General features: G+C 43.5%; 20 protein-coding genes and 62 non-coding genes across 108 annotated transcripts in view; 5 read left to right on the forward strand and 77 right to left on the reverse strand.

Moving 5' to 3' along the window:
* Positions 1–5,003, reverse strand: part of LOC110534773 (fibrinogen-like protein 1) — an 8,099-nt gene extending 3,096 nt beyond the window's left edge. Inside the window, exons 1-5 of the mRNA XM_021619719.2 lie at positions 4,887–5,003; positions 4,291–4,459; positions 3,886–4,045; positions 3,329–3,423; positions 2,703–2,791 (exon numbers count right to left, since the gene is read on the reverse strand). Coding sequence (XP_021475394.2) covers positions 2,703–2,791; positions 3,329–3,423; positions 3,886–4,045; positions 4,291–4,459; positions 4,887–4,946 — 573 coding nt within the window. The 5' untranslated portion in view covers positions 4,947–5,003. The remainder of the gene's footprint in view (positions 1–2,702; positions 2,792–3,328; positions 3,424–3,885; positions 4,046–4,290; positions 4,460–4,886) is intronic.
* Positions 5,004–14,345: 9,342 nt separating this feature from the next.
* Positions 14,346–20,370, reverse strand: LOC110534766 (zinc finger protein 792). The gene is made up of 4 exons (XM_036933887.1): positions 19,870–20,370; positions 16,661–16,758; positions 16,477–16,579; positions 14,346–16,159 (listed from the first exon to the last, which is right to left on the reverse strand). Exons 1-4 carry the CDS (start codon positions 20,171–20,173, stop codon positions 15,324–15,326), a joined length of 1,341 nt encoding a protein of 446 aa, XP_036789782.1. The 5' UTR covers positions 20,174–20,370; the 3' UTR covers positions 14,346–15,323.
* Positions 20,371–20,508: 138 nt separating this feature from the next.
* On the reverse strand, positions 20,509–29,840 carry LOC110534754 (zinc finger protein 697). Of its 2 annotated transcripts, none has more exons than XM_036933886.1 (7): positions 29,215–29,840; positions 28,705–28,862; positions 27,740–27,850; positions 23,752–25,721; positions 23,534–23,625; positions 22,149–22,257; positions 20,509–22,036 (listed from the first exon to the last, which is right to left on the reverse strand). In XM_036933886.1, the coding sequence occupies exons 4-7, from the start codon at positions 24,002–24,004 to the stop codon at positions 20,841–20,843; spliced, it is 1,650 nt and encodes a 549-aa protein (XP_036789781.1). In that variant the 5' UTR covers positions 24,005–25,721; positions 27,740–27,850; positions 28,705–28,862; positions 29,215–29,840; the 3' UTR covers positions 20,509–20,840. The 2 variants fall into 2 exon arrangements, with proteins under 2 accessions (XP_036789781.1, XP_036789780.1); XM_036933885.1 differs by having other exon boundaries at positions 27,740–27,809; positions 29,215–29,832.
* Positions 29,841–31,666: 1,826 nt separating this feature from the next.
* LOC110534749 (zinc finger protein 84) lies at positions 31,667–41,004 on the reverse strand. 6 transcript variants are annotated; one of them, XM_036933893.1, is made up of 7 exons: positions 40,674–41,004; positions 40,155–40,312; positions 38,125–38,212; positions 37,818–38,010; positions 34,135–34,304; positions 33,735–33,807; positions 31,667–33,598 (listed from the first exon to the last, which is right to left on the reverse strand). In XM_036933893.1, exons 1-5 carry the CDS (start codon positions 40,903–40,905, stop codon positions 34,253–34,255), a joined length of 723 nt encoding a protein of 240 aa, XP_036789788.1. In that variant the 5' UTR covers positions 40,906–41,004; the 3' UTR covers positions 31,667–33,598; positions 33,735–33,807; positions 34,135–34,252. The 6 variants fall into 6 exon arrangements, with proteins under 6 accessions (XP_036789788.1, XP_036789784.1, XP_036789783.1 ...); XM_036933889.1 differs by having other exon boundaries at positions 34,792–38,010; positions 40,680–40,998; XM_036933888.1 differs by having other exon boundaries at positions 34,792–38,010; positions 40,674–40,998.
* A 1,541-nt stretch (positions 41,005–42,545) lies between these two features.
* LOC110534744 lies at positions 42,546–53,258 on the reverse strand. Of its 5 annotated transcripts, none has more exons than XM_036933895.1 (14): positions 52,925–53,258; positions 52,365–52,534; positions 51,988–52,051; positions 51,129–51,604; positions 50,903–51,039; positions 50,276–50,366; positions 49,984–50,161; positions 49,631–49,770; positions 49,313–49,449; positions 48,464–48,557; positions 48,018–48,353; positions 47,750–47,918; positions 47,495–47,619; positions 42,546–43,532 (listed from the first exon to the last, which is right to left on the reverse strand). In XM_036933895.1, the coding sequence occupies exons 1-14, from the start codon at positions 53,118–53,120 to the stop codon at positions 43,125–43,127; spliced, it is 2,721 nt and encodes a 906-aa protein (XP_036789790.1). In that variant the 5' UTR covers positions 53,121–53,258; the 3' UTR covers positions 42,546–43,124. The 5 variants fall into 5 exon arrangements, with proteins under 5 accessions (XP_036789790.1, XP_036789793.1, XP_036789792.1 ...); XM_036933898.1 differs by having other exon boundaries at positions 50,086–50,161; positions 50,276–50,369; XM_036933897.1 differs by having other exon boundaries at positions 49,999–50,161; positions 50,276–50,369.
* A 1,330-nt stretch (positions 53,259–54,588) lies between these two features.
* Positions 54,589–58,207, reverse strand: LOC110534782. Its single transcript, XM_021619729.2, has 3 exons — positions 57,397–58,207; positions 55,826–56,025; positions 54,589–54,836 (listed from the first exon to the last, which is right to left on the reverse strand). The coding sequence occupies exons 1-3, from the start codon at positions 57,617–57,619 to the stop codon at positions 54,654–54,656; spliced, it is 606 nt and encodes a 201-aa protein (XP_021475404.2). The 5' UTR covers positions 57,620–58,207; the 3' UTR covers positions 54,589–54,653.
* A 264-nt stretch (positions 58,208–58,471) lies between these two features.
* LOC110534748 (zinc finger protein 829) lies at positions 58,472–102,620 on the reverse strand. 11 transcript variants are annotated; one of them, XM_036933900.1, is made up of 6 exons: positions 101,398–102,275; positions 89,711–89,847; positions 88,048–88,248; positions 78,777–78,989; positions 60,119–60,191; positions 58,472–60,015 (listed from the first exon to the last, which is right to left on the reverse strand). In XM_036933900.1, the coding sequence occupies exons 1-6, from the start codon at positions 101,693–101,695 to the stop codon at positions 58,826–58,828; spliced, it is 2,112 nt and encodes a 703-aa protein (XP_036789795.1). In that variant the 5' UTR covers positions 101,696–102,275; the 3' UTR covers positions 58,472–58,825. The 11 variants fall into 11 exon arrangements, with proteins under 11 accessions (XP_036789795.1, XP_036789794.1, XP_036789802.1 ...); XM_036933899.1 differs by lacking the exon at positions 101,398–102,275 and adding an exon at positions 91,733–92,205; XM_036933907.1 differs by lacking the exons at positions 88,048–88,248; positions 89,711–89,847 and adding an exon at positions 79,223–79,359 and having other exon boundaries at positions 101,398–102,271.
* A 125-nt stretch (positions 102,621–102,745) lies between these two features.
* On the forward strand, positions 102,746–105,244 carry LOC110534805 (zinc finger and SCAN domain-containing protein 5B-like). The gene is made up of 4 exons (XM_036933910.1): positions 102,746–103,193; positions 103,278–103,381; positions 103,490–103,553; positions 103,755–105,244. The coding sequence occupies exons 1-4, from the start codon at positions 102,884–102,886 to the stop codon at positions 104,846–104,848; spliced, it is 1,572 nt and encodes a 523-aa protein (XP_036789805.1). The 5' UTR covers positions 102,746–102,883; the 3' UTR covers positions 104,849–105,244.
* Positions 105,245–106,237: 993 nt separating this feature from the next.
* On the forward strand, positions 106,238–129,536 carry LOC118936484 (zinc finger and SCAN domain-containing protein 21-like). Of its 4 annotated transcripts, none has more exons than XM_036933914.1 (5): positions 106,238–108,415; positions 109,605–109,741; positions 111,729–111,944; positions 123,192–123,380; positions 128,427–129,536. In XM_036933914.1, the coding sequence occupies exons 1-5, from the start codon at positions 108,118–108,120 to the stop codon at positions 129,378–129,380; spliced, it is 1,794 nt and encodes a 597-aa protein (XP_036789809.1). In that variant the 5' UTR covers positions 106,238–108,117; the 3' UTR covers positions 129,381–129,536. The 4 variants fall into 4 exon arrangements, with proteins under 4 accessions (XP_036789809.1, XP_036789810.1, XP_036789811.1 ...); XM_036933915.1 differs by having other exon boundaries at positions 128,430–129,536; XM_036933916.1 differs by having other exon boundaries at positions 123,192–123,209; positions 128,436–129,536.
* A 4,736-nt stretch (positions 129,537–134,272) lies between these two features.
* On the forward strand, positions 134,273–143,838 carry LOC110497276 (zinc finger and SCAN domain-containing protein 2). Of its 2 annotated transcripts, XM_036933912.1 has the most exons (5): positions 134,276–134,873; positions 139,285–139,421; positions 139,844–140,062; positions 141,705–141,777; positions 141,881–143,835. In XM_036933912.1, the coding sequence occupies exons 1-5, from the start codon at positions 134,576–134,578 to the stop codon at positions 143,068–143,070; spliced, it is 1,917 nt and encodes a 638-aa protein (XP_036789807.1). In that variant the 5' UTR covers positions 134,276–134,575; the 3' UTR covers positions 143,071–143,835. The 2 variants fall into 2 exon arrangements, with proteins under 2 accessions (XP_036789808.1, XP_036789807.1); XM_036933913.1 differs by lacking the exon at positions 139,844–140,062 and having other exon boundaries at positions 134,273–134,873; positions 141,881–143,838.
* A 9,409-nt stretch (positions 143,839–153,247) lies between these two features.
* On the reverse strand, positions 153,248–156,732 carry LOC110534756 (B-cell CLL/lymphoma 6 member B protein-like). Its single transcript, XM_036933922.1, has 4 exons — positions 156,333–156,732; positions 156,044–156,147; positions 155,876–155,939; positions 153,248–155,694 (listed from the first exon to the last, which is right to left on the reverse strand). Exons 1-4 carry the CDS (start codon positions 156,610–156,612, stop codon positions 154,601–154,603), a joined length of 1,542 nt encoding a protein of 513 aa, XP_036789817.1. The 5' UTR covers positions 156,613–156,732; the 3' UTR covers positions 153,248–154,600.
* A 2,772-nt stretch (positions 156,733–159,504) lies between these two features.
* LOC110497284 (zinc finger protein 2 homolog) lies at positions 159,505–167,785 on the reverse strand. 2 transcript variants are annotated; one of them, XM_021573317.2, is made up of 7 exons: positions 167,318–167,785; positions 167,109–167,212; positions 166,694–166,757; positions 164,744–166,531; positions 164,392–164,436; positions 161,935–162,079; positions 159,505–160,105 (listed from the first exon to the last, which is right to left on the reverse strand). In XM_021573317.2, the coding sequence occupies exons 1-4, from the start codon at positions 167,610–167,612 to the stop codon at positions 165,444–165,446; spliced, it is 1,551 nt and encodes a 516-aa protein (XP_021428992.2). In that variant the 5' UTR covers positions 167,613–167,785; the 3' UTR covers positions 159,505–160,105; positions 161,935–162,079; positions 164,392–164,436; positions 164,744–165,443. The 2 variants fall into 2 exon arrangements, with proteins under 2 accessions (XP_021428992.2, XP_021428993.2); XM_021573318.2 differs by having other exon boundaries at positions 167,109–167,232; positions 167,318–167,778.
* Positions 167,786–170,393: 2,608 nt separating this feature from the next.
* On the reverse strand, positions 170,394–174,243 carry LOC110497281 (B-cell CLL/lymphoma 6 member B protein). The gene is made up of 4 exons (XM_021573312.2): positions 173,345–174,243; positions 173,155–173,258; positions 172,987–173,050; positions 170,394–172,805 (listed from the first exon to the last, which is right to left on the reverse strand). Exons 1-4 carry the CDS (start codon positions 173,658–173,660, stop codon positions 171,712–171,714), a joined length of 1,578 nt encoding a protein of 525 aa, XP_021428987.2. The 5' UTR covers positions 173,661–174,243; the 3' UTR covers positions 170,394–171,711.
* A 999-nt stretch (positions 174,244–175,242) lies between these two features.
* On the reverse strand, positions 175,243–181,403 carry LOC110497279 (Krueppel-like factor 12). Its single transcript, XM_036933920.1, has 5 exons — positions 180,911–181,403; positions 180,713–180,816; positions 180,546–180,609; positions 178,347–180,363; positions 175,243–175,637 (listed from the first exon to the last, which is right to left on the reverse strand). The coding sequence occupies exons 1-4, from the start codon at positions 181,218–181,220 to the stop codon at positions 179,273–179,275; spliced, it is 1,569 nt and encodes a 522-aa protein (XP_036789815.1). The 5' UTR covers positions 181,221–181,403; the 3' UTR covers positions 175,243–175,637; positions 178,347–179,272.
* A 3,305-nt stretch (positions 181,404–184,708) lies between these two features.
* Positions 184,709–188,637, reverse strand: LOC110534758 (B-cell CLL/lymphoma 6 member B protein-like). Its single transcript, XM_036933921.1, has 6 exons — positions 188,043–188,637; positions 187,851–187,954; positions 187,685–187,748; positions 185,703–187,512; positions 185,355–185,399; positions 184,709–184,994 (listed from the first exon to the last, which is right to left on the reverse strand). Exons 1-4 carry the CDS (start codon positions 188,347–188,349, stop codon positions 186,419–186,421), a joined length of 1,569 nt encoding a protein of 522 aa, XP_036789816.1. The 5' UTR covers positions 188,350–188,637; the 3' UTR covers positions 184,709–184,994; positions 185,355–185,399; positions 185,703–186,418.
* Positions 188,638–196,232: 7,595 nt separating this feature from the next.
* Positions 196,233–199,380, reverse strand: LOC110534797 (zinc finger and SCAN domain-containing protein 5C). The gene is made up of 4 exons (XM_036933923.1): positions 198,931–199,380; positions 198,718–198,821; positions 198,550–198,613; positions 196,233–198,368 (listed from the first exon to the last, which is right to left on the reverse strand). The coding sequence occupies exons 1-4, from the start codon at positions 199,208–199,210 to the stop codon at positions 197,284–197,286; spliced, it is 1,533 nt and encodes a 510-aa protein (XP_036789818.1). The 5' UTR covers positions 199,211–199,380; the 3' UTR covers positions 196,233–197,283.
* Positions 199,381–199,528: 148 nt separating this feature from the next.
* Positions 199,529–204,672, reverse strand: LOC110534751. Of its 2 annotated transcripts, XM_036933918.1 has the most exons (7): positions 204,167–204,664; positions 203,879–204,069; positions 202,685–202,856; positions 201,389–202,485; positions 201,180–201,224; positions 200,175–200,318; positions 199,529–200,003 (listed from the first exon to the last, which is right to left on the reverse strand). In XM_036933918.1, the coding sequence occupies exons 1-7, from the start codon at positions 204,462–204,464 to the stop codon at positions 199,980–199,982; spliced, it is 1,971 nt and encodes a 656-aa protein (XP_036789813.1). In that variant the 5' UTR covers positions 204,465–204,664; the 3' UTR covers positions 199,529–199,979. The 2 variants fall into 2 exon arrangements, with proteins under 2 accessions (XP_036789813.1, XP_036789814.1); XM_036933919.1 differs by lacking the exons at positions 199,529–200,003; positions 200,175–200,318 and having other exon boundaries at positions 201,202–201,343; positions 201,375–202,485; positions 204,167–204,672.
* A 1,456-nt stretch (positions 204,673–206,128) lies between these two features.
* LOC110533208 (ladderlectin-like) lies at positions 206,129–210,494 on the reverse strand. The gene is made up of 9 exons (XM_036934588.1): positions 210,340–210,494; positions 210,032–210,119; positions 209,889–209,939; positions 209,715–209,771; positions 209,273–209,323; positions 208,911–209,002; positions 207,120–207,245; positions 206,586–206,685; positions 206,129–206,393 (listed from the first exon to the last, which is right to left on the reverse strand). Exons 2-9 carry the CDS (start codon positions 210,090–210,092, stop codon positions 206,320–206,322), a joined length of 612 nt encoding a protein of 203 aa, XP_036790483.1. The 5' UTR covers positions 210,093–210,119; positions 210,340–210,494; the 3' UTR covers positions 206,129–206,319.
* Positions 210,495–214,928: 4,434 nt separating this feature from the next.
* LOC110534790 (ladderlectin-like) lies at positions 214,929–217,358 on the forward strand. Its single transcript, XM_021619740.2, has 9 exons — positions 214,929–215,029; positions 215,235–215,322; positions 215,417–215,467; positions 215,585–215,641; positions 215,886–215,948; positions 216,221–216,312; positions 216,527–216,652; positions 216,907–217,006; positions 217,101–217,358. Exons 2-9 carry the CDS (start codon positions 215,262–215,264, stop codon positions 217,172–217,174), a joined length of 624 nt encoding a protein of 207 aa, XP_021475415.2. The 5' UTR covers positions 214,929–215,029; positions 215,235–215,261; the 3' UTR covers positions 217,175–217,358.
* Positions 217,359–217,743: 385 nt separating this feature from the next.
* On the reverse strand, positions 217,744–223,238 carry LOC110534768 (zinc finger protein 2 homolog). The gene is made up of 4 exons (XM_021619715.2): positions 222,821–223,238; positions 222,574–222,707; positions 222,033–222,156; positions 217,744–221,709 (listed from the first exon to the last, which is right to left on the reverse strand). The coding sequence occupies exons 1-4, from the start codon at positions 223,077–223,079 to the stop codon at positions 220,910–220,912; spliced, it is 1,317 nt and encodes a 438-aa protein (XP_021475390.2). The 5' UTR covers positions 223,080–223,238; the 3' UTR covers positions 217,744–220,909.
* Positions 223,222–223,310, forward strand: trnay-gua. The gene is given in 2 exon segments: positions 223,222–223,258; positions 223,275–223,310. It is a non-coding gene; the product is annotated as a tRNA-Tyr (tRNA).
* An 809-nt stretch (positions 223,311–224,119) lies between these two features.
* trnae-cuc lies at positions 224,120–224,191 on the reverse strand. The gene has a single exon. It is a non-coding gene; the product is annotated as a tRNA-Glu (tRNA).
* A 967-nt stretch (positions 224,192–225,158) lies between these two features.
* trnae-cuc lies at positions 225,159–225,230 on the reverse strand. The gene has a single exon. It is a non-coding gene; the product is annotated as a tRNA-Glu (tRNA).
* Positions 225,231–225,339: 109 nt separating this feature from the next.
* Positions 225,340–225,411, reverse strand: trnae-cuc. The gene has a single exon. It is a non-coding gene; the product is annotated as a tRNA-Glu (tRNA).
* Positions 225,412–225,520: 109 nt separating this feature from the next.
* On the reverse strand, positions 225,521–225,592 carry trnae-cuc. Its single transcript has one exon. It is a non-coding gene; the product is annotated as a tRNA-Glu (tRNA).
* Positions 225,593–226,740: 1,148 nt separating this feature from the next.
* trnae-cuc lies at positions 226,741–226,812 on the reverse strand. Its single transcript has one exon. It is a non-coding gene; the product is annotated as a tRNA-Glu (tRNA).
* A 109-nt stretch (positions 226,813–226,921) lies between these two features.
* Positions 226,922–226,993, reverse strand: trnae-cuc. The gene has a single exon. It is a non-coding gene; the product is annotated as a tRNA-Glu (tRNA).
* A 1,148-nt stretch (positions 226,994–228,141) lies between these two features.
* On the reverse strand, positions 228,142–228,213 carry trnae-cuc. The gene has a single exon. It is a non-coding gene; the product is annotated as a tRNA-Glu (tRNA).
* Positions 228,214–228,322: 109 nt separating this feature from the next.
* On the reverse strand, positions 228,323–228,394 carry trnae-cuc. The gene has a single exon. It is a non-coding gene; the product is annotated as a tRNA-Glu (tRNA).
* Positions 228,395–229,542: 1,148 nt separating this feature from the next.
* Positions 229,543–229,614, reverse strand: trnae-cuc. Its single transcript has one exon. It is a non-coding gene; the product is annotated as a tRNA-Glu (tRNA).
* A 109-nt stretch (positions 229,615–229,723) lies between these two features.
* Positions 229,724–229,795, reverse strand: trnae-cuc. Its single transcript has one exon. It is a non-coding gene; the product is annotated as a tRNA-Glu (tRNA).
* Positions 229,796–230,762: 967 nt separating this feature from the next.
* Positions 230,763–230,834, reverse strand: trnae-cuc. The gene has a single exon. It is a non-coding gene; the product is annotated as a tRNA-Glu (tRNA).
* Positions 230,835–230,943: 109 nt separating this feature from the next.
* On the reverse strand, positions 230,944–231,015 carry trnae-cuc. Its single transcript has one exon. It is a non-coding gene; the product is annotated as a tRNA-Glu (tRNA).
* A 970-nt stretch (positions 231,016–231,985) lies between these two features.
* On the reverse strand, positions 231,986–232,057 carry trnae-cuc. The gene has a single exon. It is a non-coding gene; the product is annotated as a tRNA-Glu (tRNA).
* Positions 232,058–232,166: 109 nt separating this feature from the next.
* trnae-cuc lies at positions 232,167–232,238 on the reverse strand. Its single transcript has one exon. It is a non-coding gene; the product is annotated as a tRNA-Glu (tRNA).
* A 109-nt stretch (positions 232,239–232,347) lies between these two features.
* Positions 232,348–232,419, reverse strand: trnae-cuc. The gene has a single exon. It is a non-coding gene; the product is annotated as a tRNA-Glu (tRNA).
* A 971-nt stretch (positions 232,420–233,390) lies between these two features.
* On the reverse strand, positions 233,391–233,462 carry trnae-cuc. Its single transcript has one exon. It is a non-coding gene; the product is annotated as a tRNA-Glu (tRNA).
* Positions 233,463–234,433: 971 nt separating this feature from the next.
* On the reverse strand, positions 234,434–234,505 carry trnae-cuc. Its single transcript has one exon. It is a non-coding gene; the product is annotated as a tRNA-Glu (tRNA).
* Positions 234,506–235,476: 971 nt separating this feature from the next.
* On the reverse strand, positions 235,477–235,548 carry trnae-cuc. Its single transcript has one exon. It is a non-coding gene; the product is annotated as a tRNA-Glu (tRNA).
* A 971-nt stretch (positions 235,549–236,519) lies between these two features.
* Positions 236,520–236,591, reverse strand: trnae-cuc. The gene has a single exon. It is a non-coding gene; the product is annotated as a tRNA-Glu (tRNA).
* A 970-nt stretch (positions 236,592–237,561) lies between these two features.
* Positions 237,562–237,633, reverse strand: trnae-cuc. Its single transcript has one exon. It is a non-coding gene; the product is annotated as a tRNA-Glu (tRNA).
* A 971-nt stretch (positions 237,634–238,604) lies between these two features.
* On the reverse strand, positions 238,605–238,676 carry trnae-cuc. Its single transcript has one exon. It is a non-coding gene; the product is annotated as a tRNA-Glu (tRNA).
* A 971-nt stretch (positions 238,677–239,647) lies between these two features.
* trnae-cuc lies at positions 239,648–239,719 on the reverse strand. Its single transcript has one exon. It is a non-coding gene; the product is annotated as a tRNA-Glu (tRNA).
* Positions 239,720–240,690: 971 nt separating this feature from the next.
* On the reverse strand, positions 240,691–240,762 carry trnae-cuc. The gene has a single exon. It is a non-coding gene; the product is annotated as a tRNA-Glu (tRNA).
* A 971-nt stretch (positions 240,763–241,733) lies between these two features.
* On the reverse strand, positions 241,734–241,805 carry trnae-cuc. Its single transcript has one exon. It is a non-coding gene; the product is annotated as a tRNA-Glu (tRNA).
* Positions 241,806–242,776: 971 nt separating this feature from the next.
* On the reverse strand, positions 242,777–242,848 carry trnae-cuc. The gene has a single exon. It is a non-coding gene; the product is annotated as a tRNA-Glu (tRNA).
* A 971-nt stretch (positions 242,849–243,819) lies between these two features.
* On the reverse strand, positions 243,820–243,891 carry trnae-cuc. Its single transcript has one exon. It is a non-coding gene; the product is annotated as a tRNA-Glu (tRNA).
* A 970-nt stretch (positions 243,892–244,861) lies between these two features.
* Positions 244,862–244,933, reverse strand: trnae-cuc. Its single transcript has one exon. It is a non-coding gene; the product is annotated as a tRNA-Glu (tRNA).
* Positions 244,934–245,904: 971 nt separating this feature from the next.
* On the reverse strand, positions 245,905–245,976 carry trnae-cuc. Its single transcript has one exon. It is a non-coding gene; the product is annotated as a tRNA-Glu (tRNA).
* Positions 245,977–246,946: 970 nt separating this feature from the next.
* On the reverse strand, positions 246,947–247,018 carry trnae-cuc. Its single transcript has one exon. It is a non-coding gene; the product is annotated as a tRNA-Glu (tRNA).
* Positions 247,019–247,127: 109 nt separating this feature from the next.
* On the reverse strand, positions 247,128–247,199 carry trnae-cuc. Its single transcript has one exon. It is a non-coding gene; the product is annotated as a tRNA-Glu (tRNA).
* A 971-nt stretch (positions 247,200–248,170) lies between these two features.
* Positions 248,171–248,242, reverse strand: trnae-cuc. Its single transcript has one exon. It is a non-coding gene; the product is annotated as a tRNA-Glu (tRNA).
* A 970-nt stretch (positions 248,243–249,212) lies between these two features.
* trnae-cuc lies at positions 249,213–249,284 on the reverse strand. The gene has a single exon. It is a non-coding gene; the product is annotated as a tRNA-Glu (tRNA).
* Positions 249,285–249,393: 109 nt separating this feature from the next.
* On the reverse strand, positions 249,394–249,465 carry trnae-cuc. Its single transcript has one exon. It is a non-coding gene; the product is annotated as a tRNA-Glu (tRNA).
* A 971-nt stretch (positions 249,466–250,436) lies between these two features.
* Positions 250,437–250,508, reverse strand: trnae-cuc. Its single transcript has one exon. It is a non-coding gene; the product is annotated as a tRNA-Glu (tRNA).
* A 971-nt stretch (positions 250,509–251,479) lies between these two features.
* trnae-cuc lies at positions 251,480–251,551 on the reverse strand. The gene has a single exon. It is a non-coding gene; the product is annotated as a tRNA-Glu (tRNA).
* Positions 251,552–252,521: 970 nt separating this feature from the next.
* Positions 252,522–252,593, reverse strand: trnae-cuc. Its single transcript has one exon. It is a non-coding gene; the product is annotated as a tRNA-Glu (tRNA).
* Positions 252,594–252,702: 109 nt separating this feature from the next.
* On the reverse strand, positions 252,703–252,774 carry trnae-cuc. The gene has a single exon. It is a non-coding gene; the product is annotated as a tRNA-Glu (tRNA).
* Positions 252,775–253,744: 970 nt separating this feature from the next.
* On the reverse strand, positions 253,745–253,816 carry trnae-cuc. The gene has a single exon. It is a non-coding gene; the product is annotated as a tRNA-Glu (tRNA).
* A 109-nt stretch (positions 253,817–253,925) lies between these two features.
* trnae-cuc lies at positions 253,926–253,997 on the reverse strand. Its single transcript has one exon. It is a non-coding gene; the product is annotated as a tRNA-Glu (tRNA).
* A 1,151-nt stretch (positions 253,998–255,148) lies between these two features.
* trnae-cuc lies at positions 255,149–255,220 on the reverse strand. The gene has a single exon. It is a non-coding gene; the product is annotated as a tRNA-Glu (tRNA).
* A 1,151-nt stretch (positions 255,221–256,371) lies between these two features.
* On the reverse strand, positions 256,372–256,443 carry trnae-cuc. Its single transcript has one exon. It is a non-coding gene; the product is annotated as a tRNA-Glu (tRNA).
* Positions 256,444–257,399: 956 nt separating this feature from the next.
* trnae-cuc lies at positions 257,400–257,471 on the reverse strand. Its single transcript has one exon. It is a non-coding gene; the product is annotated as a tRNA-Glu (tRNA).
* A 109-nt stretch (positions 257,472–257,580) lies between these two features.
* Positions 257,581–257,652, reverse strand: trnae-cuc. Its single transcript has one exon. It is a non-coding gene; the product is annotated as a tRNA-Glu (tRNA).
* Positions 257,653–257,761: 109 nt separating this feature from the next.
* On the reverse strand, positions 257,762–257,833 carry trnae-cuc. Its single transcript has one exon. It is a non-coding gene; the product is annotated as a tRNA-Glu (tRNA).
* Positions 257,834–258,803: 970 nt separating this feature from the next.
* trnae-cuc lies at positions 258,804–258,875 on the reverse strand. Its single transcript has one exon. It is a non-coding gene; the product is annotated as a tRNA-Glu (tRNA).
* Positions 258,876–260,026: 1,151 nt separating this feature from the next.
* trnae-cuc lies at positions 260,027–260,098 on the reverse strand. The gene has a single exon. It is a non-coding gene; the product is annotated as a tRNA-Glu (tRNA).
* Positions 260,099–261,068: 970 nt separating this feature from the next.
* trnae-cuc lies at positions 261,069–261,140 on the reverse strand. Its single transcript has one exon. It is a non-coding gene; the product is annotated as a tRNA-Glu (tRNA).
* A 1,151-nt stretch (positions 261,141–262,291) lies between these two features.
* On the reverse strand, positions 262,292–262,363 carry trnae-cuc. Its single transcript has one exon. It is a non-coding gene; the product is annotated as a tRNA-Glu (tRNA).
* Positions 262,364–263,320: 957 nt separating this feature from the next.
* On the reverse strand, positions 263,321–263,392 carry trnae-cuc. The gene has a single exon. It is a non-coding gene; the product is annotated as a tRNA-Glu (tRNA).
* A 971-nt stretch (positions 263,393–264,363) lies between these two features.
* Positions 264,364–264,435, reverse strand: trnae-cuc. Its single transcript has one exon. It is a non-coding gene; the product is annotated as a tRNA-Glu (tRNA).
* Positions 264,436–265,406: 971 nt separating this feature from the next.
* On the reverse strand, positions 265,407–265,478 carry trnae-cuc. Its single transcript has one exon. It is a non-coding gene; the product is annotated as a tRNA-Glu (tRNA).
* Positions 265,479–266,449: 971 nt separating this feature from the next.
* On the reverse strand, positions 266,450–266,521 carry trnae-cuc. Its single transcript has one exon. It is a non-coding gene; the product is annotated as a tRNA-Glu (tRNA).
* A 971-nt stretch (positions 266,522–267,492) lies between these two features.
* On the reverse strand, positions 267,493–267,564 carry trnae-cuc. The gene has a single exon. It is a non-coding gene; the product is annotated as a tRNA-Glu (tRNA).
* Positions 267,565–268,544: 980 nt separating this feature from the next.
* Positions 268,545–268,616, reverse strand: trnae-cuc. Its single transcript has one exon. It is a non-coding gene; the product is annotated as a tRNA-Glu (tRNA).
* A 970-nt stretch (positions 268,617–269,586) lies between these two features.
* Positions 269,587–269,658, reverse strand: trnae-cuc. Its single transcript has one exon. It is a non-coding gene; the product is annotated as a tRNA-Glu (tRNA).
* A 957-nt stretch (positions 269,659–270,615) lies between these two features.
* On the reverse strand, positions 270,616–270,687 carry trnae-cuc. The gene has a single exon. It is a non-coding gene; the product is annotated as a tRNA-Glu (tRNA).
* Positions 270,688–271,658: 971 nt separating this feature from the next.
* trnae-cuc lies at positions 271,659–271,730 on the reverse strand. Its single transcript has one exon. It is a non-coding gene; the product is annotated as a tRNA-Glu (tRNA).
* A 971-nt stretch (positions 271,731–272,701) lies between these two features.
* trnae-cuc lies at positions 272,702–272,773 on the reverse strand. Its single transcript has one exon. It is a non-coding gene; the product is annotated as a tRNA-Glu (tRNA).
* Positions 272,774–273,744: 971 nt separating this feature from the next.
* Positions 273,745–273,816, reverse strand: trnae-cuc. Its single transcript has one exon. It is a non-coding gene; the product is annotated as a tRNA-Glu (tRNA).
* A 971-nt stretch (positions 273,817–274,787) lies between these two features.
* Positions 274,788–274,859, reverse strand: trnae-cuc. Its single transcript has one exon. It is a non-coding gene; the product is annotated as a tRNA-Glu (tRNA).
* Positions 274,860–275,829: 970 nt separating this feature from the next.
* trnae-cuc lies at positions 275,830–275,901 on the reverse strand. Its single transcript has one exon. It is a non-coding gene; the product is annotated as a tRNA-Glu (tRNA).
* Positions 275,902–275,950: the final 49 nt, after the last annotated feature.

The raw sequence follows: 275,950 nt of genomic DNA on the forward strand, positions 1-275,950 counted from the left end.
CCCTATAGGCCAGAGCTCTCAAACCTTGTCCCTGGAGAGCTACCGTCCTGTAGGTTTTCACTGCAACCATAATCTAGCACACCTGATTCTAATAATCAGCTGGTTGATTAACTGAATCAGGTGATTACAACAGGGGTTGGAATGAAAACCTACAGGAAGGTACCTCTCTAGGGACAGGGTTGGAGAGCCCTGCTATAGGCTGTCTCATCGTCGTTGGTCATCGGGCCTACCACTGTCATGCCGTCAGTAAACTTAATGACGGTATTGGAGTTGTGCGCGGCCGCGCACCCTGAGGGGCTCCCGTGTTGAGGATCAGTGTGGTGGATGTGATGTTGACAATCCTCACCACCTGGGGGCGGCCCAGCAGGAAGTCCAGGATTCAGTTGCAGAGGCAGGTGTTCAGTCCCAGGGTCCTGAGATTAGTAATGAGCTTGGAGGGCACTATTATTTGAACGCTGAGCTGTAGTCAATGAACAACATTCTCACATAGGCGTTCCTCTTATCCAGGCGGGAGAGGGCAGTGTGGAGTGCAATGGAGATTGCGTCATCTGTGGATCTGTTGGGGCGGTATGTAAATTGGAGTGGGTCCAGTGTGTCTGGGATAATGGTGTTGATGTGTGCCATGACCAGCCTTTCAAAGCATTTCATTGCTACAGTTGTGCGTGCTACAGGGCAGTAGACATTTAGACAGGTTACCTTGGCCTCCTTGGGCACAGGAACTATAGTGGTTAACTTGAAACACAAAAGCTATTACAGACATGGTCAGTGAGAGGTGGAAAATATCAGCTGATCAGCGCATGCTCTGTATACTAGTCCTGGAAATCCCCAGTTTATACACTATGAATGGTAGATTGGTTAGTTTTTTTTGCAAACAAGGACTTATGTCAACAAAGAAAGGGAAGGGGGGGGATGTTGGGTTAGAAAGGGAAGGGGGGGGGGGATGTTGGGTTAGAAAGGGAAGGGGGGGGGGGATGTTGGGTTAGAAAGGGAAGGGGGGGATGTTGGGTTAGAAAGGGAAGGGGGGGGGGGATGTTGGGTTAGAAAGGGAAGGGGGGGGGGGATGTTGGGTTAGAAAGGGAAGGGGGGGGGATGTTGGGTTAGAAAGGGAAGGGGGGGGGGATGTTGGGTTAGAAAGGGAAGGGGGGGGGATGTTGGGTTAGAAAGGGAAGGGGGGGGATGTTGGGTTAGAAAGGGAAGGGGGGGGGGGATGTTGGGTTAGAAAGGGAAGGGGGGGGGGATGTTGGGTTAGAAAGGGAAGGGGGGGGGATGTTGGGTTAGAAAGGGAAGGGGGGGGGGATGTTGGGTTAGAAAGGGAAGGGGGGGGATGTTGGGTTAGAAAGGGAAGGGGGGGGATGTTGGGTTAGAAAGGGAAGGGGGGGGATGTTGGGTTAGAAAGGGAAGGGGGGGGATGTTGGGTTAGAAAGGGAAGGGGGGGGGTGTTGGGTTAGAAAGGGAAGGGGGGGGATGTTGGGTTAGAAAGGGAAGGGGGGGGGGTGTTGGGTTAGAAAGGGAAGGGGGGGGATGTTGGGTTAGAAAGGGAAGGGGGGGGATGTTGGGTTAGAAAGGGAAGGGGGGGGGATGTTGGGTTAGAAAGGGAAGGGGGGGGATGTTGGGTTAGAAAGGGAAGGGGGGGGGATGTTGGGTTAGAAAGGGAAGGGGGGGGATGTTGGGTTAGAAAGGGAAGGGGGGGGGATGTTGGGTTAGAAAGGGAAGGGGGGGGATGTTGGGTTAGAAAGGGAAGGGGGGGGGATGTTGGGTTAGAAAGGGAAGGGGGGGGATGTTGGGTTAGAAAGGGAAGGGGGGGGATGTTGGGTTAGAAAGGGAAGGGGGGGGGGGGGATGTTGGGTTAGAAAGGGAAGGGGGGGGGGATGTTGGGTTAGAAAGGGAAGGGGGGGGGATGTTGGGTTAGAAAGGGAAGGGGGGGGGATGTTGGGTTAGAAAGGGAAGGGGGGGGGGATGTTGGGTTAGAAAGGGAAGGGGGGGGGATGTTGGGTTAGAAAGGGAAGGGGGGGGGGATGTTGGGTTAGAAAGGGAAGGGGGGGGGATGTTGGGTTAGAAAGGGAAGGGGGGGGATGTTGGGTTAGAAAGGGAAGGGGGGGATGTTGGGTTAGAAAGGGAAGGGGGGGGGATGTTGGGTTAGAAAGGGAAGGGGGGGGGGATGTTGGGTTAGAAAGGGAAGGGGGGGGGATGTTGGGTTAGAAAGGGAAGGGGGGGGGGGATGTTGGGTTAGAAAGGGAAGGGGGGGGGATGTTGGGTTAGAAAGGGAAGGGGGGGTGGATGTTGGGTTAGAAAGGGAAGGGGGGGGGGATGTTGGGTTAGAAAGGGAAGGGGGGGGGATGTTGGGTTAGAAAGGGAAGGGGGGGATGTTGGGTTAGAAAGGGAAGGGGGGGGGATGTTGGGTTAGAAAGGGAAGGGGGGGGGGTGATGGGTTAGAAAGGGAAGGGGGGGGGTGTTGGGTTAGAAAGGGAAGGGGGGGGTGTTGGGTTAGAAAGGGAAGGGGGGGGGATGTTGGGTTAAAGACAAAGGAAGGAGAGATACTACAAACGTTCTTGTTCTTTACGTTCTATCAAGATCTCAACTGCCTTTTGTACAGTTTGAACAAGAGTAGACAAAATAGTGACACCCAATGTTATGGGAAAAGCGTGTCTGTTCCGTGTGAGGAATGTCTGCTGTGAAGACCGTGGTGTTGTGTTCACGTGTACCTTTTCATCATCAACTTTCATGTTTTTGTACTTGGCGAAGCGCTGGTTTCCGTCAAAGTCCTCCATGTTGATCTTTAGGTTGTAGTCGCCTAGAAAACAGAGTCAAATACCGGTCATAAAGAGCCAAAATGGCCACCGATTGTCACCCAGGTGGGTGAGACAGTAGTGGTGGTGGATGAGTTGAGTTGCTGTGGCCTCGTACAATGTAAAGCACTCGGGGCCACGATCAGACTTGAGATAAGTGAACTTAACAAGGACTTAAGCCAATAAAAGATTGACTTATGTCAACATTTTTGGACTTGAGTCCATTTTAAGTCAACTTATCTCAAGTTGGAAATTGGGCTCTTTAAGCTTGATTGTAGTTAAAAGGTCTATGTAATATAAAAGCAACTCATTATTAGGTACATTCCATGTGAATTTGGCCACATGCCTTTTAGATGTTTTTTCTAGCCAAGAGTTGTTACCTGACTAGGAAAACTCTGTGTCCTAGTTATAACCTGAGTAAGGCCAGGAAAAACTCTGGGTCATATTACTATTACAGCCTGTTCCTAAGGGCCGGGAGTTTTTCCTGGTCAGATCGTGGTGGGGAAAAGCTCTTGGCCCTAGTTGTAGGTTTTCCTCTTCACCTTGAGAGGTGAGGTAGTGTAGGGGGTCGTTCCCTAGCCAGAACTCTCCGTCTGACTCGCTGTCTCCAAAACCATGCTTATACTCCACCCACGCTCTGTAGAGGGAAGGAGACACACCCACATGCACGTGATGCTAAACCTGAAACCAACGAGATTCCACGCCAGCGGGAGTGGAAAATGTTTTAGTATCTCAGATTGTTTTGGCAATTCTCACAAAAATGTAATTGGGAGGAAGGATGTTTGAGTTATATCATTAAAAGTACCAAAGTGCCCACTCTGGAAATATGATGTACTTGTAGGGTATATTGTTCCAAACAATGTCTTTAACATTTGTTTTAAATCAAAAAATATTTATAGTGTTGAATAAATAAATATGAATGTGTAAGTCAGAGTCTGGACATATTCCATCAGTTAGATCACATTATAAAGAGTATGATGACACCATGATGTTGTCTGTATCTGGTGCGGTTCACAGGTCATAAGGTCTTACAGGAGACGTGTAGGTCTTAAATGTAGCCACTTTAGGCCCTTTTATCACACGTTTTCTTTCCACCTACCTGTCGAAGGACTCCGTTCCGTCCTTTCTCCTCTGGAAGACAGTCCAGCCTCCTCCATCACTCATGTCACAGAACACCATGAAGGAGGAGGGAGCCTGGTCCGGTCTGATCATATACAGGCCACTAACGGAGTTCCCATCCTTAAAGATCTCAGCACAGTCTGACACACAGAGGACATGGTTACAGTGCTTGCACACCAAATGGCACCCAATCCATTCCTTATACAGCGCATAATCTTTCACTATTTATGTCTGTTTTAAAAACTAAATCGAATTGCTAATCAAACATGAATCACACAAAAAAACTAAATCCAGTTCAGTAAAAAGACATTCCATTCATTCTATGTTCTACCCATAGAATTCCACATTAACAAAAGGAACTATGGGGTTCTACCCCCTGCCTGACCTTTGTACTGGCCCCCAGTCTGGAGGTGTGTCTGGGGGATCTGGGGCAGCTTCTGGGCCTGGCTGAGGTGAAGCTCCTGGATGTAGCGGTGCTGGTCGTTGATCACCCTCACCAGGTCCTCCATCTCAGCCTGCAGACGCCCCACCATCTCCCCACACTGCACTGGGGCCTAGTGGACAGGACAGACAGGGGGAGAGGGGGACCCTGTTCACTCTCTCAGGCTATACAACTCATTTAACAAAACCGTTTTTTTTTTTAAGTAATCAGAATGATTCGTTCTATCACAGTTTTCAAGATAAGATAAAGGAACAAGTTTGTTAATTTTATGTGTTAGCCTACAAATGCTAATCTCAGTACATTAAACAATAACATAAATACAGAAACCTGTTATGATGTAATCTGATATGAACTATATTTGGATGCAGAGACAGACGATGCATGCACACACAAACACACACACAAACATACATGCAGGTGAATGCAGAATACACCAAAATGGCACATACGATGTCATCCTCACAACGTATGTGGGTGTTAAGGAAGTAGAATTATGCACAATATGAACCAAAGCCAATCAAAATGTAAATAAATCTTACCGAGTGGCATTCCGTGAGGAACAAAAGCCCCACAACTACTATGGTGGACGCTCCTGCCATGGCGTGTGAGCTATGTTCAACCACCAGTGTTACTGACGCTCTGTTCACCCTACCCTCTGACAACCCACCATGGAAGACACTGGCTGCATCCCGAATGGCACCTGGTCAGTGGTAGTACACTATATAGGGAATAGGGTTCCATTTGGCGACGCAGAACACTAGTGTCTAAACATCGGAGTCAGCACGAGTGTTCTGCTGTACTTTGAAAAATGGCTAGTGACTTCCCACCATAGTCTGGCCATTGACCTTCTGATTAAACCTTGTTGTGTCTCGTGGTCTGTTGCGTAGGAAGAGGGCTGCCTTTTGTAGTGTCTTCCCTCTATCTATCCTCTATCTATCCTCCCTTCTCATAACCCAACTGGTGATACCACCTTTTACTGGCGTCCTCTTAAACATGGCCCTTCCGACTCTTATTTGAGTTCAACGACTTGTAACTTTCCCTGCCTAAAGTCAACATTCCCCTTGTTTCATGTTTTAGCTCTAGTTTTGATTTACTTCTATTAATTCAATGGTTTTGATTCAGGTCTTTTTTCATAATTAGGCCGTCATTGTAAATAAGAATTTGTTAACTGATTTGCCTAGTTAAATAAAATACATGCATAAGGCTTTTCTTCCTCATATAAAAAAAAAGATATATTAATATTTGGTGGAATGTGTTTTTGATAAATGTATCTGTCCATTCAGTCTTATTCATTATGAACTAAAAGGCTAAACTGATCTCAGATCAGCACTCTGAGACACTTTGTGGATACGGACCCAGGACGTCAAGCCAGTTCCACTGTTGTTTTTTTTTTCATTCTTCCCCTCCAATCAGGGGCTGATTTAGACCTGGGACACCAGGTGTGCGCAATTAATTATCAGGTAGAACAGAAAACCAGCAGACCTTATAGGGTAAGATTTGAATACCGCTGGTTCACATGATAGCTAAGGTGAGCTGTAGTAAGGTGTGTTCAGAGGTGTGGCCTGAATGGTCTGATCGCTCCAGGGGTGAGGTGTGTTTACATGCTGATGTGATTCTGCCCAGAGGTATTTGTCTGATGTGACCAGGCCTCCAGGCAAGTGTCTGAGGGAGAGCTGGCTGGCGTAGAGATGCCATGTATCCAACTCCAGCTACCTCCAATTGATGCTGGGTGACCTACAGAAAGCCTGTTGATGCCGGCATTATTGACCCTGACTAGTAGAGGTCACAGGGAAACCCAGTGTGGGTGCCACAGAGCTAACAGACTGCCATCTTCAGCTCCAACATGGGCTTATTAGTGGACTCATCAATGTTTCCTTAACTCTATCATAGGAAGAGAAGTGAAGCGAAGGAGCTGTTGGCTCAGTCATAAAGTTTTCGCCTTGTAAGCATTGGGTTGTCTACTTGTCCCAGCCACTGCTGATTACTGTTCTGAAACCACAGGATTTAACCAAACCTACTTATCGTGCCCTTCTATGTGTTTCAGTCCCACCCAGTGGAGTCCTCAGTGGTGAGGTAACCCTCTTCCAGAGCACTGGGTTCAAACCTACAGCCCACTGGGTTCAAACCTACAGCCCTGTGCTAATGGGGTGAGATCCCACAGACTCCTTCACACTCATTACACTTCTCTTTGTAGTTTAGACATCGACATTCAGTGACTAAAGCAGAAGAGAAAGAGATGGGTTTTCAAACACATAACTCATGGATGAAAAGCATGACCTCGACCCCTAGAGCAACCATCTCTTTCACATTGAATAGTTTTCTTTGTCATTTTGACAGTGACATTTGTGGAAATGTCCACTAAAGCACAAGAAATGGGATTTGAACCCATGAATGGAAGGCAAGGACTCGGGCCCTGAGCCACCAAGTCTATCAAGTTCATCAGCCTTCTCTTCATAATGATCGCCGGACAGACAAACACAGAAAGATAGAGACAGACAACCATTGATTCTGTTGTTCATTGTGACTGCCGTTGTTTCTGTCTCCGTCTGTTCAGATGACAGGCTAGAGAGAACAACTTTCCTCACAGCTGAGAAGGTTATTGTTGGTGTTGGTCACACCGTGCTGCGCCGTGCCACCTGGTGCTTTTGGCAGCTGTCTATATCCAGGAACCACTTCCTGCACTTGCAGCATCTCGCCGGCGTGAAACTTTAGGTGCATGTTGCGATTTCCGACTTGCGAAAACCCCTGCCGCACGCTTCGCACATATACGTCTTCTCCCCTGAGCACACTCTTTCATGTGCCTCTAGCACTGGGTATTGGCTTAAAGTCTTGCCTCATTGTTTGCAGTGTAGCGATTCCTTGCCTGTCTTGGAGGAATCTGTATTGGAGCTATGCTGCCGGCGGTGCTGCTCTCGCTGGGGTGTCTGAGAACTGAGTCGACTGTCTTCTGGTGTCTGTGGCGTAGGAACACGAGGAGTCTTCGGCGTCTTAGGCAGAGAGGCCGAATTCAAACAATCGGGTTCAGACATAGGAAGACACTTTCACTGTGTTCAGCTTCTGACTGCTGTTTTGTCTGGATCATTCCCTCAATGTCTGCCTCTGACTTGAGAGCAGTGTTGGTCCCACGGCTCATTGTGTCCATTTCATGAATACCGTCCCAACATGCAACATGTTCTTGTTTGACTCCTGGCAATTTGGTGCTTGCCTCCTGTAGAAATGAACAACAGTTTTTCATTCAGGAATATTATTCTGATATTTTCAAGTGGAATATTATGGATAGTCATATAAAGTGATGTAGTGGGCTCACCAGCACAGTGCATTCTACATGTGTTGTACTCATCCTCAGTCAAATTGCAAGTTTGCATGCAGAGGATTCCCTCTCCTGGAGAAAGTGAGACATTGCCATTCTCTGTCAGAATGATGACAAATGACTGAGTGAATCTATGCCACAAACTACAACTTCCAACCACCTGACCAATGATCAGATGTGGTTGTTTGGTTTATAAATGTATCATTAGATTAAGTTAGCATGCAAGGGGTAGCCAACTCAACATTATGTTACTCAGATCTACTATGCTGGGACACTGGAGTTCATGGTTCTAGCTGGACCTCGAATCCTGTGCTGACCTAGAAATCTACTGCTGATTTTCATTCTTTCCATCTTATCAAGGACTCATTTAGACTTTGTTGGGTGTATTCAATGGGTCTGGCAAGTTCATTGGTAGCAAGCCAGATAGGGTACACGCACAGTAGACGACTGAACTCAACTCCAAGACGTACGATGGAGTTGAGCAGCGACTATTGTGGGCGGACTGGAGCTCTGACATCAAATAAAATATTTTTTTTATCAAAAACTACGGATTTCAGCACCCAAAGAATAGCTGGCACTGCAACGTAGTCTCAGAGCATTTCGTATTATTCTGTACGTAAATCCGAGACACTACCTTTAGTATGATATGTTATGGTATGTACTTTTGGATGTCCGTAATCCATTTGTTATGGTATGTTACGAATTACAATTTGTATTATATGTTATGAATTGCTAGTGCTGAGCGATTAACATTTCGGGGGGGGGTTCGGTTATTAAACAACTAATGACCAACGTCAGTTAAATTACTTGAATTACACTCAGGAACTATGTGGGACGCTGGGCTGAAGGAAGTTGTAGTTTTCACTAAGCACATATTCAACCTAGTTTAGTGCAAAAACGTGGTAATTAACTACAATGACCATAATACATTTTTCCGGCTCAGACAGATAAAGATCTCTGCAAGGATACACCCAAGACAATACAGTATGAAATCCCCCCGATCACACTTCTAGGTCTCGTCATGGAGATGTTTGCTAGCTAAGCTCATGCGCAGAAACACATCATTGGGTCTAACGGTCGTCTCGTACCGAACTGCGCATGTGCAGGCCGTGAACTCAAAGGCACTCCTTTGATATACAGTTGTTTATGACAAATTTAAATGTGTCAGTTTGAAACCTTCATGGGTTGGAGTAATAACATGTTCAACTACTTAAGATGTTGGCTCAAATCTAGGTTGTGCCTTTAGATTTCGAGAAAATTAACAACTAAGAAAGAATTTTTCACTTCTCTCATTGACCAAACACCAAACATCAGCCTGGTCTGTTTCGCAATTCCCGGAAGTCTCACAATGTTGCGCCTCTGGGTTTATAAACTCTGGAATTTCCATTAACAAGCTAAAATCATTGTAATCTCATTATTTCATAATGCATTTATTGTTGAAAAAAATATGCTAAACCGAAATCGAACTGTGACAAAGAAATGTATAACCGATACGACCTCAAAAAGCATTAATTACTCAGCACAACGAAATGCAATTTGTACATTATGTTACAAATAGCCATTTGTACAATATGTTACGAATGTGCAAAAACGTATGATATGTTATGAATTCCAATTTGTTGTGGCTAACGTTAGCTAGCTCTATGGATTAGGGGTTAAGGTTAGGCATTAGGTTATAAAGTTACGGTTAGGGGAAGGGCTAGCTAACATGCTAAGGAGTTGCAATGTAGCTAAACAGTAATAAGTAGTTGCAAAGTTGCTAAAGTTGCCTGTGATGAGATTCGAACATGGAACCTTTTGGAAAGACGATACCTAGCCAGTTGTACAACTGAATGCATTCAACCAAAATGTGTCTTCAGCATTTAACCCAACTCCTCTGAATCAGAGAGGTGCGGGGAGCTGCTTTAATTGACATTTCTGTCATCTGTGCCCGGGGAGCAGATGTTGTGGGGGGAGCTAACTGCTTTGCTCAAGGGCAGAACGGCAGATTTTTCCACCTTGCCGGCTTGGTGATTCGAACAAGCAACCTTCGTTGTTTTTGCCTTAAGTAACCCATTTTATGTAACCATACCAAATGTTATATATACTAATTTCAGTATCCCGGATTTAAGTTTACTTTGTTACGTCTAGTCTATTAGACCAGTCTGCGCATTATAGCACCCAAGGAATAGCACGCATTTACTTTGTGTGCTGAAATCTTTATCCAGTTGGTAGTTAGTCTTGTCCCATCGTTGCAACTCCCGTACGGACTCGGAAATCGTTGATTTTCATTTTTAAAAAACATGTATTTTATGTGACGTTGGAACTTGTCCGCACACAATATTCGCCACTCAACTCCATCATGAATCTAGGAATTTAGTGTAGTCTGCTAACCAAATGTTGGTTTTGTCACTCTGCCTGTGTGGCAAGTAGTCCTTCCATGCTCGTTTCGATTACTTTCAATTAATGTTTAATTCTTCTTTCATAGCATTGTATTTCTTGAGCCATGTTTTGCTTTATTTCCAAATGTGAATTGGAGGAGCCATCCTCAAAGAGCTTGCAGATTTCTGCTGCGGCGGTTTCGCTCAACATCTCCATGATCGACGCTACCTGTGTTGCAAAATGCAGTCTGAATCCGATACAACCAGAACGTGATTCCATCTGAACATCAAAATAATGTTACCAAACAATCAGTTTATGAATGAAACCTGCCCTGTTTGGCTGAAAACCCGTACAAAGGTAGACTTGATTGTTTACATCAGAGGTTCTTACACTTTTTCAGCCTGAGACCCAAATTCGAAGTTTAGGAACATATGCAACTATATGTAAATATTGTTACATTTCATTGCCCTTATGCCTAAAACAAATGCAATATAGACAAAAAACAAATAACAATGAAATTAAATTGCCATATAAATAGCTATTCATGTTTATTTTCACCCATTAAAAACTCTTACATATCTGTCTAGGTTGGAACTGTTGCTGTTAAAATTAAATAAATCATTGTAATTCTGAACTGGAACAAACTGATTGATCACATCATACAGATACATAACAGAACAGACCAGCAGGATTTTTGATAGTGCAACCCTAAGTAACAGTACAGATAAAATGTTCAGGCCTAATGCACATCTTACTGTAGAAATTATTGCCGAAAGACAGTCTAGGTTGGAGCTGTTGCTGTTAAAACAGAAGTCATAACTTTTATTCTGAACTGGAATAAACGGATTGATCCAGGCTGTATAACATCCGGCCGTGATTGGGAGTCCCATAGGGCGGCGCACAATTATCCCAGCATCGTCCAGGTTTGGACGGGGTAGGCCGTCATTGTAAATAAGAATTGGTTCTTAACTGACTTCCCTATTTAAATAAAAAGGTTCGATTTAAATAAAAAATATTTCAAAAAACAATCACACGGATGTAGAGCAGAAAATACACAGTTTTCAACAAGCATGTCTATTCTGGGATCCGTTTTTGACAGTGCATAATTTTTCATCTTCTTCTGTACTGTTAAGAGTTGCACTATCAGTCGCTAGCTAGCTTGCTTTGGCTAACGTTAGCTTTTAGCTGTGTACAAGGCCAGGGGATTGTTTGAAAGAGAAACTCACATCTACTACTATGAGAGAGTACTCCCTTATTTCTGCTTATCATCCATCACCTGTTATAAAATGACAACAATGCCTTGCTAGCGGATTTACTTTCCCACAGTCGAAGCACTGTTTCCTGAAGCATTCTGCCCTGTTCTGAAACAATTCCCTCGGTATCAGGACGTGTCGTTATATGAATTTGTTCGTTTTGATTGACTCATTGCTAAGCACTTTCCCGCACAAAACACATTGAGGGAGGTCCTCGTTATTTCTCAAAGTTTGTATGACAGAGCGAGAAACTCATCGGTGTATTGGCTTCTCATGACGATTGAGCTCAGTCAGAATTTGTTGCTAGCATGAGTCAATTTGATGGCGAGTGGGAATGACAAGTCAGTGGCTGACAGCGCATCATCTGCCGCTGAACCACAGCGCATCATCTGCCGCTGAACCACAGCGCATCATCTGCCGCTGAACCACAGCGCATCATCTGCCGCTGAACCACAGCGCATCATCTGCCGCTGAACCACAGCGCATCATCTGCCGCTGAACCACAGCGCATCATCTGCCGCTGAACCACAGCGCATCATCTGCCGCTGAACCACAGCGCATCATCTGCCGCTGAACCACAGCGCATCATCTGCCGCTGAACCACAGCGCATCACCTGCCGCTGAACCACAGCGCATCACCTGCCGCTGAACCACAGCGCATCATCTGCCGCTGAACCACAGCGCATCACCTGCCGCTGAATCACAGCGCATCAGCTGCCGCTGAACCACAGCGCATCATCTGCTGCTGAAAGACAGCGCAGCAGCTTGTGGGTCGCGGAGGGATCTTCAAGAAAAAATATCAGGTAAACCGCGAAGCACATGGGCATCTTCACACACGCGCAGGTGATAAACTGAGCAGAGACCGTTGCTAAACAGAGACCGCAGTTGCACTTGGCAAAATCAATTCCAGTAATTCATTACATTTATACATACATTTACTCTGACACGTCGCGACCCAACATTAACAGGTCCGCGACCCATACTTTAAGAAAGGCTGGTTTACGTGGGTCTTCACTAAAGTTAGTTACAACAGCCACAAAGTCATCATTTATTCTATTTATATAGCGCCTTTTGAAATAATCGCAAAGCGCACAAAAAAAGACAAATACTGTAATTTATAAAAACAAGTCATTAGAAAGTTCATGGTTTAAGTGGTCATCTGAGGGAGGTGGTCAATCCGGGAGAGAAAGTCCGTTGGCAGGCAGGAAACACGGTCTCATCACAGTGTCTCGCTGTTTTTTCCGTAGTATGACTCAGCCAGATTAAGTTTGAGTTGAACCACTGCAGTCCATGGAATCCGTAGTAGGTAGTTAACTAACGTTACTCCTTCACTACTACCAAAATGAAGCACCCCACTTGGATGGCTAAACCCCGCCTATTTCTACAATTTATCTTCATAAAATCTGATTTTAAACATAACACTAACCTTTACCCTAACATTAAATTCAAAACAAAAAGCGAATTATTGTTTTCATAAATTACAATAATAGCCATGGTCGGTGTCGCTTAATGATGACGTATTAACGTACATTTTAATTTACCGTAAACACATGGTATAATCCGCAGTAAATGTCTTGGGCAGGGGCCTCTAAACTTTTCGAGCATGATAGATACTTAAAAAAACTAAACATTTCTCGAGCTACACAATTTATAGCACATTATTTGATTCTCCTCTACCCTGCAACTCTTCCCCGGGTCCTTGGTGTACAATGTCCGTTTTCTGTCAATATACCAAGAATTGTAAAAAATAAAAATATAAATATTATTATATTTACTCAATATTACAACTATTCATAGAGGAACAATGAACAATCCTCAAATCACATCAGAAGACCAATTGTGAGTTCTGGAAAAAAAATATTGCTGGAAATTAATTGGCAGATATTGTGTTACGTTTGTCTTTTTAAGCCAAAAGTGGCTAACCAGGGGTGGGATAATGTCAATGTGGCTTTGATTGGATAGTAGCTTTGTAATGGAACACATTAATGGCTTGTCGAGCTACTCATAGGTGGGCTGCGAGTTACTGGTAGCTCGCCATATACGCTACCGTTCAAAAAGAAAATACTATTTTTTTGTCCATTAAAATAACATCAAATTGATCAGAAATACAGTGTGGACATTGTTAATGTTGTAAATGACTATTGTAACTGGAAACTGCAGATTTTAAAAATGTAATATCTACATAGGCCCTGGTGCACAACTGAGCAAGAGTACATTAGTGTCTAGTTTGAGAAACAGACACTTCACAAATCCTCAACTGGCAGCTTCATTAAATAGTACCTGCAATACACCAGTCTCAACGTGAAGAGGCGACTCAAGGATGTTGGCCTTCTAGGCAGAGTTTCTCTGTCCAGTGTCTGTGTTATTTTGCCCATCTTAATCTTTTCTTTTTATTGGCCAGTCTGAGATATGGATTTTTCTTTGCAACTCTGCCTAGAAGACTTGGATTAGCTAACGCAACGTGCCATTGGAACACAGGAGTGATGGTTGCTGATAATGGGCCTCTGTACGCGTATGTAGATATTCCATTTATTTTGTTTTAATCAGGCCTTTCCAGCTACAATAGTCATTTACAACATTAACAATGTCTACACTGTATTTCTGATCAATTTTATGTTATTTTGATGGACACATTTGCTCTTCTTTCAAAAACAAGGACATTTCTAAGTGACCCCAAACTTTTGAAGGGTAGTGTACCTGTTGGAGAACCGTGGTCTAGGGGCTCTATTCAATCTGGATTGCTGAAGCATTACAGATAGCGTGTTAAAAATGGGATTTCATATTGCGCCGACATCTGCAACGTTTACAGTGAATGCAGTCTCCATTAACGCGGGAACATCGACCTTTACATTTCAATCACGCTGTAATGCTGAATTTCCGCGATAGGGATTTGGTTAAGTAATGCATCCATTCTTGTTTCTTGAGGTTAGCACATACATTGTGTGTGTATATATAGACAATTGATTGGATATGTATAACCAATCCAACCAATTGGAGAGCTGTGATTACTTACAAGGAAGCAGATATAAGTGATTGGTGTAAGCAATTAATAAAAATACTGCAGAAAAAAGCTATCCAGTGGGCCATTTCCCATGAATTTAATTGACATTTATTTGATTTGACAGCATAAACCTGCACTTCCTCTGTCATGTATTAACCCTTCTCTTGTGATACCTGATTGTGTAAACTGTCCACGCACTGTGCATTTCAACTGTTTACACAGGCAGCCTAATTCAGATCTTTTTCCCCCAACTAATTGGTCTTTTAACAAATCAGATTGGCTCTGAAAAAGATTGGATGTGAAAAGATCTCATGTGATTGGTCAAAAGACCATTTTGGAGAAAAATTGAATTGGGCTGCCTGTGTAAACTGCTTCTCACCTGTTATACCTCAGTATTGCCGCGTTCATGTGCTAGTCGGAACTTAAATATTTCCGACTTGCTAACTGGTTCAGCGCAGCAAGTGTATAAACACCTATGATAACTAGAGCCAATTAGCAAGTCATTAATTTCAGCGTTTCCTAGTTCCGACTAGCACGTGAACGTGCATTGGTCTCAAATGATCCTGTCAGCAAACTCCTTCAAAACATGCAGGAAAACGTTTTATTATTTGCATCGTTCATCCCTGTGATTCAGTCACACAGTGAAGTCAGCCATGCCAGACGAGGGCTCAGTCCAATCCACTGGTCTCCGTAATGTCCTGCTTCATCCTCCTGGACTTCTTCTAGTGGTAAAATAAAACCATGTCCCAAGTTGGGATCAATAAAGTACTACTCTAAAAACAAGCCTTTCCCAGGGACAACCCCATCTTACCTTATGACCAAGGTAAGACGGGATGTATTGTACTAAACAGTCACATAAAGCTAATGACAGTGTCATCTTTAGGTAAATATTAATTTATAGTTAACAACATACATTTCTCAACTTCTATCTGTGGACCTATCATCCAAGTGACTAAAAGGCGAAACGTTTTGATCAGGAAACCTATAGCTAGTGTAAATCACTTCAGATACAGCTAACACACACACGTACTGTACAACACCTTTTCTACAGTCAAGCAGAAAGTTCGTTTTGAGCGTGAGGCGGCTCTCCGCACCGCGACTGCTGTCTGTGTCTCCGAACGCTGCAGAGTTGAGTGAAGGACTGGCCGCACCGAGAGCAGATGTAGGGTTTCTCCTGGGTGTGAACGGTCCTGTGTCTCTTAAGGTGACTTGACGAAATGAAACTCTTCCCACAGATCGAGCAACGGTACCGCCTCTCGCCACTGTGGATTAGCAGGTGCACCCGGAGGTTGTTGGGCTGCGCGAATGACTTGCCGCAGTGTGGGCAGCTGAACGGCCGCTGTCCCGTGTGGACCCTCTGGTGCACCTCCAGGGACGCCTGGCTGTGGAAGATGCGGCCGCAGAAGTTACAGCCCATTGGCTCGTTCGTCGTCGTGGCTCCATGCGGCTGCCTCTGATTCGCTGGCGGTGCGGGAGGAGGAGGAGCTGTCATGTCAAAGGGGGCGAAGACGCCCATATCGCTGCCGGGGAACTGTCTGGACTGGCTCTCTACGTCAGCCTGGGTTTGGTAGGAGCAAGATGGATGCCCGGCAGCCTCTGCGTTTGCGGCTGCTGCCTGGGCCAAGGAAAGCCCCAGATGCCCCAGAACCCTCTCCTGCATCAGAGCCAGATCCAAACCGGGGCTATTCAGTATCTCTGTGCTGAGATCTGGTCCTGTTGGCTGCTGGGGTCTCTGGTTCACACCCTCTGTCCCCATCTCTGACTTGAGGTTACCTTCGGATCCACTGGTCCTAGTGGGCTCAGTGGGGTCCTCTGTGGCTGCAGTGGGCGAGCTGTGAGTGTCAGCCATGTTATGTCTCTCGCTGTCATCGTCGTTGGGTTCTGGAACTACCATCAAGGATGAAAAAGGAGTCATCAACACAATGATCAGACATTCCTAATCATATACAATAGGTTGCCTTTAAACACAGCACAAGTCCTAAGAGTTGATGTCTTCAGCTAAGGGCTAAGAGTTGATGTCTTCAGCTAAGGGCTACGAGTTGATGTCTTCAGCTAAGGGCTAAGAGTTGATGTCTTCAGTTAAGGGCTAAGAGTTGATGTCTTCAGTTAAGGCCAGTAGTAGCCTGTGTGTTGGGTATTTCAACAGTGAGTGGATTGTAAATAAAAAAGTGTTCTAAGTAATCAATATCTGCACTGAAACTTACCAGTGGGTCTACTCTCTGAGCTGATGTTCTGTTCTACCTTCAGGTCCACGCCACAGCTGTCCACTCTTTCCTGCTTGATTAGGGACAATGCAGTTCTGTCTTCCTGTAAATAAAATAGAAAAATACAGATTACGTTTCAGCCTATTCCATGTCATTTACGTTCATTTTGACAGCAAAAACACACCTGAGGCATGTGGTGGTATTGTGAATGGTCCTCGATTGTAGCCAGGGGGCCTCGGGCCTGGTCATTACTCACTGGCATGGCAATTGAAGACACTGAAACTGCGAAGCATTGTCATTATTAGGATCATTGTATGAAGATCTGGGCACATATCCACAAAGTGTCTCAGAGTAGGAGTGATGATCTAGCATCAGGTGCCCTGCCCATCAGGTGCCCTGCTCTTATTCATTATGATTCAGGTTAAAAGGCTAAATTGATCCTAAATCAGCACTCCTACTCTGATATGCTTAGTGAAACAGGTCCTGACTGACAGGAAAACAAGTATAACCAGGGTAGGGGAGTAACGGATTACATGTCATTCGTAACTGCTTACAAACAAACAAACTAATCCGTTACCAGGAAAAATATTGTAATTAGATTACAGATACTTTTGAAAAACTCGGATTACTCCTAGGGTTACCTTTAAATTCAGAAACGATGTTTGCGTGAATCTTTCAGTTTTCTCTATGATATTCAAATCAGCATTGAAAAAAGGCGCAAGTTAAGTTTGTTCCACCTGAGTGAGTCTGACCACAAGTCAGAGACCACTATGATGTCAGAGACCACTATGATGTCAGAGACCACTATGATGTCAGAGACCACTATGATGACAGAGACCACTATGATGACACGCCCAAGGTGTTTGATGGAAAAGAGCAGGAATAGGCTTTTGTAGGCTACAGTCCAAGCTATGTCTTGGTGCCAATGCTGTCGTCATCCAAATATTATCCAACTTGAATAAACACTTGGAGGTAAGGATGACATCAGTGTTGTAGTCTACGAACGATACGAATATCACCTATTATTGATATCTACATAGCGCATTGATGTGAATCACACTGCTGGTATCTCATTTAGCCATTTGCACCTTTGTCAGATTGTGGTTGATGGTTGTTCACAAACGTGTACAATTCATTAAAGTATTCACACCCCTTGACCTTTTCCACATTTTGTTGTGCTACATCCTGCATTAAAAATGGATTCAATTGAGATTTTGTTCACTGGCCTACACATAATATCCCATAATGTCAAAGTGGAAATATGTTTTTAGAAATGTTTACAAATGAATAAAACATGAAAAGACATTGAATATATCCCTTTGAGCACGGTGAAGTTATTAATTAATTACAATTACATGGTGTATGATTAAACCCAGTCACTACAAAGATACAGGTGTCCTTCCTAACTCCGTTTGCCGGAAAGGAAGGAAACCCCTCAGGGATTTCACCATGAGGCCAATGGTGACTTTATAAAAAACAGTTCAAGTTTAATGGCTGTGATAGGAGAAAACGGAGGAGGGATGAACAACTACTAGCCTAATTGACAGTGAAAAGAAGGAAGCCTGTACATAATAAAACACATTCCAAAACATTATTCCTGTTTGCAACACGGCACTAAAGTAATACTGCAAAAAATGTGGCAAAGTAATTCACTTTTTGGGGCAAATCCAAAACAACACATTACTGAGTACACCACTTCATATTTTCAAGCATAGTGATGACTGATTCATGTTATGGGTATGCTTGTAATCATTAAGGATTGGGGAGTTTTTAAGGATAAAAAGTATCTGAATGGAGCTAAGTATAGGCAAAATCCTAGCGGAAAACCTGGTTCAGCCTGCTTTCCACCAGACACTGGGAGATGAATTCACCTTTCAGCAGGACAATGGCCGATTTAACAGAGCTTGAAGAATTTTAAAAATAATAAGTGGAAAATGTTGCATAATCCATGTGTAGAAAGCTCTTAGAGACCTCACCGCTGTAAACGCTGCCAAAGTTGCTTCTACAAAGTATTGACTCAGGGGTGTGAATACCTATGTAAATTAAATATCTGTAGTTAATTTTCAGTAAATGTGCAAACATTTCTAAAAACATGTTTTCACTTTGTCATTCTGGTGTGATGTGTGTAGATGGGTGAGAGAAAAACCCATTGAATCCATTCCGAATTCAGGCTGTTACACAACAAAGTCGAGGGGTACAAACGCTTTCTGAAGGCACTGGCACTGTGTGTACTTTATCCCAATACTGGTTTAATTGAACAGCCAGTGAAGTATGCACTCTCGCAACAGCTGCATAATGTTGATCTCACCCTATGGAATAACAGTTTGAGGGAGTTCCTCCCTTCTACACTCCTCCGTGTTATTGTGCTTCATACTGTCAAACACAAGTTTAATTTAAGAAGTCCACGAGTGGGGCTTTTATTGCTCAATCTAATTTGTGCTGATTCCCAAAAATTGCCCTCACAAAAAAAGATTGCAGTCAGAGGGAAGTATAACTGCAGTATGTCGCAAATACTTCGTTGAAAATGCCAGTATTGTTTTACTGCAGTAATTTTGCAGTTACAGTGCTGTATACCTGCAGTTCAACTACAATTACTGCGTCCAAAATACCAGTCGACTGCACTTTTACTGCTGTTTCAAAACTAAAATCTTGTTTTGTATGGGTGTCCATTTACCTAACAGACACATGCTCAAACTCGCGCACTTTTGATAGTTGCAAATTATGGAAATATCAAAGCGTCAGCACCAAAAACATAAACATTAGGCCTATTGCAAATGCAGCATATGTCATTCATTTTTCTTAAGCAAATGGTACTTTTCGGTAGTGCTCAATGCATGCCATTCAATGAGAGCAGCATTTATTTTTCAACTCGAAGCAATGAGGCCGATCAGTCCTCCAAGACAAGATAAACAACAAAGTAAGTTAATAAATCCTTCGTTTTTGGGTTATGCTCCGGTAAAATAATTTGGCTAATATATATTTCAAGTCGTATTCTTCAAGATCATGGGGTATTCAATGAATTGGAATGACTGGAAATCGGACAGACTTTGTTAATGTAAAGATAACCTAATTGTATTATTATCTGTAGTAGAAAGTAATGGGTTCGTAGAAGCCTACAAAGCCAACCCATGCAGTAAAATGCACCATCGATTTATGGCCATCTATGTAAACGCTAACATTGATTTATCCCGCAATAGCTGTCGTTCAATGGTAATATTCATTTTTACCTTCTAATGCCTCTTAAAGGGAAAGTAATCAGATTACGTTCGGGAGTTTGGGCAAGCCAAACATTACGTTGCTGATTACAATTTGACAGGTAACTAACGGATTGCATTTAGAAACCCAGCCCTGTTTATAACCCGTTTATATATATAAATAATAAACTGTCGGTACCTTCATGTGGTCTCAAATTAACTGCATGCATTTCATTCCGTAGATCGCGTCTTCTGAGTCTTCGCTCATAGCTCCGCATCTTCACGTCCATTTCGCGTAATTTTCGTCGGAGCACATATTTCTCTTTCTCGGTTTGCTCTCTCTCCCTCTCAATTTGCACTCTTTCCTGCTCCATTTGGGAACGCAGAGAGGAATAACCATCATCAACAATTTTGCAGATCTCGACCACCGCCGAATTGGCTAGCACCTCCATTATCGAAGCTATTTGCAATTGATAACCAACACAGTCCGCCATTGTTGCCATTTCTGCTCTTCATGCACCGTTTAATCTACAACCGAAATACTTAAGCCAAATAGCCTATCGTTGCTTAAAAATGTTGGATGATTATACTAGTTTGAATACTTATGTAAAGCCCTAGCTTGTTATTGTTGAATAACGATACTGCTTCGGGTCTAGAAGGATGCTATCGTGTCGCCTGTTGATGACGTACCACTCTTCTCGTTTGACTGGATTAGCACATTACCGCCACCTTCGGAGTTTGAAAGTAGAGACAGGACTAAAACTATTCTAAACAAAACATTACACCGCACGAGAGCTTACACACACAACCAATATTTTTAATATAATTTTTAATTGTTAAACATAATAGCCTTACCCCCCAAAAATTGAATAAATCTTGACAACCCACGTTTGCAGAGCAGCCTTTGATGAAGTAGTAGGTTTAATAGCAATAGAGTCATCATTTAGTGACTTGGAGCAGTTTTTCATTCAATGCACTGAACAAGCATGATAACTCCACATTCATTTTCAGGGGGAATGTTTTAATATGTTCACATCACACCAAGAGACCGTTTTCAGGATATTATTACAAAACAACAATGTTTACCGTGCACGATGTACAAAATTCATTATATCAATATTTTACCAACACGATATAAACAGAATACAGTGTCCATTAATTATTCAAGACTTAATCCTGCGTTCTACTGTGGACACTCTGGTGCCTCATTAGGTTCCCGAGCACAGAGAAACTCTTCCCGCACTGAGTACAGCTGAACGGTCTCTCTCCGGTGTGGACGCTCTGGTGCACTTTGAGGCTACAGGATTGTGAAAACCTCTTGCCGCATACGCTGCAGCCAAACCGCTTTTCTCCTGTGTGAACACTCATGTGTCTCTTGATGTGGCTGGACTGGGAGAAGCGCTTCCCGCATTGGGAACAGCTAAAGGGTTTCTCCCTGGTGTGTATTCTCTGGTGGGTCTTGAGCTGGTGCAGGTGGAGGAACTGCTTGTCACACTGGGTGCAGCTGAAGAGTTTCTCCCCCATGTGAATTCTTTGGTGAAGTGCGAGGTCTAGCGAGTTGGAGAACAGCCGTCCACATTCCTGGCAGTTGACCAGTCTGTTTGAGAAGAGGAGGCCCCCTTGTGTCGAGTTTGAAGGGCTGACGAAACCATCGTCGCCGGGATACGGACAAGAGGTCAGCTCCTCGCCTCCAGCGCCGTCTCCTCGGTGGTGAGTCTGTATCCCGGCCATTTCCGACGGAGAGAAAAAATAGTCTAAGGAGGTATCGAATCCTTTTACATCCGATTCGCTGGACCTGCGCCCTTCCGATGACTCGCTCTCCCTTAAGTTAACGTTGCTCTGAGGACAGACGTTTGTGCTGTTCCCCAGCTGAATACCCTCCCTGTTTTTCCCAGGGATGTCAACTCCACACTGAGCAGCCAGGCCCATTCCAATATCCCTCCCTTTTGTCCAGGAGGGCATTCCTGCCTCCATTTTAAGAGTGTCAACTCCTCCGGCCTCCTGCTTCCAGCCCAGTGAGGCAGAGGAAGCCATACTGTCACACAAGGTTGTGACCCCACTCGGAGTCAAGGGCGGCTGGGCATCAAGTGGCTTAATAGAGTCCGTTTCCACCAAATAAGAACAAGATGGATCAAGCATGTCTCTACCATCCTCTATGCGAGAGAGGCCAGCTGCTGTATGACTCTCTCTCTGATATGTCACACAGTCCGAGCTGTGTGTGTGCTGGCTTGCCGTGCTGTGCCCGTTCGCGGTCTGTTGGAGCCTCTGGTTGTCGCCGTCCCGCTTCTCCTCAGCTACCTCCACAGGTGAAGTTTCTGCATTCAGGATTTGATCGTTCACAGCAACAAGAGACCGAGACACACTAACTGAGGACAAGAATGAGAGAGAGAGAAGATAACAATAATTTCATGATGCGATTGTATACTTTTTGTAACTAGACCATTATGGCCCCATCCTATTGGTAAGTGTGGTACCTACTCAGTCTCCTGGGTTGCTGGTTGTGCTTTGAGCCACAGTCCCTCAGCTCCTCTTCCAATTTCTCTTCTTTTACAACCACTACCTCAGGATGCTCAGTCGTGTCAAGGTTCTGCAAAACAAGAGGAGGAATTGGACTGAACTGTAACTGTCCTGCTGTATCCTCAAGTTCACTCCAGGAATAACCACACAGTCTATAAGTACAGTTGGAGTGCGCTCTTAAATAATTCCCCATTTATTCTAAAATAAATTGAAATACATTTTTGTCTAACTTTTGGTCACCACACCTTATTGGATTTTCAACATTGATTCTGCAATGTTATTTTTGTAAACTTAGTTTTCATTGGCCACTCCAGAACAGTCCAGCGCTTCTTCTTGAAGCATTCCAAGGTGCTTTTTGTGTGTGCTTGAGGTTGTTGTCCTACTGGAAGAGGACCTTCAACAAAGACACTGAGTTGAACATTGCATTCCAAAACACCTTGATAATGTCTTGCCAACATTTAAGGCCCCCAGTACCAGAAGCAGCAAATGAACCCCACAGTATTGTCAAACCGCCCCCATCATTGATTGTGGGGAGGGTGTTCTTTTCTTTGAATGCTTTGTTTGGTTTTTGGTAGACATAAGAAGATCACACTGCTGAAGGAGACACAAAATGCCTGATTTAACTTACCAAAATCCACCCAAATGTTCTGTTGACCAATAAAAAAAAATGGAACTCTTTGGCAATACAGATCAGCTCTGTGTTTACTGACAACCAAATGAAGCATTCAATGAAAATAACACCCTCCCTACCTCTGGTAGTGCGCAAGCCATCATGACATCAGCAGATTCAGGTGTTTTGTAGTCTAATGTTAAACCCAGTGTCCAAAAACTGGGTCTCTGTTGAAGGTTATAGGTCTTCCAGCCCAAACACACACACACACACACACACAAAAGCAACCAGGAATGGTTAAGAAGAGAGATTGGAGTGTTCTGGAGTGGCCAGCAAAGTCCAGATCTGAATCACCTCAAAAACCTAAGGCGAGATCTAAAAACAGCAGTTGATGGCATCCCTCCAATATTAAACAATTATAGCAGTTTGCGGCTGAAAAGTGAGCCAAATTGTCAGTAGAAATGTGTGGAAAGCTCATTAATGGCTACAAGAAGCGCTTGTCTCCAGTTATCTTGGCCAAAGGCTGTGCAACCAAGTACTAGCTCCGGGGTGCCAATAATTTTCTCCATGCTGTCGTTTTTATTTTTTTAAACTAAAATGTACAAAAATAAGCCATGTGGAAAATCTGGTGATCAAAGTACTTATTTAATAAATGGGGAACTATTTAAGAAAAGTGCAAGAGTGCTGATATATTTGTCTGCAACTATATCAGATATGTAACTTAGAATCCATTAACCTCTTCACTGACAGTCCTAGTGCTCCTGTCCCCCAACACCACGGATCCTCCATTTCTCCTTACACTGGGGGACTGCTTCTCTTCGACTTGATCTATATCGGAGTGGAAAAACAATAGATTCATGACATGCACGGCATTGAGAACATGCAGTCCACAAATAATATTTCCTGCACCAAAACTCACGTCTATCATTGCATTGGTAAACTATAGAAACTCACCTGTTCCTTGCGCACCAAAACAGCTCGACAATGGGGGTACGATGTTTCTTTTGACAGATCGTTCCCTAGAACGAACCTCCACCAGGTGTAGTTTGTTCTTCAAAGCCTGGTTTTCGCTCTGAGTTCTCGATATTTCAAGGCGCAACACGGCATAGCCATCGTCTACAAGTTGGCAGATTTCTGCCACTGCCGCGTTAGCCAATACCTCCATGATGGAGGCGAGCTGAGAGTGAAAAGGTACAGAATTCGACATTATCGCTTAACGTTATTTCACTCAAAGCTTACACATTAAGTGTATTGGATGAATGGTTTGTAGAGTAAAAGTACCATGTCATCAAAAAGCACTAACTACATTTATGTGAAAATCTTCGGCGATATTGTTTGTGTTCAGCTCGCTAGCCGTTAACATGTCATTGTTTACTTCCGGGTGGCAGAGGTCATGACGTTAGTCTACCGTAAATACCAGTTTATCGACCCAATTGATTTAGGATGCTGTTCTACTCGGATTCCGCCTCCCTCTATAGGAGAACTCACCATGTCACAGAAGTAAACACATTCAGTTCCAGGTGGAGAAAGTTGCTCTGTATTTACAAATCAGTAATCGCTCACTCATTCCATAGTTGCCCTGTTTATAAAATGGAAACATAAGTCTGGATATGTTTTTATTCAAATACGACAAGCTATTTAACAATGAAGCCTAAATGATGCTTTTCAAACAAAAGGAAAAATCTAATTTTGCCAAAGCCAAAAATATGAGGGAAAAAATGAGACATTAAAACCAAAAATTCTTACACTTAAAAATGTTAATTCAGTTACAGCCATTTTATTTGGGTCATGTTCAGTGAAGAGCATAAATGGTAGCTGACATTCTCAGACAGAACACACGTTAGACATCATCACCACGATCATTGTTCAACTCAGGTTGTGGGACCTGAACTTACCAACCAAAGGCCTTCAGGTCGCTGTCCATACAAGATCAGAACACGGCTGCTCCACCTTTAGAGGGTGCTTTTCAAGCTGGTGTTTTTTAAGCTGGTACTGACTTTTAAAGCCCTTGTTGCACTCTGAGCAGCTGAAGGGCAGGTCTACCTTGTGTCTGAGCTGATGTTTGGTGAAAGGTGATTTGAGCCTAAATACCTTGCCACAGACGTCGCAGGTATAGTGTTTCCTTTGTATTTTTCTATGTATAAACATGTGAGAGCGCATGCTATTTTGAGTCGCCCAAGTTTTTCCACATATTTCACAAGTGTATTGTATCGGTTCATTCCTTATGGGTGCCTCAGAACTCTCAGCTGACTCAAACTGACTCTGTTGGTCCTCAATGTCCTTGGACTCAGGTTCTGGTTCGACAGTCTGCTCCACCATTAGAGGGTGTTTTTCCAGCTGGTGTTGTTTGAGATGGTACTGCCTTTCAAAGTCCTTGTTGCACTCGGAGCAGCTGTAGGGCCGGTCTCCCTTGCAAACAATGCACTCGTGCATGTCGCGATCCTGGCGCTCCTTGAACGTCTTGCCACAGTCCGCGCACCAGTAGTCTTCTCCAACGTGTATGCGCTCATGGTAGTCACGTATTTTAGAATATAAAAACATCTTTCCGCACACAAAGCAACTGTAGGTTTTCACACTGTGTTTGAGTAGCTTGTGCTTTGTCAAGCCATTCTGATGCTTGAATTTGTCACCACAAATATCACAACTAGAAGTCCCTTTGTGTGTTATCAAGTGACTTGTCATTCTGCCTTTCTTGGTCCCAGTCTTTCCACATATTTTACAGGTGTATCTTATGTTATATTTCTTCCTCTTTGTAGGTGCTGCAGCATCCACAATTGACACCAGCAACAGACTCTGTTCTTTCTTAAAGACGTCGAGTCCAAGTTCTTTGGATCCCCTAGAGGCTTGACTTCTCTCTTCCTCATCACTTTTTCCTATGATATTCTGGTTGGCCTTGTGAGTCTCTGGCATCCACCCGCTGTAACCTGGAAAGGCAGTCACCAACAATACATTTTACAGGTTTGTTTCACAGTGACTCGTCATATTGTCCATTAGAAGCTAAGAGCATACAGTGCCTTCAGGAAGTATTCATACCCCTTGACTTATTCCACATTTCGTGGCCGAATTCAAAATGGATGACATTTGTTCTCACCCATCACCCACACAATACGCCATAATGACAAAGTGAAAATGTTTTTATACATTTATTGAAAATGAAATAACTTTCACACCCTTTGCTATGAAACTCAAAATTGAGCTCAGGTGCATCCTGTTTCCATTGATCATCCTTGATGTTTCTACAACTTGATTGGAGTCAACCTGTGGTAAATTCAATTGCTTGGACAAGATTTGGAAAGGCATACATACACCTGTCTATATAAAGGTCCCATAGATGACAGTGCATGTAAGAGCAAAAAACCAAGCCATGAGGTCAAAGGAATTGTCCGTAGAGCTCAGAGACAGGATTGTGTTGAGGCACAGATCTGGAGAAGGGTACCAAAACATTTCTGCAGCATTGAAGGTCCCCAAGAACACATGGCTTCCATCATTCTTAAATGTATGATGTTTGGAACCACCAAGAGTCTTCCTAGAGCTAGCTGCCAGGCCAAACTGAGCAATCAGGGGAGAAGGGAGGTGAGGTGAACAAGAACCTGATGATCACTCGGACAGAGCTCCAAAGTTCCTTTGTGGAGATGGGAGAACCTTCCAGAAGGACAACCATCTCTGCAGCACAACACCAATCAGGCCTTTATGGTACTGTGGACAGACAGAAGCCACTCCTCAGTAAAAGGCACATGAGAGCCCACTTGGAGTTTGCCAAAAGCCAGAAACAATTTTCTCTGGTCTGATGAAACCAAGATTGAACTCTTTGGCGTTACGTCTGGAGGGAACCTGGCACCATCCCTACGGCAAAGCATGGTAGTGGCAGCATCATGCTGTGGGTATGTTTTTCAGCGACAGGGACTGGGAGACTAGTCAGGATTGAGGGAAAGTTGAACGGAGCAAAGTACAGAGAGATTCATGATGAAAACCTGCTCGAGACCTCAGCAAAAGTTCACCTTCCGGTAGGACAATGACCTAAAGCACACAGCCAAGACAACATGGAGTGGCTTTGGGACAAGTCTCTGAATGTCCTTGAGTGGCCCAGCCAGAACCCAATCGAAAATCTCCTGAAAATAGCTGTGCAGCAATTCTCCACATCCAACCTGACAGAGCTCGAGGATCTGCAGAGGAGAATGGGAGAAACTCCAAATACAGGCTTGCCAAGCTTGTAGCGTCATACCCAATAAGACTCGAGTCTGTAATCATTGCCAAAGGTGCGTCAACCAAGTACTGAGTATAGGGTCTGAATACTTATGTAAATGTGATCTGTTTTTTGTTTAATACATTTGCTACACAAAAATAAAACCTGTTTTTGCATTCCCATTATGGGGTGCTGTGTGTAGATTGACGAGGGGGGAAAAAACAACTTCATCCATTTTAGAATAAGGCTGTAAGGTAACAAAATGTGGAAAAATTCAAGGGGTCTGAATACTTTCTGAATGCACTTTCTGAATGTGGAAACGTCCTCGGAGCAACAATGCCACAAAGTGGTAGACCACACAAGTTCACAGAATGGGACCGCTGAAGTGCGTAGCGCACAACAATCGCCTGTCCTTGGTTGCAACACTCACAAGTTCCAAACTGCCTCTGGAAGCAACGTCAGCACAGAAACTGTTTGTCGGGAGATTCGTGAAATTGGTTTCCGTGGTCGAGCAGCCACACACAAGCCTAAGATCACCATGCGCAATGCCAAGCGGCGGCTGGAGTTGCTCAAAATTGGTAACATTTCTTAAAACATGTTTTAACTTTGTCATTATTGGGTGAGAATTTTTGTATTTAATCCATTTTGAATTCAGGGTGTAACAAAACGTGGAATAAGTCAAGAGGTTTGAATAGTTTCTGAAGGCACTGTAACTCATGCTGCAGAGCTTGAACATGTAATACAATAGCTTCAACTGACCTTGAGACTCCATGACATCATCCGTTTCCTCCTGTTTAATGAGCAGCGGTGCTGAACATGTCTCCACTCCCTTCCAAAAGACAACCAATGGTGTTATCAACTCTCATCAGCCTTTAAGAGAGTAGATCATACAGCAACAGTTAGACAAGCATCTTGTTGTAGGGGTTTCCATTACAAAACATAATGCAGCAGGGGAATGACACCAAAATCATGGAATATATTTAATACAAACAAATATTTGGAAGGGCATATTTTATGCTTAAATGAGAATATTTGAAAACAGCCTTTAAAAATGTTTATCTGTAGCCTAGATGGTATTTTGAGTTTTTATATATATTTTTTAGCCCTTTTCCATGATATCCAATTGGTAGTTAGTCTTGTCCCTTCGCTGCAAGTCCTGTATGGGCTCAGGAGAGTCTAAGGTCGAGAGCCATGCATCCTGTGAAACATGACCCCGCCAGGCCACACTGCTTCTTGACACACTGCTCGCTTAACCCGGAAGCCAGACGCATCAATGTGTCGGAGGAAACACCGCCCAACTTGCGACCGTGTCAGCGTGCCTGCACCCGGCCTGCCACAGGAGTCACTAGAGCACAATGGGACAAGGACATCCCGGTAACCAAACCCTCCCCTAACCAAGACGACGCTGGGCCAATTGTGCACCGCCTCATGGGTATCCCAGTTGCAGCCGGCTGCGACACAGACCGGGATCGATCCCGGATCAGTAGTGACGCCTCTAGCACTGCGATGCAGTGCCTTACACTGCCGCGCCACTGGGAAAGCCCTATTGAATTCATCTAAGGGTCATTCAAAGCCTTAATATACTATTTACAGTTAAAGCCCTGCTACACATTTTTGCTAGGCATGAGCTTGCATGGTTTTCAATTAAATATGTCTGGGCCTCGTCTCTGTGAGACATATCTACCCTTACAAAAATCGGCAGCCAAAGCACAAGCTCCACTCACCTTGTCTGTCATCTGACCAAAAATCTGCAATGGCTGTTCTTCCTCTGATACCAATGACGGTGGACCTTTGTCTTCAACAGTAAGGTGACCTTCTAGCCAAAGACCATTGGCCTCTTGTTCATTGAGGATTTGCTCCACGACTGGGAAGTTTCTGAAACCTGATGAGGGGGGTAACATACAAATTGAGTTTTTCTGAAAATGTTGGTCATACAGGGATAATAAGGCTCAGATTTCACAAAAACATGTAGTAGAAATATGCCATCACTCGTCATGATTGCATATATTTAGAATAGTATTTGCAAAGCACCTCTTCACTACTGAGGGAGTAGGGTGCCCCCTATAGCCCTAAGGTCCAGCAGGGGGCGCTATTATTCAGTCAGTAATAACAGCGCCCTCCGGGGCTGCACATTCAGGCGACTGCTAGCTAGCCTGCTAGTGTATTATTCGTCTCCTAGCTTCCTACAGACAAATAGTCAATAGTCATAACTATCTGTAAATATTTTATCTCACCGTCTTCTTGAACGCTCTCCATACTTTTCGCAGGCTTTTCCTTCCCCTTGCTATTCTCCATCACCTGCAATTTTGTCCTCGAACTTCGGTTTTGTTCTTGCAACATTTCCACTCGAAGAGCAGCATACGTTTCTTCCATAAATTGACAAATGTCTTGCACGGCTGTTGCTGTCAAGGTTTCCATAATGAAGGCAACACGAGAACGAAAGGCAAGTTCGAAAGACATAGTTACACAAATACAAAAGTTGATGCGTGTTGTTCAACACCTGACAGTGGAAGGAAATTAGCTACTGGCGGAATGGTTGAAGAAGTGTTGGCCGTTTCCAGAGATATCGATTCTTCTTCTTCATGTGGTTTTTCGGCAGATTTAGACGCTTTGTTGCGTATTGCTGCCTTTCACAGCTCGGAGTATGAATTGCAATAAATACCAGAGGAAGAGGCGAAGCGAGACGTTTTACTCAGCCCAAATCGGTTTACGAAAGTGAGGAATTGTTGTATGGAGGAAATAAGTGTCGAATTTGTTAAACGAAGCATGGCTTTGGTCCAGTCTGATCTCACCTCCAGCCTTCCTTCCATATTTGAGGACATGTATTTCCATTGTTAGAGCGGTCACTTGAATATCTTGTCAATATAATAGACCATCTTTATCTGCCTCCTTAAAATGTTCCTGCTGTTATCAATATTTGTGTTGTAAAATAATAAAATGTAAATATCACTGACTGATTTTTATTCCTCTCCAAATGTTTTTTAAAAAGTTGACAAACCTAAAGGAAAGCTGTTACTGCAACAACTGATAAGTCAGAAGAAAGATCTATCAATTCCATCACTGATTTACACTGAACAAAAATATACACCAAACATGCAACAATTTCAAAGATTTTTACTGAGTTACAGTTCATAGGGAAAATCAGTCAATGTAAATAAACATATTAGGCCCTAATCTATGGATTTCACATAACTGGGCAGGGGCACAGCCATGGGTGGGCTTGGGAGGGCATAAAACTACACCCTTGGTAGCCAGGCCCAGCCAACAAGAATGAGTTGTTCACCTTAAATAGGCATTATTATTGCAGACAGAAATACTCCTCAGCACCCCCTCAGACCATCCCGGATGTGGAGGTCCTGGGGTGACGTGGTTTGCGGTTGAGGCAGGTTGAACGTACTGCCAAATTCTCTGAAGTTATGGTGGAGGCGACTTATGGTAGAGAACTGAACATTGAATGCCAGTTGCACATTCCCTCAACTTTAGACAACATATGTGGCACTGTGTTGTGTGACCTTTTATTGTCCCCAGCACAAGAGTCACCTGTGTAATGATCACACTGTTTAATATATACTGATGAGTCAACAGGGTCAATAGAAGGTAGGCTCTGAGGGTCAGGTCTTGACACGTTCCTGAATAACATAGCAACACCTGAGGGAATGGCATCTAAAACAATTGCAAAATCTTTAGGTGTTACAGGGACCTTGTAAAGTGATAATAATTATTTATAACTGAGTAAAAGACCCTCTGCATTTACCAGTTGGCTCACCAATAGGATATTATTTCGGAACCAATATTCTAAAAACAGAGGTATTTTTATACAATATATCCCGATTATTCCATATATAATATCTGTGTGGAGAAAAGGTGTGTTTATAAATTAAGGGCCATGACAAGAACCTGCCGATGAAAAGCAGAAAGTTTAACTGGAACTTTGTTAATTTATAATTGCAAAACAACATGAAGTTAAGGCCACCAAAAGTAGAGAAGACATGATGAGGAATAAAATTCCAGATAGAAGTGGGTGGAAGTTAATCTTTCACCATGGAGTGGAGTTTAGTCCGCTAACGACAAGCCAGAATTGGAGCCGGGACCCCCGTCCGTCAGACACTCGACTGCTATCCTCTCCGCTCCGAGAGATATGACGACAAAAGTCACCTGGAGCGAAGTCCACTAGCGAGCTAGCCGACAGGTGGGGAAGTAATTGTATCCGAGCTTCCTGCACAGGCAAATAACCTATACGCATAATACCTAATTTAGCAGTTCGCTGGCTTCTCCTTCCCGATGATATTTTCCATTACCTGTGACTGTCGAGCTTTGCTTTTGTTCATGCAACATTTCTACAGCACAAGTTTCTCCCATAAATTGACAAATGTCTTGCAAGGCTTTTTCTATCAACGTTTCTAAAATAGTGCCAACACGAACGAAAAGCGAGTTCGACAGACATAGCTAATTAACCTGGTAAATGTTAGCTAGTGTGCTAGAATGAAATGACAGTGGAGCCAAATCTGTTATAAATGAAAACGAAACCCTTCTGTCTGTGGTGGAACCTTTGAATTGCTGGTGGCCGTTTGGTTCCGGACAGCTGACGAGGTTGCCCCGGTAATATACCGTAAACACTTATCTGCCTCCTTAATTTCACCAACTTTGAATACTTGTGTTATACATGCAAAATAATAAAATTAAACGACAGGTTGAAAAAAATCTTTATTCCTCTCAGAAAGCAACATATTGGGTTGACAAACCTTTAAAAAAAATACTGTTACTGAAACCCCTGATGAGTCAAGAAAAATATAATTTCCTTCCTTTTGATCAACTGTTCTTCCACAATCCTTGCTGTCCAGATTTTAAAAAATTAAAAAAAGTTTATATACATGAAAAGGGAAAATCCAATGTTGCTAAAGCAAATCAATATTCAAAACAACACACAATTTCAGGTAACACAATACACCCTAAAATCAATTAAGACCGGTGTTATACAGGTGGTTGGTGGCACCTTAATTGTGGAGGATGGGCTTGTGGTAATGGCTGGAGTGGAATAGTAGCAAATTACATTCTATTATGAGCCATCCTCCCGTCAGACTCCTCTGGATGGTTTGCCGGGACTTATGGTTTATTTGCAAAGCTGATGGTTGTGGCTAGATGGATAAGCTAAACCTAACTATCCCTTTTCTTAACCTCATTCTCCTAACCTGCTACATTAGTCTTTCTAACCTGCTAATTAATTAGATCCTCCATTACAGCAACACTGGCAGCTTCAGAGCAAAGTGAAATCACAAGGCACAGAGTTATTGAATTGGTGCAATTTCACACAACACACCCCCCCCCCCCCCCCTCTAAATGAAATGCTAATTAGTTGCTAATGTGGATCATAAACTACAAATACCATGATGATCTGGAATGCCGAATCAAGGCAAGGGTAAGAATCTCTAGAATAACTATCTAATGTTAGCTAAATGTAGTAATGAATAATATTTAAAATTGACAATCCATACCTTCTGGGAATGCTATAAAATCCAAAGGTTACAGGCAGAGTTAGAAAGTGTGCTGTCAGAAGTATTACAATGTAAATAAATGTTGAACAATGGAGACAGAAAAAACGGTGGAGTTTGAGGCAGGGGCTGAGGGGGGTGTGAGCAGTTAGGTCTGGGCATGGTCATTATTTTTTTTAAACCATACAAAACAATGTATCATGACTGGGATGTGGCTGGTCCACCATTAGAGGGTGTTTTTCGAGCTGGTGTCTTTTGAGAAGGTACTGTCTTTCAAAGTCCTCATTGCACTCGGAGCATCTGAAGGGCCGGTCTCCCTTGTAAACAGTGCACTTGTGCGTATCGCGACCCTGGCGTTCTTTGAACGTCTTGCCACATCCTGAGCACCAGTAGTCTTCTCCAATGTGTTTACGTTCATGGGTGTCCCGCGATTTAGGATATACAAACATCATTCCACACACACAGCAACTGCAGGGTTTTTCACTTTTCTCCTCAACTCTATTTTCTGGGTCGACAGTCTGCTCCACAGAGTGTTTTTCCAGCTGGTGTCTTTTGAGATGGTACTGCCTTTGAAAGGCTTCACTGCACTCGGAACAGCTGAAGGGACGTTCTCCTTTGTAATCAATGCACTTGTGCGCGTCACGATCCCCGCGCTCCCTGAACATCTCACCACAGTTGGAGCACCAATAGTTTTTTCCAGCGTGACCACGCTCATGCCTGTCGCGAGATGTGGCCTGCCGGAAGGTTTTTTCGCACACAGAGCAACTGTAGGTTTTCACTGTGTGTTTGGATCGCTGGTGTCTGTTCAAGTAATTCTGAAACTTGAATTTCTCACCACAGATATCACAGCTAAAGGGCAGCCCTGTGTGTGTTATCATGTGACTTGTCATTCTGTGTTTTTTTCTCTCGGTCTTTCCACATATTTCACAGCTGTACCTTTTATTACATTTCTTCTTCGTGGGTGCTGGAGCATCCTCAGCTGACACCAGCAATGGAATCTGTTCTCTCTTGAAGTCATCGAGTCCAAGTTCTCTGGATCCCCCAGAGGCTTGACTTCTCTCTTCCTCATCATTTTCTCCTGTGATATTCTGGTTGGCCTTGTGAGTGTCTGGAATATCCTTGCCATAACCTGAAAAGGAAGTACATTTCACAGGGTACATTTCACAGGGATATTTCTCAGTGACAAATACAGAAGCTAAGAATAACTCATGCTGCAGAGTTGTGATTTTTGTATTAAACATATTAAAATAATAGCGTCAATTGACCTTGAGACTCCATGTCGTCATCGTCCATTTCCTCCTGTTTTATGACAGGTGGTGCAGGCCATGTCTCCACCCCCTTCCAAAAGACAACCAATGCTGTTATTAAACTGATCCTACAGCAACAATTACACCAACACTAGCATTTTTTTAAATTACAAAAACAGGGGGAATGACACAAATTATGGAATATATTTTACACAAATGTTTTCAGAAGGGCATTTATGTTTAAGGAGCCCTAAACGTATTATCATCTGTAGCCTAGACAGTATAGAGCTTACCTAGGTGTCATTCAAAGCCTGCTACACAGGACTTTGCATGGTTTTCAATGACATCTGGCTGGGAGTAGCCAGTGCAGTTCTGAGACATTTCTAAAATCGACAGCCAAACCACAAGCTAAACTCACCATGTCTGTCATCTGACCAAAAGCCTGTGATGGCTGTTCTTCCTCTGGTACCAGTGACAGTGGACCTTGGTCTTCAACAGTAAGGTGACCTTCTAGCCAAAGACCATTGGCCTCTTGTTCATTGAGGATTTGCTCCACGACTGGGAAGTCTCTCAAACCTGTTGGGGAAGCTAACATACAAATACAGATTTTCAAAAAAAATTGTTCAACACAAAACTGAGATATCGAGGCTCAACATAGTGGACACATGCAATCATTACTCATGGCAGGATGGCGTAACTACGTTTTTCTTGCAACCAATGTGTCTCAGATTACCTCCAACATAAGGACAAAAATCCGCAGGCAACTTGTAAAATACAGTTTATTCAACAATCTGACTTGTGATGGGACTGTTAACAAAAAGTGAGCATAACGATACATGTTAGAGACGAGAGAGGAGTCTCCCGGAATCGTTGAGGCTAGTTAACGTTACTGTCCAGACTTGGAGTTTGAGCGTCCCCCAGACATGCGACTATTAGATATCCTCTTCGACCGGGAGATGTGTAACGTTAGTTACTGTAGGCTTCAAGTGAGTAAGTGACATGGCTAGCTAATTGTAGGCAAGCTTCCTACAAACACAGCCTATACGCATAACCAACGTAGCTAGCTTTGACTCACCTGGTTTTTGAATTATCTCCATGCAGTTCGCTGGCTTCTCCTTCTCGATGTTATTTGCAATCGCCTGTAACTTTATCGAACTTTGATTTTGTTCTTGCAACATTTCCACTCGAAGAGCAGCATACGTTTCTCCCATAAGTTGGCAGATGTCTTGCACGGCTTTTTCTGTCAAAGCTTCCATAATGGAGGCAACACGAGAACCAAAAGCGAGTTCGAAAGACATGGCTACAAAACTCACTAACCACGCGAAGTTTGCAGTGTTAAGTTACTGTTGGAGTGTTTGAATTGCTGATAGACGTTTGGTTCCGGACAACTGACGAGGTTGCACCGGTGATATACCATAAACACTCGTTTATCTGCCTCCTCGATTTGCTAAATAAAACCAAACGATACAGGTTTTTACACTTTTATTCCTCTCAATAAACAAGAACATATCGAGTTGACAAACCTTTAAAAAATAAATGCTGTTACTGAAACCACAGTCACAAATATTTCTCAATTCCATTTTTATTAACAACTCTAATACAACCCTTTCTGTCAAGACGTTTTCAGGCCATAGATTGTTGTAATGTTTGAGTCACTCATATCGCATTAACACACTCATTTGGCTAAATGTATAGAATACGAAAAATGAGCTTTAAACCTGCAAAATTCTCCCCGCCATCAAGGGAAGTGTGAACAGAGAAATATACTTAGAAAATAGAAGTGGGGCACAGGATGTTCCACAATGTTGGAAGGGGGGGGGGGGGGGGGGGTCTGGGTTTGGGAACCCCTGACATAGCTGATGGTTGTGGCTAGACGGAGTAGACCTACAGCTCCATCTATTTGTTGACAACTGTAGCATTTTAGTTAAGCCTAACTCTAACCCTTTTCTTAACCTACTACGTTAATTATCCTAACCGGCTGCGTTAGTTCTCCTAACCTGCTATGTAAACAAACCACAAGTCCAGACAAATCATCAGTATACCCACAAGTGTGTCCTGAAGTAGACAGTTTATTGATCCCCTCGCCTCTCTTTGGAAGTCACCCTCGGGAGTTGACAACAACACGTGACAACGGAGGGCCCTCCGAGTGAGTTGGTAGGGGTGAGGGGGTGGTTTGGGAATCAGTCTATTCACGTTAAATGCTGCATATTTTGGATCAATCGGAAATGTAATTTGAAACGTGAAGCACGCTGTAACAGTCCAGATCGAATCTAGGCCCAACATGAGCATTAAAGATGGCTGTAAAACATTATCCAGGTGCCTGAAGTTAGTTGTGCAGTAAAGGTCAGAGATGCGATATCCTGCCTGTGTGGGGTTGAATCCCAGTCCCATCACTGTTCTACACACTATTTCCAACGCTATCCGTCACCCCTTCGTTCAAATCCATGTCTATCCTTTTTGTACTGAACAAAACAACTTAATTCAGTTGAAGCCATTTCACTTGTGTCAACTTAACCTGAGTTTGTTACTGGAACTTTTCCACCTAACGTACTCATATCGGCCTTAGGGTCATTGTCATTTGAAGGCTGTGCTCCCTGTACTACCGTCGCAGTATCATGACCGGGACGTGTCTGGTCCAACATTAGAGGGTGTTTTTCCAGCCGGTGTCTTTTGAGATGGTACTGCCTTTCAAAGTCCTCATTGCACTCTGAGCATCTGAAGGGTCGGTCTCGCTTGTAAACAGTGCACTTGTGCTCATCGCGATCCCCTCGCTCCTTGAACGTCTTGTCACATCCTGAGCACCAGAAGTCTTCTCCAATGTGTTTGCATTCATGGTTGTCACGCATTTTAGGAAATACAAACCTCATTCCACACATAGAGCAACTGTATGGTTCTATTTTCTCCTCAACACTCTTGTGTTTTCCTTGATGTTTGGCTAAACAGGTGTGGCTCTTAAAATTCTCACCACAGACATCACAACTAAAGGGCTTCTTTGTGTGTATTAACTTGTGTCTGTTAATGTTGCCTTTATTCATAATAATCATACCACATATGTCACAGGTGAAACGCGTGGGTGCCTCAGTCTCAGAACTCTCCGCTAACTCAAACAACTGACTCTGTTGGTCCTCAATGTCCTTGGACTCAGGTTCTGGGTCGACTGTCTGGTCCACTAATAGAGGGTGTTTTTCCAGCTGGTGTTGTTTGAGATGGTACTGCCTTTCAAAGTCCTCATTGCACTCGGAGCATCTGACGGGCTGGTCTCCTTTGTAAACAATGCACTCGTGCTCCTGACGCTCCTTGAACTTCTTGCCACAGTCTGAACAACAATAGTCTTCTCCAATATGTTTGCGCTCATGGTTGTTGCGCATTTTAGAATACACAAACATCATTCCGCACACAGTGCAACTGTAGGGTTTTTCTACTTTCTCCTCAACTTTCGCGTGTTTGCCCTGATGTCGGGTGAATTGGGCTTTGCGCTTAAAATTCTCACCACAGATATCGCAACTAAAGGGCTTCTTTGTGTGTGTTAACATGTGTCTGTTGATGTTGCCTTTATTCATAATAGTCATTCCACATATGTCACAGGTGAAATGTGTGGGTGCCTCAGAACTCTCAGATTCAAACTGACTCTGTTGGTCCTCAATGTCCTTGGACTCAGGTTCTGGTTCGACAGTCTGCTCCACCATTAGAGAGTGTTTTTCTAGCTGGTGTTTTTTGAGATGGTACTGCCTTTCAAAGTCCTTGTTGCACTCGGAGCAGCTGAAGGGCCGGTCTCCCTTGTAAACAATGCACTCATGTGTGTCGCGTTCCTGGCGCTCCTTGAATGTCTCGCCACAGTCTGAGCACCAATAGTTTTTTCCAGTGTGACCACGCTCATGTGTGTCGCGAGATGTGACCTGCATGAACGTTTTTCCGCACACAGAGCAACTGTAGATGATCCCTGTGTAGTGATTGAAGCGCTTGTGTCTGGTCAATAATTTCTGACACTGGAATTTCTCGCCACAGATATCGCAGTTAAAGGGCAACCCTGTGTGCTTTCGCATGTGACTCGTCATTCTGGCTTTCTTGTTCTCAGTCTTTCCACATATTTCACAGGTGTACCTTTTATCATATTTCTTCTTTATGGGTGGAGCAGCATCCTCAGCTGACACCAGCAACGGACTCGGTTCCGTCTTGAAGTCGTCAAGTCCAAGTTCTTTGGATCCCCCAGATGATTGACTTCTCTCTTGCTCGTCACTTTCTCCTGTGATATTCTGATTGGCCCAGTGTGTCACTGGAATCCACTTGTCGTACGCTGAAGAGGAAGTCAACAACAACACACAGTGACTATAATTGTTACAAGTTAGTGTAGTTGAGCTAGTCTGTGCTTTTGTATTGAACATAGATTAGAGTAAAAGATCAAACTGACCTTGAGACTCCATGTCGTCGTCATCCATTTCCTCCTGTTTGATGACCGGTGGTGCAGGCCATGTCTCCACCCCCTTCCAAAAGACAGCCTTTAATTAAACTAGTAATCATAAATAAAACAATAACACTAACATCTTGGTCATTTTAATTTTTAAAAAATCATTTAAAAAAATCAATAGAAAACATTACAGGGGGAATAACACCAAAATAATGGAATATGTTGAACACATCATGGAATGCACTGAGTGTACAAGACATTAAGAACACCTTCCTAATATTGAGTTGTACCCCCTTTTGCCCTCAGAACAGCCTGATTTGTCGGGTAATGGACTCTAGATTGTGTGGAAAGCGTTCCACGGGGATGCTGGCCCATGTTGACTTCAATGCTTCCAATGTGTCAAGTTGGCTGGATGTCCTTTGGGTGGTGGACCATTCTTGACACACATGGGAAACTGAAAAACCCAGCAGTGTTACAGTTCTTGACACATACCGGTGCGCCCAGCAGCTACTACCATACCCCGTTCAAAAGCACTTAAATCTTTTGTCTTGCCCATTCACCCTCTGAATGACACACATACACAGTCCAGGTCTCTGTTGTCTTGCCCATTCACCCTCTGAATGACACACATACACAATCCATGTCTCAAGGCTTAAAAATACTTATTTAATCTGCATGCTCTCCTATATCTATATCTCGTGCCAAATCCGGTCCGTGGCACATTGGGTTGTCAAGTCATTTTGGCACGCTTCCATACAGCCCGCGATGCGCTGCACTACAAGTCACAGCAAGCACTGCCAACGTGCTGCACGCCAAACGGCAGTGCTTTGCCACACACACAGCCCTCATCCCAGACCCACAAACCAGCCAGTGCCTTGTCATATCATCACTAATGGCACTGACTGAATCATCTACCAGACCTTACATTTAAAACGTCTTGTAAGTTTGGGTTCCAATGGGTCATTGCTGCAGCCTACAGAAAATGTCATCCGAGGTGTCAAAATGTCAAAGGATTTGCACAGTTATAAATTACTAAAAGGAAAATAGTTCATACAAGCAAGTATAAATGACTCAAAGTCAAGTAACTACGAATCCTACAGTATATAACATATCTCACCTTGCGCTGCAACACTGCCTGGCTGGGGGCTGTGCGCACAATGAAAGTAAGGCATACAAGTTGGTCTAATTTACTTTAAACTAAAGTCTGCTTAAGTGAGACATTGTTTCTTGGATATTTACATTTTTTTCCACAAGGTAGGTTATTTTTTTTTCAATGTTTGCATTTCAACTTCCTAGGGAAAAGACAGCTGCTACTAGTCAGACTCACTCACAGGCACAAACATGACTCAAGTAGCATTATCACGGTAACCTCCCACCCTTAAAGGGCAAGGTGAAAACATTTGTCTCATCTATAATATTTTGGTTAAAAGATTCAGGTCGTATGAAATTAAATGAAAACAATACACCACTTTACTTCTTACTAGTAATACATTTGTTTCAAACATTACAAAGCATGCTCATCCATTTTCTTGGTTTTTGTTGGTGTAATTTTAAAGAGAATATTTTGGCTGGTAAAAAAAAATCTGAGTGGCTGGTAGATATTTAAATCTACCTTACAGTGGCTGGTGGACCAAAAAGTTCATTTTAGGCCCTGTTGACATCCCATCATGTTTAGGGAATGTATAAATATGCCCAGTTGCCCATGAGTTAAGCTACTATGGCTAGAATAACTCTCAGGGACCTTGAAAGAGGGGTCTAAAGGAGGGGGTTAAAGTATGTGTCTCTGTGTGATTCTGGAGCGGCACCCGAGACAGCATTTTCCACCACTATCAACAAATACATCAAATTATGTAATTTCTCATGGATAAATGTTGCACCCTTCCAGTAGAGTTCCAGACACTTGTAGAATATATTCCAAGGCGCATTGGAGGTGTTCTGGTGGCCCAACACCCTATTAACACAATATTTTCACATGTCTTTTATTTTGGCAGTTACCTGCCTCTACCTTTACAAAATCAGCAAACTCAACTCACCATGTCTGTTGTCTGACTAAGAGGCTGTGCTGGCTCTTCTCCTTCTGGTACCAGTGAGGGTGGACCTTCGTCTTCCACAGTAGGATCACCTTCTAGCCAAAGACCATTGGCCTCTTGTTCATTGAGGATTTGCTCGACAACTGGGAAGTTTCTCAAACCTGGCGGGGAAACGAACACAAATAAAGCTTGAGATTCTGAAAATGTTGGTTATACGAGACTGAAACTTAAAAAACATGTAGTGGAAATATGCAATCATCACCTATGATGGTAGATATGTATCGGATAAATATATTGTATTTGTAAAGCACCTTCACTAAAGCTAAATAAATGACATTAGGAGCACAGCAATAGGCCTACTGTAGCGCTGAAGGATCAGGCGACGTCATGAATAATAGCGCTCTCGGACTTTCATAAATAGGCGACTGCTAGCTAGCTAGGAGACATAGCTAGCTATTGTATATCTATCCCCACTTCCTATAGACAATTAGCATATAGGTATAACTATCGTAAGATATTTACTCTCACTGAGTTTATGAATGCGCTCCATGCAGTTCGCTGGATTCTCCACCCCTGTCCCATTCTCCATCTCCTGCAATTTTGTCCTCGAACTTTGATTTTGTTCATGCACCATTTCCACTCGAAGAGCAGCATAGGTTTCTCCCATAAGTTGACAGATGTCTTGCAAGGCTGTTGCTGTCAAAGTTTCCATAATGGAGGCAACACGACTACGAAAGGCGAGTTCGAAAGACATGGCTACAGGAGTTTACAGGAGTGAACTAGGAAATTAACTACTTGCGGAACAATTGAGTTGGTTTTAGCAGTTTCGTTCCGGACAGCTGACGAGGTTACCACCGCCACAAAGTCATAATTGGTTATAGCGTAAAGAATTTTAAAAACGAAATTTGCTTTTTGGTCTTTATTTAAGGTTAGCAGTGTAGTTAATATTAGGATTAAAATACAATTTTAGAATAAATTGTAGAAATAGGCGGGATGTAAGACTTTGCAGCTGTGGTAACTAGTGACGACCTTCATCGGCCTCCATTTTCCCGCAATATTTGTGTTGTATACAAAATAAGAAAAAAACGGATTTACATCAGAAGAATCTCAATTCCATAATTTATAATGAAAAATATAAACGTAGCATGTAGTGTTTCATGAGCTGAAAAATATCCCAGAAATTGTCCAGCTTTTCCAAAGAGCTTATTCCTCTAAAACTGTGCACACATTTGTTTTACATTCCTGTTTGTGAGCATTTCCCCTTGTCAAGATAATCCATCCACTTGACAGGTATGGTATATAAAAAAAAGTAGATTAAACAGCGTGGTTATTACACAGGTGCATCTTGTGCTGGGGACAATAAAGGGCCACTCTAAAATGTATTGTTCCAACACAATGCCGCAGATGTCTCAAGTTGAGGGAGTGTGCAATTGGCAGGCTGGCTGTAGGAATGTCCACCAGAGCTGTTGTCAGATAATTTAATGTTCATTTCTCTACCATAAGCTGCCTTCCACGTTATTTTAGAGAATTTGGCAGTACATCCAACAAGCCTCACAACCGCAGACCATGTGTAAGCACACCAGCCCAGGACCTCCACATCTAGTTTCTTCACCAGCGGGATTGTCTGTGACCAGTCACCCGGACAGCTGATGAAACTGTGGGTTTGCACAACTGAACAGTTTCTGCACAAACTGTCAGAGACCGTCTCAGGGAAGCTCATCATCCTCACCAGGGTCTTGACCTGTCTGCAATTCTGCGAGGAAACCGACTTCAGTGGGTAAATGCTCAACTTCGATGGCCATTAATCCCGGTTTCAACTGAACCAGGCAGATAGCGTGTATTGCGTCATGTGGGCGAGTGGTTCGTCGATAAGAGTGGCGGTGAGGGTTATGTTATGGGCAGGCATAAACTACAGACAACACACACACACACACACAATTGCATTTTGTCGATAGCAATTTGAATGCTGAGATACCGTGACGAGATCCTGAGGCCCATTGTCATGCCATTAATCTGCCGCCATCATCTCATGTTTCAGCATAATGCACAGCCCCATGTTGCAAGGATCTAAACATAATTCCATACTCCAGACATGTCACCCATTGAGCATGTTTGGGATGCTCTGGATCGAAGTGTAAGACAGCATGCTCCAATTTTCAGCAACTTCACACAGCCATTGAAGGGGAGTGGGACAAACTTCAACAGCTGGATCAACACTATGCGAAGGAGATATCTCACTACATTAGGAAAATGGTGGTCACACCAGATACTGACTGGTCTTCTGATCCACACCCCTACCTTTTGTTTTTGTTTTGTACATATAGTGAAATGTACTAAATGTATGCATATCTGTATTTCCAGTTATGTGACATCCATAGATTAGGGCCTAATGAATGTATTTCAATTGACTGATTTATTATTATCATCTACAACAATTGCTGTCCAGATTGAATTACGTTTTATTGACAAACCATGATGAAACTTGTCAAAAAAGCAATACACAACTGCTGTAGTGTATTTTACAAATAAAACAAGTAAACACATCTCAATTCACATATCTATGTAAGTGGTATAGTGCCGTTTGTTTTTGTTAGGTGCGGGAGCCAACCCCCAAAAAGTGAATTACATAATTTTACAATCAAAGTTTGTACTGACAGATGTAACCTAATGAATATTGTAATACAATATGTACAAAATGCATTCTCCAACTGCAACATCTGCCCTATGCTCACACTCTCTCACTAAAATGTAATATACCGAACTTGGTATTTGAGGGTATCTAATTTACAAATAGGCCATCAGTGTCATTGGTGAACGATAATTATTTGAGTTTTACCGGTGAAATGTCCAAACTGCATCTGCATGACAATCATTTGATCTCAATCAGCTTCATGGGGATACGCACTTAGATCTTCTTGAGTTACTGTTTCAGGAGCGAAATAGAGCAGATGGTGATACTACTAACTTATATTCTCAAATTGCAAAAAGGGCGGGAGCGCTGCTCCCTTGCGCTCCGGCGGCACCACTCCTCCCTTGTGCTCCGGCAGCACCACTCCCCTGGTCTTTGTTAAGCAGCCTTACTCTAATCTCCTTGACTCTTGAGGACTCCTTTGCCTTCCCCACGTCGATACCGTACACGGTGGTCTGGATGAATGTGTAGAAGTTACACAACGCTTCATGGTAGGACACACTGAAGACATAGTGTGCCTTAAAGAGCTCGTCAAAAGCTGCCACTGATGTTTGGGCCTTGCACGGGATGGCCTTCTGGTCAACGACGATGTAAAACTTCTGAAGGCTGTTCTTCCTTTCACCGACACAGAGGAGGAAGGGCTGCTGCTCATATCCAACTGTCTCAAGGAAGGTCACCATACTTGTCCCTACCTGAGGAAAAGAGTACAAGACAACAGTAAATAACATGTTCCACAATCCCGAGGGCAGACCACATGCCCACTAGGTAGGTAGCCTGGCACAGTGTTTCCCAACTCCAGTACCTTCAACAGTACACATTTTATTGTAGCACTGGACAAGCACACCTGAAACATGTCATCTAATCATCAAGCCGTTAAGATGAATCAAGTGAGTTTGTCGGGGGATGCAACGTGTGCTGTTGAGGGTACTTGAGTTGGGAAACGCTGGCCCAGCGGTTAGAGGTGAGTAAGCAGGCAGAGGGTTGCCAGTTCCATTCTAGATGCCATTGCCTGCCGTTGTGACCACGGGCACTTCACTTCCCACAACAGCAGCTTCCCAGGCACCCAGTGTGGCAGCCCCCCCCCCCCCCTCTCCAAAACCTGAATATGCATGTGTCTTTCAGCGGGGTTGGGTTAAAAGCGAAAGTCAAATTTCAGTTGGACCTTATATGCAATTGACCAATAAAATGATCATAATCTTAATCTAAGCAACCTAGCGATTTTTTATTTTATTTATTTTACCTTTATTTAACCAGGTAGGCAAGTTGAGAACAAGTTCTCATTTACAATTGCGACCTGGCCAAGATAAAGCAAAGCAGTTCGACAGATACAACAACACAGAGTTACACATGGAGTAAAACAAACATACAGTCAATAATAAAGTATAAACAAGTCTATATACAATGTGAGCAAATGAGGTGAGAAGGGAGGGAAAGGCAAAAAAGGCCTTGGTGGCAAGGTAAATACAATATAGCAAGTAAAACACTGGAATGGTAGTTTTGCAATGGAAGAATGTGCAAAGTAGAAATAAAAATAATGGGGTGCAAAGGAGCAAAATAAATAAATAAATTAAATACAGTTGGGAAAGAGGTAGTTGATAGGGCTAAATTATAGGTGGGCTATGTACAGGTGCAGTAATCTGTGAGCTGCTCTGACAGTTGGTGCTTAAAGCTAGTGAGGGAGATAAGTGTTTCCAGTTTCAGAGATTTTTGTAGTTCGTTCCAGTCATTGGCAGCAGAGAACTGGAAAGAGGCGGCCAAAGAAAGAATTGGTTTTGGGGGTGACTAGAGAGATATACCTGCTGGAGCATGTGCTACAGGTGAGAGATGCTATGGTGACCAGCGAGCTGAGATAAGGGGGGACTTTACCTAGCAGGGTCTTGTAGATGACATGGAGCCAGTGGGTTTGGCGACGAGTATGAAGCGAGGGCCAGCCAACGAGAGCGTACAGGTCGCAATGGTGGGTAGTATATGGGGCTTTGGTGACAAAACGGATTGCACTGTGATAGACTGCATCAAATTTGTTGAGTAGGGTATTGGAGGCTATTTTGTAAATTACATCGCCAAAGTCGAGGATTGGTAGGATGGTCAGTTTTACAAGGGTATGTTTGGCAGCATGAGTGAAGGATGCTTTGTTGCGAAATAGGAAGCCAATTCTAGATTTAACTTTGGATTGGAGATGTTTGATATGGGTCTGGAAGGAGAGTTTACAGTCTAACCAGACACCTAAGTATTTGTAGTTGTCCACGTATTCTAAGTCAGAGCCGTCCAGAGTAGTGATGTTGGACAGGCGGGTAGGTGCAGGTAGCGATCGGTTGAAGAGCATGCATTTAGTTTTACTTGTATTTAAGAGCAATTGGAGGCCACGGAAGGAGAGTTGTATGGCATTGAAGCTTGCCTGGAGGGTTGTTAACACAGTGTCCAAAGAAGGGCCGGAAGTATACAGAATGGTGTCGTCTGCGTAGAGGTGGATCATAGACTCACCAGCAGCAAGAGCGACCTCATTGATGTATACAGAGAAGAGAGTCGGTCCAAGAATTAAACCCTGTGGCACCCCCATAGAGACTGCCAGAGGTCCGGACAACAGACCCTCCGATTTGACACACTGAACTCTATCAGAGAAGTAGTTGGTGAACCAGGCGAGGCAATCATTTGAGAAACCAAGGCTGTTGAGTCTGCCGATGAGGATGTGGTGATTGACAGAGTCGAAAGCCTTGGCCAGATCAATGAATACGGCTGCACAGTAATGTTTCTTATCGATGGCGGTTAAGATATCATTTAGGACCTTGAGCGTGGCTGAGGTGCACCCATGACCAGCTCTGAAACCAGATTGCATAGCAGAGAAGGTATGGTGAGATTCAAAATGGTCGGTAATCTGTTTGTTGACTTGGCTTTCGAAGACCTTAGAAAGGCATGGTAGGATAGATATAGGTCTTTAGCAGTTTGGGTCAAGAGTGTCCCCCCCTTTGAAGAGGGGGATGACCGCAGCTGCTTTCCAATCTTTGGGAATCTCAGACGACACGAAAGAGAGGTTGAACAGGCTAGTAATAGGGGTGGCAACAATTTCGGCAGATAATTTTAGAAAGAAAGGGTCCAGATTGTCTAGCCCGGCTGATTTGTAGGGGTCCAGATTTTGCAGCTCTTTCAGAACATCAGCTGAATGGATTTGGGAGAAGGAGAAATGGGGAAGGCTTGGGCGAGTTGCTGTTGGGGGTGCAGTGCTGTTGACAGGGGTAGGAGTAGCCAGGTGGAAAGCATGTCCAGCAGTAGAAAAATGCTTATTGAAATTTTCAATTATGGTGGATTTATCAGTGGTGACAGTGTTTCCTATCTTCAGTGCAGTGGGCAGCTGGGAGGAGGTGTTCTTATTCTCCATGGACTTTACAGTGTCCCAGAACTTTTTTGAGTTAGTGTTGCAAGAAGCAAATTTCTGCTTGAAAAAGCTAGCCTTGGCTTTTCTAACTGCCTGTGTATAATGGTTTCTAGCTTCCCTGAACAGCTGCATATCACGGGGGCTGTTCGATGCTAATGCAGAACGCCATAGGATGTTTTTGTGTTGGTTAAGGGCAGTCAGGTCTGGGGAGAACCAAGGGCTATATCTGTTCCTGGTTCTAAATTTCTTGAATGGGGCATGTTTATTTAAGATGGTTAGGAAGGCATTTAAAAAAAATATCCAGGCATCCTCTACTGACGGGATGAGGTCAATATCCTTCCAGGATACCCCGGCCAGGTGGATTAGAAAGGCCTGCTCGCTGAAGTGTTTCAGGGAGCGTTTTACAGTGATGAGAGGAGGTCGTTTGACCGCTGACCCATTACGGATGCAGGCAATGAGGCAGTGATCGCTGAGATCTTGGTTGAAGACAGCAGAGGTGTATTTAGAGGGGAAGTTGGTTAGGATGATATCTATGAGGGTGCCCATGTTTAAGGCTTTGGGGAGGTACCTGGTAGGTTCATTGATAATTTGTGTGAGATTGAGGGCATCAAGTTTAGATTGTAGGATGGCTGGGGTGTTAAGCATGTTCCAGTTTAGGTCGCCTAGCAGCACGAGCTCTGAAGATAGATGGGGGGCAATCAGTTCACATATGGTGTCCAGAGCACAGCTGGGGGCAGAGGGTGGTCTATAGCAGGCGGCAACGGTGAGAGACTTGTTTTTAGAGAGGTGGATTTTTAAAAGTAGAAGTTCAAATTGTTTGGGTACAGACTTGGATAGTAGGACAGAACTCTGCAGGCTATCTTTGCAGTAGATTGCAACACCGCCCCCTTTGGCAGTTCTATCTTGTCTGAAAATGTTGTAGTTTGGAATTAAAATGTCTGAATTTTTGGTGGTCTTCCTAAGCCAGGATTCAGACACAGCTAGAACATCCGGGTTGGCAGAGTGTGCTAAAGCAGTGAATAGAACAAACTTACGGAGGAGGCTTCTAATGTTAACATGCATGAAACGATGAGGGTTTAGTTTAACTATATTTTCACTCAAATATGAGCTCAGAGTTTCATGAAATGGATGGTTATCCTATTTACATGGGATATAATTGACTTTGGCTACACCTCTGGAGAACATTATGTGAAACTGTCATAAAGCTCCTGTTAACCCCAGGGGAGGGGTTAACAGGAGCTCTGTATTGTTAACAACTACTGTCCTAAAGAAAGGTGCACAAACCTTCATAAATCTAACCAGATGGTCAGCAGCTTGAGAGGTACGGATCTTTGCGGTCTTTGGGCCCTTTGAGGTCGGGGGTAGGAGATGCAGAAGCAACAAAATGGCTGCCAAGTCACTCTCCCATCCTAATTTTTCAGTGGAAAACAAGAAATGCTCAGTAAAAGCTCACATGCCAGTTTCACTCTGACAATGTATGGTCAAGTTAGAAAAGTCATTGGAAATACCAAAGAACATATTTGAGTTCTGCACTAGTACCATAATCATTGGATTCCTGCTGAGCAGATGAGAGGAGGTCTTCCACAGGTTCGCTGAAGGGAAGGGTTTTGCAATCTGCGATGACCCTGGGTTTGAAAAATGTTGGCCACTTCGCCATAAATGTCCCAGAAACCACCTCTCCGAAAAGTCTGGTGAAATCTTGGTTGATCTGAATTACATTCAACAACAAAAACATTCCAAATTAATTATCTTTCCACTTTCTTTTAAAATCACCAAAACATTATGAATTCTATTCATACAGTCTTACCAAGCCTGTAGTGTCAAGGAATCTGGGGAAGACATCTAGGACAGTTGAGGACTTCCCCGGATCATGAACCACCTGCTGTCTGTATTGGAACGTCGCCATCATCTTCTCTCGAACCAGTGACTCATTAGTTGTTGTATGCTGAAGCACAGATATCGCCTCTCTGCATTCATCCCCCGAAAGTTGCTCAACAGCTGAAGGGCAACTTCGCTGAGCCTTGGGACCATTTTGATAGGTGGGCTTGGTTCTCTTCTTGGTCTTACATGACGTGTTGCGCCCCACTGTCTTTATTCTCCAGGCCAGGTAACCAGATCCACTAGCTGCATCGTAATATTTTTCCTGTCAATCAATAAGAAAACAGTTTAAAAAAAAGATGAACGCCGTTTTAATGTCCTGGAACTTTTGGCCTGGTATCCGGAGAGAGAATTCAGTCCTACATTTATACTTACATAGCCATGCTCTGAATCTGGATCATTCAAGTAGGGGAATAAAGTCACAATCCCCAGGGCGTAGTTGGTGCGGACACTTGATGGGGGGATCCTCCTTCAAGGAAGATTACAAAAAATATGTAAATAAAGTGTTTTAAATAAAATACTGTTTTATGTTTTAATGTGTATTGTATGCATCCACCCATCAGTACATAGGAAGTTCCATCAGGAAATGAACAGTTATTTGAAGTGATGTGCCTAGTTAAATAGGTTGAATAAAACATTTAAAAAAATTGACGTTTTGTCAGCCCCGCTACATGGTTTGATCTAAAGCTGTGGAAACCCACCAGTATGAACACACAGGTACTCGAAGTAAACAGCTTTGGTCATCACACATTACATTTTTTCTTTTACCCCCTTTTTCTCCCCAATTCCGTGTTATCCAATTGTTAGTGGTTAATGTCTTGTCTCATCGCTGCATCGAGGCGAAGGTCGAGAGCCATGCGTCCTACGAAACACAACCCAACCAAGCCGCACTGCTTCTTAACACAGTGCGCATCCAACACGGAAGCCAGCTGCACCAATGTGTCGGAGGAAACACCGTACACATGGCGACCTGGTCAGCGTGCACTGCGCCCGGCCCGCCACAGGAGTCGCTAGTGTGTGATGAGACAAGGATATCCCTGCCGGCCAAACCCTCCCCCCTAACCCAGACGACGCTAGGCCAATGGGCCTCCCGGTGGCGGCCGGCTGCTACAGAGCCTGGGCTCGAACCCAGAGTCTCTGGTGGAATAGCTAGCACTGCGACCACTGCGCCACCCGGTAGGCCCCGTCATCACACATTTCTAACACATTGAATTATTCACGTACCCATGATTTTCCATCATGTCGGCCACAATAATGTTCACCATCAGTCTCCGTGTGCTATCCGTAAGACCTTTGGTTTTCCCATACTCCTGGAACACCTTTTCTCCACCTGGCTTTGAGTGAAGGATGGCACTGATCATCTAGAAAAACACATCAAAACAATGGACGCCTTGTGATCAGTCGAGCATCTTCAAGGTACTGGTAATGGACAAGAAGACAAGGGTATGAAAATAGGCGGAACAGAAACAGCCACATGTGTTTTAAAGTAATATCACTAACGCGCTAGTAGTGGAGCTACCAGCAGCATTTTACACAACTCACATCTCTTGCCGCATTTCGGTCTGTAGGTTCATCAGTCAGACGTCTTTTTCGTGCCTTGGATTTTTCCAGAGTTAAAGCTGATCCAGAGGAATCAGACCCAACTGAGCAGATCAAGACCTCAGACATGGACACTTGTTCATCTGAAAGATTACAAAGATGTAACTTTCAGGGAAAATTCTGCAAAAAAACTCCCTACCATTACTACTATTTGCTAAAGAGCTCTAACTACAATCTGATGGACATTACAAAAACAACCCAACAATGATTTACCAAATGTCTCGATCAACTGATAACAGATGAGTGAAATTAGCAAAGAATTGGGATAATATTGTGCAGGAGTAACTTAGCTGTGCCTTTGCATTCATCACCTAACAGTTCCTCAACAGCTGAAGGGGAACTGTGTTGAGCCTTTGGACCATTTTGATAGGTGGACTTGGTTCTCCTCTTGGTCTTACATGATTTGTTGCGCCCCACTGTCTTTATTCTCCAGGTCAGATAACCAGACCCAGTAGCTGCGTCGTAATATTGTTCCTGTCAATCAAAAAAGGAAACAGTTCAAAATGATCAACACCATTTAATTTAACATCCTGGAACTGTAGGCCTGGTATCCGCTGAGAGAGAATTCAGTCCTCCATTCATACTTACATAACCATGCTCTGAATCTGGATCATTCAAGTAGGGGAATAAAGTCACAATCCCCAGGGCGTAGTTGGTGCGGACACTTGATGGGGGGATCCTACTTTGAGGAAGATAAAATATAATAGTAACAATTCTAGTAAAAGCGATAATCAGCGATTCATTTCTCAGCAAAACTGAAGCCCCACCACATGTTGTGATCTAAAGCGGAGGGATGTCTCTAGGGAAACCCCCTCGGTATCAACAGACAGGCTTGTACTCTACATACAGGGAATGCATGCATGACTGGTGTTTCAGACCTAAAATCACAATGCCACAACAATGGAGCTTGTGTCAAAGGGCACCCTAAAGTGAAAGCTTTTAAGATGTTTTCATACCTCAAAAGTACACTACTGTCGAGCCATGTTTCCATTCTGAACCATTGGTTTGTAGATACAGTAACTATACCTCAAAATGAACGGAAAGAATTGGCAACAAAAATCTATCAAGCAATGATGTGGACATACAGTATATTGACAGTAGTCTGCTTTTAAGGTCTGAAAACATCTAGCAGACTTTCATTTTGAGGTGTCTAATACCTTTAAGTTTGACAAATCATACACTGTTAAATATTATACCATTTGTCATGATACGTACCCATGATTTTCCATCATGTCGGCCACAATAATGTTCACCATCAGTCTCCGTGTGCTATCCGTAAGACCTTTGGTTTTCCCATACTCCTGGAACACCTTTTCTCCACCTGGCTTTGAGTGAAGGATGGCACTGATCATCTAGAAAAACACATCAAAACAATGGACGCCTTGTGATCAGTCGTGCATCTTCAAGGTAGTGGTAATGGGCAACATTTTACACAACTCACATCTCTTGCTGCATTTCTGTCTGTGGGTTCATCGGTCAGACCTCTTTTCCTTGCCTTGGCTTCATCCAGAGTTATAGTTGAACTGATGGAGACATCAGAGTGCGTGAGCTCATGCGTGTTGAGAGATTTGATGTAGGTGAACCCTTTCCCACACACAGTGCAACTGTAGGTTTTCACGGTGTTGTGTTTGTGCCGCTGGTGCCTGGTCAAGCCGCTCTGACACTGGAATTTCTCACCGCAGACATCGCAGCGGAAACGTGGCTTCCCAGTGTGTTCTAACATGCGTGCTTTATACTTTGTCTTTATGGGTGTCACAGCATCCTCAGCTGACACCAGCAACGGACTCTGTTCTCTCTTGAAGTCGTCGAGTCCAAGTTCTCTGGATGCCCCAGAGGCTTGACTTCTCTCTTCCTCATCACTTTCTCCTGTGATATTCTGGCTTGCCTTGGGAGTCTCTGGAATCCACTCGCCGTAACCTGGAAATGAAAAAAAAAAACGTATACATAAACTTGGAAGTCAATCAATCCGCTGACATTGACACAATGGACAAATGTAATGATTTATTATTGAATTAGTAAGGGCGACCAAGAAAAATTAATCGGTTCAATTTAAGGCCAAGCGGCAAACAATAATGTAGGCACTAGGGATGGGGTGTGAGCATGCTGGTCTGGGCAGATGAGATGTAGTCTGTTTGTGTGTCTAAGTTGTTGTTCGCACACACACACACTTGTTTTTGGAATAGATTTTTTTTAAATGGACATTACAAAAATAAATGTATATAATTATGACAAATACACAATGTAATACAAGGAAAATAAAATACTTTACATCCTGATTGAAAATAGTTGCTTCAACTAACCTTCCGATTCCAAATCATCATCAGCCATTTCCTCCTGTTTGATGAGCCATACTGGCCATGGTACCTTCCAAAAGACAACGTCATTATTGATGAATCGCGTTCTAAACTACAACCAGTTATGTTGGGGATGCAACACAAACATCTCGTGTGGTGGTCCTCACTACAGCCAGTTATGTTGGGGGTGCAACAACAACACAAACATCTCGTGTGGTGGTCCTCACTACAGCCAGTTATGTTGGGGATGCAACAACAACACAAACATCTCGTGTGGTGGTCCTCACTACAACCAGTTATGTTGGGGATGCAACAACAACACAAACATCTCGTGTGGTGGTCCTCACTTACAAAGTAGGTGGGACAAACCAAACTGAATTTACCGTGTCTGTAATCTGACCAGGGGGCTGTGATGGCTCTTGTCTCTCCGTATCTGGCACCGGTGATGCTAGGCCTTCAAAAACAGCACCGTCTTCTAGCCAATGATAGTTGGCCTCTTGTTTATTCAGGATCTGCCCCACGATTGGAAAGTTTCCCAAACTTGGTGGGCAAACTAACATACAAGTAATGAAAATAGACGCATTAATGATTTTTTTTAATTACAGACACCGCTATAGTGGTGGTTTAGCACTCTGGGGTTATTGCGTGTTATAAACTGGGTGGTTCAAGCCCTGAATGTTGATTTGCTGACAGCCATGGTATTTCAGACCGTACACTGAACATTTATATTTAGTGCTCTAATTACGTTGGAAACCAGTTTATAATAGCAATAAGGCACCTCAGGTGTTTGTGGCACTGCGATGCGTTGTGCAGAAGAACAGCCCTTAGCCGTGGTATATTGGCCATATACCACACCCCCTCGTACATTATTGCTTAATTAAACCATGGATGTACACCAGACGCTATGTGTTGTACACTAAATAGCTAACTGTTAACATCTCACCAGGTTTTGAAAAGTTATTGGGGCAGTTCGCTGGCTTCTCCATCCTTGTCTCTTTTTTATTTTGTTCTTGCAACATTTCCACTCGAAGAGCAGCATAGCTTTCTCCCATAAATTGACAGATTTCTTGCACGACTGTTGCTGTCAAAGCTTCCATAATGGAGGTGACGCGACAACGAAAAGCGAGTTCGTGCGACATGGTTACCAAGTAGACTACAACAATCAATCTAATTTGTTCCTACTGTGATGTGAGAAGGCTACAGTGAACATCTTCTTTGTTATCAGATGGTGGCTTCACCTTTTCACACCTCTTCCGGAAGTTTTCTTTGGATTAATTCCGGACAGCTGACGAGGTTGGGCGGGCCGGTGAAATACCGTAAATACACGTTTAGATACGCCCTTGAGTCTAGCAGCTTCTTACATCTTTTGTTGAATTTATTTGATACTCAAAATATTAATACAAAATTTCCCAACAGCATAAGTGGCGTTTTTTCTCTCTCCCACTAAACAAAAACAAGACGCCTGAACAAACATTCAAACATTCTCATCCTCTTGATCTTATGAGCTGCTATGTACCTTTCTACAGCTATAACATTCTAAGCTAAATAACTTGATTATAACAGCCTAGATTTGAACCACCAATTGTTTGGTGTGAGTGAGTGGAGCATGATTCCCCAGCTTTTCAACATACTTTGTACAATAGTCAACTTTAACAAGTTATAGAGACTGCAAGAAATGTTCAAAATAACAAAATGTTTATAGTTTTCCTCCCCAATTGTTTGTTGTGCTTGTTTGCAAGACCAGCACTCAGGCCTTGGAAATGGAACTGGCAGCCAGGTCATAACTGTAACCCAATAAACTGAAGGGTCAGATTAACAAATGCAATTTTCTCCATTTGTATGGTAAAAAATATATACAACATGAATGTACAAGATTTGTTATAAAAAATATATATAATAGAATTCAGCCATCAATTAAGTAGTTGATGCATGAAGCCTATATCCTGAAATCCAGAACCTGTTTTGCTAACATTCTACTCCTTATACTCTTTTTCTTGGCCAAATTGTTTTGCTTCTCAATGACAAAAGGCAAAAGCACAAACAGATCTGGGATCAGGCTAGAATGCCTCTGTTTGCAAAGCAGGCATCTACCAGGAATCAGGGTGTTTTCTGTTCATGTGTGCTCGCATGTTCTTCATGGTCACCGGACGCCCACATATGGTGCAGGTGGCGGTCAGTCTCCGTCTCCGCCTGGTCCCTTCAGCATGTTTCATGGTGCCGTGTTGTTGTGCCACAGACACAGGATCTGATTGTGCTCCCTCCAAATGGAGTGGCTATCTCCGGGTGTTTCCTCAGCAGGTGCTGCTTCAAGTTCTTTCTCAGGAGCACAAAGCCACAGTGATCACACATAGAGTCCTATAGGCTGGACTATGAGGCAGTTGGATATGGGTGGTGATTTTAATACGCTGGTTTACAGCAGGCGTGGGCAGTACAGCATGCGTAGAGGGCAGTGCAGCTGATGAAACAGGAGCTGAAGCCCCTTGACACAACAGCAGATGACTTGTCATGGCATCCCTCCTGATGATAGTTCTCTCACACTGGGGGCAGTGATAATGGCCATCTGTCCTACAGTCCAAATTGCATTTACAAATATTTTTATCTAGAAAAATGAGACGGAAATGAGTAAAGCACATCTTGACAAGAACGATAATACAATCTACCAGACTACATGGTTAAAACATCCGCACACCTTTGAAGGACACTGCATTTTTCAGGTGCACATCAACATGGCGCTGTAATCCTGAGCGTTTGGTTGGTTTAAAGCTGAGACAAAGTGGACAGTGGAACAATTTGCAGCAGGTTGTGCATCTTGTGAGTGATAGTAGAGCATTGACAGGAACAATCGAATGGTGCACCTGTAACAAATAACTTCAGGTCAGTAAAAATAATAACGAGATCGGCTAATTGTGGGGCTTAACAGAGTTCTATGGTGCCATATTTATTGGAGCATCAATTAAAGTGTATGCAGAAAGGATAGGATTATATTAAGGATTAGGGGTAAGGCGTATTCATATACAAAATACATATATCTGACATCACACACAAACAACCACGGACAATAACACATTACTGGCTCCAACGCAACACACTGTGGATAGCAAATATCATGGAATGTTCACATATATTCAATGTCCCAAACATATGTAAGCAACGCCACCAGCCAGCCAACTCACGTTAGCCGGCCAGCCAACTCACGTTAGCCAGCCCAGCCAACTCACGTTAGCCAGCCCAGCCAACTCACGTTAGCCAGCCCAGCCAACTCACGTTAGCCAGCCCAGCCAACTCACGTTAGCCAGCCCAGCCGACTCACGTTAGCCAGCCCAGCCGACTCACGTTAGCCAGCCCAGCCGACTCACGTTAGCCAGCCCAGCCGACTCACGTTAGCCAGCCCAGCCGACTCACGTTAGCCGGCCAGCCGACTCACGTTAGCCGGCCAGCCGACTCACGTTAGCCGGCCAGCCGACTCACGTTAGCCGGCCAGCCGACTCACGTTAGCCGGCCAGCCGACTCACGTTAGCCGGCCAGCCGACTCACGTTAGCCGGCCAGCCGACTCACGTTAGCCGGCCAGCCGACTCACGTTAGCCGGCCAGCCGACTCACGTTAGCCAGCCAGCCAACTCACGTTAGCCAGCCAGCCAACTCACGTTAGCCAGCCAGCCAACTCTTAATACATGAAACGTTAAATTATGCTTCTTATTTGTTTTAACATTAAGAAGTTGCATTGTTTACCTTGGTATTGTCCGTACATGTCGTTGAAACGTATAATTTGCTACGAAACGTGAGTCTAATTCATAGTCTCATTTATGAATTAGGCCCCCAGTATATGATCACAAGCTCCACTGACCTCATCTTCTGTAAGCTTAACCAGAGAGGATGTGGTCTTTGGTTTAACAGGCTGTGATGGTCCTTGCGATGACATCGGTAACAGTGGAGTGTAATCATCATGACCTGTGAGATCATCGTGGTCCATGGGATCATCTTCCATATCAGCACCGCTGGCCTCGTCTTCATCCTGCTGTTCATCAACAGGGGTCTTTCTCAAACCTGGTGGGGTAACATACCAGTTAAGATTTGGGTACTGTGAATCACAGTACCTTTAGTACCCTAGCTACGAAGGCCCATATTCCATAATATCTAACTTACTAGAAAAAAAAGAGTTGCCATAACATTGACTGCATAGTGTTACAGCTAATGATGATCTGTACTTAAAGGGATTTACATTGGATCCCACATTTATTGGGGACTGACTCCTTCATTCACCCCCAATGTGTAGTGTTTACCTGGGTGATCGCTTGCTCTCATTTACACAAGCCATATTGGAATCAAAAGGGCTAGGTGATAACCCTAACCCAAGATTGAGTGTGGGCCAAGCACCCACCCATACAGGCTGGTCAAAATGCCAGCCGAGCTCTTCCTCTCAGATTTAAAAAAATAAAAACAGGTTTGTGCAGTAGGCCCAATACATTACTGCATATTTATTTGACCTTTATTTAACTAGGCAAGTCAGTTAAGAACAAATTCTTATTTTCAATGACGGCCTAGGAACAGTGGGTTAACTGCCTGTTCAGGGGCAGAACGACCTTATCAGCTCGGGGATATGAACTTGCAACCTTTCAGTTACTAGGCCAACGCTCTAACCACTAGGCTACCCTGCCGCCCCATATTGTCTACGCTTGAATTGAAATTATATTTTAGTATCGCCAAGAGCAGGTTAGTTCAAATCTATGGCACCTTTTTTATGAGTTAAAATGTTCCAGATTGACTGACTTGCGTGTCTTAAAGTAAAGATGGACTATCGTTTCTCATTACTTATTTGAGCTGTTCTTACCATAATATGGGACTTCGTGTTTTATCAAATAGGGCTATCTTCTGTATACCACCCCTACCTTGTCACAACAGACCTGATTGGCTCAAACACATTTAAGAAGTTCCACAAATTAACATTTAACGAAGCACACCTGTTAAATTAAATGCATTCCAGGTGACTACTCCATGAAGCTGGTTGAGTGATCAAAGCTGTCGTCAAGGCAAAGGGTGGCTACTTTGAAGAACCTCAAAAATAAAATTAATTTTTAAATGTTTAACACTTTTTTGGTTACTACATGATTCCATTTGTGTTATTTCCTAGTTTTGATGTCTTCACTATTATTCTACAATGCAGAAAATAAAGAGATACCCTTGAATGAGTAGGTGTGTCCAAACTTGACTGGTACAGTACATATTACCAAGACTAACCTGTACCACAGCACATTGACTCGGTACCCCTGGTATATTGCCTCGTTATTGCTCCCCCCTCCTTACTTAAAAAAAACAGCATTGTTGGTCAAGGGCTTGTAATGTTAAGTAAGCATTTCGCGGTAAGGTCTACACGTTGTATTCGGCGCATGTGACAAATAATTTGATTTGTGACCTCACCTTCCATTTGTATACGATCAGGAGAACGGCAAGGGTTAAATGCTTGCACAGTCTCCTTCTCCATCGTCAGGGGCTTCTTGTTCGGTTCATGGCTACACTCCATTTCCACACGAAGGGCAGCGTAGCTTTCTTCCATTATTTGATACACTGCTCGCACGGCTGCTGCTGTTAAAGTTTCCATAACGGACACTACACGCGCACGAAAAACGATTTCGTTGAACATCTTTTTTTAAATGATTTGACTACAAGCACAAGCCAGCTAGCCTCTTCTCTGCATTGCTTCTACACCTGCATTGCTGTTTGGGGTTTTAGGCTGGGTTTCTATACAGCACTTTGAGATATCAGCTGATGTAAGAAGGGCTTTATAAATACATTTGATTTGATTCTCCTTCTTCGGGATTGGCCTATCGCATACAATTTAAATGTGCATACACCGCTGCTGTACTAAAGTGAGGCCAGTCATTTCCTACCTACATTAAATTCTCATTATTCCTGTTCCTAAAATAAATAAATCCACCAACTAACCCTACACCTATTTCATTAAAATCACCCCCCTCTCCTCTCGTACACCAAGGTATTTCTCTGCAGCTGTCACCTACACTCATTAAAAACCCACTAACGTTACCATTCCACTACATGATCCTATCGGGTAGTACAGTACACCATGCAAACGGCCTGGGGGACGGGACACCACCTCCCAATATACCCTTTAACTCTTGTCAAATACCGTACTTCTATGCAGCTGTCACCACTTTATTTTTCTGTGATTGCTATGAAGCCAACCTTACTAAGCAGGCTAGCTAGCAAACAAACTTACCCGCGCAATACCCTTTTCCGGGTTAAACCATCTACTTCCGGAGAGGGCGTAAACACTGAGATCACAGTTTACCGTCTGATGATAAAGCTTTATGCATTATTCTCAAAGACAAAATATGTTCATCTCATTTCCCATGAGTTGGTTTATTTCTCAAAACATCACAAAAAACGTTAAAGTTAACACAAGCATGTTCCTTGTGACAATCTTATTCTGGCCTGATTATTTTCAACTACACAAATACTGTAGGAAGTTGTATAATAAAAAGTTTAACTTTATAGACATGATACTTACTGTATGTTGAACCAATATAACAATCTGCAGCAAACATTGAGTCATTCTTTAAAAAAAAAAAGTTTGACAAATTGCTCCAGAATACAAAATAATAGTGAATACAGAGAACAGGTAACAACCTTTAATGCCGCGTGTAGGTGCTTGTCGGAACTGGGAAAGTTGGAAATCCTCCACTTGCTAACTGGTTGAACACGTGTATAACTATCAAGTCGAAAAATTCAGAGTTGCAGCATTTAGCCAGAGCAATCACACACCTCATTCAATTTCCAATCAATTCAGAAAACACAATCCTAAATCAACACAACGAATCAATACAACCTATCATTTCCTTGCGTGAACTGCCTGGTGTCTTATCAGATTGCTCAGAAAGGAGAAGTTTTTTCCACACTGGGTGCAGTGGAAACGTTTTTCCCCTGTATGGACGCTCTGATGCACTTTCAGGTTGCTGGAATGAGAGAACTGTTTCCCGCATTGAGCGCATCTGAAAGGTTTCTCCCCTGTGTGTACTCTCTGGTGCCGCTTCAGGCCGCACAGCTGGCTGAACTGCTTCCCACACAGGGCGCACTCGTACGGTTTCTCCCCCGTGTGAACCCTCTGGTGCATCTTGAGCTGGCACAGGTGAGGGTACTCCCTCCCACAGAAGGTGCACCTGTAGGACTTCTCCCTCTCCGCTCTGTCCTGATGAGTCCCAGTCACGTCGCCCAGGTGGGTGTCGGGGGCGCTCCCAGGAAAATCCACCCAGGTGGGGTACTGCAGCTCCCCGGTTCCCTCGTCCAATGGAGCAGAGGCGGTGGTTGCGGGGTCCTGAAAGGTGCCGAGGCGGTTGTTGAATGCGCCGTCCAAGCCGATGGTGTAGAAGTGATTGTCAGATGAGTTCTGTCTCGCTGCTGGCTGGACACCTGGGTGAGGATGATGATGATGATGATAAGCGTTACTCGAATGTCCTCCGAGAAGCATGGCATCTGCTTCACTATGTCCTCCTTGATGACGCCTGGGTTCCATGATGTCACCTTGTCTCCACGACGAGGGCGTGCCATCCCCATCTTCCCCCTCGTCAACATGGAGGGGGTCAATAACTATGACCTCAGACTTGACCTCTGAACTGCCCGGGGAATTCTCGTGTTCACCCCTCACCATCTGAGGAAGTGGGGGAATGGGGTTCACCTTTTTGAGAGGCGAGGGGCTTCCTGAGACTGTCTCGGCAGCATAACTAGAACAAGACGGCCGATCATTCGCTATATCACTGCCTCTTCGCTTACGGGAGTTTACAGGCAGATCGGTTGGTCTCTCGCGGTTTAGGCTGCGCTGCTGTTTAGCAACAGGTCCTGGACCTGTGAGTTGGAGCACCTGGCTCAGGCTCTCAGGCTCTGGGTCTGACTTGAAAACAGTGTCTGATCTGTTGACAGTCACTATGCTGTGTTTGGTTCTGAGCTGCTCAGTGAGCTCTGTTTGGTCCGTGTCTAGAGAGGTCGGTGTGTTTGGGTCTGTCATTCTGTGGCCACTATCAGTGCCTGAAGAGACAACAAAAGCATGATGGTCATATGCAGTCAAATAAAACAATGAGGTTGTCAATCAGTATGTCATTTTTCATTACAGCAATCCATAAATCATTACCTGGCATCTCCCTCAGACCCTCTTCTTTCTTCCATGGCTGGAGGTCTCTCTCCCCTTCCACAGTAGATTTGTCCTGAAAAGAGGAGGGAGGAATTAAGTAGACAGACATGAGCTCTACAAAGCTCTCAAACAAATGCAGGTTTATTATAACTCAGATATTACTAGGCTATAATATTGATCTGAAGGCTTGAATTAAGATGTTAATTTACTGATTCAACTCATGGACACAGAAAATCTGAAGCTTCTCTGTCCTCAAAACATTTGAAACTAAAATTGGGACTGCAATAATTTCCTGTACTTTTGAAAGGAAAACATAATTTGCTGCCAACTGACTGATTTTCATTCGTAAGCAATGTGAGAATACACTATGTAGGGTCAATGTGAGAATACATACAGTGCCTTGTGAAAGTATTCGGCCCCCTTGAACTTTGCGACCTTTTGCCACATTTCAGGCTTCAAACATAAAGATATAAAACTGTATTTTTTTGTGAAGAATCAACAACAAGTGGGACACAATCATGAAGTGGAACGACATTTATTGGATATTTCAAACTTTTTTAACAAATCAAAAACTAAAACATTGGGCGTGCAAAATTATTCAGCCCCCTTAAGTTAATATATTTAGGGTCAATGTGAGAATATATATTTAGGGTCAATGTGAGAATATATATTTAGGGTCAACGTGAGAATATATATTTAGGGTCAATGTGAGTTTAATAGGTACACCACCCCCTTCACAAAAATGGTTCGCTCCTACAAACAGTGAGTCTGGTGGCCCTGGCATGCTATATAAAGCAGGCAAACAGGCATCAAAGCATTCAGTTACTGTTTGATTGAACGCTAGAATGGGTAAAACAAGCGACCTAAGAAACTTTGAGCATGGTCTGATTGTCATTGCCGGGTGCGCGGTTCCAGTATCTCAGAAACGTCTGGCCTCCAGGGACTTTCACGCACAACCGTGTCTCTAGGATTTACCGTGAATGGTGCGACAAACAAAACATCCGCTCAGCGGCAGTCCAGTGGACGAAAACAACTTGTTGATGAGAGAGGTCGAAGGAGAATGGCTAGAATAATCCAAGCTAACAGGCGGGACACAGACAGACAAATAACGGCGAGGAACAACAGTGGGGCGCAGAACGGCATCTCGGGAACGCACAACTCGTCGGTCCTTGTCACGGATGGGCTATTGAAGCCCTAATCACCTAATAACAAGCAGAAGCGGCTCCAGTGGGCATGCAATCACCAACACTGGACAATTGAGGAGTGGTACAACAGCATAGCCATCGTGAACATCTTTGCAGATTTCGGCTACAGCCACGTTGGCTAGCACTGGCCCGACAAATCCTGGTTCCTGTTGCGTCATGCTGATGGCAGTCAGGATTTTGCACAAGGAGCATGAGTCAATGGCCCCATCTTGCCTGGTGTCAACGGTACAGGCTGGTGGAGGTGGTGTAATGTTTTCCTGGCACAGGAAAATACCAATTGAGCAACGTTTGAACACCACAGCGTATCTGAACATTTTTGCTGACCAGGTGCATCCCTTCGTGGCTACAGGGGGGTCCGACCTAGTACTAGATGGGTGTACCTAATAAACTGTATTTACGGTCAAGAAGCACCATGAGGGGCCTCCTGAGTGACACAGCGGTCTAAGGCACTGCTTCACAGTGCTTGAGGCATCACTAAAGACCCGGGTTCGATCCCAGGCTGTGTCATAACCGTCCGTGTCCGGGAGTCACAGGGCGGCGCACAATTGGCCTAGCGTCGCCCGAGTTAGAGGAGGGTCTGGCTGGGGGGCTTTACTTGGCTCATTGCGCTCTAGCGACTCCTTGTGGCGGGCCCGGCGCCTGCAAGCTGACTTCGGTGTTTCCTCAGACACATTGGTTTGGGAGGACGCATGACTCAACTTTCGTCTCTCCCGAGCCCTTTAGGGAGTTGCAGCGATGAGACAAGATCGCAATTGGATCGCAATTGGATATCACAAAATTGGGTAGAAAAAGTGGGTAAAAAAATAAAATAAATAAGAAGCACCATAATTCTTTGAAAAAATATTATTTATTGAGGGAATTATAGGATTTAATGAACAAATTGGTACAAAAGGACAGTTTTTCACTCTCACGGTACAATTGCAGGATCTGCTATAACGTTGTGAGGCACGCAGTATTCTTATGAGAAAACAACCACTATCAACCTTAAAAGTGAATGTGAGTGATGCTGTTGGCCTTGAAGGAGCCAAGGAATTAAGAAAACTTAACAGTTTATGCCGATAATGTAAACATGAACCACATTGTATTGTAAACCAGCCTTGTCTCATAGACTAGATGTAACATAGTACATCTAAATCTGTGACCCTCAAATGAATATATGTTACGTTTAGTATAGTTACATAAGAAAGAAGGTTACTTAAGGCAAAAATGAAAGGAGTGTGGTTGGTCGGCGCGGATGGGTGGGTGAACAACGCAAAAGTCTAGCAACCGAAAGGTTGAGTGTTCAAAACTCATTATGGACAACTTTAGCTACTTTGCATTTTAGCTAACCCTTCCCCTAACCATAACCCTTTAAACTAACTCATAACCTTAACCCAGCTATCACCTCTCTAACGTTAGCCAACACAAATCGTAATTCGTAACATGTCATAAGTTTTGCAAATTTGTAGCGCTCTGTAAGAGCCGACTAGGTGAAAAATCTGCCGACGTGCCCTTGAACAAGGCACTTAAGCCTAATTGCTCCTGTAAGTCGCTCTGGATAAGACCGTCTGCTAAATTACTAAAATGTAACAAATGATAAAACATTTTTTTAACATGCAATAGATAGACTAAGGCAAACATATGACTCATGATATTGCTATAACAGCTTTTTTCAATAGGAATCTCTTGCTTCTGTGTCAGTTCTCAATGATGAAGCTTCTGATGTCTTTTCAGATTGCTGGAGTGGGAGAACCTGCGTCCGCAATGTGCACAACTGAAGGGCTTCTCCCCAGTGTGGACGTTCAGCTGCATTTGTAGCTGCCTGGCGCACACAAAGCTCTTCTCACACAAGATGCAGGCGAACCCCCGCTTCCTGGTGTGGTCCTGGTGTGGACAACAGCGTGCTGCCGCAAGCCGCTCTCATGGCAGTTCGGGAAACTGTACGGTTGTTCTACGGTGCATAGTCTACTGTGTGTGGTGAGATTAATCAAGTGAGATGAAATTGTCGTGCTTGGTCTAAAATACCAACAGGAAGTGAGGTATGAACTGGTTGTTGAGCTCCTCATCCTGGTATTTCAGAGTGTCTATGGAGGCTTGTCAACAAACACCAACTAGCTTTGTTGGCCTCACCTACATTTCCTGTGTCAAGATGCATGCCTGTATTTATCTCTGAGGACCGAATTGCGTCATGTTGTCTCTCATTGATTCGGTGTGAATCATTGGTGCGTTTCTGTTAAACACTCCCACTCCCTGCTTATTTCCAGTCCCATTAACCTGTGGTGCAGTAGCTGTACCCACCTGACCCCACTCAAAATCTATATTTACCTGCTGGCCACTGGATACAGAGTCAATCACTATCACATGTTCTGATGAGGAATGGAATGACTTGGGGGAAAACCTGTGGTTTTCTAACCCTACACTTCTCATTTCTATGTCTGAGCTAGTCTGTGTTTCTAGGCCCACTTGAGCCACTCCCTAGGTCCATTACTTTAGTGTGAGCAGCAGAGGCGCCACCATCAGTCGCTACTACCTCTCTCCACACCTGGTTTAAAGAATCTCTTAGGAGATTGAGGTCCCTGTTCATGTCACACTTAGTGTCCAGACTCTGCCCCTCTGCTCTGGGTTCAAGTCCTGTAAACTGTTGTGGTCCCTGGTTCACATTCCCTGTTTCTGATTGGAGGAAGATGAGGTCAGATCCACTGACCTCCAAAGCGGTGTTGTTGAAGTTGTTGTTGCCTCTGGGGCCACTGGACTGGAAGGCGGGGTCTTCTGTGGTGGCTGCAGCCGGTTGGGTGGTTAGTTCTCTGCTGCCCTCCACTGTTCTAGCTGGGTGGCTGAATCTAGAGTCCTGGTCATCTGCTTCTCCCTCCACCTTGATGATCAGCAGGTCTGGTTCCCCTTCCTCTGTCTCTGCTGACTGCTGATGGGGTTAAGTGGGAGAGATGAGTGAGTGAGACAGAGCATACACTATCTACTGAATGGAGATATGGGCATGACATGGGATTTAGTGAAATTCATAGTAGTTGTCTTGTTGTTATTGTGTTCTAATCAGTGGTGTAGTGGAGGGTAAACTCCACCGTCTGTATTCTGGGTGAGCGTTTACAAACCGTTTGTGCAAAAATGCATTGAAAGTATAGAGAGTATTACTTTACTAACTGCAAACATCTCTGGTTATAATGTGCTGACATACACGTCTATACAGACATAACCTCATCCCCAGGCGGAAGGAAGTGTCTGGTGTCCGAGACTAAAACAGACATAAGTCTGTGACAGTCTAAAATCGTCTGTTAAAATTGGAACTTACCTCATCACTTGTGGCATCCATATGCTTTGATGGAGAGACATCCTCTTGGTCCACGTCTATGGGCTGTCTGTCTCTTGGTATACTGCTGTTCCCAAAACTCTTGTTGGAAAGTCTGTTTCTGCTTTGCCAAGTAGGTCCTGGAAATAATAAGGGAGGTTAAAAAATACTAATAATTAGAACTACACTACATGGCCAAAAGAATGTGGACACCTGCTCGTCAAAACTCTCATTCAAAAATCATGTGCATTAATATGGAGTTGATACCCCCTTTGCTGCTATAACATTCTCCACTCTTCTGGGGAAGCTTTCCACTGGATGTTGGAACATTGCTGCGGGGACTTGCTTTAAGTCGGGAACTGAAGTTGGGCGATTAGGACTGGCTCGCAGTCGGCGTTCCAATTCATCCCAAAGGTGTTCGATGGGGTTGAGGTCAGGGCTCTGTGCAGGCCAGTCAAGTTCTTCCACACAGATCTCAACAAACCATTTCTGTATGGACTTCGCTTTGTGCATGGGGGAATTGTCATGCTGATACAGGAAAGGGCCTTCCCCAAACTTTTGCCAGAAAATTGGAAGCACAGAATTGTCTAGAACATAATTGTATGGTGTAGTGTTAAGATTTCCCTTCACTGTGACTAAGGGGCCTCGCCAAAACCAGTCCCAGACAATTAATCCTCCTCCACCAAACTTTACAGTTGGCCCTATGCATTGGGGCAGGTAGCGTTCTCCTGGCATCCGCCAAACCCAGATTCGCCCGTGGGACTGCTAGAGGGTGAAGAGTGTTTCATCACTCCAGAGAATGCGTTTCCTCTGCTTCAGAGTCTAATGGCAACGAGCTTAACACCACTCCAGCCGATGCTTGGTATTGCACATGGTGATCTTAGGCTTGTGTGCAGCTGCTCGGGCCATGTAAACCCATTTCATGAAGCTCCCGACGAACAGTTTCGTGCTGATGTATTGTCCAGAGGCAGTTTGGAACTCAGCAGTGAGTGTTGCAACCGAGAACAGACCATTTTTTATGCGCTTCAGCACTAGGTGTTCCCGTTCTTTGACCCGTTCTTGTGTGGCCTACCACTTCACGGCTGAGCCGTTGTTACTCCTACACGTTTCCACTTCACAATAACAGCACCTACAGTTGACCGGTGCAGCTCTAGCAGTGCAGAAATTTGACAAATTGACTTGTTGCCAAGGTGGTATCCTATGGAGGTGCCACATTGAAAGTCACCAAACTCTTCAGTACCACCATTCTACTACCAATGTTTGTCTATGGAGATTGCATGGCTGTGTGCTCGATTTTATACACCTGTCAGCAACGGTGTGGCTGAAATTGCCGAATCCAATAATTTGAAGAAGTGTCCACATACCTTTATATATATATATAGTATATGACAGTTTAATAAATTATGATCACTTTCTATATGCCCCCATCCATCAATTATCTTTTTACAAAGAACATGGCAAGCATAATACGTTCATGACGTGTGTAATGTGTATATAGAGCTAGAGGGATCCTAGCTGTGTTGACAGCACAAAGTAAGCATGCTGGGCCCTAAATGTTTTGACATAACATAAATCATGGATGTATTATGTTTGCTTTAAACTTTGTAAAACACAATTGATGGATGGGATCAATTGAAGATTCATGTAATTTAGTCTATGTGCACACTGTCAAATTCATCATCATCACCAACCTGTCGTTGCAGTCTCTCGATGGTTGTGTCTGTTTATGAGGCGTATTCCATGGAAGCGATTGTGGACGGACCCCTCTGAAAACTTTCTCTCAGCCCGAAACCTAGCGATCTGAAGTTCCATCAATTTCATATTCCTCCGGAGAAATTCGTTCTCCTTGTGGCTTTGGGACATCTCCAGGTGCACAACAGCATAGCCATCGTCAACAACTTTGCAGATTTCGGCTACAGCCGCGTTGGCTAGCACCTCCATGATTGAGGCTATCTGCGCCTGGAACTCGACCACGGAACCCGACATTGTCCCCCGACGCTTTTGGCCCCTTTTCAATATGAAAACAGTCTTTGTGTTTGCTATATTATGACGATATATAGGTATCTAGCAATCTAGTAAAACAAATACAATCATACCAGAAGCTAAACATCGACAGATAGCTTTTGATTGTAGCTAGCTTTATTTTCCTCGTCACAGTAATGTAATCATATGCTGGGCTGTATAATTTAAAGTTTAACACCGCCACCTACCGTACAGGAGTGCTACAACAATGTTGTACCTACGAAAGAAACATGCTATTTCGTGTAAACATTTCATGAATTTTCATGATTTTTTAAATGTATTACTGTACTTTGGATCATCACTGCACCAATACAAATTCATGAGGATGTTTAAAATCTTCACCTTTAATAATATACATTAACAGTCCACTCTGGACCAAGTATCAAGCCAGTTGAACTGAAAACTCAACCACTACACACAGAGGGTAGTGTTCAATGTGGAAAACTTCCACACTGTTAACACATGGACCAAGTTTTTATTTCAAAACCCCAGAAGTGTGGAGCTTTTTTCCTTACGACCAGGGCCAGGAGTTTTTTCACACCACGTGCCTATCATTACACCAAGTGGAGATGTGTGAATTTGCCCCTAGATGCTGATCTTAGGTCAGTTATTATTTTATTTTCCACAACCTGAAGGTTAGGATTGGGAGAGAGGAAGAATATCCTAGATTCGTGCCTTGGGGAAACTTCACCCTGGAACACTCAAGGCAGCCCAACGTCATGTGGCCTTCCGCCAGTGTGGACGAGGTGGTGCTTCTTCATGTTGCCGGACTGGGTGAAGGACTTCCCACAGTAGACACAGTGAAATGGTTTCTCTCCGGTGTGCACCCTCTCATGCATCTTCAGCTGGCGGCTGTGGGAGGAGCCCTTGAAGCAGTGGCTGCACCGGAGCTGCCTCTTGGCTGATGTCAGCTGTTGCAGCTGCTTTTCTATACATTTCGATGAAGAAGTGGAGCCTGTTGAAATTCAGGAAGGGGGCTTGCTTCCCTCTTTAGGGAACCTGGTAGAGAGTAACCCTTGGGGATGAAAAAGCGGTTTCGGTTGGACATTGAAATATAGCAATTTGGACCTGGATCCTACAGTTCTCCCTCACTCTGTGTTTTGAGCGTCAGGGGGACACTTGGCCTGAAAAGAGGAGGGAGGAATTAAGTCGACGGGCATGAGGTCTACAAAACTCTCCAAACAAATACAGGTGTATTATAACTCAGCTATTACTAAATCAAATCAAATTGTATTGGTTACATGTTCCAAATATACAACAGGTATAGATAGACCTTACGGTGAAATGCTTACTCAAGAGCCCATTCCCAACAGTACAGTTAAAAATATAAATATTTACAAAATATAAAAGTAAATAGTAACACAATTAAAACAATAACGAGGCTATATACAAGGAGTACCAGTACCGATTCAATGTTCCTGGGTTCGAGGTTGTTGAGGTAATACTTTATAGTATCTACTTGTGGGTAGGGATAAAAGTGACAAGGCTACATTATTGATCAAATGGATTGAAGGAAGTTGCTCCTTTACTGACTCAACTCATGGACAAAGAAAATCTGAAGCTTCTCTGTCCTCAAAACATGTAAAACTAATATTGGTCTGCGGTAATTCCCTGTACTTTTAATAGGAAAATGTCCTTTCCTTCCAACTCCCTGATTTAATTTGGACGCAATGTGAGAATATATAGGTAACTGTCAAAATAAAGGAAACACCAATAAAGTGTCTTAATAGGGTGTTGGCCACCACAAGCTGCCAGAACAGCTTCAAAGCACCTCGACATAGATTCTACAAGTGTCTGGAACTCTATTGGAGGGATGCGACATTTCTTCCTCGAGAAATTCCATCATTTGGTGCTGTTGATGGTGGTGGAAAAAGCTCCAGAATCTCCCATAATTGTCTTTCGTGAACTAACACTCGCTCTTCACTTTTTCCCCTCCTACTAGCTCTGACTTTGCTGATCGCTAAAACATTTTACTTGTCTGTGATATGTGGTTGTCCGACCTAGCTATCTTAAGATGAATGCACTAACTGTAAATAAAATCTAATTTTATTGGTCACACACATATTTAGCAGATGTTATTGTGGGTGTAGTGAAATGCTTGTGTTCCTAGCTCCAACAGTGCAGTAGTATCTAACAATTCACAACAATACACACAAATCTAAAAGTAAAATAATGGAATTAAGGAATATTAGGACGAGCTATGTTGGAGTGGCATTGACTAAAATACAGTAGAATACAGTATATACATATGCAGTATGTAAACATTAATAATGGAACACTAGTCACTTTAATAAAGTGACCAGTGATTCCATATCTATGTACATGTAGCCTCTAAGGTGCAGGGTTGAGTAACCGGGTGGTAGTCGGCTAGTGATGACTATTTAACAATCTGATGGACTTGAGATAGAAGCTGTTTTTCGGTCTCTCGTTCCCAGCTTTGATGCACCTGTACTGACTTCTCCTTCTGGATGATAGCGGGGTGAACAGGCTATGCCTCGGGTGATTGATATTGATGATATTTTTGGCCTTTCTGTGACATCAGGTGCTGTAGGTGTCCTGGAGGGCAGGCTGTGTGCCCCTAGTGATGCATTGGGCAGACCGCACCACCCTCTGGAAAGCCCTGCGGTTGCGGGCGATGCAGTACCAGGCGGTGATACAGCCCGACAGGATGCTTTCTATTGTGCATCTGTCAAAGTTTGAGGGTTCCAGGTGCCAAGCCAAATTTCTTCAGCCTCCTGAGGTTTAAGAGGCGCTGTTGTGTCTTCTTCACTACACTGTCTGTGTAAGTGGACTATTTCAGATGTCAGTGACGTGTACTCCGAGGAACTTTTCACCTCCTCCACTACGGTCCCGTCGATGTGGATAGGGGCGTGCTCCCTCTGCTGTCTCCTGAAGTCCATGTTTTGTTGACGTTGAGTAGGAGGTTATTTTCCTGGCACCACTCCACCTGGGCCCTCACCTCCTTCCTGTAGGGTGTCTCGTCATTGTTGGTAATCAGGCCTACTACTGTTGTGTCGTCTGCAAATTTGAAGATTGACTTTCGATGTGTGCGTGGCCACGCAGTCATGGGTGAACAGGGAGTACAGGAGGGGGCTGTGCACACACCCTTGTGGGGCCTCTGTGTTGAGGATCAGCGTAGTGGAGGTGTTGTTTCCTACCTTAGGAAGTCCAGGTCCCAGTTGCACAGGGAAGGGTGTTCAGGCCCAGGGCCTCGCACTTAATGATGAGCTTGGAGGGTACTATGGTGTTGAAGGCTGAACTAGTCAATGAAGAACATTCTTACATAGGTATTCCTCTTGTCCGGATAGGGTAGTGTGCAGTGCGATGACTTTGGCGATTGCATTGTCTGTGGATCTATTGGGGCGGTATGCAAATTGAGGTGGGTCTAGGGTGTCAGGTAAGGTGGAGGTGATATGATCCTTAACTAGCCTCTCAAAGCACGTCATGATGACAAAATTAGTACTATGGGGCACTAGTCTTTTAGTTCAGATAGTCATTTATTAAGTCACTCTGGATAAGAGCATCTGCTAAGAGTAAAAAGTAAATGTTCAATTGGGTTGAGATCTGGTAACTGAGAGGGCCATAGCATATGGGTTACATCGTTTTCATGCTCATCAAACCATTCGCTGACCAATGGTAGCCAAAATAATGGCATTCCCAGCATTTTTATGCATGACCCCTAAGCATGATGGGATTTTAATTGCTTCAATGACTTAGGAATCACACCTGTGTGGAAGCACCTGCTTTCAATACACTTTGTATCCCTCACTCCCTAATGTATCCCTCAGAGTTTCTATTATTTTGGCAGTAACATATATAGTGTCAATATACACTCAGTGGCCAACTAGTACCAGGTCGGACCCCCTTTGCCACCAGAACATCCTAAATTCTTTGGGACAAGAAAACGTTGCTCAATTGCTATTAAGGGACCTAACATGTGCCTGGAAAATATTCCCCACACCCTTACACGACCAGCCTGTGCCGTTGACACCAGGCATGATGGGGCCATGGCCATGGAGCCGCTTCTGCTTGTTTTTAGTTGATAGGAGTGGAACCTGTTGTGGTCGTCTGCTGCAACAACCCATCCTTTACAAGGTTCTCCTTGTATATAAACTCGTTATTGTCATTTTATTGAGTTACAATTTACAATTTTTATTTGGTAAACTTTTCTTACTTTTTAACTGTATCGTTGGGAAAGGGATCGTATTTCACGGTAAAGTCTACAACTGTTGTATTCGGCGCATGTGAAAAATACAATTTGATTTGAATACACAGTATACACTGAACAAAAGTAAAACGCAACATGCAACAATTGAGTTACAGTTCATTTAAGGAAATCATTCAATTAAAAACAATTCATTTGGCCCTAATCTATGGATGGTTGGTTACAGACACTGTACCTTAAAAAATATGTAGAGGCGTGGATCAGAAAACCAGTCAGTATCTGGTGTGACATTTCATTCACATAGAGTTGATCAGGCTGTTGATTGTGGCCTGTGGAACGTTGTCCCACTCCTCTTCAAGTTGCTGGATATTGGAGGGAACAGGAACACGCTGTCGTACATGTCGATCCATCCCAAACATGCTTGCGAGTATGCAGGCTACGGAAGAACAGACATTTTCAGCTGTCAGGAATTGTATACAGATCCTTGTGACATGGGGCCGTGCATTACCATGCTGAAAGACGAGGTGATGGAGGTGGGTCTCAGGATCTCGTCACGGTATCTCTGTGCATTCAAATTGCCATCGACAAAAAAATCTATTGTGTAATGATCATGCTGTATAATCAGCTTCTTGATATGTCACACCTGTCAGATAGATGGATTATCTTGGCAAAAGAAAAATGCTCATCAACAGGGATGTAAACATTTGTACACAACATTTGAGAGAGAGGCTTTTTGTGCAAATGGAACATTTCTGGGATCTTTTATTTCAGTTCATGAAACATGGGACCAATACTTTACATGTTGCCTTTTTTTTCCTTCAGTATATTTAGGATCAATGTGAGAATATTATTTATTGATTATATTATAGGAATTGATCAACAAAAACTGCAGGGGGGTCTGCAAAAAAATAAATATAATTATATATACACATGTAAAAAGTGGAGAAAAGTGTATTTACAATGTTTATGAATATCATTAGCAAAAACAGAATAAACACATTTTGAATTAGAAGAGATAATATTTAATTTCTAAAGATGTCAACACATTTCCTAACATTGGGTAAATTACACTCACTGGAGCCCATTACACTGGCGTGTCTGACATAGGCTTTGAAAAAGCACCTGTGAATAGGCTACCAGCGTGGCAAGTGCCACTGACTGCTAGTAAGTTCTTTACTTGAACATACATTTCTGTCAACACATGGCTTTTGTTTAAATCAGCTAAATAGCTGCACTTAACGAAAATGTGTTTGGAGTTAACTTTCTAGCCAGTAGGCCATGTTAGAGTTTAAACTTCTTCAAATTATAAAATGTGGGTATGTCAAAATACTGAATCTACAAAAACTATTCATAAAAATAAAATAAAAAGTTTACTATTTCTCCTTGCCATTATCATTCAAGATGTCATTTTTTTGGCTAACATATGATCGGTTGCCTGGGAGGGGGTCCCTGGGCAAGAAGATAAGGTTGAAGTGTATGCGGATAATGTAGAATATGAACCACGTGGTGTATTATAAAACACAAGAGACCTGGGATAACATCCTGAAGACATACAGTGGATTGGGAAAGTCTTCCCTTCGCTTTTTCCACATTTTGTTTCGTTACAGCCTTACTCTAAAACGAATGACAAGCTCTTTTTCTCGTCAATCTACACACACAACTCCAGAATGACAGAGAGACATTTTCACAAATGTATACAAATAAAACAGAAATAACTTATTTACATACAGTACCAGTCAAAAGTTTGGACACACCTACTCATTCCCGATGGGGAATCCTGAGTGGTGCAGCGGTCTAAGGCACTGCATCTCAGTGCTAGACGCATCATTACAGACCCGGGTTTGATTCCAGGCTGTATCACAACCGGACGTGATTGGGAGTCCCATAGGGCGGCGCACAATTAGCCCAGCGTCGTCTGGGTTAGGGGTAGGCCGTCAATGTAAATAAGAATTTGTTCTTAACTGACTTGCCTAGTTAAATAAATAAAAACAAAATTACAGAGTTTTTCTTTATTTGTTCTATTTTCTACATTGTAAAAAAATAGTGAAGACATCAAAACTATGAAATAACACCTATGGAGTCATGTGGAAACTAAAAAAGTGTTAAACAAATCAAAATATATTTTATATTTGAGATCCTTCAAAGTAGCCACCCTTTGCCTTGATGACAGCTTTGCACATGCTTGACATTCTTTCAACCAGCTTCATGAGGTAGTCACCTGGAATGCATTTCAATTAACAGGTGTGTTTTGTTAAATTATTTGGTGGAATTTCTTTCCTTCTTAATGCGTTTGAGACAATCACTTGTGTAGTGACAAGGTAGGGGTGGTATACAGGAGATAGCCCTATTAGGTAAAATGTCCATATTATGGCAAGAACAGCTCAAATAAGCAAAGAGAAACAACAGTCCATTACAGATGAAGGTAAGTGAATTCGGAAAATCTCAAGAACTTTCAAGAAGTTTCTTCAAGTGCAGTGGAAAAACCATCAAGCGCTATGATGAAACTGTCTCTCAAGAGGAACGCCACAGGAAAGGAAGACCCGGAGTTACCTCTGCTGCAGAGGATAAGTTCATTAGAGTTACCAGCCTCAGAAATTGCAGCCCAAATAAATGCTTCACAGAATTCAAGTAACAGACACATCTCAACATCAACTGTTCAGAGGAGACTGCTTGAATCAGTCCTTCATGGTTAAATTACTGCAAAGAAACCACTACTAAAAGGACACCAATAAGAAGAGGAGACTTGCTTGGACTGAGAAACATGAGCAATGGACATTAGACCGGTGGAAATCTGTCCTTTGGTCCGATGAGTCCAAATGTGATGATCTCCACATGTGTGATTCCCACCGTGAAGCATGGAGGAGGTGGTGTGATGGTGCTTTACTGGTGACACGGTCTGATTTATTTAGAATTAAAGGAACACTTAATGAGCATGGCTACCACAGCATTCTGCAGCGATACGCCAGCCCATCTGGCTAACACTTAGTGGGACTATCATTTGTTTTTCAACAGGACAATGACACAACACACCTCCAGGCTGTGTAAGGGCCATTTGATCATGGAGAGTGATGGAGTGCTGCATAAGATGACCTGGCCCCCACAATCACCCGACCTCAACCCGATAAATATGGTTTGGGATGAGCTGGACTGCAGATTGAAGGGAAAGCAGCCAACAAGTGCTCAGCATACAGTGGGGCAAAAAAGTATTTAGTCAGCCACCAATTGTGCAAGTTCTCCCACTTAAAAAGATGAGAGAGGCCTGTCATTCTCATCATAGGTACACTTCAACTATGACAGACAAAATGAGAAAAAAAAAATCCAGAAAATCACATTGTAGGATTTTTAATGAATTTATTTGCAAATTATGGTGGAAAGTAAGTATTTGGTCAATAACAAAAGTTTATCTCAATGCTTTGTTATATACCCTTTGTTGGCAGTGACAGAGGTCAAACATTTTCTGTAAGTCTTCACAAGGTTTTCACAAACTGTTGCTGGTATTTTGGCCCATTCCTCCATGCAGATCTCCTCTAGAGCAGTGATGTTTTGGGGCTGTTGCTGGGCAACACGGACTTTCAACTCCCTCCAAAGATTTTCTATGGGGTTGAGATCTGGAGACTGGCTAGGCCACTCCAGGACCTTGAAAAGCTTTACGAAGCCACTCCTTTGTTGCCCGGGCGGTGTGTTTGGGATCATTGTCATGCTGAAAGACCCAGCCACATTTCATCTTCAATGCCCTTGCATTGGCTTTGTTACTTTGGTCCCAGCTCTCTGCAGGTCATTCACTAGGTCCCCCATGTGGTTCTGGGATTTTTGCTCACCGTTCTTGTGATCATTTCGACCCCACGGGGTGAGATCTTGCGTGGAGCTCCAGATCGAGGGAGATTATCAGTGGTCTTGTATGTCTTCCATTTCCTAATAATTGCTCCCACAGTTGATTTCTTCAAACCAAGCTGCTTATCTATTGTAGATTCAGTCTTCCCAGCCTGGTGCAGGTCTACAATTTTGTTTCTGGTGTCCTTTGACAGCTCTTTGGTCTTGGCCATAGTGGAGTTTGGAGTGTGACTGTTTGAGGTTGTGGACAGGTGTCTTTTATACTGATAAGTTCAAACAGGTGCCATTAATACAGGTAACGAGTGGAGGACAGAGGCGCCTCTTAAAGAAGAAGTTACAGGTCTGTGAGAGCCAGAAATCGTGCTTGTTTGTAGGTAACCAAATACTTATTTTCCACCATAATTTGCAAATAAATTCATAAAAAATCCTACAATGTGATTTTCTGGATGTGATTATCAGGCATCTCTCATCTTTTTAAGTGGGAGAACTTGCACAATTGGTGGCTGACTAAATACTTTTTTGCCCCACTGTATGTGGGAACCTCTTCAAGACTGTTGAAAACGCATTCCAGGTGAAGCTGTTTGAGAGAATGCAAAGTGGCGGCTACTTTGAAGAATCTCAAATATATTTGAATTTGTTTAACACTTTTTTTGGTTACTACATGATTCCATATGTGTTATTTCATAGTTTTGATGTTTTTCACTATTATTCTACAATGTAGAAAATAGTAAAAATAAAGAAAAACCCTTGAATGAGTAGGTGTGTCCAAACTTTTGACTGGTACTGTAAGTATTCAGACCTTTTGCTATGAGACTCGAAATTGAGCTCAGGTGCATCCTGTTTCCATTGATCATCCTTGAGATGTTTCTATAACTTGATTGGAGTCCATCTGTGGTAAATTCACTTTCTTGGACATGATTTGGAAACACACCTGTCTATATAAAGGTCACACAGTTCACAGTGAATGTCAGAGCAAAAACCAAGCCATAACGTTGAAGGAATTGTCCGTAGACCTCCGAGAAAGGTTTGTGTTGAGGCACAAATCTGAGGAAGGCTACCAAAAAGGTAGGTTCACCTTCCAACAGGACAATGACACTAAGCACACAGCCAAGACAACACAGGAGTGGCTTCGGGACAAGTCTCAATGTCCTTGAGTAGCCCAGCCAGAGCCCAGACTTGAACCCGATCAAACATCTCTGCAGAAACCTGAAAAAAGCTGTGAAGCGACACTCCCCATCCAACTTGACAGAGCTTGAGAGGATCAGCAGAGAAGAATGGGAGAAACTCCCCGAGTTTGTAGCGTCATACCCAAGAATACTTAGACTGTAATTGCTGCCAAAGATGCATCAACAAAGTACAGAGTAGACGGTCTGAATACTTATGTAAATGTAATATTTCCAGTTTTTTTTTTTTTATCTTATCTTATATATATATATATATATATATATATATATATATATATATATATATACACACACACACAAAAATGTATAACCTGTTTTGTATTGTCATTATGGGGTAGTGTGAACAGATTGAATGCTTCCCGAATGCACTGTAGAACAAATCAAGTTTGAACCCATGATATTGCTATAACAGCTTTTTTCAATAGGAATCTCTTGCTTCTGTCCAATTTCTCAATGATGAAGCTTCTGATGTCTTTTCAGATTGCTGGAGTGGGAGAACCTGCGCCCGCAATGTGCACAACTGAAGGGCTTCTCTCCAGTGTGGACATTCAGGTGCATTTGGAGATCGGTACGGGACATAAAGCTCTTCTCACACAAGGTGCAGGCGAACGCCCGCTTTCTGTTGTGGACGACCACATGCTGCCGCAAGTCACTCTCGTGGACAAACTTCTTATGGCAGCTCAGGCAACCGTACAATCGCTCTATGGTGTCCGGTCTAACGTGTGTGGCAAGATTACTCGAGTGAGACGAAGTTGTGGCGCTTTGTCTAAAATGGCCGACAGGAAGTGAGGTATGAGCTGGTTGTTGAACTCCTCTTCCAGGTATTTCAAAGTGTCTATGGAGGCTTGCCATCGTAGGTGCGTTCCTCTCAAACACTCCCTCTCCCTGCGTATTTCCAGTCCCATTGACCTGTGTAGAAGCTGTACCCACCTGACCCCACTCAAAATCTCTATCTACCTGCTGTCCACTGGATACAGAGTCAATCACTATCACATGTTCTGATGAAGAATGGAATGACTTGGGGGAAAACCTGTGGTTTTCTAACCCTACACTTCTCATTTCTATGTCTGAGCTAGTCTGTGTTTCTGGGCCCACTGGGCCACTCCCTAGGTCCATTACTTTAGTGTGAGCAGCTGATGCTCCATTATCAGTCGCTACTACCTCTCTGCACACCTGGTTTAAAGAATCTCTTAGGAGATTGAGGCCCCCGTACATGTCACACTTAGTGTCCAGACTCGGTCTCTCTGCTCTGGATTCAAATCCTGTGTACTGCTGGAGTCCCTGGTTCATATTCCCTGTTTCTGATTGGAAGACGACGTCAGATCCACTGACCTCCATAGCGATGTTGTTGTAATTGTTGTTGCCTCTGGGGCCACTGGACTGGAAGGCGGGGTCCTCTGTGGTGGCTGCAGACAGTTGGGTGGTTAGTTCTCTACTGCCCTCCACTGTTCTGTCTGGGTGGCTGATCCTAGAGTCCTGGTCATCTGCTTCTCCCTCCACCTTGATGATCAGCAGGTCTGGTTCCCCTTCCTCTGTCTCTGCTGACTGCTGATGGGGTTAAGTGGGAGAGATGAGTGAGTGAGACAGAGCATACACTATCTACTGAATGGAGATATGGGCATGACATGGGATTTAGTGAAATTCATAGTAGTTGTCTTGTTGTTATTGTGTTATAATCAGTGGTGTATTGGAGGGTAAACTCCACCTTCTGTATTTTGCACAAAAACCTTCATAAAGACATTGGACAGAAGAAAATTATTCCATTAATACAAATGTAACTGCACATATATCTTAAAGACTGTTTTCATGAATTTTATTATATACTCTTAAATCCCATTCAAAAACAGCAAGGTACATGATCCAGGAAGTAGGCAGGACTTTCACAGCGTGTTGCTATAAAACGAACTGACATAATGCTAATCCATAGCTTTTTTTTTTTTTACAAAGGAATCTCTTAATTCTGTGTCACTTCTCAATGATGAAGCTTCTGATGTCTATTCAGATTGCTGGAGTGGGAGAACCTGCGCCCGCACTGTGCACAACTGAAGGGCTTCTCCCCAGTGTGGACGTTCTGGTGAACTTGGAGATGGCTGGCGCACACAAAGCTCTTCTCACACAACGTGCAGGAGAACGTCCGCTTTCTGGTGTGGATGACTGCATGCCGCCGCAAGTCACTCTCTTGGACAAACGTCTTATGGCAGCTTGGGCAACCGTACGGTCGTTCTACGGTGCCAGGTGAAACATCTGTGGCGAGATTACTGGAGTGAGAGGAAGTTGTGGCGCTTGGTCTAAAATGGCAGACAGGAAGTGAGGTATGAGCTGGTTGTTGAACTCTTATTCCTGGTATTGCAGAGTGTCTCTGGAGGCTTGCCAACGAACACCAACTATCTTTGTTGGCCTCACCTACATTTCCTGTGCCAAGATGCATTTCTGTATTTATCTCTGAGGGCCGGAAGCCGGGTGAAACAAATTGCGTTGTGTTGTCTCTCATTGATTCGGTGTGAATCATTGGTGAGTTTCTGTTAAACCCTCCCACTCCCTGCTTATTTCCAGTCGCATTGACCTGTGGTGTAGTAGTTGTACCCACCTGACCCCACTCTAAATCTATATCTACCTGCTGGCCACTGGATACAGAGTCAATCACTATTACATGTTCTGATGAAGAATGGAATGACTTGGGGGAAAACCTGTGGTTTTCTAACCCTACACTTCTCATTTCCATGGTTGGGCTAGTCTGTGTTTCTGGGTCCATTACTTTAGTGTGAGCAGCAGAGGCGCCATCATCCGTCGCTACTACCTCTCTCCACACCTGGTTTAAAGAATCTCTTAGGAGATTGAGGCCCCCGTACATGTCACACTTAGTGTCCAGACTCTGCCTCTCTGCTTTGGGTTCAAATCCTGTGTACTGCTGTGGTCCCTGGTACACATTCCCTGTTTCTGATTGGAGGAGGATGGCGTCAGATCCACTGACCTCCATAGCGGTGTTGTTGTAGTTGTTGCCTCTGGGGCCACTGAGGTGGAAGGCGGGATCCTTGCTGGTCGCTGCAGCCGGTTGGGTGGTTAGTTCTCTGCTGCCCTCCACTGTTCTGGCTGGGTGGCTGGACCTAGCTTTCTGGTCGTCTGCGACTCCCTCATCCTTGATGATCAGCAGGTCTGGTTCCCCTTCCTCTGTCTCTGCTGACTGCTGATGGGGTTAAGTGGGAGAGATGAGTGAGTGAGAGAGCATACACTATCTTCTGAATGGAGATATGGGCATGACATGGGATTTAGTGAAAGCCATAGTAGTTGCCTTGTTATTGTGTTAGAATGTGCTGACATACACAGCTATACAGACATGACCTCATTCCCAGGCAAAGCGTTCTGGTGTCCGAGACTAAAACAGACATAACTCTGTGACAGCATGAAATTGGAACTTACCTCATCACTTGTAGCATCCATATGCTTTGATGGAGAGACATCCTCTTGGTCCACGTCTATGGGCTGTCTGTCTCTTTGAATGCTGCTGTTCCCAAAACTCCTGTTGGAAAGTCTGGCTCTGCTTTGCCAAGCAGGTCCTGGAAATAAAGGGGGAGGTACAAATAAATAAATGAATAACTATGATGTTAACAAAATGATGATCATCTTCCATATGACCCCATCCATCAATGGTGTTTTTACAAAGAACAAAGGGAGCATAATACGTGTATGACGTTTTATAATGTGTCTATAGAGCTGGAATGATCCTAGCTGTGTTGACAGTACAAAGTAAGCATGACATACAAAACATTTACAACACCTGCTCTAATGTATTTCTGTGTTCATATTTCAGTACAACATAGGGATTATTTAGACTTTAAGGATAGTGAAAAATCATGCTGTGAGGAACAATAGAGCCACTCTACAAATTAGTACTACCACATACACAGTGGGTGACAATGGGCCTTCTGCGCCTTCAAGAAGGGCGAAGAATTTCTAAAATAAGTATTATAATAATGATATTATTTTCAATAATGTTGATTCTAAGATGTTCTTTGTGTACACGGTAATAATTTATCATCACCAACCTGTCGTTGCCGTCTCACGATGGTTGTGTCTGTTTATGAGGCGTATTCCATGAAAGCGATTGTGGACGGACCCCTCTGAAGACTTTGTTCTATCTGCTCGAAATCTGGTGATCTGAAGTTCCATCAATTTCATTTTCCTCCGGAGAAATTCGTTCTCCTTGTGGCTTTGGGACATCTTCAGGTGCACAACAGCATAGCCATCGTCAACAACTTTGCAGATTTCGGCTACAGCCGCGTTGGCTAGCACCTCCATGATTGAGGCTATCTGCGCCTGGAACTCGACCACGGAACCCGACATTGTCCCCCGACGCTTTTGGTCCCTTTTCAATATGAAAACAGTCTTTGTGTTTGCTATACTATTATAATAATCTACAGGATCTAGTTTGCTATTAAAATAAAGGCAATCCTATCAGAAACGAAACATCGCTAGCTTTGTTTGTAGCCGGTGATTCTTTCCTTTTCATCATTATGCTGGACTGTGCAATTCAAGTTTAACACCGCCACCTACTGTACAGGAGTTCTCCATCACAACAACGTTGTAGCTAAGTAATAAAAAAAACGAGGCTTGTGGCCCCAAAAATGTTGGGGACTACCCGAGCTATTACAAAACATGTTTTTTTCCACATCTATAATGGCTGTCATTTATTAAAATGGGTGATTGTGTAAAATTATTTTGCCGAAGAAGTGGTTAATTGATAGATATTGTAACAAACGCCCTAAACTAAGAAAAGTGCACAATAATGCCTGGCTGGAAGTGGCATTCCCACATAACCATATGTAACCCAATATTTGCTGTCTGCCCCACATACACAGGCAAACAGCATCAGGATATCTTAATGGATCTTGGAAATATAGACCTGTAAACAGAGATACAATAGGTGGAAATATCAACTATTAATATTTATGACGAATGTAGACTTTTTGGTAGCTGAATAATAGACAACTTCCCAAGTCATCGCTCTCATTCAGCTCTGTTTGGTCCTGCCTGATAAAAATACATAGTTACACGTTGTTGTTGTTGTTGTGGCTATTGTAATCGGCTCTAAAGAAAACAAGTGGGCTTAGACATGAAAATTAAACATTTTGGGTCCAAGGTTCCTTGAAGGATTTTGTATCTTATGCCCCTACTCATGTAATTAAACCACAGATTATTTTTGAAGGCACCCTAGATTTGACCTCAAATCCAATATGGTGTCCAAAATCCAATATAGGTGCAATAATATCATTTGATGGTGGTTAATGTATGAATTAAGTAAATTACATAATTTTTTTAGAATGATGTAAAACACCCATAAAGACTGTTTTGGTGTAAATCTATTTTATTCTGATTCCAATATGTCCAACATGATTCACACACACCTTTGCCCGTTTATAGTGAGGTCCAAAGGTATTTGGACAGTGAACATGTTTTGTTGTTGTTTTGGCTCTGTACTCCAGCACTTGATACAAAATGATACAATGACTAGGAGGTTAAATTACAGGCTGTAAACTTTACAGGAAAGATTCATAAATTTTGAATGTTATATTGTTTTTGTGTGAGCGATGCTCTATCGATACCAGGGGTAAGGCGTTTTCATGTGTATAGGAGCTATTGCCGTTCAAGAAGGTCGAAATTTGGCCGGTATGATGTACCATTGCGATAAAACCACTCTCACTACATTGGAAATTTTTTGATCGCAAAAAAAGTCTGGGATTCGTGCCAGATTTCAATACTTGACAATGTCAAGATAGGTTGTCTTCTATCAAATGAACCATTGATCCTATTTGTGTGATATTCCTGCCTTCATCAAACAAGTGACTCTACTTGTTGGATGCATTTGCAGTTTGTTTTGGTTGTTTTACAGATTATTTTGTACCCAATAGAAATCAGATCAAATTGTATTTGTCACATGCGCCGAATACAACAGGTGTAGTAAACATTACCGTGAAATCCTTACTTACCAACAATGCAGCATTTATTTTAAAGTAAGTAAGAAAATATTTGCACAAAATAAAACATTTAAAAAAAGTAACAATAAAATAACAATAACAATGCTATATACAGGGGGGTACCGGTTAGTCAATGTAATATGTACATGTAGTTAGGGGTAAAGTGACTATGCATAGATAAACAGCGAGTAGCAGCAGTGTAAAAAAGGGGGTCAATGCAACTTGTCTGGGTAGCCGTTTGATGAACAGTTTAGCAGTCTAATGGCTTGAGGGTAGAAGCTGTGAATGGTACATAATGTATTGTGTCATTCTGGAGTCACTTTTATTGTAAATAAGAATAGAATGTGTTTCTAAACACGTCCACATTAATATGGATGCTACCATGATTGCAGATAATCATGAATGAAATCGTGAATAATGATGAGTGAGTGTTTTCGGCATACAAATCAGAAATATGACCAAAGTGCTGGAGTACAGAGCCAAAACAAAAACAAAATGTGTCACTGTCCAAATACTTTTGGACCCAAATGTATATCAAATGACAGCGTTTTCACGAATTTGATTATTTACTCTTGAATCCCATAAAAAAAAGCAAGGTACATGATCCAGGAAGTAGGCAGGACTTTCACAGCGTGTTGCTATAAAACGAACTGACATAATGCTAATCCATAGCTTTTTTTTTATTACATAGGAATCTCTTGATTCTGTGTCGCTTCTCAATGATGAAGCTTCTGATGTCTTTTCAGATTGCTGGAATGAGAGAACCTGCGCCCGCACTGTGCACAACTGAAGGGCTTCTCCCCAGTGTGGACGTTCTGGTGCACTTGGAGCTTGCTGGGGGACACAAAGCTCTTCTCACACAACATGCAGGCGAACGCTCGCTTCCTGGTGTGGATGGTCATGTGATGCTGTAAGTCGCTCTCGTGGATAAACTTTTTATTGCAGCTCGGGCAACCGTACGGTCGTTCTACGGTGCCAGGTCTAAAGTGTGAGGCGAAATTACTGGAGTGAGAGAAAGTTGTGGCGCTTGGTCTAAAATAGCCGTCAGGAAGTGAGGCAGGAACTGGTTGTTGAACTCCTCTTCCTGGTATTTCAGAGTGTCTATGGAAGCTTGCCAATGAAGACCAACTATCTTTGTTGGCCTCACTTGCATTTCCTGTGTCAAGATGCATGCCTGTATTTTTCTCTGTAGGATGGAAACCAGGTGCTACCAAAAGCGTTGTGTTGTCTCTCATCGATTTGGGGTGAATCATTGGTGCATTTCTGTTAAACCCTCCCACTCCCTGTTTATTTCCAGTCCCATTGTCCTGTGGTGTAGTAGCTGTACCCACCTGACCCCACTCGAAACCTCTATCTACCTGCTGGCCAGTGGATACAGAGTCAATCACTATCACATGTTCTGATGAAGAATGGAATGACTTGGGGGAAAACCTGTGGTTTTCTAACCCTACACTTCTCATTTCCATGTCTGAGCTAGTCTGTGTTTCTGGGCCACTCCCTAGGTCCATTACTTTAGTGTGAGCAGCAGAGGTGCCATCGTTAGTCGCTACTGCCTCTCTCCACACCTGGTTTAAAGAATCTCTTAGGAGAGTGAGGTCCCCGTTCATGTCACACTTTGTGTCCAGACTCGGTCTCTCTGCTTTGGGTTCAAATCCTGTGTGCTGTTGGGGTCCCTGGTTCACAGTCCCTGTTTCTGATTGGAGGAGGATGGCGTCAGATCCACTGACCTCCATAGCGGTGTTGTTGTAGTTGTTATTGTGGATGTTGCCTCTGGGCTGGAAGGCGCAGTCCTCTGTGGTCGCTGCAGCCGGTTGGGTGGTTAGTTCTCTGCTGCCCTCCACTGTTCTAGCTGGGTGGCTGATCCTAGAGTCCTGGTCATCTGCTTCTCCCTCATCCTTGATGATCAGTAGGTCTGGTTCCCCTTCCTCTGTCTCTGCTGACTGCTGATGGGGTTAAGTGGGAGAGATGAGTGAGTGAGACAGAGCATACACTATCTACTGAATGGAGATATGGGCATGACATGGGATTTAGTGAAATTCATAGTAGTTGTCTTGTTGTTATTGTGTTATAATCTGTGGAGTAGTGGAGGGTAAACTCCACCTTCTGTATTTTGCTTAAACCATCATAAAATACATGGGCTAGAAGTAAATTAATCCACTAATACCAATATAATTAAGCAATAAGCCCTGAGGAGGTGTGGTATGTGGCCAATAGACCACGGCTAATGGCTGTTCTTACAGTAAGCAATGCAGAGTGCCTGGACACAGCCCTTAGCCATACATCACAAACCCCTGAGGTGCGTTATTGCTATTATAAGTTACCAACTAAATTAGAGCAGTAAAAATAAACATGTTTTGTCATACCCGTGGTATACAAATTCATATACCAAGGCTGTCAGCCAATCAGCATTCAGGGCTCGAACCATCCAGTTTATAACTTGAGATATATCTTAAATGAACGCGTTTTCATGAATTTGATTATATAACTCTTGAATCCCATTCAAAAACAGCGAGGGACATGATCCAGGAAGTAGGCAGTACTTTCAAAGCAGTCTTATTTGTCACATGCGTCGAATACAACGGGTGAAGACGTCACCTTGAAATGCTTACTTACGAGCCCTTCCAAATGTTGAAGAATTTAAAATAATAATAATAATGTAAATACAAAACAAATAATAAAAATAGTGTATTGCTATAACCTAACTGACAAACCTAATCCATACTTTTTTTCCCCATAGGAATCTCTTGCTACTGTGTCCTGGGCTGGCACAATTACCGTAGAACCCTGTAACCGATGGCTATGGATGAAGACCGTCATAACCGTTTTTATACAGTACCAGTCAAAAGTTCGGACACACCCACTCATTCAAGGGGTTTTCTTTATTTTTTACTATTTTCTACATTGTAGAATAATAGTGAAGACATCAAAAGTATGAACTAACACCTATGGAATCATGTGGTATTTTTTTTTTACCAAATCAAAATATATTTGAGATCTGATATTTATCAAAAGTAGCCAACCTTTGCCTTGATGACAGCTTTGCACACTCTTGGCACTCTCTGTCTCTCTCATGAGGTAGTCACCTGGAATGCATTTCAATTGACAGGTGTGCCTTGTTGAAGGTTCATTTGTGGAATTTCTTTCCTTCTTAAGCCGTTTGAGCCAATCAGTTGTGTTGTGACAAGGTAGGGGTGGTATACAGAAGATAGCCCTATTTGTCCGTATTATGGCAAGAACAGCTCCAATAAGCAAAGAGAAACGACAGTCCATCATTACTTTAAGACATGAAGGTCAGTCAATCAGGAAAATGTCAAGAACTTTGAAAGTGCAGTCGCAAAAATGGAACGCCACAGCAAAGGAAGACCCAGAGGTACCTCTGCTGCAGAGGAGAAGTTCGTTAGAGTTACCAGCCTCAGAAATGCTTCAGAGTTCAAGTAACAGACATCTCAACATCAACTGTTCAGAGGAGACTGCGTGAATCAGACCTTCATGGTCGAATTTCTGCAAAGAAACCACTACTAAAGGACACCAATAATAAGACGACTCTTGCTTGGACGAGAAACATGAGCAATGGAAATTAGACGGATGGAAATCTGTCCTTTGGTCCGATGAGTCCAAATTTGATGATCTCTGCATGTGTGGTTCCCACAGTGAAGCATGGAGGAGGTGGTGTGATGGTGCTTTGCTGGTGACACAGTCTGTGATTTATTTAGAATTCAAAGCACACTTAACCAGCATGGCTACCACAGCATTTTGCAGCTATACGCCATCCCATCTGGCTTGCGCTTAGTGGGACTATCATTTGTTTTTCAACAGGACAATGACCTAACAAACCTCCAGGCTGTGTAAGGGACATTTGACCAATAAGGAGAGTGATGGAGTGCTGAATCAGATGACCTGGCCCCCACAATCACCTGACCTCAACCCAATAAAGATGGTTTGGGGTGAGTTGGACTGCAGAGTGAAGGGAAAGCAAGCCAACAAGTGCTCAGCATATGTGGGAACTCCTTCAAGACTGTTGAAAAAGCATTCCATGTGAAGCTGTTTGAGAGAATGACAAGTGTGCACAGCTGTCATCAAGGTGGCTACTTTGAAGAATCTCAAATAACATATTTTGATTTGTTGAACACGTTGATTACTACATGATTCCATGTGTGTTATTTCATAGTTTTGATGTCTACACTATTATTCTACAATGTAGAAAATAGTAAAAATAAAGAAAAACCCTGGAATGAGTAGGTGTTTCCAAACTTTTGACTGGTACTGTATATAATAATGATATTTTTTGGGGGAAGCAAAAGCTGACTGAAAATGGGAAGGCCGGGTATTTGTGTAGTTGAGTCCGTTTCTGCCATAGAATTAGGAATTAGAACACAAGAATGGACATGAAAGGTCTTATAACAGTATAAAAGGTCAGCCATTTTGTTCAGGGAGTTTGTCAACCACGGTCAGCCAGTGTGCTGCGATATTTATTAGCCAGTTTAAGTTGAATGATATCCAATAATTGTTCAAATGAACTGCCAATATGCCAACATTCCATACAAACAGTGCAGTCAATCCACAGCCATACACTGGCTGAAAACAGCTGATGATAGGTCTTATACAAGTTGTAAATGCAAAAGTACTGATATTGTATCATATTACAACATTCACAGCTTTCCAAGAAAACAAACCGTGAGACATTTATGGTCCGTTTAGATATATTATAGAGACTATTTATACAGAAAATGTGTATAAAACCTGTATAAACTGTATTTATAATTTCATGACAATATATTAGGTTAACAATCATTATATTTCTGATATATCACGTCTTACTTTTATAATTCATAAAAGCAGGAAATGCATCACCTCTGCCTCTACTGCCATCCATTCCAATTAGACCGGATTGGATTTCTCCCTGACCACAATGGCTGCCATTCTCACTCCATTCTAGAACTGAGTGTTATAGCCCCTCTAGTAATTTAATAGGATCTCTATGGTTTCTGCTGTAACATGGACTCTCTGAAGTGATGAAACTTTGTTGCTCCTTGCTGAAACAAGTCAGGAGCTGAGGAGAAAATGTGAGTATTTTACAATTCAAACAGTTATAACCAATTACCGTCATCCAAAATTCCTTGACAGTCACAGCCCTATCTGTGTCAGTTCTCAATGATGAAGCTTCTGATGTCTTTTCAGATTGCTGGAGTGGGAGAACCTGCGCCCAAAATGTGCACAACTGAAGGGCTTCTCCACAACTGTGGACGTTCTGGTGCATTTGGAGATGGCTGGCGCACACAAAGCTCTTCTCACACAAGGTGCAGGAGAATGATCGCTTTCTGGTGTGGATGGCCACATGCCGCCGCAAGTCACTCTTGGACAAACTTCCTATGGCAGTTCGGGCAACCTTAAGGTCGTTCTACATTGCCAGGTCTAATATCTGTGGCAAGATTACTTGAGTAAGAGGAAGTTGTGGAGCTTGGTCTAAAATGGCTGACAGGAAGTGAGGTATGAGCTAGTTGTTGAGCTCCTCTTCCTGGTATTTCAGAGTGTCTATGGAGGCTTAATAACTAGCTTTGTTGGCCTCGCCTACATTTCTTGTGTCAAGATGGGTGGCTTTATTTAAAGAGTCTCCTTTTAAGGCGTCTGCATGCTTCCCAGTCGAAAACAGTTCGGTTGAGATCGTGCATATATTAGGACAACATTATGTGACAATTTTGTCCGTTTTGGACTTCAGTGAGGTTTTTTTTCAGCCGTTTGGGCACAGAATTTTTTTTCTGGAGGCATGCTGAAGTTCAGAGCGGAAGTCTACGCCCCTTCGTTGGTGATTGGTCAACAATAGGGATTCTTCAATAAAGTAATTGTTGTCATTCAAGAGAGACGACATGTTTTCATGCACATTTTCTCATTGAAAACTACTGCACCAAACATTTTAGTTAGATGTAAAATTGCAAATTGAAATGAAGATTTCTTGAGTTATCTTAGTTTCATTCGGACCATTTTGAGGAGGTATAGGCTGGCTACGGTGTTTATAAATGGACAAACAGTACAATTGCCGCATTTTTCTTGTTTTTTAAGCGAAGGTCTTTTAAAGGAGTATGCTCGTACAGTTCGGCTAGGCACCAGCTGAACTGAAGCATGCTGATGAGGAGATTGAGGTCCCTGTTCATGTCACACTTTGTGTCCAGACTATGTCTCTCTGCTATGGAGTTCAAATTCTGTGTGTTGCTGGGGTCCCTGGTTCACAGTCCCTGTTTCTGATTGGAGGAGGACGGCATCAGATCCACTGACCTCCATAGCGGTGTTGTAGTTGTTGTTGCCTCTGGGGAAGGCGAAGTCCTCTGTGGTGGCTGCAGCCGGTTGGGTGGTTAGTTCTCTGCTGCCCTCCACTGTTCTAGCTGGGTGGCTGATCCTAGAGTCCTGGTCATCAGCTTCTCCCTCCACCTTGATGATCAGCAGGTCTGGTTGCCCTTCCTCTGTCTCTGTTGACTGCTGATGGGGTTAAGTGGGAGAGATGAGTGAGTGAGACAGAGCATACACTATCTACTGAATGGAGATATGGGCATGACATGGGATTTAGTGAAATTCATAGCAGTTGCCTTTTTGCTATTGTGTTATAATCAGTGGTGTAGTGGAGGGTAAACTCCAACTTCTGTATTTTACACATGCGTTTACAAACCTTTGGTGCAAAAATGCATTGAAAGTATAGGTGATAAGAGTTTACCCACCTATTTTTACCACTACATCACTGGTTAGAATGTGCTGACATACACGTCTATTCAGACATAACCTCATCCCCAGGCGGAAGTGTCTGGTGTGCGAGACTAAAACAGACAAGTCTGTGACCGTTTGAAATCGTCTGTTAAAATTGGGACTTCACATACATCGGAAGTTCATATACACCTTAGCCAAATACATTTAACCTCAGTTTCACAATTCCTGACATTTAATCCAAGTAAAAATTCAGATCACCACTTAATTTTAAGAATGTTAAGGTTTACTTTGGGCACATCAGTCATCCAAAATTACAAACATTAACCAGTCTCAAAAACAGGTTAAATTCCTGACTGATGTCTTGAGTTGTTGCTTCAATATATCCACATAATTTCCCCTCCTCATGAAGCCATCTATTTTGTGAAGTGCACCAGTCCCTCCTGCAGCAAAGCACCCCCACAATATGCTGCTGCCACCCCGTGCTTCACGGTTGGGATGGTGTTCTTTGGTTTGCAATCCTGCCCCTTTTTTTTCTCCTCCAAACATAACGATGGTCATTATGGCCAAACAGTTCTATTTTTGTTACATCAGACCAGAGATTATTTCTCCAAAAAGTATGATCTTTGTCCAATGTGCAGTTGCACTTTTCACACCAAAGTACGTTCATCTCTAGGAGACAGAACGCGTCTCCTTCCTGAGTGGTATGACGGCTGCGTGGTCCCATGGTGTTTATACTTGCATACTATTGTTTGTACAGATGAACGTGGTACCTTCAGGCATTTGGAAATTGCTCCCAAGGATGAACCAGACTTGTGGAGGTCTACAAAAATGTTCTGAGGTCTTGGTTTATTTCTTTCGATTTTCCCATGATGTCAAGCAAAGAGGAACGGAGTTTGAAGGTAGGCCAGGTACACCTCCAATTGACTCAAATGATGTCAATTAGCCTATCAGAAGCTTCTAAAGCCATGACCTCAATTTTTTTAATTTTCCAAGCTGTTTAAAGGCACAGTCAACTTAGTGTATGTAAACTTCTGCCCCACTGGAATTGTGATACAGTGAATTATAAGTGAAATAATCTGTAAACAATTGTTGGAAAAATGACTTGTGTCATGCACAAAATAGATGTCCTAACCGACTTGCCAAAACTATAGTTTGTTAACAAGAAATTTGTGGAGTCGTTGAAAAACAAGTTTTAATGACTCCAACATAAGTGTATGTAAACTTCCGACTTCAACTGTACCTCATCACTTGTAGCATCCATATGCTTTGATGGAGAGACATCGTCTTGGTCCACGTCTATGGGCTGTCTGTCTCTTTGAATGCTGCTGTTCCCAAAACTCCTGTTGGAAAGTCTGTTTCTGCTTTGCCAAGTAGGTCCTGGAAATAAAGGGGGTTCATTTGATCCCATCCATCAATGGTGTTTTACAAAGAACAAAACAAGCATAATACGTTCATGACGTGTGTAATGTGTGTATAGAGCTAGAGGGATCCTAGCTGTGTTGACAGTACAAAGTAAGCACGATACGTCATATATGGAATGTCAATAATACAGCTGGGCCCTAACTGTTTTGACATTACATAAATCATGGATGTACACTGCTCAAAAAAATAAAGGGAACACTAAAATAACACATCCTAGATCTGAATTAATGAAATATTCTTATTAAGTACTTTTTTCTTTACATAGTTGAATGTGCTGACAACAAAAATCACACAAATTATCAATGGAAATCAAATTTATCAAACCATGGAGGTCTGGATTTGGAGTCACACTCAAAATTAAAGTGGAAAACCACACTACAGGCTAATCCAACTTTGATGTAATGTCCTTAAAACAAGTCAAAATGAGGCTCAGTAGTGTGTGTGGCCTCCACGTGCCTGTATGACCTCCCTACAACGCCTGGGCATGCTCCTGATGAGGTGGCGGATGGTCTCCTGAGGGATCTCCTCCCAGACCTGGACTAAAGCATCCGCCAACTCCTGGACAGTCTGTGGTGCAACGTGGCGTTGGTGGATGGAGCAAGACATGATGTCCCAGATGTGCTAAATTTGATTCAGGTCTGGGGAACGGGCGGGCCAGTCCATAGCATCAATGCCTTCCTCTTGCAGGAACTGCTGACACATTCCAGCCACATGAGGTCTAGCATTGTCTTGCATTAGGAGGAACCCAGGGCCAACCACACCCGCATATGGTCTCACAAGGGGTCTGAGGATCTCATCTCGGTACCTAATGGCAGTCAGGCTACCTCTGGCGAGCACATGGAGGGCTGTGCGGCCCCCCAAAGAAATGCCACCCCACACCATGACTGACCCACTGCCAAACCGGTCATGCTGGAGGATGTTGCAGGCAGCAGAACGTTCTCCACGGCGTCTCCAGACTGTCACGTCTGTCACATGTGCTCAGTGTGAACCTGCTTTCATCTGTGAAGAACACAGGGCGCCAGTGGCGAATTTGCCAATCTTGGTGTTCTCTGGCAAACGAAAAACGTCCTGCACGGGGTTGGGCTGTAAGCACAACCCCCACCTGTGGACATCGGGCCCTCATACCACCCTGGAGTCTGTTTCTGACCGTTTGAGCAGACACATGCACATTTGTGGCCTGCTGGAGGTCATTTTGCAGGGCTCTGGCAGTGCTCATCCTTGCACAAAGGCGGAGGTAGCGGTCCTGCTGCTGGGTTGTTGCCCTCCTACGGCCTCCTCCACATCTCCTGATGTACTCGCCTGTCTCCTGGTAGCGCCTCCATGCTCTGGACACTACGCTGACAGACACAGCAAACCTTCTTGCCATAGCTCGCATTGATGTTCCGTCCTGGATGAGCTGCACTACCTGAGCCACTTGTGTGGGTTGTAGACTCCGTCTCATGCTACCACTAGAGTGAAAGCACCGCCAGCATTCAAAAGTGACCAAAACATCAGCCAGGAAGCATAGGAACTGAGAAGTGGTCCCCACCTGCAGAACCACTCCTTTATTGGGGGTGTCTTGCTAATTGCCTATAATTTCCACCTGCTGTCTATTCCATTTGCACAACAGCATGTGAAATTTATTGTCAATCAATGTTGCTTCCTAAGTGGACAGTTTGATTTCACAGAAGTGTGATTGACTTGGAGTTACATTGTGTTGTTAAAGTGTTCCCTTTATTTTTTTGAGCAGTGTATTATGCTTGCTTTGAACTTTGTAAAACACAATTGATGGATGGGATCAATTGAAGATTCATGTAATTTAGTCTATGTGCACACTGTCAAATTCATCATCATCACCAACCTGTCGTTGCAGTCTCTCGATGGTTGTGTCTGTTTAGGAGGCGTATTCCATGAAAGCGATTTTGGACGGACCCCTCTGACAACTTTGTTCTCTCAGCTCGAAACCTCGCGATCTGAAGTTCCATCAATTTCATTTTCCTCCGGAGAAATTCGTTCTCCTTGTGGCTTTGGGACATCTCCATGTGTACAACCGCATAGCCATCGTCAACAACTTTGCAGATTTCGGTTACAGCCGCGTTGGCTAGCACCTCCATGATTGAGGCTATCTGCGCCTGGAACTCGACCACGGAACCCGACATTGTCCCCCGACGCTTTTGGCCCCTTTTCAATATAAAAACAGTCTTTATGTTTTCTATATCATGACGATATATAGGTATCTAGCAAGCTATTCAAACAAATACAATAATATCAGAGACTGAACATCGATAGCTAGCTAGCTTTGTTTGTAACGTTAGCTTGCTGTTGAGATGATTTTTTTCCTGTTCCTCATCACTTTCATGTGATCATATGCGCCACCTACTGTACAGGAGTGCTCCACCACAACAATGTTGTAGCTATTATAAACATGATATTTGCTTTAAACAATATTTAAAAATTGTAAAAAGCATTACACTATTTGTGGTATTTCTATTATAAATAGTAAACAGTAAATATATCTTGTTGCGAGGCAAAGGGACATTTCAATTCTTAATTACTGTACTTTGGTTCACCACTGCATCAATATAAATTCATAAGGATGTTTAGACTGTTCACCTGTAATAACTCACACATTATTAAAACACTCTGGACCAAGCATCAAGCTAGTTGACCTAAATACACAACCACTACACACAGAGAGTAGTGTTAAATGTGGAATCCAATCAAACTCAAAAACACACAGACCCAGTTTTCATATGAAAACCCCAGAAGTGTGGAGTCATTCCACTTACAACTATGGTCAGGAGTTTTTCACTGGTCTGACCACAGGGAAAAAATCCTGGCCTTGTCAATCATTGCGCCAGGTGGAGTAGTGTGAAGTTGCCCCTAGAAGCTGATCTCGGGTCCGTTTTAGATTTTTTTTCCAACTAAATTAAAGTTAGGATTGGGGTTAGGATTCCTTTCCTTCGATCTGCCTGATTTCATTTGGATGTAATGTGAGAATATATATAGGTAGGGTCAATATATATTTAGGGTTAATCTACAGTCTATATGATCAATATACACTACCAGTCAAACTACATGATTCCATGTGTATTGTTTCATAGTTTTGATGTCTTCACTATTATTCTACAATGTAGAAAATAGTAAAAAATAAAGAAGAATCCTTGAATGAGTTGGTGTTCTAAAACTTTTGTCCGGTAGTGTATATATTTAGGGTCAATATTCAGGTAACTGCCAAAATAAAGGAAACACCAACATAAAGTGTCTTAATGGGGTGTTGGGCCGCCACGATCCAGAACAGCTTCAATGCACCTTGGCATAGATTCTACAAGTGTCTGGAACTATTGGAGCACTATTCTTCCACGATAAATTCCATTATTTTGATGTTTTGTTGATGGTGGTGAAAAATGTTCTCTCAGGCGCCACCCCAGAATCTTCCATAAGTGCTCAATTGGGTTGAGATCTGGTGACTGAGACGGCCAAGGCATATGGTTTATATCGTTTTCATGGTCATCAAACCATTCAGGGACCACTTCTGCCCTCCATGGATGGGGGCCTTATCATCCTATGGCAGCATAGCCATGGTAGCCAAAATAATAGCCTGCCCAGCATTTTTATACAGGACCCTAAGCATGATGGCATGTTAATAGCTTAATTAAATCAGGAACCACACCGTTGTAGTAGCACCTGCTTTCAATATGCTTTGTATCACTCATTTACTCAAGTGTTTTTTGGGAGTTACCTGTATATTTAAGATCAATCTCTATAGGGAAAATAAGCACCATGGAATTATTTGGAAAATATTATTTATTGATGGAATTATAGGAATGAATGAATAAACATCAACAGCCATTGGTCAAATTGGTACAGAAGAACAGACCGTTTTTCAGTCTCACAGAGGAATTTCAGTATCTGCTATAACTTTAGTGTGACGCACACAGTATTATTAGAAGAACACAACCATGATCAACCTTAACAGTCAATGTGAGTGATGCTGTTGGCATTAAAGAAGCCAAGAAAACGTAACAGTCTTTGTAGATAATGTAAATATGAACCACATTGTATTGTAGACGTATGAGACCAGGGCAAACATCCTGCAGACATACGACTATGTTAGAACCAATGACGTTTGAACTCATGATATTTCTATAACAGCTTTTTTCAATAGGAATCTATTGTTCCATGTCAGTTCTCAATGATGAAGCTTCTGATGTCTTTTCAGATTGCCAGAGTGGGAGAACCTGCGCCCGCACTGTGCACAACTGAAGGGCTTCTCCCCAGTGTGGACGTTCTGGTGCACTTGGAGCTTGCTAGGGGACACAAAGCTCTTCTCGCACAAGGTGCAGGCGTATCCCCGCTTTCTGGTGTGGATGACCACGTGCTGCTGCAAGTCGCTCTTGTGGACAAACGCCTTATGGCAGCTTGGGCAACCATACGGTCGTTCTACGGTGCCAGGTGTAACGTCTGTGGCGAGATTACTGGAGTGAGAGGAAGTTGTTGCGCTCGGTCTAAAATGGCCAACAGGAAGTGAGGAATGAGCTGGTTCTTGAGTTCCTCTTCCTGGTATTTCAGAGTGTCTATGGAGGCTTGCCAACGAGTGCCAACTAAATTTGTTGGCCTCACCTGCATTTCCTATGCCAAAATGCATGCCTGTATTTTTCTCTGTGTGCCGGAAGCTGGGTGAAACCAATTGCATAGTGTCTCTCATCGAATCGGGGTATACGGGGCAAATCGTTGGTGCATTCCCCTCAAACACTCCCACTCCCTGCCTATTTCCAGTCCCATTGATATGTGGTTTAGTAGCTGTACCCACCTGACCCCACTCAAAATCTCTATCTACCTGCTGTCCACTGGATACAGAGTCAATCACTATCACATGTTCTGATGAAGAATGGAACGACTTGGGGGAAAACCTGTGGTTTTCTAACCCTACACTTCTCATTTCTATGTCTGAGCTATTCTGTGTTTCTAGGCCCACTGGGCCACTCCCTAGGTCCATTACTTTAGTGTGAGCAGCAGAGGTGCAATCGTTAGTCGCTACTGCCTCTCTCCACACCTGGTTTAAAGAATCTCTTAGGAGATTGAGGTCCCCATTCATGTCACACTTTGTGTCCAGACTCTGTCTCTCTGCTCTGGGTTCAAATCCTGTGTGCTGCTGAGGTCCCTGGTTCACATTCCCTGTTTCTGATTGGAGGAGGACGACATCAGATCCACTGACCTCCATAGCTGTGTGGATGTAGTTGTTGTTGCCTCTGGGGCCACTGGACTGGATGGTGATGTCCTCTGTTGTGGCTGCAGCAAGTTGGGTGGTTAGTTCTCTGCTCCCCTCCACTGTTCTGTCTGGGTGGCTGTTCCAAGAGTCCTGGTCATCTGCTTCTCCCTCCACCTTGATGATCAGCAGGTCTGGTTGCCCTTCCTCTGTCTCTCCTGACTGCTGATGGGGTTAAGTGGGAGAGATGAGTGAGTGAGACGGAGCATACACTATCTACTGAATGGAGATATGGACATGACAATCGATTTTGTGAAATGTATTGTGTTCTTATCAGTGGAGAACTGGAGGGTATACTTGTATTTTGCGCAAAAATCTTTAAAAGACTTTGGGTAACAGTAAATTTAATCCACTTATACGAATATAATTGTGCATATACACTATATATACAAAAGTATGTGGACACCCCTTCAAATTAGTGGATTTGGCTATTTCTGCCACACCCGTTGCTGACAGGTGTATAAAATCAAGGACACCGCCATGTAATCTCCAGAGACAAACATTCGCAGTATAATGGCTTTACTGAAGAGCTCAGTGACTTTCAACGTGGCACCGTCATAGGATGCCACCTTTCCAACAAATCGGTTCATCAGTGGCCTCCTGAGTGGCGCAGTGGTCTAAGGCACTGCATCGCAGTGCTAGCTGTGCCACTAGAGATTCTGGGTTAGAGTCCAGGCTCTGTCACAGACGGCCGCGACCGGGAGACCCATGGGGCAGCGCACAATTGGCCCAGCACCGTCTGGATTACGGGAGGGTTTGGTGTACGGTGTTTCCTCCAACACATTGGTGCGGCTGGGTTGGTTGGGTTGTTTTTCGGAGGACGGCGGCTCACGACCTTTGCCTCTCCCGAGTTCGTACGGTGACAAGACTGTAACTACCAATTGGGTAAAAAATGTTTACATGTTTTATTTCATTTTTCTATTTTAAATCAGTTTGTTTTAATTTATGCCCTGCTAGAGCTGCCCCGGTCAACTGCAAGTGCTGTTATGATTCTAGATGATTCTGTGTTTCCAAATTTGTGGCAACAGTTTGGGGAAGGACCTTTCCTGTTTCAGCATGACAATGTCCCCGTGCACAAAGCGACGTCCATACAGAAATAGTTTGTCGAGATCGGCATGGATGAACTTGACTGGCCTACAAAGAGCCCTGACCTCAACCCCAAGGAACACCTTTGGGATGAATTGGAACGCAGACTTCGAGCCAGGCCTAATCACCCAACATCAGTGCCCGACTTCACTAATGCTCTTGTGGCTAAATGAAAGCAAGTCCCCGCAGCAATGTTCCAACATCTTATGGAAAGCCTTTCCAGAAGAGTGGAGGCTGTTATAGCAGCAAAGGGGGGACCAACTAAATATTAATGCCCATGATTTTGGAGTGAGATGCTCGACGAGCAGGTGTCCACATACTTTTGGTAATGCGTGTATATTAAAAGACAGCGTTTATATGAATTTGATTTCATACCCTTGAATCCCATGTAAAAACAGCAAGGGACATGATCAAGGAAGTAGGCAGGACTTTCAAGTCACATGTGCCAAATACAATGGGTGTAGATTTTGGGACATATTAAATCAGATCCACTTTAGCCGACATCCACATAGTGGTTATTTTGGCGTGTCGGAGGTAGAACTGCGTTAAGAGCTGTCAAATCCACAAGAAGCTCCTGGCATTATACCTAAAGCGTACATCGCCATTGGATGCACAGAGTTAGATTAAGAGAAATCCCATGCAGCCTAGTTTACAAGTTGGAACACTGGAATGTGAGATGTAATCCACACCTTGATTAGGCTGATAGAAATCCTCATTATTTTGTTTAACAGCCTACACTTTCACGTTCCGAACTTCTAACGCAAGTGGGGCGGATGTGGCTTTGTGACAATGATAGCAAGACCAGCTGCTCACCGATTTGACGGCTACAACTCCAACATCGTTCCACCTTGAACACGGCCAGGTTAACCAGCCAGGTTAACGCTTGATCTGATTGAATCCTGTCCTTTACTATGAAATATTTGCTTACGAGCCCTTCCCAACGACGCAGAGTAAAAATATATATTTAAAAAATACAAATATATATAAATACAAAAAAATAATACAAATAAATAAATGACAATAAAAATAATGTATTGCTATAACCTAACTGACATGAAGGTTATCCATAAATTGTTTTACATAGGAATCTCTTGCTTCTGTGTCCTGGGCTGGCACAATTACCGTACAACCCTGTAACAGATGGCTATGGATGAAGACCGTCATGAAAATGTAATAAACCATAAAAATAGTGTATTGCTATAACCTAACTGACAAACCTAATCCATACTTTTTTCCCCATAGGAATCTCTTGCTTCTGTGTCCTGGGCTGGCACAATTACCGTACAACCCTGTAACCGATGGCTATGGATGAAGACTGTCATGAAAATGTAATGAACCGTCATAACCGCAAAAACATGTCAATTAACACTTTTTTTTGCGGATCGAACAGCTGACAGAAAACGGGACGGTCAGGCATTCGTGTGGCCGAGTCCGTTTCTGCCATAGAATTAGGAATTAGAACACAAGAATGGACATGAAAGGTCTTATAACAGTATTAAAGTCAGCCATTTTGTTCAGTGAGTTGGTCAACCATGGTCAGCCAGTGTGCTGCGATAAGATATTGTGTAAAATAATACATTGAAGATTATCTGCACAGTATATTTATTAGCTAGCCAGCCAGTTTAAGTTGAATGATTTCCAGTAATTGTTCAAATGAACTGCCAATATGGCAACATTCCATACAAACAGTGCAGTCAATCCACAGCCATACACTGGCTGACATCAGTTGATGATAGATAGGTCTTATACAAGTTGTAAATGCAAAAGTACTGATATTGTATCATATTACAACACTCACAGCTTTCCAAGAAAACAAACCGTGAGACATTTATGGTCCGTTTAGATATAATATAGAGACTATTTATACAGAAAATGTGTATAAAACCTGTATAAACTGTATTTATAATTTTATGCCAATATTTTAGGTTAACAATCATTCTATTACACAATCTCTGATATCACATGCCTTACTTGAATTGTTCTGCATAAGTAAAACAGAGAAATACAGTACATGCAGTAGAGGTCAATGGAATTCGACCAAAACAATGGGAATGCCATTGAAACGTGTGGGTGAAAGATGCCGTAGAGGAAAGATCCTGAATCTCCTTGTTGCTACCCAGCTAAATTAGCCTACATTTAGGCTATTGTTTATGTGTGTATTTCACACTATGTTGAGGTAAAAAATCAGAGTATAATGGTTGTATGGATGTCAACCCCAATATATGTTCATGTTATCTTCATCATTCAACTGCATTACAGTTAAAAACTACCACCAACGATTGCTCTGTGCTAGCGATGCTAACAGTTTATTCGAACGGGAGTTAGCATTTAGCAGTCACTTCTTCTAAATCTGAAAAGGGACTACTTCGAAATGTTACGCAGCGAAAACAGCCAAATATATCCAAATGGGACTTTAGTAACCACATTGTGGACCTGTTACAATACATCAATCATGACGGATTTGTATTTCATTTTTTTACCCCTTATTCTCCCCAGTTGGTAGTTACAGTCTTGTCCCATCGCTGCAACTCCTGTATGGACTAGGGAGAGGCGAAGGTCGAGAGCTGTGTGTGCTCCGAAACACGACACCGCCAAACCACACTGCTTCTTGTCACACTGCTCGCTTAACCTGGAAGCCAGACGCACTAATGTGGAGGTGCATTGCGCATGGCCCGCCACAGGAGTCGCTAGAGTGCGATGGGAAAAGGACAACCCGGCTGTCCCCTAACCCGGAAGACCCTGGGCCAATTGTCCGCTGCCTCATGGGTCTGGGATCGAACCAGAATCTGATGTGACACAGCTAGCACTGCGAAGCAGTGCCTTAGACTGCTGCTCCACTCCAGAGGCACAATCATGACGGATTTGTGAATATCCACTTTCTTAGTTAAGATTTGTTGAACTTGCGCCAATCTGGCATCCTTCTTCTATTCCCCGCGGTCTGCATTCCACTGACCTCTTTACCGCATCTATGAATCACCTCTGCCTCTACTGCCATTCATTCCAATTAGACTGGTTTGGATTTTTCCCTGTCTAAAATGGCTGACATTTTCACCCCACTCTAGAACTTTTGAGTGTTTATGACATTCTACTGCTGTAACATGGACTCTCCAACGTGATGAAACTTTGTTGCTCCTTGCTGAAACAATTCAGGAGCGGAGGAAAGAAGAAAATGTTTGTCTTTTGCAATTCAAACGGTTATAATGGTGACCAAGCAGGCTGATCAATTACCACCATCCAAAACTCCATGACGGTCACAGCCTTTGTCTCAATGATGAAGCTTCTGATGTCTTTTCAGATTGCTGGAGTGGGAGAACCTGCGCCCGCACTGTGCACAACTGAAGGGCTTCTCCCCAGTGTGGACGTTCAGGTGCATTTGGAGATGGCTGGCGCACACAAAGCTCTTCTCACACAAGGTGCAGGAGAATGATCGCCTTCTGGTGTGGATGGCCACATGCCGCCGCAAGTCACTCTCGTGGACAAACTTCTTATGGCATGTTGGGCAACCATACGGTCGTTCTATGGTGCCAGGTGTAATGTCTGTGGCAAGATTATTCGAGTGACAGGAAGTTGTGGTGCTTGGTCTAAAATGGCAGAAAGGAAGTGAGGCATGAGCTGGTTGTTGAGCTCCTCTTCCTGGTATTTCAGAGTGTCTATGGAAGCTTGCCAACGAACACCAACTATCTTTGTTGGCCTCACCTGCATTTCCTGTGTCAAGATGCATGCCTGTATTTATCTCTGAGGGCCGGAATCCGGGTGAAACCAATTGCATAGTGTTGTCTCTCATCAATTCGGGGTGAACGGGGCGAATCATTGGTGCGTTCCTCTCAAACACTCCCACTCCCTGCCTATTTCCAGTCCCATTGACCTGTTGTGTAGTAGTTGTACCCACCTGACGCCACTCTAAATCTCTAGCTACTTGCTGGCCACTGGATACAGAGTCAATCACTATCACATTTTCTGATGAAGAATGGAACGATTTGGGGGAAAACCTGTGGTTTTCTAGCCCTACACTTCTCATTTCTATGTCTGAGCTAGTCTGTGTTTCTGGGCCCACTTGGCCACTCCCTAGGTCCATTACTTTAGTGTGAGCAGCAGAGGCGCCATCATCAGTCACTACTACCTCTCTCCACACCTGGTTTAAAGAATCTCTTAGGAGATTGAGGTCCCCGTTCATGTCACACTTAGTGTCCAAACTCTGTCTCTCTGCTCTGGGTTCAAATCCTGTGTGTTGCTGGGGTCCCTGGTTCACATTCCCTGTTTCTGATTGGAGGAGGACGGCGTCAGATCCACTGACCTCCATAGCGGTGTTGTAGTTGTTGTTGCCTCTGGGGCCACTGAGCTGGAAGGCGGGGTCCTCTGTGGTGGCTGCAGCCGGTTGGGTGGTTAGTTCTCTGCCCTCCGCTGTTCTAGCTGGGTGGCTGATCCTAGAGTCCTGGTCATCTGCTTCCCCCTCATCCTTGATGATTAGCAGGTCTGGTTCCCCTTCCTCTGTCTCTGCTGACTGCTGATGGGGTTAAGTGGGAGAGATGAGTGAGTGAGACAGAGCATACACTATCTACTGAATGGAGATATGGGCATGACATGGGATTTAGTGAAATTCATAGTAGTTGTCTTGTTGTTATTGTGTTATAATCAGTGGTGTAGTGGAGGGTAAACTCCACCGTCTGTATGTTACACATGCCTTTACAAACTTTTAGTGCAAAAATGCATTGAAAGTATAGGGACTGTTACTTTACTCACCGCAAACGGCAATCACTTTTTACTTGCCTATTTTTAACCACTACATCACTAGTTATAATGTGCTGGTATATACACGTCTATTCAGACATAACCTCATCCCCAGGCGGAAGGAAGTGTCTGGTGTCCGAGACTAAAACAGACATAAGTCTGTGACAGTCTAAAATCGTCTGTTAAAATTGGAACTTACCTCATCACTTGTAGCAGCCATATGCTTTGATGGAGAGACGTCGTCTTGGTCCACGTCTATGGGCTGTCTGTCTCTTTGAATGCTGCTGTTCCCAAAACTCCTGTTGGAAAGTCTGGCTCTTCCTTGCCAAGTAGGTCCTGGAAATAATTTGACCCCATCCATCAATGGTGTTTTACAAAGTACCAAACAACGATTTAGCGATTTAGACTATCTGCACACTGTCACATTCATCATCACCACCAACCTGTCATTGCCTTCTCTCGATGGTTGTGTCTGTTTAGGAGGCGTATTCCATGGAAGCGATTGTGGACGGACCCCTCTGAAAGCTTTATTCTCTCAGCCCGAAACCTCGCGATCTGAAATTCCATCAATTTCAATTTCCTCCGGAGAAAGTCGTTGTCCTTGTGGCTTTGGGACATCTCCAGATGTACAACCGCATAACCATCGTCAACAATTTTGCAGATTTCGGCTACAGCCGCGTTGGCTAACACCTCCATGATTGAGGCTATCTGCGCCTGGAACTCGACCACGGAACCCGACATTGTCCCCCGACGCTTTTGGCCCCTTTTCAACGAAACAGTTTTTATGTTTCTATGTTATGATAATTTACAGTTATCTAGCTAGCTATTAAAATAAAGAGAATCATATCAGAAACTACACATCGCTGGCTAGCTTTGTTTTTAGCTGGTGAGATTATGTTTCCTTTTGCTGGATGGTAGAGTTGAAAGTTGGACACCGCCACCTACTGTACAGGAGTGTTCCACAATAACAACAATGTTGTAGCTATGTAATAAACTACAGGTTCTCTGGCATAAACCATGTTTCATGATAAAAACAGCAATAACAACAGTATGACTGACATTAAATGGATATTAATTCCATCCATCACATCTCTATAATTTTCTTGTAGCCGATCAGTCTAATAGTACATCTATATTGTTGAGATGCAAATTTAAATTGTAATGATTAAATACCGTTCTTTGGTTTGCCACTGCACCAAAACATATTGAATCACATTTTTATTTCTCACATGCGCCCAATACAATCTTTCCGTGAAATGTTTACATGGAAGCAAATTCATAGGGATGTTTAAAATCTTCAGCCGTCATAATTTATACATTATCAATCCACTCAGTCCCATTAGCTATTTATGCTATTTATGCTATATTCAAATATTTTTCTCTTTAAACTGTTAGCAAGCGTTTACTTAAGAGTACATTCTCAGTGTGTTTTTTCAGTTAGTTTGGAGACAAGTATTAACCCTGAGTCTACTCTTCGATTTACTTTTATTGAAGGCATTGATTAATTCCTTTGAACGTCATATTGTATGATGATTGTGTATTTTTGTACTTGAACTAAATAGTAAATAATCATTGTTGAAGGAAAATGTGTGTGTTTGATTTAATTCACTGCTTTGTTATAAGTCAAAGAAGGCTGATTTGTAAAACATTTGATTCCTTTAAGTAGCAGCTACGCTACAGTAGGTGGCAATGTTGAAACTAACATAAATATTGTGTGTTGCAACCTTTATTTTGGAAAAATATCGAGGAAGTAGCCGACAACCTTTTGTTTCCGGAACAAAAACAAACGAAATAGAGATGTGTTCGAAGCATACCGCTTATCTATGGTGTGACGTCTCAGGACATTAACTGAACACTGCATTGCAAATGAGCTAGTAGGACTATAATACAAGTGTTTAACATATAAATAGTACCAATCCAAGGAAGGGCATGTCCAATACCGTTGTCTTTCATGCTCAGCTAGCCTCCATCATTGAGGTTTTGGCGAATGCAGCCGTTGCCGAAATCTGCAAACTTGTAGATGATGGCCATGCTGCTTTACGTTTGGAAATTTCCCATAGCCAGAAAGAAATTGATAACCTGCGGAGGAAGCTGCTTTTGACAAAATTCCAGAATTCTCGACGGAGCGCAGAGAGATTTGGAGCCCTGCGACGCACAGTTCACAGGCGAGTGGACCCGGATCATGTTGCCCGGGAGAGAGAGAGCTTCGTAGAAAAGGCAAAAAGCAGACTTGGATATTGTAGGTCTTTTTTAAACTAATTTTTAACATATTAAAAATGACGTGTAATGTAACGTTTATGAAGGGTTCTCTTTTCTGGTGCAGTGGAAAATCGTTTTGCCTACAGTGAAGGGGGCAAACGTATGCAGGATGTCACCAACCGGAGAGACGCAGGACGCACAGCGACAGACCAGGATGGGGCCATGCAGGTCAATTGTCATAGACAGGGTCAAATTGATTACTTGTGTTTTCATATTTCAAATGTTGGTGAGGATATATTCATAATAAAACATTTTCTGGTGAATACAAAAACACAGATGGCAGATATGCAAGAGGCACCTCATATCAAAATGGAAAATCTTGACACCAGCATAACCGAAGGTATTACACACTAGATTTCTGAAAACTTTTGGTATTGTTCAAGTCTATGCAATTTACACTTTATGTTGAGTAAAGCCTTCAATGTTTATTGCAGTATTTGATTAACTTCTTAGTCATTACCAATAACTAATAAATAAGGCAAAGAAGAATCCGTCTCCACTACAGGAAGCTGATGCTGTGCTTTACGTTGACTCATTTCAGAGATTGTCCAACCAGTCAGTGAGAGCAGTGAGAAGATCATTGTAGCAGAACCAGGTTCTTCATCATCTACTGAACCCACAGACCTTCTGGACCAGCAGGACAACAGACACAGAGCTCCAGACACCTCACTCAATATAGAACCTGAAAACCAGACGTTCCAGCATCCAGCGTCACAATACAGCAGAGCAAGACAGGACCATCAGGTTGCTGAGGGTGTGACCTGGGAAACTGACCATCAACCTATAGAATACAGCCTGTCCCATTGGACAGAGAACCAAGAGACTGACAACCCAACTGTGAATGCTCCTCACAATGCAGGGCCAGACTCCAAGAGGCTGTCTGAACATCCAGAGAGGAGAGGGGTGCCTGGTAACTCTGGGGTCTGCATGTCTGCTTCAGGCTCTCTGGACTGGGTGCCTGATGTGGTGATGGTGGACTCAGTTCCCATTAAAGTGGAGGCAGATATGAGTTCAGAATGGAGCATAACTGGCCAAGAGGTGACATCTGGAGACATCTGTTCAGAAAGCAGGCAGCTTGTGGACAACAGAGGAAGAGGGGGAATGGAGTCTGGACAGACAAAGTGTCCCCCTGACACTCAACATGCAGAGCAAGGGACAACTGTAGGATCAAGGTCCAAGTTGCCAGATTTCAGTGGACTGTCCAACCGAAACAGATTTTCATCCCCAAGGGTTACCCTCCACCAGGTTCCCCAAAGAGGGAAGCCAGCCCCCTTCCCGAATTTCAACAGAGGCTCCACTTCTTCATCGAAAGGCATAGAAAAGCAGCCGCAACAGCTGATGTCTCACTCCACCCAGAGGCAGCTCCGGTGCAGCCTCTGTGGAAAGCCCTTCCCTCAGCCGGCATACCTAAGGAGGCACATGCGGGTCCATACGGGGGAGAAACCGTACGGCTGCAGCCACTGCACCAAGCGCTTCTCCCACAGCCACCAGCTGAAGATGCATGAGAGAGTCCACACAGGAGAGAAACCATTTCACTGTGTCTACTGTGGGAAGTGCTTCACCCAGTCCGGCCACATGAAGAGGCACCTCCTCGTCCACACTGGCGGCAGGCCACAGGACATTGTGCTGCCCTGAGTGTACCAAGGTGAAGTTTCCCCTAGGTACAGATCTAGAATCAGCTTCCTCTTCCCCAATCCTAACCTTAAGCATTAGTGGAAAAAAATATACTAAACTGACCGAAGATCAGCTTCTAGGGGTAACTTCACACTACTCCACCTGGCATAATGATAAGTAGGGCCAGTAGTTTTTCCTCACCATGTGATCAGACCAGGAAAAACTCCTCTCTAGTTGTAAGGGGACTGGCTCCACACTACTGGAGTTTTCATATGAACACTGGGTCCATGTGTTTTTAACAGTTTGGATTAGAGGTCGACCAATAATGATTTTTCAATACTGATACCGATTATTGGAGGCCAAAAAAAGCTGATACCGATGAATCGGACGATTTATATATATATATATATATATATATATATATATATATATATATATATATATATATGAAATAATGACAATTACAACAATACTGAATGAACAATGAACACTTTTATTTTAACTTAATATAATATTTCAATAAAATAAATGTAGTCTCTTATAAATAATGGACATGTTCAATTTGGATTAAATAATGCAAAAACAAGGTGTTGGAGAAGAAAGTAAAAGTGCAATATGTGCCATGTAAAAAAGCTAACGTTTAAGTTCCTTGCTCAGAACATGAGAACATATGAAAGCTGGTGGTTCCTTTTAACATGAGTCTTCAATATTCCCAGGTAAAAAGTATTAGGTTGTAGTTATTATAGGACTATTTCTCTCTATACCATTTGTATTTCATATACCTTTGACTATTGGATGTTGTAATAGGTACTTTAGTATTGCCAGCCTAATCTCGGGAGTTGATAGGCTTGAAGTCATAAACAGCGCAATGCTTAAAGCAAAGGGCTGTTTGAAAGAATGCTTACAAGCCTGCTGCTGCCTACCACCGCTCAGTCAGACTGCTCTATCAAATCATAGACTTAATTATAATATAATAACACACAGAAATATGACCCATAGGTCATTAATATGGTACAATCCAGAAACTATAATTTCTAAAACAAAACGTTTATTCTTTCAGTGAAATACGGGACCGTTCCGTATTTTATCTAACGGGTGGCATCCATAAGTCTAAATATTGCTGTTACATTGCACAACCTTCAATGTTATGTCATAATTACGTAAAATTCTGGCAAATTAGTTCGCAACGAGCCAGGTGGCCCAAACTGCTGCATATACCCTGACTCTGTTGCACAGAACGCAAGAGAAGTGACACAATGTCCCTAGTTAAAATAAATTCATGTTAGCAGGCAATATTAACTAAATATGCAGGTTTAAAAATATATACTTGTGTATTGATTTTAAGAAAGGCGTTGATGTTTATGTTTAGGTACACATTGGTGCAATCAATGACAGTGCTTTTTTCGCAAATGCGCTTGTTAAATCACCTGTTTAGCGAAGTAGGCTATGATTCAATGATAAATTAACAGGCACCGCATCGATTATATGCAACGCAGGACAAGCTAGATAAACTATTAATATCATCAACCATGTGTCGTTAACTAGGGATTATGTTAAGATTTATAGTTTTTTTATAAGATACTTTTCATGCTAGCTAGCACCTTACCTTGGCTCCTTGCTGCACTCGCATAACAGGTAGTCAGCCTGCCACAAAGTCTCCTCGTGGAGTGCAATGTAATCGGCCATGATCGGTGTGCAAAAATGCCGATTACCAATTGTTATGAAAACTTGAAATCGGCCCTAATGAATCGGCCATTCCAATTAATCGGTCGACCTCTAGTTTGGATAGTTACCACATTGAACACTACCCTCTGTGTGTAGTGGTTGTGTTTTCAGTTCAGCTGGCTTGATGCTTGGTCCAGAGTGGACTGATAATCCATAACTTATAACAGGTGAAGATTTTAAAAATCATTGGTGCAGTACAGTAATTTATTTGAATTGTATTTATTATTTATTTAACCAGGTGAGTTGACTGAGAATACATTGTGATTTACAGCAACGTCCTGGGGTAAATTACAATACATAGAACTAGTTAAAAGCCATAGTTAACACGCAGAAATATAAGCAAGCAAAGAAAGAAATTCAATAAAGATCGATCTCATAAGAATTCCAATTTCCTTTTGCTTCTCAACAATATTGATGTACTATAAGACTGATAGGCTACAAGAAAATGATAGAGATGTGATGGAATTAATATATATTTAGTGTCTGTCCTCATACAATAAAGTAGGCTAATGTAATTGAATAATAATAATTGATTGGATTTATATAGTGCTTTTCTACCAACTGAGGTACTCAAAGTGCTTTACATAGTAAGGGAGAAACTCACCTCATCCACCTCCAAGGTGATGCACAGTGACCCTTTTTGTGCCAGAACGCTTACCAAACAGCAGCTAGAAAGGTGAGGAGTGATATATGCCATTTGGGGAGATGATTAGGTGGCCACGAGGGTATGAGGGCCAGATTAGGATTTTAGCCAGGACACCGGGGTGAACACGCCTACTCTTACGATAAGTGCCATGGGATTTTTAATGACCCCAGAGAGTCTGAACACCCGTTTAACATCCCATCCCGAAAGACAGCACCATTCGTAGGGCAATATCCCCTCTACTGCCCTGGGGATCTCCTTAGACCAGAGGGGGGTGCACTCTACTGGCTTTACATCACCACTGCCAGCAGCACCTGGTCTCCCATCCTGGAACCATCCCTGCTTAGCTTCAGAGGCAAACCAGCAATGGGATGCTGCTGGTATCAAGCTGAAGGCATGAATCAAATGGTTGTTTACTGAAACTCCCCAAGTCTTTCCAATCAATGTAATACATGTTAAACAATAGCCTGCCTTTCTGTGGTCAACTAGATGATAATTGTAAACACTGTTGTGATTTGAGACAAGCTTGGGGACTCGTCTTTAAAAATCGTAAATCCTATGTGAAATCCGTATTACATACCTGAACAATTGCTGTTCTTGAGTGGTAAAAATACCGTAAATCCTATGTGAATGCAGTTCTACACATCTAAACCATTGTTGTCATTGTGGAGCACTCCTCTACAGTAGGTGGCGGTGTTGTACTTTCAATTGAATTGCACGGTCCAGTTTATGATTACATTACTGTGAAGATGACGAAAAAAACAATCTCAACAGCTACTTACAAACAAAGCAAGCTAGCGATGTTTAGTTTGTGATATGCTTGTATAAATTTTACTAGCTAGATAAATAATTGTGAATTATCATAATATAGAAAAACAAAAATACTGTTACATTGAAAAGGGGCCAAAAGCGTCGGGGCACAATGTCGGGTTCCGTTGCCGATTTCCAGGCGCAGATAGCCTCGATCATGGAGGTGCTAGCCAACGCGGCTGTAGCCGAAATCTGCAAAGTTGTTGACGATGGCTATGCGGTTGTACATCTGGAGATGACTCAAAGCCACAAGGAGAACGAATTTCTTCGGAGGAAAATGAAATTGATGGAACTTCAGGTCGCCAGGTTTCGAGCAGAGAGAACAAAGTCTTCAGAGGGGTCCGTCCACAATCGCTTTCATGGAATACGCCTCCTAAACAGACACAACCATCGAGAAACTGCAACGACAGGTTGGTGATACAAAATTATACAGTGTGCACATACATTATGATCATTTTCAGTTTGACCCCATCCATCAATGGTGTTTCATAAAGTAGAAATCAAGCATAATACGGCTGTGATGTATGCATGTCAATACAGTTAGGGATGTATTATTGACATTAGCCCTATATGCGTTATGCATACATCCAGGATGTATACAGTTAGTGGCCAGTTTATTAGGTACATCCATCTAGTACCGGGTCAGACCCCCCTTTGCCTCCAGAACAGCCAGAATTCTCTGGTGCATGGAAACGTACCTCAATTAGTATCAAGGGACCTAACATATGCCAGGAATCATTCCCCACACCATTACACTACCGCCACAAGCCTGTACTGTTGACACCAGGCAGGATGGGCCATGGCCTCGTTGCTTACGCCAAACCCTGCCTTTGCCTCAGAATGACGCAACAGGAACCTGGATTTGTTGGATTAGGCAATGCTTTTCCACTCCTCAATTGTCCAGCGTTGGTGATCGCGTGCCCACTGGAGCTGCTTCTGCTTGTTTTTAGTTGATAGGAGTGGAACCTGGTGTGGCCGTCTGCTGCAATAACCTATCCGTGACAAGGACCGCTGAGTTGTGCGTTCCCGAGATGCCGTTCTGTGCCATTATTTGCCTGTTTGTGGCCCACCTGCTAGCTTGTACGATTCTTTCCATTCTCCTTCGACCTCTCATCAACGAGCTGTTTTCACGCAGAGGACTACCGCTAGCTGGATGTTTTTTGTTTCCCGCACCATTGTCGGTAAACTTTAGACAACTGTCGTGCGCGAAAAGCCCAGGACCAGCCGCTTATGAGATACTGGAACCGACACGCCTTGCACCAACAATCATACCACGCTCAAAGTTGCTTAGGTCATTTAGGTCGTTTTGCCCATTCTAACATTCAGTCGCACAGTAAATTAATCCCTCGATGCCTGTCTGCCTGCTTTATACAGCAAGTCACAGCCACCTGACTAGCTGTCTGTAGGAGCGAACCATTTTCGTGAACGGAGCGGTGTACATAGTAAACTAGCCACTGAGTGTATATTGTACTGTCACCACAGCTAGTATTCCTCTAGCTCTATACACACATTACACACGTCATGAACGTATTATGCTTGTTTTGTTCTTTGTAAAACACCATTGATGGATGGGATCAAATGAACCCCCTTCATTTCCAGGACCTACTTGGCAAAGCAGAGCCAGACTTTCCAACAGAAGTTTTGGGAACAGCAGCATTCAAAGAGACAGACAGCCCATAGACGTGGACCAAGACGATGTCTCTCCATCAAAGCATATGGATGCTACAAATGATGAGGTAAGTTCCAATTTCATGCTGTCACAGATTTACAGTGCCTTGCCAAAGTATTCGGCCCCCTTGAACTTTGCGACCTTTTGCCACATTTCAGGCTTCAAACATAAAGATATAAAACTGTATTTTTTTGTGAAGAATCAACAACAAGTGGGACACAATCATGAAGTGGAACGACATTTATTGGATATTTCAAACTTTTTTAACAAATCAAAAACTGAAAAATTGGGCGTGCAAAATTATTCAGCCCCTTTACTTTCAGTGCAGCAAACTCTCTCCAGAAGTTCAGTGAGGATCTCTGAATGATCCAATGTTGACCTAAATGACTAATGATGATAAATACAATCCATCTGTGTGTAATCAAGTCTCCGTATAAATGCACCTGCACTGTGATAGTCTCAGAGGTCTGTTAAAAGCGCAGAGAGCATCATGAAGAACAAGGAACACACCAGGCAGGTCCGAGATACTGTTGTGAAGAAGTTTAAAGCCGGATCTGGATACAAAAAGATTTCCCAAGCTTTAAACATCCCAAGGAGCACTGTGCAAGCGATAATATTGAAATGGAAGGAGTATCAGACCACTGCAAATCTACAAAGACCTGGCCGTCCCTCTAAACTTTCAGCTCATACAAGGAGAAGACTGATCAGAGATGCAGCCAAGAGGCCCATGATCACTCTGGATGAACTGCAGAGATCTACAGCTGAGGTGGGAGACTCTGTCCATAGGACAACAATCAGTCATATATTGCACAAATCTGGCCTTTATGGAAGAGTGGCAAGAAGAAAGCCATTTCTTAAAGATATCCATAAAAAGTGTTGTTTAAAGTTTGCCACAAGCCACCTGGGAGACACACCAAACATGTGGAAGAAGGTGCTCTGGTCAGATGAAACCAAAATTGAACAACAATGCAAAACGTTATGTTTGGCGTAAAAGCAACACAGCTGAACACACCATCCCCACTGTCAAACATGGTGGTGGCAGCATCATGGTTTGGGCCTGCTTTTCTTCAGCAGGGACAGGGAAGATTGTTAAAATTGATGGGAAGATGGATGGAGCCAAATACAGGACCATTCTGGAAGAAAACCTGATGGAGTCTGCAAAAGACCTGAGACTGGGACGGAGATTTGTCTTCCAACAAGACAATGATCCAAAACATAAAGCAAAATCTACAATGGAATGGTTCAAAAATAAACATATCCAGGTGTTAGAATGGCCAAGTCAAAGTCCAGACCTGAATCCAATCGAGAATCTGCGGAAAGAACTGAAAACTGCTGTTCACAAATGCTCTCCATCCAACCTCACTGTGCTCGAGCTGTTTTGCAAGGAGGAATAGGAAAAAATGTCAGTCTCTCGATGTGCAAAACTGATAGAGACATACCCCAAGCGACTTACAGCTGTAATCGCAGCAAAAGGTGGCGCTACAAAGTATTAACTTAAGAGGGCTGAATAATTTTGCACGCCCAATTTTTCAGTTTTTGATTTGTTAAAAAAGTTTGAAATATCCAATAAATGTCGTTCCACTTCATGATTGTGTCCCACTTGTTGTTGATTCTTCACAAAAAAATACAGTTTTATATTTTTATGTTTGAAGCCTGAAATGTGGCAAAAGGTCCAAAGTTCAAGGGGGCCGAATACTTTCGCAAGGCACTGTATGTCTGTTTTAGTCTCGGACACCAGACACTTCCTTCCGCCTGGGGATGAGGTTATGTCTGTATAGGCGTATATATACCAGCACATTATAACTAGTGATGTTTAAATTGAGTAAAGTAACAGTCCCTATACTTTCAATGCATTTTTGCACTAAAAGTTTGTAAAGTCATGTGTAACATACAGACGGTGGAGTTTACCCTCCACTACACCACTGATTATAACACAATAACAACAAGACAACTACAATGAATTTCACTAAATCCCATGTCATGCCCATATCTCCATTCAGTAGATAGTGTATGCTCTGTCTCACTCACTCATCTCTCCCACTTAACCCCATCAGCAGTCAACAGAGACAGAGGAAGGGGAACCAGACCTGCTGATCATCAAGGTGGAGGGAGAAGCAGATGACCAGGACTCTAGGATCAGCCATCCAGCTAGAACAGTGGAGGGCAGCAGAGAACTAACCACCCAACCGGCTGCAGCCACCACAGAGGACCCCGCCTTCCAGTCCAGTGGCCCCAGAGGCAACAACAACTACATCAACACCGCTATGGAGGTCAGTGGATCTGACGCCGTCCTCCTCCAGTCAGAAACAGGGAATGTGAACCAGGGACCCCAGCAACACACAGGATTTGAACCGAAAGCCGAGAGACTGAGTCTGGACACAAAGTGTGATATGGACGGGGACCTCACTCTCCTAAGAGATTCTTTAAACCAGGTGTGGAGAGAGGTAGTAGGGACGGATGATGGCGCCTCTGCTGCTCACACTAAAGTAATGGACCTAGGGAGTGGCCCAGTGGGCCCAGAAACACAGAATAGATCGGCCACAGAAATGAGAAGTATAGGGTTAGAAAACCACAGGTTTTCCCCCAAGTCATTCCATTCTTCATCAGAACATGTGATAGTGATTGACTCTGTATCCAGTGGGCAGCAGGTAGATAGAGATTTCGAGTGGTGTCAGGTGGGTACAGCTACTACACCACAGGACAATGGGACTGGAAATAAGCAGGGAGTGGGAGGGTTTAACAGAAACACACCAATGAATCACCACGATTCGATGAGAGACAACACAACGCAATTGGTTTCACCCAGCTTCCGGCCCTCAGAGATAAATACAGGCATGCATGTTGGCACAGGTGAGGCCAACAAAGATAGTTGGTGCTCATTGGCAAGCCTCCAGAGACACTCTGAAATACCAGGAAGAAGAGCTCAACAACCAGCTCATACCTCACTTCCTGATTGCCATTTTAGACCAAGCGCCACAACTTCCTCCCACTCGAGTAATCTCGCCACAGACGTTAGACCTGGTACCGTAGAACGACCGTATGGTTGCCCGAGCTGCAATAAGAAGTTTGTCCACGAGAGTGACTTGCGGCAGCACGCTGTCATCCACACCAGAAAGCGGCCGTTCGCCTGCACCTTGTGTGAGAAGAGATTTGTGTCCCGCGCCAAGCTCCAAATGCACCTAAACGTCCACACTGGGGAGAAGCCCTTCAGTTGTGCACATTGCGGACGCAGGTTCTCCCACTCCAGCAATCTGAAAAGACATCAGAAGCTTCATCATTGAGAACTGACAAGGAAGCAAGAGATTCCTATTGAAAAAAGCTGTTATAGAAATATCATGAGTTCAAACGTCATTGGTTTTAACATAGTCATATGTCTGCAGGATGTTTGCCCTGGTCTCATACGTCTACAATACAACGTGGTTCATATTTACATTATCTACAAAGACTGTTACATTTTCTTGGCTTCTTTAAGGCCAACAGCATCACTCACATTGACTGTTAAGGTTGATCATGGTTCAATATAGCTGCCTCAGACTAAAGTTATAGCAGCTACTGAAATTGTACTGTCCATATGTACCAATTTGACCAATGGCTATTGCTGTTTGTTTGTCAATTCCTATAATTCCATCAATAAATCATATTTTTCCAAGAATTCCGTGGTGCTTCTTGACTCAGTATAGTTTGATCCTGAATGTAGATTGACACTATATAGATTACCCACAGCTAGCACATAATGTTCTGAGAACCATATGTTTCTTAGATGGGAATTTCAGCGTAACGTTTCCAACAGGTTTCCTAAAACGTTCCATAAAAACCACCAGAAAACATTAGTAACGTTCTAAGAATGTTATGTAAAAACATGCATTCCTTTCTTAGCATCAGCATAACTCTATCCTCTATCTGGTTAAGTGTGTTCAGATGTGTTGGCCGTTCCCACTTATTGGCCACAACAGATCTTAATGAGTGCTTGTTTCCTTTTGAAAGGGGTCTGTTTGAACAGGCTAAAATTAACGGCTTTGTATAAGTGAAAAAATGAACATGGCGTGTTAGCTCCATCATGGTGGCACAGTGAACTAATTTCATGGATAGAGAACAGAAGATCATAGTTTAGAATCTCACTGATGCCGTGCCATAATAAAGAAAGAAATGTGTTTGCATGTGTCCCATCTGTGCTTGGAGTTCAAAACATTTAACCCAAACTAAGCCAGCAGTGTTATGAAAGTCTTATTGAAACATTCTCAGAACGTTATTTAATTACCTTAAAAAAACTAGGATTTCTGTTCTCAGAACGTTAATAAAACCTCCCAGTAAAACTTTCAGGGAACCACAGTAAAACATTTTTAGAATCTCCCAGACCAAGCAAAATGTTCACTTATGTTTTTAGAACGTTTAAAAGACATTAAGCTTTACCAGTCAGGAAACATATGACTTTGTTTCCAGAACCAATGGGAAACCAAAAACTTAGGTTCCTACAATTTCCAAAGAACCAATTGCGCTAGTTGGGTCTGATTCATGCAGTCTCCTCTGAACAGTTGATGTTGAGATGTGTCTGTTACTTGAACTCTGTGAAGCGTTTATTTGGGCTGCAATTTCTGAGGCTGGTAGCCTAGTGGTTAGAGTGTTGGTGACCGAAAGGTTGCAAGATCGAATACCCGAGCTGACAAGGTACAAATCTGTCGTTCTGCCCCTGAACAAGGCAGTTAATCCACGGTTCCTAGGCCGTCATTGAAAATAAGAATTTGTTCTTAAACTGACTTGCCTAGTTAAATAAAGGTTAAACATGTAATACATTTATCCCCTACAGCAGAGGTAACTCTGGGTCTTCCTTTCCTGTGGCGGTCATCATGAGAGCCAGTTTCATCATAGTGCTTGATGGTTTTTGCGACTGCACAGAAAGTAAAAAAGTTTTTGAAATGTTCCGGAATGACTGACCTTCATGCCTTAAAGTAATGATGGACTGTTGTTTCTCTTTGCTATTTTGAGCTGTTCTTGCCATAATATGGACCTATTTGGTAAAATACAATCTTCTGTATACCAGCCCTACCTTGTCACAACACAACTGATTGGCTCAAATGCATTAAGAAGGAATTAAATTCCACAAATATACTTTTAACAAGGCACGCCTGTTAATTGAAATGCATCCCAGGTGACATGAAGCTGGTTGAGAGAATGCCAAGACTGCAAAGCTGTCATCAAGTGGCTACTTTGAAGAATCTGAAATATACAATATATTTTGACACTTTTTTGGTTACTACATGATTCCATATGTGTTATTTCATAGTTGTGATGTCTTCACTATTATTCTACAATGTAGAAAATAGTACAAAATTAAGAAAATCCCTTGAATGAGTAGGTGTGTCCAAACTTTTGACTGATTCTGTATATATACCCAATATAGATTGATCCTAAACATATTGTCCCTAAATATACAGTATATGGACCCTAAATATAGATTGACCCTAAATATATATTGCCACTATATAGATTGGCCCTAAATATACAGTATATTGACCATAAATATAGGTTGACCATATATAGCCATCAGGTAGAACAGAAAACCAGCAGGCTCCGGACCTCATAAGGTAAGATTTGAATACCCCTCCTATATTGATTGACCCTAAATATATATTGACCCTATATAGATTGACGCTAAATATACAGGTAACTACCAAAATAATGAAAACAAATTAGGGATACAAAGTATATTGAAAGTAGGTGCTTCCACACAGGTGTGGTTCCTGAGTTAATTAATCAATTATTATCCCATCATGCTTAGGGTCATGAATAAAAATGCTGGGTAGGCCATTATTTTGTCGACAAAGGCTATAGGATGACAATTCCCCCATCCATAGGGCACCAGTGGTCACTGAATGGTTTAATGGGCATGAAAACGATGTCAACCATATGCCATGACCGTCTTAGTCACCAGATCTCAATCCAATTGAACACTTTTTTGAAGTGTTTTCCACGACCACCAACAAAGCACAAAATGATGGAATTTCTCGTGGAAGATCGGCGTCACATCCCTCTAATAAAGTTCCTGACACTTGTAGAATCTATGCCACGGTGCATTGAAGCAGTTCTGGCTCGTTGTGGCCCAACACCCTATTAAATCACTTTGTTGGTGTTTCCTTTATTTTGGTAGGTATCTATGTTCTCACCTCAAGCAGGAAAGGTAATTTTCCTTTCAAAAGTACAGGGAATTATCGATCAATCAAATGTACTTATAAAGCCCTTTTTACATCAGCAGATGTCACAAAGTGCCTATATAGAAACCCAGCCTAAAACCCCAACGAGCACGCAATGCAGATGTAGAAGCACGGTGGCTAGGAAAAACTCCCTAGGAAGGCAGGAAAAACCTAGAGAGGAACCAGGATCTGAGGGGTGGCCAGTCCTCTTGCTGTGCCCGGTGGAGATTATAGAGTACATGGTCATGAAGGCCAGATCGTTGTTAAAGATGTTCAAACGTTCATAGTTGACCAGCAGGGTCAAATAATAATCAGAGTGTCTATAGAGGTTGCAACAGGTCAGCACCTCAGGAGTAAATGTCAGTTAGCTTTTCATAGCAAAGTATTCAAAGGTAGAGAGTAGAGACAGCAGGTGCGGTAGAGAGAGGTTTTGAGGAGAAAGAAATTTCAGATTTTCTGTGTCAATGAGTTAAGTCAGTACAACTATAATAGCCGAGTTATAATAGATGGGTTTGTTTGAGAGCTTTGTACAGCTCATGCCCGTCAATTTAATTCCCCCCGCCTCTTTTTTAGGCCAAATCTGCTGTGGAAGAGGGAGATGGGGAGGGGGAATAGAGTCTGGACAGACAGAGAAGTGTCCCCCTGACACTCAAAATGCAGAGCAAGGGAGAACTGTAGGATCCAGGTCCAAGTCGCCCGATTTCAACAGACTGTCCACCCGAGTGTTACTTTCCACCAGGTTCCCCAAAGAGGGAAGCAAGCCCCGTTCCCGAATATCAACAGGGGCTCTACTACTTCATCGAAATGCATCCACAACAGCTAACGCCTTGCTCGGGCAAGAGGAAGCTCCAGTGCAACTTCATACTACTCCACCAGGTGTAATGATGGTCAGGGCCAGGAGTTTTTCCTCACCACATGACCAGAGCAGGGGAAAACTCCTGGCCCTAGTTGTAAGGGCTCCACACTACTGGGGGTTTCATATGAAAGCTTGAATCCATGTGTTTTTAACAGTTTAATTGGTTTCCCCATTGAATGCTTCCCTCTGTGTGTAGTGGTTGTGTTTTCAGTTCAACTGTCTTGATGCTTGGTCCAGAGTGGACTGATAATGTATACGTTATAACAAGTTAAGATTTTGAACATTCTTATGAAATTGTATCGTTTCCAGGGATGTACCAAAGAACAGCAATTAACAATTTATTTCCATTTTCTCTTTCGACAAGATATAGTAGATTGACAATCAGATTAATAGGCTGTAAAGATGTGGATTAAATTCATATCTAGGCTAGTCTGTCATACTGTTGTAAATCGTTTGTTGTTTATTTCTATTAGAAATACCCCAAATAGTGAAATTCTTTATTTAAAAAAAATAATGAAATATTGTTTTCACCAGAGAACATGTTGTTTATTACGTAGGTACAACATTGTTGTGCCGCACTCCTGTACAGTAGGTGGCGGTGTTCAACTTTAAATTCTACAGTCCACGTATGATTACATTACTGTGACGTGAGGAAATAAAATAAAACATCTCACCAGCTAGCTACAAACAAAGCTAGCTGCAAATTGACGTTAAGTTTCTGTTATGATTATTTGTTTTAATAGATTGGTAGATAACTGTAGATCATCATAATATATAAAACGCAAATACTGTTACATTGAAAAGGGGCAAAAAGAGTCGGGGGACAATGTCGGGTTCCGTGGTCGAGTTCCAGGCGCAGATAGCCTCAATCATGGAGGTGCTAGCCAACGCGGCTGTAGCCGAAATCTGCAAAGTTGTTGACGATGGCTATGCTGTTGTGCACCTGAAAATGTCCCAAAGCCACAAGGAGAACGAATTTCTCCGGAGGAAAATGAAATTGATGGAACTTCAGATCACCAGATTTCGAGCGGAGAGAACAAAGTTTTCAGAGGGGTCCGTCCACAATCGCTTTCATGGAATACGCCTCCTAAACAGACACAACCATCGTGAGATTACAACAACAGGTTGGTGACGATGATGAATTTGACAGTGCACATAGTTTAGTTTTAATCTTCAGTTTGACCCCATCCATCAATTGTGTTTTACAAAGTTTAAAGCAAGTATAATACTTCCATGATTTATGTCATGTCAAAATATTTTAGGGCCCAGCTGTATTATTGACATTCCATATATGACGTATCATGCTTACTTTGTACTGTCAATACAGCTAGGATCCCTCTAGCTCTATATACACATTACACACGTCATGAACGTATCATGCTTACTTTGTACTGTCAATACAGCTAGGATCCCTCTAGCTCTATACACACATTACATGCACTACCGTTCAAAAGTTCGGGGTCACTTAGAAATGTCATTGTTTTTGAAAGAAAAGCACACTTTGTCCATTAAAATAACATAACATTGATCAGAAATACAGTGTAGACATTGTCAATGTTGTAAATTACTATTGTAGCTGGAAACTGCTGATTTAAAAAATATATCTATTTTATTATTGCATTTTCCAATTAAGAACATTTAAAACAAAAATTAAATCATTTACCAAACTGTTCAACCATGAGGGAGAGGGACCATTGTCAAATCTCTGAGCTAGACATCTAGACTGCAGTCCAATTGTACATTCTGAAATTGGGGAGGTTTAAGCCTCCTTGGCCGTAATCAAGGGTCAGTTTATCCAGGCCAACCCTTGGGGTTTTGCCGTGACAGATAAACCATCAGGTCAGCTTGTCGAGAGAGAAAAAGAATGCTGTGGGCACAGGGATAGGGAGAGATTGAAACAAATATAGAAATCTGGGCAGGACATTCATTTGAATTACATTGATTCTACCCAGTAGAGTGAGAGGCAAGTCCATCCATTTACACAGGTCACCCTCCACCTTATGCAACAAGCTGGCCAGATTGAGTTTATAGAGGTTGTTCAGATTACCATCCACCATTATGCCCAAATATGTCAAGCCCATAGGCAACCATCTAAAAGGTAACTGATGCTTGATGGTATGATGGTCAAAGACAGACAAAGGTAAGATTTCACTTTTATCAAAATGGACCTTATATCCAGAGAAAGAACTATAACACTGTAGTAGGTTCTGTAAGTGAGAGAGGGAGTGTTCTGGCTTCGTTAGAAATAAGACAAGGTCATCCGCAAAGAGTGATAACTTATGGGTATGGGGGCCCACCTCAAAGCCATGTATGTCAGGGCACATTCTAATAGCCTCAGCCAATGATTCGATGGCGAGGGCGAAGAGGTGGGTTCCTTGATTTTAACTGGTGGCTTTATTCTGTAGTTTTAGTCAGAATTATCACCTTCCGTGAGAACTATAAAGTAAATGAAAATACAGTTAAACACACTCTTACAACCTTCTTATCTTACGAGTGACTTATTAGCTTGGTATAACTCTGAAGTGCTGACATACATAAACAGTTTAGCCGGAGCTTTAACAGTATCAGATTAAACACATGAATAAAGGAAAAACACCTCATTGGCTGCTTATTACAGAAGGGAGGAAATCAAACTTCACACTTATTATTCCTGGCATGAATTCACACTTCATCCTTAATTATTATAGCGTTACCATCCTAACATACACACTACATCCTTAATTAGTATAGCATTACCATCCTAACATACACACTTCATCCTTAGTTATTATAACGTTACCATCTTAACATACACACTTCAACCTTAATTATTATAGCGTTACCATCCTAACATACACACTTCAACCTTTACGAACTACACCCGATGACATGAAAACTTAGCTAACACAGCGCGGGATTGCCTTCCCTCCAAAGGTGTGTTGCTACAATAATGTTCCCCATTACAACAGTTATTAGCTACGTAGTTACAATGTCTATTTACAAACACGGTACCTAAAACACATTTTTCCAAGGTGCGAAAGAGATATGGCCATTCAACCCTATCAAAGGCCTTTTCGGCGTCGAGGGAGACTGCGACACTAGGTATTTTGTTTTTGTTAGCAAGGTGAATTATATCAAAGAACCTTCTGACATTATTGGAGGACAATCTATTAATTATGAAGCCAGTCTAATCTGGGTTGACCAACAGGGGAAGACATGACTCCAGTCTCCTAGATAGCATCTTGGTGACCAGTTTACAATCTGTGTTAAGGAGAGATTGGTCTATAGGAGGCGCACTTTAGCGGGTTTTTTCCTTTCTTGTGAATTACTGTAATCACTGTTTGAGAGAGAGACTCTGGAAAGCAGTTGTCCTCCCCTGCTTTTTTAAGTTCCTCCATAAGGTAGGGGACCAACAGCTCCTTAAATTCTTTATAGAACTCTGGTGGGAAGCCATCCTTCCTTTATTAGAAGGTAAGCATTTAATTGTTGACGCAGAAGGGGATGTGTCTACTTATCAAAATTGCAGTTCCTCTTCCTTTGGAGTTAAAAGAGGACTCAACAACTTGTCATACCCATTCCCTCTTTAGTTTCACTGTCTGTAAGATGTGTTTCTTGTAAAAACACAATGTCAGCCTTTCATTTCTTAAGTTATGTATAGACTCTCTTCCTCTTAATCGGGCTGTTAAGACCTTTTACATTGAATGTGACATATTTTAGTGGATTAAGCATAGGTTGGGTTTCAAATATATACCCGAATGGTAATCCCTGATATGTAAATAGTCAGGTAATGTTTCAGAAGAAATGTCTTTGTTTCTGGCCATTTTGAGCCTGTAATCGAACCCACAAATGCTGATGCTCCAGATACTAAACTAGTCTAAAGAATGACAGTTGTATTGTTGCTTTAATCAGGACAACAGTTTTCAGCTGTGCTAACATACAGTTGAAGTCGGAAGTTTACATACACCTCAGCCAAATACATTTAAACTTAGTTTTTCACAATTCCTGACATTTAATCCTAGTAAAAAATGTGGCGTCTTAGGTCAGTTAGGATCACCACTTTATTTTAAGAATGTGAAATGTCAGAATAATAGTAGAGACTGATTTATTTCAGCTTTTATTTCTTTCATCACATTCCCAGTGGGCCAGAAGTTTACATACACTCAATTAGTATTTGGTAGCATTGCCTTTAAATTGTTTAACTTGAGTCAAACGTTTCGGGTTGCCTTCCACAAGCTTCCCACAATAAGTTGGGTGAATTTTGTCCCCTTCCTCCTGACAGAGCTGGTGTAACTGAGTCAGGTTTGTAGGCCTCCTTGCTCGCACACACTTTTTCAGTTCTGCCCACAAATGCCCACAAATGGTTTTGTGATAGCCACTCCAATACCTTGACTTTGTTGTCCTTAAGCCATTTTGCCACAACTTTGGAAGTATGCATTGTCTATTTGGAAGACCCATCTGCGACCAAGCTTTAACTTCCTGACCGATGACTGATGTCTTGAGATGTTGCTTCAATATATCCACATAATTTTCTTTCCTCATGATGCCATCTATTTTGTGAAGTGCACCAGTCCAGCCTGCAGCAAAGCACCCCCACAACATGATGCCACCCCCGTGCTTCACGGTTGGGATGGTGTTCTTCAGCTTGCAAGCTTCCCCCTTTTTCCTCCAAACAAAGCGATGGTCATTATGGCCAAACAGTTCTATTTTTGTTTCATCAGACCAGAGGACATTTCTCCAAAAAGTATGATCTTTGTCCCCATGTGCAGTTGCAAACCGGAGTCTGGCTTTTTTATGGCGGTTTTGGAGCAATGGCTTCTTCCTTGCTGAGTGGCCTTTCAGGTTATGTCGATATAGGACTCGTTTTACTGTGGATATAGATACTTTTGTACCTGTTTCCTACAGCATCTTCACAAGGTCCTTTGCTGTTGTTCTGGGATTGATTTGCACTTTTGGCACCAAAGTACGTTCATCTCTAGGAGACAGAACACGTCTCCTTCCTGAGCAGTATGGCGGCTGCGTGGTTCCATGGTGTTTATACTTGCCTACTATTGTTTGTACAGATGGATGTGGTACCTTCAGGCATTTGGTATTTGCTCCCAAGGATGATCCAGACTTGTGGAGGTCTACAATTTGTTTTCTGAGGTCTTGGCTGATTTATTTAGATTTTTCCATGATGTCAAGCAAAGAGGCACTGAGTTTGAAGGTATGCCTTGAAATACATCCACAGGTACACATCCAATTGACTCAAATTATGTCAATTAGCCTATCAGAAGCTTCTAAAGCCATGACATAATTTTCTGAAATTTTCCAAGCTGTTTAAAGGCACAGTCAACTTAGTGTATGTAAACTTCTGACCCACTGGAATTGTGATACAGTGAATTATAAGTGAAATAATCTGTCTGTTAACAATTGTTGGAAAAATTACTTGTGTCATGCACAAAGTAGATGTCCTAACCAACTTGCCAAAACTATAGTTTGCAAACAAGAAATTTGTGGAGTGGTTGAAAATTAGATTTAATGACTCCAACCTAAGTGTATGTAAACTTCCGACTTCAGCTGTAATTGCTAAAGGGTTTTCTAATGATAATTTAGCCTTTTAAAATCATAAACTTGGATTAGCTAACACAACGTGCCATTGGAACACAGGAGTGATGGTTGCTGATAATGGGCCTCTGTACGCCTATGTAGATATTCCATAAACAATCTGCCATTTCCAGCTACAATATTCATTTATAACATTAACAATGTCTACACTGTATTTCTGATCAATTTATGTTATTTTAATAGACAAAACATTTGCTTTTCTTTCAAAAACAAGACATTTCTGATTGACCCCAAACCTTTGAACAGTAGTGTACATCATGAAGGTATTACTTACTGTATGTTTGCTTTGTACTTCATAAAACACCATTGATGGATGGGATCAAATGAACCCCCTTTATTTCCAGGACCTACTTGGCAAAGCAGAAACAGACTTTCCAACAGGAGTTTTGGGAACAGCAGCATTCAAAGAGACAGACAGCCCATAGACGTGGACGAAGAGGATGTCTCTCCATCAAAGCATATGGATGCTACAAATGATGAGGTAAGTTCCAATTTCATGCTGTCACAGAGTTATGTCTGTTTTAGTCTCGGACACCAGACACTTCCTTCCGCCTGGGGATGAGGTTATGTCTGAATAGACGTGTATGTCAGCACATTATAACTAGTGATGTAGTGTTTTAAAATATGGTTGGTAAACGATGATCGCCGTACACAGTGATTAAAGCAACACTCCCTATACTTTCAATGCATTTTTGTGCCAAAGGGTTGTAAAGTCATGTGTAAAATACAAAAAGTGGAGTTTACCCTCCACTACACCACTGATTATAACACAATAACAACAAGACAACTACTATGAATTTCTCTAAATCCCATGTCATGCCCATATCTCCATTCAGTAGATAGTGTATGCTCTGTCTCACTCACTCATCTCTCCCACTTAACCCCATCAGCAGTCAGCAGAGACAGAGGAAGGGGAACCAGACCTGCTGATCATCAAGGATGAGGGGGAAGCAGATGACCAGGACTCTAGGATCAGCCACCCAGACAGAACAGTGGAGGGCAGCAGAGAGCCAACCACCCAACCGGCAGCAGACCCTGCCTTCCAGCCCAGAGGCAACAACATCAACACAGCTATGGAGGTCAGTGGATCTGAGGCCATTCTCCTCCAGTCAGAAACAGGGAATGTGAACCAGGGACCACAGCAACACACAGGATTTGAACCCAGAGCAGAGAGACAGAGTCTAGACACAAAGTGTGACATGAACGGGGGCCTCAATCTCCTAAGAGATTCTTTAAACCAGGTGTGGAGAGAGGTAGTAGTGACTAACGATGGCACCTCTGCTGCTCACACTAAAGTAATGGACCTAGGGAGTGGCTCAGTGGACCCAGAAACACAGAATAGCTCAGACATAGAAATGAGAAGTGTAGGGTTAGAAAACCACAGGTTTTCCCCCAAGTCATTCCATTCTTCATCAGAACATGTGATAGTGATTGACTCTGTTTCCACTGGCCAGCAGGTAGATAGAGATTTTGAGTGGTGTCAGGTGGGTACAGCTACTACACCACAGGACAATGGGACTGGAAATAAACAGGGAGTGGGAGGGTTTAACAGAAACGCACCAATGATTCACCCCAAATCGATGAGAGACAACAAGACGCAATTGGTTTCACCTGGCTTCCGACCCTCAGAGAAAAATATACGCAGGCCTGGCACAGGAAATGCAGGTGAGGCCAACACAGCTAGTTGGTGCTCGTTGGCAAGCCTCCATAGACACTCTGAAATACCAGGAAGAGGAGTTCAACAACCAGTTCCTGCCTCACTTCCTGACGGCTATTTTAGACCAAGCGCCACAACTTTCTCTCACTCCAGTAATTTCGCCTCACACTTTAGACCTGGCACTGTAGAACGACCGTACGGTTGCCCGAGCTGCCATAAAAAGTTTCTCCACAAGAGTGACTTACAGCATCACATGACCATCCACACCAGGAAGCGGGCGTTCGCCTGCACCTTGTGTGAGAAGAGCTTTGTGTGCGCCAGCCATCTCCAAGTTCACCAGAACGTCCACACTGGGGAGAAGCCCTTCAGTTGTGCACAGTGCGGGCGCAGGTTCTCCCAATCCAGCAATCTGAATAGACATCAGAAGCTTCATCATTTAGACTGACACAAATAGGGCGGTGACGGTGAAGGAACTTTGGATGATAGTAATTGGTCAGCCAAATGACTTTGGTCACCGTTATAACCGTTTGAATAGCAAAGATGCACATTTTGTCCTCTCCTCCACTCCTGACTTGTTTCAGCAAGGAGCAACAAAGGTTCATCACTTCAGAGAGTCCATGTTACAGCAGAAACCATGGAGATCCTATTAAATTACTAGAGGGGCTATAACACTCAGTTCTAGAATGGAGTGAGAATGGCAGCCGTTGTGGTCAGGGAGAAATCCAATCCGGTCTAATTGGAACGGATGGCAGTAGAGGCAGAGGTGATGCATTTCCTGCTTTTATGAATTATAAAAGTAAGACGTGATATTTCAGAAATATAATGATTCTTAACCTAAAATATTGTCATAAAATTATAAATACAGTTTATACAGGTTTTATACACATTTTCTGTATAAATAGTCTCTAAAATATATCTAAACGGACCATAAATGTCTCACTGTTTGTTTTCTTTGAAAGCTGTGAATGTTGTAATATGATACAATATCAGTACTTATTGCATTTACAACTTGTATAAGACCTATCATCAACTGACGTCAGCCAGTGTATGGCTGTGGATTGACTGCACTGTTTGTATGGAATGGTGGCAGTTCATTTGAACAATTATTGGAAATCATTCCACTTAAACTCGCTTGCTAGCTAATAAATATACTGTGCAGTTAATCTTCAAATTCATTATTTTACACAATATCTTATCGCAGCACACTGGCTGACCATGGTTGACCAACTCACTGAACAAAATGGCTGATCTTTTATACTGTTGTAAGACCTTTCATGTACATTCTTGTATTCTAATTCCTAATTCTATGGCAGAAATTGACTCAACCTCACAAATGCCCGGCCGTCCCGTTTTCTGTCAGCTGTTCGATCCACAAAATTTAAAATAAAAAAATATATATTTCGTTTTTATGGTTTATTATATTTTCATGCAGTCTTCATCCATAGCCATCGGTTACAGGGTTATACGGTAATTGTGCCAGCCCTAGACACAGAAGCAAGAGATTCCTATGTAAAAAAAAGCTATGGATTAGCTTTATGTCAGTTAGGTTATTGCAATACGCTTTGAAAGTACTGCCTACTTCCTGGATCATGTGCCTTGCTGTTTTTGAATGTGATTCAAGAGTATATAATCAAATTCATGAAAACATGGTCTTTTAATCTCTACGGGATCGGTGTCCCTATACCCGGACGGTTGAGCTAACGTGTGCTAATGTTATTAGCATGACAGTTGCAAGTAACAGCGAACTTTCCAGGACATAGACATGTCTTATATGGGCAGAAAGCTTAAATTCTTGTTAATCTAACTGCATTGTCCAATTTACAGTAGCTTTCACAGTGAAAAAAATACTTAAAAACTCTGCAACTGGTTTGATACATTCACCTCTGAAGGTAAATAATGTACTTACATTCAGTAATCTTGCTCTGATTTGTCATCACGAAGGTCCCAGAGATAAAATGTAGCATAGTTTTGTTTGATAAGAATACAGTTTTATATTCAAATGTGGGAACTGGGTTCTACAGTTTGAAGCCTTGCTGTCTCTGGCTCCACACCCACCCCACCCGGCCATCTAGATGTTTGAAGTTAGTGTATATGCTAATGATCCATCATGTAGTGACATTCCTGGTAGTGTGTAAACGTAACATTTTTATTACCATATAATCAAAATATTGTCCGGTATTGTAATGCTTCACTGGATCAATCTGAAACTTTGCACACACACTGCTTCCATCTAGGGAACAAAATCTAAATTGCGCCAAAACTAAAAAATATGATATTATGGCCTTTCTCTTGCATTTCAAAGATGATGGAACAAAATAACATTTCTCCAAAAATTACGATCTTTGTCCCCATGTGCAGTTGCGAACCGTAGTCTGGCTTTTTTATGGCGCTTTTGGAGCTGTGGTTTCTTCCTTGGTGAGCGGCCTTTCAGGTTATGTCGATATAGGACTCGTTTTACTGTGGATATAGATATAGTTTCCTCCGGCATCTTCACAAGGTCCTTTGCTGTTGTTCTGGGATTGATTTGCACTATTCGCACCAAAGTATGTTCATCTCTAAGAGACAGAACGTGTCTCCTTCCTGAGCAGTATGATGCCTGCGTGGTCCCATGGTGTTAATACTTGCATACTTTTGCTTGTACAGATGAACGTTGTACCTTCAGGCATTTGGAAATTGCTCCCAAGGATGAACCAGACTTGTGGAGGTCTACAATTTGTTTTCTGAGGTCTTGGCTGATTTCTTTTTGATTTTTCCCATGATGTCAAGCAAAGAGGCACTGAGTTTGAAGGTAGGCCTTGAAATACATCTACAGGTACACCTCCAATTGACTCAAATGATGTCAATTAGCCTATCAGAAGCTTCTAAAGCCATGACATAATTTTCTGGAATTTTCCAAGCTGTTTAAAGGCACAGCCAACTTAGTGTATGTACACTTCTGACCCACTGGAATTGTGATACAGTGAATTATAAGTGAAATAATCTGTCTGTAAACAATTGTTGGATAAATTACTTGTGTCATGCACAACACAGATTTTACCTACTTGCCAAAACTATAGTTTGTTAACAAGACATTTGTGGAGTGGTTGAAAAACTAGTTTTAATGACTCCAACCTAAGTGGATGGAAACTTCCCACTTCAACTGTATGTATTCAGACCCTTTGCTATGAGACTCAAAATTGAGCTCAGGTGCATCCTGTTTCCATTGATCATCCTTGAGATGTTTCTACAACTTGATTGGAGTCCACCTGTGGTAAATTAAATTGATTGGACTTGATTTGTTAAGACACACACCTGTCTATATAAGGTCCCACAGTTGACAGTGCATGTTAGATCAAAAACCAAGCCATGAAGTCGAAGGAATTGTCTGTAGAGCTCCGAGATAGGATTGTATCAAGGCACAGATCTGGGGAAGGGTACCAAAACATTTCTGAAGCCTTGAATGTCCCCAAGAACACAGTGGCCTCCATCGTTCTTAAATGGAAGAAGTTTGGAACCACCAAGACTCTTCCTAAATCTGGCCAGCCGGCCAAACTGAGCAATCGGGGGAGAAAGGCCTTGGTCAGGGAGGTGACCAACAACCTGATGTTCCTCTTTGGAGATGGGAGAACCTTGCAGAAGGACAACCATCTCTGCAGCACTCCACCAATCAGGCCTTTATGATAGAGTGACCAGACGGAAGCCTCTCCTCAGTAAAAGGCACATGACAGCCTGCTTGGAGTTTGCCAAAAGGCACCTAAAGGACTCTCAGAACACAATAACCAATATTCTCTGGTCTGATGAAACCAAGATTGAACTCTATGGACTTTATGCCAAGCGTCACGTCTGGAGAAAACCTGGCACCATCCCTACGATGAAGCATAGTGGTGGCAGCATCATGCTGTGGGGATGTTTTTCAGCGGCACTGGGGAGACTAGTCAGGATTGAGGGAAAGATGAACGGAGCAAAGTACAGATAGATCCTTGATGAAAACCTGCCCCAGAGCGCTCAGGACCACAGACTGGGGCGAAGGTTCACCTTCCAACAGGACAACTACCCTAAGCACACAGCTAAGACAACGCAGGAGTGTCTTCGGGACAAGTCTCTGAATGTCCTTGAGTGGCACAGTCAGAGCCCAGACTTGAACCCACATAAGCGGATCTGCAGAGAAGAATGGAAGAAACTCCCCAAATACAGGTGTGCCAAGCTTGTAGCATCATACCCAAGAAGACTCAATGCTGTGATTGCTGGTAAAGGTGCTTCAACAAAGTACTGAGTAAAGGGTCTGAATACTTATGTGAATGTGATATCAGTTCTTTTTTTTTGTTGCAAAAATATCTGAAGAACCTGCTTTTGCTTTGTTATTATGGGGTATTGTGTGTAGATTGATGAGGAGACTGAATATCCACGGGGTAACCATGGTAACAGTCTGATGTTTAGGCATGTAGAAAGCATATGCTCTGTTTCACTCATCTCTCTCACTTAACCCCAGCAGACAGAGGAAGGGGAACCAGACCTGCTGATCATCAAGGTGGAGGGAGAAGCAGATGACCAGGACTCTAGGATCAGCCACCCAGCTAGAACAGTGGAGGGCAGCAGAGAACTAATCACCCAACCGGCAGCAGCCACCACAGAGGAGTCCGCCTTCCAGCTCAGTGGCCCCAGAGGCAACAACAACTACAACACCGCTATGGAGGTCAGTGGATCTGACGTCGTCCTTGGCTTTTCCCCCAAGTCATACCATTCCTCATCAGAACATGTGATAGTGATTGACTCTGTATCCAGTGGGCAGCAGGTAGATAGAGATTTTGAGTGGGGTCAGGTGGGTACATCTACTACACCACAGGTCAATGGGTCTGGAAATAAGCAGGGAGTGGGAGTGTTTAACAGAAACGCACCATCGATTCACCCTGTACACCACAAATCAATGAGAGACAACACTATGCAGTTGGTTTCACCCGGATTCCGTCCCACAGAGATAAATACAAGCACCCGTCTTGACGCAGGAAATACAGGTGAGGCCAATAAAGCTAGTTTGCGCTCATTGGCAAGCCTCCATAGACACTCTGAAATACCAGGAAGAGGAGCTCAACAACCAGCTCATACCTCACTTCCTGTCGGCCATTTTAGACCAAGCGCCACAACTTCCTCTCACTCAAGTAATCTTGCTAATCACATTAGACCTGGCACCATAGAACGACCGTACGGTTGCCCGAGCTGCCATAAGAAGTTTGTTCACGAGAGTGACTTGCGGCAGCACGTCGTCATCCACACCAGAAAGCGGGTGTTCGCCTGCACCTTGTGTGAGAAGAGCTTTGTGTCCCCCAGCAAGCTCCAAGTGCACCAGAACGTCCACACTGGGGAGAAGCCCTTCAGTTGTGCACAGTGCGGGCGCAGGTTCTCCCAATCCAGCAATCTGAATAGACATCAGAAGCTTCATCATTGAAAACTGACACAGAAGCAAGAGATTCCTATTGTTGGGTTCTGAGAATATGAAATATACTTATTCATGTCACAGAGGGGGAGAGGGTAATGTATAACAGTTACATTATGTCAGGATATGTCACAGAGGGGGAGAGGGTAATGTATAACGTTTACATTATGTCAGGATATGTCAGAGGGAGCGAGGGTAATGTATAACAGTTACATTATGTCAGGATATGTCACAGAGGGGGAGAGGGTAATGTATAACGTTTACATTATGTCAGGATATGTCACAGAGGGAGCGAGGGTAATGTATAACAGTTACATTATGTCAGGATATGTCACAGAGGGAGAGAGGGTAATGTATAACGTTTACATTATGTCAGGATATGTTATTGTTAGCCATCAGGGATCCTATGGGAGGGGTCCTCTGGGAGGAGAAGAGACACAGTCTAGTACCAGGCACCATGACAGCCGTGAGTTGGGCAGGGAAGCGATCACATGTGGCAGGCATTGATAAGGGGAGAGAGCTTTGGATTAGGCATCAAGGGGGCTGAGGTAATCACTTGGTCTTCCTGTCGAACCATAACAGATGTCAGGGTTGGAGACAAGGAGGAGTGCATCTAAACTGGAGTATATAAACTTGTTGGTGGAAACATGTTTTGTCTAATGCAGCTGTATTGATCCTCTGGGAGAATAAACTTGGTTAAGCTTTCATAGTGTCTGTTGACTTGTTTACTCTGAGAATTAGAACCTAACACTATTGAAAAAAACTGTTATAGCAATATCATGAGTTCAAACGTCATTGGTTCTAACATAGTCGTATGTCTGCAGGATGTTTGCCCTGGTCTCATACGTCTACAATACAACGTGGTTCATATTTACATTATCTACAAAGACTGTTACGTTTTCTTGGCTTCTTTAAGGCCAACAGCATCACTCACATTGACTGTTAAGGTTGATCATGGTTGTGTTATTCTAATAATACTGTGTGCCTCACACTAAAGTTATAGCAGATACTGAAATTCTACTGTGAGACTGAAAAACGGTCTGTTCTTCTGTACCAATTTGACCAATGGCTGTAGCTGTTTATTCATTCATTCCTATAATTCCATCAATAAATAATATTTTTCAAATAATTCCATGGTGCTTCTTGACCCTAAATACACCTATTGATGTCACCTGTTAAATCCACTTCAATCAGTGTAGATGAAGGGGAGGAGGCAGGCTAAATAAGTTGTTTTTTAGCATTGAGACAATTGAGACATGGATTGTGTTTGTGTGTCATCCAGAGAGTGAATTGGCACGACATAAACCGGACCCATCTGTTACTATCTGGCCGTCCGGCCGACTGGTCCTATCTGGCCAGCCGGCTGGTCCTATCTGGCTGTCCAGCCGGTCCTATCTGGCCGTCCGGCCGACTGGTCCTATCTGGCCGTCCGGCCGACTGGTCCTATCTGTCCATTTTGTTCCTGAGACCAGCTCATTAGGCCTGTGTCAGGAATAGAGCGAGAGAGCCAGAGGAGGGGAGAAAGTTGGGAAGGAGAGAGGGTGATGTCAAAGTAGATAGGGCTGACAGACTAACATCCCACTGGGCCCTGACTGACTTCTAGTTTTGATTAACATTTGGTTCAGTTAATTAACATGAAATCAACCAAAAAAAGTCACCATGTCATTGGATTTAGGTTGAAAGTTTGGTGAAAAAAAGACTAAATGCTTACGTTGATGACTTTCTGTCAGATGTGTGCGTACTGGTAGCGAAGTCAGGTGCAGGAGAGCAGAGATTTGTGAAACAGGCGCACACTTTATTTAGATATAGGACCAGTCGGCCAGACAGATATTGGACCGGTCGGCCAGACAGGTATTGGACCGGTCGGCCAGACAGTTATTAGACCGTAGGGTTCAATTCCTCCAATTCCATCGAAGGGGAATGTGCACACGAGTGTTGTTGCGCCATACCAACAATTTGGCTATCTTCCCCGTCACATCATGAAAGGTCTTGTTGATGTTCTTTTGTCTCTCTCTCTGACTCTTCCTTTCTCCTCTGACCAGAAGGGACCGGTCGGCCAGACAGATAGGACCGGTCAGCCCGGACAGATATTGGACCAGTCGGCCGGACAGATAGGACTGGTCGGCCAGACAGATATAGGACCGGTTGGCCAGACAGATATTGGGCCGGTCGGCCGGACAGGTGGCAGTGGGGTTATGTTGTGGGCAGGCATAAGCTACAGACAACGAACACAATTGCATTTTAACGATGACTATTTCAATGCACAGAGATACCGTGACGAGATCCTAAGGCCCATTGTAGTGCCATTCATCCGCCACCCATCAACTCATGTTTTAGCATAATGCACGGCCCCATGTTGCAAGTAACTGTACACAATTATTGGAAGCTAAAAATGTTCTTCTATGGCCTGCATAGTGCATACTCACCATGTCACCCATTGAGCATGTTTGGGATGCTCTGGATCAACAGTGTTTTCCAGTTCCCACCAATATCCAGCAACACAGCCATTGAAGCAGAGTGGGACAACATTCCACAGGCTACAATCAACAGCCTAATCTACTCTATGCAAAGGATGTGTGTCGCGCTGCATGAGGCACATGGTGGTCAGACCAGATACTGAAGGGTTTTCTGATCCACGCCTTTACCTTATTTTTTTAAGGTATCTGAACAACAGATGCATGTCTGTGTTCCCAGTCATGTGAAATCCATAGATTAGGGCCTAATTTAAGTATCTTAATTGACTGATTTACTTATATGAAATTGTTGATTGTTGCGTTTATATTTTTGTTCAGTATAGATTGATCCTATATAGATTGGCCCTATATAGATTGACCCTAAATATATATTGACCCTAAATATACACTCACCGCCCAGTTTATTAGGTACACCACCCCGTTCAAGAAAATTGAATGCTCCTACAGACAGTGAATCAGGCAAAGCAGGCAGACAGGCATCGAGGCAATGTTACTGTTCAATTAAACGTTAGAATGGGCAAAAGGAGTGAACTAAGCGACTTTGAGCGTGGTACGATCGTTGATGTCAGGCACACCAGGTCCAGTATCTCAGAAATGTTTGACCTTTTCACACACGATAGTGTGTAGGGTTTCCCGAGGCTGGAGTAACAAAACAAAAAACATCCAGTCAGCAGCAGTCCTGTGGGTGAAAACAGCTCGTTGATAAGAGAGGTCGAAGGAGAATGGCAAGAATCGTGCAAGCTAGCAGGCAGGCCACAAATAGACAAATAATGGCGTAGTACATCAGTGGTGTGCAGAACGGCATCTCGGAACGCACAACTCATCGGTCCTTGTCATGGATGGGCTATTGCAGCAGACGACCACATCGGGTTCTACCCCTATCAGTTAAAAACAAGAAGAAGCTTCTCCAGTGGGCACGCAATCAACAACAATTGAGGAGTGGAAACAAATTGCCTGGTCTGATGAATCCCATTTCCTGTTGCGTCATGCTAATGGCAGAGTCAGGATTTGGCGTAAGCAGCATGAGTCCATGGACGCATCCTGCTTGGTGTCAATAGTACAGGCTGGTGGCGGGGGTGTACCGCCATCCAATCTGCAGCAACTGTGTGATGCCATCGCGTCAACATGGACCAACATCCCTGTGGAACGTTTCAGACTTTCCCCCGAATAATTCATGTTGTTCTGAAGGAAAATCGGGGTCCGACCCGGTACTAGGTGGGTGTACCTGTCAAACAGGTATAATAAATTGACCCTAAATATATATTGACCTTTTAATAGATTGACCCTAAATATATATTCTCACTTTGCTTCCAAATTAAATCAGTTCAATAAGTTAGAAGGAAAGGATTTTTTCCTTTTAAAAGTACAGAGTCCGATTTGACTTTCAAATGTTTTAAAGACAGAGAAGATTTACATTTTCTGTGTCAATGAGTTAAGTCAGTAAATTAACAACTTACTTCAAGCCATTTGATCAATATTATAGCCTAGTAATATCTGAGTTATAATAGACCTGCATTTGTTTTAGAGCTTTGTAGAGCTCATGCCTGTCAATGTAATTCCTCCCTCCTCCTTTCAGGCCAAACTACTGTCAAAGAGGGGGACACAGAGGGGGAATAGAGTCTGGACAGACAGAGAAGTGTCCCCCTGACACTCACAACGCAGAGTAAGGGAAAACTGTAGGGTTGAGATTCAAGGTGCGAGTTGTCCTTTGAAATCTGGCAACTTGGACCTCAACCCTACAGTTCTCCCTCGCTCTGCGTTTTGAGTGTCAGGAGAGGACACTTTTCATCCCAAAGGATTACTCTCCAACAGGTTCCCCAAAGACATGGAAAACGTTAACCATTAGTGGAAAAAAAATCTAAAACTGACCCAAGATCAGCATCTAGGGACAACTTAACACTGCTCCACCTGTGACACAATGAAAGGCAGGTGCAGGAGTTTTTCCTCACCACGTGACCAGACCAGGGAACACCTCCTGGCCCTAGATTTAAGGGGAATGGCTCGGCTTCACACTAGTGGGGTTTTCATATGAAAACTAGGTCTATGTGTTTTGAACCGTTTGAATGGTTTCCACATTAAACACTACCCTCTGTGTGTAGTGGTTGTGTTTTCAGTTCAGCTGGCTTGATGCTTGGTCCAGAGTGGACTGATAATGTATAAGTTATGACAAGTAAATATTTAAAACATCCTTATGAATGTGTGTAGGTGAACAGTAATTAAACAATTATTTCCATTTGCCTGTCAACAATATACTTTAGATTTACTATCAGATTGATAGGCTGTAAAGATGTTGATGGAATTCATATATATGAATAGTAGGCTAGTCTGTCATACTGTTGTAATTAACTTTTTTTTCAAGTCAATTAACTGTTTGTCGTTTATTTCTATTAGAAATACCAGAAATAGTTAAATGCTTTATTTTAGAAAAATCATGAAATATTGTTTACACCAGAAAACATGTTTATTATGGAGCTCCAACATTGTTGTTATTGTGGAGCACTCCTATACAGTAGGTGGCGGTGTCCAACTTTCAAGTCCAGCATATGATTACATTACTGTGATCAGGAACAGGAAAAATAATCTCACCAGTGAGCTACAAACAAAGCTAGCTAGCTATCCATGTTTAGTTTCTGATATTATTGTATTTGTTTGAATAGCTTGCTAGATACTCATAATATAGAAAACACAAAGACTGTTTTCATATTGAAAAGAGGCCAAAAGCGTCGGGGGACAATGTCGGGTTCCGTGGTCGAGTTCCAGGCGCAGATAGCCTCAATCATGGAGGTGCTAGCCAACGCGGCTGTTGCCGAAATCTGCAAAGTTGTTGACGATGGCTATGCGGTTGTACACCTGAAGATGTCCCAAAGCCACAAGGAGAACGAATTTCTCCGGAGGAAAATGAAATTGATGGAACTTCAGATCACCAGATTTCGAGCAGATAGAACAAAGTCTTCAGAGGGGTCCGTCCACAATCGCTTTCATGGAATACGCCTCCTAAACAGACACAACCATCGTGAGACGGCAACGACAGGTTGGTGATGATGATGCATTTGACACTGTGCACGTATTTTAAATTAAATTACAGATTACCGACCATTTCGAATCCCACCGCACCTTCTCCGCTATGCAATCTGGTTTCCGAGCCACGCTCAAAGTCCTAAACGACATTATAACCGCAATCGATAAGAAACAATACTGTGCAGCCGTATTCATCGACCTGGCCAAAGCTTTCGACTCTGTCAATCACCACATTCTTATTGGCAGACAACAGCCTTGGTTTCTCAAATGATTGCTTCGTCTGGTTCACCAACTACTTCTCTGATAGAGTTCAGTGTGTCAAATCGGAGGGCCTGTTGTCCGGGTCCTCTGACAGTCTCTATGGGGGTGCAGGGTTCAATTCTCGGGCTGACTCTCTTCTCTGTATACATCAATGATGTCGCTCATTCTGCTGGTGATTCTCTGATCCACCTCTACACAGACGACACCATTCTGTATACTTCTGGCCTCTCCTTGGACACTGTATTAACTAAACTCCAGATGAGCTTCAATGCCATACAACTCTCCTTCCTTGACCTCCAACTGCTCTTAAATGCAAGTAAAACTAAATGCATGCTGTTCAACCGATCGCTGCCCGCATCTGCCTGTCCGTCCAGCATCACTACTCTGGACGGTTCTGACTTAGAATATGTGGACAACTACAAATACCTAGGCGTCTGGTTAGACTGTAAACTCTCCTTCCAGTCTCACATTAAACATCTCCAATCCAAAATATAAATCTAGAATCGGCTTCCTATTTCGCAACAAAGCATCCCTCACTCATGCTGCCAAACATACCCTCGTAAAACTGACCATCCTACCGATCCTCGACTTCGGCTACATCATTTACAAAATAGCCTCCAACACGCTACTCAAAAAATTGGATGCAGTCTATCACAGTGCCATCCGTTTTGTCACCAAAGCCCCATATACAACCCACCACTGCGACTTGTACACTCTCGTTGGCTGGCCCTCGCTTCATACTCGTCAGCTAACCCACTGGCTCCAGGTCATCTACAAGACCCTGCTAGGTAAAGTCCCCCCTTATCTCAGCTCACTGGTCACCATAGCAGCACCCACCTGTAGCACGCGCTCCAGCAGGTATGTCTCACTGGTCAGCCCCCCCCAAAGCCAATTCTTATTTTGACCGCCTTCCAGTTCTCTGCTGCCAATGACTGGAACGAACTGCAAAAATCGCTGAAGCTTTAAGCACCAGCTGTCAGAGCAGCTCACAGATCACTAAACCTGTACATAGCCCATCTGTAAATAGCCCATCCACTAACCTCATCCCCATGCTGTATTTATTTATTTATCTTGCTCCTTTGCACCCCAGTATCTCTACTTGCACATTCATCTTCTGCACATTCTACCATTCCAGTGTCTAATTGCTATATTGTAATTACCTCGCCACCATGGTCTATTTATTGCCTTACCTCCCTTGTCCTACCTCATTAGCTCTCACTGTATACATACTTTTTCTACTGTATTATTGACTGTATGTTTGTTAATTCCATTTGTATCTCAGTGTTGTTTGTGTCAAACTGCTTAGCTTTATCTTGGCCAGGTCGCAGTTGCAAATGAGAACTTGTTCTCAACTAGCCTACCTGGTTAAATAAAGGTGAAATAAATACAAATTAAATTAAACATGAATCTTCAATTTTACAAAGTTCAAAGCTAGTATAATACAGCCATGATTTATGTACTGTCAATACAGTTCGGCCTAGATGTAATTATTGAGATCCACTTCAAGAGGCTGAAGAAATTTGGCTTGGCTCCAAAGACCTTCATAAACCTACAGATGCACCATTGAGAGCATCCTTCCGGACTGTATCACCACCTGGTACTGCTATTGCACCGTCTGCAACCGCAGGGCTCTCTAGAGGGTGGTGCGGTTAGCCCAACGTATTTCCGGGGGCACCCTTGCCAGGACATCTACAGCACAGGTGTCACAGGAAGGCCAAGAAGAATATCAAGGACCTCAGCCAGCTGAGCCTGTTCACTCACTACCATCTAGAAGGTGGAGACTTTACAGGTGCATCAAAGCAGGGAACGAGAGACTGAAAAACTGCTTTTATCTCCAGGCCATCAGACTGTCCCCACTAGACTGCCTCCACCCAGTACCCTGCCCTGAACTTAGTCACTTTAACCACTAGGCTACGCTGCCGCCCCTAGTCACTGTTACTAGCCCGGCTACCACCCAATACTCTACCCTGCACCTTAGTGACTGCTGCCCTAGTCATTAAACACTGGTCACTTTAATAATGTTTACATACTGTTTTACCCACTTTATATGGATGTAATGTATTCTAGTTAAGGCTCATCCTATATAACTACTGCTGTACCTACCTTTTCTACTCATATACTGTCCATGCTGTCTATATATACTATCATATACATATAGATTTATTCCGGACTCTGACCTTGGTCGTTCTGATATTTCTTAATTCCTTTTTATTTTTTGGATGTGTCTGTATTGTTTTGTATTGTTAGGTATTACTACCCTGATGGAGCTAGAAACACAAGCATTTCACTGTTACAGTAGGTATTACTGCCCTGATGGAGCTAGAAACACAAGCATTTCACTGTGTTACAGTAGGTATTACTGCCCTGATGGAGCTAGAAACACAAGCATTTCACTGTGTTACAGTAGGTATTACTGCCCTGATGGAGCTAGAAACACAAGCATTTCACTGTGTTACAGTAGGTATTACTGCCCTGATGGAACTAGAAACACAAGCATTTCACTGTGTTACAGTAGGTATTACTGCCCTGATGGAGCTAGAAACACAAGCATTTCACTGTGTTACAGTAGGTATTACTACCCTGATGGAGCTAAAAACACAAGCATTTCACTGTGTTACAGTAGGTATTACTGCCCTGATGGAGCTAGAAACACAAGCATTTCACTGTGTTACAGTTGGTATTACTGCCCTGATGGAGCTAGAAACACAAGCATTTCACTGTGTTACAGTAGGTATTACTACCCTGATGGAGCTAGAAACACAAGCATTTCACTGTGTTACAGTAGGTATTACTGCCCTGATGGAGCTAGAAACACAAGCATTTCACTGTGTTACAGTAGGTATTACTACCCTGATGGAGCTAGAAACACAAGCATTTCACTGTGTTACAGTAGGTATTACTGCCCTGATGGAGCTAGAAACACAAGCATTTCACTGTGTTACAGTAGGTATTAATGCCCTGATGGAGCTAGAAACACAAGCATTTCCCTGTGTTACAGTAGGTATTACTGCCCTGATGGAGCTAGAAACACAAGCATTTCACTGTGTTACAGTAGGTATTACTGCCCTGATGGAGCTAGAAACACAAGCATTTCACTGTGTTACAGTAGGTATTACTGCCCTGATGGAGCTAGAAACACAAGCATTTCACTGTGTTACAGTAGGTATTACTACCCTGATGGAGCTAGAAACACAAGCATTTCACTGTGTTACAGTAGGTATTACTGCCCTGATGGAGCTAGACACACAAGCATTTCACTGTGTTACAGTAGGAATTACTGCCCTGATGGAGCTAGAAACACAAGCATTTCACTGTGTTACGTAGGTATTACTGCCCTGATGGAGCTAGACACACAAGCATTTCACTGTGTTACAGCAGGTATTACTGCCCTGATGGAGCTAGAAACAAGCATTTCACTGTGTTACAGTAGGTATTACTGCCCTGATGGAGCTAGACACACAAGCATTTCACTGTGTTACAGTAGGTATTACTGCCCTGATGGAGCTAGAAACAAGCATTTCACTGTGTTACAGTAGGTATTACTGCCCTGATGGAGCTAGAAACATAAGCATTTCGCTGTGTTACAGTAGGTATTACTGCCCTGATGGAGCTAGAAACACAAGCATTTCACTGTGTTACAGTAGGTATTACTGCCCTGATGGAGCTAGAAACGCAAGCATTTCACTGTGTTACAGTAGGTATTACTGCCCTGATGGAGCTAGAAACACAAGCATTTCACTGTGTTACAGTAGGTATTACTGCCCTGATGGAGCTAGAAACAAGCATTTCACTGTGTTACAGTAGGTATTACTGCCCTGATGGAGCTAGAAACACAAGCATTTCACTGTTACAGTAGGTATTACTACCCTGATGAAGCTAGAAACACAAGCATTTCACTGTTACAGTAGGTATTACTGCCCTGATGAAGCTAGAAACGCAAGCATTTCGCTACACCTGTGATAACATCTGTAAAATATGTGTACTTGACATGACCAATAAAATAAGATTTGAGGATGTATCATGCTTTCATTGTACTGTCAACACAGCTAGGATTCTTCTAGCTCTACAGACACATAACATACATCATGAACATATGTTTGCTTGGTACTTTGTAAAACAACATTGATGGATGGGGTCAAATTAACCTCCCCATTTATTTCCAGGACCTACTTGGCAAAGCAGAGCCAGACTTTCCAACAGAAGTTTTGGGAACAGCAGCATTCAAAGAGACAGACAGCCCATAGACGTGGACCAAGACGATGTCTCTCCATCAAAGCATATGGATGCTACAAGTGATGAGGTAAGTTCCAATTTTAACAGCCGATTTTAGACTGTCACAGACTTATATCTGTTTTAGTCTCGGACACCAGACACTTCCTTCCGCCTGGGGATGAGGTTATGTCTGAATAGACATATATATACCAGCACACTATAACTAGTGATGTAGTGGTTAAAAATATGGATGGTAAACGATGATCGCCGTATACAGTGATTAAAGCAACACTCCCTATACTTTCAATGCATTTTTGTGCCAAAGGGTTGTAAAGGCATGTGTAACATACAGAAGGTGGAGTTTACCCTCCACTACACCACAGATTATAACACAATAACAACAAGACAACTACTATGAATTTCACTAAATCCCATGTCATGCCCATATCTCCATTCAGTAGATAGTGTATGCTCTCTCACTCACTCATCTCTCCCACTTAACCCCATCAGCAGTCAGCAGAGACAGAGGAAGGGGAACCAGACCTGCTGATCATCAAGGTGGAGGGAGAAGCAGGTGACCAGGACTGTAGGTTCAGCCACCCAGCTAGAACAGTGGAGGGCAGCAGAGAACTAACCACCCAACCGGCTGCAGCCACCACAGAGGACCCCGCCTTCCAGTCCAGTGGCCCCAGAGGCAACAACAACAACTACAACAACACCGCTATGGAGGTCAGTGGATCTGACGCCGTCCTCCTCCAATCAGAAACAGGGAATGTGAACCAGGGACCCCAGCAACACACAGGATTTGAACCCAAAGCAGAGAGACAGAGTCTGGACACAAAGTGTGACATGAACGGGGACTTCAATCTCCTAAGAGGTTCTTTAAACCAGGTGTGGAGAGAGGTAGTAGTGACTGATGATGGCTCCTCTGCTGCTCACACTAAAGTAATGGACCTAGGGAGTGGCCCAGTGGGCCCAGAAACACAGACTAGCTCGGCCACAGATATGAGCAGTGTATCTAGTGGCCAGCAGGTAGATAGAGGTTTCGAGTGGGGTCAGGTGAGTACAGCTACTACACCACAGGACAATGGGACTGGAAATAAGCAGGGAGTGGGAGGGTTTAACAGAAACACACCAATGAATCACCACGATTCGATGAGAGACAACACAACGCAATTGGTTTCACCTGGCTTCCGGCCCTCAGAGATAAATACAGGCATTCATCTTGGCACAGGTGAGGCCAACAAAGATAGTTGGTGCTCATTGGCAAGCCTCCAGAGACACTCTGAAATACCAGGAAGAGGAGTTCAACAACCAGCTCATACCTCACTTCCTGTCAGCCATTTTAGACCAAGTGCCACAACTTCCTGTCATTTGAGTAATCTTGCCACAGATGTTAGACCTGGCACCGTAGAACGACAGTACGGTTTCCCGAGCTGCCATAAGAAGTTTGTCCACGAGAGTGACTTGCAGCAGCACGCTGTCATCCACACTAGAAAGCGGGGGTTCGCCTGCAACTTCTGTGAGAAGAGCTTTGAGGGCGCCAGCCATCTCCAAATGCACCTAAACGTCCACACTGGCGAGAAGCCCTTCAGTTGTGCACATTGCGGACGCAGGTTCTCCCACACCAGCAATCTGAAAAGACATCAGAAGCTTCATCATTGATAACTGACATGGAACAAGAGATTCCTATTGAAAAAAAGCTGTTATAGAAATAGCATGAGTTCAAACGTCATTGGTTCTAACGTAGTCGTATGTCTGCAGGATGTTTGCCCTGGTCTCATACGTCTACAATACAATGTGGTTCATATTGACATTATCTACAAAGACTGTTACATTTTCTTGGCTTCTTTAAAGGCCAACAGCATCACTCACATTGACTGTTAAGGTTGATCATGGTTGTGTTCTACTAATAATACTGTGTGCGTCACACTAAAGTTATAGCAGATACTGAAATTCTACTGTGAGACTGAAAAACTGTCTGTTCTTCTGTAACAATTTCACCAATGGCTGTAGCTGTTTATTCATTAAATCCAATAATTCCCTCAATAAATAATATTTTTCAAATAATTTCATGTTGCTTCTTGACTCTAAATATATATTCTCACATTGACCCTAAATATATTGTAAGGAAAGGACATTTTTCTTTCAAAATTACAAGTGAATTATTGAGGTCCAGTTTTAGTTTCATATGTTTGAGAAGCTTTAGATGTTCTGTGTCCATGAGTTGAGTCAGTAAATTAACAACTTAATTCAAGCCATTAGATCAATATTATAGCCTAGTAATATCTGAGTTATAATAGACCTGCATTTGTTTGAGAGCTTTGTAGAGCTCGTGTCTGTCTACTTAATTCCTCCCTCCTCTTTTCAGGCCAAATCTACTGTGGAAGGGGAGAGAGACCTCCAGCCATGGAAGAAAGAAGAGGGTCTGAGGGAGATGCCAGGTAATGATTTAGGGGTTGCTGTAATGAAAAATGACATACTGATTGACAACCTCATTGTTTTATTTGACTGCATATGACCATCATGCTTTTGTTGTCTCTTCAGGTACTGATAGTGGCCACAGAATGACAGACCCAAACACACCGACCTCTCTAGACACGGACCAAACAGAGCTCACTCAGGAGCTCAGAACCAAACACAGCATAGTGACTGTCAACAGATCAGACACTGTTTTCAAGTCAGACCCGGAGCCTGAGAGCCTGAGCCAGGTGTTCCAACTCACAGGTCCAGGACCTGTTGCTAAACAGCAGTGCAGCCTAAACCGCGAGAGAACAACCGATCTGCCTGTAAACTCCCATAAGCGAAGAGGCAGTGATACAGAGAATGATCGGCCGTCTTGTTCTAGTTATGTTGCCAAGACAGTCTCAGGAAGCCCCTCACCTCTCACAAAGCTGAACCCTATTCCCCCACTTCCTCAGATGGTGAGGAGTGAACACGAGTATTCCCAGGTCGATTCAGAAGTCATGTCGGAGGTCATAGTTATCGACCCCCTTCCTGTTGACGATGGGGATGGCACGCCCTCGTCCTGGAGACAAGGTGACATCATGGAACACGGGCATCATCAAGGAGGACATAGTGAAGCAGATGCCATGCTTCTCGGAGGACATTCGAGTAACGCTTATCATCATCTTCATCATCCTCACCCAGGTGTCCAGCCAGCAGCGAGACAGAACTCACCTGACAATCACTTCTACACCATCGGCATGGACGGCGCTTTCCACAACCGCCTCAGCACCTTTCAGAACCCCGCAACCACCGCCACTCCATACGCCACGGGAACCGAGGAGCTGCAGTACCCCACCTGGGTAGATTTCCCTGGGAGCGCCCCCGACACCCACCTGGGCGACGTGACTGGGACTCATCAGGACAGAGGGTCTAGGGAGGAGGGGGCGAGGTCCTACAGGTGCACCTTCTGTGAGAGGGAGTACCCTCACCTGTGCCAGCTCAAGATGCACCAGAGGGTTCACACAGGGGAGAAACCGTACGAGTGCGCCCTGTGTGGGAAGCAGTTCAGCCAGCTGTGCAGCCTGAAGCGGCACCAGAGAGTACACACAGGGGAGAAACCTTTCAGATGCGCTCAATGCGGGAAACAGTTCTCTCATTCCAGCAATTTAAAAGTGCATCAGAGCGTCCATACGGGTGAGAAACTGTTCCACTGCACCCAGTGTGGGAAGAACTTCTCCTTTCTGAGCAATCTGATAAGACACCAGACAGTTCACGCACGAAAATTATAGGTTGTGTTGTGATTTGGGATTGTGTTTTCTGAATTGATTGTAAATTGTATGTGTATGATTGCTCTGGCTTAAAGGTTGTTACCTGTGTATTTCTCCCCTGACTGTTATTTTGTATTCTGGAGCCTTTTGTAAAAATGTTATAAAAAGAAGTGACACTAAATGTTTGACTGCAGATTATTATATTGGTTCATGTTGGTTATTTTTGTCTAAAATGTTCAACTTATTGTATAAATTCCTACAGTATTTGTGACGCAAAGTGTTGAAAATAATCAGGCAAAACTAAGATTTTGTCACAATCAACATGCTTGTGTTAAAGTTCAAAAGAAATAAAGCAACTCATGGGAAATTTGAAAAAGGTATTGTCTTTGAGAATGAGAGTAATACATTTAGCTTTATCTCAGCAAATACATCTCTGTGATCTGTGTTTACGGTAAACTGTCTCCGGAAGTAGATTGTTTAACCACATAAGGGTTTTACTCGGGAAAGTTTGTTTGCTAGCTAAATAATAACAAAGATGTCCAACTTCGTCGTTTTTCGTGCGCGTGTAGATTCCGTTAGGGAAACTTTTAATGGCAACAGTCGTACGAGCAGTGTGTCAAATAATGGAAGAATTCCTCTGAATTTGGCTCTACTGTTTGAACCATTTTGGCAATAAACTATTATGACCCCCTTCCTGAAATATGGACATATCTTCGGTTCCCCTCAATGACGATCACATGGTGTGTTAGAAGGGAGTGACACAAAAAAAGTGTTTCCCATAAGTAAACATTGCCCCGTCACAGCCCTTCTAAACACAGCCTTTCCACTCCCTATTTAATCTTGCTCTTATGACTGACTGGGTTAGAACCAGGGGCCTGTTGCACAAAAGTAGAATTAAGACATCCGGGATAAATGACTCAGCTGAGCTCAATGAAGCCAAAACATGTGCGTCCAGGCTTAATTGGTTGCACAAAGACCAAGCCAGGATGAGCAGACACGGATTCATTAAGCCAGGTGAAACCAATCCTGGATAGGTGCGCGCTCACGGCTCACTCAAATAGACCCCGCCACAGATCACAGATTAACTGATTTACCATGGCAACTAGAGCCGCGTACTTTTCCCCGTCGGAAGCACAAATCCTCATGGAGGCATACGAGGAGGTAAAATATATAATTAAGAAGAAAGGCAACACCGCCACAGTGATAAAGCAAAGAGAAAAAGCGTGGCAAAGTATTGCAGACCGCCTGAATGCGTAAGTAGTGCACAATTACACACTCACCGCTCCGCTGAAACATCACAATTACAATTCAAATATTTAATTCACATCTCCAAAAATGCAGTTGTACTGTAATTATGAAACGGTAAATTTTTTTTATTGAAATGCACTGCAGATATGAGTGAAATTGTGTAAAGTAACTCCATCACACTGTATAAAGCTATGATAAAAATTTTGATATTTTTACTGAAAACAAGACAAAAATACCAAGTAATTTTTTGCAGTGTGACTCCATTAAGTGTGTGTGTGTGTGTGTGTGTGTGTGTGTGTGTAGATTAAACATGAACGGGCCAAAACGGACATGGCAGCAGGTCAAAATCAAATACAAGAACATTCTGCAGAATGGTATGGTCCCTGAATAATATTTAACAAAGCACAAGCATATATTGTACCCAGAAGGTGCCTGCTCACACATTGTCTGTACTGTTTTAGCAGTGAAAAAGAATACCCACAGACAAGGCACGGGTGGTGGGTCACCAAAGGCTGACCTTACCCCAGCAGAGGACATGGCCTTGGAGCTAAATAAAGGCAGGCCCGTCTTAGAGGGGATCCCTGGGGGGAAAGAGACGAGCATAGGTTCCTCCCAAGATGCCACCCGCTTCATTCAAGGTATGTCCTTCCATCTCTACATGGGATACAACCACATTCATATTGAATCAATTTGGACTGTCTGACTTTGGTTTACCTATTGCCTTGCAGTGTCTGGCAGCACTGTGTTCCTGTTAGAGCCACCAGCACAAGCACCAGACGATGCTGATCCAGTGAGTACTCCATCAAAGGCATACTGTAGGCCTGGCATGTCTTGTCTACTAGCTTCAATATGAATCCGATTAAATGTGATAGGGTGAAGGCCCCAGTGCAGCAGCAACAGCACATGATGGAGACGATGATGAGGAGGAGACCATCTCTCTGGATTCCAGAAGGCATGAGGTATCATGTTAAGACTGTGAAAGTACTATTTACTCTACAATGGTGAGGAGTCCTCATCAAAATAAAAAAATCTAATTTCTTTTACAGGACCCAGATGCTATACAGTGGGAAAACCAGCCTGGCAACATAGTGCGTATTAATAAAAGGACACCACATCCTGCCAAATTCCAGCTGCGCTAATTGTATTGTGTTCACAGAGCTCACAAGCTATCAGAAAGTTGTATGGCAACCACCTCCGGTGCCAAATAGAACTGGCAGACATAGACATTCAGTACAAGAAGAAAAAGATGGAAAATCTTGCACTGGAGTTCGAAATAAAAAAGAGGACAATTAGGAAACTGGACCTTGAAATAAAAAAACTTGAGAGGGAGGTGAGATATGCCTTCAATGTACACTGTATGCTAACTGTAACACAAATGTATTAATCATTATTTTTCTTTCCTCCCCCAGCTCCAAGAAGATGACACAGCTCAAAATAAAAATTAGGTATATTCTCGTAAAGTCAAGTGAGCCATGACATATGAGCTCTTATTGTGAGCACACAGGACGGTGGCATCTTTCTAAGGTTTTTTTTATTTTCCCAGCAATCAGTACAACCAAGTCATCGTTATAAGGCATCGCCCTCTTTTGCCCACCCCCCCCAGCACCAGGTGTGGCCACTAGCCTATATGAAGGCCCAAAATTGTGTGTTCCTTTCTGCTCTGACAATGGCATGCCCATTCGTGCGAGATGTGGTGGATGAAGAAGCACTTGTGCTGAGGAGAGCCTTCAGGTGAGAAAGGGTCTTCAGGGACCGGTTGGACCCACTGGCCTTCCCTGATGACCATCTATATGAAAGATACAGGTTTTCTGCACATGGCATCAGGTATCTATGCAGACTACTGGGTCCCAGGATTAAGCACCGCACTGCACGGAGCCATGCACTGAGTGTGGAGCAAATGGTTTGTGTGGCCTTGCGCTTTTTTGCTAGTGGAGCCTTCCTGTACTCAGTGGGGGATGCAGAACAGCTGAACAAGGCCACAATTTGCCGCACAATAAGGAGTGTGTGTCTGGCTATCAAAGCATTAGCAGATGTCTTCATCTCCTTCCCTGGCCACAGAAGACTCTGTGACATCAAAGAGGAGTTCTATAGGATTGCAGGTAAGAGGATCTACAAATTACAGGACAACTGTTAACACATAGTAGGATACTCATTACTTTGTGTGACAGGTTTCCCCAATGTCATTGGTGCAGTGGACTGCACACACATAAGGATAAAAGCCCCCTCAGGTGCCCATGAGGCCGATTTTGTGAATAGGAAATCCTTTCACAGCATTAATGTTCAGGTGAACATAACTTTTTGATATTGTCCATTGACGAACACTCTGCATTGCCAGTGATGTGCATTGATTGGTGTAATATTCCTCATCTTATGATTTCAGATGGTCTGCAATGCTGACTGTGTGATCAGCAATGTTGTGGCAAAATGGCCTGGCTCAGTCCATGACTCCAGAATCTTTCGGGCCTCTGAAATCTATCAGTGCCTATCACAAGGTAAGCCACACAACCCCTATTTATAACCATCATGGCTGTGTCAAGAATATCACTGTGTTTATGAGGTAGTAATGATGAGATTTTGTGTTGACAGGTGAATTCTCTGGTGTGTTGCTGGGAGACAGGGGGTATGGCTGCCAGCCTTTTCTCCTGACACCTTTCACAGACCCCCAGGAAGCACAGCAGGCCTACAACCATGCCCATGCCAGGACCAGGGCCAGAGTTGAAATGACCTTTGGCCTCCTGAAGGCACGCTTTCACTGCCTTCACAAATTAAGGGTCAGCCCTGTTAGGGCATGTGATATTACTGTGGCTTGTGCTGTCCTTCACAATGTGGCCTGCCTGAGGAAGGAGAGGGCCCCCAGAGTGCCACCAGCCATGGACTGGGACAATCCGGCAATCTTCCCTGATGACGACAGTGGTCGGCTGCTGAGGGACCAATATGTGTTGAATTATTTTAGTTAGTATGTGTGCTTTCAATTTTGGTTAAATATGTCCTGCGGTGGCAGAGGAATTTGGGTTTTTTTGGGTTCGTTTTTTGACGAATTTGGCCTCTTATGATGTTTGTGCGGTATACTGTGTGTAATACAAGGCTGCAGGGAGGCTACTGCATCCATTAATTTGTCTGTTCAGTTGATGTGTATGGATTTGTCCTGCATTTATTTTAGTGTGCAGACATGCAGGGTGTGTTATACACATTCAAAGGTCTGTATATGTATCATTTTGTATAATATGCTTAGATTCTGTGCTTTCCATCTTGTAGAGTCACTGTGACTTCAGTTTTGAAAGGAGCTGATGGTTTACCTGCTTTGTTTTGTCCTTATTCAATAAAGGAACATAATGTTACACATTGTGTTTTTATATTCATATGGAATGTGTATTTGTTTATATGACAGAGTACTAGGGCCACACTGAAGAAAAAGGATAAAGTCATAAATTTATGAGGCTGGTTCTTTCTGCAGAAAAGCTACATATTGTTTTTACAGTTTTGATACTTATGACAATGTGATACTTAATATTCTGGCACATCAGCATGTCTTTGTTTATGAAACCATACTGAAGTACAATTTCACGAAATGCCCCACATCTGTCATTTTAACAACTGTCCTCCTTTAAAACAACTGGTTACAATATTATGACTTGTGTTTTTTTCCCCTCTGTGGCCCTAATATTCTAGCATTTTATATATAGCCTTATAGTCTATGGGAAACTGTAAATTATCTAATGATAGCAACATCATCTAAAAATCATTTTTTATCCAAAATCATTGAAATTAATGATCACAAACGTTTAAATAACAGTGGGTCTAGTTATATGTGATAACAATGTATAGTGAGCAGTGAAATAACTATTGGTTTCCATTTGTGGTGACTGCTGACTGACATTAGGGATGAGATTAAATAGATCCTGGAATTTAGCCTGGTCTGGAGCAGGCTAGCTCCACAGAATAAATCTCCATGGTAATTTATACCATAACATATCCTCCTGCCCCCTATCCATCTTTAGTGCAACCGGATTACGGATCAATTGAGCCAGGATCACCAAGATATCCTGGCTTAATCCCTTATCCTAGTTTTGTGCAACAGGCCCCAGGTCTCCTGCATATCACAAGAATGTGTTAGTCCACTTAACTAAAGCCCATAGGGATTAGTTCAGGAAGCTAACACAAGTCTCCAGCAAGGTTACTCATCAAAAGAGAGTGGTTCATCGAACCACCTCTGTTAAATTTCACTCCCCTTTGACCTCATACTCAGAGATCACGGCACCAATATAACTGATTGGGGTTCAAATCAGGCCTCCTGCACGAGACCACTTTCTGTGGCAAACAGAAACAGAATGATCTGTGCAACCCATTTAATGAGAATGCAACAGACGTGGTTCGGTGATCCATGCATGTGATGAGCAACCTGGCTGAAGACGTGTTAAGTTTAACCCAGGGCTCCGCTTTTGTGACAAGTCACTTATCACAAAAGCGTGGTCATCAAACCACCTGTTAGACTTCACCCTCATTTGACCTCCTCCTTGAAGACTCATCCAAGTCAGAGGACCAATGCCTAGGCTTTAGCTCACAGGCTAACACAGTCTTAACCCATTGTCACGTTGACCTTATAATGACTACCCTTGCCGGAGAATTGAAACAAACGTCTAACACAAACATACACGTGAAACTAACAACACTTGCGCAATTAAAGGCCTTTTTTAATAGCACGGTGGTTGGAATGCTTCAGGAGGGCGGTCACGTGGGTTCGAGGCAGAAGTCCTGAGGTTGAGTCTCCCTATGAGCTGAATCGGGGGAAGCTGCTAAACAAGCAGCGTGACATCCTTTACAACGGTGCCACTGGACTTTACAGTTGTGATGGTTCAACCACTGGGGGCGCTGTGGAGCAAGTTACGGTGGTGAATGTAGCAGATGAGGATCTGTGAAACTTATTCAGCAGGCCAAAGCATCGTCCTCCCGCAATAGATGGACTTTTTCAATAGCGCATGAGCTGTAACCCTTCAGGAGGGCGGTCAAGTGTGTTAGCGAGACAGAGGTCCTGAGTTCTAGTCTCAGTATGAGCTGAATCACAGGCACACGGCACCCACTCCAATTTGCCTACCGCTCCAACAGATCTATGGAAGATGCCATTTCCATCGCTTTTCACACAGCCCTAACACATCTGGACAAGAGGAACCCCTATGTGAGAATGCTGTTTATTGACAACAGTTTAGCATTAAACACTATTGTTCTCTCTAAGCTTGGCACTAAGCTCAGAGCCCTTGGTCTGGACACCACCCTCTGAAACTGGATCCTGGACTTCCTGACGGGCAGACCACAAGGTGTGAGGATTGGCAACAACACCTCCTCCACACTGACACTTAACACAGGGGCCCCCCAGGGGTGTGTCCTCAGCCCTCTGCTGTCGTCCCTGTTCAGCCACGACTGCGTGGATTTGTACGACACTAACGCAGTCATCAAGTTTGCTGACGACACCACAGTTGTAGACCTGATAACCAACAACGACGAGTCAGCCTATAAGAAGGAAGTAAGTGAACTGGCACTGTAGCGTTATCACAACAACTTCTCCTTCAACGTCAGCAAAAAAAGTTGACTGTTGACTTCAGGAAGCAGAGGAGGGAACATACCCCAATCCACATCAATGGGATTGCAGAAGAGAGAGTCAACCGTTTTAAGTTCCTCTGCGTCCACATCACTGAGAACTTGTCATGGACCAACACCACCACCACTATTGTCAAGGCGGCTGAAGAAATTCGTCATGCCACTACAAATACTACCGCTGCACAATCGAAAGCGTCCTGACCAGTTGCATCACTACCTGGTACGGGTATGTCTCCGTCCATGACCGCAAGGCCCTCCAGCGAGTGGTGAAGAAGGCCCAGTACAACACTGGGACCGAGCTTCCACCCATCAAAGACATCTACTGGAAACTGTACCCGAGGAAGGCCCGCAGCATCATCAAGGACCACACACCCCAGTCACAAGCTGTTCACTTCCTTACCGTTGGGCAGACGGTATCGGAGCACGAGGTCTGATACCAACAAGCTCAAGAGACAGTTTCTGTCCACAAGCCATCAGACTGCTTGAACACTTGAACTGGACCGACCACCTGCCCTGATTCTCCACACGTTAGTACACATGTACACACACAGATAAACACACCCACACTGCGTGTACAACACATTACATTATGAACACCTGCTCTTTCCATGACATAGACTGACCAGGTGAATCCAGATGAAAGCTATGATCCCTTATTAATGTCACTTATTAAATCCACTTCAATCAGGAGACAGGTTAAATAATTATTTTTTAGCCTTGAGACAATTGAGACATGGATTGGGTATGTGTGCCATTCAGAGGGTGAATGGGCAAGACACAATATTGAAGTGCCTTTGAACGTGGTATGGTAGTAGGTGCCAGGCACACCGGTTTGTGTCAAGACCTGCAATGATGCTGGGATTTTCACGCTCAACAGTTTCCTGTGTAACCACTCCCTCTTCCAATTAGGGCTAATTGAAAAGCTGTTCAAAAGAGGACATTGTATTCCATTTTTTGTACTCCCTGACGAAGGCCATGCAGCCGAAACACATCGGTTTTAAAAAACTTTGTTTCTATTGAACATGCCATACTAATAAAGGCATTTTAATCAATTATATGAAGAGCGCCTTGGTCCTCCTTTCTTTTTGAGTTTCCTGTGTGTATCAAGAATAGTCCACCACCCAAAGGACATTCAGCCAACTTGACACAAATGTGGGAAGCCTTGGAGTCAACATGGACCACCATCCCTATTGAACGCTTACAACACCTTGTAGAGTCCATGGCCCGACCAATTGAGGCCGTTCTAATGGCAAGGGGGGTGCGCAACTCAATATTAGCCAGTCGTTCTTAATGTTTTGTACACTCAGTGTAAACACAATACATTTTGCCCCAACTGTATAAGTCTATTATATGAATGTTAATCTGTATGGAGAATCAAAAACAACGAGTGAGTGGTTTCAAATCTGATATTATGAAAGTAGGAAGGTGATGTTCTAGGTGAGATAAATCTACAGGTACTGTTAATACCTCCAGAAGATGAGGTTTCCCTAGACCATAGTACCTCTGGGGATTCTGGGATTAAAGAAGAGGTGAGTGAGTAGCTTGGTTTCTAGAGCAGAGCTATTCAACCGGGGGGCCACACCCCATAGGGGTATTAAAAAATATATATTTAAAATGTTTTTATAAATATCGCTAGCAACAAAATATATACTTACAGCAGAAAAGAGAATGTCTAATGAGAATGTCTAATACACTCACTGGAGCTAATTACACTCACTGGAGTATCTGACACAGGCGTTAAGAAAGCCCCAGTCAATAGTCCCCCAGTCAGTCATCTCCCATCAATAGTCCCCCAGTCAATAGTCCCCCAGTCAATAGTCCCCCAGTCAATAGTCCCCCAGTCAATAGCCCCCCAGTCAATAGCCCCCCAGTCAATAGTCCCCCAGTCAATAGTCCCCCAGTCAATAGTCTCCCAGTCAATAGTCTCCCAGTCAATAGTCCCCCAGTCAATAGCCCCCCCAGTCAATAGCCCCCCCAGTCAATAGCCCCCCAGTCAATAGCCCCCCAGTCAATAGTCCCCCAGTCAATAGCCCCGCAGTCAATAGCCCCCCAGTCAATAGCCCCCATGTCAATAGCCCCCCAGTCAGTCATCCACCAGTCAATAGCCCCCCAGTCAATAGCCCTCCAGTCAATAGCCCCCCCAGTCAATAGCCCCCCAGTCAATAGCCCCCCAGTCAATAGCACCGCAGTCAATAGCCCCGCAGTCAGTCATCCACCAGTCAATAGCCCCCCAGTCAATAGCCCTCCAGTCAATAGCCCCCACAGTCAATAGCCCCCCAGTCAATAGCCCCCCAGTCAATAGCCCCCCAGTCAGTCATCCACCAGTCAATAGCCCCCCAGTCAATAGCCCTCCAGTCAATAGCCCCCCAGTCAATAGCCCCCCAGTCAATAGCCCCCCAGTCAATAGCCCCCCCAGTCAATAGCCCCCCAGTCAATAGCCCCCCCAGTCAATAGCCCCCCAGTCAATAGTCCCCCAGTCAATAGCCCCCCAGTCAGTCATCCACCAGTCAATAGCCCCCCAGTCAGTCATCCACCAGTCAATAGTCCCCCAGTCAATAGTCTCCCAGTCAATAGCCCCCCTAGTCAATAGCCCCCCAGTCAATAGCCCCGCAGTCAATAGCCCCCCAGTCAGTCATCCCCCAGTCAATAGCCCCCCAAGTCAATAGCCCCCCAGTCAATAGCCCCGCAGTCAATAGCCCCGCAGTCAATAGCCCCCCAGTCAGTCATCCCCCAGTCAATAGCCCCCCAGTCAATAGCCCCCCCAGTCAATAGCCCCCCAGTCAATAGCCCCGCAGTCAATAGCCCCGCAGTCAATAGCCCCCCCAGTCAATAGCCCCCCAGTCAATAGCCCCGCAGTCAATAGCCCCGCAGTCAATAGCCCCCTAGTCAATAATCCCCCAGTCAGTCATCCCCCAGTCAATAGTCCCCCAGTCAGTCATCCCCCAGTCAATAGTCCCCCAGTCAGTCATCCACCAGTCAATAGCCCCCCAGTCAGTCATCCACCAGTCAATAGTCCCCCAGTCAATAGTCCCCCAGTCAGTTATCCCCCAGTCAATAGTCCCCCAGTCAGTCATCCCCCAGTCAATAGTCCCCTAGTCAGTCATCCCCCAGTCAATAGTCCCCCAGTCAATAGTCCCCCAGTCAGTTATCCCCCAGTCAATAGTCCCCCAGTCAATAGGCCACCAGTGAGGCAAGTGCTGCTGGTAAGCTTTCTTGACTTCATTTTTGCCAACACACGGCTAACCTTTGTTTAACCAGCTAAACAGCAGCTCTTAGTGAAAATGTGTTAGGAGTTACCGGTCTAGCTTATAGGCTATGTTAGAGTTCCTCTTCCAATTATAATGTGGCAAGGTCAAAATTCTTTAAAAATTACATTTATTTTAAAATGTTGATAACTTCTCCCTGCCATTCTCCTGATGATAAGACATGTGAAAAATGTTTTGCTAACATATGATGAGGATCGCTGGTTGGCCGGTTTGCCTGGGTGGGGATCCCTGGTTGGCCGGTTTGCCTGGGCGGGGATCCCTGGTTGGCCGGTTTGACTGGGTGGGGATCCCTGGTTAGCCGGTTTGACTGGGTGGGGATCCCTGGTTGGCCGGTTTGACTGGGCGGGGATCCCTGGTTGGCCGGTTTGACTGGGTGGGGATCCCTGGTTGGCCGGTTTGACTGGGCGGGGATCCCTGGTTGGCCGGTTTGACTGGGCGGGGATCCCTGGTTGGCCGGTTTGCCTGGGCGGGGATCCCTGGGCAAGGAAAGGTTGAAGACTCCAGGTCTACAGTGATGATGCACATCCTAACCTGTCAAACCTGCTCAAAACAGTCAGAATGTAAAGGAATAAACCAGAGAGAACTCTGATTGAATTGATTGGGTTGAAATTCAATTCATTCCAAATCTGGGACTCAAAAACCAGCATATGGTTTCCGAGGCTGAATATGATGAAGAAGGTAAAGGGGTATGAAGATAGTTCTATAAACCCAACCACTGACAGCCTACCATTCCAGTCAGCACTCTCTCTACTTGCACCAGCTAGGTCACCATGTCCATTTACAGTGCCAGGACTGTGTTGGTGTCCGTGAAACTGTCGCTTTGCTCTTCTGCCATGTCGATGTCCAGAAAAGAGGTCACCGTTGCGCTCTTCCCTGAACCTTCCTCCTCTTTCCTGCGTGCAGGTAAGAGAAGAGCCGAGCAACGGGCTCTCAACCACCAACAGGATTTGCTCACCCAGGCACCTGTCCAGAGCTTCCTGAATTCTTAAATGCTGTTCTTTGGTGCACCCCTGCACAAATACAAATTCATAAGGATGTTTAAAATCTTCACCTGTAATAACTTATACATTATCAATCCACTCTGGACCAAGCATTAAGCTAGCTGAACTGAAAACACAACCACTACACACAGAGGGTCGTGTTCAATGTGGAAAACATCCAAACTGTTAAAAACACATGGACCCAGTGTTCATATGAAAACCCCAGTAGTGTGGAGCCATTCCCCTTACAACTAGGGCCAGGAGTTTTTCCTTGGTCTTGTCACGTGGTGAGGAAAAACTCCTGGCACTGCCTATCATTACGCCGGGTGGAGAAGTGTGAAGTTGCCCCTAGATGCTGATGTTGGGTAAGTTTAGCATCTTTTTCCACAAGTGGTGAAGGTTAGGATTGGGGAAGAGGAAGCTGATCCTAGATCTGTATCTAGTCGGAACTTCACCTTGGAACACTCAGGGCAGCACAACGTCCTGTGGCCTGCCACCAGTGTGGACGAGGAGGTGCTTCTTCATGTGGCCAGACTGGGTGAAGCACTTCCCACAGTAGATGCAATGAAATGGTTTCTCTCCGGTGTGGACCCTCTCATGCATCTTCAGCTGGTGGCTGTGGGAGAAGCGCTTGGTGCAGTGGCTGCAGCCGTACGGTTTCTCCCCCGTATGGACCCGCATGTGCCTCCGCAGGTGCGCCGGCTGGGGGAAGGGCTTTCCACAGAGGCTGCACCGGAGCTGACTCTTGGACGAGTGAGACGTCAGCTGTTGTTGCTGCTTTTCTATGCCTTTCGATGAAGAAGTGGTACTTATGTTGAAATTCAGGAAGGGGGCTGGCTTCCCTCTTTGGGGAACCTGGAGGAGAGTAATACTTGGGGATGAAAAGCTGTTTAGGGAGGACAGTCTGTTGAAATCTGACATCTTGGACCTTGATCCTACAGTTGTCCCTTGCTCTGCATGTTGAGTGTCAGGGGGACACGTTGTCTGTCCAGACTCCATTCCCCCTCTTCCTCTGTTGTCCACAAGCTGCCTGCTTTCTGAACAAACCTCTCCAGATGTCGCCTCTTGGCCAATTATGCTCCATTCTGAACTCATATCTACCTCCACTTTAATGGGAACTGAGTCCACCATCACCACATCAGGCACCCAGTCCAGAGAGCCTGAAGCAGACATGCTGACGCCTGAGTTACCTGGCGCCCCTCTCCTCTCTGGATGTCCAGACAGCCTCTTGGAGTCTGGCCCTGCATTGTGAGGAGCATTCACAGTTGGGTTGTCAGTCTCTTGGTTCTCTGTCCATTGGGACAGGCTGTATTCTATGGGTTGATGGTCAGTTTCCCAGGTCACACCCTCAGCAACCTGATGGTCCTGTCTTGCTCTGTTGTATTGTGACGCTGGATGCTGGAACGTCTGGTTTTCAGGTTCTATATTGAGTGAGGTGTCTGGAGCTCTGTGTCTGTTGCCCTGCTGGTCCAGAAGGTCTGTGGGTTCAGTAGATGATGAAGAACCTGGTTCTGCTACAATGATCTTCACACTGCTCTCACTGACTGGTTGGACAATCTCTGAAATGGGTCAACGTAAAGCACAGCATCAGCTTCCTGTAGTGGAGACGGATTCTTCTTTGCCTTATTTAATAGTTATGGGTTATGACTAAGAAGGTAATAAAATACTGCAATACACACTTAAGTCTTTACTTAACATAAAGTGTAAACTGCATAGATTTGATAGGTTGCACAAAAATACCTTCCGTTCTACTGGTGTCAAGGTTCTCCATTTTGATAAGAGGTGCCTCTCGCATATCTGCCATCTGTTTTGTATTCATCCGGAACATTTGATTAGAAACATATCCCCAAAACCATTTGAAATATGAGAAAACAAATCATATATTTTACCATGTCTATGACAACTGACCTGCATGCTCCCATCCTGGTCTGTCGCTGTGCGTCCTGAATCTCTCCAGTTGGTGACATCCTGCGTTAAGTTGCCACTTTCACTGTCGGCAAAACAATTCTCCACTGCACCAGAAAACACAAACCCTTATAAACGTTACATATTCTACATGACCCATTATTTTGAAAGTGTTGAAATATGTTTGTTTTTTAACTACAATATCCAATATATTCTACATGACCATTATTTTTAACGTGTTGAAATATGGTTTAAAAAAAACTACAATATCTAAGTCTGTCTGATGACTTTCCTACTAAGCTCCCTCTTGCTCGGGCAACACGATTGGTGTCGCGCCAGTGAACTGTGCGTCGCAGGGCTCCGAATTTCTCTGTGCCCCGTTGAGAACTCTGGTATTTTGTCAAAAGCAGCTTCCTCCGCAGGTTATCGATTTCTTTCTGGCTATGGGAAATTTCCAAACGTAAGGCAGCATGCCCGTCATCTACAAGTTTGCAGATTTCGGCAACGGCTGCATTCGCCAAAACCTCAATGATGGAGGCTAGCTGAGCATGAAAGACGACGGTATCGGTCATGTTCTTGGCACTATGTCTAATTTAAACACTTATGTTATAGTAATTTGCATTGCAGTGTTCAATCAACGTCCTCAAAGTTCACACGGTATGCTTCAAACGTAAATATATTTTTATCTGTGGAGCTAGACACAATAAGGATTTTCCACAACAGTGGAATTTGCTGTTCGCCTTCAAAATAAATGTCCGCAATTGGAAGTCATTCAAATGGTGACAAATATTGTAAACATGACATATTTGGACTAGATAATGCTTAAGATGAAATAGCTAGTTAATTTGATATTTTAAAAAAAGTGACTCTGTTTAAATCACACTGTGGATGTATTATACTTTAGAATTGCATTAGGGGCGTTCTCATAAGTTTGGACACCTACCCATTAAGGGTTTTTCTTTATTCTTACTATTTTCTACATGGTAGAATAATAGTTTAGACAATAAATATATGAAATAACACATGGAATCATGTAATAACCCAAAAAGTGTTCAATCTAAACATATTTTATATTTGAGATTCTTTCAAGTAGCCACCCTTTGCCTTGACAGCTTTGCACACTCTTGGCATTCTCTCAACCAGCTTCATAAGACATTTCCAACAGTCTTGAAGGAGTTCCCACATATGCTGAGCACTTGTTGGATGCTTTTCCTTCACTCTGCAGTCCAACTCATCCCCAACCATCTCAATTGGGTTGAGGTTGGGTGATTGTGGAGGCCAGGTCATCTGATGCAGCACTTCATCACTCTCCTTGGTCAAATACCCCTTACATAGCCTGGAGGTGTGTTTTGGGTCATTGTCCTGTTAAAAAAATGATAGTCCCACTAAACACAAACTAGATGGGATGAAGTACCACTGCAGAATGCTGGTGTAGCCATGCTGGTTAAGTGTGCCTTGAATTCTAAATAAAATCACTGACTGTCATCAGACCCACGGTGGGAACCACACCAACACAATCTCCCATTTGGATTCCTTAGAGCAAAGGACATATTTCCACCGGTCTAATGTCCAATGCTTGTGTTTCTTGGCCCAAGCAAGTCTCTTCTTCTCATTGGTGTCCTTTAGTAGTGGTTTCTTTGCAGCAATTCAACCATGAAGGCCTGATTCATGCAGTCTCCTCTGAACAGTTGATGTTGAGATGTGTCTGTTACTTGAACTCTGTGAAGCATTTATTTGGGCTGCAATTTCTGAGGCTGGTAGCTCTAATGAACTTATTCTCTGCAGCAGAGGTAACTCTGGGTCTTCCTTTCCTGTGGCTGTCCTCATGAGAGCCAGTTTCATCATAGCGTTTGATGGTTTTACGACTACACTTGAAGAAACTTTAAAAGTTCTTGAAATTTTCCGGATTAACTGACCTTCATGTCTTAAAGTAACGATGGACTATCATCTCTCCTTGCTTATTTGAGCTTTGCTTGCCATAATATGGACTTGGTCTTTACCAAATAGTCTTCTAATAATCTTCTGTATACCACCCCTACCATGTCACAACACCACTGATTGGATCAAATGCATTAAGGAAAGAAATTCCACAAATGGACTTTTAACAAGGCAAACCTGTTAGTTGAAAGGCATTCCAGGTGACTACCTTGTGAAGCTGTCAAGGCAAAGCATGGCTACTTTGAAGAATCTAAAATATATTTCTGATTTGTTTAACACTTTTTTGGTTAATACATGACTCCGTATGTGTTATTTCATAGTATGTCTTCACCATTATTCTACAACTCAGAGAAGAGTAAAAAACAAAAAACCCTTGACTGAGTAGGTGTGTCCAAACTTGACAGGTACTGTTCATATTGCAATGGGGTATTAGCATACTTAGAGCTTAATGTGGCTCATTTCAGTCCCACAATATGCGCTACAACGCTACTATATGTGTAAACTCGTCAGAATTGTAATCTGTTGGTGTCACTGAGTAGGCTGATAACCCATTTCATGGACCCAAGATGAATAGGTAAGGCTGTACAGTGCATATAAGTATGCCCCCAATGCAATTCTAGTCTAATACATCCACAATGGGATGAACTGTTTTTTGTTCTTATCAAAATAACACTTGTCTTTTGTTGAATTTATATAACATTCCAACCTATTATTACATGTTTATTTTATTGTGCGCTGAATTAGTTTCATACACCTATTTTATTATTCTGTTTTTATTGTAATGTATACAGGGCTCGCTTATAAAAGAGAGTTGTGACTCTCAATAATAACTTGTTTAGCATTATCTAGTCAAAATAAGGGGTGCATTCGTAAATGACCTCCAGTGTGTCAAAGTGCGCTCTGAGCCGTTTTCAAATTCAGTGTTGTCAGATCGTTCATTTGTAAATTCAGAGTGTTTCTTTCTGGTCGAGGAATAGGGTTGATCCGAGCTTTCTGACCTCACAACTGCAGTCAAGCACAGAAGCAAACGGGCTAAAGTTGGCTAGTTTGCTAGCTACTTCCAGACACAAATGAGAAACCACCTCACTCTGACCATTTTACTAACCCGAGCAGAGCTAGTTAGGCTGTTTTCATGTTATCTAGAGCATTAGTGACTAACAGTGCTGCTAGCAACACTTGAATAATGTTTTTTGTCAACCTTTACTGACACCCGTCATATTCAACTAGTGTTGCGTGTTAGTAACCTCAGTTATTCTGTGCTCTGGCATACTCGAACGAGAGTGTTCTGAAATCAGAGTAGATAGCCAGAGTGAATTTACATACGCACCCAAGGAATCCACTTGTATCAGTTTGAAGTTAGTCAAATGGGAGCTTTTATTTTGAAGCCAACCCGTAAATTCCACTATTGTGGCTAGTCCTTATTGTGGCTAGCTTCTCGCAGGTTCTCTTTTTTGTTTATTTTTGTTCCGGAAACAAAAAATGTCTTCTACTTAGTGGATCGTTTTTCAAAATAAAGGTGAGATTTCAAAATAAAGATTGGTTACACGCAACTTATGTTAGTTCCAACATTGCTACCTGCTGCTGTATCATATTGTAGCGACTGAAAGGAATCAAATGTTACAAAAATCAGCCTTTTGACTTTCAATGAAGTTAATAAAAACAAACACTTTGTCCTCCAAATATGATTATTTTACCATTTGGTTCACGTAGAAAAATACAGAATCAGCATACAACCTGAATTTAAAGGGAATAAATACATTCCTTCAATTTAAAGTAAATCAATTGAATAGTAGGCTAAGGGTTAGTAGTCTGAAAACTAACTGAAGCACCACACTGAGAATGCACTCTAAAGCTGACCAATGTAACAGTAGAAATATTTAAATATCTGGCTATAGAATGGCTAAATAGCCAATGGGATTTCTTATTGTCCTGGGTAATAGCTAAACATTGCCTTTTGTTTTTACAATAAATGACAATTGTAAATAAAAATAAACATTTATAATAACAACATTGGTAATATGGGTGTAGGTAGCGCAGCAAGCATGTGGTGAGCATATAATGGTTCATGTTGTCCTTCACAGTAACCTGTAACCACAATGTACTGGCTTCTCCTCCTTTCAGTAACGACTGGGGTTCAGGAAACACAGAACAGAATAGATTGTCAGACACAAACCAGAATGGAATACATGGAATATGAATGCACAAGTAAAGAATCTTAGGTCTATGTGTGCAGTCTTGACATACAATGATATTTGTAAGATTTTGGGGGAAACACATGGTTCATGAAATTCTGAATAAATGAAAAACAATTGCCTTGACTTTTTCCACTTTGTTAGGTTACAGCCTTATTCAAATATTGATTATTCACCCCCCCCCCCCCCCCCCTCAATCTACACACAATACCCCATAAGGACAAAACCAAAACAGGTTTTTAGAAATGTTTCTAATTTATAAAAATGCAAACTGAAATAAGTATTCAGACCCTTTACTCAGCACTTGATTGAAGCACCTTCACCACATCCTCGAGTCTTCTTGGGTATGACATTAGAAGCTTGGCACACCTGTATTTGGGGAGTTTCTCCCATTCTTCTCTGCAAATCCTCTCAAGCGCTGTCAGGTTGGATGAGGAGCGTGGCTACTCAGCTGATTTCAGGCCTCTTCAGAGATGTTCGATTGGGTTCAAGAACGGGCTCTGGCTGGGCCACTCAAGGACATTGAGATGTATCCTGAAGCCACTCCTGCGTTGTCTTGGCTGTGTGCTTACGGTCATTGTCCGGTTGGAAGGTGAACCTTCGCCCTCAGTCTGAGGTCCTGAGGACAGTTTTCATCAAGGACCGCTCTGTACTTTGCTCCCTCCATTCATCTTTGCCTCGATCCTGACTAGTTTCCCTGTCTCTGCTGCTGAAAAACATCCTCACAGCATGATGCTGCCACCAAAATGCTTCACTGTAGTGATGGTGCCAGGTTTCCTCCAAATGTGACACTTGGCATTCATGCCAAAGAGTTCAATCTTGGTTTCATCAGACCAGAGAATCTTGTTTCTCATGGTCTGAGAGACTTTAGGTGCCTTTTGGCAAACTCCAAGCGCGCTGTCATGCGCCTTTTACTGAGGAGTAGCTTCGATCTGGCCACTCTACCATAAAGGCCTGACTGGTGGAGTACTGCAGAGATTGTTGTCCTTCTGGGAGGTTCTCCCATCTCCACAGAGGAACTGTAGAGCTCTGTCAGAGTGACCATTGGGTTCTTGGTTATCTCCCTGGCCAAGGCCCTTCTCCCATGATTGCAGTTTTTTTTTCCACCACCTTTATTTAACCAGGTAGGCAAGTTGAGAACAGGTTCTCATTTACAATTGCGACCTGGCAATTTGGTTTGGCCGGGCGCCTGCTCTAGGAAGAGTCTTGCTGGTTCCAAACTTCTTCCGTTTAAGAATGATCGAGGCCACTGTGTTCTTGGGGACCTTCAATGCTGCAGAAATGTTTTGGTACCCTTCCCCAGATCTGTGCCTCGACACAATCCTGTCTCTGAGATCTACGGACAATTCCTTCAACCTCATGGCTTGGTTTTTGCTCTGACATGCACTGTCAACTGTGGGGCCTATAAATAAACAGGTGTGTGCCTTTCCAAATCATGTCCAATCAATTGAATTTACCACAGGTGAACTCCAATTAAGTAGTAGAAACATCAAGGATGATCAATGGAAACAAGATGGACCTGAGCTCAATTTCGGGTCTCATAGCAAAGGGTCTGAATACTTGTTATTTATTTTGATTAAATACGCAAACATTTGTAAAAACCTGTTTTTTGCTTTGTTATGAGGTATTGTGTGTGTAGATTGCTGAGGACATTTTTATATTTAATCGATTTTAGAATAAGGTTGTAACCTAACAAAATGTAGAAAAAGTCTATAGGGGTCTGAATACCTTCCGAAGGCACTGTATGTCATCGTGGTTACAAACCTTCCCTGTGGAGAATGTCCTGATTTGTTTTATTTGTCAAGATGGTGTGTAGTAAGGTTCTGCAGTCCAGAGACAGGTTCCAGGAGCCTGTCTTCCCATCCACACGCAACACATTCAGGAGGATCCACACCAGTGACTCCAGAAGCTGCAAGCAAGTGAATCAATTCAATGCTTTCAGTGTTTTAGTTGCCTATATCGATTAAGTGTTTGTCATTGGTCCCTAAAGCAGTTGTGTTTTATATATAAATATATAAAAAGAGGATAGGTAGTCACTAGGTAGGCTACATGTCAAACATTTATGGGCGATTCCTCACAAAATTATTTTTTGGGGGATTTTCACTCAATTTAATCCATAGAAGGGTTCTTTGGAGGAAGTATTGTTGACATATATTTGACATGCATCTTAAAAAATAGTTATTGTTGGAATATTTGTGATATTTTGCTTACCCAGGACTCCTGCAAGACTCCATATTATGTCATTTGTCGGTGCATACCAAAGATCCAGAGTGGGATCTCTGCTGCTTTTATGATGACATTTTTAAGTATTTCCAAGAGCGTGAATGTGAAATTGGATTCAAAATGGTCGCCCTCTGCTAGTGATTTGCAGGATGTGCAATGATAGACGTAAAAGGAGGGCTGTGATTGGTTACATTGCCAATTTATCTGTATAAAATGGGACATAAATGTATAACTACCACAACTTTGATTTTCCTGTAAAGTACGTTTGACAATAATTGTAAAAAACAAGCCCAATAAAAAAAATAGTATACTTTGAATTAAGGATGTGACAACTGGACAATTTTGCTCAATGTTTAAACGGCCATTTTTATATAGTTTTTCCGTTAAAACGATAAGAAAAAAATATATAAAATAACACGTTCATTTACAATGCAGAATAATGGTCCTATTAACTATGTATGACCGCCAGGGCCAGCAAATGAAGTTATATATACAGCCACCCTTTACAGACGTAGAACGCAGCTACAGATAGTTCCAATTGATAACTTTTCAGACTATAAAAAAAAAAGTGCCGCATCATCACCTTTTCAGCCAGTATAATTCTGCTCCGGTGTAAAATGTACTGTATTTCTTCCCCAGACAACAATAAACATCGCTGATTTTTCTTTTTTATGGTATGGTAGCTATATGCGTTTTATTTCTACAACATGTCTCGGTAAATTACGGTATTTAACAAACGTTAGTCAGTTTTTTTAGGAGAGTGGACTGCGCGCAGGCAGCAATTATTTGATTGATAGTTCTGGTTGCATAGTGATGGATCTTAGTCCTGCTTCAGAAGCGGCATAAGGTCATTCCTTTACAGACAAATAAAATATCCATTCATATCACCAGATAAGGTTTCGTGTCGGTATTTTAAAAACCATAGTGTAATACCTACCCTAACAGACAGAGAAACAAACATGCAGTAGCCGACGGGATTTGAAGGGGTCACATTCCATTATGTCTGAAAAGCGTAATCGATGCAGGCTACCGGAAGTCTACTAAAATTTCATATGAGACAAAAAGTTCGAGTAGACTACCTCGTACCAGCAAGACTGACTGTAAAAATCGGTGCCATGAATTGGCTAGGATATTCTACACGCAACAGACCAAAGACTGAACACACACTAACTAGCATCATTAGCGAAGAGACAGGCAGGCCAGCGTGAACGAGAGAAGCAGAAGGCAGAAGCGTGCTCTGTTTTGGTAATCTGCATCTTGCAATGTCTTCTTGTCTTACAAATTCGCCTCTTCCTCTCTGGTTTTATTTGAATTACACAACTGCCCCTGGCCTTTATTGGCTATAAACATGGGAAATAATGCACTATATATACACACAAAGGTATGTGGTCACCCCTTCAAATGATTGGATTTGGCTATTTCAGCCACACCCTTGTATACAATCTCCATTGGCACAGTTGCAAAAGAATGGCCTTACTGAAGGGCTCAGTGACTTTCAATGTGGCACCATCATAGAATGGCACCTTTCCAACAAGTCAGTTCATCACATATCTGCCCTGCTCGACTCTTAAGTGCAGTTATTGCGAAGTGGAAACCATCTAGGAGCAACAACGGCTGTGAAGTGGTAGGCCCCACATCGCGACAAGAGACAACATAAAAAGAGACCTAAGGCAACAACATAGCAACAAATATTCCAACTTCAATTAAATACTTTTCAATTATGCTTTAAGATAAATGTCAAATATATCCCAACTATCCTTCCTCCAAAAGAACATTCTACGGATTGCGTTTCAGAATGTTTATTTTTGAAGTGTTCTAGTTTTGTGAGGAATCATCCTTATATAAGTATATGTATTAAATGAATGGTCATCTAAACGTTATTTTCAGTAGAATCATGTATGGAGAATCCAAAACAAAGTGAGCGGTTTCAAATGCTGATATTAGGAAAGCAGGAAAGTGATTTTCTATGTGAGATAAATGTACAGGAGCTGTACTTACCTCCAGGAGATGAAGTTTCCCCAGACCATGATAACGGTGGGGATTCTGGGAATAAATGAGAGGTGAGTGAGTAGCTTGGGTCTACAATGCTGGTGCACATCCTAACCTGCTCAAAACAGTCAGAATGGAAAGGAATAAACCAGAATTCTGAGAGAATTCTGATTGAATTGAATGGGTTCTAATTCTATTCATTCTAATTCTGGGACTCAAAATCTCATTGCAACTGTAAATAGAAAATAGTTTTCCTAGGCAGAATGTGATGGGAAGGGTAGAGGGGGATCAATACGGCTTTACTGAACTCTCTACAAATCCAACCATGTTAAACCCTGTATCACAAACATTGGCAGCTTACCATTCCAGTCAGCACTCTCTCTCCTTGCAACTGCTGGGTCGCCAGGTCCTTTTCCAGACCCAGGAGTGTTCTGGCATCTGGGAACCCTGCGCCTCCCTCCTCCTCCCTGGCTCTGTTCTTCCAAGTAAAAACAAAAACGTGCTCTCGACCACCAACAGACCTCGCTCGCCTAGGCACCTGTCCAGTGCTTCCTGAACTCGTAACTGCTGTTTGATATGAATACTATTGGTAACAAATTCGTAAGGATATAGCCTAGCAGTAGGTAGCCTAGCAGTTAAGAGCTTTGAGTCAGTAACCGAAAAGTCACAGGTTGGAATTGCGAAGCCAACCAAGCTGAAAAATCTGTTGATGTGCCTTGAGCAATGTACTTAACTCTTATTGCACTTGTAAGTTGCTATGGATAAGAGTGTCTGCTAACTGACTAAAATGTGATGTTTAAAATCTTCACCTTTAATAATATACATTATCAGTTCACTCTGGACCAAGTATCAAGCCACATGAACTGAAAACACAACCACTACACACAGAGGGAAGCGTTCAATGTGGTATCTATGCAAACTGTTAAAAACACATGGACCCAGTGTTCATATGAAAACCCCAGTAGAGTAGCACCATTCCCCTGACAACTAGGGTGGAAGAGGAACTATGGGGGAAGACCAGTTTTTCCCTGGTCTGGTCACGTGGTGTAGAAAAACTCCCCTCAGGGCAGCCCAATGTCCTGTGGCCTGCCACCAGTGTGGACGAGGAGGTGCTTCTTCATGTGGCCAGACTGGGTGAAGGACTTCCCACAGTAGACACATTGAAACGGTTTCTCTCCGGTGTGCACCCTCTCATGCATCTTCAGCTGGTGGCTGTGGGAGAAGCGCTTGGTGCAGTGGCTGCAGCCGTACGGTTTCTCACCCGTATGGACCCGCATGTGACTCCGCAGGTTCGCCGGTTGGTGGAAGAGCTTTCCGCAGAGGCTGCACCGGAGTTGCCTCTGGGTGGAGTGAGACGTCAGCTGTTGTGGCTGCTTTTCTACGACTTTCAATGAAGAAGTGGAGCCTCTGAAATTCAGGAAGTGGGCTGGCTTCCTTCTTTGGGGAACCTGGTGGAGAGTAACCGTTGGGGATGAAAAGCTGTTTTTGGTGGACAGTCCATTGAAATCCGGCATCTTGGACCTTGATCCTACAGTTGTCCCTTGCTCTGTGTTTTGAGTGTCATGGGGACACTTTGTCTGTCCAGACTCCATTCCCCCTCTTCCTCTGTTGTCCACAAGCTGCCTGCTTTCTGAACAGATGTCTCCAGATGTCACCTCTTGGCCAGTTATGCTCCATTCTGAACTCATATCTGCCTCCACTTTAATGGGAACTGAGTCCACCAGCACCACATCAGGCAGCCAGTCCAGAGAGCCCAAAGAAGACATGTAGACCCCAGAGTTACCAGGCACCCCTCTCCTCTCTGGATGTTCAGACAGCCTTTTGGAGTCTGGCCCTAAATTGTGAGGAGCATTCACAGTTGGGTTGTCAGTCTCTTGGTTCTCTGTCCATTGGGACAGGCTGTATTCTATGGGTTGATGGTCAGTTTCCCAGGTCACACTCTCAGCAACCTGATGGTCCTGTCTTGCTCTGTTGTATTGTGACGCTGGATGCTGGAACGTCTGGTTTTCAGGTTCTATATTGAGTGAGGTGTCTGGAGCTCTGTGTCTGTTGCCCTGCTGGTCCAGAAGGTCTATGGGTTCAGTAGATGATGAAGAACCTGGTTCTGGCACAATCTTCTCACTGCTCTCACTGACTGGTTGGACAATCTCTGAAATGTGTCAACGTAAAGCACAGCATCAGCTTCCTGTAGTGGAGACGGATTCTTCTTTGCCTTATTTATTAGTTATGGCTTATGACTAAGAAGTTTATCAAATACTGCAATAAAGGCTTTACTCAACAAAGTGTGAATTGGATAGATTTAATAAAATACCTTCTGTTCTGCTGGTGCCATGGTTCTCCATTTTGATAAGAGGTGCCTCTTGCATTTCTGCCGTCTGTGTTTTGTATACATCAGGAATATTTTATTAGAAAAATATCCCAACATTTTAAATATGAGAAGAAAATGATTAGGGACATTCCGCCACTAAAGATCCCATGGCACTTATCGTAGAGTAGGGGTCCTGGCTAAATTCCCAATCTGGCCCTCATACCATCATGGCCACCTAATCATCCCCAGTTTACAAGTGGTTCATTCATTCTCCCTCCTCTCCCCTGTAACTATTCCCCAGGTCCTTGCTGTGAATGAAAATGTGTTCAGTCAATTTACCTGGTAAAATAAAAATCCCACCACCACTTGAAATATGCAAACATAAATTATCAATTTTACTGTGTCTATGTCAACTGACCTGCATGCCCCCATCATGGTCTATCCCTGTGAGTCCTGCGTCTCTCCAGTTGGTGACATCCTGCATAAAGTTGCCTCCATCGCTGTCGTCAAGACGATTTTCCACTGCACCAGAAAAGAGAACCCTTCATAAACGTTATATGTTATACATTACCAATTATTTTAACGTGTTTAAATAAGGTTAAAAAAACAAACAATATCCATCTCTACCTGTTGACTTTCCTACGAAGCTCCCTCTTTCCCGAACAATATGACCGCTGTCAACGCGCCTGTAAACTGTGCGTCGCAGGGGTCCAAATCTTTCTGCGCTTCGTCGAGAATTCTGGAATTTTGTCAAAAGCAGCTTCCTCCGCAGGTTATCGATTTCTTTCTGGCTATGGGAAATTTCCAAACGTAAGGCAGCATGGCCGTCATCTACAAGTTTGCAGATTTCGGCAACGGCTGCATTTGCCAAAACCTCAATGATGGAGGCTAACTGAGCATGAAAGGCGACGGTATCGTACATGTCCTTTATGTTAAACACTTATGTTAAAGTAATTTACATTTGGGTATTCAGTCAACGTCATGAGACGACACAGCTCACACCATATAGCGTATACTTCACACACATCTCGTTTGTTACGCTACTTCCTGGATCTTTTTTTAGAATAAGGGTTGGCTTTTCAAAATAAAATGATGGTTACACACACGATATATGTTGGTTCGAACTTCCAACATTGCCACCTTCTGCTATATCACATTGTATCCGCCACTGAAAGGAATCAAATGTTGTTTTATCAGCCTTCATTGACTTTCAATTAAGTGAATCAAAAAAATACTGACCTCCAAAAATAATGATTAAGTACAAAAATACAGAATGCGCATACAACCTGAATTTAAAAGGAATAAATATATTCCTTCAGTTTAAAATAAGTCAATCAAGAGAGAAAGCTAAGGGTTAGTAGTCTCAAAACTAACTGAAGCACCGCACTGAGAATGCATTCTAATTCTGAACAATATAACAGTAGAAATATTTAAATATCTCAATATAGAATGAATAAATAGCCAATAGGATTTCAGATAGTCCTGAGTAATGGGTAAACAACTACACTGAACAAAAATATAAATGCTGAATGTAAAGTGTTGGTCCCATGTTTCATGAGCTGAAATAAAAGATCCCAGAAATGTTCCATAAGCACAATTTTTCTTTTTTTTAAAGGTATGTTACCCACAAATGCATATCTCTATTCCCAGCTGTGAAATCCATAGATTAGGTCCTAAAGCATTTATTTCAGTTGACTGTGAATAAATGCAGTTATATGAACTGTAACTCATTAAAATATTATAAATTGTTGCATTCATATATTTTTTTTCTGTGTAAATAACATTTAGGAGATTTGATTTCACAATAAATGACACTAAATACAAAAACACTTAACTAGATGGTAACTTCACATGAAGTAATGTTGTGGGGCTTGCTTTAGCTTTTAAATTATTTTTGTGGTAGTGGAAGCTCAAGTTTCACTTTACTATTTAAAGCAAATAGTACAATCAATTAAAATGTAGTAAAACACATTGGTCTGATTACTTTGATAGACTACTATATAAACCTGATTTCTTTGGATTGTGGGGCAGTTAGATCACAAAAATGTCTAAACTACAGTAGTTGAGTGAAAACTGGAAGAAGAAAGCTTTGTCTATCTTCTGTCAGACAATGGTAACAAAAGGCTGGATCATGTGGACAACACTCGAAGGAAAGCAAAGCAACTCAATCATCCATGCTCGGGTTTCAGATAAATAAATTGATTTACTTTTGTAAAACATTCAGTGTAAATCAAGTTAGATTTTTGTTGAATGATGATATAATGATCAAACAGTACAACGAATTGTAGGAAACTCACAAGTCTGCTGTTCAAAGTCAGAAACTCAAATATTATTTTGGACTTGTCTTGTTGGCAATATGCCGTGCATCTTTAGCCAGATGCCCTGTTGTTTTCCCTGCTGCATATCCAGTCATTCATTCAAGCTTTGCTAACATGCTTGTTTCTGTTTGTGATCTGTTGTATAATGCAGTCTTGTTGAAGCGAGAGAAAATATATCATGGTTCTGCAACTTTTTTCCTTTCTGAACATGAAGACTTGCTGTTGTGGTGGAAGGGAGAAACTCAAAAGGAATTAGAAACATTTAGGCTATTTGGGGAGGGAAATGACACATCTAGTGTTGACAGATCTTTAAAAGTATTTTAGTGGTAGTTGAACTATGTATAATAGGTTTGTATGTAGACCTACTGAAAGCTAGCTGTAGTTGTATCTAATGAAGAAACTATTTAGGCTAACAGTGATCACCATTTCAGCTTGAATAGCAGTGACGTAGAGGACGACATCATACACTAAGTTTCTGTCTAACCTATTGGGAAAGTGTTTAGAAGTTTGAATGAAAAGAAAAGCAGAAATACATTACATTTTAGGCCGAGCCCTACCCATGCCGGTGACGTTCAGGCCCTACCAGCGCCCGATTGCTCAACACAGTAACTTTTTGTTAGTATCAATAGCTAATCTCGGTCTGTCCCTTGCTTCCTGCGCTGCACAATGCGCTCCTCTGCCTGAATATCTATAGAATTGTCTCCATAGGCGGCTCAATGATGAGACATGAGAGCTGACGTTAGTTAGCTACTTTTGGTCACTAAACTCCGACAAAGAGCTGTAACTTTTGATTGATGTGCTAATTTATATATTTGTAGTTGATACCAGTTCAATATTTTGAATTTAGAATAGCCTGAACATGTGAAAGCTGGTTTGGTGTCCCCAGGTGGAACGGTGCAGTTATTTTATGCAAATCTGTAATTGATAAAGATCTTAAAGAGTGAAGTTAGGATAGCCTTAATGTTTTAAAGTTGGTCATGTAGCAAGACCATTTTGAATAGCTACCTCTGTATTCCTATGGTCTCATTCAAACCCCATGTTAATTTCTACCAATTGTATGTGTATATATAGTATCAAATCTTTTGACAAGCAATTTAAGTAGGGCCCGTCTGAACATATCAATGTTGGTTTGGAGTTGATCATTTAAATGGTTAATGAGGAGATACTGTAAATGTAGATTATTTAAAAAATGTTACCATTCTAGTACATGGCACTTTCTTGCCATTGAAATGCCTTGGTATCCATAGCAACGGCTTCGTTTGGGCCTCTCTCAACGACGAGACATGAGAGCTGTTAGCTAACTTCAGTTAGCTGCTTTTCGTCACTCTAAACTCAAGACAAACCGCTAACTTTTGATTGGTAGTAGATAATCATGTCCTGATTCCAGATTTGAATACCAGAGAAGTAGACCTCAATGTCATACCCTCTAGGTTTTTATTTAAAGTGCTGGAAATGTGGTCAAAGTTGCAGATTTGTGTCAAAAGTTGCATTATTCACCGTGAATGGATGTTGGAAGTCTGGGAGTTGATGTCACAATGGGACCTTTACAATGTTGAATAAAAACTATGGAAGTAAATAAGGGACAAAAAGCTTAGTAGTTTAAAAAGTACAAAAGCTATAAAAAGTTGTACGCAAGCACATTGGTCCTGACCGCTCTGTACGTTTACAGTTTGAATGGCGTTTCTAGCTTAAACGGTGTTAGAGGAGTAGCCTTCCAAATAATAATAATATAAAGTACGACACATTTAAAGTGGGGTCTCGCGCTTCGCAAACCGCACTAATAATTACATTGGTAATAGGGGTGTATGCAGTGCAGCAATCATATAGCAAGAATATAATGGTTTATGTCGTCATTCACAGGAAGCTGTAACCACAATGTACTGGATTCTACTTTCAGATACTACTGGGGCTCAGGATTTTCATGGCTATCAAGACTCTTTGCTCTGGCCAAACCCTACACCACTCCCTCGGATGTCAGGTTCTTGAGAGCAATGAGTCCAGATCGGAGTACCTCACCGACCTTTCACTGAATGCGAGCACATTTTGGGCCATCTGATTGGTCCAGAACCCGATTGGGTTGGGCCAGAGTCAGAAAACGCGTGATTAAAGCTATGGTTCTAAAATTCGTCATTGGCATGGACACTTTTAATCGGTTAGAGACGATGCAATTACCGATGACTTTATTTTGTACAACACCCATAGTGCCCCTTATCACCACAAACAACTTCAATGGTAGCAGTCTCAGACTAAAGTATGTCGTGAACGACAGAGCAGCTGAATGATTTAGTGAGAGTCATCAGGCTAGCTCGGGATCAAGTCTTCTTCATAACTTATACATTATCTATCCACTCTGGACCAAGCATCAAGCCAGTACACTTAAAACACTACCACTACACACCGGAACTGTTTAATGTGGAAACCAATCAAACTGTTAAAAACACATTGACTCCGTTCTCATATGAAAACCCACGAGTGTGGAGCCCTTACAACTAGGACCAGGAGTTTTCCCCCGGTCTGGTCACATTCTGAGGAAAAACTACTGGCCCTGCATTTCATTACGCCTGGTAGAGTAGTGTTAAATTGCCCCTAGACACTGATGTTGGGTCAGTTTAGCATTTCTTTCTACTAATGGTAAAGGTTAAGATTGTGGGAGAGGAAGCTGATCCTAGATCTGTACCAAGGGGACACTTCACCCTGGAACACTCAGGGCAGCCCAATATCCTGTGGCCTGCCACCAGTGTGGACGAGGAGGTGCTTCTTCATGTTGCCGGACTGGGTGAAGGACTTCCCACAGTAGACACATTGAAACGGTTTCTCTCCGGTGTGGACCCTCTCATGCATCTTCAGCTGGTGGCTGTGGGAGAAGCGCTTGGTGCAGTGGCTGCAGCCGTACGGTTTCTCCCCCGTATGGACCCGCATATGACTCCGCAGGTGCGCCGGCTGGTGGAAGGGCTTTCCACAGAGGCTGCACCGGAGCTGCCTCTTGGGCGAGTGAGACGTCAGCTGTTGTGGCTGCTTTTCTATGCCTTTCGATGAAGAAGTGGAGCCTCTGTTGAAATTTGGGAAGTGGGCTGGCTTCCCTCTTTGGGGAACCTGGTGGAGAGTAACCCTTGGGGATGAAAATCTGTTTTGGGTGGACAGTCCATTGAAATCTGACATCTTGGACCTTGACCCTACAGTTGTCCCTTGCTCTGCATGTTGAGTGTCAGGGGGACACGTTGTCTGTCCAGACTCCATTCCCCCTCTTCCTCTGTTGTCCACAAGCTGTCTGCCATCTGAACAGATGTCTCCAGATGTCGCCTCTTGGCCAGTTATGCTCCATTCTGAACTCATATCTGCCTCCACTTTAATGGGAACTGAGTCCACCATCACCACATCAGGCAGCCAGTCCAGAGAGCCTGAAGCAGACATGCTGACCCCTGAGTTACCTGGTGCCCCTCTCCTCTCTGGATGTCCAGACAGCCTCTTGGAGTCTGGCCCTGCATTGTGAGGAGCATTCACAGTTGGGCTGTCAGTCTCTTGGTTCTCTGTCCATTGGGACAGGCTGTATTCTATGGGTTGATGGTCAGTTTCCCAGGTCACCCCCTCAGCAACCTGATGGTCCTGTCTTGCTCTGTTGTATTGTGACGCTGGATGCTGGAACGTCTGGTTTTCAGGTTCTATATTGAGTGAGGTGTCTGGAGCTCTGTGTCTGTTGCCCTGCTGGTCCAGAAGGTCTGTGGGTTCAGTAGATGACGAAGAACCTGGTTCTGCTACAATGATCTTCTCACTGCTCTCACTGACTGGTTGGACAATCTCTGAAATGGGGGAAAAAAGTAAAGCACAGCATCAGCTTCCTGTAGCGGAGGCTGATTCTTCTTTGCCTTATTAGCTATGGGTTATGATTAAGAAGTTAATCAAATACTGCAATAAACATTGAAGGATTGGTCAAGCAACAAAGTGTAAAGTGCATAGATTAAATAAGTTTAACAAAAATACCTTCTGTTCTGCTGGTGCCATGGTTCTCCATTTTGATAAGAGGTGCCTCCTGCATATCTGCCATCTGTGTTTTGTATTCATCAGGAACATTGTATTATAAAAATATTCCCAACGCCATTAGAAATATGTGAAAATAAAATACATTTGACCATGTCCATGACAACTGACCTGCATACCCCAATCCCGGTCTGTTGCTGTGCGTCCGGAGTCTCTCCAGTTGGCTACATTCTGCGTAAAGTTGCTCCCTTCACTGTCGGCAAAACAATTCTGCACTGCACCAAAAAAGAACAACGCTCAAACGTCATATATTTCACATGACCCATTAATTTTAACGTTTTGAAATAAGTTTAAAACCTACAATATCCAAGTCTGTCTGTTGGCTTTTCTACGAAACTCTCTCTTGCCCTTGCCCGGGTAAAATTATCGGTGTCCACGCGCCTGTGAACTGTGCGTCGCAGGACTCCCAATTTATCTGCGTTCCGTCGAGAATTCTGGAATTTTGTCAAAAGCAGCTTCCTCCGCAGGTTGTCGATCTCTTTCTGGCTATGGGAAATTTCCAACCGTAAGGCAGCATGGCCGTCATCTACAAGTTTGCAGATTTCGGCAACGGCTGCATTTGCCAAAACCTCAATGATGGAGGCTAGCTGAGCATGAAAGGCTACAGTATCGGACATCTCATTGGCTCTATGTTAAACGCTTATGTTATAATAATTTGCATTGTTCAATCAACGTCTTAAGACTTAACTGTTTACAACATAAACTGTACGCTTCTTCACACAACTCTTCTTGTTCCGGAAACAAGATGTCACCTACTTCCTGGATCGTTTTTCAAAATAAAGGTTGATTACACACGACTTATGTTAGTTCCAACATTGCTACCGGTTGCTGTATCATATTGTAGCTGCTACTGAAAGGAATATTATTCGATTTTTTAAAATCAGCCTTCTTTGACTTTCATTGAAGTAGTGAATTTAATCAAACACACACTTTGTCCTCCAAAAATGATTATTTTACTATTTAGTTCTACACAAAAAAACAGAATAGGCATACAACCTAAAACGAATAAGTTCCCGGCGGTTAAAACTTAGTAAATCAAAGAATAGGCTACGGGTTAACTGACGCACACAATGAGAATGCACTCTAATTCTAAACAATGTAACAGTAGAAAAATATATATTTTAAATGTAATACACAATACAGTACCAGTCAATAGTTTGGACCCATCTACGCATTCCAGGGGTTTTCTTTATTTTTTACTATTTTCTACATTGTAGAATAATAGTGAAGACATCAAAACTATGAAATAACACATATGGAATCATGTAGTAACCAAAAAAGTGTTAAACAAATCAAAATATATTTTAGATTTTACATTCTTAAAAGTAGCCACCCTTTGCTTTGGCAGCATTGCACACTCTTCGGCATTCTGTTAACCAGCTTCTTGAGGAATGCTTTTCCAACCGTCTTGAAGGAGTTCCCACATATGCTGGGTACTTGTTGGCTGCTTTTCCTTCACTCTGAGGTCCAACTCATCCCAAACCATCTCAATTGGGTTGTGGAGGCCAGGTCATCTGATGCAGCACTATCACTATCCTTCTTCATCAAATAGCCTTCACACAGCCTGGAGGTGTGTTGGGTCATTGTCCTGTTGAAAAACAAATGATATCCCATCTCGTTTGCACTTATTGGGACAGGCGTATCGCTGCAGAATGCTGTGGTAGCCATTCAAGTGTGCCTTGAATTCTAAATAAATCACAGACAGTGTCACCAGCAAAGCACCCCCACACCATCACACTTCCTTCTCCATGCTTCACAGTGAGAACCACACATGCGGCGATCATCCGTTCACCTACTCTGCATCTCACAAAAAAATCTCACATTTGGACTCATCAGAGCAAAGCAGACTTCCCCCCCAGTCTAATGTCCATTGCTCGTGTTTCTTGGCCCAAGCAAGTCTCTTCTTCTCATTGGTGTCTTTTAGTAGTGGCTTCTTTTCAGCAATTCGACCATGAAGGCCTGATTCAGTCTCCTCTGAACAGTTGATGTTGAGATGTTTCGAACTCTGAAGCATTTATTCTGGGCTGCAATCTGAGGTGCAGTTAACTCTAATGAACTTATCCTCTGCAGCAGAGGTAACTCTGGGTCTTCCTTTCCTGTGGCGGTCCTCATGAGAGACAGTTACATCATAGCGCTTGATGGTTTTTGCGACTGCACTTGAAGAAACTTTCAAAGTATTTTTTTTAACCTTTATTTAACTAGGCAAGTCAGTTAAAAACAAATTCTTATTTACAATGACAGCCTACCCCGGCCAAACCCTTGCCCAGAATACGCTGGGCCAATTGTGAGCAGCCCTATGGGACTCCCAATCACGGCCGGTTGTGACACAGCCTGGAATCCAACCAGAGTCTGTAGTGACACCTCTAGCACTGAGACACAGTGCCTAAGACCGCTGCGTCACTCTGGAGCCCACTTGGGAATGAGTAGGTGTGTCCAAACTTTTGACTGGTACTGTATATAAATAGCCAAAGGGATTTCTGATAGTCTTGAGTCATAGCTAAACACCTAAATAACATGTTGTCCTTCACAGTGACCTGTAACCACAATGTCCTGGCTTCTCCTTTCAGTAACTACTTGGGTTCAGGATCAGATCTCTGGAAAAGAAACACAGAACAGGACAAAAGATTGTCAGACAAACCAGAATGGAAGACATGGAATATGAATGCACAAGTAAAGAATCTTAAGTCTATGGGACACAGACCCCTTTTGAGGTGTTTGCACACAGTGTTGACATACAATGATGTTTGCAAGACTGTAACAACCAATCACAGAATGAGATTCAAGACGTTCCTTTATCTGGAAAGATTTTGGGGGGAATCATGGTTCATGAAACTGTCCTCAGAGCACTCCATGATATTGAATGAATGAATAAAAAAAGTGCATGTTTCCCATAGGCTTTTTCAGATTTAAGGAATTATCAATACTAACCTTCCCTGTGGAGTACTTCCTGAAAACCTAATTTGTCAGCATTGTATTGAAGGTTCGGCAGACCAGAGACAGGTTCCAGTTGCCTCACTTCCCCTCCACACACCACAGGATTGTTTATTGAGATATATAAATAACTCAGCAATAAAAGAAACATCCCTTTTTCAGGACCCTGTCTTTCAAAGATAATTCGTAAAAATCCAAATAACTTCATAGATCTTCATTGTAAAGGGTTTAAACACCGTTTCCCATGCTTGTTCAATGAACGATAAACAATTAATGAACATGCACCTGTGGAAAGGTCATTAAGACACTACCAGCTTACAGACGGTAGGCAATTAAGGTCACAGTTATTTAAACTTAGGACACTAGAGGCCTTTCCACTTACTCTGAAAAACACCAAAAGAAAGATATCCAGGGTCCCTGCTCAACTTTGTGAACGTGCCTTAAGCATGCTGCAAGGAGGCATGAGGACTGCAGATGTGGCCAGGGCAATCAATTGCAATGTCCGTACTGTGAGACGCCTAAGACAGCGCTACAGGGAGACAGGGCGGACAGCTGATCGTCCTCGCAGTGGTAGATCACATGTAACAACACCTGCACAGGATCGGTACATCCGAACATCACACCTGCGGGACAGGTACAGGATGGCAACAACAACTGCCCGAGTTACACCAGGAACGCACAATCCCTCCATCAGTGCTCAGACTGTTCGCAATAGGCTGAGAGAGGCTGGACTGAGGGCTTGTAGGCCTGTTGTAAGGCAGGTCCTCACCAGACATCACCGGCAAACAACGTTGCCTATGGGCACAAACCCATCGTCGCTGGACCAGACAGGACTGGCAAAAAAAATGCTCTTCACTGACGATTTGCGGTTTTGTCTGACATGGGGTGATGGTCGAAATTCGCATTTATCGTTGAAGGAATGAGCGTTACACCGAGGCCTGTACTCTGGAGCAGGGTCAATTTGGATGTGGAGGGTTTGTCATGGTCTGGGGAGGTGTGTCACAGCATCATCGGACTGAGCTTGTTGTCATTGCAGGCAATCTCAACGCTGTGCGTTACAGGGAAGACATCCTCCTCCCTCATGTGGTACCCTTCCTGCAGGCTCATCCTGACATGACCCTCCAGCATGACAATGCCACCAGCCATACTGCTCATTCTGTGCATGATTTCCTGTAAGACACGAATGTCAGTGTTCTGCCATGGCCAGCGAAGAGCCCGGATCCCAATCCCATTGAGCACGTCTGGGACCTGTTGGATCGGAGGGTGAGGGCTAGGGCCATTCCCCCCCAGAATTGTCCAGGAACTTGCAGGTGCCTTGGTGGAAGAGTGGGTAACATCTCACAGCACGAACTAGCAAATCGGGTGCAGTCCATGAGGAGGAGATGCACTGCAGTAGTTAGTGCAGCTGGTGGCCACACCAGATACTGACTGTTGCTTTTGATTTTGACCCCCCTTTATTCAGGGACACATTATTCCATTTCTGTTAGTCACATGTCTGTGGAACTTGTTCAGTTTATGTCTCAGTTGTTGAATCTTATGTTCATACAAATATTTAAACATGTTAAGATTGCTGAAAAAGCAGTTGACACTGAGAGGACGTTTCTTTTTTTGCTGAGGAGATATATATATATATATATATATTTAACAGTGTCTTAAAGCAAAATTTAGAAATAACTAACTATAGTTAAAATTTGACATTACCCAGGACTCCTGTAAGACTCCATATTGTTTCATCTGTAGGTGCTACATGCCAATACATGGTGTCATATGAAGCTAAATTGCTCGCTCTGTCATATGTATTTTGATTTCAATAACATTTCTTACATACATTTCGGAATATAGAAAAATATCAACATGAAGTGAAAAGATCCCACTTTTGATTTGGCAAATTTTTCAATATATTATTGGACATAATACACTATGGGCATATCAAAGATACAGAGTGGAATCTCTGCTACTTTTAGAGTAATAAACACATTTTTAAGCATTACCAACAGAGTGAATGTGAAAATGGATTCAAAATAGTCTCCTCTGCTGTTGATTTGCAGGATGTGCAATGACACTTAAAAGGAGGGCTGTGATTGGTTACATTGTTAACTATGCCAAAGTATTTCTGTAAAAGAAGCCATAACTTTAAAGCTAGCAGAACTTTGAATTGAATTGTACATTGTTTGACAATGTTCGTAAAAAAAAAAAACATATACTTTTAATATTCATTTATAAATATTCATTAATTAATGGAAGAAATGTGTTATTGCAATCAAAATTTTCCTAGGCAGAATATGATGGGAAGGGTATCAAGATGGCTTTATCGAACTCTAGAAATCCAACCATGTTAAACCCTGTATAAACGACAAATATTGACAGCTTACCATTCCAGTCAGCACTCTCTCTCTCCTTGTAACTGCTGGGACGCCAGGTTCGTTTCCAGGGCAAGGTGTGTGCTGGCGTCTGGGAACCCAGCGCCTTCCTCCTCCTCATCCCTGCGTCCAAGTACGAACAGAGACGAGCAACAAACTCTCAACCACCAACAGGCCTTGCTCGCCCAGGCACCTGTCCAGTGCTTCCAGAACTCTGTTCACAATGATATGAAATCTATCTACATCGTTACAGTCTATCAGTCTGATAGGGAATCTGTCTTATTGACAGGTTAATGGAAATGTAGTCTTAATTATTGTACTTTGGTTCCCCACTGCACAAATACAAATTCATAAGGATGTAGCCAAGCGGTTAAGAGTGTTGAGCCAATAACTGAAAGGTCGCAGGTTGGAATCACCTAGCCGACAAGCTGAAAAATCTGTCAACGTGCCCTTGAGCACAGCACTTAACCCTAAATGCTCTTGTAAGTCGCTATGGATAAGAGCGTCTGCTAACGGACTAAAATACGTTTAAAATCTTCACCTGTAATAACTTATACATGATCAATCCACGCTGGACCAAGCATCAAGCCAGTTGTCCTGAAAACACGACCACTACACACAGAGGGAAGCGTTCAATGAGGAAACCATTCAAAGTGAAAAACACATGGACCCAGTATTCATATATAAACCACAGTAGTGTTGAGACATTCCATTTACAACTAGGGCCAGGAGTTTTTCCCTGGCCTGGTCACGTGGTGAGGAAAAACTCCAGGCCCTGCCTATCATTACACTGGGAGGAGTAGTGTGAAGTTGCCCTTAGATGCTGATGTTGGGTCAGTTTAAAGAATACAAAAAATCCACTAATGGTCCAGGTTAGGATTGTGGGAGAGGAAGCTGATCCTAGATCTGTATCTAGTCTGAACTATAGCCAGGAACACTTAGGGCAGCACAACGTCCTGTGGCCTGCCGCCAGTGTGGACGAGGAGGTGCTTCTTCATGTGACAGGACTGGGTGAAGCACTTCCCACAGTAGACACATTGAAACGGTTTCTCTCCGGTGTGGACCCTCTCATGCCTCTTCAACTGGTGGCTGTGGGAGAAGCGCTTGGTGCAGTGGCTGCAGCCGTACGGTTTCTCCCCCGTATGGACCCGCATGTGCCTGCTTAGGTACGCCTGGGGGAATGGCTTTCCGCAGAGGCTGCACCGGAGATATCTCTTGCTGGAGTGAGACGTCAGCTGTTGTTGCTGCTTTTCTATGCCTTTCGATGAAGAAGTGGAGCCTCTGTTGAAATTCGGGAAGGGTGCTGGCTTCCCTCTTTGGGGAACCTGGTGGAGAGTAACCCTTGGGGATGAAAAGCTGTTTCGGTTGGACAGTCCATTGATATCTGGAAACTTGGACCTTGGTCCTACAGTTCTCCCTTGCTCTACATGTTGAGTGTCAGGGGGACATGTTGTCTGTCCAAACTCCATTCCCCCTCTTCCTCTGTTGTCCACAAGCTGCCTGCTGTCTGAACAAACCTCTCCAGATGTCACCTCTTGGCCAGTTATGCTCCATTCTGAACTCATATCTGCCTCCACTTTAATGGGAACTGAGTCCACCATCACCACATCAGGCAGCCAGTCCAGAGAGCCTGAAGCAGACATGCAGACCCCAGAGTTACCTGGCGCCCCTCTCCTCTCTGGATGTCCAGACAGCCTCTTGGAGTCTGGCCCTGCATTGTGAGGAGCATTCACAGTTGGGTTGTCAGTCTCTTGGTTCTCTGTCCATTGGGACAGGCTGTATTCTATGGGTTGATGGTCAGTTTCCCAGGTCACACCCTCAGCAACCTGATGGTCCTGTCTTGCTCTGCTGTATTGTGATGCTGGATGCTGGAACGTCTGGTTTTCAGGTTCTATATTGAGTGAGGTGTCTGGAGCTCTGTGTCTGTTGCCCTGCTGGTCCAGATGGTCTGTGGTTTCAGTAGATGATGAAGAACCTGGTTCTGCCACAATGATCTTCTCACTGCTCTCACTGACTGGTTGGACAATCTCTGAAATGGGGAAAAGTAAAGCACAGCATCAGCTTCCTGTAGTGGAGACTGATTCTTCTTTGCCTTATTTAATAGTTATGAGTTATGACCAAGAAGTTAATAAAATACTGAAATAAACACGGACAGCTTTACTTAACATGTAAATTGCATAGGGTTGGATTAGTTTCAACAACAACAAATACCTTCTATTGTACTGGTGTCAAGGTTCTCCATTTTGACACAAGTTTCCTCTTGCATATCTGCCATCTGTGTTTTGTATTCATCAGAAACCTTTAATTAATAACATATCCACAACAGCACTTGAAATATGATAACAATAATACATTTGACCATGTCTATGACAACTGACCTGCATGCCCCCATTATGGTCTGTCGCTGTGCGTCCAGCGTCTTTCCAGGTAGTGACATCCTGCATGAAGTTGCCCTCTTCAATGTCGTCAAAACGATTCTTCACTGCACCAAACAAGAGAAACCCTCGTAAACGTTATAGATTCTACATTACCAACCATTTTTTTGAAAGTGTTTAAATAAGGTAAAAAAAACCTACAATATCCAAGTCTGCCTGTCGACTTCACTACAAAGCTCCCTCTTCCCCGGGCAACATGATTTGTGTCCACGTGCCTGTGAACTGTGCGTCGCAGGGCTCCAAATCTCTCTGAGCTCCGTCGAGAAGTCTGACATTTTGTCAAAACCAGCTTCCTCCGCAAGTTCTCAATTTCTTTCTGGCCATGGGAAATTTCCAAACGTAAAGCAGCATGGCCGTCATCTACAAGTTTGCAGATTTCGGCAACGGCTGCATTCGCCAATACCTCGACGATGGAGGCTAGCTGAGCATGAAATGCGACAGTATCGGACATGTCCTTAGCACTATGTTTATGTTAAACACTTATGTTATAGCAATTTGCATTGCAGTGTAAAGTCAACGTCTTCAGACTACACAGTTCACACCATAGAGCATTGAACACAATTGTAGTTGTTTTTGTTCTGCTACTTCCTGGATCGTTCTTCAAAATAAAAAAAGTTTGCTTTTCAAAATAAAGGTTGGTTACACACACACACACACACACACACACACGATTTACCTTAGTTCAAACTTCCAACATTGCCACCTGCTGCTGTATCATATTGTTGCTGCTATTAAAAGGAATCAAATTGTTAAAAAAATATAATTTGCCTTTCAATTAAGTGATTACAAATATAACAAGCACAGGTTGTCCTTCAACAATTTTACTAATAAGTTAAAGTAAAAAAAATACAGACTCAGCATACAACCCGAATTTAAAAGGAATAAATGTATTCCTTCAGTTAACAATGAGTCAATCAAGAGAGAAAGCTAAGGGTTAGTAGTCTCCAAACTAATTGAAGCACCACACTGAGAATGCATTCTAATTCTGAACAATGTAACAGTAGAAATAAAAATCTGAATTGGACGTGTAACGGATGTGAAACGGCTAAAAATCTGAATATATATATATATATATTTTTTTTTTAAAATATAAATAACAAAACTGTATAAAGAAATGACTAACTAGATGGTAACTTTACATGAAGTAAAGTTCTGGGGCTTGCTTTAGCTCCTCAAAGTGGAAGAAGTTGAACCAGTTTTACTTTACTATTTACAGCAAAGCATTTACTTTAAATAGTGCATTCGGAAAGTATTCAGACCCCTTGACTTTTATCACATTCTGTTACTTTACAGCCTTATTCTACAATGGATTAAATAGTCTACAATGGATTAAATAGAAAAAAACAGGTTTTTAGAAAATGTTGCAAAAAAATTTATGAATAAAACTGAAATATGACATTTACATAAGTATTCAGACCATCACTCAGTACTTTATTGAAGCACCTATGGCAGTGATAATAGCTTCGAGTCTTCTTGGGTATGACGCTACAAGCTTGGCACACCTGTATTTGGAGAGTTTCTCCCATTCTTCTCTCCAGATCCTCTCAAGCTCTGTCAGGTTGGATGGGGAGCGTCACTGCACAGCTATTTTCAAGTCTCTTCAGAGATCGATCGGGTTCAAGTCCGGGCTCTGGCAGGGCCACTCAAGGACATTCAGAGACTGGTCCCATAGCCACTCCTGCGTTGTCTTGGCTGTGTGCTTAGAGTCATTGTCCTGTTGGAAGCTGAACCTTCACCCTCAGTCTGAGGTCCTGAGCGCTCTGGAGACGGTTTTCATCAAGGTCCTCTGTACTTTGCTCCATTCAGCTTTCCCTCGATCCAGACTAGTCTCCCAGTCCCTGCCACTGAAAAACTTCTCCACAGCATGATGCTGCCACCACCATGCTTCACCGTAGGGAGGGTGCCAGGTTTCCTCCAGACGTGACACTTGGCATTCAGGACGAGAGAGTTCAATCTTGGTTTCATCAGACCAGATAATCTTGTTTCTCGTGGTCAGAGTCCTTTAGGTGCCTTTTGGTTAACTCCAAGCGGGCTGTCATGTGCATTTTACTGAGAAGTGGCTTCTGTCCACTGTACCCTAAAGACCTGATTGGTGGAGTGCTGCAGAGAAGGTTGTTCTTCTGGAAGTACTCCCATCTCCACAGAGGAACTCTAGAGCTCTGTTAGAGTGACCATCCGGCTCTTGGTCACCTCCCTGACCAAGGCCCTTCTCCTCCGATTGCTCAGTTTTGCCGGGCGACCAAGAAGAAGAGTCTCGGTGGTTCTAAACTATTTCAATTTAAGTATGATGGGGGTCACTGTGTTCTTGTGGACCTTCACAGTGCTGCAGACATTTTTTGGTACCTTTCCCCAGATCTGTGCCTCGACACAATTCCTTCAACCTCATGGCTTGGTTTTTGCTCTGACATGCACTGTCAACTGTGGGACCTTATAGACAGGTGTGTGCCTTTCCAAATCATGTCCAATCAATTGAATTTACCACAGGTGGACTACAATCAAGTTGTGGAAACATCTCGAGGATCAATGGAAACAGGGTGCAACTGAGCTCAATTTCTAGTCTCATAGCAAAGGGCCTGATTACTTATGTAAATAAGGTATTTTTTAAATTTGTTATACATTTGCAAACATTTCTAAAAGCCTGTTTTCACTTTGTCATTATAGTGTAGTGTGTAGATAGAAAAAAATAATTATTTTATCAATTTTAAAATAAGGCTGTAACGTAACATAATGTGGAGAAGGGGAAGGGGTCTGAATTCTGAATGCTCTGTAGTCAAAGTTATATTAGGTAAAACAATTGGTCTGATTACTTTGACAGACTACTATATCAACCTTATTGCTTTGGATTATAGGGCAGTAAGATCACAATGTCTAAACTACAGTTGAGTGTGAAAACTAAAAGAAGAAAGACATAGATCTGTCAGACGATGGTAATAAAAGGCTGGATTATGTAGACAACACTCGTAGGAAAGCAAAGCAACTCAATCCATGCTGGGGGTTTTAGATAAATAGATGCATTTGGTAAAAATGTCAATAAAGTTTGATTTTAGTTTAATGATGATGTAATGATCAAACAGTACAGAGTATTCATAGGTCTGTTGTTCAAAGTGAGATAGAAAATACTTTCTGAATATGAAGGCTTGCTGTTGTGGTGGAAGGGAGGAACTCATAAGGAATTAGAAACATTTAGGCTATTATTTGGGGAGGGAAATATGATGGTCCATCTAGTGATGCCATCTTTTTAAAAGTATTTTAGTGGTAGTTGAACTATTTGAATGAAAAGAAAAGCAGAGGCATGACATTTTTAGACCGATTCCTAACCATGCTGGTGACGCTCAGGCCCTACCCTACCGTAGCCCGATTTCTCAACACATTAGAAACACAGTAACTTCCTCAATTAGTATCAATAGCTAATCTCGGTTTGTCCCTTGCTTCCTGCACTGCCCCATGCTCTCCTCTGCACGTGTGAGTACCCATAGCAACAGCTACATTTGGGCTGCTCAATGACGAGACAAGAGAGCTGTTAGCTAGCTACATTTCGCCACTCTAAACTCCGACAACAGCCGTACGCTTTTATGGATATGCTAATTTATGCACATTTGTAGTTGTAGTTTTTAAATATTTTTTTAGTTAGGATGGCCTCAACATGTGAAAATTGGTTTGGTGTCTGTCTCTAACTTGGAACAGTTCAATAGTTACTTTTACAGAGAATTTTATGCAAATGTAGTTATAGTCTATCCGTTTTAAATAATTTTAAGGTAGGATAGCCCGAATGTTTTAAAGTTTGGTCTTGTAGCTTAATGGGCCAAGGTGCCAGACCGTTTTGAATATCTACCTCTGTATTCCTATAGTTCTCATCCAAACCCATATTCATTTATGAAACATTTTATTGGTTATAGTTTTAAAAAGTATATACAGTACCAGTCAAAAGTTTGGACACACCTACTCATTCAAGGGTTTTTCTTTATTTTTTACTATTTTTTACATTGTAGAATAACAGTGAAGACATCAAAACTATGAATGAACATATGGAATCATGTAGTAATTAAAAAAGAGTTAATATAAAATATAAAATTAATTTTCTTCAAAGCAGCCACTCTTTGCCTTGATGACAGCTTTCTCAGGATGGTACGGAAGGTTCCGCTACCAGAGACAGGTTCCAGCAGCCTCTCTTCCCGTCCACACGCAGCACATCCCAGAAGATCCACACCAGCGACTCCAGAGGAAGCTGCAAAGAAAGTTAATTCAGTGGTTTCCATATTGTATCTGTATATAGATCAGGTGCTAGTCCGGAACAATCAGTTTGGCCGCTAAGCAGTGGTATGTATGTATGTGATTATATATATATATAGAGAGAGAGAGAGAGAGGAGAGAGGGAGAGAGAGAAGTCACCTAAGCTGCATGTCCAAGTCTAGAAGACATTTATATTAATCTATTATATGAATTTTCATCACAAAAAAAATCATTAGCATCATGTATGGATAATCAAAAACAATGAGTGAACGGTTTCAAATCTGATATTATGAAAGTAGGAAGGTGATGTTCTGCCTGTTCTAGGTTAGATAAACCAACAGGTACTGTTACTTACCTCCAGGAGATGAGGTTTCCCCAGACCATGGTACCTCTGGGGATTCTGGGAATAAAGAAGAGGTGAGTGAGTAGCTTGGTTCGAGAGTACTGGTGCACATCCTAACTGGTTTAGCTTACTCGAAACACATCAGGATGGAAAAGAAAAAATCAAGAGAGAATTCTGATTGAATGGATTCTAATTCTATTCATTCTAATTCTGGGACTCAAAAACAAATTGCCACTTTGAATAGGTTTTCCTAGGCTGAATATTATGGAAAGTGTAAAGTGATGTCAAGATAGTTCTATAAAGCCGCCGATAAATCTAACCATAATAAACCCTCTATAAAGTCAACCATTGACAGCCTACCATTCCAGGTCAGCACTCTCGCCATGCACCTGCTGGGTCGCCAGATCTGTTTCAAGGGCCAGGAGTGTGCTGGCACCCAGGGAACCTGTGGCTCTTCTCTTCTGCCATGTCGATGTCCAGAAAGTGACAGTCATCATCACACTCTTCCCTGCACCCTCCTCCTCCCTATGTCCAGGTACGAGATGAACCGAGCAATGCGTTCTCGACCACCAACAGGCCTAGCTCATCCAGACACCTGTCCAGAGCTTCCTGAATTGTTAATTGCTGTTCTTTGGTTTACCACTGCACCAATACAAATTCATAAGGATGTTTAAAATCTTCACCTGTAATAACTTATACATTATCAATCCACTCCGGACCAAGCATCAAGACAGCTGACCTGAAAACACTACCACTACACACAGAGGGTAGTGTTCAATGTGGTAACTATCCAAACTGTTAAAAACACAAAGACCCAGTATGCATATTAAAACACAGTAGTGTTGAGCCATTCCCCTTACAACTAGGGCCAGGAGTTTTTCCCAGGTCTGGTCACGTGGTGAGGAAAAACTCCTGGCCTTGCCTATAATTACACCAGGCGGAGTAGTGTGAAGTTGCCCCTCCACACTGATCTTGGGTTAGTTTTAGATGTTTTCCTACTAATGGTTAAGGTTAGGATTGGAGAAGAGGAAGCTGATCCTAGATCTGTACCAAGGGGAAATTTCACCCTGGAACACTCAGGGCAGCACAATGTCCTGTGGCCTGCCACCAGTGTGGACGAGGAGGTGCCTCTTCATGTGACTAGACTGGGTGAAGCACTTCCCACAGTAGACACAGTGAAATGGTTTCTCTCCGGTGTGCACTCTCTCATGCATCTTCAGCTGGTGCCGGTGGGAGAAGCGCTTGGTGCAGTGGCTGCAGCCGTACGGTTTCTCCCCCGTATGGACCCGCATATGACTCCGCAGTTGCGCCGGCTGAGGGAAGGGCTTTCCACAGAGGCTGCACCGGAGTTGCCTCTTGGGCGAGTGAGACGTCAGCTGTTGTTGCTGCTTTTCTTTGCCTTTCGATGAAAAATTGTAGCCTCTGTTGAAATTCAGGAAGGGGGCTGGCTTCCCTCTTTGGGGAACCTGGAGGAGAGTAACACTTGGGGATGAAAAGCTGTTTAGGGAGGACAGTCTGTTGAAATCTGACATCTTGGACCTTGATCCTACAGTTGTCCCTTGCTCTGTGTTTTGAGTGTCATGGGGACACTCTGTCTGTCCAGAGTCCATTCCCCCTCTTCCTCTGTTGTCCACAAGTTGCCTACCGTCTGAACAGACCTCTCCAGATGTCGCCTCTTGGCCAGTTATGCTCCATTCTGAACTCATATCTGCCTCCACTTTAATGGGAACTGAGTCCACCATCACCACATCAGGCACCCAGTCCAGAGAGCCTGAAGCAGACATGCAGACCCCTGAGTTACCAGGCACCCCTCTCCTCTCTGGATGTCCAGACAGCCTCTTGGAGTCTGGCCCAGAATTGTGAGGAGCATTCACAGTTGGGCTGTCAGTCTCTTGGTTCTCTGTCCAATGGGACAGGCTGTATTCTATGGGTTGATGGTCAGTTTCCCAGGTCACACCCTCAGCAACCTGATGGTCCTGTCTTGCTCTGTTGTATTGTGACGCTGGATGCTGGAACATCTGGTTTTCAGGTTCAATATTGAGTGAGGTGTCTGGAGCTCTGTGTCTGTTGCCCTGCTGGTCCAGAAGGTCTGTGGTTTCAGTAGATGACGAAGCACCTGGTTCTGCCACAATGATCTTCTCACTGCTCTCACTGACCAGTTGGACAATCTCTGAAATGGGTCAACATAAAGCACAGCATCAACTTCCTGTAGTGAAGATGGATTATTTTTTGTCTTATTTATTAGTTATGGCTTATGACTAAGAAGTGTATCAAATACTGCAATAAAGGCTTTACTCAACAATGTGTAAATGTCATAGATTTGATTAGTTGCATAAAATGACCTTCTGTTCTGCTTGAGCCAAGGTTCTCCATTTTGATAAGAGGTGACTCTGGCATATCTGCCATCTGTTTTGTATTCATCAGAAACATTTGATTAGAAAAATATCCCCGACACCATTTGAAATGAGAAAACAAATCATCAATTTGACAGTGTCTATGACAACTGACCTGCATGCTCCCATCCTGGTCTGTCGCTGTGCGTCTTGCGTCTTTCCAGTTCGTGACATCCTTTGTGAAGTTGTCCCCTTCACTGTTGGAAAAACGATTCTCCACTGCACCAGAAAAAAAAATAATCATAAACGTTGTATATTCTACATTACAAATTATTTTGAACGTGTTTCAATAAGGTAAAAAACCTACAATATCCATGTCTGCCTGATGACTTTCCAACGAAGCTCGCTCTTGCTCGGGCAACAAGATCGGTGTCGCGCCTGTGAACTGTGCGTCGCAGGGCTCCGAATTTCTCTGTGCCCCGTTGAGAACTCTGGTATTTTGTCAAAAGCAGCTTCCTCCGCAGGTTATCAATTTCTTTCTGGCTATGGGAAATTTCCATACGTAAGGCAGCATGGCCATCATCTACAAGTTTACAGATTTCGGCAACGGCTGCATTCGCCAAAACCTCAATTATTGAAGCTAGCTGAGCATGAAAGGCGACGCTATCGCACATGTCCTTGGAACTATGTAAATATTTAACAATTATGTTATAGTAATTTGCAGTATTCAGGCAATGTTTTGAGAATTCAAAGTTCACAATGTAGACGGTATACTACACACACAGAATTTCATTCCGGAAACAAAATTAGGGCTACTTCCTGAATTGTTTTTCAAAATAAGGGTTGGTTTTTAAAATAAAAAATTGGTTGCTCACACGACTTGTTAGTTCTACCTTTCAACGTTGCCACCCGCTGCTCTATCATGTTGTTGGTGCTACTAAAATGAACCGAATGTTTTGAAAATCCGCCTTCCTTGTCCTCCAAAAATTATTTCACTATTAAGTTCAAATACAAAAATATAGAATCCGCAAACAACCTGAATTTAAAGAGAATAAATATATTTATTCAGTTAAAAATAAGTAAATAAAAAGAGTAGGCTAAGGGTTAGTAGTCTCAAAAAGAATTGAAGCACCGCACTGAGAAAGCACAAATGTTAATCTGTAAATATAATGGATAAATAGCCAATGGGATTCCTAGCTAACAACATTTCATTTTTTGTTTTTACAAATTAGAACATTGTAAATGGAAAAAAACATTGGTAACTTTACATTAAGTAAAGTTGTGGGGCTTGCTTTATCTCTAAAAGTAGTGGAAGAAGTATAAAAAGTTAACTATTTATATCGTTATAGTTAATAAATGTTTTAAATCATTTCAAGTTACAATGCCCTGAACATGTCAAAGTTGGTTTGGTCTATCTTGAACGTTTCAAGAGTTTACTGTTGGTGAGTTATTTTATGCTAATTTCTGCAAAGGTATATAGTTATAGTCAATAACAGTTTAAAATAATTTTAAATTAGGATAGCCTGAACATTTTAATGTTGGTCTGGTAGTTTAATTGGCCAAGGACAAGACCGTTTTAAATAGCTATTCCTGTGGTCCTCATTCAAACCGATGTTAATTTATGCAAATTGTAAATGGTTAAAAAAGTATATATAAGAGTAAAAAAATATTTTGACAAGCAATCTAAGTATGGTCAGACCGAACCCGTCAACGTTGGTTTTGAGTTGATAGCTTAAAATGGTGAAAGAGGAGGTCTAAACAAAAAAAACATTTTTTTGTCCATTCTAGTCTATGGCCCATTTTCTGCAATTGAAATGCATTGGTATCCATAGCAACAACTCCGTTTGGGCTGCTGAAGGATGAAACAAACAGCTGTATCTTTTGATTGGTAGTAGATAATTATGCTCTGATTCCAGATTTAAATACCAGAGAAGTAGACCTCAATGTCATACCCTCTAGGTTTTTATCTAAAGTGCTGGAAATGTGGTCAAAGTTGCCGATTTGTGTCAAAAGTTGCATTGTTCACCATGAATGGACGTTGGAAGTCTGGGAGTTAATGTCACAATAGGACCTTTAGAATGTTGAATAAAAACTAAGAAAGTGAATAAAGGCCTAAAAGCTTAGTAGTTTAAAAAGTACAAAAGGGGCACCCGAGAGGTGCAGTGGTCAAAGGCACTGCAGCTCAGTGCAAGAGGCGTCACTACAGACACCCTGGTTGGAATCCAGGTTGTATCACAACCGGCCATGATTGGGAGTCCAATAGGGCGGCGCACAATTGTCCCAGCGTCGTCCGGGTTTGGCCTGTGCAGGCCGTCATTGTAAATAAGAATTTGTTCTTATCGGACTTGCACATTTAAATAAAGTTTAAATTAAAAAGTAAAAAATATATAAAGAGTTCTATGCAAGCACACTGGTCCTGACCTCGCTGCACATTTAAAGTTTGAATGACGTTTTTGCTTAATTAAAAAGTGTAAGAGGAGTAGCCTTCCAAATAATAATAATATGAAGTATGACAGAGATTTAAAGTGGGGTCTCTCGCATCACAAGCCCCCTTTCATAATCACATTGGTAATAGGGCTGTATGCAGCGCAGCGATTATGTAATGGTTTATATCATTTAAAGTAACCTGCAACCACAAAATACTGGCTTCACCTACTCTCAGATACTACTGGTGCTCAGGGTTTTCCTGGCTATCAAGGCTACTTGCTCCTGCCAAACCCTACGCCACGCCCACGGATGTCAGTTTTTCTCCGCAATGAGTCTGGATCTGAGTACCTCTCTGAACATTCACCACCGAATGCAAACGCAACTGGGTCTGTCTGATTGGTCCAGAAACAGATGGGTTGGGCCAGAGCCAGAACACAATGGATTAAAACTGCGGTTAGAACATATTTTATTGGCTTGAATAATCTGATCGATTGGATCGTCTTTAATCACTGATAACTTTATTTTGTACAACACCCCTAGTGCCCCTCATCACCACAAACAACTTCAATGTTGGCAGTCTCAGACTAAAGTATGTCGTGAACGACAGAGCAGCTGAAGAATTTAGTGTGAGTCCTCAGGCTAGCTCAGGACCAGATCTCTGTAAAATGAACAAATTGTCAGACAAGCCAGAATATAAATAATGGAATACGAATGCACAAGTAAAGAATATAAAACTTATGGGACACAGACACTTATGAGGTGTTTGTGCGCAATGTTGACATACAATAATGTTTGTAACAATGTAACAACCAATATTTTAATGAGATTTGCGACCAAAAATATTTTTGGGGGGAAAGTTATGGTATAAATAATGAAATTCTCCTCAAGAGCACTGCATGACATTGAATCGATGAGTTACTATCCCCAAAAATTGCTTGTGTCCCATAATATTTTACACTAACTTTCACTATGGAGTACTTACTAATGATTTCATTTCTCAGGATGGTGTAGAAGGTTCCAAAGACCAGAGAGCCTCTCTTCCTGTCCACATGCAGCACATCCTGGAAGATCCACTCCCTAAGCAGTGGTGTTAAATATATAAAAAATAATAGTAAAGCTACATTTTAAACTGTAGAGTATAAACTCAGCAAAAAAAGAAACGTCCTCTCACTGTCAACTGCGTTTTCAGCAAATGTTTAAATATTTGAATGAACATAAGATTCAACAACTGAGACATAAACTGAACAAGTTCCACAGACATGTGACTAACAGAAATTGAATAATGTGTCCTTGAAAAAAAGTAACAGTCAGTATCAGGTGTGGCCACCAGCTGCATTAAGGACTGCAGTGCATCTCCTCCTCATGGACTGCACCAGATTTGCCAGTTCTTGCTATGAGATGTTACCCCACTCTTCCACCAAGGCACCTTCAAGGGAAATGGCCCTAGCCCTCACCCTCCGATCCAACAGGTCCCAGACCTGCTCAATTGGATTGAGATCTGGGCTCTTCGCTGGCCATGCAGAACACTGATATTCCTGTCTTGCAGGAAATCACACACAGAATGAGCAGTATGGCTGGTGGAATTGTCATGCTGGAGGGTCATGTTAGGATGAGCCTGCAGGAAGGGTACCACATGAGGGAGGAGGTCTTCCCTGTAACGCACAGAGTTGAGATTGCCTGCAATGACAACAAGCTCAGTCCGATGATGTGACACTCCGCCCCAGACCATGACGGATCCTCCACCTCCAAATCGATCCCACTCCAGAGAACAGGCCTCGGTGTAACGCTCATTCCTTCGACGATAAACGCAAATCCGACCATCACCCCTGGTGAGACAAAACCGCTACTCGTCAGTGAAGAGCACTTTTTGCCAGTCCTGTCTGGTCCAGCAACGGTGGGTTTGTACCCATAGGCGACGTTGTTGCCGGTGATGTCTGGTGAGGACCTGCCTTACAACAGGCCTACAAGCCCTCAGTCCAGCCTCTCTCAGCCTATTGCGAACAGTCTGAGCACTGATGGAGGGATTGTGCGTTCCTGGTGTAACTTGGGCAGTTGTTGTTGCCATACTGTACCTGTCCCGCAGGTGTGATGTTCGGATGTACCAATCCTGTGCAGGTGTTGTTACACGTGGTCTACCAATGCGAGGATGATCAGCTGTCCGCCCTGTATCGTTGTCTTAAGCATCTCACAGTACGGACATTGCAATTTATTGCCCTGGCCACATCTGCAGTCCTCATGCCTCCTTGCAGCATGCCTAAGGCACGTTCACGCAGATGAGCATGGACCCTGGGCGTCTTTTTTTGTGTTTTTCAGAGTCAGTAGAAATGAATAAACCATAGATAATTCTGTTTGAATGGGTTCTATGAATTCTAATTTTGGGACTCAGAAACTCATTGCAACTGGCATGTGAATCCTCCTCTTTCCTGCATCCAGGTAAGAGAGGAGCCAAGCAACGAGCTCTCAATCACCAACAGGCTTTGCTCACCCAGGCATCTGTCCAGAGCTTCCTGAATTCTTAATTGCTGTTCTTTGGTTCACCACTGCACCAATACAAATTCATGAGGATGTTTAAAATCCTCCTTATACATTATCAATGACTCAGGGCTCCCGAGTTGCACAGCGGTCTAAGGCACTGCATCTCAGTGCTAGAGGTATCACTACAGACCCTGGTTCGATTCCAGACTGTATCACAACTGGCCGTGATTGGGAGTCCCATAGGGCGGTGCACAATTGGCCCAGCGTCGTTAGGATTTGGCCGGAGTAGGCCATCATTGTAAAAAATAATTTGTTCTTAACTGACTTGCCTAGTTAAATAAAGGTTAAATTAATCGAATCGACTCTGGATCAAGCCAGCTGAACTAAATACACAACCACTACACACAAAGGGTAGTGTTCAATGTGGAAACCATCCAAACTGTTAAAAACACAGACCTTGAACGAGATGGAGCTCGAGTAATTGACAAATCTTAATCTGACCTCCACTTCAAGTTAATAAACCCGATTAGCTTTAGTCAAATACACCATGGCGGCTACAAAAGGCGACATTACATGTGCTTACACGTGCTCGAACAATAGCCACAAAAAAAAAGGCCTCCAAGAAACAGCTTGCTTCACAAAAAGCTAGCACCATTAGCCAGGATCATGAGGACCTGTCCCTTCCCGAGGCCTTACTGCCAACCTCATCTTCTATTGAAGAAATTATTTGAGCTGAGATCCCAATGTACAGAACTCAACATCAAACTAGATGGCATTAACTTTCAGCTCAGTGCAATAGGGGGCAAAGTGACAACCCTGGAAAATGCCCTGCCTGCCATCAATAACAAGATAGCCCTCAATGTGGGGTGCCTGGATGAGGCAGAGGGGAGATTCCTATCCATTGAAAACTCACTGGCAGATGCTATGGAAACAATAACCTCTGCTAAAAAGAAAATGTAGCATCTGGAAAATAAAACAGAGGAGTGCATTTAAACCGGAATAAACTGTCTTTTATTAAACATGGCCGAAAAAGAAAACAGCCACAGATCCGCTACCTGCAAGACTGACTCCCTGAGTGGCTCCACCTATCCCCCGACAGGCCCATAGAACTGAAGAGAGCTCACCGAGCACGGAGGTCTCCACCAGCAGCCGCCGCGCCCAACCACCATACACTTCCTGAGATTCATCAACAAGGAACGAGTGCTACAGGTATCGAAAATCCACGCCATCACAGTGGGGGAAAGCCAAACTCACCTTGCTCCAGGACCTTTCAGCTGGAACACGCCGAAAGCACCTAGAGTTGAACAAACCTTAACTGACCGAGGCATTTTCAGGGGATGCAAATACCCAAACGAGTTCAGGATTCGTCACCAAGGAGCCCTGCGACACTTCAAAACTCATGATTACTGAACAGAAATACTACGAGTATAGCAATAGGCCTAGCAGATTGTTTGCATACCAATTAAAAAGAGCAGCCAGTGTACAATCATGGCCATCCGAACAGCAGATGACAAGGTCACATATGATCCAAATAAGATATAGGTCACTTTTCATGATTTGTACTGAAAAAATATACAGATGCAGAACTCCATTAATTTCTAGAGAATCTCGCTACCAAACTATCAGAGACAGACCAAGAAGATCTCAACTCCCCCCTCACCCACGAGGAGGTCCGCGAGACAATCATCTCCATGACACCTAACAAGTTCCCAGGCCCAGACGCATTTCCCAGGGTTCTACAAAGCTTTTTGGCCCCAGTTTAGCCCTATTTTCATGCCAATGCTGGATGATCTTTGCAAACATGGAGCTCTCCCAGACTATGTACACAGCCCGTATTACAGTGTTGCTTAAAATAGACAAGGACCGTCTCTCCTGCTCATCCCGTTGGACTTCGACTACTAAATAATGACCAAATTGCTTGCCAAAAAACTAAACACTCTTCTTCCCAAAATAATAAAACTGGATTAATTTGCGGCAGGTAATGTTCTGATAAGATTCGCCGTCTTTTTGATATTATAGACCAAGTAAATGCAAAGAAGACCCCTGTACTGGTGGATGGAGTGGACCGATCTGTTCTCAGTCTGGCCTCAAACCTTATGGCATTTCGATGAGAATATAGGGTCTTCATTCATTGAATGATGTCTACTAATGGTCTGAACTCTGACAGATTCTCTTTGGGACGTGGTACAGACATGGACGCTCGCTGTCCGATCTGCTCTACTTGTTAGGGGCGGAGTTGATGAGGAGAAATCCAAGTATTATGGGTGTCTACATAGCCAACGCTGAGAAATCCCTCCCATTTTAGACATAATTGCTCAGTAAGGCAAGTTTTCAGGATATAAGATACATTTGAACAAATCCAATGTTTTCTCTCTCAATATTCCTGACTGGCGCAGTGGTCTAAGGCACTGCATCTCAGTGCAAGAGGCGTCACTATAGTACCTGGTTGGAATCCAGGCTGTATCACATCCGGCCGTGATTGGGAGTCCCATAGTGCGGCGCACAATTGAAGGAGCAAGAATGCAAGAATGATCTCCGAACCTGGATTAGTTTAGTCGTCAAAATCAATGTGATCCATATGAACATCCTCCCTAGACAGAACTATTTATTTCAGATGCTCCCATGCTATCTCCCAGTTTCTTTTTTCAAAACAACTAACCAAAGCATCACCAAATTTATATGGGGCAATAAAAAACCTAGGATCAAGTTCTCCACTCTGTTGAAACCTGAATCTAAGGGTGGTCTTGCCCTTCCCTGCCTTCAATTGTACTACTGGTCTGCCCAAATCCACAACATGCTAACATGGATCACAAACAGACAAGACTATGTGGATTCAGACAGAGGCCCAATCCTGTGGTTCATTGCCATGAAGCTTAATTATATTCACTAACTTTAGTGAAATGGGCAGGTAGCCTAGTGGGGCAGGTAGGTAGCCTAGTGGTTGGAGCATTGGGCCAGTAACCAAAAGGTTTCTAAATTGAATCCCCGAGCTGACAAGATAAAAAAAATCTGTCGTTCTACGCCTGAACAAGGCAGTTAACACACTGTTCCTAGGCCGTCATTGTAAATAAGAATTGGTTCTTAACTGACTTGCCTAGTTAAATAAAGGTTCACAAAAGAAAAAGCCTAAACTTGTGATTACAACACCCTACTAGTAGGACTTCAAGAAATGCCTTGGCATTTCCTCCCAAATATGCTCTCACACGCATATAGTATGCAACCCAGACTTGACAAAAGCCCTGAGTGATGCCAACGTTCAACTTTGGCATACTCTAGGGTTCAGGACCTTTTCAGACCGGTTTCATCAGAACACAACATCCCTGAAATACTCTCAAGAACTCTGCAGTGAATTCAATGTGCCAAGATCCAATTTAAATATCTTCAAATTAGACACGTAATTTCCTCATGTCACTTCCGAGAGGAGGTTTAGAGCTCAGCTCAATGAAGTTGAGACCCTTCTTGCTACAGCACAATCCATCAAAGGCAAAATCTCCTATATCTTTAGACTCCCATCTGAGAATGTGGGCTCTTCCTTTACTCCTTTGAAAATAATCTGGGAAAAGGACCTTTGTCTGACTATCAGTGATGAGTTATGGACGGATGTTTGCGACAGGGTATACTGCTCCTCTACTAATATAAAAATGAAATATATATATTTTTTTCAATGTTGTACAAATTGTATTACACCACAGTGAGACTCCATAGAATGAATACAGACATTTCTCCTGATTGTAAAAGACGTACATCTGAAAGCAGTGGAGGCTGCTGAGGGGAGGACGATTTGTAACAACTGGAATAGAGTAAATGGCACATAGAAAACATGTGTTTGATACCATTCCACCAATTCTGCTCCAGCCATTACCACGAGCCCGTCGTCCCCAATTAAGGTGCCACCAACCTCCTGTGTCTGAAAGTGGATCTTACATGCATGCGTTTTGGCATTGCGGGGAGACGGACAGATTTTGGCAATCTATACATACTGCTGCATAGAAAATATTAGATGTAGTTTGATATGACCCCGTGGCCATCTTCTTAATGCTTAGCAGGACTTTGTTATTGATCTAAACAGAGAAAATGTGTTTATGACTATCACATACTTTGCTAAAAAAAAATGTATTCTACCAAGGTGAGCTTCTAATTCCTGTCCTACATTTAAAATGTGGATTGACCAGATTGTTGACTTTCTTCCTCTTGAAAAGCTCACTTGTGACCCACTACTCAACTATATTTCAAACTGGACAGAAATGTGTGTATATACATGCTGTAAAAACAAGTTATTTGCTCGTTGTCTCAGTTAAAGCTGGAAATAGCTAACACGTTCACGGATAGTGCTGCTGCAAATGTGTTGTTTGTTTATTTTTTATTTCTGCCACATCTGTGAATGTGGATTGTTTTGTTTGTTGATTGAAAAACAAGAACTTAAATACTTCCAATAAAACAATACAAAAACACACGGACCCAGTCTTCATATGAAAACCCCAATAGTGTGGAGCCATTCCCCTTACAACTAGGGACAGGAATTATTCCCTGGTCTGGTCACATGGTGAGGGAAACTCCTGGCCCTGCCTATCATTATTGTGAAGTTGCCCCTAGATGCTGATCTTGGGGCAGTTCTGCATTTTTTAAGGACACATGTTTAAGGTTAGGATTGGGGAGAGGAAACTGATCCAAGATCTGTACCTAGGGGAAACTTCACCCTGGAACACTCAGGGCAGCACAATGTCCTGTGGCCTGCCACCAGTGTGGACAAGGAGATGCTTCTTCATGTGGCCAGACTGGGTGAAGCACTTCCCACAGTAGACACATTGAAACGGTTTCTCTCCGGTGTGCACCCTCTCATGCATCTTCAGCTGGTGGCTGTGGGAGAAGCGCTTGGTGCAGTGGCTGCAGCCGTACGGTTTCTCCCCCGTATGGACCCGCATGTGCCTCTGCAGGTGCGCCGGCTTGGGGAAGGGCTTTCCACAGAGGCTGCACCGGAGCTGCCTCTGGGTGGAGTGAGATGTCAGCTGTTGTGGCTGCTTTTCTATGCCTTTCGGTGAAGAAGTGGAGCCTCTGTTGAAATTCGGGAAGTGGACTGGCTTCCCTCTTCGGGGAACCTGGTGGAGAGTAACCCTTGGGGATGAAAAGCTGTTTCGGTTGGACAGTCCATTGAAATCTGGCAACTTGGACCTTGATCCTACAGTTGTCCCTTGCTCCGCATGTTGAGTGTCAGGGGGACACTTTGTCTGTCCAGACTCCATTCCTCTGTTGTCCACAAGCTGCCTGCTGTCTGAACAAACCTCTCCAGATGTCACCTCTTGGCCAGTTATGCTCCATTCTGAACTCATATCTGCCTCCACTTTAATGGGAACTGAGTCCACCAGCACCACATCAGGCACCCAGTCCAGAGAGCCCAAAGCAGACATGTAGACCCCAGAGTTACCAGGCACCCCTCTCCTCTCTGGATGTTCAGACAGCCTCTTGGAGTCTGGCCCTAAATTATGAGGAGCATTCACAGTTGGGTTGTCAGTCTCTTGGTTCTCTGTCCAATGGGACAGGCTGTATTCTATGGGTTGATGGTCAGTTTCCCAGGTCACACCCTCAGCAACCTGATGGTCCTGTCTTGCTCTGTTGTATTGTGACGCTGGATGCTGGAACGTCTGGTTTTCAGGTTCTATATTGAGTGAGGTGTCTGGAGCTCTGTGTCTGTTGCCCTGCTGGTCCAGAAGATCTGTGGGTTCAGTAGATGATGAAGAACCTGGTTCTGGCACAATGATCTTCTCACTGCTCTCACTGACTGGTTGGACAATCTCTGAAATGAGTCAACGTAAAGCACAGCATCAGCTTCCTATAGTGGAGACTGATTCTTCTTTGCCTTATTTATTAGTTATGAATAATGACTAAGAAGTTAATCAAATACGGCAATAAACATTGAAGGCTTTACTCAACATAAAGTGTATATTCTATGGACTTGATAAGTTGAACAAAAATACCTTCCGGGCTGCTGGTGGCAAGGTTCTCCATTTTGATAAGAGGCATCTCTTGCATATCTGCCATCTGTTTTGTATTCATCAGAAACAATTTATTAGAAAAACTCCCCCACCACCATTGAAATATGAAAAAAAAAACTAATACATTTGGGCGTGTGTATGACAACTGACCGGCATGCCCACATCCTTGTCTGTCGCTGTGAGTCCTGCGTCTCTCCAGTTGGTGGCATCCTGCGTAAAATTTCTCCCTTTACGCTCGGCACAGCGATTCTCCACTGCACCAGAAAAGAGAAACCCTCAAACGTTATATATTATACATTACCTGTTATTTTTTTACGTTTTCAAAGATGGTAAAACAAAATCCAAGTATGCCTGTTGACTTTCCTTGGAAGCTCCCTCTTGCCCGGCTAACAAGATCTGTGTCCCGCCTGCTGACCGTGTGTCGGAGGGCTCCGAATTTCTCTGCGCTTCGTCGAGAATTCTGGAATTTTGTCAAAAGCAGCTTCCTCCGCAGGTTATCAATTTCTTTCTGGCTATGGGAAATTTCCAAACGTAAAGCAGCATGGCCGTCATCTACAAGTTTGCAGATTTCGGCAACGGCTGCATTCGCCAAAACCTCGACGATGGAGGCTAGCTGAGCGTTAAAGGCGACTGTATCGTACATGTCCTTAGCACTATGTTTATGTTAAACACTTATGTTATAGTAATTTGAAACTAAGTGCTCAGTCAACGTCTTGAGACTACACAATTAAGGCCATAGACGTTACACTATTTTTTATAAACAAACATTTTTCGGCTACTTCCTGGATAATTTCTCCGAAATAAAGGCTGGCTTTTCAAAATAAAGGTTGCTTACACATACGACTTATGTTCCAACATTGCCACCTGCTGCTGAATCATATTGTATGTTGCTCCTACTAAAAAGCAATCAAATGTTTTAAAAACCAGCCTGTTGTGAATTAAATCAAAACACACACCGTCATCCAAAAATGATTTTACTATTTAGTTCAAGTACAAAAATACAAAATCAGAATACAACTGAATTATAAAGGAATAAATACATTCCTTCAATTAAAAGTCATTTAATTGAGTAGGCTAAGGGTTAGTAGTCTGAAAACTAACTGAAGCACCACACTGAGAACGCACTCTAACTCTGAACAATGTAACAGTAAAAAGATATACAAAATCTGAATATAGAATGAATAAATAGCCAATGGGATTTCAGATAGTCCTCAGCGATAGCAAAACAACTAGATAACATATAACATTTTGCTTTTTGTTTTTACAATAAATGAGAACGTTGTAAATAAAAAAAATAAACATTGGTAGTAATAACATTGGTAATAGGTGTGTATGCAGTGAGCATATTAGCACATTATGTCATTCACAGTAACCTGTAAGCACAATGTACTGGCTTCTCCTCCTTTCAGTAACTACTGGGGTTCAGGATCAGATCTCTAAAAGAAACACAGAACAGATTGTCAGACATTCCTTTATCTGGAAACACATGGTACATGAAACTGTCCTCAGAACAAACACTGCATGACATTGAATGAACAAATATATATTTTTTGCCTGTTTAACATATGCTTTTTTTTTTATAGACGTATGTTGTTGTCGATACTAACCTTCCCCGTGGAGTACTTCCTGATGATTTCATTTGTCAGGATGGCATTGAAGGTTCTGCAGACCAGAGACAGGTTCCAGTAGCCTCTCTTTCCATCCACACGCAGTACGTCCCGGAAGATCCACACCAGCGACTCAAGAGGAAGCTGCAAGAAAGTGCATCATTTCAATGGTTCCAGTGTTTTAGCTGCCTATTTTGGTTAAGTGTTTGTTGTTGAACATTCGGTGCCTAAAGCAGTGGAGTTGTATATAAAAGAGGCCAGGAAAGTCACTAGGTAGGCTACATGTCAAACTCCAGATGGTATTTATGGGTGATTCCTCACAAAACTAGAAACAAAAATTGTGATTTGGGGGATTTTCACTCAATTTAATCAATATTGGTGTCCTTTGGAGGAAGGATTGTTGACATTTGTATCTTAAATCATATTTAAGAACCCTTCTATAGATTACATTGTGAATATCCCCCAAATCACTGTATTTTTTTGGTTCTAGTTTCGTGAGGAATCATCATAACATAAGTATGTTTATTATATGAATGGTAATCCAATCGTTATTTTCAGTTGAATCCTGTATGGAGTATCAAAAACAAAGAGTCAGCGGTTTGGCTAACTGGGCTGAATCTGAATTGTGTCCCACCCACCAACCCCTCTTTTACGCTACTGCTACTCTCTGTTCATCATATATGCATAGTCACTTTAACCATATCTACATGTACATACTACCTCAATCAGCCTGACTAACCGGTGTCTGTATGTAGCCTCTCTACTTTTATAGCCTCGCTACTGTATATAGCCTGTCTTTTTACTGTTGTTTTATTTCTTTACCTACCTATTGTTCACCTAATACCTTTTTTGCACTATTGGTTAGAGCCTGTAAGTAAGCATTTCACTGTAATACCTGTTGTATTCGGCGCACGTGACAAACTTTGATTTAAATCTGATATTAGGAAAGAAGGAAATTGATTCTGGTTGTTCTATGTGAGATAAATCTACAGGTACTGTACTTACCTCCAGGAGATGAGGTTTCCCCAGACCATGGTACCTCTGAGGATTCTGGGAATAAAGAAGAAGTTAGTGAATAGTTAGGTTCTAGAGTACTGATCTCTGAGTTGTATTGAATCAGTGAGATAATCAGACATTGTCTTTTCATTTGGCCTACCTCTCTCCCCTACCCTCTATAAGCCCAACCATATTAAACCCAACCATTGACAGTTTACCATTCCAGTCAGCACTCTCTCTCCTTGCAACTGCTGGGTCGCCAGGTCCGTTTCCTGGGCCAGTAGTGCGCCGGCGTCCGGGAACCTGTCGCTTTGTTCTTCTTCCATGTCGATGTCCGGAAAGAGGTCATCGTCCCGCTCTTCCCTCCGCCTTCCTCTTTCCTGCGTCCTAGTATAAGTGTAGCCGGGCAACGAGCTCTCGACCACCAACAGGCCTTGTTCGCCCAGGCACCGGTCGAAAGCTTCCTGGAAGGCCGACGCCGTCACGTTCACCTTGTGTTTCCTCTTCATGTGGTTCTTGAAATTCTTCTTGTTCAGCCTGATTCCGCAGAGATCGCACTGGACCTTGGTGGCACGGCACCAGGGTGGCACGGCCATCTTGGATTCGGCCAGGTATCTCCTCAGGGCCTCCTCGTTCTCTGCAGCGACGTACTCTTTGTGGTGTTTCCTCTTCATGTGAACCTTGAAGTTCTTCTTGTTTAGGATGATGCCGCAGTGGTCACACTGAGTCTGTACAGGAACTGCGTCCCTTTGGGAAGGTCTTGGCGGTCTCTCAGTCTCAATCTGCGGCGTCGGAGGGCAGCTGTACACTTCGGGCGAGGAGGGTTCCGAATCCTGGCGTGTGACCGGATTGTGACTGGCAGAAGCATCTGGTTTTTCCATTGGAGGTGTGTCTGTGTTTAGAGTTTGAAGAGCGACTGGTAAGCTCGGAGGGGTGGCAGGTCTGGAGCTGGAAGGGACAGCAGGTATAGATGTGAGAGGCAGGACAGGTGTGGATGTTGCATGGGCGAGAGGTCTCTGGGCTGGAGAGGGATGTTGCTGGAGGGGCGGAGCAACAGATGGAGATTGAGCTTGGACACGGGCAGGTGTGGATGTTGCATGGGCGAGAGGTCTCTGGGCTGGAGAGGGATGTTGCTGGAGGGGCGGAGCAACAGATTGAGCTGGGACACGGGCAGGTCTTTGAGTCCCGTTCCGCTTTCTGCAAGCTCTGAAATGTTCTATAAACAACGCTTTTCTGCAGAGTACATGGTCACAATAGCTGCAGTGGTAGTGAGGGTAGTCTCTGCACGTCAGTTTGCAGTTGTAGACGATGTACTCTGACAGAAAAGGGTGACAATAAAACAATCAGTATAAAAAAAAAAGAATGTTAGATAGTGACTTTAAAAAGTCAAGTGTACAAGGACATTAGCACGTACAACATGGCATTCATACAACTCAACTGAACAACTACAAAGCATTATTGAGTACAAGGAAATCGTTATTTTCTGACACTGCGGTTTCCAAAGTTCCCCTCACCGTCATTCTGAACTGCACTTTTCAGGTGGCTCTGGATGTGTGGGATGATCCGGTGTAACTCGTTGGGTTTGAACGCAGACGGTCGGCAGAAGGGGCAGTGGTAGAGGGAGCAGCACGTGGTGCACGGTTGTATCTTGGGAGTTTCACCAACTCGGAAACTGGTAATATGTTGCTGTGGAAAAACAAAGACAATAATGAATAGTCAATAATAAAGGGAAAATGGTCCGAAAATCCAGACGCAAATTCTACATGGTCCCAAATTGGGGACCAATAGTTCAGCAACATGCAGATACAAAATGTTTTGTATAGAAATGACAATTCTTTGTTTCCTACATTAATACATCAGAAAGCCATGTCTTGTCTACTCTACAAAAACATTATCAGAAGTATGTGGACATCTGTTCGTCCCCTTTGCTGTTATAACAGACTTTCCACTAGAAAAACAGCCCCAGACCATTATTCCTCTTCCACCGTTATTTTCTGACACAGTTCATACTACACATTGGGGCAGGCAGATTCTTCCTTTGGACTGCCAGATGGTGAAGTGTGATTCATCACTCCAGAGAACGAGTTTCCACTGCTCCAGAGTCCAATGGCGGCGAGCTTTACACCACTCCAGCCGGCACTTGGCACTGTGCATGATGATCTTAGGCTTGTGTGTGGCTGCTCTGCCATGGAAGCCCATTTCATGAAGCTTCTGACGAACAGTTATTGTGCTGACGTTGCTTCCAGAGGCAGTTGGTACTCGGTAGTGAGTGTTGCAACCGAGGACAGAGGATTTTTACACTCTACGCGCTTCAGCACTCGGCGGTCCCCTTCTGTGAGCTTGTGTAGACTACGACTTCGCAGCTGAGCCATTGTTGCTCCTAGACTTTTCCACTTCACAATAACAGCACTGACAGTTGATCGGTGCAGCTCTAGCAGGGCAAAAATTTGACAAACTGACTTCCTGGAAAGGTGGCATCCTATGATGGTGCCATGTTGAAAGTCAATGAGCTCTTCAGTAAGGCCATTATACTGCCAATGTTTGTCTATGGAGATTGCATGGCTGTGTGCTCGATTTTATACACCTGTCAACAACGGTGTCGCTGAAATAGCCGAATCCACTAATTTGAAGGGGTGTCCACATACTTTTGTATATATAGTATATTTGTATCCACAAAAATGTTATTTACTATGTGTACAGTTTCTTACCTTTCTGGGTATGTCACTGGAACTGACTATGGGGTCAGGGGTCATTGCGGGGGGCCCAGTGTTCTCATTGGAACTGACTATGGGGCCAGGGGTCAGTGTGAGGGGCCCAGCCTCATCAGTTGGTGCTGTGGATACCTCTTTCCACAGAGCGTGCTGATTGCCATTGACACCGTCCACCTCAAGAGTGTTAACTGGAAAAGAGAGAGTGAGAGGTCAACTTGACCAATTCTTAGCAAATCATTAGCTCAAAGGCTGACAACAGGCATTTGGAAAAAATCGGTAGCCTACCTTCGTCTTCGTCCGCATCATCGGCATTCGCCGCGGGTGAATCGCCCGACGAACTGTTGATTATTGGTGAGTCGCCGGTGACAGGCGTCAGCCCTTTGCCACTCACCGACTTGTACCTCGACTCCGCCAGGCTGAGTTGCTTCTCTAGCAATAGGATTTGCTCCTTGCTTTGAGAGACTTCTACACGTAACGCTCCACAGCAATCGTCCACTAACTTGCAAATCTCGGTCACAGCAGCTGAGGCTAGTATGCCCATGACAGAGCTTATCCGTTGATGCAAAACACGCGTTACCGACATTTTAAACACTTGTTTTTGTGAAACCTGGTCACAACTACTGATAGCTATGACGATTCAAAATAATTCAAAACGTCTAATAAACGATTTTGTCCCCAGCTTGTTCACGAAGTAGTAATATTTGTAAGAATACCTGGATTGTTGTCAATGCGCCGCCATCTTTAATAACTGTGTCTTTGCGCACGCATCCGATCAGCGTTCAGAAAGTTTAGACAGAAAGCTAGAAAGCGCCACCTACCGCGTGGAGACTAGAATGTGCATTATCCAGAGTCAAATCTTTGAGCACTAAATATTATTTTGGGTCATCTCTGACGACAGCTTGTTAGAGAGGAAAAACGAATGAATTATTCCTATGGTTTGCAGAATCATTGTTTAACATTGAGTAAATCAATGTTTTTTTTAATGGTTATTGGTTATCATGTTATCATGTTATCATGTTATAAACTGAGCACTGGAGTAATCTTAACCCCAGACAAACTATATGGAGGTTGTATTAGTCTCAAGATCTTGTGCAAAGTAAAATTATTAATTTCCAGTACATCATATATGTTTATTGCTTTTACCACAGATATAGAATGACCAAGACAACGTGATCTGCTGCACCACCGAGAGCACTGGTTGCATCACTGCCTGGTATGGCAACTGCTCGGCCTCTGACCGCAAGGCACTACAGAGGGTAGTGCGTACAACCCAGTACATCACTGGGGTTAAGTTTCCTGCCATCCAGGACCTCTATAACAGGTGGTGTCAGAGGAAGGCCCTAAAAATTGCCAAAGACTCCAGACACCCTAGTCATAGACAGTTCTCTCTGCTACCGCACGGCAAGCAGTACCGGAGCACCAAGTCTAGGTCCAAAAGGCTTCTTAACAGCTTCTACCCACAAGCCATACGACTGCTGGACAGCTAATCAAAAGGCTTCTTAACAGCTTCTACCCACAAGCCACTGCTGAACAGCTAATCAAAAGGCTACCTGGACTATTTGTATTGACCCCCCGCCACTCCCACCCCTTTTACGCTGCTGCTACTCTCTGTTATTATCTACGCATAGTCACTTTACCTACATGTACATATTATCTTAAACGCGTGTTACCTTAATTACCTTGACTAACCTGTGCCCCCCCCCACACATTGACTCTGTACCGGTGCACCCTGTATATAGCCTCGCTACTGTTATTTTATTGTTGCCCTTTCATTATTATATATTTATTTTTTTACTTCAGTTTATTTTAGTAAATACAATTATTTTTCCTAACTACGTTGTTGGTTAAGGAAGCGTTTCACCGTAAGGTGTTGTATTTGGCACATGTGACAAATACAATTTGATTTGTCAGCGACGTTCTTGACCGTTGCCTATTGGAAACCCTCTTATCCAAATAAGGCCGTTAGAACATTCTGTGCCAAATGTCCCATCCAAACACACCTCTATCCACACCCTTCACTCGATTTAACAGAGCCTTAGCCAAGCCAAAGACAGGCTCAATAAAGACTCAATAAATACATTGAAGATTTTCCAGACTTTCAGTCATCTCAAACCTTTTCTCATCCCATTCTATGCTGTCAACAAAAAGCACCATATCCATGTTGTTATATTGCCCCTTTTCAGAGCCAGAGATTATCGTAGACAATACTGCCATCTTCCAGAAAGTACTAGCCTATGCAATGTCATAAAGTACTTAAAAAAATGTTTATTACAGGACAACAATACAGGTTGAGGTACATAAAATGGGCAATTACATTTGAAATTGCATCACATTTAGCCCGTTGGCGAACACATAAAGTCACTTACAGTCAGTAGTAAACAAAGCCAATGTTGAAAGCGGTTTGAAAAGGTGTCAAGCAATTAGCAATATCTTGTTGACTAACAGCGATAGTTGTGCACGCAGATGAATGGGTATTGTGTGCCACATCCGAGGTTCCTCCAGCCCTGGCCCACTACAAAAAGACAAACAAAAATCTTAGTAATTTTATCTGGCATATTTTAACACGTCATACAGTTCTGGGACCAGGCTACCTGTCATTACTTTTCAGGTAATATCATACTAATGTGAGTGTTCCGGATTTACATTTACTATGTTAAGTCTAGTCCATGAGACCAGGCTGAACATCTTTAAGTTCATGTCTTACCAGCAGATTGCAGGTACATGCAGGAGTTGCTGGTTGCGGTGCTCTGGCTGTACCAATTGGTGTAATACATTCCTGAGCGGTCGATCCACATCCAATATCCCTGAGTAAACAAAGAGTCATAAGTCTTAGCTACAGCTTGTGAGAGCAAAATTGCAAGATTATGTTGTAATAGTTTTATTGCATCAAATGGTTGTTTTTTGCAACCGAATAGAGGGTTCTTATAACTCTATTGTGAACAGAAAGTGGGACACTGGGAGATAACACTGACAGGAGATTTATGATGTCTTTTGGGTGATAAAACCTAAAGAGATAAGGTTTTATCCATAGCATGAGTTAATGTTTCTGTTCTATATGGCACCTGGTAGAGATGACCCCAGGGCCAGACCTGGTCTCTTCACAAAGATAACTGTTTTTACAGTTTTTCCTGTTCTTGGGGGGGAAGCTCCAGGACCGAGAATTGTTTCTGGTCAGGTCACTATGTCGAAAAACTCACTATGTGAAAAACTCACTATGTCGGGCAACCCTTTCTCTCACCTGGAGGTAGAATCCACCGATCCAGGCGGTGGCTCTGTTGGCTGTTCTGGTTATCTGTTGCAGGTAACGATATTCGGGGGAGGAGCTGGCGGAGGCCAGGCTGGCGCCCAGTTCATTGCAATGTTCCTGAAAGAAGAGCGGGGAGGTGAGGGGTGAGACACAATGGTTCCTAATTGCACTTTTTTTATTGCATTTTAAATGTAGCCTTTAGGCCTATTCAAATCCAGATACGTCTTATTCGAAAGACAGAACCTATAGAATAGGCTAAACATATTCTGTCAAACCTTGAAAGACTTATTTGCACTGTTTATTGATTTGCACTAATATAGGTTATTTTCGTAGGCTACTTATTTAATTTTGGCTGCTATATTTATGTTATTATCTTATTTAGTACTTGTACAGTTCGATAGGCAAAATGCATGTCCTAAAGCCTATTCGTTTTTAGCATAAGCCAATGTTATTTTTGTAAAAAAGTGTTATGAAGTATGTTATAAATATCGATTTGTTTTCTCTGATTGTATTTAGGATCTTTACAGTTATGTAGGCAAAAGGCATATAGCCTAATGATAATTATCGACCTATTCGTTTTTAGTCGAAGCCAATTCAGTGTTATAAAGAATATTATAGGCTAAATAATAAATCGTTTTATCTGATTATTGTTGACTTTATATATAAATACACAATATTTAAGTTATTGAAAATAAAGTTGTTCGTGAGACAACTCCGACAGACTTATCATGTATTTTTTGTTCCTGCTATTGATGCTGCGAGTGTTTATACCCGATTGCCCGTTGCGCAATTCAAGGACACGCATAAACACTTTCGACAATATTATCCAAAATATTAGATTATACGTTTAATTTGTCAAAGAAACGTTTAGGCTACTGCAACTTTTATGGACAGCAGTCTATGTGTAGGCTTATAATATTGGCTAAGAAAGGAATTTTCCGATGGCACAATTTATTTTGCCAACACTTTAGTCAAGCAGCCTAAACACACGTAGACCTACAAGGTTTGTTTAAACTTCCTATTCGATTAGTCTATCTTGCAATTTACTATAGCTACTGCGTTTAATCTAGGCTATTAGCAAACAACTTTCTGTGATGGAACTCCGTTAGGCCTATAGACTATATTCATTCGATAGTTGATCATGAAAGAGTAGGTTATTCCTAGGCCAACAAGTCACATTCAAATCGAATGGGGATTGGGGAGAAAAAGGGACATTAAGATTAGCCTAAAAGGCCCATGACCACGCGACATTGGAGAGGAGAGGGGAAAAACACCTTTAGGCCTATCTGACATTTTGGTCTCCACTGAGTTAGGCAAATCATCTTCAAAATGTTATTAAATTTGATGTTCTGGTGTCTCTAGGGCAATTCAGAAAGCTGATTGAGAACCTTATTACTGATGAATGTGTTTGTTTTTTTGTTTTTATTGAACCTTTTTAAACTAGACAAGTCAGTAAAGAACAAATTCTTATTTACAATGACGGCCTTGTTCAGGGGCAGAACGACAGATTTGTGTCTTGTCAGCTCGATCAACGCTCTAACCACTAAACTATCTGTCGCCCCGCCCCGTGTTTTTCCTTTTGCTTGCATTTTGTATTTCTATTTTGATGTGTGTATTTTCTGTAATTTATGTAATTCAGGGCTCATCTATAAAAGGGACCTCGGTCTCAGTATGACTCAATGATCAAATGAAGGTTAAATATAATAAAATAGTTATGAATTTATGTCAAGCTTTTAGACGCTTTAAATAGGCCTATATTAAATTGAGAAGTGCATGAATTACCTCAGCGTTGAACCAGGACCGAGGAGTGTTCACAAACATGTAACACTTGGACTGGTAGCTGAACCATCCGTCAGGGCAGAACCTGCGTGCCGCTGTGAACACGCAGATAAAATACAACAATTATTTGACATCGTAATACAAGGAGTTGATATTGACAGGAGTATGAACTTTGATCTCATAATATAAAACATGATGTCATACTGGTGTTTTTTTCCCTCCCTGCTAAAAGAAAACCAAAAAAAACACTAGTCTTTCGTTGCGTGACCATGCATTGCACGATGTACAAAAAGTCCGCAATCGTAGAACCAGTAAAGGTGATAGTTGTTATTTTACATAATTCACCATAAAAGGTGTCAACATACCTTTAGGTGCCGCAGCCACCTCTTCAACAGCCTCAGTCTGTACATCCTCTTCTGGAAAAGCACAAACAATAAAACAGTCCTCGATATTACTATTTAGCCACCAGCAAATCACTATGTCAAGGAGTTATAGATACTACATAAATATGTTTGTTTTCACGGGTATATTTTATAGGTGACAGGTCGTTAAAATCATTGTTTCTTACCTATGTGAAGTCTGACAAAACAGAATGCCTCAAATATAATTTATCAACAAATAAGGCACATAATACACAACACAATCTCACACTCACTTAGAGCAAATATGTACAAACAGTATTTGCAGCAGATTTCAATGTGAAGTAATTGTAATTGATCAGGAAATAAGGTGATGCTGAAATGAGGTGATGCTCCACAATAGACATTGATGCTCCTGCTTGATTAAAGCCTATAGAGAAGAACTGACCTGGGGCGTCACTCAGCTTCTCCTCTGCTGCAGGAGCCTCAACCTCAACAGCCTCCTCTGCAGAAACATGGAACAAGGAAATCAATTTGACTTTCATTCAACTGGGAATTGGGAGAAATATTGATTCAGTGCTCTATTACTGCTCTCAGTACAAACATAATTAGAGCTACAAACCTGGGGCACTTTTTGTCTCTTCTACCGCCACAGCATCGCTCTCCACAGGAACTTAAAGGGGAAAACAACTATTTTCACTATTCAGTAACAATTAATTACCCTGTGCTGTATTAGTGACATTGTTGAGTATTTGGCTGACTTACCTGCTGCTGCCCTAGCAGAGAGGGCGACACAAAGTAGTGCAAAGATGATCAGAACCTTCATGGTGGTGATGATGGTGGTGCTGCTTGTCTGGATGAAAAGGGAGAGAACGTGTTGGAGAATCAACTAGAGAGAATGATACACAATCATTTCAGACTACCACTAGACAAGAGTATTTCCCCACAGAAGACAACCTTAAAAATGTAGCTAAAAGTTAATCACCACCATAGTAAATACATACATTAAATGAAGAAAGGGTGAGAAAATAAGACAAGTTGACACTCGGGAACAGACACTATAGGACTCTTACCTGTTGTAGTAGGTAAATCACTGTTGTTCTCCTCAGATACTCTTCCTCAGGTAGGCCAGTGATGGAGTGATGAGTGGAGATTTCTCCATTGTTTATGTACTGTTCTGTCCAGCATGATTTCACTGACGCACGTGCTGTGAATTACGAAACAGCATTGGACTTTGACGGTTTATGATTCTGTATTTATACTTCAGATGAAAAATCCCATGCTAGGAATTCAAATATAGCATTTTCAAGGTCAGCAGAACATGGCCAGCCCCTGTTTGAAGGTGTGTTCCTGTAAAAGATTGCAAAATAACACACATGTCCTTATTGTGATCGTGTATGGAACTTTGCCAAGGAAGTCACGTTAATTATTTCCCGACCATAAACCATTTCCTTTTCATCCAAGGAGTGGGTCAGACATGAAAGGATTTAGTTTGACTTCAATTTAATACAAAATTAAAGCAATATCATCCATGTCAATATAATATCAATATCATATTATACATTTTATATATACTAAATGGCTTTGTGTACATACTTCAGATCTGATTTCGAATGCAAATACAGCATTTATCAAGGACAAGGACAAGAATGTGTGTTCCAGTAAGTGATGATAAAACCATAATTGTGATAAGGAAATTGTAAACATGGAAAATCAATACGGACATGGATTGATTCAATTTACAGTACGTTTTTCTCAGCACTATTGACCTTGAGATAACGTAGGGGGTATGTTCATTTAGTTATAATCACTTTATTGTTATTTTGCAGCGATTTGTCTAACATTTCCAGTCTCTCCAACTTAAAGCTGCAATCACCAGTTGAAACAATAACAAATCCTGCCCTGTTCCTGTAAAAAAGCTGAGGGATGGGGTTGTAAAAATGTTACCACTCGGAAATGCACCTTCCATCGATCACAATGATAGTTTTAGCCATGTTTTGAGGCTATATAGTGTTTGTTTATACTTACTTTATTTACACTCATTGAAGTAAAACAAGCTTATATTTTGGATTATGACGGGCTACGACAGTTGACCTAAACTCATCATTTATGAGTTATATTCTTCAAGAATCAATGGGTACATAGCATTAACTTATTAGTCCAAAAATGGATGTAGCAACAGCAGATTGCCTCTTCAATGTATGTTTGTATATCGGAGGGACAAACGCAGTAGACCAATTTCCATCCTGTATGGAATGTCATTATCTTATTTCTTGAAAAGACAATCCACATTTACAATAAATCTTTACTGACAACATGACATAATAGATGACAACAGCCTAAGTCAAAAATGTTTTTGTCGTGCCCTTTTCACGACTGTCTTGGTGTGTTTGGATCATGACAGATCGTTGGTGATGTGGACACCAACAGTAGACTAAATTAAGTGGGGGAAAAATACCAAATGATTAGGGTGATGCACATGGGCTACTAACATCTTACTACACAACATACACTTACTAGTCTAATGTCCATTGCAATAGACTAGCATCTTTTCCAAGCTGCTTCACAATGCAGAAACAGAAGATAGGCTCCTGCTCATATGAGGCGTTCCGGCTCGCAGAAGCCAAGGCTACTTACGAGACAGGCAGCTGGTGGCACCTTAATTGGGGAGGACGAGCTCACAGTAATGGCTGGAATCACATGGTCTCCATGGGTTTGATACCATTCCAGTCACCACATATTGATGATACGTTTAAGTTAGTCTGAAACATAATATTTTTTTCATGTCCGACTCACTCCTTGGATGACATCAAGTCAGTTAAGGAAGCAGTTTATGGACAGCAAAGAATTAAAGGTGATCTCCAGGGCACCGTTCCAGACATGATCACAATAAGGACATTGTTTTTATTTTACCACCGCTTACTGGAACACAGTAAATTACATTGATAAAGGCTGTATTTTAATTCCTAATCTGGCAGCCTGGTCTCAAAGACTAGACGTAACATAGTAAACCCAAATTAGAATGATATGTTACATTTGACCGAATTAGTATGATATGTTACATTTGTATGGTTACATAAGACAGAAGGTTACTTCAGGCAAAAACGAAAGAAGGGTGGTTGGTCAAAAAATAAAGTAGGGTGGTTGGTCGGGGTGGATGAGTGGGCATTTAACATGAATGTCTAGCAACCCAAAGGATGTGTGTTTTTGCCCGCTTTGAGGACAATACAGTGCCACTGACACGGCCCGCAACCAAAACATGCGGACTCTCCTTCACTGCAGCCGAGGTGAGTAAAACATTTAAACGTGTTAACCCTCGCAAGGCTGCAGGCCCAGACGGCATCCCCAGCCGCGCCCTCAGAGCATACGCAGACCAGCTGGCTGGTGTGTTGACGGACATATTCAATCGATCCCTTTCCCAGTCTGCTGTTCCCACATGCTTCAAGAGGGCCACCATTGTTCCTGTTCCCAAGAAAGCTAAGGTAACTGAGCTAAACGACTACCGCCCCGTAGCACTCACTTCCGTCATCATGAAGTGCTTTGAGAGACTAGTCAAAGACCATATCACCTCCACCCTACCTGACACCCTAGACCCACTCCAATTTGCTTACCGCCCAAATAGGTCCACAGACGATGCAATCTCAACCACCCTGCACACTGCCCTAACCCATCTGGACAAGAGGGATACCTATGTGAGAATGCTGTTCATCGACCACAGCTCAGCATTTAACACCATAGTACCCTCCAAACTCGTCATCAAGCTCGAGACCCTGGGTCTCGACCCCGCCCTGTGCAACTGGGTACTGGACTTCCTGACGGGCCGCCCCCAGGTGGTGAGGGTAGGTAACAACATCTCCACCCCGCTGATCCTCAACACTGGGGCCCCACAAGGGTGCGTTCTGAGCCCTCTTCTGTACTCCCTGTTCACCCACGACTGCGTGGCCACGCACGCCTCCAACTCAATCATCAAGTTTGCGGACGACACAACAGTGGTAGGCTTGATTACCAACAACGACGAGACGGCCTACAGGGAGGAGGTGAGGGCCCTCGGAGTGTGGTGTTAGGAAAATAACCTCACACTCAACGTCAACAAAACTAAGGAGATGATTGTGGACTTCAGGAAACAGCAGAGGGAACACCCCCATATCCACATCGATGGAACAGTAGTGGAGAGGGTAGTAAGTTTTAAGTTCCTCGGCGTACACATCACAGACAAACTGAATTGGTCCACCCACACAGACAGCATCGTGAAGAAGGCGCAGCAACGCCTCTTCAACCTCAGGAGGCTGAAGAAATTTGGCTTGTCACCAAAAGCACTCACAAACTTCTACAGATGCACAATCGAGAGCATCCTGTCGGGCTGTATCACAGCCTGGTACGGCAACTGCTCCGCCCACAACCGTAAGGCTCTCCAGAGGGTAGTGAGGTCTGCACAACGCATCACCGGGGGCAAACTACCTGCCCTCCAGGACACCTACACCACCCGATGTCACAGGAAGACCATAAAGATCATCAAGGACAACAACCACCCGAGCCACTGCCTGTTCACCCCGCTATCATCCAGAAGGCGAGGTCAGTACAGGTGCATCAAAGCTGGGACCGAGAGACCGAAAAACAGCTTCTATCTCAAGGCCATCAGACTGTTAAACAGCCACCACTAACATTGAGTGGCTGCTGCCAACACACTGACTCAACTCCAGCCACTTTAATAATGGGAATTGATGTAAAATATATCACTAGCCCCTTTAAACAATGCTACTTAATATAATGTTTACATACCCTACATTATTTATCTCATATGTATACGTATATACTGTACTCTATATCATCTACTGCATCTTTATGTAATACATGTATCACTAGCCACTTTAAACTATGCCACTTTGTTTACATACTCATCTCATATGTTTATACTGTACTCGATACCATCTACTGCATCTTGCCTATGCCGCTCTGTACCATCACTCATTCATATATCTTTATGTACATATTCTTTATCCCTTTACACTTGTGTGTATAAGGTAGTAGTTTTGGAATTGTTAGCTAGATTACTCGTTGGTTATTACTGCATTGTCGGAACTAGAAGCACAAGCATTTCGCTACACTCACATTAACATCTGCTAACCATGTGTATGTGACAAATAAAATGTGATTTGATTTGATTTGAAATCTTATCATGGACAACTTTACCATTTGCGCTAATTAGCAAATATTTACTACTTTTTAGCTACGGAGCAACTACTTAGCATGTTAGCTAACCCTTCCCCTAAACTTAAGCTTTTAACCTAACTCCTAACCCCTAACATGACTAACGTTAGCAACCTAGCTAACATTAACAACCTAGCTAAACTGAGCCACTTAACTAACATTAGCCACAAAAAATTGGAATTCGTAACATATATGTTTTGCAAATTCATAACTTTGTACGAATTGCAATTTGTAACATATCAGACACATTTTTATTCATACCATATAATATGAAACGGATGATGGACATCCACAAATTGAAACGAAACGTAACATACCATACTAACGGCAGTGTCCTGGATTTACTTTTACTATGTTATGTCATCTGAAGTATAAACACAAAGCCATAAAGTGTCAAAGTTCAACGCTGTTTCGTCATTCACGGCAAGTGCATAAGTGAAAGTTTGCGGGACACAACAGTATATAAAGAGAGCACGAATCTCCACTTATCACTCCATCACTGGCCTACCTGTGGAAGAGTACCTGAAGAAAACAGTGATTTACCTACTACAAAAGGTAAGTCCTACAGCATCTGTTGCCTAGTGTCGGACTCATTCAACATGGCTTATTTTCTCTCCCTTTCTCCGTTTAGATGTATGTATTTACTGTGGTGATGATAAACTTTCAGCTATATTTTTAAGGTTGTCTTCTGTAGGGAAATATGATTGTGTATCATTCTCTCTAGTTGATTCTCCAACACGTTCTCTCCCTTTTCATCCAGACAAGCAGCACCACCATCATCACCACCATGAAGGTTCTGATCATCTTTGCACTACTTTGTGTCGCCCTCTCTGCTAGGGCAGCAGCAGGTAAGTCAGCCAAATACTCAACAATGTCACTAATACAGCACAGGGTAATTAATTGTTACTGAATAATGACAATAGTTGTGTTTTCCCCTTTAAGTTCCTGTGGAGAGCGATGCTGTGGCGGTAGAAGAGCCAAAAAGTGCCCCAGGTTTGTAGCTCTAATTATGTTTGTACTGAGAGCAGTAACAGAGCACTGAATCAATATTTCTCCCAAATCCCAGTTGAATGAAAGTCAAATTGATTTCCTTGTTCCGTGTTTCTGCAGAGGAGGCTGTTGAGGTTGAGGCTCCTGCAGCAGAGGAGAAGCTGAGTGACGCCCCAGGTCAGTTCTTCTCTATAGGCTTTAATCAAGCAAGAGCATCAATGTCTATTGTGGAGCATCACCTCATTTGAGCATCACATCATTTCCTGATCAATAACAATTTCTTCACATTGGTACAAAACAAACGAATTAAACTACAGGCCATGTATAAAATATTAGCTATGAAAATACATATATTGAATCTCATTGTCTGTGATTTGCTGGTGGCTTTCAAAGTGATATTCTTGTCTTATTATGTGTTTAGGTGTCTTTTCAGAAGATGAGAATGAGGCAGTTGAGGTGGCTGCAGCAGCACCTAAAGATAAAGGTAGGGACTCTCCTTGATGAATGATGTTAAGTTAACCATCACTGGTTCTACTATTGATGCCTGTGTATACCGTGCAATGCATGATCACAATGAAATAATGTTTTGGTTTCCCATCAGCAGGGAGGGAAAAATCACCAGCATGACTAAATAAACATTCATGTTTTACATTATGAGATCAAACGTTTTACTTTGGAAAGTTCACACTCCTGACAATATCAACTCCTTGTATTGCGATGTCAAACCATTGTTGCATTTTATTTTCGTCTTCACAGCGGCACGCAGGTTCTGCCCTGACGGATGGTTCAGCTACCAGTCCAAGTGTTACATGTTTGTGAACACTCCTCGGTCCTGGTTCGGAGCCGAGGTAACGCACTTCTCAATGTAATATATTTAGTGTCTAAAATCTTGACCTGAATATGTTACTATGACTGCAAATTGTTCACTTTCAAAAAATGTGCGTTTGTGTCTGTATACTGTAATGTCACTATGAGGGAGCGCAACACTTTTGTTAATGTGCAGGCCTACTGTGTGAGTGTGTGCACGTGTCTCACCCCTCACCTTCCCTGCTCTTCTTTCAGGAACATTGCAATGAACTGGGCGCCAGCCTGGCCTCTGCCAGCTCCTCCCCCGAGTATCGTTACCTGCAACAGATAACCAGAACAGCCAACAGAGCCACCGCCTGGATAGGTGGATTCTACCTCCAGGTGAGAGAAAGGGTTGCCCTGAAAACCTCCGCCACCTACGCATAAGTAGCGCCCCAAGTTTTTCTGACAGTGACCGGTCAAGAAACAGTTCCGGGCCCTAGAGTTTTCCCTCAGAGCACATGGCCGGGAAACACTCTGAGCCTTGTGTTTAAATAGCTTCTGATATTTGAATCATGCAGCTAGGTATGATATCAGATCTGTTAGTGGTAAGGGACAGTAGTGCAGCTAAGTCTTATGACTCTTTGTTTTCTCAGGGAACTTGGATGTGGATCGACCGCTCAGGAATGTATTACACCAACTGGTACAGCCAGAGCACCGCAACCAGCAACCCCTGCATGTACCTGCAATCTGCTGGTAAGACATGAACCTAAAGATGTAGCATAGTCCCAGAACTAAGCCGATGAAATGACCCACATTACTTTTTTTTGTGTCATTTTTCCTTTGGTAGTGGGCCAGGGGTGGAGGAACTGCGGATGTGGCGGACAATTACCATTCATCTGCGTGCACAACTATCGCTGTTAGTCAACATTGCGAAGATACTGTTAATTGCTTGACACCTTTTCTAACCGCTTTCAATGTGGGCTGTTTACTGACTGTAAAGGACTAGTGTTCGCCAAAGGGCTAAATGTGATGCGATTTCAAATGTCATTTCCCATTTATGTATCTCAACCGTTTTTGTTTTCCAGTAATAAACATTTTTTTAAGTGCTATGACATTGTATAGGCTGGTACTTTCTGAAATATGGCAGTATTGTCTAAGACCGGTACATTTGCTTTTTTAATTCTACGCATATAAAATAGATCAGTATAAAGGATTTGAGACGAGGACAAAAAGGCTGGAGGGTCCTCAATTTATTAAGCCTCAATTTACCCATTTATCGAGATCTGTCTTGGGCTTGACATCTTTATACTGTACATGGCAGAAAAGTGAGCCGTAAAATAACCTAATCTCAAAATATGGTGGGGAAACTAACTTTAGAATTCATAGAAGATAAAATGGCACCTTTTTATAAGTTGTTCTACTCAAACAAAGCGTTTTACAATGAACGTAGGCCATACACAACCTGGAGAAAGTGCAACTAGTTATTGTCATTAAAACAATATTTATTTTCACGAAAACAAAGTGACAGGTGACAACTTGTTAAACTCAAATTCTGATGTACATTTCTGGTTGTCATTGAAATTACTATTATCATGAATAAATGTCACAGAAAAAACATAAATCTCAAGATTAAATTTATCTACGTCTTGTAATAACTTAACTCATGTCAAATGTTCACCTGTTCGTTTTCTGCTGGCTTCTTGTGACGGTAATAGCGCACCAGCCACTAATGAAAATGAGGAATGTGTAGGCCTATACCGCCACCTACTGGGCTCCATTGGCATAAACGACCAAGAGCAAAGGGAGTTGATTGAACTACTGTAGTAGGCTGGCTACACCTATAAAATGAAATAAATCGGGGTTCTACTGTAATCAGTATAATTTACTAACCAAATAAAAGTAGCTCTGGGAACTCACATCTGTCCAATCAGCCGGCCAATGTTATCTGATCAGATTTCGGCAATCAAATTGTTTTAAATGGGGCGACAGGTGGGTTCTTGGGGCAGCAGGTAGCCTAGTGGTTAAAGGGCTGGGCTAGAAACTGTAAAGGTTGCCCGATCGAATCACTGACCTGACAAGATACATATCTGTCATTCTGCCCCTAGACAAGACAGTTAACCCACGGTTCTAGGCTGTAATTATAAATAATACTTTGTTCTTAACGGTCTTGCCTAGTTAAAACAAATGGCTAATGAATAGAATGGGTTAATTAACTTGAATGGGAATGCCATTCTATTTATATGCATTTAATTCCATCAGATAACTTAAAAAAAAAAACTAGGCCTAGGCATTCAACATATGGTATATTTTTGTGGAGGGGGTAATTGTCTAAGGCAGTTGTTCCCAAACATTTTATAGTCCCATACCCCTTCAAACATTCAAACTCCAGCTGCGTACCACCTCTGGCACCAGGTTCAGCAAAACACAAATGTTGTTGTTTGCCATCATTGTAAGCCTGCCACACACAAACTACACAATAAATGCATGCTGTCCACTCGAAATACTGTTGGCTGCATTAAGAGAGGATAAGCTACCATTAGCTAAAGTAATTTTGCAAACTAAAACATTATAGCTTGCTAGTTGTAATAAAAGCTGTTAACCTGTGTACTAGCTACTTGCATAGTTAGCATGTCGTACCACGAGGACAGTAAGTTAGCATTAGTTATCAAGTTAGCTAGTCAGGCTTTTCAATTAGTTACTGCAGTGGCTGTATTTATCTACATTGCTTGCTATCACATTAATTGTACATTTTATATCCAATTGAACTCATCTCATGCAATTATTTAGGCTACCGACTCCCCGAAAGTTCCTCTACTTCAGCCAGTGATTCTATACCGTATCTTGGCTCTGTTCCAGCATCTTCCATTTGGTACCCGTTACAGAAAAGTGTGTAGCTCGCCTCCGCCACCTACCAGGCTTGAATGGTTTATGAGAGCGTGAGTGGGCACAGCAGAGTGCGGAGTGTTTGTTATACTGGTACTCTCTGCGATCTATTCTGATTTATCAACCACAGAAGTATGATTTGCATGGCAATTTTTAAAAGGGCAATCCGCAGTTGCTACATCCATTTTGGACGTATAAATGAATATGTATTCTTGAAGAACATAACCTATAAATGCCTCATGAGCTAGATTCAACTGTCATACCTCATCAGAACCCCAAATACATTTTTTTTACCCCAAGAACACCAAATAGATACTTTTTAAAAATCCCAATGTTTGTAAACAAAGTAAATGTAAACAAACACTACATAGCCTCAAAACATGGTTAAAAATATCATTTTGATATCACGGTTGGTCAGTCCTTGCATCCATAGCTCTGTCTATGGATTTGAGAGTTGGTACATTACTTCAGCCCCCTCCTTGTGCTTTGTTACCAAAAACAGGGGTGGCTCGGACGCTTTGTTATTGTTTCAACTGCTGATTGCAGCTTTAAGATGAAAGTGAAAGAAATAAAAAGTTATTCTAGCAACACTTAATACCCAGACCAAGTGAAATACGTATGGTCAAGAACTGTTTTCCCAATGAAATACAACAGTATATGTTATGCTATATACGTGGACAGAATCAGGACAGAACACAATATTTTATCATTACAACGTTAAAGCATGGATTGGATATAATGTACACAGTGAATACCAGCTGATTTGTCAAAATTACATTTGTTAAAACAAACAAATAAAATATATGTAGGCTAATATTTGTAGTACAGTAAAAAAGGTCAGTAGGGAAAACGACCTTGATCAGAATAAACTTTGTTTTCACTAGCCGCAAGGTCAAAACTGGCTATATCGTAAAAATTTATGTATTTTCATTTTTGCTCTTCATGTTAAGGTTAGGGATAGGTATAAGAATAGCATTGTGGTTAGGTTTAAAATCAAAATGTAAGAAGAGAAACTGTAGAAACGGGCGGGTTTATGACTTTGTAGCTGTGGAAGCTAGTGACGACCAATAAACTTTGAGAGAAACCTAACTCAACAGGGGGAGATCTATTTCTGTCCAATCAGAATGTGAAGGGATGATTTGGCTTTGTGTGTCAATCCCCTCACACTATTGTTACCGCCACAGTAATGATAGAAGTTGTAGTAGTAACTGTCGATGTACTTCGTAATCGTGCAAATTAAAATGTCAGCTAAAATTTAACTAAACATTGATCAAATTACCTAAAATAACAATGTGATATTATAAGAAAAAACAATAAATGTATGCACAGGTCAATCTGTCCCACACACATGTAGACACTTTACTAGAAACAACAAAGCAATAGAATACGCAGAGTTCAACAAACTTGGTTTTAGGTTTAGAATTTCCCCCATGATAGCACAAGACCACTAGCATGGGTACCAGTCTGTTTAGCTAACATACCACTCCTTGTACTCTGTGCCATTGCCAAACAATAACGTTATTTCCAACAACAAATCAGCAACTCCTCACAAAATCCAGCTGCATATTAAACGCTGAGATTGAAGAAAGGCCAGTCTCTGTGGCCCATAGCACAAGGAGTGGAACGTTAGCTAAACAGACTGGTACCCAGACTACAAGACCACAACATTCTAGTCAGAACGCAGATTAGAACGTTACAGCCATGGAACATTTGGTGCCAACAAGTAAACATAGACGGTAGTTTGCTGCAGTTACTCTGTAGATCTACAGCTCTTTAATCTACACACGAGTGTTTCTCCAGGCAGTGTTTCTGAGTGAAACACTTGCCACACAGCTCACAGCCAAAGGGTTTCTCCCCAGTGTGAACCCTCTTGTGAGTTTTAAGGTTACAGACGTAGGCAAAGCTCTTGCCGCAGTAGTTGCAGATGAACGGACGCTCCCCCGTGTGAGTGAACTGGTGGGTCTTAAGAGTTTGTTTCGTACCGAAAGCCTTCCCGCATATCTCGCAGCCAAAAGCCCTGCTGTGACTGGTGGAGTGTGCGATGAGAGCTTTCTTATTGTGAAACGTCTTGCCGCACGTCTCGCAGTCCAACCTTGAACCGAAGCCGTGAGCTGCCACCATGTGATTCTTCAGGCTCTGGGTGTGGCAGAACGCCTTTCCACACTCCCCGCACTCGTGATTCCCCTCCCCTCCCCTGTGACAGAGCTGGTGCTTCTTGAGGTTGTTAATCTGGGAGAAACCCTTGCCGCACTGCTTGCAGACGAACGGCCTCTCCCTCGTGTGAACCCGCTCGTGGATTATCACCTGGCTACGGTAGTTGAAGCGTTTGTTGCAGTATGAACAGGCGTGCATTTCCCTGCCCGTGAGGTGGTCGACCATCTTGTTTTCTGCGACACTGGGGGTGAAGCTGGGGGTGTCGCTCTCTGACCCCGGCTCAGACTTGACCCACATCTCCAGCTCCTCGCTGAAGTCTTGGCTGGTGTCTTCTTCCTCTGGCTCTGCTGTGGAGTTGTGGTACGCCTCTGACTGGCTCTCGTCCATGGCCTGGAAATCATCTTTTAGGGACAGGCCATCTGCAGAAACAGTGAGAGTCAAGTGACGGTTTTTGAGCATTTGTTGACAATGACAACGTAGTTTAGTGCGAAGTATCACAACAACATGCGTTTTAACATTCAAGTTAGTTTTCATTTAAAGTCGGTTTTAACATAAGATAAGATAGATAAGCTAACAACTGGTTTATCCCTGTTGGGAAATGTTGGTTGCGGCTCCTAGCATACATACATGCACATATTCAAATAGAGAAGGGCCAGTAAACACAGGTAGAAAAAGTGCAGTTCACACAACAGAACACTGTCAACATGATCACAGTGTTAGTAGTATTGTCAGATATAACTACCATTTCCTTCTCCACCGATAATGATGTGCTCTGCTTCCTCCGGGTGACTAGCTTTCACAACCTCCTCCGGCCTGTCCTCACCTTTAGGGTCTGGTTGTAAAATGACCTGTTTCACATCAGGACATTGCAACAAATAGGAGGTTAAATGTTTAAACTATCATTATACCACTTCTATAACATACAAGCCATTGCACTCCAAAGCTAACGTTGTATGTGGACACAAACTGAACAACATGGGTGAGTGACTGCCACTGACCGACAGGACCTTCGTATTTTAGATCAATACTTTTCTCTCTGACACACTGGGTTTCTAATGTGATATGAAAACATGGACTGCTACACTCGCTATTCATTGGTTGTCAATATGCCGTTAAAGATTTTTTTTTAAGTGGGCAATTTGGTAAAACAAGAACATAATGAGAGGTGTTGTTCCATCCTAGTCTTATAATTAATTTATACAATACACCATCCATATAGCTAGGCCAACATTGACATGCAGCAGTTCAGGGACCAGACACCATAAATATGAGTGTCAACCAACTTCTTCCTTCACTGTTCTGCGCTGAGGTGCACTGGTTTCTCCCAATTCGATGGCAGCATCCACTCCATAGTGCCTCTCACTCACAACCAACTGCTTGTCCGGAAACCTGTGGTCCCCCACGCCTTTATTATTCTCTGCACACAACAATAAAAGGGTGATGTTTGCTACTTATAGTGACTTTCAACATGCATGATTACACAGAGCAAGCTACAGTCGCTACAAGAGAACATCGTCACACTCAACTTACGGATCTCGTCGCAAAGCTGAACTTCTAAAGATATATCAACAGAAGAGGTGCCCCGCTTTGGTCTCTCGGTCCCGAGCTCGATTTGCATACAGTACAATGCCTTCCGAAGAGCGTCGTTCTCTCCCTGTTGTCGGGATATCTCCGAGAATAGTAGGGCAGAACTGTAATCGACCAGTTTTGTAATCTCTGCAACGGCAGACGTCGTCAGCGTCTCCATAATTGAAGAAAGTTGTGCCTGGAAAGACCCGTTTGGAGACATGTCGACAGTTCTGACGAGGGCTCAATACACGGAAATCTCACGATTGCTGAATGGTCGACGTTGATCAACATCCGGTAGAGAAGACTAAACTCAACGCTACGATATAAACATGTACCTTTTGCTCCAAGGATTTTTCCATGTCCCTTCGATAGCTCAGTTGGTAGAGCGGAGGACTGTAGAACGCAAAATGCTGAAATCCTTAGGTCGCTGGTTCAAATCCGGCTCGAAGGAGGACACTTTTTTCATCAATGCCAAAATATTTTTACCTGTTGTTCGCACATCCCCCTATAGAGAATAATATGTACATTTCCAGTTTCTTAAAGAAAAGTCAAGGTATACGAATCCAATCAGAATTCAAAACACTCAAGTTTATCCACAGTTCTCTAAAATCCATAACTCAGTTGCTAGAGCGGAAGACTGTAGAACACTAAATGCTGAAATCCGGATCGAAAAAGGAACCTTTTCCTACCTCATAAATGCGCCTAAAAGATAAACATTTGCCTGTTGTTCGCACATTCCCCGATAGAGAACAAACGTGCATTTCCAGTTTCCTAATTAAAAAACAATCCAAGCTAACTCACAAATGAGGAAAGATGAAGTCAGTTGGTAGAGCGGAGGACTGCAGAACGGTGAATGCTTATATCCTTAGATCGCTGTTTCAAATCCGTGTCGAAGGAGGATATTTTTGTATTCATGTCATAAATGTAGCATTAACCATAGATTTATTCAAAAGTACACAATGGCATATAATATATTTTTATAGTGGTGATAGGTTTGTAATTTGAAGTGGTACATATGTGCAACAACCTACTAAATTCATAGTGACAGGTTGCACAAGTAAACAAGGAGCATAGACTATTTCCCTGACCAGGAATCGAACCCAGGCCGCAGCAGTGAGAGCGCCGAATCCTAACCACTAGACCACCAGGGAAGGGTACTAGAGTGCAAATCGGTTCCCAGTGTGAGCTGGTACATATGTGCGATAACCTTCCATATTCATAGTGACAGGTTGCACAAGTAAACATATAGCAAAATACTATTTCCCTGACCGGGAATCGAACCCGGGCCGCGGCGGTGAGAGCGCCGAATCCTAACCACTAGACCACCAGGGAAGGGTACTAGAGTGAAAATCGGTTCCCAGTGTGAGCTGGTACATACAGTTGAAGTCGTAAGTTTCCATCCACTTAGGCTGGAGTCATTAAAACCTGTTTGTCAACCCCTCCACACATTTCTTGTTAACAAACTATAGTTTTGGCAGTCGGTTAGGACATCTACTTTGTGCATGACACAAGTCATTTTTCCAACAATTGTTTACAGACCGATTATTTCACTTATAATTCAGTGTATCACAAATCCAGTGGGTCAGAAGTTTACATACACTAAGTTGGCTGTGCCTTTAAACAGTTTGGAAAATTCCCGAAAATGATGTCATGGCTTTAGAGGCTTCTGATAGGCTAATTGACATCCTTTGAGTCAATTGGAGGTGTACCTGTAGATGTATTTCAAGGCCTACCTTCAAACTCAGTGCCTCTTTGCTTGACTCCATGGGAAAACCAAAGGAAATCAGCCAAGACCTCAGAAAAAAAATGTAGACCTCCACAAATCTGGTTCATCCTTGGGAGCAATTTCCAAACGCCTGAAGGTACCTCGCTCATCTGTAGAAACAATAGTACGCAAGTATAAACACCATGGGACCACGCAGGCGTCATACCGCTCAGGAAGGAGACGCGTTCTGTCTCCTAGAGATGAACGTACTTTGGGTCGAAAAGTGCAAATCCTTCCCAGAACTACAGCAAAGGACCTCGTGAAGATGCTGGAGGAAACAGGTACAACATGGTCTATATCCACAGGCAAACGAGTCCTATATCGAAAAGGGCTCGCAAGCCAAAGAACACATCCCAACCGTGAAGCACAGCATCATGTTGGGGGTGCTTTGCTGCAGGAGGGTCTGGTGAACCACTAGAACACCTGGGAACACTGCAGGGCAAATCAGTTTGCAATTTGAAGTGGTACATAAGTGCAACAACCTACTAAATTCATAGTGACAGGTTGCACAAGTAAACAAGGAGCATAGACTATTTCCCTGACCAGGAATCGAACCCAGGCCGCGGCAGTGAGAGCGCCGAATCCTAACCACTAGACCACCAGGGAAGGGTACTAGAGTGCAAATCGGTTCCCAGTGTGAGCTGGTACATATGTGCGATAACCTTCCATATTCATAGTGACAGGTTGCACAAGTAAACATGTAGCAAAATACTATTTCCCTGACCGGGAATCGAACCCGGGCCGCGGCGGTGAGAGCACCGAATCCTAACCACTAGACCACCAGGGAAGGGTACTAGAGTGCAAATCGGTTCCCAGTGTGAGCTGGTACATATGTGCGATAACCTTCCATATTCATAGTGACAGGTTGCACAAGTAAACATGTAGCAAGAGAGTAGTTCCCTGACCGGGAATCGAACCCGGGCCGCGGCGGTGAGAGCGCCGAATCCTAACCACTAGACCACCAGGGAAGGGTACTAGAGTGAAAATCGGTTCCCAGTGTGAGCTGGTACATACAGTTGAAGTCGTAAGTTTCCATCCACTTAGGCTGGAGTCATTAAAACCTGTTTGTCAACCCCTCCACACATTTCTTGTTAACAAACTATAGTTTTGGCAGTCGGTTAGGACATCTACTTTGTGCATGACACAAGTCATTTTTCCAACAATTGTTTACAGACCGATTATTTCACTTATAATTCAGTGTATCACAAATCCAGTGGGTCAGAAGTTTACATACACTAAGTTGGCTGTGCCTTTAAACAGTTTGGAAAATTCCCGAAAATGATGTCATGGCTTTAGAGGCTTCTGATAGGCTAATTGACATCCTTTGAGTCAATTGGAGGTGTACCTGTAGATGTATTTCAAGGCCTACCTTCAAACTCAGTGCCTCTTTGCTTGACTCCATGGGAAAACCAAAGGAAATCAGCCAAGACCTCAGAAAAAAAATGTAGACCTCCACAAATCTGGTTCATCCTTGGGAGCAATTTCCAAACGCCTGAAGGTACCTCGCTCATCTGTAGAAACAATAGTACGCAAGTATAAACACCATGGGACCACGCAGGCGTCATACCGCTCAGGAAGGAGACGCGTTCTGTCTCCTAGAGATGAACGTACTTTGGGTCGAAAAGTGCAAATCCATCCCAGAACTACAGCAAAGGACCTTGTGAAGATGCTGGAGGAAACAGGTACAAAATGGTCTATATCCACAGGCAAACGAGTCCTATATCGAAAAGGGCTCGCAAGCCAAAGAACACATCCCAACCGTGAAGCACAGCATCATGTTGGGGGTGCTTTGCTGCAGGAGGGTCTGGTGAACCACTAGAACACCTGGGAACACTGCAGGGCAAATCAGTTTGCAATTTGAAGTGGTACATATGTGCAACAACCTACTAAATTCATAGTGACAGGTTGCACAAGTAAACAAGGAGCATAGACTATTTCCCTGAACAGGAATCGAACCCAGGCCGCGGCAGTGAGAGCGCCGAATCCTAACCACTAGACCACCAGGGAAGGGTACTAGAGTGCAAATCTGTTCCCAGTGTGAGCTGGTACATATGTGCGATAACCTTCCATATTCATAGTGACAGGTTGCACAAGTAAACATGTAGCAAAATACTATTTCCCTGACCGGGAATCGAACCCGGGCCGCGGCGGTGAGAGCACCGAATCCTAACCACTAGACCACCAGGGAAGGGTACTAGAGTGCAAATCGGTTCCCAGTGTGAGCTGGTACATATGTGCGATAACCTTCCATATTCATAGTGACAGGTTGCACAAGTAAACATGTAGCAAGAGAGTAGTTCCCTGACCGGGAATCGAACCCGGGCCGCGGCGGTGAGAGCGCCGAATCCTAACCACTAGACCACCAGGGAAGGGTACTAGAGTGAAAATCGGTTCCCAGTGTGAGCTGGTACATACAGTTGAAGTCGTAAGTTTCCATCCACTTAGGCTGGAGTCATTAAAACCTGTTTGTCAACCCCTCCACACATTTCTTGTTAACAAACTATAGTTTTGGCAGTCGGTTAGGACATCTACTTTGTGCATGACACAAGTCATTTTTCCAACAATTGTTTACAGACCGATTATTTCACTTATAATTCAGTGTATCACAAATCCAGTGGGTCAGAAGTTTACATACACTAAGTTGGCTGTGCCTTTAAACAGTTTGGAAAATTCCCGAAAATGATGTCATGGCTTTAGAGGCTTCTGATAGGCTAATTGACATCCTTTGAGTCAATTGGAGGTGTACCTGTAGATGTATTTCAAGGCCTACCTTCAAACTCAGTGCCTCTTTGCTTGACTCCATGGGAAAACCAAAGGAAATCAGCCAAGACCTCAGAAAAAAAATGTAGACCTCCACAAATCTGGTTCATCCTTGGGAGCAATTTCCAAACGCCTGAAGGTACCTCGCTCATCTGTAGAAACAATAGTACGCAAGTATAAACACCATGGGACCACGCAGGCGTCATACCGCTCAGGAAGGAGACGCGTTCTGTCTCCTAGAGATGAACGTACTTTGGGTCGAAAAGTGCAAATCCATCCCAGAACTACAGCAAAGGACCTTGTGAAGATGCTGGAGGAAACAGGTACAAAATGGTCTATATCCACAGGCAAACGAGTCCTATATCGAAAAGGGCTCGCAAGCCAAAGAACACATCCCAACCGTGAAGCACAGCATCATGTTGGGGGTGCTTTGCTGCAGGAGGGTCTGGTGAACCACTAGAACACCTGGGAACACTGCAGGGCAAATCAGTTTGCAATTTGAAGTGGTACATATGTGCAACAACCTACTAAATTCATAGTGACAGGTTGCACAAGTAAACAAGGAGCATAGACTATTTCCCTGAACAGGAATCGAACCCAGGCCGCGGCAGTGAGAGCGCCGAATCCTAACCACTAGACCACCAGGGAAGGGTACTAGAGTGCAAATCTGTTCCCAGTGTGAGCTGGTACATATGTGCGATAACCTTCCATATTCATAGTGACAGGTTGCACAAGTAAACATGTAGCAAAATACTATTTCCCTGACCGGGAATCGAACCCGGGCCGCGGCGGTGAGAGCGCCGAATCCTAACCACTAGACCACCAGGGAAGGGTACTAGAGTGCAAATCGGTTCCCAGTGTGAGCTGGTACATATGTGCGATAACCTTCCATATTCATAGTGACAGGTTGCACAAGTAAACATGTAGCAAGAGAGTAGTTCCCTGACCGGGAATCGAACCCGGGCCGCGGCGGTGAGAGCGCCGAATCCTAACCACTAGACCACCAGGGAAGGGTACTAGAGTGAAAATCGGTTCCCAGTGTGAGCTGGTACATACAGTTGAAGTCGTAAGTTTCCATCCACTTAGGCTGGAGTCATTAAAACCTGTTTGTCAACCCCTCCACACATTTCTTGTTAACAAACTATAGTTTTGGCAGTCGGTTAGGACATCTACTTTGTGCATGACACAAGTCATTTTTCCAACAATTGTTTACAGACCGATTATTTCACTTATAATTCAGTGTATCACAAATCCAGTGGGTCAGAAGTTTACATACACTAAGTTGGCTGTGCCTTTAAACAGTTTGGAAAATTCCCGAAAATGATGTCATGGCTTTAGAGGCTTCTGATAGGCTAATTGACATCCTTTGAGTCAATTGGAGGTGTACCTGTAGATGTATTTCAAGGCCTACCTTCAAACTCAGTGCCTCTTTGCTTGACTCCATGGGAAAACCAAAGGAAATCAGCCAAGACCTCAGAAAAAAAATGTAGACCTCCACAAATCTGGTTCATCCTTGGGAGCAATTTCCAAACGCCTGAAGGTACCTCGCTCATCTGTAGAAACAATAGTACGCAAGTATAAACACCATGGGACCACGCAGGCGTCATACCGCTCAGGAAGGAGACGCGTTCTGTCTCCTAGAGATGAACGTACTTTGGGTCGAAAAGTGCAAATCCATCCCAGAACTACAGCAAAGGACCTCGTGAAGATGCTGGAGGAAACAGGTACAAAATGGTCTATATCCACAGGCAAACGAGTCCTATATCGAAAAGGGCTCGCAAGCCAAAGAACACATCCCAACCGTGAAGCACAGCATCATGTTGGGGGTGCTTTGCTGCAGGAGGGTCTGGTGAACCACTAGAACACCTGGGAACACTGCAGGGCAAATCAGTTTGCAATTTGAAGTGGTACATATGTGCAACAACCTACTAAATTCATAGTGACAGGTTGCACAAGTAAACAAGGAGCATAGACTATTTCCCTGACCAGGAATCGAACCCAGGCCGCGGCAGTGAGAGCACCGAATCCTAACCACTATACCACCAGGGAAGGGTACTAGAGTGCAAATCTGTTCCCAGTGTGAGCTGGTACATATGTGCGATAACCTTCCATATTCATAGTGACAGGTTGCACAAGTAAACATGTAGCAAAATACTATTTCCCTGACCGGGAATCGAACCCGGGCCGCGGCGGTGAGAGCGCCGAATCCTAACCACTAGACCACCAGGGAAGGGTACTAGAGTGCAAATCGGTTCCCAGTGTGAGCTGGTACATATGTGCGATAACCTTCCATATTCATAGTGACAGGTTGCACAAGTAAACATGTAGCAAGAGAGTAGTTCCCTGACCGGGAATCGAACCCGGGCCGCGGCGGTGAGAGCGCCGAATCCTAACCACTAGACCACCAGGGAAGGGTACTAGAGTGAAAATCGGTTCCCAGTGTGAGCTGGTACATACAGTTGAAGTCGTAAGTTTCCATCCACTTAGGCTGGAGTCATTAAAACCTGTTTGTCAACCCCTCCACACATTTCTTGTTAACAAACTATAGTTTTGGCAGTCGGTTAGGACATCTACTTTGTGCATGACACAAGTCATTTTTCCAACAATTGTTTACAGACCGATTATTTTACTTATAATTCAGTGTATCACAAATCCAGTGGGTCAGAAGTTTACATACACTAAGTTGGCTGTGCCTTTAAACAGTTTGGAAAATTCCCGAAAATGATGTCATGGCTTTAGAGGCTTCTGATAGGCTAATTGACATCCTTTGAGTCAATTGGAGGTGTACCTGTAGATGTATTTCAAGGCCTACCTTCAAACTCAGTGCCTCTTTGCTTGACTCCATGGGAAAACCAAAGGAAATCAGCCAAGACCTCAGAAAAAAAATGTAGACCTCCACAAATCTGGTTCATCCTTGGGAGCAATTTCCAAACGCCTGAAGGTACCTCGCTCATCTGTAGAAACAATAGTACGCAAGTATAAACACCATGGGACCACGCAGGCGTCATACCGCTCAGGAAGGAGACGCGTTCTGTCTCCTAGAGATGAACGTACTTTGGGTCGAAAAGTGCAAATCCATCCCAGAACTACAGCAAAGGACCTCGTGAAGATGCTGGAGGAAACAGGTACAAAATGGTCTATATCCACAGGCAAACGAGTCCTATATCGAAAAGGGCTCGCAAGCCAAAGAACACATCCCAACCGTGAAGCACAGCATCATGTTGGGGGTGCTTTGCTGCAGGAGGGTCTGGTGAACCACTAGAACACCTGGGAACACTGCAGGGCAAATCAGTTTGCAATTTGAAGTGGTACATATGTGCAACAACCTACTAAATTCATAGTGACAGGTTGCACAAGTAAACAAGGAGCATAGACTATTTCCCTGACCAGGAATCGAACCCAGGCCGCGGCAGTGAGAGCGCCGAATCCTAACCACTAGACCACCAGGGAAGGGTACTAGAGTGCAAATCGGTTCCCAGTGTGAGCTGGTACATATGTGCGATAACCTTCCATATTCATAGTGACAGGTTGCACAAGTAAACATGTAGCAAAATACTATTTCCCTGACCGGGAATCGAACCCGGGCCGCAGCGGTGAGAGCGCCGAATCCTAACCACTAGACCACCAGGGAAGGGTACTAGAGTGAAAATCGGTTCCCAGTGTGAGCTGGTACATACAGTTGAAGTCGTAAGTTTCCATCCACTTAGGCTGGAGTCATTAAAACCTGTTTGTCAACCCCTCCACACATTTCTTGTTAACAAACTATAGTTTTGGCAGTCGGTTAGGACATCTACTTTGTGCATGACACAAGTCATTTTTCCAACAATTGTTTACAGACCGATTATTTCACTTATAATTCAGTGTATCACAAATCCAGTGGGTCAGAAGTTTACATACACTAAGTTGGCTGTGCCTTTAAACAGTTTGGAAAATTCCCGAAAATGATGTCATGGCTTTAGAGGCTTCTGATAGGCTAATTGACATCCTTTGAGTCAATTGGAGGTGTACCTGTAGATGTATTTCAAGGCCTACCTTCAAACTCAGTGCCTCTTTGCTTGACTCCATGGGAAAACCAAAGGAAATCAGCCAAGACCTCAGAAAAAAAATGTAGACCTCCACAAATCTGGTTCATCCTTGGGAGCAATTTCCAAACGCCTGAAGGTACCTCGCTCATCTGTAGAAACAATAGTACGCAAGTATAAACACCATGGGACCACGCAGGCGTCATACCGCTCAGGAAGGAGACGCGTTCTGTCTCCTAGAGATGAACGTACTTTGGGTCGAAAAGTGCAAATCCATCCCAGAACTACAGCAAAGGACCTTGTGAAGATGCTGGAGGAAACAGGTACAAAATGGTCTATATCCACAGGCAAACGAGTCCTATATCGAAAAGGGCTCGCAAGCCAAAGAACACATCCCAACCGTGAAGCACAGCATCATGTTGGGGGTGCTTTGCTGCAGGAGGGTCTGGTGCACCACTAGAACACCTGGGAAGGACACTGCAGGGCAAATCAGTTTGCAATTTGAAGTGGTACATATGTGCAACAACCTACTAAATTCATAGTGACAGGATGCACAACTAAACAAGGAGCATAGACTATTTCCTTTACCGGGAATCGAACCCGGGCCGCGGCGGTGAGAGCGCCGAATCCTAACCACTAGACCACCAGGGAAGGGTACTAGAGTGCAAATCGGTTCCCAGTGTGAGCTGGTACATATGTGCGATAACCTTCCATATTCATAGTGACAGGTTGCACAAGTAAACATGTAGCAAAAGAGTAGTTCCCTGACCGGGAATCGAACCCGGGCCGCGGCGGTGAGAGCACCGAATCCTAACCACTAGACCACCAGGGAAGGGTACTAGAGTGCAAATCGGTTCCCAGTGTGAGCTGGTACATATGTGCGATAACCTTCCATATTCATAGTGACAGGTTGCACAAGTAAACATGTAGCAAAAGAGTAGTTCCCTGACCGGGAATCGAACCCGGGCCGCGGCGGTGAGAGCGCCGAATCCTAACCACTAGACCACCAGGGAAGGGTACTAGAGTGAAAATCGGTTCCCAGTGTGAGCTGGTACATACAGTTGAAGTCGTAAGTTTCCATCCACTTAGGCTGGAGTCATTAAAACCTGTTTGTCAACCCCTCCACACATTTCTTGTTAACAAACTATAGTTTTGGCAGTCGGTTAGGACATCTACTTTGTGCATGACACAAGTAATTTTTCCAACAATTGTTTACAGACCGATTATTTCACTTATAATTCAGTGTATCACAAATCCAGTGGGTCAGAAGTTTACATACACTAAGTTGGCTGTGCCTTTAAACAGTTTGGAAAATTCCAGAAAATGATGTCATGGCTTTAGAAGCTTCTGATAGGCTAATTGACATCCTTTGAGTCAATTGGAGGTGTACCTGTAGATGTATTTCAAGGCCTACCTTCAAACTCAGTGCCTCTTTGCTTGACTCCATGGGAAAACCAAAGGAAATCAGCCAAGACCTCAGAAAAAAAATGTAGACCTCCACAAATCTGGTTCATCCTTGGGAGCAATTTCCAAACGCCTGAAGGTACCTCGCTCATCTGTAGAAACAATAGTACGCAAGTATAAACACCATGGGACCACGCAGGCGTCATACCGCTCAGGAAGGAGACGCGTTCTGTCTCCTAGAGATGAACGTACTTTGGGTCGAAAAGTGCAAATCCATCCCAGAACTACAGCAAAGGACCTTGTGAAGATGCTGGAGGAAACAGGTACAAAATGGTCTATATCCACAGGCAAACGAGTCCTGTATCGAAAAGGGCTCGCAAGCCAAAGAACACATCCCAACCGTGAAGCACAGCATCATGTTGGGGGTGCTTTGCTGCAGGAGGGTCTGGTGCACCACTAGAACACCTGGGAAGGACACTGCAGGGCAAATCAGTTTGCAATTTGAAGTGGTACATATGTGCAACAACCTACTAAATTCATAGTGAAAAGGTTGCACAAGTAAACAAGGAGCATAGACTATTTCCCTGACCGGGAATCGAACCCGGGCCGCGGCGGTGAGAGCGCCGAATCCTAACCACTAGACCACCAGGGAAGGGTACTAGAGTGAAAATCGGTTCCCAGTGTGAGCTGGTACATACAGTTGAAGTCGTAAGTTTCCATCCACTTAGGATGGAGTCATTAAAACCTGTTTGTCAACCCCTCCACACATTTCTTGTTAACAAACTATAGTTTTGGCAGTCGGTTAGGACATCTACTTTGTGCATGACACAAGTAATTTTTCCAACAATTGTTTACAGACCGATTATTTCACTTATAATTCAGTGTATCACAAATCCAGTGGGTCAGAAGTTTACATACACTAAGTTGGCTGTGCCTTTAAACAGTTTGGAAAATTCCAGAAAATGATGTCATGGCTTTAGAAGCTTCTGATAGGCTAATTGACATCCTTTGAGTCAATTGGAGGTGTACCTGTAGATGTATTTCAAGGCCTACCTTCAAACTCAGTGCCTCTTTGCTTGACTCCATGGGAAAACCAAAGGAAATCAGCCAAGACCTCAGAAAAAAAATGTAGACCTCCACAAATCTGGTTCATCCTTGGGAGCAATTTCCAAACGCCTGAAGGTACCTCGCTCATCTGTAGAAACAATAGTACGCAAGTATAAACACCATGGGACCACGCAGGCGTCATACCGCTCAGGAAGGAGACGCGTTCTGTCTCCTAGAGATGAACGTACTTTGGGTCGAAAAGTGCAAATCCATCCCAGAACTACAGCAAAGGACCTTGTGAAGATGCTGGAGGAAACAGGTACAAAATGGTCTATATCCACAGGCAAACGAGTCCTGTATCGAAAAGGGCTTGCAAGCCAAAGAACACATCCCAACCGTGAAGCACAGCATCATGTTGGGGGTGCTTTGCTGCAGGAGGGTCTGGTGCACCACTAGAACACCTGGGAAGGACACTGCAGGGCAAATCAGTTTGCAATTTGAAGTGGTACATATGTGCAACAACCTACTAAATTCATAGTGAAAAGGTTGCACAAGTAAACAAGGAGCATAGACTATTTCCCTGACCGGGAATCGAACCCGGGCCGCGGCGGTGAGAGCGCCGAATCCTAACCACTAGACCACCAGGGAAGGGTACTAGAGTGAAAATCGGTTCCCAGTGTGAGCTGGTACATACAGTTGAAGTCGTAAGTTTCCATCCACTTAGGCTGGAGTCATTAAAACCTGTTTGTCAACCCCTCCACACATTTCTTGTTAACAAACTATAGTTTTGGCAGTCGGTTAGGACATCTACTTTGTGCATGACACAAGTAATTTTTCCAACAATTGTTTACAGACCGATTATTTCACTTATAATTCAGTGTATCACAAATCCAGTGGGTCAGAAGTTTACATACACTAAGTTGGCTGTGCCTTTAAACAGTTTGGAAAATTCCCGAAAATGATGTCATGGCTTTAGAAGCTTCTGATAGGCTAATTGACATCCTTTGAGTCAATTGGAGGTGTACCTGTAGATGTATTTCAAGGCCTACCTTCAAACTCAGTGCCTCTTTGCTTGACTCCATGGGAAAACCAAAGGAAATCAGCCAAGACCTCAGAAAAAAAATGTAGACCTCCACAAATCTGGTTCATCCTTGGGAGCAATTTCCAAACGCCTGAAGGTACCTCGCTCATCTGTAGAAACAATAGTACGCAAGTATAAACACCATGGGACCACGCAGGCGTCATACCGCTCAGGAAGGAGACGCGTTCTGTCTCCTAGAGATGAACGTACTTTGGGTCGAAAAGTGCAAATCCATCCCAGAACTACAGCAAAGGACCTTGTGAAGATGCTGGAGGAAACAGGTACAAAATGGTCTATATCCACAGGCAAACGAGTCCTGTATCGAAAAGGGCTCGCAAGCCAAAGAACACATCCCAACCGTGAAGCACAGCATCATGTTGGGGGTGCTTTGCTGCAGGAGGGTCTGGTGCACCACTAGAACACCTGGGAAGGACACTGCAGGGCAAATCAGTTTGCAATTTGAAGTGGTACATATGTGCAACAACCTACTAAATTCATAGTGAAAAGGTTGCACAAGTAAACAAGGAGCATAGACTATTTCCCTGACCGGGAATCGAACCCGGGCCGCGGCGGTGAGAGCGCCGAATCCTAACCACTAGACCACCAGGGAAGGGTACTAGAGTGAAAATCGGTTCCCAGTGTGAGCTGGTACATACAGTTGAAGTCGTAAGTTTCCATCCACTTAGGCTGGAGTCATTAAAACCTGTTTGTCAACCCCTCCACACATTTCTTGTTAACAAACTATAGTTTTGGCAGTCGGTTAGGACATCTACTTTGTGCATGACACAAGTAATTTTTACAACAATTGTTTACAGACCGATTATTTCACTTATAATTCAGTGTATCACAAATCCAGTGGGTCAGAAGTTTACATACACTAAGTTGGCTGTGCCTTTAAACAGTTTGGAAAATTCCCGAAAATGATGTCATGGCTTTAGAAGCTTCTGATAGGCTAATTGACATCCTTTGAGTCAATTGGAGGTGTACCTGTAGATGTATTTCAAGGCCTACCTTCAAACTCAGTGCCTCTTTGCTTGACTCCATGGGAAAACCAAAGGAAATCAGCCAAGACCTCAGAAAAAAAATGTAGACCTCCACAAATCTGGTTCATCCTTGGGAGCAATTTCCAAACGCCTGAAGGTACCTCGCTCATCTGTAGAAACAATAGTACGCAAGTATAAACACCATGGGACCACGCAGGCGTCATACCGCTCAGGAAGGAGACGCGTTCTGTCTCCTAGAGATGAACGTACTTTGGGTCGAAAAGTGCAAATCCATCCCAGAACTACAGCAAAGGACCTTGTGAAGATGCTGGAGGAAACAGGTACAAAATGGTCTATATCCACAGGCAAACGAGTCCTGTATCGAAAAGGGCTCGCAAGCCAAAGAACACATCCCAACCGTGAAGCACAGCATCATGTTGGGGGTGCTTTGCTGCAGGAGGGTCTGGTGCACCACTAGAACACCTGGGAAGGACACTGCAGGGCAAATCAGTTTGCAATTTGAAGTGGTACATATGTGCAACAACCTACTAAATTCATAGTGAAAAGGTTGCACAAGTAAACAAGGAGCATAGACTATTTCCCTGACCGGGAATCGAACCCGGGCCGCGGCGGTGAGAGCGCCGAATCCTAACCACTAGACCACCAGGGAAGGGTACTAGAGTGAAAATCGGTTCCCAGTGTGAGCTGGTACATACAGTTGAAGTCGTAAGTTTCCATCCACTTAGGCTGGAGTCATTAAAACCTGTTTGTCAACCCCTCCACACATTTCTTGTTAACAAACTATAGTTTTGGCAGTCGGTTAGGACATCTACTTTGTGCATGACACAAGTAATTTTTCCAACAATTGTTTACAGACCGATTATTTCACTTATAATTCAGTGTATCACAAATCCAGTGGGTCAGAAGTTTACATACACTAAGTTGGCTGTGCCTTTAAACAGTTTGGAAAATTCCCGAAAATGATGTCATGGCTTTAGAAGCTTCTGATAGGCTAATTGACATCCTTTGAGTCAATTGGAGGTGTACCTGTAGATGTATTTCAAGGCCTACCTTCAAACTCAGTGCCTCTTTGCTTGACTCCATGGGAAAACCAAAGGAAATCAGCCAAGACCTCAGAAAAAAAATGTAGACCTCCACAAATCTGGTTCATCCTTGGGAGCAATTTCCAAACGCCTGAAGGTACCTCGCTCATCTGTAGAAACAATAGTACGCAAGTATAAACACCATGGGACCACGCAGGCGTCATACCGCTCAGGAAGGAGACGCGTTCTGTCTCCTAGAGATGAACGTACTTTGGGTCGAAAAGTGCAAATCCATCCCAGAACTACAGCAAAGGACCTTGTGAAGATGCTGGAGGAAACAGGTACAAAATGGTCTATATCCACAGGCAAACGAGTCCTATATCGAAAAGGGCTCGCAAGCCAAAGAACACATCCCAACCGTGAAGCACAGCATCATGTTGGGGGTGCTTTGCTGCAGGAGGGTCTGGTGCACCACTAGAACACCTGGGAAGGACACTGCAGGGCAAATCAGTTTGCAATTTGAAGTGGTACATATGTGCAACAACCTACTAAATTCATAGTGACAGGTTGCACAAGTAAACAAGGAGCATAGACTATTTCCCTGACCGGGAATCGAACCCGGGCCACGGCGGTGAGAGTGCCGAATCCTAACCACTAGACCACCAGGGAAGGGTACTAGAGTGAAAATCGGTTCCCAGTGTGAGCTGGTACATACAGTTGAAGTCGTAAGTTTCCATCCACTTAGGATGGAGTCATTAAAACCTGTTTGTCAACCCCTCCACACATTTCTTGTTAACAAACTATAGTTTTGGCAGTCGGTTAGGACATCTACTTTGTGCATGACACAAGTAATTTTTCCAACAATTGTTTACAGACCGATTATTTCACTTATAATTCAGTGTATCACAAATCCAGTGGGTCAGAAGTTTACATACACTAAGTTGGCTGTGCCTTTAAACAGTTTGGAAAATTCCCGAAAATGATGTCATGGCTTTAGAAGCTTCTGATAGGCTAATTGACATCCTTTGAGTCAATTGGAGGTGTACCTGTAGATGTATTTCAAGGCCTACCTTCAAACTCAGTGCCTCTTTGCTTGACTCCATGGGAAAACCAAAGGAAATCAGCCAAGACCTCAGAAAAAAAATGTAGACCTCCACAAATCTGGTTCATCCTTGGGAGCAATTTCCAAACGCCTGAAGGTACCTCGCTCATCTGTAGAAACAATAGTACGCAAGTATAAACACCATGGGACCACGCAGGCGTCATACCGCTCAGGAAGGAGACGCGTTCTGTCTCCTAGAGATGAACGTACTTTGGGTCGAAAAGTGCAAATCCATCCCAGAACTACAGCAAAGGACCTTGTGAAGATGCTGGAGGAAACAGGTACAAAATGGTCTATATCCACAGGCAAACGAGTCCTGTATCGAAAAGGGCTCGCAAGCCAAAGAACACATCCCAACCGTGAAGCACAGCATCATGTTGGGGGTGCTTTGCTGCAGGAGGGTCTGGTGCACCACTAGAACACCTGGGAAGGACACTGCAGGGCAAATCAGTTTGCAATTTGAAGTGGTACATATGTGCAACAACCTACTAAATTCATAGTGAAAAGGTTGCACAAGTAAACAAGGAGCATAGACTATTTCCCTGACCGGGAATCGAACCCGGGCCGCGGCGGTGAGAGCGCCGAATCCTAACCACTAGACCACCAGGGAAGGGTACTAGAGTGAAAATCGGTTCCCAGTGTGAGCTGGTACATACAGTTGAAGTCGTAAGTTTCCATCCACTTAGGCTGGAGTCATTAAAACCTGTTTGTCAACCCCTCCACACATTTCTTGTTAACAAACTATAGTTTTGGCAGTCGGTTAGGACATCTACTTTGTGCATGACACAAGTAATTTTTCCAACAATTGTTTACAGACCGATTATTTCACTTATAATTCAGTGTATCACAAATCCAGTGGGTCAGAAGTTTACATACACTAAGTTGGCTGTGCCTTTAAACAGTTTGGAAAATTCCCGAAAATGATGTCATGGCTTTAGAAGCTTCTGATAGGCTAATTGACATCCTTTGAGTCAATTGGAGGTGTACCTGTAGATGTATTTCAAGGCCTACCTTCAAACTCAGTGCCTCTTTGCTTGACTCCATGGGAAAACCAAAGGAAATCAGCCAAGACCTCAGAAAAAAAATGTAGACCTCCACAAATCTGGTTCATCCTTGGGAGCAATTTCCAAACGCCTGAAGGTACCTCGCTCATCTGTAGAAACAATAGTACGCAAGTATAAACACCATGGGACCACGCAGGCGTCATACCGCTCAGGAAGGAGACGCGTTCTGTCTCCTAGAGATGAACGTACTTTGGGTCGAAAAGTGCAAATCCATCCCAGAACTACAGCAAAGGACCTTGTGAAGATGCTGGAGGAAACAGGTACAAAATGGTCTATATCCACAGGCAAACGAGTCCTGTATCGAAAAGGGCTCGCAAGCCAAAGAACACATCCCAACCGTGAAGCACAGCATCATGTTGGGGGTGCTTTGCTGCAGGAGGGTCTGGTGCACCACTAGAACACCTGGGAAGGACACTGCAGGGCAAATCAGTTTGCAATTTGAAGTGGTACATATGTGCAACAACCTACTAAATTCATAGTGAAAAGGTTGCACAAGTAAACAAGGAGCATAGACTATTTCCCTGACCGGGAATCGAACCCGGGCCGCGGCGGTGAGAGCGCCGAATCCTAACCACTAGACCACCAGGGAAGGGTACTAGAGTGAAAATCGGTTCCCAGTGTGAGCTGGTACATACAGTTGAAGTCGTAAGTTTCCATCCACTTAGGCTGGAGTCATTAAAACCTGTTTGTCAACCCCTCCACACATTTCTTGTTAACAAACTATAGTTTTGGCAGTCGGTTAGGACATCTACTTTGTGCATGACACAAGTAATTTTTCCAACAATTGTTTACAGACCGATTATTTCACTTATAATTCAGTGTATCACAAATCCAGTGGGTCAGAAGTTTACATACACTAAGTTGGCTGTGCCTTTAAACAGTTTGGAAAATTCCCGAAAATGATGTCATGGCTTTAGAAGCTTCTGATAGGCTAATTGACATCCTTTGAGTCAATTGGAGGTGTACCTGTAGATGTATTTCAAGGCCTACCTTCAAACTCAGTGCCTCTTTGCTTGACTCCATGGGAAAACCAAAGGAAATCAGCCAAGACCTCAGAAAAAAAATGTAGACCTCCACAAATCTGGTTCATCCTTGGGAGCAATTTCCAAACGCCTGAAGGTACCTCGCTCATCTGTAGAAACAATAGTACGCAAGTATAAACACCATGGGACCACGCAGGCGTCATACCGCTCAGGAAGGAGACGCGTTCTGTCTCCTAGAGATGAACGTACTTTGGGTCGAAAAGTGCAAATCCATCCCAGAACTACAGCAAAGGACCTTGTGAAGATGCTGGAGGAAACAGGTACAAAATGGTCTATATCCACAGGCAAACGAGTCCTGTATCGAAAAGGGCTCGCAAGCCAAAGAACACATCCCAACCGTGAAGCACAGCATCATGTTGGGGGTGCTTTGCTGCAGGAGGGTCTGGTGCACCACTAGAACACCTGGGAAGGACACTGCAGGGCAAATCAGTTTGCAATTTGAAGTGGTACATATGTGCAACAACCTACTAAATTCATAGTGAAAAGGTTGCACAAGTAAACAAGGAGCATAGACTATTTCCCTGACCGGGAATCGAACCCGGGCCGCGGCGGTGAGAGCGCCGAATCCTAACCACTAGACCACCAGGGAAGGGTACTAGAGTGAAAATCGGTTCCCAGTGTGAGCTGGTACATACAGTTGAAGTCGTAAGTTTCCATCCACTTAGGCTGGAGTCATTAAAACCTGTTTGTCAACCCCTCCACACATTTCTTGTTAACAAACTATAGTTTTGGCAGTCGGTTAGGACATCTACTTTGTGCATGACACAAGTAATTTTTCCAACAATTGTTTACAGACCGATTATTTCACTTATAATTCAGTGTATCACAAATCCAGTGGGTCAGAAGTTTACATACACTAAGTTGGCTGTGCCTTTAAACAGTTTGGAAAATTCCCGAAAATGATGTCATGGCTTTAGAAGCTTCTGATAGGCTAATTGACATCCTTTGAGTCAATTGGAGGTGTACCTGTAGATGTATTTCAAGGCCTACCTTCAAACTCAGTGCCTCTTTGCTTGACTCCATGGGAAAACCAAAGGAAATCAGCCAAGACCTCAGAAAAAAAATGTAGACCTCCACAAATCTGGTTCATCCTTGGGAGCAATTTCCAAACGCCTGAAGGTACCTCGCTCATCTGTAGAAACAATAGTACGCAAGTATAAACACCATGGGACCACGCAGGCGTCATACCGCTCAGGAAGGAGACGCGTTCTGTCTCCTAGAGATGAACGTACTTTGGGTCGAAAAGTGCAAATCCATCCCAGAACTACAGCAAAGGACCTTGTGAAGATGCTGGAGGAAACAGGTACAAAATGGTCTATATCCACAGGCAAACGAGTCCTGTATCGAAAAGGGCTCGCAAGCCAAAGAACACATCCCAACCGTGAAGCACAGCATCATGTTGGGGGTGCTTTGCTGCAGGAGGGTCTGGTGCACCACTAGAACACCTGGGAAGGACACTGCAGGGCAAATCAGTTTGCAATTTGAAGTGGTACATATGTGCAACAACCTACTAAATTCATAGTGAAAAGGTTGCACAAGTAAACAAGGAGCATAGACTATTTCCCTGACCGGGAATCGAACCCGGACCGCGGCGGTGAGAGCGCCGAATCCTAACCACTAGACCACCAGGGAAGGGTACTAGAGTGAAAATCGGTTCCCAGTGTGAGCTGGTACATACAGTTGAAGTCGTAAGTTTCCATCCACTTAGGCTGGAGTCATTAAAACCTGTTTGTCAACCCCTCCACACATTTCTTGTTAACAAACTATAGTTTTGGCAGTCGGTTAGGACATCTACTTTGTGCATGACACAAGTAATTTTTCCAACAATTGTTTACAGACCGATTATTTCACTTATAATTCAGTGTATCACAAATCCAGTGGGTCAGAAGTTTACATACACTAAGTTGGCTGTGCCTTTAAACAGTTTGGAAAATTCCCGAAAATGATGTCATGGCTTTAGAAGCTTCTGATAGGCTAATTGACATCCTTTGAGTCAATTGGAGGTGTACCTGTAGATGTATTTCAAGGCCTACCTTCAAACTCAGTGCCTCTTTGCTTGACTCCATGGGAAAACCAAAGGAAATCAGCCAAGACCTCAGAAAAAAAATGTAGACCTCCACAAATCTGGTTCATCCTTGGGAGCAATTTCCAAACGCCTGAAGGTACCTCGCTCATCTGTAGAAACAATAGTACGCAAGTATAAACACCATGGGACCACGCAGGCGTCATACCGCTCAGGAAGGAGACGCGTTCTGTCTCCTAGAGATGAACGTACTTTGGGTCGAAAAGTGCAAATCCATCCCAGAACTACAGCAAAGGACCTTGTGAAGATGCTGGAGGAAACAGGTACAAAATGGTCTATATCCACAGGCAAACGAGTCCTGTATCGAAAAGGGCTCGCAAGCCAAAGAACACATCCCAACCGTGAAGCACAGCATCATGTTGGGGGTGCTTTGCTGCAGGAGGGTCTGGTGCACCACTAGAACACCTGGGAAGGACACTGCAGGGCAAATCAGTTTGCAATTTGAAGTGGTACATATGTGCAACAACCTACTAAATTCATAGTGAAAAGGTTGCACAAGTAAACAAGGAGCATAGACTATTTCCCTGACCGGGAATCGAACCCGGGCCGCGGCGGTGAGAGCGCCGAATCCTAACCACTAGACCACCAGGGAAGGGTACTAGAGTGAAAATCGGTTCCCAGTGTGAGCTGGTACATACAGTTGAAGTCGTAAGTTTCCATCCACTTAGGATGGAGTCATTAAAACCTGTTTGTCAACCCCTCCACACATTTCTTGTTAACAAACTATAGTTTTGGCAGTCGGTTAGGACATCTACTTTGTGCATGACACAAGTAATTTTTCCAACAATTGTTTACAGACCGATTATTTCACTTATAATTCAGTGTATCACAAATCCAGTGGGTCAGAAGTTTACATACACTAAGTTGGCTGTGCCTTTAAACAGTTTGGAAAATTCCAGAAAATGATGTCATGGCTTTAGAAGCTTCTGATAGGCTAATTGACATCCTTTGAGTCAATTGGAGGTGTACCTGTAGATGTATTTCAAGGCCTACCTTCAAACTCAGTGCCTCTTTGCTTGACTCCATGGGAAAACCAAAGGAAATCAGCCAAGACCTCAGAAAAAAAATGTAGACCTCCACAAATCTGGTTCATCCTTGGGAGCAATTTCCAAACGCCTGAAGGTACCTCGCTCATCTGTAGAAACAATAGTACGCAAGTATAAACACCATGGGACCACGCAGGCGTCATACCGCTCAGGAAGGAGACGCGTTCTGTCTCCTAGAGATGAACGTACTTTGGGTCGAAAAGTGCAAATCCATCCCAGAACTACAGCAAAGGACCTTGTGAAGATGCTGGAGGAAACAGGTACAAAATGGTCTATATCCACAGGCAAACGAGTCCTGTATCGAAAAGGGCTTGAAAGCCAAAGAACACATCCCAACCGTGAAGCACAGCATCATGTTGGGGGTGCTTTGCTGCAGGAGGGTCTGGTGCACCACTAGAACACCTGGGAAGGACACTGCAGGGCAAATCAGTTTGCAATTTGAAGTGGTACATATGTGCAACAACCTACTAAATTCATAGTGAAAAGGTTGCACAAGTAAACAAGGAGCATAGACTATTTCCCTGACCGGGAATCGAACCCGGGCCGCGGCGGTGAGAGCGCCGAATCCTAACCACTAGACCACCAGGGAAGGGTACTAGAGTGAAAATCGGTTCCCAGTGTGAGCTGGTACATACAGTTGAAGTCGTAAGTTTCCATCCACTTAGGCTGGAGTCATTAAAACCTGTTTGTCAACCCCTCCACACATTTCTTGTTAACAAACTATAGTTTTGGCAGTCGGTTAGGACATCTACTTTGTGCATGACACAAGTAATTTTTCCAACAATTGTTTACAGACCGATTATTTCACTTATAATTCAGTGTATCACAAATCCAGTGGGTCAGAAGTTTACATACACTAAGTTGGCTGTGCCTTTAAACAGTTTGGAAAATTCCCGAAAATGATGTCATGGCTTTAGAAGCTTCTGATAGGCTAATTGACATCCTTTGAGTCAATTGGAGGTGTACCTGTAGATGTATTTCAAGGCCTACCTTCAAACTCAGTGCCTCTTTGCTTGACTCCATGGGAAAACCAAAGGAAATCAGCCAAGACCTCAGAAAAAAAATGTAGACCTCCACAAATCTGGTTCATCCTTGGGAGCAATTTCCAAACGCCTGAAGGTACCTCGCTCATCTGTAGAAACAATAGTACGCAAGTATAAACACCATGGGACCACGCAGGCGTCATACCGCTCAGGAAGGAGACGCGTTCTGTCTCCTAGAGATGAACGTACTTTGGGTCGAAAAGTGCAAATCCATCCCAGAACTACAGCAAAGGACCTTGTGAAGATGCTGGAGGAAACAGGTACAAAATGGTCTATATCCACAGGCAAACGAGTCCTATATCGAAAAGGGCTCGCAAGCCAAAGAACACATCCCAACCGTGAAGCACAGCATCATGTTGGGGGTGCTTTGCTGCAGGAGGGTCTGGTGCACCACTAGAACACCTGGGAAGGACACTGCAGGGCAAATCAGTTTGCAATTTGAAGTGGTACATATGTGCAACAACCTACTAAATTCATAGTGACAGGTTGCACAAGTAAACAAGGAGCATAGACTATTTCCCTGACCGGGAATCGAACCCGGGCCGCGGCGGTGAGAGTGCCGAATCCTAACCACTAGACCACCAGGGAAGGGTACTAGAGTGAAAATCGGTTCCCAGTGTGAGCTGGTACATACAGTTGAAGTCGTAAGTTTCCATCCACTTAGGATGGAGTCATTAAAACCTGTTTGTCAACCCCTCCACACATTTCTTGTTAACAAACTATAGTTTTGGCAGTCGGTTAGGACATCTACTTTGTGCATGACACAAGTAATTTTTCCAACAATTGTTTACAGACCGATTATTTCACTTATAATTCAGTGTATCACAAATCCAGTGGGTCAGAAGTTTACATACACTAAGTTGGCTGTGCCTTTAAACAGTTTGGAAAATTCCCGAAAATGATGTCATGGCTTTAGAAGCTTCTGATAGGCTAATTGACATCCTTTGAGTCAATTGGAGGTGTACCTGTAGATGTATTTCAAGGGCTACCTTCAAACTCAGTGCCTCTTTGCTTGACTCCATGGGAAAACCAAAGGAAATCAGCCAAGACCTCAGAAAAAAAATGTAGACCTCCACAAATCTGGTTCATCCTTGGGAGCAATTTCCAAACGCCTGAAGGTACCTCGCTCATCTGTAGAAACAATAGTACGCAAGTATAAACACCATGGGACCACGCAGGCGTCATACCGCTCAGGAAGGAGACGCGTTCTGTCTCCTAGAGATGAACGTACTTTGGGTCGAAAAGTGCAAATCCATCCCAGAACTACAGCAAAGGACCTTGTGAAGATGCTGGAGGAAACAGGTACAAAATGGTCTATATCCACAGGCAAACGAGTCCTGTATCGAAAAGGGCTCGCAAGCCAAAGAACACATCCCAACCGTGAAGCACAGCATCATGTTGGGGGTGCTTTGCTGCAGGAGGGTCTGGTGCACCACTAGAACACCTGGGAAGGACACTGCAGGGCAAATCAGTTTGCAATTTGAAGTGGTACATATGTGCAACAACCTACTAAATTCATAGTGAAAAGGTTGCACAAGTAAACAAGGAGCATAGACTATTTCCCTGACCGGGAATCGAACCCGGGCCGCGGCGGTGAGAGCGCCAAATCCTAACCACTAGACCACCAGGGAAGGGTACTAGAGTGAAAATCGGTTCCCAGTGTGAGCTGGTACATACAGTTGAAGTCGTAAGTTTCCATCCACTTAGGCTGGAGTCATTAAAACCTGTTTGTCAACCCCTCCACACATTTCTTGTTAACAAACTATAGTTTTGGCAGTCGGTTAGGACATCTACTTTGTGCATGACACAAGTAATTTTTCCAACAATTGTTTACAGACCGATTATTTCACTTATAATTCAGTGTATCACAAATCCAGTGGGTCAGAAGTTTACATACACTAAGTTGGCTGTGCCTTTAAACAGTTTGGAAAATTCCAGAAAATGATGTCATGGCTTTAGAAGCTTCTGATAGGCTAATTGACATCCTTTGAGTCAATTGGAGGTGTACCTGTAGATGTATTTCAAGGCCTACCTTCAAACTCAGTGCCTCTTTGCTTGACTCCATGGGAAAACCAAAGGAAATCAGCCAAGACCTCAGAAAAAAAATGTAGACCTCCACAAATCTGGTTCATCCTTGGGAGCAATTTCCAAACGCCTGAAGGTACCTCGCTCATCTGTAGAAACAATAGTACGCAAGTATAAACACCATGGGACCACGCAGGCGTCATACCGCTCAGGAAGGAGACGCGTTCTGTCTCCTAGAGATGAACGTACTTTGGGTCGAAAAGTGCAAATCCATCCCAGAACTACAGCAAAGGACCTTGTGAAGATGCTGGAGGAAACAGGTACAAAATGGTCTATATCCACAGGCAAACGAGTCCTATATCGAAAAGGGCTCGCAAGCCAAAGAACACATCCCAACCGTGAAGCACAGCATCATGTTGGGGGTGCTTTGCTGCAGGAGGGTCTGGTGCACCACTAGAACACCTGGGAAGGACACTGCAGGGCAAATCAGTTTGCAATTTGAAGTGGTACATATGTGCAACAACCTACTAAATTCATAGTGACAGGTTGCACAAGTAAACAAGGAGCATAGACTATTTCCCTGACCGGGAATCGAACCCCGGCCGCGGCGGTGAGAGTGCCGAATCCTAACCACTAGACCACCAGGGAAGGGTACTAGAGTGCAAATCGGTTCCCAGTGTGAGCTGGTACTTAAGTGCGATAACCTTCCATATTCATAGTGACAGGTTGCACAAGTAAACATGTAGCAAAAGAGTAGTTCCCTGACCGGGAATCGAACCCGGGCCGCGGCGGTGAGAGCGCCGAATCCTAACCACTAGACCACCAGGGAAGGGTACTAGAGTGAAAATCGGTTCCCAGTGTGAGCTGGTACATACAGTTGAAGTCGTAAGTTTCCATCCACTTAGGCTGGAGTCATTAAAACCTGTTTGTCAACCCCTCCACACATTTCTTGTTAACAAACTATAGTTTTGGCAGTCGGTTAGGACATCTACTTTGTGCATGACACAAGTAATTTTTCCAACAATTGTTTACAGACCGATTATTTCACTTATAATTCAGTGTATCACAAATCCAGTGGGTCAGAAGTTTACATACACTAAGTTGGCTGTGCCTTTAAACAGTTTGGAAAATTCCCGAAAATGATGTCATGGCTTTAGAAGCTTCTGATAGGCTAATTGACATCCTTTGAGTCAATTGGAGGTGTACCTGTAGATGTATTTCAAGGCCTACCTTCAAACTCAGTGCCTCTTTGCTTGACTCCATGGGAAAACCAAAGGAAATCAGCCAAGACCTCAGAAAAAAAATGTAGACCTCCACAAATCTGGTTCATCCTTGGGAGCAATTTCCAAACGCCTGAAGGTACCTCGCTCATCTGTAGAAACAATAGTACGCAAGTATAAACACCATGGGACCACGCAGGCGTCATACCGCTCAGGAAGGAGACGCGTTCTGTCTCCTAGAGATGAACGTACTTTGGGTCGAAAAGTGCAAATCCATCCCAGAACTACAGCAAAGGACCTTGTGAAGATGCTGGAGGAAACAGGTACAAAATGGTCTATATCCACAGGCAAACGAGTCCTATATCGAAAAGGGCTCGCAAGCCAAAGAACACATCCCAACCGTGAAGCACAGCATCATGTTGGGGGTGCTTTGCTGCAGGAGGGTCTGGTGCACCACTAGAACACCTGGGAAGGACACTGCAGGGCAAATCAGTTTGCAATTTGAAGTGGTACATATGTGCAACAACCTACTAAATTCATAGTGACAGGTTGCACAAGTAAACATGTAGCAAAAGAGTAGTTCCCTGACCGGGAATCGAACCCGGGCCGCGGCGGTGAGAGCGCCGAATCCTAACCACTAGACCACCAGGGAAGGGTACTAGAGTGAAAATCGGTTCCCAGTGTGAGCTGGTACATACAGTTGAAGTCATAAGTTTCCATCCACTTAGGCTGGAGTCATTAAAACCTGTTTGTCAACCCCTCCACACATTTCTTGTTAACAAACTATAGTTTTGGCAGTCGGTTAGGACATCTACTTTGTGCATGACACAAGTAATTTTTCCAACAATTGTTTACAGACCGATTATTTCACTTATAATTCAGTGTATCACAAATCCAGTGGGTCAGAAGTTTACATACACTAAGTTGGCTGTGCCTTTAAACAGTTTGGAAAATTCCCGAAAATGATGTCATGGCTTTAGAAGCTTCTGATAGGCTAATTGACATCCTTTGAGTCAATTGGAGGTGTACCTGTAGATGTATTTCAAGGCCTACCTTCAAACTCAGTGCCTCTTTGCTTGACTCCATGGGAAAACCAAAGGAAATCAGCCAAGACCTCAGAAAAAAAATGTAGACCTCCACAAATCTGGTTCATCCTTGGGAGCAATTTCCAAACGCCTGAAGGTACCTCGCTCATCTGTAGAAACAATAGTACGCAAGTATAAACACCATGGGACCACGCAGGCGTCATACCGCTCAGGAAGGAGACGCGTTCTGTCTCCTAGAGATGAACGTACTTTGGGTCGAAAAGTGCAAATCCATCCCAGAACTACAGCAAAGGACCTTGTGAAGATGCTGGAGGAAACAGGTACAAAATGGTCTATATCCACAGGCAAACGAGTCCTATATCGAAAAGGGCTCGCAAGCCAAAGAACACATCCCAACCGTGAAGCACAGCATCATGTTGGGGGTGCTTTGCTGCAGGAGGGTCTGGTGCACCACTAGAACACCTGGGAAGGACACTGCAGGGCAAATCAGTTTGCAATTTGAAGTGGTACATATGTGCAACAACCTACTAAATTCATAGTGACAGGATGCACAACTAAACAAGGAGCATAGACTATTTCCTTTACCGGGAATCGAACCCGGGCCGCGGCGGTGAGAGCGCCGAATCCTAACCACTAGACCACCAGGGAAGGGTACTAGAGTGCAAATCGGTTCCCAGTGTGAGCTGGTACATATGTGCGATAACCTTCCATATTCATAGTGACAGGTTGCACAAGTAAACATGTAGCAAAAGAGTAGTTCCCTGACCGGGAATCGAACCCGGGCCGCGGCGGTGAGAGCGCCGAATCCTAACCACTAGACCACCAGGGAAGGGTACTAGAGTGAAAATCGGTTCCCAGTGTGAGCTGGTACATACAGTTGAAGTCGTAAGTTTCCATCCACTTAGGCTGGAGTCATTAAAACCTGTTTGTCAACCCCTCCACACATTTCTTGTTAACAAACTATAGTTTTGGCAGTCGGTTAGGACATCTACTTTGTGCATGACACAAGTAATTTTTCCAACAATTGTTTACAGACCGATTATTTCACTTATAATTCAGTGTATCACAAATCCAGTGGGTCAGAAGTTTACATACACTAAGTTGGCTGTGCCTTTAAACAGTTTGGAAAATTCCCGAAAATGATGTCATGGCTTTAGAAGCTTCTGATAGGCTAATTGACATCCTTTGAGTCAATTGGAGGTGTACCTGTAGATGTATTTCAAGGCCTACCTTCAAACTCAGTGCCTCTTTGCTTGACTCCATGGGAAAACCAAAGGAAATCAGCCAAGACCTCAGAAAAAAAATGTAGACCTCCACAAATCTGGTTCATCCTTGGGAGCAATTTCCAAACGCCTGAAGGTACCTCGCTCATCTGTAGAAACAATAGTACGCAAGTATAAACACCATGGGACCACGCAGGCGTCATACCGCTCAGGAAGGAGACGCGTTCTGTCTCCTAGAGATGAACGTACTTTGGGTCGAAAAGTGCAAATCCATCCCAGAACTACAGCAAAGGACCTTGTGAAGATGCTGGAGGAAACAGGTACAAAATGGTCTATATCCACAGGCAAACGAGTCCTGTATCGAAAAGGGCTCGCAAGCCAAAGAACACATCCCAACCGTGAAGCACAGCATCATGTTGGGGGTGCTTTGCTGCAGGAGGGTCTGGTGCACCACTAGAACACCTGGGAAGGACACTGCAGGGCAAATCAGTTTGCAATTTGAAGTGGTACATATGTGCAACAACCTACTAAATTCATAGTGAAAAGGTTGCACAAGTAAACAAGGAGCATAGACTATTTCCCTGACCGGGAATCGAACCCGGGCCGCGGCGGTGAGAGCGCCAAATCCTAACCACTAGACCACCAGGGAAGGGTACTAGAGTGAAAATCGGTTCCCAGTGTGAGCTGGTACATACAGTTGAAGTCGTAAGTTTCCATCCACTTAGGCTGGAGTCATTAAAACCTGTTTGTCAACCCCTCCACACATTTCTTGTTAACAAACTATAGTTTTGGCAGTCGGTTAGGACATCTACTTTGTGCATGACACAAGTAATTTTTCCAACAATTGTTTACAGACCGATTATTTCACTTATAATTCAGTGTATCACAAATCCAGTGGGTCAGAAGTTTACATACACTAAGTTGGCTGTGCCTTTAAACAGTTTGGAAAATTCCCGAAAATGATGTCATGGCTTTAGAAGCTTCTGATAGGCTAATTGACATCCTTTGAGTCAATTGGAGGTGTACCTGTAGATGTATTTCAAGGCCTACCTTCAAACTCAGTGCCTCTTTGCTTGACTCCATGGGAAAACCAAAGGAAATCAGCCAAGACCTCAGAAAAAAAATGTAGACCTCCACAAATCTGGTTCATCCTTGGGAGCAATTTCCAAACGCCTGAAGGTACCTCGCTCATCTGTAGAAACAATAGTACGCAAGTATAAACACCATGGGACCACGCAGGCGTCATACCGCTCAGGAAGGAGACGCGTTCTGTCTCCTAGAGATGAACGTACTTTGGGTCGAAAAGTGCAAATCCATCCCAGAACTACAGCAAAGGACCTTGTGAAGATGCTGGAGGAAACAGGTACAAAATGGTCTATATCCACAGGCAAACGAGTCCTGTATCGAAAAGGGCTCGCAAGCCAAAGAACACATCCCAACCGTGAAGCACAGCATCATGTTGGGGGTGCTTTGCTGCAGGAGGGTCTGGTGCACCACTAGAACACCTGGGAAGGACACTGCAGGGCAAATCAGTTTGCAATTTGAAGTGGTACATATGTGCAACAACCTACTAAATTCATAGTGAAAAGGTTGCACAAGTAAACAAGGAGCATAGACTATTTCCCTGACCGGGAATCGAACCCGGGCCGCGGCGGTGAGAGCGCCGAATCCTAACCACTAGACCACCAGGGAAGGGTACTAGAGTGAAAATCGGTTCCCAGTGTGAGCTGGTACATACAGTTGAAGTCGTAAGTTTCCATCCACTTAGGCTGGAGTCATTAAAACCTGTTTGTCAACCCCTCCACACATTTCTTGTTAACAAACTATAGTTTTGGCAGTCGGTTAGGACATCTACTTTGTGCATGACACAAGTAATTTTTCCAACAATTGTTTACAGACCGATTATTTCACTTATAATTCAGTGTATCACAAATCCAGTGGGTCAGAAGTTTACATACACTAAGTTGGCTGTGCCTTTAAACAGTTTGGAAAATTCCCGAAAATGATGTCATGGCTTTAGAAGCTTCTGATAGGCTAATTGACATCCTTTGAGTCAATTGGAGGTGTACCTGTAGATGTATTTCAAGGCCTACCTTCAAACTCAGTGCCTCTTTGCTTGACTCCATGGGAAAACCAAAGGAAATCAGCCAAGACCTCAGAAAAAAAATGTAGACCTCCACAAATCTGGTTCATCCTTGGGAGCAATTTCCAAACGCCTGAAGGTACCTCGCTCATCTGTAGAAACAATAGTACGCAAGTATAAACACCATGGGACCACGCAGGCGTCATACCGCTCAGGAAGGAGACGCGTTCTGTCTCCTAGAGATGAACGTACTTTGGGTCGAAAAGTGCAAATCCATCCCAGAACTACAGCAAAGGACCTTGTGAAGATGCTGGAGGAAACAGGTACAAAATGGTCTATATCCACAGGCAAACGAGTCCTATATCGAAAAGGGCTCGCAAGCCAAAGAACACATCCCAACCGTGAAGCACAGCATCATGTTGGGGGTGCTTTGCTGCAGGAGGGTCTGGTGCACCACTAGAACACCTGGGAAGGACACTGCAGGGCAAATCAGTTTGCAATTTGAAGTGGTACATATGTGCAACAACCTACTAAATTCATAGTGACAGGATGCACAACTAAACAAGGAGCATAGACTATTTCCTTTACCGGGAATCGAACCCGGGCCGCGGCGGTGAGAGCGCCGAATCCTAACCACTAGACCACCAGGGAAGGGTACTAGAGTGCAAATCGGTTCCCAGTGTGAGCTGGTACATATGTGCGATAACCTTCCATATTCATAGTGACAGGTTGCACAAGTAAACATGTAGCAAAAGAGTAGTTCCCTGACCGGGAATCGAACCCGGGCCGCGGCGGTGAGAGCGCCGAATCCTAACCACTAGACCACCAGGGAAGGGTACTAGAGTGAAAATCGGTTCCCAGTGTGAGCTGGTACATACAGTTGAAGTCGTAAGTTTCCATCCACTTAGGCTGGAGTCATTAAAACCTGTTTGTCAACCCCTCCACACATTTCTTGTTAACAAACTATAGTTTTGGCAGTCGGTTAGGACATCTACTTTGTGCATGACACAAGTAATTTTTCCAACAATTGTTTACAGACCGATTATTTCACTTATAATTCAGTGTATCACAAATCCAGTGGGTCAGAAGTTTACATACACTAAGTTGGCTGTGCCTTTAAACAGTTTGGAAAATTCCCGAAAATGATGTCATGGCTTTAGAAGCTTCTGATAGGCTAATTGACATCCTTTGAGTCAATTGGAGGTGTACCTGTAGATGTATTTCAAGGCTTACCTTCAAACTCAGTGCCTCTTTGCTTGACTCCATGGGAAAACCAAAGGAAATCAGCCAAGACCTCAGAAAAAAAATGTAGACCTCCACAAATCTGGTTCATCCTTGGGAGCAATTTCCAAACGCCTGAAGGTACCTCGCTCATCTGTAGAAACAATAGTACGCAAGTATAAACACCATGGGACCACGCAGGCGTCATACCGCTCAGGAAGGAGACGCGTTCTGTCTCCTAGAGATGAACGTACTTTGGGTCGAAAAGTGCAAATCCATCCCAGAACTACAGCAAAGGACCTTGTGAAGATGCTGGAGGAAACAGGTACAAAATGGTCTATATCCACAGGCAAACGAGTCCTATATCGAAAAGGGCTCGCAAGCCAAAGAACACATCCCAACCGTGAAGCACAGCATCATGTTGGGGGTGCTTTGCTGCAGGAGGGTCTGGTGCACCACTAGAACACCTGGGAAGGACACTGCAGGGCAAATCAGTTTGCAATTTGAAGTGGTACATATGTGCAACAACCTACTAAATTCATAGTGACAGGATGCACAACTAAACAAGGAGCATAGACTATTTCCTTTACCGGGAATCGAACCCGGGCCGCGGCGGTGAGAGCGCCGAATCCTAACCACTAGACCACCAGGGAAGGGTACTAGAGTGCAAATCGGTTCCCAGTGTGAGCTGGTACATATGTGCGATAACCTTCCATATTCATAGTGACAGGTTGCACAAGTAAACATGTAGCAAAAGAGTAGTTCCCTGACCGGGAATCGAACCCGGGCCGCGGCGGTGAGAGCGCCGAATCCTAACCACTAGACCACCAGGGAAGGGTACTAGAGTGAAAATCGGTTCCCAGTGTGAGCTGGTACATACAGTTGAAGTCGTAAGTTTCCATCCACTTAGGCTGGAGTCATTAAAACCTGTTTGTCAACCCCTCCACACATTTCTTGTTAACAAACTATAGTTTTGGCAGTCGGTTAGGACATCTACTTTGTGCATGACACAAGTAATTTTTCCAACAATTGTTTACAGACCGATTATTTCACTTATAATTCAGTGTATCACAAATCCAGTGGGTCAGAAGTTTACATACACTAAGTTGGCTGTGCCTTTAAACAGTTTGGAAAATTCCCGAAAATGATGTCATGGCTTTAGAAGCTTCTGATAGGCTAATTGACATCCTTTGAGTCAATTGGAGGTGTACCTGTAGATGTATTTCAAGGCTTACCTTCAAACTCAGTGCCTCTTTGCTTGACTCCATGGGAAAACCAAAGGAAATCAGCCAAGACCTCAGAAAAAAAATGTAGACCTCCACAAATCTGGTTCATCCTTGGGAGCAATTTCCAAACGCCTGAAGGTACCTCGCTCATCTGTAGAAACAATAGTACGCAAGTATAAACACCATGGGACCACGCAGGCGTCATACCGCTCAGGAAGGAGACGCGTTCTGTCTCCTAGAGATGAACGTACTTTGGGTCGAAAAGTGCAAATCCATCCCAGAACTACAGCAAAGGACCTTGTGAAGATGCTGGAGGAAACAGGTACAAAATGGTCTATATCCACAGGCAAACGAGTCCTATATCGAAAAGGGCTCGCAAGCCAAAGAACACATCCCAACCGTGAAGCACAGCATCATGTTGGGGGTGCTTTGCTGCAGGAGGGTCTGGTGCACCACTAGAACACCTGGGAAGGACACTGCAGGGCAAATCAGTTTGCAATTTGAAGTGGTACATATGTGCAACAACCTACTAAATTCATAGTGACAGGATGCACAACTAAACAAGGAGCATAGACTATTTCCTTTACCGGGAATCGAACCCTGGCCGCGGCGGTGAGAGCGCCGAATCCTAACCACTAGACCACCAGGGAAGGGTACTAGAGTGCAAATCGGTTCCCAGTGTGAGCTGGTACATATGTGCGATAACCTTCCATATTCATAGTGACCGGTTGCACAAGTAAGCATGTAGCAAAAGAGTAGTTCCCTGACCGGGAATCGAACCCGGGCCGCGGCGGTGAGAGCGCCGAATCCTAACCACTAGACCACCAGGGAAGGGTACTAGAGTGAAAATCGGTTCCCAGTGTGAGCTGGTACATACAGTTGAAGTCGTAAGTTTCCATCCACTTAGGCTGGAGTCATTAAAACCTGTTTGTCAACCCCTCCACACATTTCTTGTTAACAAACTATAGTTTTGGCAGTCGGTTAGGACATCTACTTTGTGCATGACACAAGTAATTTTTCCAACAATTGTTTACAGACCGATTATTTCACTTATAATTCAGTGTATCACAAATCCAGTGGGTCAGAAGTTTACATACACTAAGTTGGCTGTGCCTTTAAACAGTTTGGAAAATTCCCGAAAATGATGTCATGGCTTTAGAAGCTTCTGATAGGCTAATTGACATCCTTTGAGTCAATTGGAGGTGTACCTGTAGATGTATTTCAAGGCCTACCTTCAAACTCAGTGCCTCTTTGCTTGACTCCATGGGAAAACCAAAGGAAATCAGCCAAGACCTCAGAAAAAAAATGTAGACCTCCACAAATCTGGTTCATCCTTGGGAGCAATTTCCAAACGCCTGAAGGTACCTCGCTCATCTGTAGAAACAATAGTACGCAAGTATAAACACCATGGGACCACGCAGGCGTCATACCGCTCAGGAAGGAGACGCGTTCTGTCTCCTAGAGATGAACGTACTTTGGGTCGAAAAGTGCAAATCCATCCCAGAACTACAGCAAAGGACCTTGTGAAGATGCTGGAGGAAACAGGTACAAAATGGTCTATATCCACAGGCAAACGAGTCCTATATCGAAAAGGGCTCGCAAGCCAAAGAACACATCCCAACCGTGAAGCACAGCATCATGTTGGGGGTGCTTTGCTGCAGGAGGGTCTGGTGCACCACTAGAACACCTGGGAAGGACACTGCAGGGCAAATCAGTTTGCAATTTGAAGTGGTACATATGTGCAACAACCTACTAAATTCATAGTGACAGGATGCACAACTAAACAAGGAGCATAGACTATTTCCTTTACCGGGAATCGAACCCTGGCCGCGGCGGTGAGAGCGCCGAATCCTAACCACTAGACCACCAGGGAAGGGTACTAGAGTGCAAATCGGTTCCCAGTGTGAGCTGGTACATATGTGCGATAACCTTCCATATTCATAGTGACCGGTTGCACAAGTAAGCATGTAGCAAAAGAGTAGTTCCCTGACCGGGAATCGAACCCGGGCCGCGGCGGTGAGAGCGCCGAATCCTAACCACTAGACCACCAGGGAAGGGTACTAGAGTGAAAATCGGTTCCCAGTGTGAGCTGGTACATACAGTTGAAGTCGTAAGTTTCCATCCACTTAGGCTGGAGTCATTAAAACCTGTTTGTCAACCCCTCCACACATTTCTTGTTAACAAACTATAGTTTTGGCAGTCGGTTAGGACATCTACTTTGTGCATGACACAAGTAATTTTTCCAACAATTGTTTACAGACCGATTATTTCACTTATAATTCAGTGTATCACAAATCCAGTGGGTCAGAAGTTTACATACACTAAGTTGGCTGTGCCTTTAAACAGTTTGGAAAATTCCCGAAAATGATGTCATGGCTTTAGAAGCTTCTGATAGGCTAATTGACATCCTTTGAGTCAATTGGAGGTGTACCTGTAGATGTATTTCAAGGCCTACCTTCAAACTCAGTGCCTCTTTGCTTGACTCCATGGGAAAACCAAAGGAAATCAGCCAAGACCTCAGAAAAAAAATGTAGACCTCCACAAATCTGGTTCATCCTTGGGAGCAATTTCCAAACGCCTGAAGGTACCTCGCTCATCTGTAGAAACAATAGTACGCAAGTATAAACACCATGGGACCACGCAGGCGTCATACCGCTCAGGAAGGAGACGCGTTCTGTCTCCTAGAGATGAACGTACTTTGGGTCGAAAAGTGCAAATCCATCCCAGAACTACAGCAAAGGACCTTGTGAAGATGCTGGAGGAAACAGGTACAAAATGGTCTATATCCACAGGCAAACGAGTCCTATATCGAAAAGGGCTCGCAAGCCAACCGTGAAGCACAGCATCATGTTGGGGGTGCTTTGCTGCAGGAGGGTCTGGTGCACCACTAGAACACCTGGGAAGGACACTGCAGGGCAAATCAGTTTGCAATTTGAAGTGGTACATATGTGCAACAACCTACTAAATTCATAGTGACAGGATGCACAACTAAACAAGGAGCATAGACTATTTCCTTTACCGGGAATCGAACCCGGGCCGCGGCGGTGAGAGCGCCGAATCCTAACCACTAGACCACCAGGGAAGGGTACTAGAGTGCAAATCGGTTCCCAGTGTGAGCTGGTACATATGTGCGATAACCTTCCATATTCATAGTGACCGGTTGCACAAGTAAACATGTAGCAAAAGAGTAGTTCCCTGACCGGGAATCGAACCCGGGCCGCGGCTTTGAGAGCACCGAATCCTAACCACTAGACCACCAGGGAAGGGTACTAGAGTGCAAATCGGTTCCCAGTGTGAGCTGGTACATATGTGCGATAACCTTCCATATTCATAGTGACAGGTTGCACAAGTAAACATGTAGCAAAAGAGTAGTTCCCTGACCGGGAATCGAACCCGGGCCGCGGCGGTGAGAGCGCCGAATCCTAACCACTAGACCACCAGGGAAGGGTACTAGAGTGAAAATCGGTTCCCAGTGTGAGCTGGTACATACAGTTGAAGTCGTAAGTTTCCATCCACTTAGGCTGGAGTCATTAAAACCTGTTTGTCAACCCCTCCACACATTTCTTGTTAACAAACTATAGTTTTGGCAGTCGGTTAGGACATCTACTTTGTGCATGACACAAGTAATTTTTCCAACAATTGTTTACAGACCGATTATTTCACTTATAATTCAGTGTATCACAAATCCAGTGGGTCAGAAGTTTACATACACTAAGTTGGCTGTGCCTTTAAACAGTTTGGAAAATTCCCGAAAATGATGTCATGGCTTTAGAAGCTTCTGATAGGCTAATTGACATCCTTTGAGTCAATTGGAGGTGTACCTGTAGATGTATTTCAAGGCCTACCTTCAAACTCAGTGCCTCTTTGCTTGACTCCATGGGAAAACCAAAGGAAATCAGCCAAGACCTCAGAAAAAAAATGTAGACCTCCACAAATCTGGTTCATCCTTGGGAGCAATTTCCAAACGCCTGAAGGTACCTCGCTCATCTGTAGAAACAATAGTACGCAAGTATAAACACCATGGGACCACGCAGGCGTCATACCGCTCAGGAAGGAGACGCGTTCTGTCTCCTAGAGATGAACGTACTTTGGGTCGAAAAGTGCAAATCCATCCCAGAACTACAGCAAAGGACCTTGTGAAGATGCTGGAGGAAACAGGTACAAAATGGTCTATATCCACAGGCAAACGAGTCCTATATCGAAAAGGGCTCGCAAGCCAAAGAACACATCCCAACCGTGAAGCACAGCATCATGTTGGGGGTGCTTTGCTGCAGGAGGGTCTGGTGCACCACTAGAACACCTGGGAAGGACACTGCAGGGCAAATCAGTTTGCAATTTGAAGTGGTACATATGTGCAACAACCTACTAAATTCATAGTGACAGGTTGCACAAGTAAACAAGGAGCATAGACTATTTCCCTGACCAGGAATCGAACCCGGGCCGCGGCGGTGAGAGCGCCGAATCCTAACCACTAGACCACCAGGGAAGGGTACTGGAGTGAAAATCGGTTCCCAGTGTGAGCTGGTACATACAGTTGAAGTCGTAAGTTTCCATCCACTTAGGCTGGAGTCATTAAAACCTGTTTGTCAACCCCTCCACACATTTCTTGTTAACAAACTATAGTTTTGGCAGTCGGTTAGGACATCTACTTTGTGCATGACACAAGTAATTTTTCCAACAATTGTTTACAGACCGATTATTTCACTTATAATTCAGTGTATCACAAATCCAGTGGGTCAGAAGTTTACATACACTAAGTTGGCTGTGCCTTTAAACAGTTTGGAAAATTCCCGAAAATGATGTCATGGCTTTAGAAGCTTCTGATAGGCTAATTGACATCCTTTGAGTCAATTGGAGGTGTACCTGTAGATGTATTTCAAGGCTTACCTTCAAACTCAGTGCCTCTTTGCTTGACTCCATGGGAAAACCAAAGGAAATCAGCCAAGACCTCAGAAAAAAAATGTAGACCTCCACAAATCTGGTTCATCCTTGGGAGCAATTTCCAAACGCCTGAAGGTACCTCGCTCATCTGTAGAAACAATAGTACGCAAGTATAAACACCATGGGACCACGCAGGCGTCATACCGCTCAGGAAGGAGACGCGTTCTGTCTCCTAGAGATGAACGTACTTTGGGTCGAAAAGTGCAAATCCATCCCAGAACTACAGCAAAGGACCTTGTGAAGATGCTGGAGGAAACAGGTACAAAATGGTCTATATCCACAGGCAAACGAGTCCTATATCGAAAAGGGCTCGCAAGCCAAAGAACACATCCCAACCGTGAAGCACAGCATCATGTTGGGGGTGCTTTGCTGCAGGAGGGTCTGGTGCACCACTAGAACACCTGGGAAGGACACTGCAGGGCAAATCAGTTTGCAATTTGAAGTGGTACATATGTGCAACAACCTACTAAATTCATAGTGACAGGATGCACAACTAAACAAGGAGCATAGACTATTTCCTTTACCGGGAATCGAACCCTGGCCGCGGCGGTGAGAGCGCCGAATCCTAACCACTAGACCACCAGGGAAGGGTACTAGAGTGCAAATCGGTTCCCAGTGTGAGCTGGTACATATGTGCGATAACCTTCCATATTCATAGTGACCGGTTGCACAAGTAAGCATGTAGCAAAAGAGTAGTTCCCTGACCGGGAATCGAACCCGGGCCGCGGCGGTGAGAGCGCCGAATCCTAACCACTAGACCACCAGGGAAGGGTACTAGAGTGAAAATCGGTTCCCAGTGTGAGCTGGTACATACAGTTGAAGTCGTAAGTTTCCATCCACTTAGGCTGGAGTCATTAAAACCTGTTTGTCAACCCCTCCACACATTTCTTGTTAACAAACTATAGTTTTGGCAGTCGGTTAGGACATCTACTTTGTGCATGACACAAGTAATTTTTCCAACAATTGTTTACAGACCGATTATTTCACTTATAATTCAGTGTATCACAAATCCAGTGGGTCAGAAGTTTACATACACTAAGTTGGCTGTGCCTTTAAACAGTTTGGAAAATTCCCGAAAATGATGTCATGGCTTTAGAAGCTTCTGATAGGCTAATTGACATCCTTTGAGTCAATTGGAGGTGTACCTGTAGATGTATTTCAAGGCCTACCTTCAAACTCAGTGCCTCTTTGCTTGACTCCATGGGAAAACCAAAGGAAATCAGCCAAGACCTCAGAAAAAAAATGTAGACCTCCACAAATCTGGTTCATCCTTGGGAGCAATTTCCAAACGCCTGAAGGTACCTCGCTCATCTGTAGAAACAATAGTACGCAAGTATAAACACCATGGGACCACGCAGGCGTCATACCGCTCAGGAAGGAGACGCGTTCTGTCTCCTAGAGATGAACGTACTTTGGGTCGAAAAGTGCAAATCCATCCCAGAACTACAGCAAAGGACCTTGTGAAGATGCTGGAGGAAACAGGTACAAAATGGTCTATATCCACAGGCAAACGAGTCCTATATCGAAAAGGGCTCGCAAGCCAAAGAACACATCCCAACCGTGAAGCACAGCATCATGTTGGGGGTGCTTTGCTGCAGGAGGGTCTGGTGCACCACTAGAACACCTGGGAAGGACACTGCAGGGCAAATCAGTTTGCAATTTGAAGTGGTACATATGTGCAACAACCTACTAAATTCATAGTGACAGGTTGCACAAGTAAACAAGGAGCATAGACTATTTCCCTGACCAGGAATCGAACCCGGGCCGCGGCGGTGAGAGCGCCGAATCCTAACCACTAGACCACCAGGGAAGGGTACTGGAGTGAAAATCGGTTCCCAGTGTGAGCTGGTACATACAGTTGAAGTCGTAAGTTTCCATCCACTTAGGCTGGAGTCATTAAAACCTGTTTGTCAACCCCTCCACACATTTCTTGTTAACAAACTATAGTTTTGGCAGTCGGTTAGGACATCTACTTTGTGCATGACACAAGTAATTTTTCCAACAATTGTTTACAGACCGATTATTTCACTTATAATTCAGTGTATCACAAATCCAGTGGGTCAGAAGTTTACATACACTAAGTTGGCTGTGCCTTTAAACAGTTTGGAAAATTCCCGAAAATGATGTCATGGCTTTAGAAGCTTCTGATAGGCTAATTGACATCCTTTGAGTCAATTGGAGGTGTACCTGTAGATGTATTTCAAGGCTTACCTTCAAACTCAGTGCCTCTTTGCTTGACTCCATGGGAAAACCAAAGGAAATCAGCCAAGACCTCAGAAAAAAAATGTAGACCTCCACAAATCTGGTTCATCCTTGGGAGCAATTTCCAAACGCCTGAAGGTACCTCGCTCATCTGTAGAAACAATAGTACGCAAGTATAAACACCATGGGACCACGCAGGCGTCATACCGCTCAGGAAGGAGACGCGTTCTGTCTCCTAGAGATGAACGTACTTTGGGTCGAAAAGTGCAAATCCATCCCAGAACTACAGCAAAGGACCTTGTGAAGATGCTGGAGGAAACAGGTACAAAATGGTCTATATCCACAGGCAAACGAGTCCTATATCGAAAAGGGCTCGCAAGCCAAAGAACACATCCCAACCGTGAAGCACAGCATCATGTTGGGGGTGCTTTGCTGCAGGAGGGTCTGGTGCACCACTAGAACACCTGGGAAGGACACTGCAGGGCAAATCAGTTTGCAATTTGAAGTGGTACATATGTGCAACAACCTACTAAATTCATAGTGACAGGATGCACAACTAAACAAGGAGCATAGACTATTTCCTTTACCGGGAATCGAACCCTGGCCGCGGCGGTGAGAGCGCCGAATCCTAACCACTAGACCACCAGGGAAGGGTACTAGAGTGCAAATCGGTTCCCAGTGTGAGCTGGTACATATGTGCGATAACCTTCCATATTCATAGTGACCGGTTGCACAAGTAAGCATGTAGCAAAAGAGTAGTTCCCTGACCGGGAATCGAACCCGGGCCGCGGCGGTGAGAGCGCCGAATCCTAACCACTAGACCACCAGGGAAGGGTACTAGAGTGAAAATCGGTTCCCAGTGTGAGCTGGTACATACAGTTGAAGTCGTAAGTTTCCATCCACTTAGGCTGGAGTCATTAAAACCTGTTTGTCAACCCCTCCACACATTTCTTGTTAACAAACTATAGTTTTGGCAGTCGGTTAGGACATCTACTTTGTGCATGACACAAGTAATTTTTCCAACAATTGTTTACAGACCGATTATTTCACTTATAATTCAGTGTATCACAAATCCAGTGGGTCAGAAGTTTACATACACTAAGTTGGCTGTGCCTTTAAACAGTTTGGAAAATTCCCGAAAATGATGTCATGGCTTTAGAAGCTTCTGATAGGCTAATTGACATCCTTTGAGTCAATTGGAGGTGTACCTGTAGATGTATTTCAAGGCCTACCTTCAAACTCAGTGCCTCTTTGCTTGACTCCATGGGAAAACCAAAGGAAATCAGCCAAGACCTCAGAAAAAAAATGTAGACCTCCACAAATCTGGTTCATCCTTGGGAGCAATTTCCAAACGCCTGAAGGTACCTCGCTCATCTGTAGAAACAATAGTACGCAAGTATAAACACCATGGGACCACGCAGGCGTCATACCGCTCAGGAAGGAGACGCGTTCTGTCTCCTAGAGATGAACGTACTTTGGGTCGAAAAGTGCAAATCCATCCCAGAACTACAGCAAAGGACCTTGTGAAGATGCTGGAGGAAACAGGTACAAAATGGTCTATATCCACAGGCAAACGAGTCCTATATCGAAAAGGGCTCGCAAGCCAAAGAACACATCCCAACCGTGAAGCACAGCATCATGTTGGGGGTGCTTTGCTGCAGGAGGGTCTGGTGCACCACTAGAACACTGCAGGGCAAATCAGTTTGCAATTTGAAGTGGTACATATGTGCAACAACCTACTAAATTCATAGTGACAGGTTGCACAAGTAAACAAGGAGCATAGACTATTTCCCTGACCGGGAATCGAACCCGGGCCGCGGCGGTGAGAGCGCCGAATCCTAACCACTAGACCACCAGGGAAGGGTACTAGAGTGAAAATCGGTTCCCAGTGTGAGCTGGTACATACAGTTGAAGTCGTAAGTTTCCATCCACTTAGGCTGGAGTCATTAAAACCTGTTTGTCAACCCCTCCACACATTTCTTGTTAACAAACTATAGTTTTGGCAGTCGGTTAGGACATCTACTTTGTGCATGACACAAGTAATTTTTCCAACAATTGTTTACAGACCGATTATTTCACTTATAATTCAGTGTATCACAAATCCAGTGGGTCAGAAGTTTACATACACTAAGTTGGCTGTGCCTTTAAACAGTTTGGAAAATTCCCGAAAATGATGTCATGGCTTTAGAAGCTTCTGATAGGCTAATTGACATCCTTTGAGTCAATTGGAGGTGTACCTGTAGATGTATTTCAAGGCCTACCTTCAAACTCAGTGCCTCTTTGCTTGACTCCATGGGAAAACCAAAGGAAATCAGCCAAGACCTCAGAAAAAAAATGTAGACCTCCACAAATCTGGTTCATCCTTGGGAGCAATTTCCAAACGCCTGAAGGTACCTCGCTCATCTGTAGAAACAATAGTACGCAAGTATAAACACCATGGGACCACGCAGGCGTCATACCGCTCAGGAAGGAGACGCGTTCTGTCTCCTAGAGATGAACGTACTTTGGGTCGAAAAGTGCAAATCCATCCCAGAACTACAGCAAAGGACCTTGTGAAGATGCTGGAGGAAACAGGTACAAAATGGTCTATATCCACAGGCAAACGAGTCCTGTATCGAAAAGGGCTCGCAAGCCAAAGAACACATCCCAACCGTGAAGCACAGCATCATGTTGGGGGTGCTTTGCTGCAGGAGGGTCTGGTGCACCACTAGAACACCTGGGAAGGACACTGCAGGGCAAATCAGTTTGCAATTTGAAGTGGTACATATGTGCAACAACCTACTAAATTCATAGTGAAAAGGTTGCACAAGTAAACAAGGAGCATAGACTATTTCCCTGACCGGGAATCGAACCCGGGCCGCGGCGGTGAGAGCACCGAATCCTAACCACTAGACCACCAGGGAAGGGTACTAGAGTGAAAATCGGTTCCCAGTGTGAGCTGGTACATACAGTTGAAGTCGTAAGTTTCCATCCACTTAGGCTGGAGTCATTAAAACCTGTTTGTCAACCCCTCCACACATTTCTTGTTAACAAACTATAGTTTTGGCAGTCGGTTAGGACATCTACTTTGTGCATGACACAAGTAATTTTTCCAACAATTGTTTACAGACCGATTATTTCACTTATAATTCAGTGTATCACAAATCCAGTGGGTCAGAAGTTTACATACACTAAGTTGGCTGTGCCTTTAAACAGTTTGGAAAATTCCCGAAAATGATGTCATGGCTTTAGAAGCTTCTGATAGGCTAATTGACATCCTTTGAGTCAATTGGAGGTGTACCTGTAGATGTATTTCAAGGCCTACCTTCAAACTCAGTGCCTCTTTGCTTGACTCCATGGGAAAACCAAAGGAAATCAGCCAAGACCTCAGAAAAAAAATGTAGACCTCCACAAATCTGGTTCATCCTTGGGAGCAATTTCCAAACGCCTGAAGGTACCTCGCTCATCTGTAGAAACAATAGTACGCAAGTATAAACACCATGGGACCACGCAGGCGTCATACCGCTCAGGAAGGAGACGCGTTCTGTCTCCTAGAGATGAACGTACTTTGGGTCGAAAAGTGCAAATCCATCCCAGAACTACAGCAAAGGACCTTGTGAAGATGCTGGAGGAAACAGGTACAAAATGGTCTATATCCACAGGGAAACGAGTCCTATATCGAAAAGGGCTCGCAAGCCAAAGAACACATCCCAACCGTGAAGCACAGCATCATGTTGGGGGTGCTTTGCTGCAGGAGGGTCTGGTGCACCACTAGAACACCTGGGAAGGACACTGCAGGGCAAATCAGTTTGCAATTTGAAGTGGTACATATGTGCAACAACCTACTAAATTCATAGTGACAGGTTGCACAAGTAAACATGTAGCAAAAGAGTAGTTCCCTGACCGGGAATCGAACCCGGGCCGCGGCGGTGAGAGCGCCGAATCCTAACCACTAGACCACCAGGGAAGGGTACTAGAGTGAAAATCGGTTCCCAGTGTGAGCTGGTACATACAGTTGAAGTCGTAAGTTTCCATCCACTTAGGCTGGAGTCATTAAAACCTGTTTGTCAACCCCTCCACACATTTCTTGTTAACAAACTATAGTTTTGGCAGTCGGTTAGGACATCTACTTTGTGCATGACACAAGTAATTTTTCCAACAATTGTTTACAGACCGATTATTTCACTTATAATTCAGTGTATCACAAATCCAGTGGGTCAGAAGTTTACATACACTAAGTTGGCTGTGCCTTTAAACAGTTTGGAAAATTCCCGAAAATGATGTCATGGCTTTAGAAGCTTCTGATAGGCTAATTGACATCCTTTGAGTCAATTGGAGGTGTACCTGTAGATGTATTTCAAGGCCTACCTTCAAACTCAGTGCCTCTTTGCTTGACTCCATGGGAAAACCAAAGGAAATCAGCCAAGACCTCAGAAAAAAAATGTAGACCTCCACAAATCTGGTTCATCCTTGGGAGCAATTTCCAAACGCCTGAAGGTACCTCGCTCATCTGTAGAAACAATAGTACGCAAGTATAAACACCATGGGACCACGCAGGCGTCATACCGCTCAGGAAGGAGACGCGTTCTGTCTCCTAGAGATGAACGTACTTTGGGTCGAAAAGTGCAAATCCATCCCAGAACTACAGCAAAGGACCTTGTGAAGATGCTGGAGGAAACAGGTACAAAATGGTCTATATCCACAGGGAAACGAGTCCTATATCGAAAAGGGCTCGCAAGCCAAAGAACACATCCCAACCGTGAAGCACAGCATCATGTTGGGGGTGCTTTGCTGCAGGAGGGTCTGGTGCACCACTAGAACACCTGGGAAGGACACTGCAGGGCAAATCAGTTTGCAATTTGAAGTGGTACATATGTGCAACAACCTACTAAATTCATAGTGACAGGTTGCACAAGTAAACATGTAGCAAAAGAGTAGTTCCCTGACCGGGAATCGAACCCGGGCCGCGGCGGTGAGAGCGCCGAATCCTAACCACTAGACCACCAGGGAAGGGTACTAGAGTGAAAATCGGTTCCCAGTGTGAGCTGGTACATACAGTTGAAGTCGTAAGTTTCCATCCACTTAGGCTGGAGTCATTAAAACCTGTTTGTCAACCCCTCCACACATTTCTTGTTAACAAACTATAGTTTTGGCAGTCGGTTAGGACATCTACTTTGTGCATGACACAAGTAATTTTTCCAACAATTGTTTACAGACCGATTATTTCACTTATAATTCAGTGTATCACAAATCCAGTGGGTCAGAAGTTTACATACACTAAGTTGGCTGTGCCTTTAAACAGTTTGGAAAATTCCCGAAAATGATGTCATGGCTTTAGAAGCTTCTGATAGGCTAATTGACATCCTTTGAGTCAATTGGAGGTGTACCTGTAGATGTATTTCAAGGCCTACCTTCAAACTCAGTGCCTCTTTGCTTGACTCCATGGGAAAACCAAAGGAAATCAGCCAAGACCTCAGAAAAAAAATGTAGACCTCCACAAATCTGGTTCATCCTTGGGAGCAATTTCCAAACGCCTGAAGGTACCTCGCTCATCTGTAGAAACAATAGTACGCAAGTATAAACACCATGGGACCACGCAGGCGTCATACCGCTCAGGAAGGAGACGCGTTCTGTCTCCTAGAGATGAACGTACTTTGGGTCGAAAAGTGCAAATCCATCCCAGAACTACAGCAAAGGACCTTGTGAAGATGCTGGAGGAAACAGGTACAAAATGGTCTATATCCACAGGCAAACGAGTCCTATATCGAAAAGGGCTCGCAAGCCAAAGAACACATCCCAACCGTGAAGCACAGCATCATGTTGGGGGTGCTTTGCTGCAGGAGGGTCTGGTGCACCACTAGAACACCTGGGAAGGACACTGCAGGGCAAATCAGTTTGCAATTTGAAGTGGTACATATGTGCAACAACCTACTAAATTCATAGTGACAGGTTGCACAAGTAAACATGTAGCAAAAGAGTAGTTCCCTGACCGGGAATCGAACCCGGGCCGCGGCGGTGAGAGCGCCGAATCCTAACCACTAGACCACCAGGGAAGGGTACTAGAGTGAAAATCGGTTCCCAGTGTGAGCTGGTACATACAGTTGAAGTCGTAAGTTTCCATCCACTTAGGCTGGGGTCATTAAAACCTGTTTGTCAACCCCTCCACACATTTCTTGTTAACAAACTATAGTTTTGGCAGTCGGTTAGGACATCTACTTTGTGCATGACACAAGTAATTTTTCCAACAATTGTTTACAGACCGATTATTTCACTTATAATTCAGTGTATCACAAATCCAGTGGGTCAGAAGTTTACATACACTAAGTTGGCTGTGCCTTTAAACAGTTTGGAAAATTCCCGAAAATGATGTCATGGCTTTAGAAGCTTCTGATAGGCTAATTGACATCCTTTGAGTCAATTGGAGGTGTACCTGTAGATGTATTTCAAGGCCTACCTTCAAACTCAGTGCCTCTTTGCTTGACTCCATGGGAAAACCAAAGGAAATCAGCCAAGACCTCAGAAAAAAAATGTAGACCTCCACAAATCTGGTTCATCCTTGGGAGCAATTTCCAAACGCCTGAAGGTACCTCGCTCATCTGTAGAAACAATAGTACGCAAGTATAAACACCATGGGACCACGCAGGCGTCATACCGCTCAGGAAGGAGACGCGTTCTGTCTCCTAGAGATGAACGTACTTTGGGTCGAAAAGTGCAAATCCATCCCAGAACTACAGCAAAGGACCTTGTGAAGATGCTGGAGGAAACAGGTACAAAATGGTCTATATCCACAGGCAAACGAGTCCTGTATCGAAAAGGGCTCGCAAGCCAAAGAACACATCCCAACCGTGAAGCACAGCATCATGTTGGGGGTGCTTTGCTGCAGGAGGGTCTGGTGCACCACTAGAACACCTGGGAAGGACACTGCAGGGCAAATCAGTTTGCAATTTGAATATGTGCGATAACCTTCCATATTCATAGTGACAGGTTGCACAAGTAAACATGTAGCACAAGTAAACATGTAGCAAAAGAGTAGTTCCCTGACCGGGAATCGAACCCAGGCCGCGGCGGTGAGAGCGCCGAATCCTAACCACTAGACCACCAGGGAAGGGTACTAGAGTGAAAATCGGTTCCCAGTGTGAGCTGGTACATACAGTTGAAGTCGTAAGTTTCCATCCACTTAGGCTGGGGTCATTAAAACCTGTTTGTCAACCCCTCCACACATTTCTTGTTAACAAACTATAGTTTTGGCAGTCGGTTAGGACATCTACTTTGTGCATGACACAAGTAATTTTTCCAACAATTGTTTACAGACCTATTATTTCACTTATAATAAAGTGTATCACAAATCCAGTGGGTCAGAAGTTTACATACACTAAGTTGGCTGTGCCTTTAAACAGTTTGGAAAATTCCCGAAAATGATGTCATGGCTTTAGAAGCTTCTGATAGGCTAATTGACATCCTTTGAGTCAATTGGAGGTGTACCTGTAGATGTATTTCAAGGCCTACCTTCAAACTCAGTGCCTCTTTGCTTGACTCCATGGGAAAACCAAAGGAAATCAGCCAAGACCTCAGAAAAAAAATGTAGACCTCCACAAATCTGGTTCATCCTTGGGAGCAATTTCCAAACGCCTGAAGGTACCTCGCTCATCTGTAGAAACAATAGTACGCAAGTATAAACACCATGGGACCACGCAGGCGTCATACCGCTCAGGAAGGAGACGCGTTCTGTCTCCTAGAGATGAACGTACTTTGGGTCGAAAAGTGCAAATCCATCCCAGAACTACAGCAAAGGACCTTGTGAAGATGCTGGAGGAAACAGGTACAAAATGGTCTATATCCACAGGCAAACGAGTCCTGTATCGAAAAGGGCTCGCAAGCCAAAGAACACATCCCAACCGTGAAGCACAGCATCATGTTGGGGGTGCTTTGCTGCAGGAGGGTCTGGTGCACCACTAGAACACCTGGGAAGGACACTGCAGGGCAAATCAGTTTGCAATTTGAAGTGGTACATATGTGCAACAACCTACTAAATTCATAGTGACAGGTTGCACAAGTAAACAAGGAGCATAGACTATTTCCCTGACCAGGAATCGAACCCGGGCCGCGGCGGTGAGAGCGCCGAATCCTAACCACTAGACCACCAGGGAAGGGTACTAGAGTGAAAATCGGTTCCCAGTGTGAGCTGGTACATACAGTTGAAGTCGTAAGTTTCCATCCACTTAGGCTGGAGTCATTAAAACCTGTTTGTCAACCCCTCCACGCATTTCTTGTTAACAAACTATAGTTTTGGCAGTCGGTTAGGACATCTACTTTGTGCATGACACAAGTAATTTTTCCAACAATTGTTTACAGACCGATTATTTCACTTATAATTCAGTGTATCACAAATCCAGTGGGTCAGAAGTTTACATACACTAAGTTGGCTGTGCCTTTAAACAGTTTGGAAAATTCCCGAAAATGATGTCATGGCTTTAGAAGCTTCTGATAGGCTAATTGACATCCTTTGAGTCAATTGGAGGTGTACCTGTAGATGTATTTCAAGGCCTACCTTCAAACTCAGTGCCTCTTTGCTTGACTCCATGGGAAAACCAAAGGAAATCAGCCAAGACCTCAGAAAAAAAATGTAGACCTCCACAAATCTGGTTCATCCTTGGGAGCAATTTCCAAACGCCTGAAGGTACCTCGCTCATCTGTAGAAACAATAGTACGCAAGTATAAACACCATGGGACCACGCAGGCGTCATACCGCTCAGGAAGGAGACGCGTTCTGTCTCCTAGAGATGAACGTACTTTGGGTCGAAAAGTGCAAATCCATCCCAGAACTACAGCAAAGGACCTTGTGAAGATGCTGGAGGAAACAGGTACAAAATGGTCTATATCCACAGGCAAACGAGTCCTATATCGAAAAGGGCTCGCAAGCCAAAGAACACATCCCAACCGTGAAGCACAGCATCATGTTGGGGGTGCTTTGCTGCAGGAGGGTCTGGTGCACCACTAGAACACTGCAGGGCAAATCAGTTTGCAATTTGAAGTGGTACATATGTGCAACAACCTACTAAATTCATAGTGACAGGTTGCACAAGTAAACAAGGAGCATAGACTATTTCCCTGACCGGGAATCGAACCCGGGCCGCGGCGGTGAGAGCGCCGAATCCTAACCACTAGACCACCAGGGAAGGGTACTAGAGTGAAAATCGGTTCCCAGTGTGAGCTGGTACATACAGTTGAAGTCGTAAGTTTCCATCCACTTAGGCTGGAGTCATTAAAACCTGTTTGTCAACCCCTCCACACATTTCTTGTTAACAAACTATAGTTTTGGCAGTCGGTTAGGACATCTACTTTGTGCATGACACAAGTAATTTTTCCAACAATTGTTTACAGACCGATTATTTCACTTATAATTCAGTGTATCACAAATCCAGTGGGTCAGAAGTTTACATACACTAAGTTGGCTGTGCCTTTAAACAGTTTGGAAAATTCCCGAAAATGATGTCATGGCTTTAGAAGCTTCTGATAGGCTAATTGACATCCTTTGAGTCAATTGGAGGTGTACCTGTAGATGTATTTCAAGGCCTACCTTCAAACTCAGTGCCTCTTTGCTTGACTCCATGGGAAAACCAAAGGAAATCAGCCAAGACCTCAGAAAAAAAATGTAGACCTCCACAAATCTGGTTCATCCTTGGGAGCAATTTCCAAACGCCTGAAGGTACCTCGCTCATCTGTAGAAACAATAGTACGCAAGTATAAACACCATGGGACCACGCAGGCGTCATACCGCTCAGGAAGGAGACGCGTTCTGTCTCCTAGAGATGAACGTACTTTGGGTCGAAAAGTGCAAATCCATCCCAGAACTACAGCAAAGGACCTTGTGAAGATGCTGGAGGAAACAGGTACAAAATGGTCTATATCCACAGGCAAACGAGTCCTGTATCGAAAAGGGCTCGCAAGCCAAAGAACACATCCCAACCGTGAAGCACAGCATCATGTTGGGGGTGCTTTGCTGCAGGAGGGTCTGGTGCACCACTAGAACACCTGGGAAGGACACTGCAGGGCAAATCAGTTTGCAATTTGAAGTGGTACATATGTGCAACAACCTACTAAATTCATAGTGAAAAGGTTGCACAAGTAAACAAGGAGCATAGACTATTTCCCTGACCGGGAATCGAACCCTGGCCGCAGCGGTGAGAGCGCCGAATCCTAACCACTAGACCACCAGGGAAGGGTACTAGAGTGAAAATCGGTTCCCAGTGTGAGCTGGTACATACAGTTGAAGTCGTAAGTTTCCATCCACTTAGGCTGGAGTCATTAAAACCTGTTTGTCAACCCCTCCACACATTTCTTGTTAACAAACTATAGTTTTGGCAGTCGGTTAGGACATCTACTTTGTGCATGACACAAGTAATTTTTCCAACAATTGTTTACAGACCGATTATTTCACTTATAATTCAGTGTATCACAAATCCAGTGGGTCAGAAGTTTACATACACTAAGTTGGCTGTGCCTTTAAACAGTTTGGAAAATTCCCGAAAATGATGTCATGGCTTTAGAAGCTTCTGATAGGCTAATTGACATCCTTTGAGTCAATTGGAGGTGTACCTGTAGATGTATTTCAAGGCCTACCTTCAAACTCAGTGCCTCTTTGCTTGACTCCATGGGAAAACCAAAGGAAATCAGCCAAGACCTCAGAAAAAAAATGTAGACCTCCACAAATCTGGTTCATCCTTGGGAGCAATTTCCAAACGCCTGAAGGTACCTCGCTCATCTGTAGAAACAATAGTACGCAAGTATAAACACCATGGGACCACGCAGGCGTCATACCGCTCAGGAAGGAGACGCGTTCTGTCTCCTAGAGATGAACGTACTTTGGGTCGAAAAGTGCAAATCCATCCCAGAACTACAGCAAAGGACCTTGTGAAGATGCTGGAGGAAACAGGTACAAAATGGTCTATATCCACAGGCAAACGAGTCCTGTATCGAAAAGGGCTCGCAAGCCAAAGAACACATCCCAACCGTGAAGCACAGCATCATGTTGGGGGTGCTTTGCTGCAGGAGGGTCTGGTGCACCACTAGAACACCTGGGAAGGACACTGCAGGGCAAATCAGTTTGCAATTTGAAGTGGTACATATGTGCAACAACCTACTAAATTCATAGTGAAAAGGTTGCACAAGTAAACAAGGAGCATAGACTATTTCCCTGACCGGGAATCGAACCCGGGCCGCGGCGGTGAGAGCGCCGAATCCTAACCACTAGACCACCAGGGAAGGGTACTAGAGTGAAAATCGGTTCCCAGTGTGAGCTGGTACATACAGTTGAAGTCGTAAGTTTCCATCCACTTAGGCTGGAGTCATTAAAACCTGTTTGTCAACCCCTCCACACATTTCTTGTTAACAAACTATAGTTTTGGCAGTCGGTTAGGACATCTACTTTGTGCATGACACAAGTAATTTTTCCAACAATTGTTTACAGACCGATTATTTCACTTATAATTCAGTGTATCACAAATCCAGTGGGTCAGAAGTTTACATACACTAAGTTGGCTGTGCCTTTAAACAGTTTGGAAAATTCCCGAAAATGATGTCATGGCTTTAGAAGCTTCTGATAGGCTAATTGACATCCTTTGAGTCAATTGGAGGTGTACCTGTAGATGTATTTCAAGGCCTACCTTCAAACTCAGTGCCTCTTTGCTTGACTCCATGGGAAAACCAAAGGAAATCAGCCAAGACCTCAGAAAAAAAATGTAGACCTCCACAAATCTGGTTCATCCTTGGGAGCAATTTCCAAACGCCTGAAGGTACCTCGCTCATCTGTAGAAACAATAGTACGCAAGTATAAACACCATGGGACCACGCAGGCGTCATACCGCTCAGGAAGGAGACGCGTTCTGTCTCCTAGAGATGAACGTACTTTGGGTCGAAAAGTGCAAATCCATCCCAGAACTACAGCAAAGGACCTTGTGAAGATGCTGGAGGAAACAGGTACAAAATGGTCTATATCCACAGGCAAACGAGTCCTGTATCGAAAAGGGCTCGCAAGCCAAAGAACACATCCCAACCGTGAAGCACAGCATCATGTTGGGGGTGCTTTGCTGCAGGAGGGTCTGGTGCACCACTAGAACACCTGGGAAGGACACTGCAGGGCAAATCAGTTTGCAATTTGAAGTGGTACATATGTGCAACAACCTACTAAATTCATAGTGAAAAGGTTGCACAAGTAAACAAGGAGCATAGACTATTTCCCTGACCGGGAATCGAACCCTGGCCGCAGCGGTGAGAGCGCCGAATCCTAACCACTAGACCACCAGGGAAGGGTACTAGAGTGAAAATCGGTTCCCAGTGTGAGCTGGTACATACAGTTGAAGTCGTAAGTTTCCATCCACTTAGGCTGGAGTCATTAAAACCTGTTTGTCAACCCCTCCACACATTTCTTGTTAACAAACTATAGTTTTGGCAGTCGGTTAGGACATCTACTTTGTGCATGACACAAGTAATTTTTCCAACAATTGTTTACAGACCGATTATTTCACTTATAATTCAGTGTATCACAAATCCAGTGGGTCAGAAGTTTACATACACTAAGTTGGCTGTGCCTTTAAACAGTTTGGAAAATTCCCGAAAATGATGTCATGGCTTTAGAAGCTTCTGATAGGCTAATTGACATCCTTTGAGTCAATTGGAGGTGTACCTGTAGATGTATTTCAAGGCCTACCTTCAAACTCAGTGCCTCTTTGCTTGACTCCATGGGAAAACCAAAGGAAATCAGCCAAGACCTCAGAAAAAAAATGTAGACCTCCACAAATCTGGTTCATCCTTGGGAGCAATTTCCAAACGCCTGAAGGTACCTCGCTCATCTGTAGAAACAATAGTACGCAAGTATAAACACCATGGGACCACGCAGGCGTCATACCGCTCAGGAAGGAGACGCGTTCTGTCTCCTAGAGATGAACGTACTTTGGGTCGAAAAGTGCAAATCCATCCCAGAACTACAGCAAAGGACCTTGTGAAGATGCTGGAGGAAACAGGTACAAAATGGTCTATATCCACAGGCAAACGAGTCCTGTATCGAAAAGGGCTCGCAAGCCAAAGAACACATCCCAACCGTGAAGCACAGCATCATGTTGGGGGTGCTTTGCTGCAGGAGGGTCTGGTGCACCACTAGAACACCTGGGAAGGACACTGCAGGGCAAATCAGTTTGCAATTTGAAGTGGTACATATGTGCAACAACCTACTAAATTCATAGTGAAAAGGTTGCACAAGTAAACAAGGAGCATAGACTATTTCCCTGACCGGGAATCGAACCCGGGCCGCGGCGGTGAGAGCGCCGAATCCTAACCACTAGACCACCAGGGAAGGGTACTAGAGTGAAAATCGGTTCCCAGTGTGAGCTGGTACATACAGTTGAAGTCGTAAGTTTCCATCCACTTAGGCTGGAGTCATTAAAACCTGTTTGTCAACCCCTCCACACATTTCTTGTTAACAAACTATAGTTTTGGCAGTCGGTTAGGACATCTACTTTGTGCATGACACAAGTAATTTTTCCAACAATTGTTTACAGACCGATTATTTCACTTATAATTCAGTGTATCACAAATCCAGTGGGTCAGAAGTTTACATACACTAAGTTGGCTGTGCCTTTAAACAGTTTGGAAAATTCCCGAAAATGATGTCATGGCTTTAGAAGCTTCTGATAGGCTAATTGACATCCTTTGAGTCAATTGGAGGTGTACCTGTAGATGTATTTCAAGGCCTACCTTCAAACTCAGTGCCTCTTTGCTTGACTCCATGGGAAAACCAAAGGAAATCAGCCAAGACCTCAGAAAAAAAATGTAGACCTCCACAAATCTGGTTCATCCTTGGGAGCAATTTCCAAACGCCTGAAGGTACCTCGCTCATCTGTAGAAACAATAGTACGCAAGTATAAACACCATGGGACCACGCAGGCGTCATACCGCTCAGGAAGGAGACGCGTTCTGTCTCCTAGAGATGAACGTACTTTGGGTCGAAAAGTGCAAATCCATCCCAGAACTACAGCAAAGGACCTTGTGAAGATGCTGGAGGAAACAGGTACAAAATGGTCTATATCCACAGGCAAACGAGTCCTATATCGAAAAGGGCTCGCAAGCCAAAGAACACATCCCAACCGTGAAGCACAGCATAATGTTGGGGGTGCTTTGCTGCAGGAGGGTCTGGTGCACCACTAGAACACCTGGGAAGGACACTGCAGGGCCAATCAGTTTGCAATTTGAAGTGGTACATATGTGCAACAACCTACTAAATTCATAGTGACAGGTTGCACAAGTAAACAAGGAGCATAGACTATTTCCCTGACCGGGAATCGAACCCGGGCCGCGGCGGTGAGAGCGCCGAATCCTAACCACTAAACCACCAGGGAAGGGTACTAGAGTGAAAATCGGTTCCCAGTGTGAGCTGGTACATACAGT

Source organism: Oncorhynchus mykiss, chromosome 10, assembly GCF_013265735.2.
Source record: "Oncorhynchus mykiss isolate Arlee chromosome 10, USDA_OmykA_1.1, whole genome shotgun sequence".
NCBI classification, from domain to species: Eukaryota; Metazoa; Chordata; class Actinopteri; order Salmoniformes; family Salmonidae; genus Oncorhynchus; species Oncorhynchus mykiss.

Bases quoted from the DNA above. Each gene is read 5' to 3' on its own strand.
- LOC110534766 (XM_036933887.1), bottom strand. From the start codon at position 20,173: ATGGCAACAATGGCGGACTGTGTTGGTTATCAATTGCAAATAGCTTCG. The intron at 16,759-19,869 runs GTACCGACAGTT...AATGCTTCGCAG, and splicing joins TAATTTGAGACCACATGAAG to TTTCAGTGTCTTCAATTGCC. The intron at 16,580-16,660 runs GTGTGTTTTTGC...TTTTATTTACAG, and splicing joins AATACCACCACATGCCTCAG to GAAGACAGAACTGCATTGTC.
- LOC110534754 (XM_036933886.1), bottom strand. From the start codon at position 24,004: ATGTCGAATTCTGTACCTTTTCACTCTCAGCTCGCCTCCATCATGGAG. The intron at 22,258-23,533 runs GTTAATGGATTC...CTTGTTTTGCAG, and splicing joins CTAGGACTGTCAGTGAAGAG to AACCTTGACACGACTGAGCA. The intron at 22,037-22,148 runs GTAGGTACCACA...TCTTGTCCTCAG, and splicing joins CCAGCAACCCAGGAGACTGA to TTAGTGTGTCTCGGTCTCTT.
- LOC110534749 (XM_036933888.1), bottom strand. From the start codon at position 40,905: ATGTCTTTCGAACTCGCCTTTCGTAGTCGTGTTGCCTCCATTATGGAA. The intron at 40,313-40,673 runs GTAAATATCTTA...TTTCCCCGCCAG, and splicing joins CATTCATAAACTCAGTGAGA to GTTTGAGAAACTTCCCAGTT. The intron at 38,011-38,124 runs GTCAGTTTGATC...CTTCCTCTTCAG, and splicing joins CGACGACATGGAGTCTCAAG to CGTACGACAAGTGGATTCCA.
- LOC110534744 (XM_036933894.1), bottom strand. From the start codon at position 53,120: ATGTCGCACGAACTCGCTTTTCGTTGTCGCGTCACCTCCATTATGGAA. The intron at 51,605-51,987 runs GTTAGTTGAAGC...TTTCATTTCCAG, and splicing joins TGATGATTTGGAATCGGAAG to GTTACGGCGAGTGGATTCCA. The intron at 48,558-49,312 runs GTACGTGAATAA...TCTTCCTTGAAG, and splicing joins GACATGATGGAAAATCATGG to GAGGATCCCCCCATCAAGTG.
- LOC110534782 (XM_021619729.2), bottom strand. From the start codon at position 57,619: ATGTTCAACGAAATCGTTTTTCGTGCGCGTGTAGTGTCCGTTATGGAA. The intron at 56,026-57,396 runs GTGAGGTCACAA...TTACCCCACCAG, and splicing joins TGATCGTATACAAATGGAAG to GTTTGAGAAAGACCCCTGTT. The intron at 54,837-55,825 runs GTCAGTGGAGCT...TATTTGTTACAG, and splicing joins TTAAGCTTACAGAAGATGAG to GTGCACCATTCGATTGTTCC.
- LOC110534748 (XM_036933900.1), bottom strand. From the start codon at position 101,695: ATGTCGGGTTCCGTGGTCGAGTTCCAGGCGCAGATAGCCTCAATCATG. The intron at 89,848-101,397 runs GTTGGTGGTGAT...CTTTATTTCCAG, and splicing joins TCGAGAGAAGGCAATGACAG to GACCTACTTGGCAAAGCAGA. The intron at 60,192-78,776 runs GTCAGTGGATCT...TCCTCTTTTCAG, and splicing joins ACAACAACACCGCTATGGAG to GACAAATCTACTGTGGAAGG.
- LOC110534805 (XM_036933910.1), top strand. From the start codon at position 102,884: ATGTCCAATACCGTTGTCTTTCATGCTCAGCTAGCCTCCATCATTGAG. The intron at 103,194-103,277 runs GTAGGTCTTTTT...TTTCTGGTGCAG, and splicing joins AAAAAGCAGACTTGGATATT to TGGAAAATCGTTTTGCCTAC. The intron at 103,382-103,489 runs GTCAATTGTCAT...ACAAAAACACAG, and splicing joins ACCAGGATGGGGCCATGCAG to ATGGCAGATATGCAAGAGGC.
- LOC118936484 (XM_036933914.1), top strand. From the start codon at position 108,118: ATGTCGGGTTCCGTTGCCGATTTCCAGGCGCAGATAGCCTCGATCATG. The intron at 109,742-111,728 runs GTAAGTTCCAAT...TAACCCCATCAG, and splicing joins TGGATGCTACAAATGATGAG to CAGTCAACAGAGACAGAGGA. The intron at 123,381-128,426 runs GTCAGTGGATCT...ACTTAACCCCAG, and splicing joins ACATCAACACAGCTATGGAG to CAGACAGAGGAAGGGGAACC.
- LOC110497276 (XM_036933912.1), top strand. From the start codon at position 134,576: ATGTCGGGTTCCGTGGTCGAGTTCCAGGCGCAGATAGCCTCAATCATG. The intron at 140,063-141,704 runs GTCAGTGGATCT...TCCTCTTTTCAG, and splicing joins ACAACAACACCGCTATGGAG to GCCAAATCTACTGTGGAAGG. The intron at 141,778-141,880 runs GTAATGATTTAG...TTGTCTCTTCAG, and splicing joins GGGTCTGAGGGAGATGCCAG to GTACTGATAGTGGCCACAGA.
- LOC110534756 (XM_036933922.1), bottom strand. From the start codon at position 156,612: ATGACCGATACCGTCGTCTTTCATGCTCAGCTAGCCTCCATCATTGAG. The intron at 155,940-156,043 runs GTCAGTTGTCAT...AATACAAAACAG, and splicing joins ACCAGGATGGGAGCATGCAG to ATGGCAGATATGCGAGAGGC. The intron at 155,695-155,875 runs GTATTTTTGTGC...GACCCATTTCAG, and splicing joins TGACACCAGTAGAACGGAAG to AGATTGTCCAACCAGTCAGT.
- LOC110497284 (XM_021573317.2), bottom strand. From the start codon at position 167,612: ATGTACGATACCGTCGCCTTTCATGCTCAGTTAGCCTCCATCATTGAG. The intron at 167,213-167,317 runs GTAGAGATGGAT...TTTCTGGTGCAG, and splicing joins CTTCGTAGGAAAGTCAACAG to TGGAAAATCGTCTTGACGAC. The intron at 166,532-166,693 runs GTATTTTATTAA...GACACATTTCAG, and splicing joins TGGCACCAGCAGAACAGAAG to AGATTGTCCAACCAGTCAGT.
- LOC110497281 (XM_021573312.2), bottom strand. From the start codon at position 173,660: ATGTCCGATACTGTAGCCTTTCATGCTCAGCTAGCCTCCATCATTGAG. The intron at 173,259-173,344 runs GTAGGTTTTAAA...TTTTTGGTGCAG, and splicing joins AACAGACAGACTTGGATATT to TGCAGAATTGTTTTGCCGAC. The intron at 172,806-172,986 runs GTATTTTTGTTA...CCCCCATTTCAG, and splicing joins TGGCACCAGCAGAACAGAAG to AGATTGTCCAACCAGTCAGT.
- LOC110497279 (XM_036933920.1), bottom strand. From the start codon at position 181,220: ATGTCCGATACTGTCGCATTTCATGCTCAGCTAGCCTCCATCGTCGAG. The intron at 180,817-180,910 runs GTAGGTTTTTTT...TGTTTGGTGCAG, and splicing joins GACAGGCAGACTTGGATATT to TGAAGAATCGTTTTGACGAC. The intron at 180,364-180,545 runs GTATTTGTTGTT...TCCCCATTTCAG, and splicing joins TGACACCAGTACAATAGAAG to AGATTGTCCAACCAGTCAGT.
- LOC110534758 (XM_036933921.1), bottom strand. From the start codon at position 188,349: ATGTGCGATAGCGTCGCCTTTCATGCTCAGCTAGCTTCAATAATTGAG. The intron at 187,955-188,042 runs GTAGGTTTTTTA...TTTCTGGTGCAG, and splicing joins ATCAGGCAGACATGGATATT to TGGAGAATCGTTTTTCCAAC. The intron at 187,749-187,850 runs GTCAGTTGTCAT...AATACAAAACAG, and splicing joins ACCAGGATGGGAGCATGCAG to ATGGCAGATATGCCAGAGTC.
- LOC110534797 (XM_036933923.1), bottom strand. From the start codon at position 199,210: ATGTACGATACAGTCGCCTTTAACGCTCAGCTAGCCTCCATCGTCGAG. The intron at 198,822-198,930 runs GAAAGTCAACAG...TTTCTGGTGCAG, and splicing joins GGCAAGAGGGAGCTTCCAAG to TGGAGAATCGCTGTGCCGAG. The intron at 198,369-198,549 runs GTATTTTTGTTC...GACTCATTTCAG, and splicing joins TGCCACCAGCAGCCCGGAAG to AGATTGTCCAACCAGTCAGT.
- LOC110534751 (XM_036933918.1), bottom strand. From the start codon at position 204,464: ATGTCGGTAACGCGTGTTTTGCATCAACGGATAAGCTCTGTCATGGGC. The intron at 202,857-203,878 runs GTAAGAAACTGT...GTTTTTCCACAG, and splicing joins CCAGTGACATACCCAGAAAG to CAACATATTACCAGTTTCCG. The intron at 200,319-201,179 runs GTAAGTACAGTA...ACTTTCTTGCAG, and splicing joins GGAAACCTCATCTCCTGGAG to CTTCCTCTTGAGTCGCTGGT.
- LOC110533208 (XM_036934588.1), bottom strand. From the start codon at position 210,092: ATGAAGGTTCTGATCATCTTTGCACTACTTTGTGTCGCCCTCTCTGCT. The intron at 209,940-210,031 runs GTAAGTCAGCCA...TTCCCCTTTAAG, and splicing joins CTCTGCTAGGGCAGCAGCAG to TTCCTGTGGAGAGCGATGCT. The intron at 206,686-207,119 runs GTGAGAGAAAGG...TTGTTTACTCAG, and splicing joins TCGGTGGATTCTACCTCCAG to GGATATTGGATGTGGATCGA.
- LOC110534790 (XM_021619740.2), top strand. From the start codon at position 215,262: ATGAAGGTTCTGATCATCTTTGCACTACTTTGTGTCGCCCTCTCTGCT. The intron at 215,323-215,416 runs GTAAGTCAGCCA...TTCCCCTTTAAG, and splicing joins CTCTGCTAGGGCAGCAGCAG to TTCCTGTGGAGAGCGATGCT. The intron at 216,313-216,526 runs GTAACGCACTTC...CTCTTCTTTCAG, and splicing joins GGTCCTGGTTCGGAGCCGAG to GAACATTGCAATGAACTGGG.
- LOC110534768 (XM_021619715.2), bottom strand. From the start codon at position 223,079: ATGTCTCCAAACGGGTCTTTCCAGGCACAACTTTCTTCAATTATGGAG. The intron at 222,157-222,573 runs GTTGGTTGACAC...TATTTGTTGCAA, and splicing joins GCAGAACAGTGAAGGAAGAA to TGTCCTGATGTGAAACAGGT. The intron at 221,710-222,032 runs GTAGTTATATCT...CTGTTTCTGCAG, and splicing joins TATCGGTGGAGAAGGAAATG to ATGGCCTGTCCCTAAAAGAT.